This window comes from Rattus norvegicus, chromosome 2, assembly GCF_036323735.1.
Source record: "Rattus norvegicus strain BN/NHsdMcwi chromosome 2, GRCr8, whole genome shotgun sequence".
In the NCBI taxonomy this organism is placed as follows: Eukaryota; Metazoa; Chordata; class Mammalia; order Rodentia; family Muridae; genus Rattus; species Rattus norvegicus.
Window position 1 is genome coordinate 14,104,696 of NC_086020.1, and position 288,358 is coordinate 14,393,053.

The 288,358-nt window shown below is 38.9% G+C and overlaps 1 non-coding gene and 2 pseudogenes across 1 annotated transcript; 2 read left to right on the forward strand and 1 right to left on the reverse strand.

Annotated features, from left to right (window-relative positions):
- Window positions 1–111,153: 111,153 nt before the first annotated feature.
- Fbl-ps1 (fibrillarin, pseudogene 1) lies at window positions 111,154–202,176 on the reverse strand (annotated as a pseudogene).
- On the forward strand, window positions 213,032–221,410 carry LOC102548860 (60S ribosomal protein L19-like; annotated as a pseudogene).
- Window positions 286,797–286,871, forward strand: Trnap-ggg1 (transfer RNA proline (anticodon GGG) 1). Its single transcript has one exon. It is a non-coding gene; the product is annotated as a tRNA-Pro (tRNA).
- Window positions 286,872–288,358: the final 1,487 nt, after the last annotated feature.

Below are 288,358 nucleotides of genomic sequence, written 5' to 3' on the forward strand. Positions count from 1 at the left end.
CGAGAGGCCATGTATACATGTACATCATCCAAGCTTGTCAGGAGTCATGTTTATTACCCAAGGCTGTTCTAGAAAAACTACTGCAGAGTCAAGAACAGCCAGACAGAGATCACAAGGCAGACCATTTCCATAAAGGTGTCTTGGAAGATATATGTTATTTATTCCTATATCTTGCAGCTTATACTATACTTATACTATGCTGAGCCACAAAGCTATCTGAGATATACGTGCCAGAGTCCAGTCCCCGTTCTTGAGGTTCTTCTTCTTTTTGTTGGTGACTTCGGGTAAATATCATCACGGTACAAAGCATTAGTAGGTGTTCAGATGGGCTAACTAAGGCAACAAAACAGACAAGCAAAATGAATCCTTAATGAAACATCACAACATATTGAATAAATATGAGGGAGATTAAATACAAATTTACAACGGCATCTATTTAAATTGACAATTCTATTTGGGTGCCTGCTTGAGTTCCAACCATGCAGCATTTTCAGCCACCGCATGCCTCTTTTCTCTGGGCAATTAAAATTATTCGGCATCAGAATCCTAGCTTGGGGGCCAGAAAAGGGAATCTAAGAAGCATTCACTAGCAGTGTGATTCAGAACCACTGCTTTTCCCTTTGGTCTATTCATGCATATTTCAGTTGGCATTAATGTAAAGTACCAGGCAGGCTCTCTTCTACATGAAATCATTGTTTTCTACTTGGCAGCCATCCTGGCACTACATTCTAAATGGTCATTCTGGGATAGCAAATCAGCAATCCTCTGCCGATGGGCCTAACAAAGAGGAGATTGCTGGAGGCAGGTGTTGTTGGGAAGCCTAATCTTGTTGGCATTAAGTGACAATTCATATTTGCTGCACGGGCAGTAAATTGCACTGTTTAAAACAGGAAATCTGAGTTAAAAGCTGTGTATAGCCATTATACTGTGGCCAGCACTCCAGGCTCTTTTAATTAGGTCATTTGGAAAGAGATGACCTTTTAGTTTCTGGGCCTCTTTGCTGGGGACACATGTTTCTAATTATCATTTGTATTTTGCTTTGCTAGAGTTGTTGACAAGCTGAGTGCATGTGTGTGTGTGTGTGTGTGTGCGTGTGTGTGTGTGTGTGTGTGTGTACTTGTGTACACAGTTCATGAGATTAGTGGTATTTTTGTCTTCTACTTTTCTACATAAGGAAGATGAAAACATTGTGTACAGTAATTTTACTATCAGAACAGCCAAAAGCCATATGTAATTAAGAGAAGAACACTCTGAGGGGGTATATCTCATGTCCCTGGTGTTTTAAGAAAACTTCATACTAACTTTGTTTGAAGTCTCTACTTCAGTTTGGAGCTGGCAACCATACATATAAGATGTGAGAGAGAAAGGAGTTCAACTCTATGTTATTACGAGAAAAATAGCTGCTGGTCATGTTTGAAATTCTGTCTATGATCCAAACCAAAATTCGCACAATGCTACTTTGAGGCTCAGTTGTCTTGCACACTGCTTTTGCAACATGAACACATGCAAACAAGTACTGTCTCTCAGTGACCACTAGTTACAAAATAACTAAAGCAATAAGGTCCATCCCTACTATCTGGGGTTTGAAAATATCTTCTGTATTTTAGGGTATTGTCACCCAAGCAGTAAAGCCACTTGTACAGTTAGTCTCCCCCTGCTGATAGCCCTTCTTTTTGTGGGGAAAGTTTCTGAATCCTATCAGGTCTTCTGAGACCATAAAGCATAAACTTGGCAAGCCTCTGAGAAGGCAGTTCGCTCAGTCTGCCTCCCGGCATCTCATAGCTTAAACTCTCCTGGATTCTAATGGTCTACGTTTAAGAATCTTGCACCAGGGAAAGTTGACAAGGAAGGATGGCAGTATCTAAATGTTTAATATATAAATTACTCTGGCAGGTTGAAGAAAATGTGTGGAAGATGACTTGAAGTTTATTATAAAATTGCTAATAATTTATTCAACTCAATTTTCCCTTAGACGTTCTTTGGTGGGTAATGATAGCTCTCTAACAAAGTAGTTCTAAGTCTGGAAAAGGACTGGCAGTCATTACATGACAGAGGTTGGCCACAGGCCAAAGTACCCTGAGGCAGTGGAGCTTGGAACAGTGCCAGGGGAAGCTATCACCCAGTGAAGTGCTTCTTGATTTGGTCAGTGTCTGAAGCTGACTATTTTCCCCTCTTGTTGAGGTCATCTTTCTCTGTACTCCTATTCTCAGCTGGCAGCTGTTTCACTGAGATGTTAACCAGTAAAGAGAGGATTAAGTGTGACTGACAAAAAAAGAAGCCATGTAAAGAGATACTAGGGTTGAGCCAGAGTCTAGCAAATGTGTCCTCTTGTCAATTAAATAGCTTCACACAAACCCATTATGAGGGTCTAAAAGAACATACATGGCAGACCTTTAAAAGTATCAAGGGATTGTCATTGTGCAAAGCATGATCTACTGTGTTCTGAAATCTGTCCTGCTTCCGATAGGGCAGAGATGGGGTCAGGATGCTAGAGAAGGTTCCTTCTTGAGAGTCAGACACTCATACTCTGAGAGGATTAGTTTAAAAACTTCCCCACCGTCTTGCAGAACTCTCCTCTGACTATGAGGTCTTCCAGATGGTTTTTGCTTTTCTCTTTTCTCTCTGCTTTACTAACTCAGTGTGCCTCAGAGTTCTGGCCCCTCTTCCTGAGTCCCTTGGCAGTCTCACTTTATCTACATGGTCTCTAGTGAAATTTCTGACTACAGAATCCACAACTGCCTAAACTTAGCAAACACAAGGCTGTACTTTGTAAGACTTTGGAGGCTTGAAAGTATTATAAGAGAATAATTGGAAGAAAGCAAACTTCAACCTGATCAGAGTCCCACCAACCTTGACCATCTGTGATGCTCATTGCGAGATCCTAATTTTATCTGTTGCTACTTAGCTCCTTGCCCACTGAGACATTTCTGGGGATCATCTTCAGAAAGGAATTTCTTCCAATCAGTCCTTCGAAATCTAGGCCACTTCTTGCTGCCCTCCTTATTTTTCCCTTTCTTTCTTCCTTCCTTTCTTCCTTCCTTCCTTTCTTTCTTTCTTTCTTTCTTCCTTCCTTTCTTTTTTTTCTTTCTTTCTTCCTTCCTTCCTTCCTTTCTTCCTTTCCTTTCCTTTCTTTTTCCCTCCCTCCCTCCCTCCCTCCCTCCCTCCCTCCCTCCCTCTTCTTTTCCTTTTCGTCTTCTTTCTTTTTCTTTCAAGACAGAGTCTCACTACATAGCTCTGGCCATCCTGGAATTTGCTCTATAGATCAGGCTGGCTTTGAACTCACAGAGATGAGATTTGCCAACTGCTGTCTCCTAGGTTGAGGGATTAAATGTATGTTCAGCTTCCTTTCTAATTTCTTACACCATTAAATAAATTGAATAAAAAATTTAACATGATTCTAGTCTCTACAGAGATGCTGTTGTATGCAAATTGTCATTAGCTCTTGAATTGGAAATTAATTATTTAGGAATAAGGCTTTGGCTTTCATGAATAAGCTCCCCTACCACAAGTCAGTAAGGAGAGAAGTGGTAAATAAGAAGCAACCCTAAAATTATATACCACATTTACTCTCAGAACAGGTTTTCCTCAAACTTGATACAATGGACTTTTTGAAACTAGTAAGTCTTTGTTGTGTTATATAGTTCTGCTCATTATTTAGCAGTATCCTGGTAACAAATCTACTCGCGCCATGACAAACTAAAGGTCTTCATAGTTGTCCGAATGTCCTTGGGCTGTAGACTCATCTTTGCTGAATTGTTAGTGAGCAAGAGGAACAAGCACAAAGTGGAAAGCTCTCCCAAAGTGCCATTCGCTTCTATGTGGATGACTATCTGAGCTGGACATTAAGTGCAGCGTTAGCACTGAACATGAAGACCATTGAAGACTGTGTGTGTGTGTGTGTGTGTGTGTGTGTGTGTGTGTGTGCATGTGTGTACATGTGTGCGTATACATGAGTGTATGTGTTTGCATGTGAGAGAGAATATGTGGGTGTCTTGTGCGAGGCTATGTGTGTTTTTATATGTTTGAGAGGATAAATGGGTGTCTTGTGAGTGTGAGGGTATATGTGTTTGCATGTGTGTGTGTGTACATGTTCTATGTGTGAGTGTGTGTATGTTTGTGTCTGTCTGTGTGCATATATGTGTGCTTTAGCCTATCTGGAGAATTCATGGAATAAATCAGTGAAATGGTTTCTTAAATCTTAACAATATTATCTAATACAGAAAAACACCCACAAAGAATGCCAGCAATCTGCTAAATCATTTAGATATGGATAAATGATGTCATTACTTTCAAAGTGCTTTTTACTGTGTCCTTTTATTTATGTTGAGTACGTTGTTATGATATGTGTGTGTACCATTTCAAGATCCCAGTCCCTGTGTGTGTTAAGTATGCTTGGGCTATGTAGCCCTTATTGTGATATAGTTTGTTAAGAGGAAATAGCAGCCAATGTCAGAAGGTTGGGGGAGGGACATAACAGCAGTTAGGAATCTGTGCCACACATGCCACTTGCAGTTGCATTTGCTGACCATGTTCTCTTCAAGTAGAATGTAACCTGTCACTCAGTAATCTGGTGAATGAGTTCATGGTAAGATAGTCTATAGACGTAAATTTTATCTTCATTTTCCTATGATTTTTAAAGGTAAGTGGCTCTGGAGGTGTTTCTTATGAGGAGGGGGTTTATACAAAGGTGATTGTTTATTCTTTGATTTGTATCTGTTTCCTGCTGTCTGTGTACATTTGACCAAACTAAATATCCAACACTCGTGGCAGACCCCCTGATATAGTTATTCGATGCTGCAGGGCAGTCAAGCTATATATTGGAAGGGAGACCCACAAAACAATTGCTCTCGGACTTCCTGGATGGGGGTTAACATTGAGTGTAAGTTGCTGTGGGAGACTTTGGGGCTTAGTGTCGGCTATGGAGACTAGGCGGGATTGAAATGGATTGAGGGAAACATTTCTATAGCACAGACTTTGGGCACACCATGTTACAAGCACGTGAGCAGCTTGGAGACAGAAATAGTTCAAGAAGCTCCTAGAGACTCTTGACTCTGGGGAGGAGTAGTTGGGGACAAACTCAACAGGTAAGGGTGGGCACTAGCCTGGGGCCTTCAGCCTTGGAGTAGTCTGTTTATGGTTGAAATAAAAGAATTTCCCAAGAAATGCTTTTTTTTTTTTTGATCACTGTCCTAAAATCAAATTTCTCTTAAAGGACATTGTAGGAAACATTGTTTTCTGTTAGGATAACAACGAAACAAAAATGCAGTTCTGGGAGCTTTGTTCTCACATCAGATGAGCAGGCCTAGAGCAAGAGGCACCTTGTTTTTTGTGAGTGATGTGCACAGAAAATGAGCTAAGAGGAAACTGAGCATTGGGCATTATGTGACACAGAATCCACAGGGCTCTGACATCTACCAGTGTCGTGTGTCAACGAAGACTACATCAGAAACTGGCCATGCTTAAAAATCTTAGAAATCACATATTGACTTTCATGTTATTGATCTGAAATTATCATAAGCTGTTTTTATACATATAAAGAATGTTGGCGAGGGTGCTTCTAGAATTTCAGATTATGCTATCTTAAGTTCATATAATTAGCTCTGGAAGACTGAGAGTGAGGGTGGGTTATGATTTTTATGTTCTTTAAAAAAATCTGGTTGCTTTTCATCTGCTTTGCATTCTCCAACTTGAAAAATTGGGTTCATAGCATTCCAAAGAGTCTGAAAAGACCAAGTCTCAGTTTTAAAAAGAAAACATAATTGTGACTTTTAAAATTTACTTGGATAATTGTTTGTAGGAATGAATTGGCAGGATCCTGAGTGTAGAAGTTGCTACAGACCCCAACTTGTCCCACACGATGTACTAAGAGGTAATTTTTTAAATTTAATTTTTTTTTACTTATTCAATTTACATCCTGATCACTGCCTCACTCCCAGTCAGCCCCTGCCACAACCCTTCCCCCATACCCCTTACCCTTCTCTTCTGAGAGGGTGGGAACCCCATGGGACTCCAAGTCTTTTCCAGGCTAAGTGCTTCTTCTCCCGTTGAGACCAGACAAGGCAGCCCAGCCAGGAGAACATATCCTAGGGACAGGCATCAGCTTTTGGGATACTCCTGCTCCAGTTGTACAGGATCCACATGAAGACCAAGCTGAATGTCTGCTATATATGACCAAGAGGGCTTAGTTTCAGTCCGTGTATGCTTTTTGCTCGGTCATTCAGTCTCTGAGAGCCCCAAAAGTACAAGTCACTTGACTCTGTTGGTTTTCCTGTGGAGTTCCTGTTTGGGACCCACAATTCTTCCTTCTACTTTTCCATAAGACTCCCCAAGCTCCATCGACTGTTTAGCTGGGTGTCTGCATCTGTCTGAGTCAGCTACTAGGTGGAGCCTTTCGGAGTACAGCCATAATACACTCCTGTCTGAACGCACAGAAGAGTATCATTGACAGTGTCAGGGATTGGTGCTTGCCCATGGGATGGGTCTCAAGTTGGGTCTGTTGCTGGTTGGTCATTCCCTCAGTCTCTGCTCCATTCCCTGTGCCTGCACTTCTTGTAGACAGGACACATTTTGAGTTGTAAGTTCTGTAGGTAGGGTTGGTATTTCTATTGCTCAACTGGGGTTCCTGTATGTTTTAGTAGTTATTGGATAACTAATTGGTGTTGTTCTTGGAGGAAGTCTATTTTTTTCTTTTTCCATTTTTCCTGTTCCTTCATTGCATATGGGTGTATGTTTGTACGTGTGTGGTTTCTGCCTCATGATCCTTGTTCAGGCAATTTTCAGACAGCAATGTCAGGTTTTATTATGTTTCTAGGCGATATAATCTTACAAAAAAACACCAAACAAACAAACAACTTCCCTGATCTTCTGGGTCCCTTATCTGGCGAAGATATTTTGTAGGTTTATCTAGCTCCTTGAACTGGGTTCTACAAATCTGCATTTTGATTCTTTGTGGTTGTTTATTGCAAAGAGAAGTGTCCTTGACGAAGGGTGAGACCAACGTTTATCTGTGAATATAAGACAAATATTTAGCAGTGATTATGCTGGTTTAGTAAGTGCTGATGGTAGCCTCTCCTCCAGATCCCTGGCTTCACTAGCCCTGGGTAGTTGGCCATATTCCAGTACCCGGCATGAGTCCCTCAAAAGGCTCCTTGTTCCTGTCAGAAAGTGAAGTGTCACCTGATTGCTGGGAGTGCCTTCACAATTGAAATTTTGCACAGAACCTATCACTACTCTGTGCTGCCCTTTACTATCTCAAACACTAGGTCACTCTACAAGCTGTATACAAAAGAGTGTTTGTGGCTGAGGATTGCTTTACTAAACCACACTCTGCTCATGCCTCCCTGAGGTTTTTTTCCATGAACTGCCTTGACTAGAGTTCTGGGCTTTGTAGAATAGTTTTTCATACAGCAGGCATAACACAACCATCCTCTACGGATGGTCTCAGCTAAGCTTGGCTGCTTTACCCTCATGTTCTTAGGATTCATCACACGGGGCCACCCCACTTGTATTATTTCTAATGTTGTTTCAGGAAGAAGACAAGACAGCTTTGCAGGAAGGCGGACCCTGAAGACACAGCCATTTCCGAGTATGTCTCTGGTTGACCTAGTATCCTTCTCCCGTGTCTTGAGACTCTGACTTTTGATTATACTCAAGCCAAATTTTATGCCAGTTCTGTGCTTCTTTTGATCTGCATAATGTCAGCTGACCACTGAGGAAGATTTTCTGAGCTGGGTCAGCAGCTAAAAGTCACTTGTTGCCGTATCTAATGATCTAAGTTCAATCCCTGGCATTTGCATGGTAAAAGGAGGGAACCAACTTTGACATGATATTTTCTAGTGTCCACATTTATGCTATGGCATGTAGACACACACACACACACACACACACACACACACACACACACACACACACCCCAACTGTGAAAAATAGAATTTTTGGACAAAGTTCTTCCTTTGAAACTTTTCAAGTATGTTGATAAGAGTGTAGAAGTAACATTATTTGATTGTATCATCAAAAAAAAAAAAACCTTTAAAAAGAATCCTCTAAGTTTGAGATCTGTTTTGAAAACAAGGCATGCACCAAATGGTTCTCTTGGATCCAGTCTCTTTACCATTCATTCCTGCAGTAGGCCCTAGCAGTAAATATAAAACATTCTGTCTGCCCTTGAGAAACTCAAAATCAATTTGTGGAGTCAGTATTACAAATATAACACTGAGACGAAAACAGGTAGGTATATAATAGAGTGCTAATTTGGCAGAAGATACTGCATGCATTTTTAAGTGAACAGAAAGTAGAGGGACCGGTGAGAGTCATCTGAAGTGGTTTTCCAGGGAAGAGGAGAAGGCTGACCTAGGACAAAAATGATTTTAGGCACCAAGATAGCAAAATGCATCCGTACACTGGCTCTAGTGCACCAGTGTTTACTCCACCTTGACCTTCCCAGTGTTCTTCCCTTATCCTGTATAACTTAAGCTCTGTGTATTGTGCTGCTCTGAAATATGTGAATATGGGTTCTGATGTCCATCAGCCATGCAAATCTGAGAGCCAATGAGGAATTCTGCTCCCAGTTCCCTTTGAGGCCAGGAGGGAGCTAATGGCTTTCCTCCCAGGGAATGAAAACTCTGGCAGGGGCTGAGCAGTCTGGAGGGCTGAGATGACGCAGACAAGCCTTCTGGAGGGGCTTCTAAGGCGCTTGTGTCTTTGAAGTGAAGACAAGTACCTCACGTGGAGCCATCCTAAGAGTTGATGGGCCCAGGCATAAAACCCTCCTAGTTGTCACAATGAACAGCCTCTAAGGTTTCTGCTTGGACAGTTGAAGTCTGGGGAGCAATCTCATGGAGTCATCAAGTCTGTTAGAGCAGTTACCACCTACTGAGTCCCCCTCCTGGTGCTCTGTGGAGTGACTTGGCTCTGATTAGACTGGAGTTGCCTCCTCTCTTCTAAGAGGATGTGTTCCTCCCTGCTCAAAACCAACATCAGAATATTTGTTTGAAAATGAATTCTGAGACTCTGGTTCTAGTTATAAATTTCCATAGGGAACAATAGAGCTATAGTACATTTCTAATTTAAAACTTTGCATTGTTGATGAAATTTTGAAAATAACAGGACTAGGCAACCCAAACATCTGTTACTTTAATTCCTTCCTCCCTTAACTTACACCAAACTTGTGGCACTGGTTTTGGAATGTGGGCCCTGTCTCTGATCAGTATTTTGGAGAATGTTGAAACATACAAGAAAATAGAGATAAGATTCTGTGCTTAAAATTTATAATGCTTTGCAGATTGCACTGTGGCTTTCTGAAACAAGGAAATGTCATGGTGGGTTTTAATGCAGCTTACAAGCACAGCATAGCTCTTTGATGCAGGATATTTAAATTAACGTTAGTCACAACAGAGAGCTCAAGTTTAAAATTTAGCCCCACCCGCCTTTACCACACATCAGACTACTTGAGATGGCTTTTCTCTGGGGAAAAGGCACTGCTATTTTGATGATTAGAAACAGAGAACAAAGGTCCTTGTTTGGCAGTGTTGGGTGTGGTGTGGGGAAGTTTCAGTTAAGTTGTCTGTGGAGGACTGAGTGGGTGGTGGCTGGGCAGGGAGGCCACTGTTGTGACTATGGCTGGTGGGTGGTAGAGACCTGGGGGAGGGGTGGAACAACTGAGCCTGCTGGGGGCAGGAACCGAAGCATACTTCCTGAACTCAGCCTTGACATACAAAGGCTGCTATGTATGACCCTGAGAGAGGACAGTTCACTTGTGTAGCCAGGAAAGCTGTACTGTCACCATGAAGATAGCAAAAGAAGAAATTATTCTATAAGACTGTCACCATGGTTTTATGGGGAAGGCTTTGAAACAACCTCATTAATGCGTACACTTAACCCAAATGTTATCACAGTGTGACCCGTCAAAGAACTAACCACCTGTCAGAAGAGAGAAGGATGTTTTCTCATCTTCTAAATCTTCTGCTGCCCTAACCTATCTTGGACTGGGAGACCCGAGACTAGGGGGAGTGGGGGTTGGCTGAAGGTGAAGCCCAGGTTGGGTGTTCTTGGATCTTCTGATTGAAGTCTTGAGATGATTGTGAGGAGAATAAAGGGTGATTGTGTAGTGTGTTTGATCTGTCTCCACAGGACAGGGCACAGGTTCCCATTTACAGTACATTTACAGGAAAGCTCAGAGTTAACGCTGATTGATGAGCAGCTGCTTCAGAGCCTATGCCATCCTGTCAGGTATCTTTGCTGGGAACCAGATTTCTGTTTTCAGGCCTCTGTGCCTTGGGGAGAGCTGTGAGTCTTAAGCAGTGGGATCCTCAGTCTCTTTAGCTTTATGTTTTTGTTTGTTTTTTCTTCTCATGGGCCATACCTACTGTTAAAATTGAGCAGTACTTCCTCCGAAGCAGCAATAAAAAGATGGTGGGTTCTACATTACCATTTAAAAATAATGTATTTTTGCCATTGTTTCCACTTTAAAAAAATGAATCCTTTTTTCTATTTATTTTTCTTGTGAAATAAGCAATCTCTGATGTGTGTGTGTGTGTGTGTGTGAGAGAGAGAGAGAGAGAGAGAGAGAGAGAGAGAGAGAGAGAGAGAGGGAGGGAGGGAGAGAGAGAGAGAGAGGGAGGGAGGGAGGGAGGGAGAGAGAGAGAGAGAGATTTACAGGCCAGAAGTAAAGAGTAGCCATGTGTTGGGGAGATCCAGGGCCTACATTTTACAGTGACTATCTCTTCATTTCTATAGATAATGCTCAGCAACATTGAATTTCTTCTCTGCAGTCTGAGGGCACCTGCAACTATGTGTTCACTTGAAATCGCTCTTTGCCCCAACTCCACTGCCATCCCAGAGAATTGCTGTATCCAAGGACCATTCTTTCTGCATTAGAGGTGACCCGGTCCTTATTTGGAATATAACAATTCTACTTTACTAGTATGGTATCTTTCTTTTTTTTTTTTTTTTTACTTGACCCTGCCTGGAAGCTCCATCTCTCTGTCTTAACACTACATTACTTCACTCTTTTTATGAATTACATATCATCTGGATACACTGCAGCAGAATGATAATATTTCTTTGCAACATATTTGCTGTGCTATCACTCTATGCTTTGAAACCTGTCATGTCTATGTCCACGATGGTTTATTTGAAGAGCATGGGATACATGTTCATTCTTCTTTGCTTTATAGAACATATTTTAAATTGTAATAATTTCTCTTCTAAAATTAATGAACTTGTTAAGAACTATTATTTTATGCTTTATTAATTTTGTTGCTACTTCAAATACTTTTTTTTTTATTAACTTGAGTATTTCTTATATACATTTCGAGTGTTATTCCCTTTCCCGGTTTCCGGGCAAAAATCCCCCTCCCCCCTCCCCCCTCCCCTTCCTTATGGGAATGGTATCTTTCTTAGGACGCTACAGGAGAGTCAGAACACAGACTTGCCAGCAATTAAGGGGAAACGTTACTGGTGAGGCTCTGAATTTCTTCTACTTTAAACTAAAAATATCGGCACTAACCACTGTTAATTACAGCTGAAACAGCCACAAATTTAAGCAGCCTTCCAGGCAACTTTAGAAATATTTTAAAATAATCATTTACTTTAAAATGATAAACTGATGTGTGCAGAGAATTCTGAATTTCAGTAATTACTCTCAATTAGTCACACAACCTAGCTTATCTATTCTGGAATTCTCTCCTGTTTGTTCCCACGGGTAGGTTATCATTCGCCGGTGACATTTCTCCGTGTGAGAAGCAAGGACTCCTGGACTCATCTGTTCTCAGCTCCGATTCCCATTCTATCTCTAACAGACATACAATAGCTTCTGTGTGCTTGTGACCTGCTCCAGAGGCTGGCCCCTGCTGCTGTGATGTGCTTGGCTGTTTTCCTCCATTAAAGTGTCCCATTTTTAAGGGCTTTCTCTTAAATTTTCTGCCACAAATATATTCACATGCTGCAGTCACATAGGATGTCCAAACACATATAATGACACAATCACTCTCAAAGTGATGTACATTGCCTTTACATCAGTTGACAAACAGCACACTGTATGTAAGAGTGTGAGGGAGGAGCTGTGTGTGTGTGTGTGTGTGTGTGTGTATGTGTGTGTATGTGTGTGTGTGTATGTCTGTGTATGTGTGTATGTGTGTATGTATATGTGAGTGTGTGTGTATGTGTGTGTATGTGTGTATGCATATGTGAGTGTGTGTGTATGTGTGTGTGTATGTATATGTGTGTATGTGTGTGTATGTGTGTGTGTATGTATATGTGTGTATGTGTGTGTATGTGTGTATGTGTATATGTGTGTATGTGTGTGTGTATGTGTGTGTATGTGTGAGTGTGTGTGTGTATATATGTGTGTGTATGTGTGTATGTGTGTGTGGTTGTGAGTGTGTGTGTGTCCGTGTGTATTCATGTATGTGTGTATGTGTGTATGTGTGTATATGTGTGTGTGAGTGTGTGTAGATGTGTATGTGTCTATGTGTGTGCGTGATTATGTGTGTGTATGCATGTGTGTATATGTGTGTGTGTATGCATGTGTGTGTGTGTGTGTGTGTGTGTGTGTGTGTTCTATAAGGGTGCAGAACAGAGCATTCATCTTTTGCCTCCACAGTTATTGTGCAACTTTATAGACTTTTTTCTGGATAATTCATTTTCAGAAAGTTTGAAGAAAAATTACACAGCAATTTTGAATTACCTGTAGGTGGAAATAAGGATAATTTTTACTCTTTATGGCAATTTGGATTCTTCACTGTGGATAATTTTATGAGCTTTCAAAGAAAATGCTTCAAAAGCCACAATTGTTTGGATGGAAATGGCTGAGAGTAATGTTATCTTGTTGGCATTTTGCATTTTATAATTATTATGATGCATGTACATTTATATATTCATAAGACATTACAACACTACTTTATAATGTTTCATTAGTCCATCCCTTTATCAGTTCATTTAATCTATATATGATGTATATGTATCCTTGGAACAAAAGCAATAGTCTGTTTAGAAGATTCTGCTAAAGTCTATTTGCTTTTAACACAGAAAAAATATTTTTTGTTTAACAAGGCATTCATTTTGAATTTAAAACCAAATATAACTCACTACTAATTGTGAGCTAGCAATGTGGATTGGGTCTCTGCATGTCTTATCCATGCCTCCTGACCCCCAAACCGCTAGAATTAGGCATTTGTGGAGCTTCATGTAGTAGACAGTGTGCAGTGTGACTACAATGTTTTTGAGGAGAGATGGATTATGGTTAAAAGCATTTAGTGCTTTTACCAGAGACCCTGGTTCAGTTCCCAGTACATGAACATGGTAGCTTACAACTGCTTGGACCTCCAGCTCCAGGGGAATCCAACACCTTCTTTTGATCTCTATGAACACTGCACACACATGATGTACATACACATATTCAGGCACACACACTCACACACACACTGAATAAATAATCTTTTTAAAACAGTACATCGGATAGCTTGAAACCCTACAGAGGCAGTGGAAATGGTGTCCTGAAAGAAGACCATATGCTACTAGCTAGCAAAAAGAAGACGTTCACGATTTTAGTATTGGGGGACTTCTCAAAGGGCTATGAGAACAGGAAAATATGTCATACAATTAGAGAATGACGTGTTTAGGGGACTTGGCGATGAGATGAGAAAGTCTTTCTGTGGTGTCAACTGTTGAGGTTGCTGTTTTAGTAGTACTGTTGAGTTAGGATGGCATTTACTCCCTGGAGAATTAAATCAACTTGTACAAGGTAATAGTGGAGCTAGCTGTAGAAACAGAACAAAATTGTGTTTTGACTTATGAGGACTCCATTCTAAGTCAACATTATTGTTAAACTAGTTATTATTTGGTTGTGCAATAAAATTACACTGCTGTGACAAGAGTCTCATGACGGACATCGCTCTGTTTTTGAGTAAGCTTTATAACTGCAAACTTAGCACAAACAGTATTATTTCATCTCTATTTGCACATGACTCCCAGCACAGGCTGACAGGCATTGGAAACTAGAGTTATGGGCTTTCTCTGGCCTACCACATGTTTTTATAAATGAGATCTCAATGGACACAGCCACACCCAATCACTTAACCTTGGCTGTGGCTGCTTTTGTGTTGAAGAGCAGAGTTTAGGAGTTAGGACTCTCAGCCCATACTTTTCAAAGCTGAAGCTACTTGTTCTTCAGAGGAAAAAAGTTTGCAGACTTCAGACTGCTTTCTTCTGTTTTGCTTATCTAATTTCCTCTTGTGACCAATTCACATCTTTTTGGTAGAAAAGAAAAGAAAAGAAAAGGAAAATGTGAACAAACCTCAATTATCATTACAAAATTTAAGAAGTACTGATAGAAGTCGCAAACTATACTCTTTAAAATATGTTGATGTTGGGCTTAAGAGAGGGCTCAGTGGTTAAGAGCGTATACTGTTCTTTTAGAGGACTTGAGGTCAGGTCTCAGCCCTCACTTCAGGAATTTTACAACCACCTGTAACTTCAGCTCCAGGGAGGATCCAGTTACCTTTGCCATCAGCACTCACAGGCATACATACAAATGTACACAACATGTACACATGTACATATACATGTACACAGACAAATGGGCACACACATATATGCATATACACACATACACAACATGCACTCACACAATTGAAAATTTAGAAAATCTTCAAATATATGCTGCAGATGATAAAAAAGCTTGTTTGTTTCTGTTAACATGGCCCAAAAAGAGTACTCAGAATTCTCAGGCTTCTTCTGTTTACCATTCTAAGGGGTTCAGTTAACTGTTTTCATAATGAAAAACAGGGTATATACATGGAGCATTGGGGACAAGGAAATGTTTCTTTTATCCTCATATTGAACAGATAGAATGAACTGGACTGTAGGCCTATAGTCTGACTACAGCATCTTAGTAAGCTGCAACCAAGGTGTGCTGCCGTTGCTTATAGAGTTAATGCTTACAAAGCCCACGGACAGTTTACTCAGATCATTTTCTTACCACGAACAAAATAGAAGAACATAGAATATGTAACATGTTATGTTTCCCCTTTTCAGGGAGATTCATGTGTTCCTCCCTTGAGCTCTTCTTGTTATTACCTTCTTTGGCTCTGTGGATTATAACATGGTTATCTGGTACTTTAGAGCTAATATCAACATACAAATGAATACATGCCAAGGTTTTCTTCCTGCATCTGGGTTATCTCACTCAGGATGATTGTTTTTCTAGTTCCATTTATTTGTCTGTAAATTTCATGGTGGCATTGTTTTTAATAGTAGAGTGATACTCTATTGTGTAGATGTACCACATTTTCTTTACCCCTTCTTCAGTTGAGGGACATCTAGGCTGTTTCCAGTTTTTGGCTATTATGAATAAAAGTGCTATGATCATAGTTTAGCAAGTGTCATTGGGTATATGCCCAGGATTGGTCACTAGCCCAATTGTCATCAGAGAGGTTTTACCCAGCAACTGATGTAAACATATGTAAAAACCTACAGCCAAACATTAATCAGAACTTGGGAAATCCTGCAGAACAGCAGGGGATGTGGGTGCAGCAAAGGATTGTTGAGGCTAGAGGAGTCACAGATACCACAAGAAAACCCATAGAATCAACTAACATGAGAACATAAGGGCTCACAGAGACTAAACTGCCAACCAAGAAGTCTGTATAGGACTGGCACAGGCCCTCTATACATACGTTATAGTTGTGTAGCTTAGTCTTCTTGTGGGACTTCTAACAGTGGGAGCAGGGCCTGTCTTAACTGTCGCTTACTTTTTGGACCTTTTCTTCCTACTAAATTGCCTCATCCAGCCTCAATAGGAAAGTAGGTGTTTAATCTTACTGCAACTTGATATGCCATGGCTGGTTGATACTCAAGGGAGGCCTGTCCTTTGCTGAAGAGAAGTGGAAGAGGAGTGAATGTGGGGTGGGAAGAGGGAAGGTGGGGAAGAAGAGCTGGGAGGAGAGGAAACTGTGGTCAAGATGTAAATAATACATTATAGGCCAAAATATTTACAAGTTTACATTGCTTGTGTATGAATTGTATGAATTGCTTCTCCGTGCCTACTAAGTTACTTCTTGTAGTGAGTTTGGCCCAGTGCTGCTTGTATTCTAATGTTATTTTGGGTCCCCCAAATTGTTTGTACGAGAGTCTTCATTTAAGATACTGAGGGACCCTGCCTCCAGTTAACCCTGATTGGTAAATAAAGATGCCAGCAGCCAATTGTTGGGTAAAAGAGACAAAAAGAGGCAGGATGTTAGGATTCTTGGGCTTGGGAGAGAGGCGAGGAGGAAGGAAAGAAGGGAAGGAAAGGAGAGGCGAGACACCATGCCTCAGAAGAGTGGAGGTCCGAGAGGCATGGCTGCCGTGGGATGCAGCTGGGAGAGCATGACCCAAAGGGCTGCCTTACTAGGATCAGGGAAGCCAAAATATAACACAGAATTTAGTAATCAGTAGCTCAGAGTTATTGGTGGGAGATAGTGGAGTATAGGCAGTGGCCCATTTATTGTGCAGATTAAAACATATTAAAACATAAAGACTGTGTGTGTGTGTCTTTCATTTAGGAACATGAAGCATTGAGGCAGGTAGTGAAAACATCACTGGAATTTCTTTATTTAATATTTATTTCTACAACTTCCAAGTGAAGAAATGTAATCAGCAATGACTTACCTCGATGCTGGGTCTTATGGGTTAGAAATTTAGGGAAGGTTTATTTGCAAGGTTTACTTGAGAATTCTATTTGGTCATAGCCTGATTATAGCCAGGCAGAGGTCACCTGAAGATTGGCGTGGGATGGGACATTAGAGATGGCTGACAGTCAGTGTTGACTGTCAGATGATATGGAGGTTAGTCTTAATTGTCAACTTGACGCAATCCAGAATAACCTGGGTAGAAAGTATCAATGAAATATTGATTAGATCAAGTTGATCTATGGGAAACTGTCATGATTATGTTGGGAAGACTCAACCTAAAAGTGATCGATACCCCATTCCCTGGGGTTGGGATTTGGTTTGGAGAAAGGCAGCTAAGCACAAAACATGCGTGAATTAATTGTACTCTTCTTGTGACTGAGGACACCATGTGACCAGTTGTCTCCAGTTCCTGATGCTGTGACTTCCCTGCTGTGATGGCACAAAATCTAAAACTGTAAACTGAAATGAACCCTTTTCTATCCTAAATTACTTTGGTCAGGGTGTTTTATCCTATCAACAGGAAACAAAACTAGGATAGCTGGAAACTTTTCTGGTATTCATTGTGGAAATCTCAGAATAATCAGACTTCTGTAGTCTTTGTCTTATCCCAGAGTAAGCGTCAAAGAGAATGAGGGAGAGGCCGCACAACCTATTGTGACCTAAGTTTGTGGTCTGACAGTCCTAAGTGATCCCATATTCAAGTGTTAACTATGGACTCTGGCTTCTAACAGAAGTTTATCAAGAACTTGTGGCCACATTTTAAAACTACCACATTCAGCTTTGGTGACTAACTTTAATATGAAATTAATAGAACTTGAAACTTTAGTATTAGATAACTGCATGAGCCATTGTACTTATTAAACAATGTTATCATAATTAGGATCTTCTCAGACCTCAAGTAAAACTGAAAGAACAAATTAGACTGATTTCTTAGAAAATATATTTTAAGATTTCCAAGAAAGATAAACTGCAGTATTTTTATAGGACTACATGTTATTCTTCATGAAAGAGTTGCATTCTTTTGGGCTAAATGAGCACAAATCAGATCTGAGTTAGTGAAACTCTTGAATTTTAGAGTATTTTGTAAGTTAATTATTTTTAGATAATGAAAGGCATTACTAAGTTGAAGACATCATCCATTTAACATTTTTGCCAAGAAGTTACCGATACCAGGCATTGTTATTTCCATGGAAGGAACAGCAGTGAAGGAAAACAGAAAAACCCTTCATCTGGATTAGCAATATCAATTGTTGGAGGGGGAAGCAGGCATTAAACAGAAGTGTAATGAAGAACAATCGAGTGGGGAATAGGTGACTGTGATTCAGGATAGAATGTTACTTAACTTGACTGGAGAGGGTGATATTTGGGTGGAGAATGGGAAGGCAAGTCATGTGACCTAGAAGGGTAGATTATAATTGGACTCTGGGGAATGCAAGGCTTGGAACAGTCAATTGGGAGCATGGTTAGAGTCACTTAAGCTTGGTGGTGGTGGTAGGGAATGGGAACACCCATGTGGACCTTGTAGTGCATGCAGAGGTGCTCATGTAAAGTTGGTAGTCATTACAGGGGTGACATATGCTAATTAGTTTTTAACCAAATTAATCTGGATCCTGCATTGATAACAATCTGGATTTGAGGGGGAAATGGAAGGTGTGAGAGAAAAACCAATCTGTAAGTGGGATTTCACATTATTACCTGTGTTACATCCCAAGAAGCCGCTTGGTGGTTGGAAGAGAGTCCCAGTGGTAGAGGAAGATGAAACAACAGAGAAAAAGAAAGACTGTTCCAACCCAACAGACGAGCACAGAGAGGTTGTGAGCTTGTTCTGAATGACCCTAGTTCTAACTGAAGTGTAAGAGCTATTAAAGCGCTTGGCCTTTAGGTAAGGTAGGTTATGGGGACCCTAGGGGCTTTCGCCAGTTTTACAGCCACTGCCTCAGGTCAAGATTAGGCCAAGTACCAGCTTCCTGCCTTGGGTCAAGGCCAGGCTAAGTTCCATTCTTCACCCACAATTCTAGGGAGGAGCAGGGACAGGACATTCTTGAAAAAACACAAAATGTATTGATGGTCGCCTGACCCTTTGGTCCCAGATAAGAGTTTGAATACATGTCATATGCTTGCTAGCCAATAGATTCAAAGGTCAATATGCTTAGCCAATAAGTTTAAACTGTAATCTTGCGGGTGCAACCTGTAGCTCTAAAAAGTATAAAAACTGCTTGTCATAGCCATTTGGGGTTGCCTTCTAGTCACTTGCCACAGGGGACTGACTGAAGGTTGACCCTGAAGTGCCAGAAAATAAATGTCTTGCGTTTGCATCGAACTCCGTTCTCGTGTCTTACTTGGGGGGGGGCGGGGCTCCTGGCAGTTAAGACTCACTTTGAGCCTTACAGTTCAAAGTACAATAATTTCATATGTCAACACCACCATTTAAAATAAACAATGTCAAATGTAATTAAAATGTATTTTAAATGTAATTTCAAAGGGCTGAGCTAAACCTAAAACTGGTTAAAAAAATTCTTAATTTAAAAAAAAAAAACTTTTTTTTTTTTTTTATTGTAAGTCTTCATTGTCCTCATGGAAAAAAGCATTTAAAATTTCATAATTGGGTCCAATTTGAATCACATTCTCATGGTGCTGTATAATTTCTATGGGCGAGATAGAATTCATAGACACCAGCATTCGGTTCTCTCTGAAGATTGAGGCCTGTTGTCTACCTGAAGACGTTTGCTCCAACATCAATTTGGGGAGCAGATAAATTATCAGTGATATACAGTGACATTTTTCTGTTTTCAATAAGGACGGAAAAGAATGCTGAAATTTACACTGGGAGAAGTTTGGAGAACAAAGCTTCCACGGAAAGAGGATGTCATGCAACCCTTCCCCTGGACCTCATACAGCTCAGACTTTTTTGACTTTGGGAAAGGAATGGCAGGGGACTAAGTGGTTTAAACACACATATTAAAGGACAGTCTGATTGTTTTCACCATCTTCTTGAATTCCTTTGTATTTTCACCTGCTGTTTCTGTGAGCTCTGGAGTTTCTAACATAGTTTTTTCCTCATGGCTCCTCTCTGCTCCTTGATTTGTAAGCTGCATTGTGATTTTTCCCTTCCATATGACTGAGTTCTTCAAAGCAAGCATCTTTCAGAGCAGTGACAAGCAAATACAGCTGGAGGATCGGTGGCTCCCTGTTAAGCAGCTTTGCTTGCTGTCATTGCTGACTGCTAGGGGGTGGTGATCCATGTCAGTCACTCACATGACACCTCTGCAAGACTGCAGTCTGCTCCCAGGATTCTCCCGGTGTGAGAACACCTAAGAGGTAACTAAATTCCCATGTATACCAAGCGCCTTACACGGTGCTTGGAACACAGTAGGCACTCAACAAGTATTTATCAATATTAAGTACATAAACTTCCTTTGAAAGTCATGCTGACACATGGTAGGCATTTGTCACAGACTTCAGAAAGGCATGGATTCCTCATAAACCTGTGTAAAGTTTATTAATAGGAGAATAAATAACCTTTCCAGCAGGCAGAGACTTGGAGACTCAATGAATTGATATAAACTTATATTTTCCAAGCCATCAAAGTAAGAAGAGATTGAGAGTAACGTTTACTTATTAAGATAATTTCCTAATCATTCTTATAAGAACTTAATGAGTGACAAACTGACGCTGGATATAAATTTATGATTTCCCAAAATAACATTTGATTGGTTTGAGTGATGTCTTACATCAAGTAATCATAGTTAATTTTTGCTTCTGGAGAGATTTGACTTTACCAGTCTATCATGTCATCAGATGTATTTCAGGAATGATTTCTTTGTCTGTTGATAGAGTCAAAGAATTCCTATGGAGATTCTCAAACATATAACTTGTATTTTATAAGGGTGGGGCACATCTGGGACCCCAGCAAGAGACTGTAACTGCACTTGAAAAATACAGTAACCATCTACAGAATTATTTTATGTATAACAATATTTTTCCTCATGTAAATCAAGAACAAAGTTTGATTTTTCCTGTATGCATTGAGTTGATGATGGAACAAGAACCACTGGATCATTTTTAAAATTTTCAAATAAAGTTTAATAAATGCTTCAATCTTGATGCTATTGTAATTATTCACAACTATTATAAAAGAAAGAGAATTAAAATTATACTGCTAAAATAGATGTGAAAATCAGTACTTACTTATTATTTGTATTTCCTAAGTATTCTATATAAATAAAGAAGGTTAATGTTTAATTTAGCTTACAAAATAGTGCATGTCTAAAAGAAAACTTCAGAGATAAAAATATAAATATTTAATGGGACGAATCAAGTTATTAGGCTTAATTACTTTTTCCAATTCTTTACTGATAGTGAACTTTGAATGACTGCACTGCTCTTTTAGGGGGTTGGAGTGTAGGTTATACACCAATCACCTCAATAAGCAATGTGTCAGCAGTGCACTCATGGCAGGTATGAGAAGGACGACTGAGCACGAGGAAGGCCAACTCAGGGAGCAAACAAGGCTGGAGACAGTAGCTGGGTAAAGGCTGCTTCTGCCATCCAGCGCTTGTGGCCAGCACAGACATGAAGAATCTGGGCCTGTCTATTCATTCTCCTTTTCATTGTCCCACCTGTGGACTAGGCCTCGTTCAGTTCTTCCTTGGGTCTCAGAAGCAGCAACGGGCTCATATTTTGTGAACTGCTCTAAGTAACAGCTTACTTTGCCTTTGAGATCTGGTAGCTGGTTCTGAGGTTCTGGCTGTCCAGCGGAAGCACCTCGGACGCCCTGCAATGTGTTGCCGCCTGCCGAGAGTCACACTGAGTTGGCCTGAGGTGGACTCCATCTTTATTTGTGAAAGCTACTCATGTGTGTCTGAAATGTAGTGAGAGCTAAGTCTCTTTGGCTACAGAAAGAAGAAAGTCTCTCTTAGCTTCCAGGTCTGGTTTATTTCTCCACAAATTCCTCACAATGTTTGAAGAGCCCAGAGGACACCGTGACTGTCATGGAAACAGTTCTAGTCGTGAATGTTCTTTCTTGATAGCTTGCTGGTTTTCAGTCCTAGGTAGGAGAAGAGGCTGGGGAAAGATGAGGAATCCGGGTACTATTTGCTATTGTATTGTGAAACTTGGAATGTGCTCTGTGAATGAGTTTGGAGAAATGAAGAGCAATGGAGAGTCAAATCTAAATCTGAAACAACACAAACACTTAACTTTAATGAACAATATCACAGATAGACTTTTGTATGGCAGTGGGTAAGCTTTTGACTGAAATCCTGGCTACTTCCAGCTACACGAATCTGATTATTTATTTATTCCTTCTGGGATACAGTGTTCTTATCTAAGACATATAAATAACATCTACCATCCTCTCTTTATGAAGTTGCTGTACATTGGGATTATGCTAAATTATAATAGTTAAACAACACGCAAGATAGACAAATATTAACGCTACTATGGGTTGGACTTTGCTAATAATGTATGTGGACACATTTCAAGGTTCACTTTTTTCAATAAGGCAACAAGTCTAAGGAAGAAATGGCTTTAGAACTGTAATTAAATCAATAATATAATGGCCATCTTCTAACCTGATTGTGTGGTAAGTTTATAAAAGAAGGATGCATCTTTTAAAACCTAATATTTTAATTTTACACAGGTTACAATTGTTTACTTATTTTGGAAAGCACATTATATATCATTTTCTCATCACTTAATCTTATATTTAAAGCTTTTATTCTAATAGTTGTGCCACGGTAGCCACTAAGAAATGACAGCTACATGAATAGAAACATTTGTGATACATCAGTGGAAGAAATCTTAGTTTTGTCTCACACTGTGGTGGTTAGTGAATTTAGGCAACGTCAGTCAATTATCATAGATGGAATGGCTTGATATTTCAATTATTTCCTAAGGTTTTAGAGGGTGGGAAGTCCAAGAACAGGGTGCTAGGTGAGGGATTGTACATATGCTATTGTGAGACATCTACTTCTACCACAGTGAGGAAGCTGGCTTTTCTAGCCTAAGGAGGGGCCTGTGTATCTTTCATTTTTGGTTCAGTGCATGGAGCTTGCTGAAACTTTGTGGAGGACGGGACTGTGGATCCTAGCTGCTGGCATTATTCAGAGAAGAAAAACTGTGCTTCACTGATACTTAATTCCTTTGCTTTACTGAATGGACTGTGACATCATTGGCTCTTATTTTATTTTATTTTATTTTATTTGTAAAAGGGTCAAGCTACATAGCCCTGGCTGGGATGAACTGACAACATAGACCTCACTGGCGCCACGTTTGCTGTAACTCCCCCGTTTCTGTGTGCTGAGATCACAGGCACGTGCCAATAAGCCCAGCTATATTACGGCTTATTTGAGAATATCTGACAGGACGTGTCATAATTAACAGCATAGTCTTGGGAGTATGCATTCCACTAATGTCACTAACAGGTGTTGAACCTTCAAGGCACAGATGGTGAACCTAACACACCACAATGGACAGCATAACTATCACACTGCCATAGTTTGGCCTGGTCATGCATATTTGCCCCATTTTCTTTAGAGTTCCCAGAGGAATTTGATGTGCACTTTTAGTAAGGGAAGGCAGATCTAATCAAAACACAGGTGATTCTTGTGGATATAGCCTAATAATACCTATAATAATCCACGGAATAATAAAAGCAACGAGAATGGTAACGACTCACTCAAGTGCTCTTCCAGATGCTTCCTTTGAGTAGAATTATCTCAATCCTGAATCAGTTCACTGAGACAGAGGGTTGGATATTATTAACATGTCCATATTGTAGGTGGGGACCTTGGAGATCAATTGCTGACTGTAGTTCACACAAGCTAATTAATGCAAAGGGAGATTGAAATCATATCTTTCTTCTTCTGTAATCCAAACATACATTACAGTTTCCCTTCCTATATACAAAACTACTTGAGGAAATAATTTTCATAATTACAACTACCACAAATATCATAAAATCATGTCATTTATGCTAGGATACAAGAGCATGAGCATGGGGTTTGGACTAATAAACTGGGGCTTTGTGTTTAACATTGCGCTTATAACCTAAAGAAAGTAGACTCCTTCTTTTGGAGCAGCAAATGAAAGAGATTATTCTCTAAATGCAGAACATGGCAGGAAACAGCCTTGAATAAGCACTTTTCTTTTGGTTGTTTGTTTCTTTACTGCTTTCACTGTACTTGAAAAGATAGTATTGCTTATTGGTTCCAAATAGTAAATAGAAGTTGGATCAGTTCAAAATATGAATGTAGTATGTTGCTTGTATTGTTAGAGGATGCTTCAACTGGAAAGCTTCCACTGGGAAATAATGAACAATTTTCACCTATTTGTAAGGAGTTCACTATTGAATTATGAAGAGCAATATATTTATAAATACCATAGATGATATTAACAAAAACAACCGTTTTTGTCAGCATACTAAGGTACAACACACTTCAATAACTGATCATAAGATATATGAGTCTTCCTGAAATTTCAGCTTCAGAAACCATCTTCCAACACAGAGTGTAGTTGACTATCAGAACAATATCTAGGAGTTGGGGATTTAGCTCAGTGGTAGAGCACTTGCCTAGCAAGCGCAAGGCACTGGGTTTGGTCCCCAGCTCCGAAAAAAAGAATAATAATAATAAAAAAAGAATATCTGCCCCCACACTGAGACTCTATTTCACCTATGCAGCCTGTTTGTCTATGGTATCAACATCTGGTTAGCACCCAAATGTTTTCTTTATTCTTGATACTTCTTTTGCAACTTTGGTCGTTGAATGAGGACATATGTTTTCTCTCTGACCGAAGTCTATTTTGGTAATCTGCCTGTATAATAGCCCCATTTCTTGCAAAACTTGAAATGCTAAAAAAACTCCAGTGTGATAGTGTAGATCTTGAATGTCCATCCCCCACCAACATACTCATGTGCTAGAGGATTGGTTCCCTATAGGGTGTGTGTGATGGAACCTACAGGAAGTGGGGCCTTGGGGAAGGGAGTTGTCTGACATGAGCCCTTGAAGTGGAAGATAGGACTCTGACCTTTTCTTGCATCTCTTCTACACGCATACAACAAGGGAAAAGGCTTTCCCTGCCTTTTGCATCGACCAAGATGTTCTACCTTACTCTGTTCCTAAAACAATAGAGTCAAACACCAAACAACTAAACCTTCTCAAACTGTGAGTCCAAATAAGTCTTCATTTTATTAGGCTGATTATTTTATATAGTTTCTTATAATAATCCATCGCCGACTAACTCATTCTGTTTGGTGACTGGAGACTCATCCAAGGTCCTCTGTCTTTATGTGACTATCTTTATGTGACCCACAACCATTTTCTGTTTCTGGATATTAACATTCACACATGTGGAATGGCTACCTGCCATTTCTAAGATTCTCCAACTTCTGTTTTCATAAAAGGCAGTTGGTAAACTTTAGAACACAGACTCTAGGCTTCACCTGGAGAGTTATGCTAGGCTGGAGATTAGAAATTTGTGCATTGAATACCTCTCCAAGGTGGAACTCCAAGATGAGTTAAAGAGCTAGCTGAGTGGAGGGACACTGCTTCACTGATTCCTCCTATCATCAATGCTCAGCTGATAATTGATATCCTGTTCCAGCTGATGGATAATGTGGTGGTTTGACAATGAATAGGGCACCGTAGGTTCATGTATTTGAATGCTTGGTTGCTAGGGAATAGAACTGTTTCAACAGTTTAGAAAGATTAGGAGGTGTGTCCTTATTGACACAGATGTGGTTTGTTGGAGGAAGTGTGTCCCTGGGGGTGGACTTTGAGATTTCAAAGGCTCATGCCTGGCCAAGTCTTTCTTTTGGCCTGCAGATGAGGTTGTAGCTCTCAGCTATTGCTACAATGCCATGTTCCTGCCATAGTTCCCTCCATGATGATTATGTGCTAAACCTCTTAAATTGTAAGCAAACCCTCAAATGCTTTCTTTTATAAGAGTTGCCTTGATCATAGGGTCTTTTCATAGCAATAGAACAGTGCCAAAAGTCTTCTCATACAGTCTAATCCTTTGTCCTATTCCAGTGGCCATCCAAATCTCCTCTTAGATGTCACTTCTACAGCATGCTTTTCCTTCACTCACCCAAGATTGTCTGATGCTTCTTTCTCCCACTGTACCAATCCTGCCTCCTATTTAGCTCTTAGCTCATTACACATTTCTTTATTCCCTTTATATAACTATTAGACTATGGGATATGAAGAGACATTTATATTTTAATCACCTCTGAATCTTCTCTAATACTGTACCAGCAGAGGAAGAGGAGGCCAATGCACACTTACAGAATAATCAGGTCTAAATGCTTCCAGGTGGGATCCTCGTCAACCTTGCTCAGCTGAGCAATTTGGATTGCTTTAGGAATGCTTGTCTAGACATGTCTCTGGGATGCAAAAGAACTGAGTTAGTTAAGGACACAATCTGGCCCAATCTGGCCTGCTGATTACTAGTCTGTGGTAGGACTTGTAGCCTTGGTTCTCAAGGAAGCATCTGCCTCAGATAAAGACAAGCAGCCAAGCCCATGTTATCTCTTAGAATTCAGAAGACTCTAATTTTCACTGTGAGCTAACACATTCCGGACATAAGGCACTTCACATTAGAAAAAAATGAGAAGTCTTCGTTCTGATGTTGGGGTGGAGCCAGTTTCTTTTTGAGATGGTTGATGATAAATTTCAGAAAGCAGCAGTTTCCTCACTTATAAAAGGCTGTGCTTGTCACAGGTCTCTGATTTCATGCCACATTTCTGAAGATTTTAGAGTCACTGAAAGCTGTCTTCAAAGGACTCTTGAGACTATTTTATACATACAGAACATCGATCAAATATTCAGTGTCTACAGTGTGTAAGAAAATAAAACCACAGGAAAAAAAACAAAATTCATTCCTAGACCAGAGGCTGATGCAGGCTCATGGCACTACCTACTTGTACATTTCTGTCATGTCCATATCACTACAAGCTCGGAAATGTTCAGGCTGAGGTGGGGTCATGAGCATAGGCCTACCTTGTGGCCTTATTATTCTCATGCTGCTGGCTTTGATAACTTCTTTTTATCATGCATTTTGTTATTTCTCTTTTACTTTTAATAGAGTTGGCCGGTTTAGTGTGTATATTTCAGGACTAATTATCTTATTACTTATTTAAGACATATATCTGGAATTGGCAATAAGGGAACATTTAAGTGATGCTTAAGGGGGAAATGGAAGGCAGTTAAGTTGGCCATACTTGGGTAGTCAGATAAATTGGGACTTACATTTTATGAGTGTAGATTTTATGTTCTTGTCCATCTCCTAAAATATAATTAAACTATTACCAATGGGCAATGATTTTCTCTAGTGGAAGAAAACTGAGACTTGAAAAATATAACATGAGAATAGCTCCATAATTTAGTAATGTTTGATATTTGAATTTGTTTTCATCAAAATGATTCTAAGTACCTGTTTTGTATCAGGCATCGTACTAAACATCAGAGACATTCATATTCATCTGAATATAATTATGGAAACCAAACTAAAATTTATCTTAATCAGAATGTCTGAAAATAATTTGAGATCAGACATGGTTATAGGGTGGTTATCTTGTATTTTGTGTCCTTTGTGTGCTGCCCTTGGTGAGAACTTCTTTGCTTCTTTCCTGGTTGCTGTTTTCTTGATTAAGATATCTGTCTCTATCTTTGACTGTTTCTCTCTCTCTCTCTCTCTCTCTCTCTCTCTCTCTCTCTCTCTCTCTCTCTCTCTCAAACATACAGACACACACACATATAGACACACACACGCAGACACACTGACACACAGACACACAGACACACACAGGCACACACATACACACACACTGTGTCTGGAAGAATACTTATGGCTTAGTTCCTTTATCGTTTCATTGTATGCAGGGTTTTTGAGGTCAGCAGACCTATGGTCATACATATTATTTAATAGTTGTGGATATAATTTCTAATCTACAACCTAAATAAATAATTAGAATAAATGTTTTTTAATACCTTAGGAGGTCTTCTTTATATGGATTAATCACTTTGTCCAGGTAATTAAAACTGAGTTGACTATGAAGGAAAAACTCAAAAATTACAATAAATTTTGTTATGATGATAGATTTTTGTACCCTTGAAACAAGAAGGAAGCCATAAGACCATCAGGTGGCTCATCAGGTAGAGACACTTGTGCACAGGACTTAGTATTTTAATAGGATTCTAGGATTCCACAAGATAGCAGGAGAAAATTTGAGAGCTGTGCTTTGATCTCGACAAGTATAGTGGCCTATGTATAACTACATATGCAGGTACATATGTGTGTGCACACACAAATAAATAAATAAAAACAAGTAAACATAAAAATTAAAGAATAAAGACACACAAAACAGAAAATTACATTGGGTGATTTTCTTCAGGCTCTTAAATTTAGCATTTCTAAATTTTTTCAGTAAAGATAAATATTTTTGTTTTTGCTTTGCTTTTTGTTTTGAGACAGGGTTTCTCTGTAGCCTGTCTAGAGGGAGCCAGGACTCAGCCACGGGCTCTGGAATCAGCCCTGGCATAATGTCTCTGCACTTTCTCCTACTCCTAGTAAGTGGGGCATTGAGAATTGCAGAGCCAATAGTTCTACGTGCCTTATGAGGCTCTTCTGAAGATTAATGAGGCAATGCTTAAAAGTACTGAAGATGAAGGATTTGCTATAAAGGCTGGTATATCCTGCCAGGAAGAGCTAACTTCTGAGCTGCTTTGTAAAAAACGTAAATGTGCAAGCATTCAGTGTTCTTGATGCCACCCTCTTTTATTAGGAAGCTACCATATTGTCACCTCTTTGATGTTCTTTTACCATGTCCATGGGACATCCCCACAGGGACAAACCATGCTAGACTGAGCTGGTTATATACAAAAAGTGAAATTAGAGTTCAAACATCCCACCTGGGAGTTATGGAGGAGATAAAGTAAGCATTAATGCCTGAAACTCCAGTGTTTAAGACTCCAGCAAACACGGACATATATCCATATTATGTGTGGATAGAAAAGCAAATTTAGCTTATGAATATGTATGAATATTAAATAATCATTTCTGGTGAAATATACATGACACACTGAGCTTGCAAGTTCTTGGATTTCAGAGTGAGGGACATTTCAGAATGTGAAAATGGATGGGAAGAGTAGATATGGTAAACGTTTTCTAAATCTGAGGTACTTCTCCTGGTGAGCTGTGAATCTATAAGTACTCAGGACAAAAACCAGAGGCCAGAGCTACATTCACGTTGCTTTTTGAGGCGGGGTCAGGGGGGTGATCAACACAGCTGTGTAACCCAGCATGCACTAGAACATTGATCAACTTTAAACTAATTGTGGAACATATAAAATAACTCAGTTTAATAATTTATATGAGCTTCAAGTTTGTTTGATATATAGAGGGAGGGAGGGAGGGAGGAAGAAAAGGAGGGAGGGGAGAGAGAGAGGAGAGAGGAGAGAGAGGGAGAGAGAAAGAGAGAGAGAGAGAGAGAGAGAGAGAGAGAGAGAGAGAGAGAGAGAGAGAGAGAGATTGAATAAGAATGAGAAATAAGCAGACAAACTCAACTCAGAGGACTGCGTGATCCTATGAAGACTGAAGGATTGGGTGGTCGTGGTTTGAATGAGAAATGTCCCCCACAGTCTCTGGCATTTGAATACTTGTTCAGTTAGTGACATTGTTTTGGGAGGTTTATTGGTTCAATCCTGCATGGGGAGGTCTGCCGCAGGGGATTGGACTTTGAGATCAAAAAGCCTCCATTATGTCCAGTTTGCTTTCTTCATGCTGTGGTTGAAGGTGTTGGCAGTGTGCTGTTCTTGCTACAGTGCTTGCTGCCTGCTTGCCACATCTCCCCTCTGTAACGGTGAGGGATGCTAGACTTCTCCAACTGTTAGCCAAGATGAAGTGCTTCTTTTGTAAGTTGCCTGGGTCATAACGTTTTTACCACAGTAACTATTAGGACTGGTAAATGTGGGGTTATGCAGACGACAAAATTGAGGCTCAGGGGTGGACAGAGGTTCTGGTTCCAAAAATCAGAGTTTGAAAATACACTCCTTCTTTAAATGAGGAAAAAGAATACCCTTGGCAGGGAAGGGAGAGGCAAAGATTAAAACAGAGACTGAAGGAACACCCATTCAGAGCCTGCCCCACAGGTGGCCCATACATATACAGCCACCCAATTGGACAAGATGGATGAAGCAAAGAAGTGCAGACCGACAGGAGCCGGATGTAGATCGCTCCTGAGAGACACAGCCAGAATACAGCAAATACAGAGGCGAATGCCAGCAGCAAACCACTGAGCTGAGAATAGGTCCCCCGTTGAAGGAATCAGAGAAAGAACTGGAAGAGCTTGAAGGGGCTCGAGACCCCAAAAGTACAACAATGTCAAGCAACCAGAGCTTCCAGGGACTAAGCCACTACCTAAAGACTATATATGGACTGACCCTGGACTCTGACCCCATAGGTAGCAATGAATATCCTAGTAAGAGCACCAGTGGAAGGGGAAGCACTGGGTCCTGCTAAGACTGAACCCCCAGTGAACTAGACTATGGGGGGAGGGCGGCAATGGGGGGAGGGTTGGGAGGGGAACACCCATAAGGAAGGGGAGGGGGGAGGGGGATTTTGCCCGGAAACCGGGAAAGGGAATAACACTTGAAATGTATATAAGAAATACTCAAGTTAATAAAAAAAAAAAATCAGTGAGAAAAAAAAAAAAAAAAAAAAAAAAAAAAAAGAAAATACCTTTAATCTTATCAGTCAGGGATTTCTAAGAAAATCACCTTGTATTTTGTGCCCAGTTCTTTAATTACAATGACTATCTCATAATATTAGACGTAAGTGAGATAATCTTCAATGATGTTGTGTGCCAAACTTTTTCTGGAGAGATGCAACACACACATCAATTGACCCCAGATAGGGATAGCCCAACATACAAAATACAGACACCATCAACATCCAACTTGGTAAGCCATGAGCTTTACTGCTTTTACATACAGGAATAAGGGCAAGGGGTTACTTACAGGAGCAGAAATTACTCAGACAGCTGTATTACCAAGGGCCACTCCAGGATGGATGACAGCTCACAAAGCTGGGAATCAGGAACATACTATACAGACTGCAGGCAGCTCAACAGGTTGAAGGGTGTGTCCTTTCTAAGCGATTCAGTTGGTCTAAACTTTTTCTACCTAGGTCAGCTGCATTCTGAGTCTCCCTGGCAGGCCATCTACTCTGAGCATTCTTTTGTGGCTTAGCTTTACTTGGTCTGAAGGGACTCTCACCTATTATTGTTTAGTCTGACAGGGAGGGGCCTAGTGAATCTTGTCAATTTCAGGAACTTCTTGAAGCTATTTTGACTTTGCCTCCCTGCTATTGGAGGAAATTGTTACAACTCAGGTGACTGACAGAAAGATTTCAATAATTGTTAGGTATTGACTGTTACCTAACCCCCTTTTTATTTATTTATTTTGGCATTTTTATTGGATATTTTTTAATTTACATTTCAAATATTATCTCCTTTCCTGGTTTCCCATCTGTATACCCCTATCCAACCTTCTCCCCCTTCTTCTATGAGGGTATTCCCCCATGGACCCAACCACAGTCCTGGCATTCCCCTACAGTGGGGCATCAAGCCTTGGCAGGTCCAAGGGATTCTCTTCCCATTGGTACCCAACAAGGCCAGCCTTTGCTCCATATGTAACTGAAGCCATGGGTCAGTCCATGTGTACTCTTTGGTTGGTGGTTTAGTTCCTGGGAGCTCTGGTTGGTTGGTACTGTTGTTCTTATGGGGTTGCAAACCCCTTCAGCTCTTGCAATGCTTTCTCTAACTCCTCCAATGGGGACTTCATTCTCAGTTCAATGGTTGATTGCTAGCATCCACCTCTGTATTTGTCATGCTCTGCCAGAGCCTCTCAGGAGACAGCTATATCAGGCTCCTGTCAGCACGCAATTGTTGGCATCAGCAACACTGTCTGGGTTTGGTTGCTGTATATGGGATGGATCCCCCGATAGGGCAGTCTCTTTATGGCCTTTCCTACAGTCTGTGATTCAATGTTGTCTCCATATTTCTTCCTGTGAATATTTTTGTTCCAACTTCTAAGAAAGACTGAAGCATCCACTCTTTGGTCATCCTTATTCTTGAGCTTTGTCTGGTCTGTGGGTTTTATCTTATGTAATCCAAGCTTTTGGGCTAATATCCACTTATCAGTGAGTGCATACCATGTGTGTTTTTTTGTGTTTGGGTTACCTCACTCAGGATGATAGTTTCTAGTTCCATCCATCCATTTGCCTAAGAATTTCGTGAACTCATTTTTTAATTGGGTATTTTTTATTTACATTTCAAAGGTTATCCCCTTTCTCAGTTTCTCCCCACAAATCCCCATCCCATTCTTGCTCCACGTTTTTTTAAGAGGTTGTTCCCCAACCCAACCAACCACCCCTTCCTGCCTCCCCTGCATTGACATTTCCATACACCGGGGGATCCAGCCTTGTCAGGACCAAAGGTTTCTCCTTCCATTGGTGCTCAACAAGGCCATCCTCTGCTGTGTATGCAGCGGGAGCCATGGGTCTGTCCATGGATGGTGGTTGGTGCCTCTTTGTATGGTGGTTTAGTCCCTGGGAGATCTGGTTGGTTGGTATTGTTGTTCTTATGGGGTTGCAAACTCCTTCAGCTCCTTCAATCCTTTCTCTAACTCCTCCAATGAGGACTCTGTTCTCGGCTCAATGGAGCATTCATCTCCCTATTGGTCATGCTCTGGCAGAGCCTCTCAGAAGACAGCTACATCAGGCTCCTGTAAGCATGCCCTTGGCATCAGCAATATTGTCTGGGTTTGGTGGCTGTAAGTATATGGGCTGGATCCCCTGGTGGGGCAGGTTCTGAATGGCCATTCCTTCAGTCTCTGCTCCAAACTTTGTCTCCATATCTCCTTCTCTGAATATTTTTGTTCCCCCTTCTAAGAACGACTGAAGCATCCACACTTCGGTCATCCTTCTTGAGCTTCATGTGGTCTGTGAATTGTATCTTGGGTAATTTGAGCTTTTGGGCTAATATCCACTTATCACTGAGTGCATGCTGAGTGTGTGTGTGTAGTTTGTTTGTTTGTTTGTTTGTTTTTGATTTGGTTACCTCACTGAAGATGATATTTTCTACTTCCATCCATTTGACTATGAATTTCATGAAGCCACTGTTTTTAATAGCTGAGTAGAATTCCATTATTTAGATGTAGCACATTTCCTGTATCCATTTCTCTGTCGAAAGGCATCTGGGTTCTTTCCAGCTTCTGGCTATTATAAATAAGGCTGCTATGAACATAGGGGAACATGTGTCCTTTTTATATGTTGGAGCATCTTTTGGGTCTATGCCCAGGAGTGGTACAGCTGGGTCCTCAGGTAGTGCAATGTCCAATTTTCTAAGGAACCTCAGACAGATTTCCAGAGTGGTTGTACCAGTTTGCAATCCCACCAACAATGGAGGAGTGTTCTTCTTTCTCTATATCCTTACCAGCATCTGTTGTTACCTGAGGTTTTATCTAGGCATTCTGACTGGTGTGAGGTGGAATCTCAGGGTTGTTTTGATTTGCATTTCCCTGATGACTAAGGATGTTGAACATTTCGTTAGGTGCTTCTCAGCCATTCAATATTCCTTGGCTGAGAATTCTTTGTTTAGCTCTGTACCTCTTTTTTTAATAGGGCTATTTAATTCAAGTCTAACAACTTGAGTTCTTTGTATATTATGTATAGTAGCTCTCTATCAGATGTAGGATTGGTAAAGATCTTTTCCCAATCTGTTGGTTGCTGTTTTGTCCTAATGACAGTGTCCTTTGCCTTACAGAAGTTTTGCAGTTTTAGGAGGTTCCATTTGTCGTTTCTTGATCTTAAAACATAAGCCATTGGTGTTTTTTTCAGGAAAGTTTCCCCAGTGCCCATGTGATCAGTGTTCTTCCCCACTTTTCCTTCTATTAGTTTGAGTGTATCTGGTTTGATGTGGAGGTCCTTGATCCTCTTGGACATAAGCTTTATACAGGGTAATAGGTATAGATCAATTTGCATTCTTATACATTCTGACCTCCAGTTGAACCAGCACCATTTGTCAAAAATGTTATCATTTTTCCATTGGATGGTTTTAGCTCCTTTGTTAAAGATTAAATGACAATACGTGGGTGGATTCATTTCTGGGTCTTCAATTCTATTCCACTAATTTTCTTGTCTATCTCTACCAATACCATACAGTTTTTATCACTATTGGTCTTTTTTTTATATATTTTTTTTTTAGTAACTTGAGTATTTCTTATATACATTTCGAGTGTTATTCCCTTTCCCGGTATCCGGGCAAACATCCCCCTCCCCCCTTCCCTTCCTTATTGGTGTTCCCCTCCCAACCCTCCCCCCATTGCCGCCCTCCCCCCCACATTCTAGTTCACTGGGGGTTCAGTCTTAGCAGGACCCAGGGCTTCCCCTTCCACTGGTGATCTTTCTAGGATATTCATTGCTACCTATGAGGTCAGAGTCCAGGGTCAGTCCATGTATAGTCTTTAGGTAGTGGCTTAGTCCCTGGAAGCTCTGGTTGCTTGGCATTGTTGTACATATGGGGTCTCGAGCCCCTTCAAGCTCTTCCAGTTCTTTCTCTGATTCCTTCAACGGGGGTCCTATTCTCAGTTCAGTGGTTTGCTGCTGGCATTCGCCTCTGTATTTGCTGTATTCTGGCTGTGTCTCTCAGGTGCGATCTACATCCGGCTCCTGTCGGTCTGCACTTCTTTGCTTCATCCATCTTGCCTAATTGGGTGGCAGTATATGTATGGGCCACATGTGGGGCAGGCTCTGAATGGGTGTTCCTTCAGTCTCTGTTTTAATCTTTGCCTCTCCCTTCCCTGCCAAGGGTATTCTTTTTCCTCATTTAAAGAAGGAGTGAAGCATTCACATTTTGATCATCCGTCTTGAGTTTCGTTTGTTCTAGGGATCTAGGGTAATTCAAGCATTTGGGCTAAGAGCCACTTATCAATGAGTGCATACCATGTATGTCTTTCTGTGATTGGGTTAGCTCACTCAGGATGATATTTTCCAGTTCCAACCATTTGCCTACAAATTTCATAAACTCGTTGTTTTTGATAGCTGAGTAATATTCCATTGTGTAGATGTACCACATTTTCTGTATTCATTCCTCTGTTGAAGGGCATCTGGGTTCTTTCCAGTTTCTGGCTATTATAAATAAGGCTGCGATGAACATAGTGGAGCACGTGACTCTTTTATATGTTGAGGCATCTTTTGGGTATATGCCCAAGAGAGGGATAGCTGAATCCTCAGGCAGTTCAATGTCCAATTTTCTGAGAAACCTCCAGACTGATTTCCAGAATGGTTTTACCAGTCTGCAATCCCACCAACAATGGAGGAGTGTTCCTCTTTCTCCACATCCTCGCCAGCATCTGCTGTCACCTGAGTTTTTGATCTTAGCCATTCTCACTGGTGTGAGGTGAAATCTCAGGGTTGTTTTGATTTGCATTTCCCTTATGACTAAAGATGTTGAACATTTCTTTAGGTGTTTCTCAGCCATTCAGCATTCCTCAGCTGTGAATTCTTTGTTTAGCTCTGAACCCCATTTTTTAATAGGGTTATTTGTTTCCCTGCGGTCTAACTTCCTGAGGTCTTTGTATATTTTGGATATAAGGCCTCTATCTGTTGTAGGATTGGTAAAGATCTTTTCCCAATCTGTTGGTTGCCGTTTTGTCCTAACCACAGTGTTCTTTGCCTTAGAAGCTTTGCAGTTTTATGAGATCCCATTTGTCGATTCTTGATCTTAGAGCGTAAGCCATTGGTGTTTTGTTCAGGAAATTTTTTCCAGTGCCCATGTGTTCCAGATGCTTCCCTAGTTTTTCTTCTATTAGTTTGAGTGTGTCTGGTTTGATGTGGAGGTCCTTGATCCACTTGGACTTAAGCTTTGTACAGGGTGATAAGCATGGATCGATCTGCATTCTTCTACATGTTGACCTCCAGTTGAACCAGCACCATTTGCTGAAAATGCTATCTTTTTCCATTGGATGGTTTTGGCTCCTTTGTCAAAAATCAAGTGACCATAGGTGTGTGGGTTCATTTCTGGGTCTTCAATTCTATTCCATTGGTCTATCTGTCTGTCTCTGTACCAATACCATGCAGTTTTTATCACTATTGCTCTGTAATATTGCTTGAGTTCAGGGATAGTGATTCCCCCTGAAGTCCTTTTATTGTTGAGGATAGCTTTAGCTATCCTGGGTTTTTTGTTATTCCAGATAATTTGCAAATTGTTCTGTCTAACTCTTTGAAGAATTGGATTGATATTTTGATGGGGATTGCATTGAATCTGTAGATCGCTTTTGGTAAAATGGCCATTTTTACTATATTAATCCTGCCAATCCATGAGCATGGGAGATCTTTCCATCTTCTGAGGTCTTCTTCAATTTCTTTCCTCAGTGTCTTGAAGTTCTTATTGTACAGATCTTTACTTGCTTGGTTAAAGTCACACCGAGGTACGTTATATTATTTGGGTCTATTATGAAGGGTTTCGTTTCCCTAATTTCTTTCTCGGCTTGTTTCTCTTTTGTATAGAGGAAGGCAACTGATTTATTTGAGTTGATTTTATACCCAGCCACTTTGCTGAAGTTGTTTATCAGCTTTAGTAGTTCTCTGGTGGAACTTTTGGGATCACTTAAATATACTATCATATCATCTGCAAATAGTGATATTTTGACCTCTTCTTTTCCGATTTGTATCCCCTTGATCTCCTTTTGTTGTCTGATTGCTCTGGCTAGAACTTCAAGAACTATATTGAATAAGTAGGGAGAGAGTGGGCAGCCTTGTCTAGTCCCTGATTTTAGTGGGATTGGTTCAAGTTTCTCTCCATTTAGTTTAATGTTAGCAACTGGTTTGCTGTATATGGCTTTTACTATGTTTAGGTATGGGCCTTGAATTCCTATTCTTTCCAGGACTTTTATCATGAAGGGGTGTTGACTTTTGTCAAATGCTTTCTCAGCATCTAATGAAATGATCATGTGGTTCTGTTCTTTCAGTTTGTTTATATAATGGATCACGTTGATGGTTTTCCGTATGTTAAACCATCCCTGCATGCCTGGGATGAAGCCTACTTGATCATGGTGGATGATTGTTTTGATGTGCTCTTGAATTCGGTTTGCCAGAATTTTATTGAGTATTTTTGCATCTATATTCATAAGGGAAATTGGACTGAAGTTCTCTTTCTTTGTTGTGTCTTTGTGTGGTTTAGGTATAAGAGTAATTGTGGCTTCGTAAAAGGAATTCGGTAGTGATCCATCTGTTTCAATTTTGTGGAATAGTTTGGATAATATTGGTATGAGGTCTTCTATGAAGGTCTGATAGAATTCTGCACTAAACCTGTCTGGACCTGGGCTCTTTTTGGTTGGGAGACCTTTAATGACTGCTTCTATTTCCTTAGGAGTTATGGGGTTGTTTAACTGGTTTATCTGTTCCTGATTTAACTTCGATACCTGGTATCTGTCAAGGAAATTGTCCATTTCCTGAAGATTTTCAAGTTTTGTTGAATATAGGTTTTTATAGTAAGATCTGATGATTTTTTTGAATTTCCTCTGAATCTGTAGTTATGTCTCCCTTTTCATTTCTGATTTTGTTAATTTGGACGCACTCTCTGTGTCCTCTCGTTAGTCTGGCTAAGTGTTTATCTATCTTGTTGATTTTCTCAAAGAACCAACTTTTGGTTCTGTTGATTCTTTCTATGGTCCTTTTTGTTTCTACTTGGTTGATTTCAGCTCTGAGTTTGATTATTTCCTGCCTTCTACTCCTCCTGGGTGTATTTGCTTCTTTTTGTTCTAGAGCTTTTAGGTGTGCTGTCAAGCTGCTGACATATGCTCTTTCCTGTTCCTTTCTGCAGGCACTCAGCGCTATGAGTTTTCCTCTTAGCACAGCTTTCATTGTGTCCCATAAGTTTGGGTATGTTGTACCTTCATTTTCATTAAATTCTAAAAAGTTTTTAATTTCTTTCTTTATTTCTTCCTTGACCAGGTTATCATTGAGTAGAGCATTGTTCAATTTCCACGTATATGTGGGCATTCTTCCCTTATTGTTATTGAAGACCAGTTTTAGGCCGTGGTGGTCCGATAGCATGCATGGGATTATTTCTATCTTTCTGTACCTGTTGAGGCCCGTTTTTTGACCAATTATATGGTCAATTTTGGAGAAAGTACCATGAGGAGCTGAGAAGAAGGTATATCCTTTTGCTTTAGGATAGAATGTTCTATAAATATCCGTTAAGTCCATTTGGCTCATGACTTCTCTTAGTCTGTCTACATCTCTGTTTAATTTCTGTTTCCATGATCTGTCCATTGATGAGATTGGGGTGTTGAAATCTCCCACTATTATTGTGTGAGGTGCAATGTGTGTTTTGAGCTTTAATAAGGTTTCTTTTACATTTGTAGGTGCCCTTGTATTTGGGGCATAGATATTTAGGATTGAGAGTTCATCTCGGTGGATTTTTCCTTTGATGAATATCAAGTGTCCTACCTTATCTTTTTTGATGACACTTAGTTGAAAATTGATTTTATTTGATATTAGAATGGCTACTCCAGCTTGCTTCTTCTGACCATTTGCTTGGCAAGTTGTTTTCCAGCCTTTCACTCTGAGGTAGTGTCCGTCTTTGTCTCTGAGGTGTGTTTCCTGTAGGCAGCAGAATGCAGGGTCCTTGTTGCATATCCAGTTTGTTAATCTATTTCTTTTTATTGGGGAGTTGAGGCCATTGATGTCGAGAGATATTAAGGAAGAGTGATTATTGCTTCCTGTTATATTCATATTTGGATGTGAGGTTATGTTTGTGTGCTTTCATTCTCTTTGTTTTGTTGCCAAGACGATTAGTTTCTTGCTTCTTCTAGGGTATAGCTTGCCTACTTATGTTGGGCTTTACCATTTATTATCCTTTGTAGTGCTGGATTTGTAGAAAGATATTGTGTAAATTTGGTTTGTCATGGAATATCTTGGTTTCTCCATCTATGTTAATTGAGAGTTTTGCAGGATACAGTAACCTGGGCTGGCATTTGTGTTCTCTTAGGGTCTGTATGACATCAGTACAGGATCTTCTGGCCTTCATAGTGTCTGGTGAGAAGACTGGTGTGATTCTGATAGGTCTGCCTTTATATGTTACTTGACCTTTTTCCCTTACTGCTTTTAATATTCTTTCTTTATTTTGTGCGTTTTGTGTTTTAACAATTATATGACGGGAGGTGTTTCTTTTCTGGTCCAGTCTATTTGGAGTTCTGTAGGCTTCTTGTATGTCTATGGGTATCTCTTTTTTTAGGTTAGGGAAGTTTTCTTCTATGATTTTGTTGAAGATATTTACTGGTCCTTTGAGCTGGTAGTCTTCACTCTCTTCTATACCTATTATCCTTAGGTTTGATCTTCTCATTGAGTCCTGGATTTCCTGTATGTTTTGGACCAGTAGCTTTTTCTGCTTTACATTATATTTGACAGTTGAGTCAATGATTTCTATGGAATCTTCTGCTCCTGAGATTCTCTCTTCCATCTCTTGTATTCTGTTGGTGAAACTTGTATCTACAGCTCCTTGTCTCTTCTTTTGGTTTTCTATATCCAGGGTTGTTTCCATGTGTTCTTTCTTGATTGCTTCTATTTCCATTTTTAATTCCTTCAACTGTTTGATTGTGTTTTCCTGGAATTCTTTCAGGGAATTTTGCGATTCCTGTCTGTAGGCTTCTACTTGTTCTCTAAGGGAGTTCTTCATGTCTTTCTTGATGTCCTCCAGCATCATGATCAAATATGATTTTGAAACTAGATCTTGCTTTTCTGGTGTGTTTGGATATTCCATGTTTGTTTTGATGGGAGAATTGGGCTCCGATGGTGCCGTGTAGTCTTGGTTTCTGTTGCTTGGGTTCCTGCGATTGCCTCTCGCCATCAGATTATCTCTAGTGTTGCTTTGTTCTGCTATTTCTGACAATGGCTAGACTGTCCAATAAGCTTGTGTGTCAGGAGTGCTGTAGACCTGTTTTCCTGTTTTCTTTCAGCCTGTTATGGGGACAGAGTGTTCTGCTTTTGGGCGTGTAGTTTTTCCTCTCTACAGGTCTTCAGCTGTTTCTGTGGGCCTGTGTCTTGAGTTCACCAGGCAGGTCACTTGCAGCAGAAAAGTTGGTCTTACCTGTGGTCCCATGGCTCAAGTTTGCTCTCGGGGTGCTGCCCACGAGCTCTCTGGGGCGGCAGCAACCAGGAAGATCTAGGCCGCCTTTTCCGGGAGTTTCAGTGCACCAGGGTTCCAGATGGCCTTTGGTGTTTTCCTCTGGCGTCCGAGATGTTAGTGCAGAGAGCAGTCTCTTCTGGTTTCCCAGGCGTGTCTGCCTCTCTGAGGGTTTAGCTCTTCCTCCCACGGGATTTGGGTGCAGAGAACTGTTTATCTGGTCTGTTTCCTTCAGGTTCCGGCGGTGTCTCAGGAAGGGGTCCTGCCGCTCCTGGGCCCTCCCCCACGGGAGCCCAGAGGCCTTATACAGTTTCTCTTGGGCCAGGGATGTGGGCAGGTGTGGGCAGTTTTGGTGGTCTCTTCTGCTCTGCAGCCTCAGGAGTGTCCACCTCACTATTGGTCTTTTAATACTGCTTGAAGTCAGGAATAGTGATTCCCCCAGAAGTTCTTTTACTGTTGAGGATAGTTTTCACTATCCTAGGTTTTTCTGTTGTTCCAAATGAATTTTCAAATTGTTCTTCCTAACTCTATGAAGAATCGAGTTGGAATTTTGATGGGGATTGCATTGAATCTGTAGATTCCTTTTGGCAAAATGGCCATTTTTACTATATTAATCCTGCCAATCCATGCATCTTTTGAGATCTTCTTCAATTACTTTCTTCAGAGACTTGAATTTCTTGTCATACAGATCTTTCACTTGCCTGGTTAAAGTTACACTGAAGTATTTTATATTATTTGGGGCTATTGAGAAGGTGTCATTTCCCTGATTTCTTACTGACATTGTTATCCATTGAGTAGAGGAAGGCTCCTGATTTGTTTGAGTTAATGTTATACCCTGACACTTTGCTGAAGTTGTTTATCAGACTTCATAGTTCTCTGTTGGAACTTTTGTTGTCATTTAAGTATACTATCATATCATATGCAAATAGTGATATTTTGACTTATTCCTTTCCAATTTGTATCCATTTGACCTCCTTTCATTGTTTGATTGCTCTGGCTAGGACTTTGAGTTCTATATTGAATAAATAGGGAAAGAGTGGGCAGCATTGTCTAGTCCCTGATTTTAGTGGGATTGCTTCAAGTTTCTCTCCATTTAGTTTAATATTAGCTACTGGTTTGCTGTTTATTGCTTTTACTATGCTTAGGTATGGGCCTTGAATTCCTGATCTTTCCAGGACTTTTATCATAAAGGGGTGTTGAATTTTGTCAAATGCTTTCTCAGCATCTAATGAAATGATCATGTGGTTCTGTTCTTTCAGTTTGTTTATAGAATGGATCACGTTGATGGATTTCCATATATTGAACCATCCCTGCATCCCTGGGATGAAGCCTACTTGATCATGATGGATGATTGTTTTGATGTGCTCTTGGATTCGGTTTGCAAGAATTTTATTGAGTATTTTTGCATCTATATTCATAAGGGAAATTGGTCTGAAGTTCTCTTTCTATCAACAAAGATCTTTGTGCTGTTTAGGTATACGTGTAATTGTGGCTTCATAGAAGGAACTGGGTAGTGCTCCATCTGTTTCTTTTTTGTGGAATAGTTTGGACAGTATTGGTATGATGTCCTTTATGAAGGTCTGATATAGTTTTGCACTAAACTCATGTGATCCTGGGTTCTTTTTGGTTGGGAGACTTTTAATAACTGCTTCTATTTCCTTAGGAGTTATGGGGTTGTTTTGACAGTTTATCTGTTCCTGATTTAACTTTGGTACCTGGTATTTGTCTAGAAAATAGTCCATTTCTTCCAGATTTTTCAGGCTTTTGTAGTAGGACATGATGAATTTTTTAATTTCCCCAGATTCTGTTTTTATGTCTCCCTTTTCATTTCTGATTTTGTTTATTTGGATACACTGTGCCCTCTGGTTAGTCTGGTTAAGGATTTATCTATCTTGTTGATTTTCTCAAAGAACCAGCTCCTAGTTTTGTTAACTTTTTTGTATAGTCCTTTTTCTTTCCTCTTGTTTGATTTCAGCCCTGAGCTTGATTATTTCCTGCCTTCTACTCCTCTTGCGTGTATTTGCTTCATGTTGTTCTCGAGCTTTTAGGTGTGCTGTCAAGTTGCTGATGTATCTTCTCTCCTGTTTCTTTTTGCTGGCACTTAGAGCTATGTGTTTTCCTCTTAGCACTGCTTTCATTGTGTCTCATAAGTTTGGATATCTTGTGCCTTCACTTTTATTAAATTCGAGAAGTCTTTAAGTTCTTCCTTTATTTCATCCTTGACCAAATTATCATTGAGTAGAGTGTTGTTCAAATTTCTTATATATTTGGTCTTTTTGAAGTTTTTCTTGTTATGAAGACCAGCTTAGTTCTTGATGATCTGATAGGAAGCATGAGATTATTTGTATCTTCCTGTATCTGTTGAGGCCTGTTTTGTGACCCATTATATGGTCAATTTTGGAGAAGGTACCATGAGGTGCTGAGAAGAAGGTATATCCTTTTGTTTTAGGATGACATGTTCTATAAATATATGTTAAATTCTTTTGGTTCGTAAGTTTTGTTAATTTCTCTATGTTTCTGTTTAATTTCTGTTTCCATGATTTGTCCATTGATGAGAGTGTGGTGTTGAAATCTCCTACTATTATTGAGTGAGGTGCAATGTGTGATTTGAGGTTCAGTAAGGTTTCTTTTATGAATGTAGGTGACCTTGCATTTGGAGCATATATATTTAGGATTAACGGTTCATCTTGGTGGGTTTTTCCTTTGAGGAATATGTAGTGTCCTTCCTTATCTTTTTTGATGACTTTTGGTTGAAGATCAATTTTATTCAATATTAGAATGGCTACTTCAGCTTCTTTCTTTGGACCATTTGCTTGGAAAGTTGTTTTCCAACCTTTCCTCTGAGGTAATGTTTGTCTTTGTCTCTGATATGTGTCTCCTGTATTGCAGTAAAATGCTCAGTCCTGTTTAGGTATCCAGTCTGTTAGTCTATGTTTTTTTATTGGGGAATTGAGTCCATTGACATTGAGAGATATTAAGGAGTAGTAATTGTTGCTTACTGATATTTTCATTGTAGAGGTGGAATTATGTTTGTGTGGCTTTCTTCTTTTGCTTTTATTGAAGGTTTACTTTCCTTCCTGTGTTGGAGTTTTCCAACTATTATCCTTTGTAGGGCTGGATTTGTAGAAAGACGTGTAAATTTGTTTTCATCATGGAATATCTTGGTTTCTCCATCTACGCTAATTGAGAATTTTGCTGGATATAGTAGACTGGGTTAGCCATTTGTGTTCTCTTAGGGTCTGTATGACATCTGTCCAGGATCTTCTGGCTTTCTTAGTCTCTGGTGTAATTCTTATAGATCTGCCTTTATATGTTACTTGACTTTTTCCTCTTACTGCTTTTAATATTCCTTCTTTGTTTTGTGCATTTGGTGTTTTGACTATTATGTGATGTGAGGACTTTCTTTTCTGTGATATCTATTTGGAATTCTGTATGCTTCTTGCATATTTATGAGCCTCTCTTTCTTAGGTTAGGGAAGTTTTCTTCTATAATTTTTTTTGAAGATTTTTGTTGAAGATTTGTCAAAGATTTTATTGGCCGTTTAATTTTGGAGTCTGCAATCTCTTTTATACCTATGCTCCTTAGGTTTGATTTTCTCATTGTGTTCTGGATTTCCTGGATTTTTTTGGGCTAGGATCTTTTTGTGTTTTACATTATCTTTGATGGTTGTGTTGATGTTTTCTATGATATCTTCTGCTGCTAAGATTCTTTCTTCTATCTCTTGTATTCTGTTGGTGATGCTCTGATCTATGATTCCTAGATTTTCTATCTCCAGGATTGTCTCCCTTTGTGCTTTCTTTACTGTTTCTATTTCCATTTTTAAATCCTGGATGGTTTTGTTCAATTCCTTCACCGGTTTGTGTTTTCATGTAATTCTTAAGGGATTTTTGTGTTTCTTCTTTAAGGGCTTCTACTTGTTTACTTTTCTTGTCCTGTATTTCTTTACGGGAGTTATTTATGTCTTTCTTAAAGTCCTCCATCATCATCATCATAAAATATAATTTTATATCTAAATCTTGCTTTTCTGGTATGTTTGGATATCCAGTATTTGCTTTAGAGGGAGAGTTGGGCTTTGATGATGCCAAGTAGTCTTGGTTTATGTTGCTTAGATTCCTTTGCTTGCCTCTCACCATCAGGTTGTCTCTGGTGTTATTTTGTCTTGCTGTCTCTGACAGTGGCTTTACCCTCCTGTAGTCCTGTGACAGCACTCCTGTAGACCTGCTTTCGTATATGTGGATCTGGGAACAGAGAGCTCTGCTCTCAGGTGTGTAGGCACTCCTGGTGACTGGCTTTCAGCTCTCAGTGCAGTCAGAAACCTGAAGTGTCCTGCCCCTCACTGCTTCTAGGTCCCTGTGCCCAGGGGGCACTGATGGCACTAGGTGCTTTTCTCTTGGGTCAGGAATGTGGGCAGAGAGTAGTCTCCTCTGAGTTCTTAGGAGTGTCTGCACTTCTGAGGGTCCAGCTCTCTCCACCATGGGATTTGGGTGCAGGGAGCTGTGTGACATGTTTAGTTCAGTTCTGGTCACAGGCTGGACCCAGCAGGTTCCTCTTCTTCTATAATTTTTACTGACTCTTTTTTTTTTTTTTTTTTTTTTTTGAGCTGGGGACCAAACCCAGGGCCTTGCGCTAAATTCCCAACCCCCTTTTACTTGCTCTTTAAATTGGGAATCTTTGCTTTCTTCTATACCTACTATCCTTAGGTTTGATCTTCTCATTGTGTCCTGGATTTCCTGGTGTTTTGCATTTTCTTTGACAGTTGTGTCAATGGTATATCTATGGTATCTTCTGCCCCTAAAATTCTCTCTTCAATCTCTTGTATTTTGTTGGTAATGCTTGCATCTATGACTCCTGATCTTTCCCAGGTTTTATAACTACAGGGTTGTCTCCCTTTGTGATTTCTTTATTGTTTCTATTTCCATTTTTAGATTCTGGATTTTTTTTCAATTCCTTCACCTGTTTAGTTAATTTTTATGTTTCCTCTTTAAGGTTTTCACCTATTTAACTGTCTTGTCCTGTATTTCTTTAAGGGAGTTATTTGTGTCTTTCTTAATGTCCTCTAATATCTTCATGATTTGTGATTTTAAACCAAAGTCTTGCTTTTGCAGGGTTTTGGGGGCATTCAGGGCTTGTTGTGCTAGGGGAACTGGGTTCTGATGATGCCAAGAGGCTTTGGTTTCTGTTGCTTAAGTTCTTGCCCTTGCCTCTGACCATCTGGTCATCTCTGGTGTTAGCTGGTTTTGCTGTCTCTTTCAGTGGCTTGACCCTCTTGTAAGCCTGTGTGTCAGCACTCCTGGGAGACCATCTTTGTCCCAACAGGATCTGGGTACAGAGATCTGTGGCACAGGGTCAGCTCAGGGTGCAGACAGAAACGGGAAGGATCAAGATTGCTCCTTGATCCCTGTGTCCTGAGGGCTCTGGGCAGGTCCCTGGGAGCAGAAGTGCTGGTTTGACCTGTGCTCTCAGGTGTGAGAGCAGTCCTGGGAGACCAGCTTTCTTCCAGCCATATCTGAGTACAGAGACAGTTGGGGCACAGAGTCAGTACCCCACTCCCCTTTTAAATATCCTATAGCTGATGGTTCTTCCCATGGGAATCATTTTACTATGATTTCCCCCATTTGAGCTGTGTATTCTGAGTGATTTTGTGTTACTGCACGAGGTCTCATGATTTAAAGCACAACTTTAAGACTACAGCTATATGGCAAGGTCCTCACTGCCTGAAGCTTAGTATACGTTGAGGCTCAATAAACATACTAATTTCTCTCATTTGTTCATGGAGCTCAGAGGGACAGTTCTTGCTTTTTCATTCATGAAGCCGTAGGTTTGATTTCCAGTCTTGCTCTTACCCCTAAATATACTGATATATCTGTTCTAAAAAAGGGGATCAGTTCAGATATGGGTGGAGATGGAGACGTACAGAAGGTCAGGAATTTGAAAGTAGGTGTGTAGCAGTTGGGGAGGGGGAACTGGTGGTAGCCACTAGAAAGTCTCAGATGCCAGGGACCCAAGGGGTTTTCAGGACCCAACAGGGAGGGCATTAGCAAAAATACCCAACAAAGAGGAGATAGAACCTGTAGAGACCATATCCAATGAATAGGCATGGCCCCCAGTTGAGGGATGGGGTCACCCACCAACCTCAAAAATATTAATCCAGAATTTCTCCTGTCAAAAGGAAATACAGGACAAAGAGTGGAGCAGAGACTGAAGGAAAGGCCATCCCCATCCGGAGACTGCTGTACCTAGAGATCCATCCCATCTGCAGATACCAAACCCAGACACTATTGCTGATGCCAAGAAGTGCTGATTGACAGGAGGCTAGTTCAGCTGTCCCCTGAGAGTTTCTGCCAGAGCCAGACCAATGCAGATATGCATGAACACAGCCAAACATCAGAATGAGCTTGGGAACCCCAATGGGGAAGTTAGGGCAAGGACTGTAGGAAGAACAACAATATCAACCAAGCAGTCCCCTGAAAGCTCCCAGGGACTAAACCACCAACCAAAGAGCACACAGGTGGGGACCCATGGCTCCAGATGGATACGTAGCAGAGGATGGCCTTATTTGGCATTACTGGGAGGGGATGCCCTTGGTCATGTGGAGGCTAGAAGACCCAGGTTAGGGGAACTTTATGGTAGGAGTGGATGGGCAGATGGGGGAGCACCCTCATAGAGGCAGCGGGGAGGGGCAGGGGACAGGGGGCTTGTGGAAGGGAAACTGAGAAGGGGGATAACATTTGAAATGTAAATATATAAAATAACCAATATAAATGAAAAAAAGAAAGTGGATTTGATTGTTTGAAATCAAGTACTTTGAATCAATTTGTGATAAATGTGACTGGGATAAATTAAACATTCTTGAGTTCAATTTCCCTTTTATTAAAAAAAAGCTTCACTCATGCTGTTTATGAAATTTTATTCTCAAGAGGCTAGAAGTTCTGTTTCTGTTTATTTTCCTTTTGGACTTTTGTATCTCAGACTTTTACACTTTGGACAAGGGTGGTATTACCATGGATTTTATCTTTTAACCAGAACAGAAAGTATCAGAACTCTTAGGAAATGATGAGCTTTTGAGAAATTTGCAATATGGACAGATACTGCTACTAGGAAAAGATCAACAAGGGCAGGCTTGAGCGATGCTTGTCCCTCTGCAGGTCTGGCACCCATCCTTGGCAGCACAGACCAGCATCTCTGAAACGTGTGTTGACAGAAGCAGCGCCCCTCCCAACCGAGCTGTTTTCATTCCTGCTTGTTCTTGCTCTTTCCACTCTGTGCTCTCCTTCTCATTTTCTCATGTTTCTTTTTCCTCATGGCCTTCTGTTCTGTCACTTTCAGCTGCATTTCAAAGAACAGAGCCTGTTTGGATTGTAACAGTAGTTCTGAAAAGAGACTTGTAGCAGGCAGTGGAGAAGAGGCACGCAGACGAACTCAGCAGTTAAGTGTCAACTTGAGTACACATGAAACTAAAACTACCTTTCTGATAATTTTCTGCTTCCATTGAGGGTTCTTTTAGCATACATTTTACAGTTTTATTTTACATAGCAATGCTCCCCTTTTTCATTGACTTTTAAATTTTCTCTTCCTTTCTGTTTTTGGATAAACTTGGGATTGCATATTTTTATTCGCCATTACCATTTCTGCACAAGTAAATAGGCCTCTGTTCTCTTTAGTCTAACTTCCTTCAAACAACTATTTCAGCTTAAACCTGGTGTGTGTGTGTGTGTGTGTGTGTGTGTTATGTGTGTGTGTGTGTGTGTGTGTGTGTGTGTGTGTATGTGTGTGTGTGTTTACTATTGCTGTATTCTACTAGCAGTCTACTTGACTCATACCTGAGGCTGGATGGTGGTAAGACAGGGTTCTTAAGAGGAGAAAAGCGGGAAGACTGCATTACAGAACACTGTCTTTCTTCTCGGAAACCATTGGTTCTCATTATGACTATTTCTGTCCTCTTTTTTTCTTGTCTCACATTTTTGTCCATTCTGCTGGTCAGAACAAGCCAGCTACAGATTTTTGAGGTGTGATTCTGACACTGCTTCTCATCTGGGAAGCCTCCACAGACTAAGAGGGGCTCTCTTCCCACACCTGCTCACGTGCTGTGGTTTCTTTCCTATTGGTAACTTGTTCAATTAGGGTTGCAAGAAAAGCCACAGTAGTGTTTACTGCCTTGCTCAGGAGTCACAGTCGAAACCTGCTTTTTGTGTGGTGACCCTACAGGGACTTTTCCATCAGGACTGGAATCTCCGGTGCACAACTTTCTGCATCTCATCCTTTGCTCATTTGCATCCTAAGCGAAGCATCTTACTTTCCAGTCATCCATATTTATGATCTATCAGAGCACACAGTGACTCCTTTCAGTGTAATTTTCCAATGCCATTAGTCTCTGTATTCCAAATTTGGGCTAGCATTATAAACAGGCAAATAGTTTATCGGATTTCAAATAAACCCTATATAAACAGGGGTAAATAAGAATAAAATAACATGTATAGTCAAGCCAACTTGGAGGGAAAAGGTGTTCATTTTCTTTTAATGAACATAATAAAATATGTCTTTATTTATATAGCATCAATGTATATTAAACACTTTCACAAGAACTTTTGATGTGTTCACCTTTAATGGGATGTATGAACTTGGTTAAGTATTGATAAGGGTATGAAGGTTTGTCACACTCATCCCGACTGCCTGTGTCATGGTCTGGTCCCCCTGTCATACCACCTTGATGGATGGAGTCATTTAAAATATTTTAGGCTATTTAAACTTAGAGCATTTAGTTCAATGCAGCAATAGAAGTGGAAGCCCCATAGTACTGTTATGTGCAGGGACTCAAAGTTGTACAGAGTTGAATTCTATTTCTCCTGTGTATTAGTTTTGTAACCAGTACGTATGCTAACTAACTCTTTTGTCTTATGTGCCATGAGCACAGGATTTACCCTTGTTCTACCAGCATTTCTGAATGAGACTAGATCCAAACTGGAGGGACAACTCTCTTCTTGGCTAAGCTGTTGTATATAAGGGATCAATGGCAGACCTGAAGATGGGTGCCCCCAAAGCCTTTGTGAATAAATGAGTTTAATTGGGGTTACTTGCTGTAGCAGAAATGACACAAAGATGGCTGAATCCATAAATCCCTACCACAGGTGACATCTCACAGAATCTGAAAACCTGTAGAATACATTACAGGTGCAGGCTGCTCAGTGGGTTGGAGAGTGTCCTTTTTAGATGGCTTAGCTGGCATGCATGATAATAAAACAAATGGACAGTGGTGGCCCTTTCCTTCAGTACTATGGGTTGTAAGTATAGAATTCAGGTTGTCAGGTTTGGAAACAACCTCTCCTCCTATCTAAGCTGCCTGGCCAGAACAATGTCAAAAATGTTTTACTCACCTCTCATCATACTGTTCACCCCTATTAAGAAAACCGTAATTTTGTCTTGGTAGGGATTGATCTCTCCTGTGTTGCTTTCTTGTTTGGCCTTTATTTCTAACATGGTTTTTAAGCTCCTAAATCTTTCTTGTTAGGAAACAAAAATCAAAAACAAAAACAAAAAAGCATGGTCTCTCCTTGTGATGAGTTGTATATGCTTGGCCCAGGGAGTGGCACTATTAGAAGGTACGGCTCTGTTGGAGTAGGTGTGTCACTGTGGGTGTGGGTTTTAAGACTCTCGCCCTATCTGTCTGGAAGCCAGTATTCTGCTAGCAGCCTTGATGAAGATGTAGAACTTTTAGCTCCACCTGTACCACGCCTGCCTGGATGCTGCCATGTTCCTACCTTGATGATAACAGACTAAACCTCTGACCCTCTAAACCAGCCCAATTAAATGTTGTCGTTATAAGAGTTGGTTTGGTCATGGTATCTGTCCACAGCAGTAAAACCTTAACTAAGATACCCCTCTTGTTTCTTACTTGTTCTTACATTGTCAGTGGTTCAAATGGCCTGGGTGCTCAATACAAATATGTTGTTTTGTTTTCCCTCGCACTGTTGACCTTAGGATGATAGCACACAGAATGATGAAACTCATTTTCTTAAAATTATTTTCTTTTGATTTGCAAATTCTCTATCCCACATATTTTCCCACCACAACACCCATTGGTTGAGGGCCCTTAAATGTGGATTCATTCTGTCTTCCATCCTTGGACCGTTGTATTTTTCTCCCATTTCATTTATCTATATGGTAATGAGTAAAGGTTGCCCAATCATCTTCGAGGCACAGTTGGCGACTTTATCTAAAGCACACTTTACAGCTGTTCCTCTGGAAGTCTGCAGCTGCCGACTCCAACCCTGAAGGAGCCGTGTCCCTGCGTCTGCCTTCGTGTGTTTGACCACTTGCCATTAGGGAATGTTTGAGAATCAAAAGTTGTTTGTACTGAGCTTATACTGTCTTGGCAGTGAGTATTGGATCTCTCTCCTGTGCTGTTTTCTTGTTTGGCCTTTATTTCTAACATGGTTTTAAGCTCCTAAATCCTTCTTGTTTGACATATTTTTGTCAATATCCCATAAATGATATCTTAACTATTAACACTGTTCTCACATCAGGTTAAGTATTACCGGTAATCTTGAATGGATTATCATATTCAAGTGGATGAGTATGCAAATACTGTAGTATTTTATACATTGAACTTTAGAAGCCTTGGAATTTGGTAGCTACAAGGTCTTGGAACCAACTCCTCTCAATGATAAGGAAGAATGGCTGTATTTAAAATGTCTTCTGAGATGGGGGGTTGTATATCACTAGAGAAAAGTGTATTTGATTTGATAAGAAATACTCAGTCCCAAGACACGTGCTCCACTATGTTCATAGCAGCCTTACATATAATAGCCAGAAGCTGGAAAGAACCCAGATGCCTTTCAACAGAGGAATGGATACAGAAAATGTGGTACATCTACACAATGGAATATTACTCAGCTATCAAAAACAATGACTTTATGAAATTCATAGGCAAATGGTGGGAACTGGAAAATATCATCCTGAGTGAGGTAACCCAATCACAGAAAAACACACATGGTATGCACCCATTGATAAGTGGCTATTAGCCCAAATGCTTGAATTACCCTAGATGCACAGAACACATGAAACCCAAGACAGATGATCAAAATGTGAATGCTTCACTCCTTCTTTAAAAGGGGAACAAGAATACCCTTGGCAGGGAATAGAGAGGTAAAGATTAAAACAGAGACAGAAGGAACACCCATTCAGAGCCTGCCCCACATGTGGCCCATACATATACAGCCATCCGATTAGACAAGATGGATGAAGCAAAGAAGTTCAGGCCGACAGGAGCCGGATGTAGATCTCTCCTGAGAGACACAGCCAGAATACAGCAAATACAGAGGCGAATGCCAGCAGCAAACCACTGAACTGAGAATAGGACCCCCGTTGAAGGAATCAGAGAAAGGACTGGAAGAGCTTGAAGGGGCTTGAGATCCCATATGAACAACAATGCCAAGCAACCAGAGCTTCCAGGGACTAAGCCACCACCCAAAGACTATACATGGACTGACCCTGGACTCTGACCTCATAGGTAGCAATAAATATCCTAGTAAGATCTCCAGTGGAAGGGGAAGCCCTGGGTCCTGCTAAGACTGAACCCCCAGTGAACGTGATTGTTGGGGAGAGGGAGGTAATAGGGGGAGGATGGGGAGGGGAACACCCATAAAGAAGGGGAGGGGGAGGGGTTAGGGGGATGTTGGCCCGGAAACCGAGAAAGGGAATAACATTCGAAATGTAAATAAGAAATACTCAAGTTAATAATAATAATAAAAAAGAAATACTCAGTCCCATACTAATTAAGTCCTATATTTTCTGACTTAAACTTTTTTCCCTCTATTCAGTATTTTAATGCAATTGCTATCCAGTACAAGTTAGTAATGTGTTAACTTTAACTCTTCTCTTTGTACAAATGCAGTTATCTAGTTCGGAAGTGTTTCTCAATCTCCACTTTAACATGTCCAGCCCTACAATCCTATTCAGTCCTTCATCATGTTACTTTAGAATATTATGACAGCTTCTGTCTACTGTATAATTTACATGTTAGCTTTCATGTGGACATAGTTGAGATAGTCATTCCTCTCTTTAGTTAGAGTGAGAACAGATAACATTCTTATGAAAATATCTTACATGCTGCATTAACTAGGAAGGTTATATACAATGGAGACTAACTAAATATTTGATTAATTTTTTTAGCTAACTCATGTTTCTTTTAAGTTAATTAGGGTCAAGAGGTAAGTTTTATCTTATCAGTCAGAACTCTGATTGAATTGACCTTGTCTTCTGCTCTAGAAGTTTCCAACTTCAGGCTGCACGTACACTGGCCTTTTCAGAGTTGTAGGAGAAGGCTCCTTCAGTGACTATCACCAATCGATGATCAGCACTAACATTTTGGGATGTATTTTCGTATTAGGAAAATATCAAGTTGCATTATAGATATGTTCTGCTTATGGGAAATCTGCCTCGAGATTTAAATATCCATATTTACAGAGATTTACATATTAAAATCAAGTGTTATGAATATGTGATGCATTATGGGTATGTGATGCTTCCATGAGGGATGTAAATATTCAAATATAATCTACTTGGTACTGAGGAAAATTATTTCCTGGCTTAGGGAAAGATCTCAGAATCTGTGATAATCAGTGCCTGCGCTCAGCTGAGCTGCAGCAGGAAACTTCTGTCCTATGTGGATCAGTTTCCTGAACGATCAAGTAGAAATAAACTGCATAAGATCTAAAACCACACTGAACTTGCCCGGGGAAGGTGTGCCGTGGGAGAAGGACCCTACAGACATTGGTTGGATCCTATATAAGAGTATTTCACACACACCCCTTTGCTCTCCTTAGTTAAGAGAAGCTGCTTGTCAGCATTTGCTGACAACTTACCCTAACAAAGGGCACACACTGAAACACCGGGACAATGTCCAGCACAATGGGAAGTTCAGATCTTGGGGAAAACACAGCAACTGACATGCCTGAGGCCTCAGGGTCCACACTGCTATAGGTATACATAGGTATACACCCATCTGCAACCCTGGGCATAGTGTGGATTCAGCGAGTGGAGCTCTGACGAAAATAGCCTGCCTTGGCTATTTTTTAAGTTCCCAGTAATAGTCATAGATCAAATGACTTTGAGATACAACTCCATGGAGTGTCTCGTCATTCCAGAATGTACTATGTTTTGGGCATCCTGATAATTTTGTTGTTGTTGTTAAATAATTAAATACTATTAACTACTTGATCTATATTCATACCTGTTCTAATAATTGAAATTAAGTGACATCTTAACATTTTACATTTGTCAAGAATCTTAAAGATTAAACAAGGCTTAGGCACATCAAAATTTAACGATCATGTTGTCTTTATCTTAGATATTAAAAATAAAGATATATTATAAACCTGTCGGTGCTTGGGTGATGAGTATACACAGTGTGGCCTGCTGTGTTGTCCAAAAATACTTCAGCCTTATCCATTCTGGAAAGGTGAAACTATTGACTTTGTTTTAATTGTATACTTGAGTATTTTTTTGAATATTATAATTTGCTGTTGAATGAGGCACACAATTTGTCTCAAATTCAAGAATGTGATTAATTGTTTGTAGCAGTCCTGCAGGTGCAGCATTTACTACTAAAGAATTATTAATACAATATGCATTTTAATTATCTAAGTGACTTTTAACATGGTCAAATTTTCTTAACGTATGTGGGTGTGAGGTTCTGCCGAATCAAAGGTAATTAATGTTTTCCAGCAGTAAGTGTGATAAATACTTGCTTGTTAAGTCAATTACATCCAGACAGAACTTGAATGTGAAGTAAGGGTGTATTATAAGCTTCTTGCAGATAGAATTTATATAACAGAGCCACTAATTTGCCACTTGCTATTCCAGCAAGATTCGAAAAATTAGATAGCTGAGTTGCTGTAAGAACACAATTTGCTGCACAGATGCCTGAGAGAGAACTTAGGCTTCATCTTCGCTTGTTGATTTTTGTCAAGTAGTCACCTGGGGCCTGTTTTGGAACAGTTGATAATTCACACAAAAGCAATAATTGTATAGAAAAACGAGGAACAATTAAGCACTTTGCTTAAGATCCTCAAGAATTTGCAGCAGATTATCGGTAGATTTTGGTGTAAAATACAAGAATAATGGGAAAATTGTTGGGAAATTATGGAATTCCCCATTGAAGTGAAATTCAATGAGGATGGTGGAGAGATGTAATGGTGTGCTCTATCTGACTCCTCTTAATTTAGCTGGAATTTGAAATATAAACTGTGAAGTTTTGGTTCTTAATAAAGTAACTCATGACTCTTCTTTCTCCTATTTACATGCAGCTAAAGCAATACTTGAACCAGGAAGGGAAATTATTTATTTCATATTATTTACCTAGAATTCATATAATGAGGAATATTAAGAAGTAGGGTTCAATTTATTTAAATGTTGTTTATGATAAATTCCCTAATTCCATGAGATAAATGTTCACATCATTATCAATTGTGGGGCATCATACAGTGAAATATATTCTCTTCAAATTAAAATTAATAAAAGCAATATGAACAATAATGTACATGTATGTGTGCCTCTGTGTGTGTGTGTGTGTGTGTGTGTGTGTGTGTGTGTGTGTGTGTGTGTCAGAGAATAACTTTCTGGAATTCATTTCTTCCATACTTTTTTTTTAGGCAGTAACTTCAGAATACCAGGCCTGTACTTTTACCTGTTGGGGCAGATCTCCACCTGAATAGTGTAACACATTCTTACTTAGTTAGCTTCTGGTGCCTGGTCTTTTAGCTCATGAATATTTTCAACATTTGTCATTTATTGAAGAAAAAGTTGATATATGTGGAAGAATAGAAATATGTAATGAGTTATAGTTAACTTTTAAATCTTGCTTCCTATTACTAATGTGTGACTATGTACATACACATGCATTTGTTTCAGTGTCAATTTACTAATTTGCTTACCTACTTTTGCTAAATTTTTTCATTATTTTGAAGTAATTCACAGTTCTCTTTTCACCCAGGAAGTACTCAGATATGCTATATGAAACATGGTTTGGATGATTAGTATGCATATGCTAATGTAACTTTTATTTGCCAGATATAATTGTCATCTCAGTAGCTTACTGTTGAACAAGCTCACCCTTTCTAGTTCTTTCTTAACTCTGGCTGGCTGGTTCAACTCAGCTGTTCTGGCTTGAACTCCTCTCCAAGCTTACTGATTCCAATAGCTTCTCTTGGCTTGTCAGTGGATTTCTCTAGCCACTGACTAATTGAATGGGCCTCAGACTAACTCTGGCAGTTTGTTATAATCTTCTGGTTCTTTCTTACTGTCTGGCCCTAGCTGCCTCTGCTGACATATACTGCACCAACTGCATGCACTGAACTGATTGTTTTCCCATGAACTCTTAAGTAGCCTCTGTGTCCTGTCTGTTTTCTTGAGATGTGGGCATATTCTATCTCTGACTCATCCTATTAAATCTTTCTCTGGTTCATCCTCCTGTCTGCCTTTCAGTTAGATAGCACTTTCAAACATGGCTGCTTCTATCTACAAACTAACATTGCCTTCTTTGTTTGGAATTAAAGGTGTACTCTAAGGTCATGTATGTATTCTAGCCAGATCATACCATAATCTGGGGTATGCCTGCATATCGCTGGACCATATAGACCTAGAAGGTCTTTGGATGTGATCTCTAGCCAGAGCAGCTGTATTTCTGGATTAAAATTCTCCTACATGAATTTAGGGTTTTTAAAACTAAATCTCTGTTTTATGGCCATTTCCTTAGGATCACTAAGAAGACCTAAAACATTATAAAGAAGAAAATTATAGTGAATACTCATTAAGACTAAGAAACTAAACAACTCCTGAGACTTAGGAGCAAAGGTGTCTGAAGGGATGGATTTTCCATAAAGTATGAATGCGTGAGTAGTTCTGAATTGTGAGGGATCTGCACTCCTTACCTCCATATGTGCTTCTCTAGTATCATCTGTGTAGCCAATGTCATATAATGGCTACTGCTAGTCTCATATCAGATAAACTTGGCAATTGTCTCATATCAGTTCTTGATTGTTACCTCCTACTCATAATAATGAAGATGCTTCAGCCATCTTGGAGGGATGTAGGGTGCTAGTACAGAGGAAGTGGAACTATCAAAACTGGTAATGAAATTACCATAGCGATTCCATATAGTAAAGGGATAATCAACTTCTTTCAGACCGAGTTTCCTGCTTGTTCCTTCTTTATTTACCCAGGTTTCATCTGTGTCTTAGTTTCATAAGTGTCATAAGGTAGGCAAAAAAGAAATACACCCTCCATGCCAGTTAAAAATTTCTATGACAGTTCATAGAAAGATACTTTAAGTGATTCCCATTTTACATATAAATCATTGTGTAAGTGAACATATCATGTTAACCAGTAGTCAGTCTGATGTAAACCCTTAATTACTATACTGTCCTGCTTACCAAGTTGAGGACAATAGTACACATAAGGGACAACATATGTCTAAGCTATCCTGTAGAGGAACTTCAATTCAAAACAATCTTGCTCTGGCAAGAAATCACATCCAAAGGCCTGGATTTGTCTGGAATACAGATATGCCTTTAATTCCAGGAGACAGAGGCAAGCAGATCTTTGATTTGAAGGCTGACTTGTTATAGAGCACATTGTAGGTAAAGAAAAACTTAGGGAGTCCCACCTTTAATCCCAGCACTCAAGAGATAAAGGCATGCAGATCTCTGAGTTCTAATCAGTTCTGTCCAGACAGTTCATAGAATTTAGAGGCAGTTTTACTGGGAGAGTTTTACAGAGACAGTTTGAAGAGAGAACAAGCAAGACAAAAGTAAAGACAGAATGAGCCAGAAAATGAGAAGGAGCCAGAAGATTTAAACAGATTGCTGTAGTTAGTTTGAGGTCAAGCAGAACAATTCAGTCAGAAGCCGAGAGAAGCCAGTTTGATTTAGTCAGCTAGAAGTGGAGTTTGAGCCAGAAGAGCTGAGTTGAACCAGCCAACCAGAGTTCAGGAAGAGCTGGAAAGGGTGATCTTATTTAGTATTAACTCTCAGACACTGAAAACATTCTAGGTCTAAATAAGATTATCTGGAGGCTAGAAGCTTCTAGGACTAAGCCTGGGTTAGAAGACAGAGGCAGTGAGCCTCTGAGACGACAATTTAAAAAAGGGTACTTTTACACTTCCCACTTCCCTCTATGCAGAATTCCAGCAGTTGAAAATAAACTTCCTTCCCTGTGTATGTTTTAGGGCTCTGCAGTGGTTCTTCACTGTCAATCTAATTACACAACCTTCTTTACCAGGCGGTACTGGTTTTATTTTCCCCTATACAAATGGAATAGTGATGATTTTTGACAGTCTTTGAACTTGAAGAACACCATGACCCTAAGTTCTCATGATCTATCATTTCAGGTGGAAATTCTATGCCTGCCTTATTGTTGATTCCTATTTGTCTTCTTTGCAGGATCAGACATAGAGCTATTTCTTTGATGGTTGTAAATTACGAGTTAAACAGGGAGGTTACCTTTTTATGTTCTGTTGTCTCTCTGAAGTGCCTGCAATAGATGCTCAGTGAACAGTTTTGATGATTTCACAAATGTAAGAAGCACACATGCAAAGAAACTGCCTTAATGATTTAAATCTGCGTGGGCCATCTGCATTTTGTCTGTGTACTGTTCTGCATACTAAGTGTTAATTTTTAGATTTCATCTTACTCTGGAGGCATAGTACAGATGATTAGATTGAGAATCACAACCCTGATAATTAGCTTAGAGATTCAGAATCAGGATGTGTGCTACAAAAGTGATTTTTTAGAGCATTTGGCCCTAAGGGGCTAGATAACCAGCTGCCTCCAGTTTTATACCTGCCAACATCTGGCTTGGTCAATAGGTATTTGGAAATGTAACGGAGCATGAGGGAGTTCTTTGACTAACTCTGTCTTGACCTCGGGAGAGTAGGTCAAGGCCCTGATTCACTTTTTAGAAAAATACAAAATTATCGATGTTGTATTATATTTGCAAAATGATTTGAAAGTACTTTAAAAAAGTCCTCACTCTAAACTCTATTGTAAGTGAATTACTATGTCATTGCCATTCTATGGGTTTTACTATGATGTAAAAAGATATAGGTTTTTACTTTATTTTTTTGGTTATCACAGGTCAGAACAAATACTGATGTGATTTCAGAAACATCCTGCTTTTTCAATAGCACAACACCTTACCTCTAAACGAAATAAAACTAAGGGATAGGGCAATGGTTAAAAAAAGTAATAATAGATTGACCAAGGAGAAAACTGTTTATTTTAAAAGGAGAGAATTATTTATTTATACCTTAAGTTTAAAATAACTGCCTTCCAAACACCAAATGTGCATTGGTTCTCTAGTGGTATAAAAACACAGTAATTCTCAGCTGTGTTAAGAGAGCACTGTCTTTTTTTTTTAGTTTGTGGCTGGTATGATTTTGCTCACTAGGCTCCCATTTACCCCATCCTAAACATGCTATATAGTGATGAAAATTGTATCCTTGAACACGTAGCATTTAGCATCCACTAGAGTGGACCAGTTGACTGGCCTCCTGATTAACTCATAGATGTCTCTACCTCTTCTTTTCATAACCCAAGTTCAGGATAAACATTGCTATCCTTAGAGGAGAAGCAGCTTGTGATCTTGTGCTGCTGCTGTACTGACTTCCAGGAAATACTAGATGCTCTTGTTCCTACCTCATAGTCAGGTTTCATGGCCTGAGAGTTTTTGTATGTATGTATGTATGTATGTATGTATGTATGTATGTATGAATGTATGTATGTATGTATGTATCTGATGGTTTCCATATGTTTGACCCAAGGAATGGCACTATTAGAAGGTATGGCCTTGTTGGAGGAAGTGTGTTACTGTTGGGGTGGGATTGGAGACTGCCCCCTAACTGCCTGAGGATGCTCAGTCTATTCCTGGCTTCCTTCAGATGAAGATGTAGAACTCTCAGCTCCTCCTGAACTATGCTTGCCTAGATGCTGTCATGCTCCCGCCTTGCTCTGAACCTGTAAGCCAGCCCCAATTAAATGTCCTTTATAAAATGTGCATTGGCCATGGTATCTGTTCACAGCAATAAAACCCTAACTAAGACAGTGTATGTATGCATGTATGTATGTATGTATGTATGTATGTATGTATGCATGTATGTGTATGGTATGTATGTATGTACAGTATGTAGTGTGAATGTATATGTGCATGTATGTATTTAATTTGTACTGATGATATAGGATGTATTCACACACCTTACTTACCGGCAGGTTCCTCTTGAGTTTACTCCTGACTCTAGCTTGTTACAGGTTCCTCTGGGTCTTCTGTTTATCACCTCATTTTACACAACCATTGCAGTCCCACCTGGACTCTCAAGTACCCTTGCCTTCTACATCAGAGACACAGAAGCAATCTCAGATTTCTTCCACACCATGGAGGAGATGAGGGACGTGAAGAGGTTGGCTCAGCCTCTTTCTCTGCCCATATGTGCTGCATTATTCTGCATTGGTAATCCCTAAGTCACTGATGTTGGCAGAATTACTACAAAGTCATTTCTGGAGGCCCAATGAGAACCAGGGCTTCCTGGTTGCTCTGAATGCCCCTGTAAAATCGTCACACCTTTTGAACCACGGTGCTTATATCTACTGTACAGGAGCTGGGGGACCTGGGAGTTTTTTGTTCTTACATTTACTTCTTTACATTATTTATCTCCTAGGGGTCCAGGAGGGATTTATATCATTTTCTAGCACTCCTTCTGCTCTTATTCTTAGAATAGTTGACAAGGAGAAAATACATTATTAATTATATATTAAAATACTATTAAAAACACCCACAAGTCATGATGAGAAAATAGCAGAAGTGGAGTTTGAAGGATCTTGTAAAACAGAACACCCTAAGGCTATTACAGAAAAACAAGCAAGAGTAGAATGTGTGTTTTTGGTAGGGTAGGATGAACATTTTGTTTTGTAATGTACACAGTGTTGGAAGAATGTGTTTTTAGTGTATCTATAGGAAGGTAGTCTTGCTCTTCGAGCTGTTGTTTTGAATCTTGACATTGTGACTATAAGCAAGTTGCTTGACCCAACCTCTTCTTTTCTGAAGCTCTGGATGAATAACAATTGTTCTTTTTCTATTGTAGGGTTGTTGTAAAACCAAAATATGACATCAATGAAAGCATGCTGGAAGAAAATCTGTAGTAGGAGCAAAGTGCTTACTTATTCTGCATACTTGGAGAAGTTCAGGGTCTAGACCCCGGTTCCAATACCAGTAGTGAGAGTGTCTGCCTTCTTGCCCTCATGGCTCCTTTCTGTCTGTAGCCAAGGTTATTCCTATGCCAGCCTTTGTTAGCATCTATACCTTGATAGAGAGATTGTAGGTTTTTTTTTCAAATTTACATTTAAAAAATTTAACCCTATATATTTAGTAGTGGATATTGAAGGACACTGATGACTTCTAGGAAAATTGAAAATGCTTGTTAATATCAAGAGAAAATTAATGCTTTAAAATGTAATGATTTTTAATGTATAACTAGTAATGAACTGCACAAACAAAATATGTTTATTTGTAGTTAATGATACTATGACTTTATGTACATAATTCATGTGCACAGACTAAATACACCTAGCAAATGTACATCTTCATAACCAATTTAAAAATATACCACATCTGGGCACAGTGGCAAACACCTTTAATTCCTGCACCTAGAAGGCAGAGGCGAGTGGGTTTCTAGGCTAGCCTGGACTATATCGTTAGATCCAGGACAGCCAGGTTTACAAAGAGAGACCCTATTTCAACACAACTCCACGCCCCTCAAATACTGATAAGTAGGAAGCTCCAAGCCCCTAAGTGCCCTAAATTGTGGGTCTGTTTCCTCAATAATGAAGCAGATAAGTTAAATATGAGTTTACTTTTGGTTGAGTTTTTGTTTTTCCCCATAACCTCAAAAGATTTCTAAGCCTGGGCTGATTTTCGATACCTGGCTTCAAGAAACACTGAACTTAGCTGATCTCTGTGTATGTTTACAACCATAAACATCACCCTTTCTCTCTCAGGAGGCTGCGAGCCTTATTTCCAAACCAAAAGATTTTATGTGAGGTTTTACAGATAGAATCATGAGATGACTTTACAGAGCAGGAAGAAAACCAAAGACAAATGCATCTCCAGGCTCGGAGCTATGAGCCCGGTGACATGATAGGCCCACAGTTTATCCTTCTTAGCATTAATATTTGGTTCCAAAAATCTATGAAGACTATACATTGATCAAGTGCAATGGTGTGGAAGAAATATTTTCCTTACATATCTATTACAAAATAAAATCCTTAGAATACATCTCTGTAAAATAAACCTTTATTTTCAAGGAGTAAAACTGGTTTTAAACATGACAATTCTCTAAGAAGCATTAATTCTCAATAGTGCTCACTGAAACGAATCTTTTAATCAGGTTATTGGTTTTAAAATCATATCTAATGAAATAAATGTTTGCAACTTATCTTATTTTGTAGACACACATACACATACACACACACACACATACACACACACACACACATTTACTCACACATACATACACTATGGACCATTTTATTTTATCCAAAGCTAAGAAGTTTTTTTTTTTTGAGAGAAAAGAAAGAAAAACAGAAATGCTGTAATTTGTTAAATTTTTTTTCTTTTCTTTTTTTTTTCAGAGCTGGGGCCCGAACCCAGGACCTTAAGCTTCTAGGCAAGCGCTCTACCACTGAGCTAAATCCCCAATCCCTATTTGTTAAATTTTAATCAAATTACACACATTTCTTTTTTCGTTTTGTTTTTCAAAAGGGTAAAAATAATTCATTGTCATGTGTATCAGAATCGGAATTTTTATACAGAGCTTTCCCAATTTGTAGCATTTGCTGTTACACTTGCAGTGGATTCAATATGAAATGATCTGAAAGCCTCTTTTATACCCACCTTTCTTTCTTTTTATTATTTTATTTAATTCCAATTATTACCACACCTCTCATTTATTAAAAACCTCGCCCAGTTTTTCCCCCTATTGCTTCCCCCCTTTGCCTGTGAGAGAGTGCCCCAACATCCACCTCCCTTGGGCATCAGTTTCTGCAGGATTAGATGCATCCTGCCCTATTGAGGCCACCAGACAAGGCAACACTCTGCCTTAGTCTGTGAACTTGCCCATGCATGCTCTTTGGTTGGTGGCTTATTCACCTGAGCTCCAAGACATCCAGGTTAGTTGATGCTGTTGTTCTTCCTATGGGGTGGCTATCCCCTTCAGCTCCTTCAGTCCTTCCTCTAACTCTTCCGTAGTGATCTTGGACCTCAGTCCAATGCTTGTCTGTGAATATCTGCATCTGTCTCAGTCAGCTGCTGGTAGAGCTTCTCAGAGGACAGCTATGTTAGGCACTTGTGGCTCAGCTATTAAAGGCTAGGGTCGCAACCAAAAATTATAGCCCCTGTCTTAGATAGGGTTTTACTGCTGTGAACAGACACCATGGCGAAGGCAAGGCTTATAAAAGATGATATTTAATTGGAGTTGGTTTACAGGTTTAGAGGTTCAGTCCATTATCATTGAAGTGGGATCATGACAGCATCCAGGCAGGCATGGTGCAGACAGAGCTAAGAGTTCTATGTCTTCATCTGAAGGCTGCTAGGAGAACACTGGCTTCGAGGCAGCCAGGGTGAGGGTCTTAAGCCCATACCCGCAGTGACACACTTCCTCCAACAAGGCCACACCTTCTAATAGTGCCACTTTCTGACCCAAGTATATACAAACCATCACACACCTTCTTTTCAAAGATACTAATTCTTGCAGGAAAAGGGCTTTGTTTTGAAAGAATCATGTAAGAAATGCGGGCAACATTAAAACTGAAATAATTTACGATATCAAAGATGTATTTCTCTTTACAGCTGAATCCAAAGAAAGACTGCATCAGTTGCCTCATGTTAATCTAGGGGCTTCTCTCAGGTTGTATCCCCAACAGGCAGAAATCCAAGATTTATGGAGATTAATAGTAAAAATAAATATTTATTCTGTCAGAAAAGAGGGAGATGTTGAAATGCAGTGTATCTTAATATTTTGTTTAAGGGATTTCTTTTGCATCAGGGTAAGTAAAGCCTATTTCCTATTAGTGAGTGAGAATCCAGCAGCCCCATGGGTTTAACTGGGAACAGTGCCAGTTTTGTACATATGGACAGCTACCTTCAGGGCATTGGACACATTTTACAATCTTTGTTTCTGAACCAGTTTCTTTCCCCCTCTCTTAACCCTTTCTCCTTTTTCTTCTCCTTGTCTTTCTCCACACCCCAACTACTTCTTTAACCTAATGGTGGTGGGTTTCGCCTTTTGTCCTTCTCAAATGTTGGCCTAGTTACACAGCTCTGTGAAGCACTTAGGGCACACTGGCCTGGTTTATTGAAGATACTTCCTTGATAAAGATTCTCTCTCCCTGATTCCTTTGGATCTGCTGTTCTAATTTTTTTTCATATGGAATTTTTCCTTCCTGTTCTCCATACGGAAAATAGTAAATGTGGGCCTGGAGAGATGGCCTGGTGATTAAGAGCACTTACCGCTCCATCACAGGGGGGTGTTCAGATCCCATTTCCTACATTGAGTGGGGAAGCAGACAATAGTAAATAAGTCTCCAGGGAGTAAGATGCCTTATTCTGGCCTTTGTGGGCATACACACACACACACACACTCACACACACACACACACACACACACACTCACACACACGTGAGTGTGTGTGTGTATATATATATATGTATACATACATGTGTGTGTATGCAACATATATATGCAAACATCCACATGAATATATTAATATACATAAACACACAATCCACACACATACATACTCTCACATACACATATACACACATACTCACACACATACTGAGAGGCACATAAAACACATACATATAAATAAAAATAATAATATCTTCTTTACATAGGTAGTAAACTCTTTATTTTATTTATTAAACACAGGAAATTTTGTTTTCAAACCTCATCAAACAATTTTTCAGTATGAATAAAAGAGAAATTAGATATTAAAAGCATATTGTCTACCTATAAAAGGTGGGAAACTTTCAACATTCTATTAAGTACCCACCTACTGAATACTGTTCTGCTCTATGGTAGAGGCAGGTATTGTTTTTATAACATTCCTGAAGCTTATCATCTCAGTACTGAGTACCATTTGATGCACAGTGCTAACTATATCTTATTCTTTGTTAAAAATCTACGTCTTAAGTTTTCAACAAAAAAAATTATATAGAATGAAAGTTGATTTGAAATGAGTTTTAGAAATAATCTTTGAACTGTATAGTTCAAATATTAAAAAAGCTTGTGTAATGCAAATCAGCTTCCAGTCTTTGTCTAGCCTCACTATCTGCAATATTTTCCCATAGGAAGTGTTAAATAGAGTTTTGCTATGTAGCCCAGGCTGGCCTAGGACGTACCACATAGCCTAGGCTGACTTCCAGCCTGTTACTCTTCTCTTTGCTTCTTCAGTGCTGGGATGCCAGGGGTGTGCCAGCATGCCTAGTTACCTTTAAATTTAATAATGTGCCTCATCACTTCAGAGAATTTCCGGCTTTGAAAAAAATCATTAATGAGTTTCTATGGTGCTATATCCTATCACGTGAGTACTCATCGAATGACAATTTCCAATGAAATTTTATTTACAAAACCAATCAAATCTTCAAAATACAAGTATAGCAGATTGTGGGATATTTTGTAGCTAGTTACTGGGGTGTTTTTATAAAAGTGCATGATATGAAGGATAGAGGGAAGATTGCAGACTCTACAAAGAGTATTATCAGAAAGATGCGTTTCATGCACATAAAACATTTGGACGCTCTTATGAACGTCATGGGAGCTACTGAAGAATTTTGTCAGAAGTATGAGAAATCAAGTTATAACTCAGTGGGATTTGTGCTTCAAGAAGTCACTGCTGGCACCAGTTAGGAATGTGGCAGGGGCTGTTTTCTTCTAAAAAGCAGCATTGCTATTCATTTCTTATCAGATTCACTTTGCTTTTGCTTTATTTTGACAAATGCCTGAAAGATTTTTTTTTGCCATGTCTCTCCGAGTCACCATTAGCAGTTCCATGCCATCCTTTCATGGGCTACAGTGCCCCAAATAAGGAACGCAACGGCTAGAGTGGAATCTATGGCAGGGTATAAATTCATAGGGCAAGTGGATTGAAAAGGAAAAGCAGATGGGGGAGAAAACTTTTATGCCTTCCAACCACGTTCATGTTTACAAAGTCTTCCACACTTTATTGTTCAAGCTTGACACTAGTAATTCACAGACTAATGTGTCTCAAGGTCATTTATTTGTTGACTATGAATAGTATATAGAACTTCTTCAATGTCATTATGAAAATAACTGGGTATGAGAGCTTTGTAGATCCATCCATTTTATTGAGAAAAGTCAGTTATTTCTGCAATGTCTACAGAGTGTTGGTAATATTCTGTAGTGTTTTCAGATCCATTAAAATGGAATCCTTTCCTTTTTCTGGGTAAAAACAAAAGACTGTGTCAGGCATTTAGGATCCTTTCTTGTAATTGGACTGCCTTGTCTAGCCTTAGTAGGAGAAGACATTCTTACTCTTACTGCAACTTGATATGCCAAGGCTGGTTGATATCCATGGGAGGCCTCCCCCTTTCTGAAAATAAAGGAAGAATGGATTGTGGGGGAGATAAGAGGTGGGAGGGAGATGACAGAGAGGAGAAAAAAGTGCCAGGATGTAGCATAAACAAATTAAGTACTTAATAATAAAATGTGGTGGGGGAGATATCCTAGGAAACATCTTAGTGGTAGTGGTCTAGCTCAGGAGCATTTATTAATGGTATGAGGCAAAGGGGATGGAATTTTGTGGAGGTCTGGAAGAGTTGCCTAGCACTTGAAAGTTGTCAGTGAGACCACTTTGCTGTTAGTGTGTGTGGATGCATTTTTCTGTTCTTACCTTGAATTTACAATTTGTTTCAGAAGCCTAATCACCAATCCAATTGCAGCTTTCCAGCATCTTTGATTACACAGTGGTTTCTAGGAGACAGATACTTCAAAGTATAGTGTTTAGGAAACAAAAAGGAAATTTTACTTTTTTCAACAAGCTTAGTTTTCCACAGACTCAAACAGTCAGAGAGCTACAGGTTAGGCTTTTATTTCTCAGAGGGCATCTCTCTAACACAAAAATAGCATCTATGAGCTGCACGTCCAGCCAGGCAACAGATTTGTTGAGAGCTCATAGAAACACATTATTATCACGGAAATATTTAAGCAAGACTGAAGAAAATGCAACAAAACTGAATCCTTTTCCAATATTGGTGAATGGTGGAAAACCAGTAGCACAAATGTTAATTGCCATGAACTGAACTTAAAAACTAAACTTAAAAAAATAAAGTGTCTTCCTGGTTGCTGCCGCTGCAGAGAGCCCCTGGGCAGCACCCCACGAGCGAACTTGAGCCTCGGGACCACAGGTAAGACCAAATTTTCTGCTGCAAGAAAGCTGCCTGGTGAGCTTGGGACACACGGAAGCAGAATTTCTCTAGAACCGGGCACGTTCTGTGTTTACCGGAAGTCCCACACCCGCGGGTCCCGGCCCGCAGCAGCTCTCTGCTCCCAGACCCGGTGAGAGAGAGACCCAACCGCCTGGTCAGGTGGGCACTCCTGAGGCTGCAGAGCAGAAGAGACCACCAACACTGCTCACCCCTGCCCACATCCCTGGCCCAAGAGGAAACTGTATAAGGCCTCTGGGCTCCCGTGGGGGAGGGCCCAGGAGCGGCAGGACCCCTGCCTGAGACACCTCCGGAACCTGAAAGAAACAGACCGGATAAACAGTTCTCTGCACCCAAATCCCGTGGGAGGGAGAGCTAAACCTTCAGAGAGGCAGACAGGCCTGGGAAACCAGAAGAGACTGCTCCCTGCACACACATCTCGGACGCCAGAGGAAAAAGCCAAAGACCATCTGGAACCCTGGTGCACTGAAGCTCCCGGAAGGGGTGGCACAGGTCTTCCTGGTTGCTGCCGCTGCAGAGAGCCCCTGGACAGCACCCCACGAGAAAACCTGAGCCTCGGGACCACAGGTAAGACCAAATTTTCTGCTGCAAGAAAGCTGCCTGGTGAACTCAAGACACAGGCCCACAGGAACAGCTGAAGACCTGTAGAGAGGAAAAACTACACGCCCGAAAGCAGAACACTCTGTCCCCATAACTGACTGAAAGAGAGGAAAACAGGTCTACAGCACTCCTGACACACAGGCTTATAGGACAGTCTAGCCACTGTCAGAAATAGCAGAACAAAGTAACACTAGAGATAATCTGATGGCGAGAGGCAAGCGCAGGAACCCAAGCAACAGAAACCAAGACTACATGCCATCATCGGAGCCCAATTCTCCCACCAAAACAAACATGGAATATCCAAACACACCAGAAAAGCAAGATCTAGTTTCAAAATCATATTTGATCATGATGCTGGAGGACTTCAAGAAAGACCTGAACACACTTAGGGAAGCACAGGAAAACATTAATAAACAAGTAAAAGCCTACAGAGAGGAATCGCAAAAATCCCTGAAAGAATTCCAGGAAAACACAATCAAACAGTTGAAGGAATTAAAAATGGAAATAGAAGCAATCAAGAAAGAACACATGGAAACAACCCTGGATATAGAAAACCAAAAGAAGAGACAAGGAGCTGTAGATACAAGCTTCACCAACAGAATACAAGAGATGGAAGAGAGAATCTCAGGAGCAGAAGATTCCATAGAAATCATTGACTCAACTGTCAAAGATAATGTAAAGCGGAAAAAGCTACTGGTCCAAAACATACAGGAAATCCAGGACTCAATGAGAAGATCAAACCTAAGGATAATAGGTATAGAAGAGAGTGAAGACTCCCAGCTCAAAGGACCAGTAAATATCTTCAACAAAATCATAGAAGAAAACTTCCCTAAGCTAAAAAAAGAGATACCCATAGACATACAAGAAGCCTACAGAACTCCAAATAGATTGGACCAGAAAAGAAACACCTCCCGTCACATAATTGTCAAAACACCAAACGCACAAAATAAAGAAAGAATATTGAAAGCAGTAAGGGAAAAAGGTCAAGTAACATATAAAGGGAGACCTATCAGAATCACACCAGACTTCTCGCCAGAAACTATGAAGGCCAGAAGATCCTGGACTGATGTTATACAGACCCTAAGAGAACACAAATGCCAGCCCAGATTACTGTATCCAGCAAAACTCTCAATTAACATTGATGGAGAAACCAAGATATTCCATGACAAAACCAAATTTACACAATATCTTTCTACAAATCCAGCACTACAAAGGATAATAAATGGTAAAGCCCAACATAAGGAGGCAAGCTATACCCTAGAAGAAGCAAGAAACTAATCGTCTTGGCAACAAAACAAAGAGAATGAAAGCACACAAACATAACCTCACATCCAAATATGAATATAACGGGAAGCAATAATCACTATTCCTTAATATCTCTCAATATCAATGGCCTCAACTCCCCAATAAAAAGACATAGATTAACAAACTGGATATGCAACGAGGACCCTGCATTCTGCTGCCTACAGGAAACACACCTCAGAGACAAAGACAGACACTACCTCAGAGTGAAAGGCTGGAAAACAACTTTCCAAGCAAATGGTCAGAAGAAGCAAGCTGGAGTAGCCATTCTAATATCAAATAAAATCAATTTCCAACTAAAAGTCATCAAAAAAGATAAGGAAGGACACTTCATATTCATCAAAGGAAAAATCCACCAAGATGAACTCTCAATCCTAAATATCTATGCCCCAAATACAAGGGCACCTACATACGTAAAAGAAACCTTACTAAAGCTCAAAACACACATTGCACCTCACACAATAATAGTGGGAGATTTCAACACCCCACTCTCATCAATGGACAGATCATGGAAACAGAAATTAAACAGTGATGTCGACAGACTAAGAGAAGTCATGAGCCAAATGGACTTAACGGATATTTATAGAACATTCTATCCTAAAGCAAAAGGATATACCTTCTTCTCAGCTCCTCATGGTACTTTCTCCAAAATTGACCATATAATTGGTCAAAAAACGGGCCTCAACAGGTACAGAAAGATAGAAATAATCCCATGCGTGCTGTCGGACCACCACGGCCTAAAACTGGTCTTCAATAACAATAAGGGAAGAATGCCCACATATACGTGGAAATTGAACAATGCTCTACTCAATGATAACCTGGTCAAGGAAGAAATAAAGAAAGAAATTAAAAACTTTTTAGAATTTAATGAAAATGAAGATACAACATACTCAAACTTATGGGACACAATGAAAGCTGTGCTAAGAGGAAAACTCATAGCGCTGAGTGCCTGCAGAAAGAAACAGGAAAGAGCATATGTCAGCAGCTTGACAGCACACCTAAAAGCTCTAGAACAAAAAGAAGCAAATACACCCAGGAGAAGTAGAAGGCAGGAAATAATCAAACTCAGAGCTGAAATCAACCAAGTAGAAACAAAAAGGACCATAGAAAGAATCAACAGAACCAAAAGTTGGTTCTTTGAGAAAATCAACAAGATAGATAAACCCTTAGCCAGACTAACGAGAGGACACAGAGAGTGTGTCCAAATTAACAAAATCAGAAATGAAAAGGGAGACATAACTACAGATTCGGAGGAAATTCAAAAAATCATCAGATCTTACTATAAAAACCTATATTCAACAAAATTTGAAAATCTTCAGGAAATGGACAATTTCCTAGACAGATACCAGGTATCGAAGTTAAATCAGGAACAGATAAACCAGTTAAACAACCCCATAACTCCTAAGGAAATAGAAGCAGTCATTAAAGGTCTCCCAACCAAAAAGAGCCCAGGTCCAGACGGGTTTAGTGCAGAATTCTATCAAACCTTCATAGAAGACCTCATACCAATATTATCCAAACTATTCCACAAAATTGAAACAGATGGAGCCCTACCGAATTCCTTCTACGAAGCCACAATTACCCTTATACCTAAACCACACAAAGACACAACAAAGAAAGAGAACTTCAAACCAATTTCCCTTATGAATATCGACGCAAAAATACTCAATAAAATTCTGGCAAACCGAATTCAAGAGCACATCAAAACAATCATCCACCATGATCAAGTAGGCTTCATCCCAGGCATGCAGGGATGGTTTAATATACGGAAAACCATCAACGTGATCCATTATATAAACAAACTGAAAGAACAGAACCACATGATCATTTCATTAGATGCTGAGAAAGCATTTGACAAAATTCAACACCCCTTCATGATAAAAGTCCTGGAAAGAATAGGAATTCAAGGCCCATACCTAAACATAGTAAAAGCCATATACAGCAAACCAGTTGCTAACATTAAACTAAATGGAGAGAAACTTGAAGCAATCCCACTAAAATCAGGGACTAGACAAGGCTGCCCACTCTCTCCCTACTTATTCAATATAGTTCTTGAAGTTCTAGCCAGAGCAATCAGACAACAATAGGAGATCAAAGGGATACAGATCGGAAAAGAAGAGGTCAAAATATCACTATTTGCAGATGACATGATAGTATATTTAAGTGATCCCAAAAGTTCCACCAGAGAACTACTAAAGCTGATAAACAACTTCAGCAAAGTGGCTGGGTATAAAATTAACTCAAATAAATCAGTTGCCTTCCTCTATACAAAAGAGAAACAAGCCGAGAAAGAAATTAGGGAAACGACACCCTTCATAATAGACCCAAATAATATAAAGTACCTCGGTGTGACTTTAACCAAGCAAGTAAAAGATCTGTACAATAAGAACTTCAAGACACTGAGGAAAGAAATTGAAGAAGACCTCAGAAGATGGAAAGATCTCCCATGCTCATGGACTGGCAGGATTAATATGGTAAAAATGGCCATTTTACCAAAAGCAATCTACAGATTCAATGCAATCCCCATCAAAATACCAATCCAATTCTTCAAAGAGTTAGACAGAACAATTTGCAAATTCATCTGGAATAACAAAAAACCCAGGATAGCTAAAGCTATCCTCAACAATAAAAGGACTTCAGGGGGAATCACTATCCCTGAACTCAAGCAGTATTACAGAGCAATAGTGATAAAAACTGCATGGTATTGGTACAGAGACAGACAGATAGACCAATGGAATAGAATTGAAGACCCAGAAATGAACCCACACACCTATGGTCACTTGATTTTTGACAAAGGAGCCAAAACCATCCAATGGAAAAAAGATAGCATTTTCAGCAAATGGTGCTGGTTCAACTGGAGGGCAACATGTAGAAGAATGCAGATCGATCCATGCTTATCACCCTGTACAAAGCTTAAGTCCAAGTGGATCAAGGACCTCCACATCAAACCAGACACTCTCAAACTGATAGAAGAAAAACTAGGGAAGCATCTGGAACACATGGGCACTGGAAAAAATTTCCTGAACAAAACACCAATGGCTTATGCTCTAAGATCAAGAATCGACAAATGGGATCTCATAAAACTGCAAAGCTTCTGTAAGGCAAAGGACACTGTGGTTAGGACAAAACGGCAACCAACAGATTGGGAAAAGATCTTTACCAATCCTACAACAGATAGAGGCCTTATTTCCAAAATATACAAAGAACTCAAGAAGTTAGACCGCAGGGAAACAAATAACCCTATTAAAAAATGGGGTTCAGAGCTAAACAAAGAATTCACAGCTGAGGAATGCCGAATGGCGGAGAAACACCTAAAGAAATGTTCAACATCTTTAGTCATAAGGGAAATGCAAATCAAAACAACCCTGAGATTTCACCTCACACCAGTGCGATTGGCTAAGATCAAAAACTCAGGTGACAGCAGATGCTGGCGAGGATGTGGAGAAAGAGGAACACTCCTCCATTGTTGGTGGGATTGCAGACTGGTAAAACCATTCTGGAAATCAGTGTGGAGGTTCCTCAGAAAATTGGACATTGAACTGCCTGAGGATCCAGCTATACCTCTCTTGGGCATATACCCAAAAGATCCCTCAACATATAAAAGAGACACGTGCTCCACTATGTTCATCGCAGCCTTATTTATAATAGCCAGAAACTGGAAAGAACCCAGATGCCCTTCAACAGAGGAATGGATACAGAAAATGTGGTACATCTATCAATGGAATATTACTCAGCTATCAAAAACAACGAGTTTATGAAATTCGTAGGCAAATGGTTGGAACTGGAAAATATCATCCTGAGTGAGCTAACCCAATCACAGAAAGACATACATGGTATGCACTCATTGATAAGTGGCTATTAGCCCAAATGCTTGAATTACCCTAGATCCCTAGAACAAACGAAACTCAAGACGGATGATCAAAATGTGAATGCTTCACTCCTTCTTTAAATGAGGAAAAAGAATACCCTTGGCAGGGAAGGGAGAGGCAAAGATTAAAACAGAGACTGAAGGAACACCCATTCAGAGCCTGCCCCACATGTGGCCCATACATATACAGCCACCCAATTAGACAAGATGGATGAAGCAAAGAAGTGCAGACCGACAGGAGCCGGATGTAGATCGCTCCTGAGAGACACAGCCAGAATACAGCAAATATAGAGGCGAATGCCAGCAGCAAACCACTGAACTGAGAATAGGTCCCCTATTGAAGGAATCAGAGAAAGAACTGGAAGAGCTTGAAGGGGCTCGAGACCCCAAAAGTACAACAATGCCAAGCAACCAGAGCTTCCAGAGACTAAGCCACTACCTAAAGACTATACATGGACTGACCCTGGACTCTGACCCCATAGGTAGCAATGAATATCCTAGTAAGAGCACCAGTGGAAGGGGAAGCCCTGGGTCCTGCTAAGACTGAACCCCCAGTGAACTAGTCTATGGGGGGAGGGCAGCAATGGGGGGAGGGTTGGGAGGGGAACACCCATAAGGAAGGGGAGGGGGGAGGGGGATGTTTGCCCGGAAACCGGGAAAGGGAATAACACTCGAAATGTATATAAGAAATACTCAAGTTAATAAAAAAAAAATAAAAAAAAAAATAAAGTGTGTGTGTGTGTGTGTGTGTGTGTGTGTGTGTGTGTGTGTGTGTGTGTGTGTGTGTGTGATGTGTGCATGCTACTGCCCATATGAGGAGGTCAGACAATAGAATGCTAGAGTTAGTTCTGTACTTTTACAGTGTGGGTCTTGAGGGTCAAACTCAGGTCTGAGAAGAGCTTTTACCCACTGAGACATCTCTCTAGCCCTGAGCTTACTTTTAAAATGTCATAAGTAATTTCTGTTAGTGCTTAGAGCTTTAAATTTATATGCTGTAATTTCTGATCTGACTAATCTGTAATCAACCTGGCTACATCCCAATTAACTAACTCCCAAGCTCTTGGCCACCTCTGAGGGATTTTTCTTGTTCGCATTATTTTCAGTATGGAGACCCACTCTCAATCTATGTAGTTGGAAGAACCACCATAAATATGACCTTTCCATGTCAGCCAACATAAGGAACATGGAAGAAGGATGTGTCTGCCTTTTGTCTGTTTGCCTTTCATCCTTAATGGAAAGGTCATCTATTCTGGTGCTGATTGTAGAGCCTACTGAAGACTAACTGAGATATCCAGCCTTGTGACCTGTGAATACTAATTCTTGGTCTTCTGTCAGGAGCTAATTATTTTTGGACTAGCCAGACTACAGTTTGTAAGCCACACTAACCAACTCATTTTAATATCATTTATATGTCTAAAGGTTCCATTCCTCCAAAGAACCCTGACAAAGACATATGTTCCTCAAGCTTTCTTTTCCAATGTGATTGTTAGTTTTGTTAAAAGCAAGCAACATATGTTTAGTGATCTGAGGTTTTTTCATTGGCCTCTTTTGCAGTATATACTGCTTGAACATAGCACCTTGTGAATGCTGGGTAAGTACTTCTCCACTGTGGTATTATATCCTGTAGGTGAGTCCTTGCATAATGTGAAACTTTTTGCAGCTTCCAACGGCTTGCTTAAGACCCATGGACTACCCTTACTTAGCACAGAGAACTGATTTAGTGAAGTATAATTAATTTGTGGGTGTTTCATATATCTGGCAAAATAATAACAATGAGTGCTGTCCCAACACTCAATGTTTAGATTCAAGGGTAAATTATAGCAGGGAAGGATTATCCCTGTGCTTGACACATTCTGTGAATTTATAGACTTGCAATGAGAAATCTAGTGGCAAAAATTTCTTCTGTAAACATATTCTTTGAAAATTCACTTCCATTACAAAAGGGCAGGTACTCCAAGTAAATTATACTCTTGAGACTGCATAATTTTTAGAGTCATTTGTTAATTTAGAGTGTTGTGAGAATATGGAAATCAGAGACATTGCGTGAACTAAGGATGATAGCCACATTTATGACAGAGAAATTCTTGTATTTTGTGTTAATACAGACACAGGAAGTGAGCTGTGTAAGATCAGGCTTTCATACATTGGGGATGATTTTTTCCCTTGGCTATACAGATGATGTTTCTAGGTCAGGTTTAAAGTCACCCTGTTAGATTTCTTACTCATACTTTGGACCATATGAGAGGTATTGAAACACCACTGTCCTAGAGAGATAAAAAGATCACATCTTGCTTGCTGAGCACTGGGCACAAGTAGAAGGAACAGCAGAAACAACATCACTATTCACTAAAGCAACAATGATGGCATTGATATTATTTTGTGTTGTTAAGTATTGATTAAAGAGAAGTCAAGAATATATATTTACTAAGTGAAATGTGAGTACTGAAAGAATATATAAAATATCGTTGGGAAGAGTCTTGAGTTTATGAAAGCTGTCTGAGGTGGTCAGAATTGAAGCAGCAGTCACTGAATGGAAGGAGTAAACAGATGAAGGTCCATCATTTGGTAGGACCTTAAAGTCTCTGTGTCCACGAGCAACTGTAGGCAAATGAACACCAACAAAGACCACAAGAGCAGGAAATTAGTATGTTAGCTTTTGTTGCTGTAGGGTAATCTTTTCCTCCTATAATTATCCTTGAATCTAAACATTGAGTGTTGGGATAGCACTCATTACTGATTTGTTAGATGTATGAAACATCCACAAATTACTTATACTTACTAGGTCAGCTCTCCATGCTAAGGGTAGTTTGTAAGTCTTAAGCAATCCATTAGAAGATGCAGAAAGTTTCACATTATACAGGGTTTCACCTATGGATGGTCAGCATAGGTCAGGGGTTGGCTTAGTTACTGATTATTACACTGGTTTTTGTTCATTTGTTTTAGTTTTTACTTGAAAAAAATAACAGCATAAAGCAGAGGTTACTTATTACTTTTGGACAATTTTTAAAAATAAATATATATCTTTTATTATCTTTTATCTTTTTTGCAGTCCAGTTGTTATCCCCCTCCTGTACTGACCTCCAAGAGTTCCTCATCCCATTCCTTCTCCTTTGTCTACAAGAAGATGTCCCCATACCCTCCTAACTTCCCCGTACCCCTTCGGCCTCTCCTGTCCCTGAGAACTCAAGTCTCTCAAGAGTTAGGTACATCTTCTCTCACTGAAGCCACACCAGGCAGTCTTCTGCTGTGTTTGTGTCTGGGACCTTGGACGAGCTGTTGTATGCCGTCTGGTTAGTGGCTCAGTGTCTGAGAGATTTCAGGGGTCCAGGTTAGTTGAGACTTCTGGTTTTCCTATGGGGTCACCTTCTTTCTTAGCTTCTTCAAGATTTTCATTAATTCAGCCACAGAGGTTCTCTGTCCATTGTTTGGGTGTACGTATCTGTATCTGACTCTCTCAGATGCTTGTTGGGCCTCTTGTAAGGCAGCCATGCTAGGTTTCTGTTTGTAAGCATCAGTGATAGGGTCAGGCCTTGGAGTCTCCCCCTGAGATGGAGCTCAATTTGGGCTTATCACTGGACCTCTTTTCCCTCAGTCTCTTCTCCATTTTTGTCCCCTCAGTTCTTTTAGACAGGCATAATTCTGAGTCAGAGTTTTTGACTGTGGGATGGCAACTCCATCCTCCACTTGGTGCCATGTTTTTCTACTGAAGGAAGATTCTACAAGTTCCCTCTCCCCAGTGTTGGGCATTTCATCTAAGGTTCTTCCCTTTGAGTCTTGAGATTCTCTCACTGCCCTGGTCTCTGGTACATTCTAGATGGTCCCCCGACCTCATCTGCCAAGGTTGTATATTTCCATTTGTTTTTCTGGCCCTTGGGGCTTCACACCCTCCCCATCTCTCCAATATCTGATCATGTTTCTTTTTTTCCTCTTCTACCCAGATTCCTCTCTCCCTCTGCCCTCTGGTTTCTTCTTGCTTCCTAGTGGGACTGAAGCATCCTCATTTGGACCCTATGTCTTGTTAACCTTTGTGAGCTCTGTGGATTATATCCTGGTTACTATTCTGTGGGATTTTTTTTTTTTTTTGCTAGTAACCACTTATTCGTGAGTATGTACCATGCATGTTCTTTTGGGTCTGACATACTTCACTTAGGTTAATAGTTCCATCCATTTACCTGCAAAAATCATTATGTCCTAGTTCTTAAGCGCTAAGTAGTATTCTATTGTGTAATTGAAACACATTTTTTGTATCCATTCTTCTGTTGTGGGACATCTGGGTTGTTTCCAGTCTTTGGCTATCACAAATAAGGCCTCTATGAACACAGTGTAACACTTGCCCTTGTGGTATGGTGAGGCATTTTTTGGGTATATGCCCAAGAATGGTATAGCTGGGTCTTCAGATAGATCTATTTCCAGTTTTCGGAAAAACCTACAGATTGATTTCCAGAGTGGTTGGACCAGTTTACAATCCCACTAGCATTGGAGGAGTGTTGCTTTTTGTCCACATTGTTGCTAAGATGTGCTGTCAACTGAGTTTTTGATCTTAGCCGTTCTCATTGGTGTAAGGTGGAATCCCATAGTCGTTTTGATTTGCATTTCCCTGATCACAGAACGCTTTGAACATTTCTGTAAGTGCTTCTTGACCATTCCAAACTCACTCTTGTGAATTCTTTGTTTATACCCCATTTTCCACGTTTTGATTGGGTTGTTTAGCTTTTTGGAGGTTAGCTTCTTGAGTTCTTCTTCTTTTCTTAGGGGGCGATATTTTTTATTTACATTTCAAATGTTCTTCCCTTTCTGGGTTTCTTGTCCATAAGCCCCCTATCCCATCCCCCCCTTCTTCCCCAACAACCCCCTTCTTGAATCCCTGCCCTGGCATTCCCCTATACTTGGGGGGGGTCCAGCCTTGGCAGGACTAAGGACTTCTCCTCCCATTAGTGTCCAACAAGGCCACCCTCTGCTACATATGCAGTTGGAGCCATGGGTCTGTCCATGTGTATTCTTTGGATGGTGGTTTAGTCCCTGAGAGCTCTGTTTGGCTGGTATCATTGTTCTCATGGGTTGAGTTCTTTAGATATTTTGTATATTAGCCCTTTATCGGATGTAGGGTTATTGAAGAATTTTTTTCTCAATCTATATATTGCCAATTAATCCCATTGACTATGCCTTTTGCTTAACAAAGTTTTCCAGTTTCATGAGGTCTGTCCAATTTATTAATTCTTGATCTTAGAGTGTGAGCCATTAGAGTTCTTTTTAGGAAATTTCTCTCCATGCCTATGAGTTCAAGGCTCTTTCCCACTTCTTTTCTTTCTATTAGATTCAGTATATCTAATAGATATACTAGCTTTATATTGAGGTCCTTGATCCACTTGAACTTGTGCTTTGTGCAAGCTGATAACTATGGATCTATTTTCATTTTTCTATATATTGACTGCTAGTTAGATCATCACCATTTATTGAAGATGCTTTCTTTTTTCCAATTTTATATTTTTGGCTTCTTTGTCAAAGGTCAAATGTCCTTAAGTATGTGGTTTAATTTCTGGGTCTTCAGTTCTTGCCATAACAATAAGAAAACAAAAGGTGATCAAGTGGATACAAATTGACAAAGAAGTCAAGGTATCGCTATTTATATATGATATGGTATTATATATAGTAGACCCCAAAAATTCTACCAGAGAACCTTCACACCTGATAAACAGCTTCAGCAAAGTGGCTGGATATAAAATTAACTTAAATCAGTAGCCTTCCTTTATAAATGATAAACAGGCCAAGAAAGAAAACATCAAAACAACTCTCTTCAAAATAGCCACAGATACTAAAAAATAACTTGGGATAACTCTAATCAAATAAGTGAAAGAACTGTATGATGAAAACTTTAAGTTTCTCAAAAACGAAATTGAAGAAACTTCAGAAAATGGAGATATTTCCCATGCTTATGGATTCGAGGAATTAACATAGTAAAAATCACCATTCTACCAAAAGCATAATACAGATTCACTGCAATAACCATCAAAGTTCCAACACAATTATCCACAGACATGGAAAGATCAATTCTCAGTTTCATACAGAAAAACAAAAATCACAGGATAATGAAAACAATTCTTGACAATAAAAGGACTTCAGGAGAATCACCATCCCTGACCTCAGGCTATATATACTACAGAGCAATAATGATAAAAAAGTCATGGCATTGGTACAGAGACTACTGGACATTTTTGTTTGGCTCACAAAGAATAGCACCTTTGTGTTCTTGTTTTTATTTTAAGAATTTAAACAAATAAAATGGAGGCCATACAGATGTTTCTATTTCTTTCTGACTTCTTATCAAATATGGTTTTAGTAATGCTTGTTATCTGGAGAATATACCTTTGTCTTCTAATTAGTTGAAAAAATTTATTATTATTTTGATATGTTTGGAACTGAGATCCCTTGGAACTGGGGCTACAGAAGTTGTGAGCCATTATGTGTGTTTGTGGACAGAACCAGGCCCTCTGATAAGAGTCCCCAGTTTTAACTACAGAGCAGTACCCCTGTATCTTAATCATTTTGTAATTAAGAATAATCTACTACATGGCAGACTTTGCATTGCTAAGACACATTATTAAAGGAAAAGGGTCAGAATCTGCTATAGTATTTATATTTTCACAGAAGAAGAGAGCAAGAAGTAATCTAGTAATAAGTAAGCCTATTAGCCTATTAGAAGCTGATAGGTACCCTGTAGAGAAGGAAAGTAGAACAGAATGGAGGACTGGGGCTGTATCTGTAACTGAGTTCAGGTCTGGCCTCACTGTAAAGATAACTCGGAGTAAGAATGTTCTAGAAACAAAGAATTGCCCAAGTAAATGTGAATCTAAAGAAAACCAAAGCCAGGGTTCTCCTTTATTCCAGGCTAGCTCGGCCCTCAAACTTGGCAAGGCTTTTGAGAAGGTAAAGATATTTTCTGATGCCTCAAACTCTATAGTTTATTAAGGAAAAACAATACAAAACCATGGTAACAATGCAAAGGTTTCCAAGAGTAAGAATTCTGCAGGAGAATTTAACAGGAGAGTTTCACTAAACAGGCAATAGTTCTGACTTTCTTTAGAAGCAGTTTTTACTAGATGTGAATAGTGAGGAAGTGTAACCAGGCCATGGAATGTTGCTTTCTGGATATAGGAGCAAACATACAGGAAAGCCGGAAGCCATGTATCTGGGCAGGAACATTAGGGAATTAGAAAATGACAGTATTTACTTGGGTATTGGAATATTGATTTTAATGAGGCTGGGTCCAGATAATGCAACACTTAAGTCACAGTGAAAAGAAAAGAAGTCATCAATGAGTTAACAGGAGGTTCTGATGATATGGGAAGAGCTGTGAATTAGCAGAGCTAGGTTCTAATGTTGGCTCTGGTGTTACCTTTTGGGATGATTTGTTTAAACAAATAAGTGCTCAGAGTCTTGGTTGTTTAATATGCCTATGCCTAAATTATGTCTAGATCTATATTATTTCATATTTATTTTCATGGGTTTAGTCACTAGATTGCTTTGTCAAAGCATCTTGGTAGACACTTGTTTCTCAGTAAGACACGATGATTTTTCCAGTCCCCCAAACCTCACGGTGCAACCTCATTTGGAAACAGAGATACTGTAATGGTATACTGTAAAGGTATACTGTAATGGTAGTTAAAATCAGGTCACGCAGGGCCTGGGAGGTGGTTCCAGGCTTATAATCACTTGCTACTCTTGTCGAGGGCTGAGTTTGGTTCACTGAACTCATTGGGCAGCTCATAACTGTAACTCCTACTGCAGGGGTTCTGACACATGTTTCCAGCTTTGTGGACACTCAATTGCACGTGTGCACAAATATACATAAAAGCTAAAGATAAACCTTTGTCTTTTTGTTACTGACTGTGAATTTCATGCATGTGATACGTATAATGCATTTTTGAGCAGCCCAACCCTTAGCCTCTTCGTCAATTCCTCTCCCATTTACACTGCCACGAGTCCCTCTCAAGTTCATGTTTTCTTCTTGTGTTAAGTCAGGGCTCACATTCTTGAAGAAAATTGACTCTCCCTCTCCCGGGAACCATTAGTTGCCAGTAGCTCCTCAGCTAGGGCTGGGAATTTCTGACCTCTTCCTCTGTGATCTGTCATTGTGTCTGTGTGTGGAATTTTATATGTGTAACCAACTCCCACTTGAACCTGTAACCCTCTGGTACTTCTGGTTCTTACAATGTTTCTCCCCCTCTTTTGCAGGCAATTATCCCTGAAGAAGGTGTGTACTACAGCTGTACATCTAGACCTGAGCAGTCTGAAATCCCTTATTCTTTGCATGATTACCAGTTGTGGGCCTCTAGGTCAATCATCATCTATTCCAAGAAGTTTCTTTGGGAAGAGTTGAAGGACACACTTATTTATGTATATTAGTGATAGATTATTGAGATTTGGCTTAACCGTATGTTCATCTGGCAGAATAATAGAAGCAAGTTCTCTTCTAGAGCTGATGCCCTACCTGGTTTGAGTTATTGGCTCCATTAATAGTGCCAAGGATTAAGTTCTGTTTTGTGGAGTAGAGCTTAAATCAAACCAGAAAGTGACCTATATCCCATATCATTCATGTTCATATTGCAGTAGAGACATACGCTTACCAGGTCAGTCATTACTGTAGCTTGCAGGGTTTGCAGTTAGATGAGCATTACTTACTTTTCTCCCAACAGAGCATGCACAGGACCTTCTGGCACCAGGAAAACTATCCAGTGGAGGTGAAGCTTTTAGATCAGCATCACCTTGACGTTTCTATGTTCTAGGACTCAAGTATGCGGTGGCTTCAGCATACTAGGATCTTTCCATCAAGTTCTAGAAGCTAACAAAGAGTACTGACAATAGTTTCTAATGTTTGGAGTTTCTGGTTCCTTACTGACTGATGAGGACAATAGTGATACCCAATTCCTGGCACTGGGTTATCATTTGATAGTCTGTGTCATATCTGGGAGAGACAGTGCCATGTTATTGAATAAACTGATATAAATGTTTATATGTTTATTATGTACATGCATATATAAGTGTCATGTGCATGTATACATTTTTGGAAACTTCTACAGGGATATATTTCCATTTTGATTTCTCAACAGTCTTTGATGTTAAGTTTTTTTCTCCCTAGGCTACTCTATTCTGTTCTCTTCCCCTCTTCCCCATGTACCCATTCTTCCCTTTTTTTATACTATCAGTATTTTATCTCTTTTCTCTAAAAACTACCTTCTCTGCAAAAAAGAAGAAGAAAAAAAGCTCATTGTTGAAGCAATAGTATATCATAGTGTCTCACACTATACCCTTTTGTCCACACTTCTTTTCTTGCAAACGTTCATTGTAATGACTTATTGGTTTGGTAGGAGGTCTTTGGCTTTCATCTGCTACATTATTAATACTGGAACCTGGTTGGGACTCCTCCCAGATATCTTATTGTTGCCCTGTGTCATGGAGATCCTGTAGTTTTGGATCCATAGGACTGGCCCCTTCATGCACTCCAACAGTTAATAAGTGCGGTAATGTTGGGGTGGACTGACTCAAAGCCCTAGACGTGGGCCTGTGAAGTATCTGAGTTGGTCAGCCCACCAACTCTGTCACACTCACACCACTAGGTGAGCTCTCTTACCCTGCCCTGGCTGGCCTATCCAATGCTGCAACCAGGAAGGGGCGGAGCCAGCATTACGGCTCTCATGCCCTTGGGTTTAGCTTATCTGAGACCACTGTATTCTACTTCCCAGGTGAGGTACAGGGCCTTCTCTCTTGAGTGTTGCCACTGGTGTGGGACAGGGTCACTTTTCTCACTTTATGACTGGGTGCTGGGATGAGATGCTCTTCTGCCTGCCGTAGGTGGCAAGGGATCAGGGACAGGAGGAGGGCATCTGTTTGTTGTCTGTGCCACTGTACAACAGATAAGAGGCAGGGCCTGCTGAATGGCTCACACCATAGGGGCCAGCTCACCTGCAACCCCCATATCCAGTGCCAGCTCTACAGTGCTGCCCAGGTAAGGTACAGGGACAGAATTCCTTCATTCAAATCCCTGGGACTAGCTCTCCCACTTATAGAGTTGGCCCACAATCCATTGTTAAAACTGGGTTTTTTATATTCTGGATAACTAGGTTTTTTTTTTAATTTTTTGCACATTCTAGACATTGACCCTCTTTTTGATGCTAGTAAAGAAAAACTCACTTGAAGTTTTCCTACATGTATTCTGTGGTGAACTATACTTTATTGTTATATATTAGCTGTATCAAATTATTGGTTTTATTATGACATTTTATGTGTGTACTGTGTTGGTATTTTTATTTTAGAATAGTGCCTTCCTGTGACTGTTGCTTAAAAAAATGTCTTAAAATGTATAGCAATTATAATTTGAAGACAATTCACTTGTAAATAAGAATAATATCTGTTGAGGTTTTGTCTCTTATTATATATTGTAATTTAAATACTGGCCCCCAAAATCTGGTTGTCCCCAGGGATGAGGAGATCCTCATGTACAGCAAGTGATGCTATTTAAACTTGCTCATTAATTTAAAGTTATTGGTTGAATAAAGATGCCTGTAGCCTATAGCTGGGCAGAAGAGAGATTATCAGGGTGTCAGTTCTCAGGCTGGGAGTTGGAGGTAGGGTCACAAGAGTAGAGGAGACAGAAGGATAGAGAAGATGTTATTGGGCAAGAGATTGTGAGACTTGACCATGAGGGCTGGCCAGTTAGAGTAAGAGTGGCCCAGGTTGCAGAGCATGGTAAGTCATATCTTGGGATTATTGATAAGAAAGTAGACAAAATAATCTAGACGGTTGATATCTGCCCAGCTCTGCTGCTATTTAAGGCTTATTATAAATATAAAAGACTTGTGTCTTTTATTTGGGATATAAATTATAAAAGGCAGGGTAGAACTCCCTGAATGAGATTAAGTATTTACTACCACAAGTATCAGATTTCTTTTTTAAAGTATCAGATTATTTCTTCAAGTTAGGAAAGAAAGAGTTGGTCCAGCAGCTATGAGCCCTTGCTTGCTGCGTGAGGATCATAGGACCCTCTCAGGTACCTCGTACAACGTGGAACTCGATCTCTAGACGATTCAATGCCCTCTTCTGGCCTCTACAGACACCTGCACTCACCTGTGCGTACTCACACCCATACCTAAAAAAGTTACAGCTCGCCTAATAGCAACAGGAGCTTCCACTAACCTATAATTGGATATGAAAAACATCTGCACATGAAAACACTTGACAAAGAAAACGAAGGAGGGCTGTGAACTGCCATTCTCTGAGCATCTGCTTTCCAATATGCTATTGTCCTTAATCATTTTTGTTTTAAAATTTCCCCAAAGGGGCGGGGGATGGGGCAGGAGTGCGATCGAGGTCCATGAGGAAATGCCTTTTGTTCAGTCATTAGTAATTGACATATTTGTACCACTTGCCTCCAATGGACAAGCTTCAGTGACCTTAGATTCCTTATCATAGCGGAAAGCAGAGGAGGCAGCCACTGCTTGACAGGGCATGGCAATAAAGCTTTCCTCGTCCTGGGAGGTCACTCTGCAATGAGATTGAATACTTCTGCATCATTATGTTGTTTCTAGATGGCTTTTCCCATTTCTTCTTTCCCTCACCGGGCCCCTCCTTCAGGGCTCAGTAACACAGGAGAGAGGCTTTTTGACAGACAAGAGAGAATCTTACACTTGACTTCCAATATCAAGGCATTTTAACTGGCACACTTTATATTGAATAATTCATGGGTATTCAAGCTTTACTTCACTCCACAAAGAAAGTGCTTTTTCTTAGCAGCCACGGTAGATATGAGCAGCTAATTCATTATTTAAAGAGATTAAATATTAGCAACTGGTACTGGGCTCTCTCTCTCTATTCCCTCTACTCATGTTATGCCTGGCCTCTGAGCTGCCTTGAACAGCTTTTAGATTGATTTTTTTAACCATATTCAAGTCTTAAAAAAAAAAACAGATCTACCCTGTTCCTCACTATTTTTGGAACAGCTTTGTCCTGTTTTAAAATGTACACCAGTGTCTGTTATACCCGAGTCACTGCAGGCTCACAGGCATACACACCATTGTGACATTTTTGCTTTCAGCTAAGAACATGTGGCAGGTGGGAGGGATGTAAGAAATCGGAATTTGCTCAAATTTATAGATAGACTGCTCGCTGCAATAGACCAAGGAAGGCTTGGACATTTTCAACATGTGGGGAAAGTGGGCGATGCCTCAACTTTCAAGTATTGTTCCTTGGGAAAGTCCCCGTGGAGAACTGTCCTCTGTGTTTCCAGAGAAAAGAGAGGTGGCAGTGTTTGAAATGCCCTTCCCTTTTGTAGATGTTTCCTAAGGTTGTCGGTCATTCAACACAAATTTCCAGTCTTTCATTTCTAGTTTAGAACAGAAAAGAAAGTTTTTCAAGGGTCTTGGGGGTTCCACTCTCCAAAACCCTTCGCAGAGGTAACATTACGAGATGATCTTTTCCGGAATGAAGTGGAGAAATCAACACCCGCCCTTCCTGACTTGGGAAAATAGATGCCAATGTAGTCAGAGTAATTACTACCTTTGCTCTCATAAAATCTAGTGTCTGCGTTCAACATAAAATCTTCAGGGGAAAAGGGTGTTGGTCACGTGTTTAGAACAACACATATTTCTAGACCCAAGATACATGGTTTTTCTTCGTCTAATAAGTAGCAAGGACTCCAACTTGAAGTTTTTTCATGCACAGGAATGTGACACAATACTGTGGGGGCCAGGAGTGTGAGTGCGCAGTGTGGAAATGCAGTTACAAGGTTCAGTCAGTGAGATGCTGCAGTAGCAACTGTGAGAGTCCAGTTCTAGTCAATGCCTCCCCAAAACTTGGCTGCGCCGGCTCATACCTGTAAATCCAGAACGGGGGAACTGCTTGTAGCTCTCAGTTCAGTGAGTGACACCATCAAAACTATGATGGAGAGTGTTTGAGGTTGTCACCTGGTATAAACACACACACACACACACACACACACACACACACACACACACACACACACACTGTGAGTAAGAGCTGTGTGATGCTGGCCGAATGTCTTAATCAGCCATGTTTCCTTTTCTCATTTGTCAAGTGAGTTAGGGGACATGAATGGAATCGTTCTCATGGATGTGAATGTTACACGAGATAATGTATGAAAATTGCTTAGCATAGTGAGAAACTCATAAGAAATAAACCTCTTTTTTGAAGAGCCTTTTTAGAAAATTAACCTGGCACTGACATTGAAATTTAATTTGCAATTGAGATTGTAGAAATTGAGTAAATGCTGCTTTGTACAGAATTGGTAATTTTATAAAATGCCACTGTACTTTACCATAATTTAAACAGGCATCCCAGGTTAGCTATGCCAGGAAGGGAAATAAGTTTCATATTCCTCTTGGACATAACTACCAAGAGGTGTTAAGAAAATCCCTGCTCAGTGGGACCCTGTAGCTACTGTCTCTGCTGAGGTGCGTTCAGACACCTTAATTGATTTAAATGCATTTTAATGGAAAACATTCCTTTCGCAAAGTTTTGTAAACATTTACATTTTTTCTGAAAGTTCAGTATTGGCTAATTTAGACATTTGACAGAAAGTGAATAATTTTATTTTTATTGCAAAGGAGACAGGATTTCTCTAATTAGAAATGAAATTTCTTCTTCCAAGTAATGACTGAAATTATCAATCCCAGATTCTAAGATTCACTTCTCAAGCCTTTCATCATATGGAGTCACTCTCTTCTACTGGATATCTTTCAGAGACATTTAAGACAATGCTGTCTTTTATATATAGGAGCACACACACACACACACACACACACACACCTTTTAGGCACTCCTCCTTCCTCTCCATTGATAAAATCTCAATAAATACAAGACAAAACTCAGAGGACTAAAATATCACATACATATAAAAAATTTATAAATCATTCCAAAACTTCATGAAAGCAAGCTATTCTCTTTTCCTTCCCAGGCATGCTTACTTTGCTATGGATTAAAAGTGCTGACAGACAGTCTGGAAGACCAAATTAGGTTTGGCAGGTTTTTTTTTTTTTCATTTTTCTTTTTTGCAATTAGCTATGGGAGAGCATTTCTCAATGGTAGGTCATCTAATGGATGTTTGGTTGAGTTCTACCCACAGTTTTTGGATGCTGATAACATGTCCTCCATGTTCTCTGGGCTGGGGAAGTGAACAGAAATAATAGTGGATATGAAAGGATAGTGTTTTTAGTTGATGGCAGATGAAAATTATTTTGAGAGGTGTAGAGTGCTAGCATCACTTTCTTATCAAGCTGCATGGATTCACAACTATTTCTAAGGTGTACTCACTTGGAATGCTTTTGGGGAGGCTGAAGAAGTTATAGGAAAAGCTTGAATTGCATGGGTACAGAGGCCTCATATGGGACAGCCGTTACTGCCATAGGTTACTTGGTGTGGTCTTAAGAGTGTTTTGTAGGATGTATAAATATCAATACTTTTTTATGTAGAAATTTCCAAATTAATATTTAAGAAATGAAGTTTAATGTTGAAGAAAATATTTATTATATTTAATAGGAATTATCCTGAGCTTTTTCAAGTTCGACTTTAATTTCCATGTTTTAAGAAGACTCTTCAAATCTATGTCTGTAGCACAATTATTGCAGTGCTTGCCTATCCCGTATGAGGCTCCGTCCTAAATTCAATACCTAATTTTGCAAAATAAGTCAACTATTGATAATTAGGTAAGTAATACTCTTTCAGGCTTGAAGATGTGACTCTGTGGTAGAATGCTTGCCAAACATTCCTGATGACTCGGGTCTGAAGGTCAGCGCTCTAAGAGAAGCAGCCCTGCAAGTGTATACATGCAGCTCCATAACACCGTGGCTGAGACACAGGTCAGGAATTGGAACATGAACAAGGAGGAGTATGTGCAAAGGCCTGGCTGTAGGAAAGGGAAGGGGGAATGCTGTAATTATATTAGAATCTCAAAAAATAAACAAAATAATTTTTTAAAAAGACAAAACCCCTTACCCCTCAGATCATGTAGAAACAAGGCACAAATCCCGTTTCAGAATGAGAAGGAGGAAGAAATGTAAGGGTTACTATTGTTTACCTTTTCTCAAAGTGGCTAGTTGTGATTTAAACACTATTTGAACAATGTCTGACATGCATTCATCTTCCTGAGCTCAGTGTGTCTCTGATCTTGTATCTGAGTCTTTCAACCTGCACATTTTATGAACCACACATTTCCTGATTTTTGTAATATTGATTTGGGACTAATATTATCTATCTCTCTGAGATGTTAATGTTAGGATCGAGAAGCTCTTTCCAGGTATTGACCAGTCCTCTAGACTGGGGAACAAGGCAGCTGTTTAAGAACAAAGATCTGATTTATCAGTCTTATTTCAGATAACTGCCTTACTGCATCACTTCCGCACTTACATGGAACAGAATTAACACAAAGATGTTGACCCAAGAGTGCTGGGATTTCACACTGGGCACAGTGAACAGGTGTGTTTTGAAATCACATGAAATCTAACAGGGCTGAGAAAGCTCAATGTATGTAGAAGAAAACGATCCATAAGAAAATAAAGATGTAGTGGTAGCCAAATTTGATGCCAAAATTGTGTTAGAGGTGCCAAGTCTGATACAATAAAACATTAAAAACTATCTTTTTCAAAGAAGAAAAATGAATGAATACCTTAACTTTTTTGGCAATTTTTAGTAGACTACCTCTCTTTCAACAAACCAAATTAAGAAATTCAATAAATATCAGTTATTCACTTTTGGATATCTAATATTATTGGAGATATTAATGTATAGTTATAAGTATTTGAAATTGGCCCATTAATGTTGAAATGATTAGACTTACAGAAATATTCTTTTTTCTATAATTGTGATCAAAATATAACTATGTCATTTCTTCCGTCTGCTCCCTACAAACTCTCCTACACACTCCTCTCTGTCCTCTCTCAAATTCATGACCTACTTTTTAATTAATTTTTATCACATAAATTATACATAGTTTTATAGCTTTTATATGTACTAATATTCTTAAATATCACCTTTTAATAATATACAAGGATTTTTGCTTTTTTCACTGTTATGTCAAAATCTTGATGGATTTCTTTGTATTTGTCAACTGTATTTTTTTTTAAAATTTGATTAATGTATTTGTATTTTCAGCAAGAAGGAATAGAGGCAATTGAGAATGTGTATAAAATTATTTTCTCTGGTAAAGTCAGGTGGATTTCTACTCTTGTCTATGTATCTATCTGTCATCTGTTATTAACCATCTGGATCTATTTTTCCTTCTATGTATCTATATGTCTATGTATGTATGTATGTATGTATGTATGTTTGTATGTATGTGTGTATCTATCTATGGATCTATAAAATCTGTCTATCTATTTTAAAGATTTATCTATCATCATCATCTATCATCTATATCATTTATATATCTGTCATCTATTAGTCATCTATCATCTATCTGTCATCTATCTTCTATCATCTTCTTACCTATAAATCGATCATTTATCAACTATATATCTATCATATCTATTTATATCATCTATCAATCCCCTATTTCTCTCTTTCTATCAATTATCTATCAGTCTATCATCTCTTCATCTAGTAATCTATTTTTAAATGTATATTATTCCTTATACGAATGACTTTTTAACATACAATTGAAGCTTAAGGTTATTTAGTGCTTTAAATCCTGACTTCTGGGAGTGTTTAAAGGCCCTGGCGGCATTCTGCTCCCATTCTGATTTCCTATCCTCTGAGCCCCTGGCATATCTGTATTCATGCTTTCTTCTGTTTAAGTCACACTCTCAGTGATCACTGCTGTCCAGTGTCTGCCTTTTAGTTGTTTTCTTATTCATCGTTTTTATTTTCTCTACTTCATTTGTGTATTTTACATCATCTGGAGGCTGGAAATCTTGGTTTAATAGAATTGTCTCTTAATATTAGTTTAAGTAGACTCCGAGGAAACTCCTGGGGAGTGATTTCATGACTATAGTATAGGGAATTGTGTTGAGGGAATTGTTGAAACAAACTGCTTTATTTTTTCCATTTACTTTTTGTTTATGTTCTATGGGAGAAGGAGTTTGATAATCTAGTTGATTAAAGCACAGGACATTTGATGAGCTTTACTTTTAAGAGTATTACTACATCCTCACGGCCATGACCCATCTGTTTCTATATTGGATATCTAGATCTTTTAACCTCTTTGCATTAAACAGATCAAATAGGTCTATTTTCAGAAAAGACCTTACCCAGAGGTGTCTACTTCTACAGTCTTTCCTGCGGCAGCCTTTCTGCAGCCATGAGTGGGCGGGTCAATCATGTTTGATGTATTCTGAGGCCTCACAATCTTAGCTTTCTGAGATCATAGAATCTGCTATCTCATGTCCAAACTTAGCTGTTAATAATGGGATTTATACAGGGTACTAAATACAGAACACACTTTTTTCCAAATCAATAATATGCTCATTTTGCAGGTACTTGTTCCTTACATGGGGAAAACAAAATGAAACTAAATGAGGGAAAGAATACAAATCCTATTTTCCCTGATGCTCTAGATACAAGCTTTTTTTTTTTTTTAGATTTTTATAGGACCTATTTAGATTCCTCAAAAACGTATGGTTTCTTTTTTATATTCTAGAACACTAAGGTTTCTCTGTAGTTCAATTCTGGATATCTGAAGGATTACTCTAATTATTCTAAAAGATCCCACGACTATTTTATAAGTAGAAGTTTGAGCCTTACTTAATATGGAAAGTCTTGTGGATGGAATAAATGTTAAGTACAATTAGCTATATTACAGGGCTTTACCTGTTCAAGTACAGTTTTCAATTATGGAATCAGTTGCAGGCTTTCCAGGAAGGCTAATACCAAATAATTTTCAATGAAATTTCAGTCAAATAACTATTAGTTCGTATGCTTCCTATAAAGAGGAAAAATACTCGGGGTCAAAACTAAAGCCCAAGTCAGATCACTTCTATTAAGTTCCATTTTAAGAGTTTCATAATTTTTTCATTAAAGGGAAAAATCTATTTTTTCCATCCCATTCTACAAAATTTTCTTCTTGTTATGGAGACTTTGGTCTAATTTATATAGTTGGAACCAAGTTGAAGTGGCATTTTTGGGCCTAATTTGTGATTGAGTGAATTGGACCATTATTACTGGAAAGAGCAAAGAGCATTTTGCTAAAGCCCTTGAGGTGTTGAAGACATAATGTCTACAGGCAGGGAAAAGCAAAATCTTTTTAATGTGTAATTCATGACACTTATCTTAGAAACTGTTTTGATCACATGCCAATGGAACAAACACATGTTTGATGAGAGCCCTTCTGTGAAGTCAGTAGTTCATAAGTTGTTGGTGCTGGGAAGATACTCTGCAGGACCAAGTAGGTAGGGTGATTTGAATGACTAAATCTGTGGATTTCTTTACAAAGCCCAACATGCTGTCCTGAGAAAGCAAGACTCCTGTTCTGAAATGCTGAGCTATTGCTTTTGAATTTCAGGTACCCCAGGGTTTCCATTTAGCATTTGCTAAACCGCTTACAGGATTTCCTTCTGGAGCTAGCTGAGCTCAGCTCCAACACCGGACAAAGTTCTAACTGGGAATGAGAGTTTGAAATAAAACATCATCACAATCCTGGGATCCAGGGAAGTAGAAGGAAAAGCCCCATTAAATATTTATGTCTATTGTATCATTTCTCTAGGAGGTTTCCTCAAGCCCAAAATAACTGAGACATTTAGGAATGTAATATCAGCTATGGAAGAGTTATGCTATACTAAAAATAGACATTAAAAATCTTGAGCTAATATTTTGTAAGTTTGATTAATTTCAATACTGCAAATATCTATGGATTCTTCACAGGAAACTAAGTGGTATTATCTTCATTACATAAATTAGAAGTCAAACCCATGGGTATGTGCAGTTCTGTTGTTACTATGTCTTTGGTTTGAAATTATCAGTCTGGTTGGTACAAACAACTGTTCAGAAACTTCAACAGTGAGGATGGCATTCCTGTTATGACATTTATCTTGTTTTACCTTTACAAATACATTACAATAGAAGTATTCAGACCTAATGTCCTATAGAAGGGGAGTCTGTTTTATAATTAGCCTTTTTGTGTGTGTGTGATGTTGGTAATGAGCACAAGGCCTGTCTCGTGCTAGGCAAGCACTGTCCTACCACATCTCCAGCCCCCAAATTAATTTTGAATATGTAGAAGACAATGTCAGAATTTAGAATTGCAAAGAATTTTAAAGTTTATTCAATCTAAGATTTTTCTATGCTTAAAAGTGAACAAACATTCAAAACAAGTAGACAAACATTTCAAACATTTCAAAGTTTGGTGTGGTGGCATTGGGGAGCCAGAGACAGCTGGGTCCCTGGGGTTTGCTGTCCAGCTTGCCTATCCTACTCAGTGAGCTCAGAGCCAGCAAGAGACCCAGGAACAAAAACATAAGGTACACAAAGCCATAGAAATGCTAGAGATTGTCCTCTGTTCTCCACAAACAGAGATATGCACATACGTGTATACATACCTTCAAACATGTACGTCTGTACACATACTGGCATATAAATTGATGCACAAAAATAATTAATAAATAAAATAGCATTTTAATAGTTTATAAAAATGGTACCTATTTTCGTAAAAATTTTCTGAGACACATACAATTTCATCAGCTTCTGAACAACTCTACTGTTGGAAGATCCTACTATTAAGATTGCAGTCCATCATCGGTGGATAGTTCTTGAAGCTTGGCACAAAATGGAGGACTTCTTTCTCAGTAGGGCTTTCTTCTCTCTGCCTGATCTTATCTAAAGAGTGTCTCTAAGCACAGTTGCCTGACTTTATCTGGAGGATGACGAAGCTTCTTGTGAGTCTGTATGATTCAGCACATAAGTTCCACTCAAGCCATTCCCAGCATCGCACAATTAGGTAGGTACTATCAATCAGCCCTTCCCACCATCACCTCTAAAACCTCTGAGGAAAGTCACAAAGTCTATGGTCAAATTACAGGTTCAACTTCCTCTTTCCCAATAAAAACTTGCCCATCAGGTTCTCAGAATTCCTCTTCATGTAAATGAAACATTCCTGGCACCTCAGCCTTAGCCAATAATGCTCACCCACCCTGGAAATCCCTCCCCGCTCCCCAAGATCTGTGTAGCCCTTGTTCACCTCAAATAAATTTGAGCTATCTCACTGCAGCTGGTTTCTGCAGTCATTCTGTGGGACTCAGCCCTTTCAGATCCTTTCCTTCCCTTATCCCTGTCCTCCTCGCCCTCCTGGGCCTTTGACTGATGACCTCCAAGGAAGAGGAGACCCACACACTTCAAATTGTACCAGAACATTCTGCTATGTGGTAGTTTGGTGCTATAACAGTTTCTTAATTGCAGACTGAGGTGTGAGAGGTGCACTAAGAAATGTGTTTGAGAGAAGTAAACTTTATATTGCTTTTAATCTATCAGTTTTTAGGGCAGTAGTTTCTCTTCTACAATATGGTAAAATTTTAGAGGAATTTGCTTTCTTTTTCTGAGAAAATGTTTTAAACATTGGGAGGCTCCTGCTGTGCAGTATCAGTGGGCAATGCCATCACCCCACAACTCACTTCATGTGCGTTCTCTGTTCATGTGTATATCAATCACGGCATTCTGCATTCAGGTTTGTCCTGGAGGAGCGCTTGGAAGCAAAAAAAAGCCATCCTGGAAATCACTGATACTACCACCCTCCCTGTTCATGATGGCTCCTGGCTCAGTGCTGACCTGCTGTGACAGAAGCAATGTGTGAATCATCCCGGGCTGTGCACCGGTTGGGGAGTGAGAAGACAACAGGCTGTGTCTCAGAGACATTCCTTCAGCCTGATGCTGGCACTCACTGGTTTAAGAGTGCACAAATAAGCACCAGTGGATGATTGCAGAAGGGAATTCTAAGCCGCCTGCTTCAGAATTCTGTGTGAGCTTGTTTCACTCAGACATCCACATCTTCACTTTCCCAATCTTTAACTCATTCACTTCCTGATACAAAAAGGTGACTTCTAACTCTGCCTTTACTCACATGGGCAACCATCAGCCCTCACATTGCTGATGTGATGGATTCAAGGTTTCTTTCATGCATGGTCAGTCAACAGAGACAGAAGCTCGTAGAAAAGGGGCAGGGATTAGCAAAAACAGGTTTGGAGGCAGACAGCCCTGGCCTTGACTGTCTACCTTTCCATTTAACAAACTGGTGGGAAAGTAGAAAGAGAAAATGTAGAGGAAAGAGAGCTGATGTGCTGCAGGCTAAGTGGAAGGTAGGCTCTTTGCCAGTAGATTGTGGACATGTGTGTTTCTGTATAGGAATATGTGGGTAACACAGACAATCATAGAAACAGTGAATTAGATGAGATACTACTAGTGTATGAATTACTGAATGTTTTCCTTGTCATCATCACCAAATAATTAAAAAAGAATAGATTTGATTGTAGTTATTGCATTCCAATGTAGTTATTAGATCTTATTTTTCTGAATATATGAGTATATCAGTGCACATATGTACTTGATACACAATAAGTACATAGATTATCATGTATCTTCTGTCTATCATCAGTTATCATTTATTTATCATCTACCTACTTGTTTATCTATCATTTATCATCACCTATTTATATAATTTATGTATCTATTTATCTTTGTATGTATGTATGTATGTATGTATGTATGTATGTATGTATGTATGTATCTATCTATCTATCTATCTATCATCTATCTGTCATCTGTCAATCATCTATCAATCTATCTACATCTAGCGTATCTATTTACCAGGTAATATGTTAGCCATTGGAAAAACAAAGATAAGTAAGCCATATTTTTAGCATCTAAGGTTTGCAGATAACTTTTTGTAATGTTCAAGTTATTTTTGCATAGATTACCTTATTTTCTCTTCTTAGCAATCTAAAGAGATCCTAGTCTTTTCTCAGCTACCAGAGCCTGCACAGACGCTATAAAAATGCTTTTCTGCATTGTCATATGTCACTTTTCCCAGTGACTTTTCAGGGTAACTGGAAATACTACAGAGGAAATGGGTAAGACACTAAAACTACACATGAAACAACTCAGTGAAAGTGAAAAGAATTATATCTTCTATTGGTTTTCTGATATTTCCCATTCCCTTGAGAAGAATCCTATCCCAGAGAGAAAGCTCTAGGATGTGTGTGAATCCCTGCGTAGACTCACTGGACTTCATGTGTCCCCAGTATGCAGTAAACTTTCAAATAATTATGCATGGGCTCGCCTCTTTGCAGGTGGTAAGATCAGGATCAATTAAGGCTCTCTGTGAACTGATCATAAGATAGGACTTACAAGATGAACCGGCATGCTCAATCTTAAAAGAAGCTATGTAGACAGACAGTCAGGAAGGCAGTTTTCCAAATGAAGGAGAAACGGAGAAACAAAGTTTGAAAAATATGTCATCGGGGATATTATCCATTATCATTAAATATAGATACACACTATAGAAGGCAATTAACGTTATTTTTGATTCCTGGCAGAAGTTGAGATGGCGGTTTGTCTGACTGCTACAATGTCAGTGATGGGGACTGGAATCATTAGGGAGGTGGAGGGAAGAACAAAAACCGCCAACACAACAAATGGGGCCCTTTGGTGTGGACATTAATGCACCTTCTCATTACCTGAGGCCGGATATCTCCATGGTCATGAGGACAGAAGCAAAGCCTGGCTCACAGGTAGGATGCACAAGTGCTCATGGGCTGCGTGTGAGTTGTGTAAAGCACAGTCTTTGGAAAATGGCCATGAAAGCTCAGTTCACCTTAACACACACACACACACACACACACACACACACACACACATACACACACACACACACATACACACACACACACACACCAGGCAAGACAGATGAAGCCTGTGTTTCAAATACATCAGAGAAAATTCCAGAGCAAAGCAGTTCAACTTAGCAATGTTTATTTGTTTAGTTTAGCAACCAAGAAAAGTTCCATCAAATACCTATGTGGGCTTCACAGATACGGAGTAGGAATCATCTCTGTAGTTCTTCAGGGCTTCTTAGTATTTTTGAGAGGAAATCCCACTTACCCTGGCCACTTCTTTAGGTTTTGCACATCCTGGTCTTAGTTCGTCCTTTCTTGTAGAAAATTCCTTCCTGCTCCACTGGATTGTCTTCTGCAATCTCTTTCCGATTTAACACTGTACATTTCCCAGTATTTAGCCTTTAATGTCACTTCTCCAGGGAGCCTTTCTTGAATGAGCCTGGCTCTATCCTTGTTTCTGCCTCTTCTATCTTTTTGCTTCTGACCCAAAAGTTTTCTCCAGTTCTTTTAATGATACTTCTTGTGTGCAAATTTTATTTTTCATTTCATTCTTTTTCCTTTTCCCCTCTTTTCCTCTTTTCCATCATCTCTATACACTGCCTCCTTCCCTTTTATGTAAGACTTAACATATTTTATTTATTTCTCTGTGCTGGCTTTGTTCTTAGTAATTTTGGCATTGACCTGTTCTGTTTTGTTTGTATCCCATGAAAGTTACTTCAAATAATCTTTGACAGGGGTTCATGAGACAGGAATGTGTTCCTTTGGTACCTCTTCAGAACTAAGAAAACCATCAAATTGTAAACGTCCCCCTTTTGTATATGAATAAAATTAAAAAGGACATTGTATGCATACAGATAACGCTAGATAGACTGACCATAGTGTATTCACATATTTAGGTGTGTGGGTGTGTGTGTGTGTGTGCATGTGTGTGTGTGCATGTGTGTGTGTGTGTGTGTGTGTGTGTGTGTGTGTGTGTTTGTGTGGCCTCAAATCTGATCTGATACCACAGCATACTTTTCATCATGAATTTCTTGTGTTTGGGGACAGTTCCTCAGTCTTAATAATCTCTTCTTTACCCTGAGAACTTTCAAACATGTTAGCAAAGGGTATTGTAGAATAAAGTAGCCCTCAGTTTATGTTTCTTGGGTGCTTACTCATGTTCTAATTTTTAATATGTCTATGTCTGTGTCTCTCTGTCTCTCCTTCTCTGTCTATCTCTATCATTTATCTCTCTCTATAATCTGTCTATCTATATTTATAATCTACCTATGTATCCTCTCCCCTCTCTCTCTCTGGTAAAAGAAATAGTGAAGTAGTTTTCTATCTTTCTGTATCTTACCATGTGATTCTGTGTCCTCTGTGATCCATCTGTGATTCTGACTGTTCAGGTCTTCTGCATACAGTCACAGTCATAGCGGTTGTGAGTGCACTGGTGTCTCAGTAGTGTCTTGTCATGAAGACATAACTCTGCAGCTGTTCTCCATACCTTCTTCCTCTTCCAGTCTTTCCACTCCCTCTTCCTTGATGTTCCCCGAACCAACATTTCAAGAAGCAGGGTGCTTATTTTTTTTCATTTTGACATCATGGTCTTGATTTAGTTTGTTACTAAGTCTTTTCCTTAATTAGTTTGTTATTAATTCTTCTCTATACCTTGTGTGAGGTTCTTCTTTTATAGCTATTGTTTCTTTATGTAGAAGAGGGAGCATATTTTAATTTATCTCAAGCTCATGTCTGTTTAACAGCACTGAATGAACATTGATGAGCTCCACTTGTAGGGCATATTGCAAAAATGGAGGTGGATAGAGATGCTCTTTGCTCTCAGAAAGCTCACACTTGTGTAGGATGTCAATCAAAATGATGTGTAGGATGTTGAAAGATGATCTACTCCCTGGCATTTATGACTATGCTTCCTTCCATGGTTGAAATAATCTCACAAATGGAATTTTGATTAAGGACCTTATGATTAGACTAAGCTGTGCTCATCTAGGTGAACTAAACCATTTACAAGTTTTTTTTAAAAGGTGGCAACTTTTCTCAGCTGAATTAAAAACCAGAAGGTATATAGGCAGGTTTGAAAATAGAAAAAGGGAGCTGAGAGGAACGGTCTTCAGAAATCTGGCAAGACATGGAAAAGGCATGGAAGGGGGTTGCCCTAGACCCTTAAGAAAAAATGATTGTTCTTTCTGTTGTTTAAGAAATGGGGGAATGATGGTAATGGGTAGGCAGGTGGGGTAGATCTGGAAGGAGTTCGAGGAAGGGAAAATATGACAAAAATATACTGTATGGAAAAGACAAAACTGTAAGACGCAGAGGGACATGTTAATGGAGGTTGAGGAGAACCCACAAGGCTCAAGACACACACAAATCCACAGCAATTAAGGAATTCTGAAATGGGGAGAAAGAGTCTTTCCCAATGAGAAGCACAAGAATTAGTTACCCTATGTCAACTGCTCAGCTCTGGAAACATACACACACAAGTGACATTGTACAGTGTGGATGGGCTGGAATCATGAATTCAATAGTTTTGAATCTATATACATACAAATATAAGAAAAATTAATAAAAAAAGAGGATGTGAATTTGAAAGTGAATGAGGGGAGGTTTTGGAGGGAAAAAACAAAGGGTTAATGATGTAATTATAATCTCAAAAATAAAAAACAAATAAAAAATAAAAGTAAATAAATTCAAACCAAGAGTACTGCAGTAATGCCAGTCCTTTGATCCTATTCCAAGGAGGCCCAAGTTAGACCTGCCAATAGTTGCTTATTCATTTTTTAAAGTTCACTAAGTTAGACATAATTTTGTTATCCAGCCAAGAGTAAGATCATACTAATAGTAATAAAGACTGATGTATCAATGGACAATAGTTATAAAATATTTTAGTAATTTTGTGTCACTGATGAATCATCTATGCTGATAGTATGAGAACTTAATAGGATCCATTAACTTATTAAGGAGACACAGGACTGAAGACATCTGCTGAAAGTGTGGGCAGCCCCGAGTTTCCGAAGAGTTGAAGATTTCTGTGAATTTTTGAATATCTAGTCAGCAAAGAGTCAGTCAGATCAACTACAAAAGGATATTTATTATCATTTTTCCTTATTAACTTACTTTGTTCTCTCATGTCTGACTATGAATTGGGCACAAGCATGCTCCAAATTTCAGTTATCTCAGTGATCTGGAGGAGTAAGCTGTTGAAAATGAAATGTGAGAAACAGTCAAGCTCACAGGTAGAACATATACAAATATAGCACAGGAAAGAAAATGAAACTGGAAGGAAAGAAGCAGGGAAGGAAGGGAGAAAGGAAGTGAGGATGAAAAGAAGGACAAAAGGAAGGAAAGGCATAAGGGAGGGAGACGGGGGAGGGTGAAAAGGCGTGGAGGATGGAGAGAGGGAAGGAGATACAGGGAAGAGAGAAAGAAGGGATAAAAGGAAAAGAGTGGGAAGGAGGAAGGAAGTGAAAGAGAAGAAAGAAGGAGGAATGGAGGAGGGAGGGAGAGAGAGAAGAAAGGGGGAAAGAAGGAAGGACAAAATAGCAAAACCACTGTGTCCTTCAAAGGCCCTAACATTCATGAGTTGGCTAAATGCATGAATTTTTTGCAATTCTTTGAGGAAGTGTGTATTAATTTTTATTTGGCATCATTATAATTGCATAAGACTTGATTTTAGTCAATTTGAAATTTAAGTTTGAAAAAATTAAGTAATTAATAGAAAAATGTAAGAGTGCTATAATTTCCAGCCCCTTGGATGTCTTTGCGTGTTCTAATGTGCAAACACAGTCTCTACCTTCATTTTTCATTGCAAAAGGAAATGTGTATATCTCTTTTCTACAGAGGTTAAACGATGAGGGAAAGTGATCTGGAAGTCAGAAGTGTTTACCTATGGCACAAGTGTAAGACGTCATACAGGTGGGGGCAGGTACGAGATAGAATGACGCCTGTCATTGGATGAGAAGGAAGGATAGGCGGGAGAAAAGTTTAGAGAGGGGAGGAGACTGGAGTGAGAGAGAAAAAGCAGTAGAGAGAACATGGAGGGTGATGTTAAGGTTCCTCTCTGCACATTTACAGGATGTTATGAATATTCTTTAGGGATGGATGTGTACAGGGCTTTGTATGTCTAGGTGGGCAATTATATCTTATCAATTAGATCAGAGGTTATTGTGTTGTGTGTTCTTTCATGTGGTGATTTAAGTTCAAGAGAGTATGTAGTGGCTAGAGACGCTGGGCTGCCATGGAATTGGGATGTAGATTTCTGCCGAGGTGGCAACCTGCCTCGGGAACTAGATGGGTAGAGAGATTGTTGCCGGGCTCAGAGAGAAGCCATCGGCAGTGTGATAGGATGGATCAGAGCAGGTTCTTACCGCTTTGCTGACTGAGATGAAGATATCCACCAGATTGTGGGGCAGTCCAGTGCAGATCTAGTGCGGGATAAAAGAAAACAATTTTTTTTTGTAATTTTACAGTAACACACAAGAATGGATAGTCATGATTGTGAGACTTGGAGGAGATGTATGTGTGCATTTTTATCTATATATATTCATAAGTGTTTGTATTTTAAAGGCAATCTGAGCAACTCCTTTTAAACATGTGCTATTCATATATATTAAAAAGTAAAACAAAACTTAAACATATGGAAAAAACATTCTTTAAATATTTTTTATTTTATTGGCTATTTTCTTTATTTGCACTTCAAATGTTACCTTTTTCCTGGTTTCCCTTCCAGCAAACCCTTATCCCATCCCTCCTCCTTCTGCTTCCATGAGGATGCATCCCCACCTACCTACTCAGACCCTTCCTTCCTCCTCCCTGCCCTGGTATTCCCCTACACAGGGGCATCTAGCCTTCAACGGATAAAAGGACTCTATTCCCATTGGTGCCCTACAAGGCCACCCTCTGCTACATATGTGGGGGGCAGGGAGCAATGGGTCGCTCCATGTGTACTCTTTTGTTGCTGGGAGCTCTAGTGGGGTCTGGTTGGTTGATATTGTTGTTCTTCCTATGGGGTTAAAAACTCCTTAAGCCCCTTCAGCCCTTTCTCTAACTTCTCCACTGGGGACCTCATTCTCAGTTCAATGGTTGGTTGCAAGCATTCGCCTCCATATTTGTCTGGCTCTGTCAGACAAAATGAAATGATTTTGACAGCTATATCAAGCTCCTGTCAGTATTCACTTCTTGGCATCTACAGTAGTGTCTGGGTTTGGTGACTGTGTATGGGGTGGATCCCCAGGTGAGGCAGTCTCTGGATGGCTTTTCCTCCAGTCTCTGCTCTACATTTTCTCTCCATATTTCCTTCTGTGAATATTTTGTTCCTTCTTCTATGTAGGACTGGAGCATCCCCATTTTGGTCTTCTTTCTTCTTGAGCTTCATGTGGTCTGTACATTGTATCTTGGGTATTTTGAGCTTTAGGGCTAATATCCACTAATCAGTGAGTACAGACCATGTGTGTTCTTCTGTGATTGGGTTACCTCACTCAGGTTGATATTTTCTGGTTCCATCCATTTGCCTAAGAATTTCATGAAGTCACTGTTTTTAATATCTGAGTAGTACTCCATTGTATTTTCTCTATCCATTCTTCATTGACTGAGTACTGGGCTGTTTCCAGCTTCTGGCTATTATAAATAAGGCTACTATGAACGCAGTGGAGCATGTGTCCTTGTTATATGTTGGAGCATCTTTTGGGTATATGCCCAGGAGTTGTATAGCTGGGTCCTCAGGAACTACTATGTCCAATTTTCTGAGCAACCGCCAGAATGATTTCCAGAGTGACTGTACCAGCTTGAAATCCCACCAACAACAGAGGACTTTTCCTCTTTCTCCACATCCTCGCCAGCATCAGCTGTCACCTGAGTTTAGCTATTCTGACTGGTATAAGGTGGAATCTCAGGGTTGCTTTGATTTGCATTTCCCTGATGACTAAGGATGTTCAATATTTCTTTGGTGTTTGCAGTCATTCAATATTCCTCAGTTGAGAATGTTTAACTCTGTACCCTATTTAAATAGGACTATTTGATTCTCGAATGTCTAACTTCTTGAGTTATTTATATATATATATTGGATATTAGTCCTCTATTGGATGTAGGATTGGTAAAGATTCTTTCCCAATCTGTTGGTTGCCATTTTGTTCTAATAACAGTGTCTTTTGCCTTGCAGAAGCTTTGCAGTTTTATGAGGTCCTATTTGTTGATTCTTAATCTTAGAGCATAAGCCATTGGCGTTCTGTTCAGGAATTTTTCTCCTATACCCCTGTATTCAAGGCTCTTCCCCACTTTCTCTTCTATTAGTTTGAGTGTATTTTGTTTTATGTGGAGGTCCTCGATCCAGTTGGACTTGAGCTTTGTACAGGGAGATACAAATGGATCAATTTGCATTCTTCTATGTGCTGACCTCCAGTTGAACCAGCACTATATGTTGAAAATGCTGTCTTCTTTTCACTGAGTAGTTTTAGCTCTTTTGTCAAAGATCAAGTGACTATAGGTGTGTGGGTTCATTTCTGGGTCTTCAATTCTATTCCACTGATCTACCTGCCTGTCTCTGTACCAATACCATACAGTTTTTTTTTTAAATCACTATTACTCTGTAATAGAATTTGAGGTCAGGGATGCTTTTTTAAAAATTCTTTTATTGTTGAGGATAGTTTTCGATACCCTGGGTTTTCTGTTATTTCAAATGATTTTGTGAGTTGCTCTTTCTAACTCTATGAAGAATTGAGTTGGAATGGTGATTGCATTGAATTCGTCTGTTGTGGTTTGCCCTGAAGTTATGTGTATTTTGATGCTAATTCCACTGCCCCAAGGACAGGATAGAAGGAGGCCTGTCATTGGAGGAGAAAGAAGTATGGGTGGGAGAGAAGATTGAAGGAAGATGAGGAGACTAGAACAGAAAGGAAGAGACAGGAGGGAGAGAGAAGGGGAGAAGCCATGGCAGGACAATAGAGGCTGACGTAAAGATCTTGCTCTGTGTATTTACAGGTTGTTAACAATGTTCCTAAGGGATGGATGGTACCGGGCTTTGTATGTTTAAGTGGGCAGTTATATCTTATCAATTGGATCTAAGATTATTGTGTTGTGTGTTCTTTTATGTGACGGTTTGAGTGTAAAGGTTTGAGTATAGGAAAGTGTGCGGCGGCAGGAGACACTGTGGAGTTGGGATGTGTTTCTGCCAAGATGTCTAGCAGATATCTTGGGGCACAGCGGTGCTGGACCTAGCGAGGTAAAAGACAACAATACCTTTTTTAAAATTTGTTATATTTTACAACAACATTTGTTGATTGCTTTTGGTATAATGGATATTTTTAGTATATTAATCCTGCCAATCGATGAGCGTGGGAAGTCTTTCCTTCTGAGATCTTCAATTTCTTTCTTCAGAGACTTGAAGTTCTTTTCATACAGATATTTCACTTGCTTGGTTAGAGTCACACTGAGGTATTTTATGTTATTTGTGACTATTGTGAAGGGTATCATTTCCCTAATTTCTTTCTCAGCCTGTTTATTTTTTAAGTAGAGGAAGGCTACTGATTTGTTTGAGTTAATTTTATATCCAGCCTTTCAGGCTTAGGAATTCTCTGGTGGAACTTTTGGGGTCACTTAAGTACACTATCACATCTTCTGCAAATAGTGGTATTTTAACTTCTTCCTTTCCAATTTGTATCTCCTTGACCTCCTTTTGTTGTCTCACTGCTCTGACTTGGACTTCAAGTACTAAATTGAATTGGTAGGGAGACAGTGGGCAGCCTTTTCTAGTCCGTAATTCTAGTGGGACTGCTTCAAGTTTTTTTTCCATTTAGTTTGATGTTGGCTACTGGTTTGCTGATATATTGCTTTTCCTATGTTTAGGAACTTTTCAAATAACATTTGCTATTTGTCTATAGAGCAAATGTCTTCACACCATGTCAATGAGGTAGGGAAGGGAGAATCTGGGTTCTGCCTTTTGCATTGCATTCAAACCAATGAGTACATGCTTGAATGGCCTGACTATATCATGCATACAATGTGTACTCTGACATAAGTGCAGCCTTAAATTAATGACTTATATGACTTATATGACTTAGCTGCATCTACTACTGTCATCCCTAGGCATTCTATGTACAATGTGGGGGATATCAGCTAAATAGACAGTGATTACTGGATTCTGGCTGATTGTGTTTGTCTGCACAGTTCATAAAGTAAGTGGGATACACAAAATTTCAGCCATTAAGAAACTTCCAGTTAGCACTTTGCAGGATAGCTTGTTTTCTCACTTTCATTTGAAATTGGGCTTAAAAGTCTCTGATCTTCACTGTGTCCAACTTGTGGTCACAAATGGAAATGTTATTTAGCATCTTCAACATTCTGGAGAAGACTCGGTCTAAATGGAGGATCTGATTAGATTTCTTCTCTAGGTGACGGCCCTTCTGTTTATTTATTTATTTTTTAAAGAGAAAGATTCGGAAAGTCTTAAAGTGGTTGTCACTTTCTTGGTGTGTGGTCTGTATAAACCTTCCACAATATTGAGCTGCTGCCTAAAGTCCTTTTAGTACCAAAATTTGCTCTAAACTTCTGTTTTATAGTAATTATTGTCTCTGTAAAATTAGACAGTAAGACCACTCTTTTAAAAGCATCCATGGAATCTGAGTACCAAACTGACATGGAAGCCACCAGAACCCATTAAAAGATGAATAACATTTCTTAATAGCCAAGAAATTTTCTGTCTGGTTTCATAGTGTCATTGCATTCCTACACAGGATTTGCTCTATAAAAAGTTATCACAGTAATTGGAAAGTTTCCTTTGTATTCTTTGCTTTGATTATTTTCAATAAAATATAAATTATTTTTAAATATGTTAATATATACTTCCTATAGCCATAGTATTAAAATGCCAACTTAGATATATTGTCATTCAGTTATTATTATTGTACACAAGTGCTTAAATACATGAATGTAAAATCCTGAAAACTATTAAATATTTAGAGGTGTTTAAAATTTTAATTTAAAATGTTTATATTCACAGTTACATGTGTATTATCTGTTAATAAAATAAAACACTTTTATACTAATTTATTTTTCAGTTTGTCAGTTTTGGAGACTCTTAAATGTAAGTTCTTTCCTCCCTTCCATCTTCCTGCCCAATTTCCCCTGTTTTTGTCCTACTTTCTCTCAGTTCATACTTTCTTATATAATTATTGTTGTTATATGTATATGTACATGCACACACATACTACCAATAGATCCCATTTAGTGTTTTGTAGTTTTTCTTATGTGCATGTATCTAGGGAAGGCCATCTGGGATTAGGTAACCTATCAGAGGGTTCATTCCCAAAGACTGATTTTCCATCTCTTAGCAGCCATTAATTCCCTATTGCTCTTCATCTAGAAGCTTGTGAAATTTCCTTCATCTATATTGACATGAAGTTGTCATTATGCAGGTCTTGTTTAGACAACCACATTGCTGGGATTTCATGAGTTCAGTAGTTCTATCATCCTATGGCTCTTAAAATATTTCTTCTCATCTCTGTTCCTCCCTGTTCCAGAGACAGTCACATCTTCTCATGAAGTGTCTGCCTTGTCCCATAGGCAAGATGATGAAGGTTGGTGTGAACTAATTTGGCTGTATTGGACACCTGGTTACCAGGGCCACCTTCTCTGCATCTGGTAAGACCCCTTCAATGACCTCAACTACATGGTCTACATGATCCAGTATGACTCTACCCATGGCAAATTCAAAGGCACAGTCAAGGCTGAGAATGGGAAGCTTGGAATCAATAGGAAGTCCATCACCATCTTACAGGAGTGAGGTCCTCCTAACATCAAATGGGTTGATGGTGGTGCTGAGTGTGTCATTGAGTCTACTGGCGTCTTCACCACCATGGAGAAGGCTGGGGCTCACTTGAATGGTGAAGTCAAAAATGTCTTCATCTCTGCCCCTTTGGCCATTTCCCCCATGTTTGTGGTGTGTATGAACCATGAGAAATATGACAATTCACTCAAGATTGTCAGCAATGCATCCGGCACACCAACTTCTTAGCCGCCCTGGCCAAGGTCATCTGTGACAACTTTGGCATCATGAAAGGGCTCATGACCATAGTCCACGCCATCACTGCCACTCAGAAGACTGTGTGTGAATGGCTCCTCTGGAAAGCTGTGGCCTGATGGCCATGGGGCAGCCCAGAACATCATCCATTCGTCCACTGGTGCTGCCAAGGCTGTGGGCAAGGCCATCCTAGAACTGAATGGGAAGCTCACTGGCATGGCCTTCCATATTCCTACCCCCAATATATCCATTGTAGATCTGACATGCTGCCCGAGAAACCTGCCAAGTATGATGACATCAAGAAAGTGGTAAATCCGGTATCTGAGGGCCCACTAAAGGGCATCCTGGGCTTCATTGAGGACTAGGTTGTCCCCGATGACTTCAAGAGGAACTCCCACTCTTCCACCTTTGATGCTGGGGCTGGCATTGTTCTCAATGACAACTTTTAAAGCTCATTTCCTGGGAGGACCATGAATATGATTACAGCAACAGGGTGGTGGACCTCATGGCCTACATGGCTTCCAAGGAATAAGAAACCTGGACCACCCACCCCACCCCAGTAAGGATACTGAGAGCAAGAGAGAGGTCTTCAGCTGTTGAGGAGTTCCCATCCCAACTTGACCCCCAACACTGAGCATCTTGCTCACAATTTCCGTCTCCAACCCCAAAATAACAGGAGGGGTCTAAGGAGCCCTCCCTACTCTCTTAAATACCATCAACAAAGTTTGCTGCATCCAAAAAATATTTCTTCTTCTCTTCTATGATGTTCCTTAATCCTTAGGAATATGGTATAGTAAGTATGTCAACTGGTACAGAACACTCCATGCTGACCTACTGTAGTAGCTAATGTCTGGGAGAAAAATTTCTTCTTGTCTGATGAGTTAGAGAGTAATACTTCTGTGACTATAAAGATAAATATATTCACATGAATGTAAAGATTCTTGCTACATTATCTTAAATTATTTCTCAGCTATAGGTAACAATTCATGTAATGTGGTGTATTATTTTTTTGTTGGTTTTTTTGTTTGTTTGTTTGTTTTTTTTTCCGGAGCTGGGGACCGAACCCAGGGCCTTGCGCTTGCTAGGCAAGCGCTCTACCACTGAGCTAAATCCCCAACCCCGTGGTGTATTATTAAAATTGTAGTTAAACAGTCAATTTTACTATCATGGTTTCTGTGGATTTTATCAAATGTGAAGAATTCAGTGTCACCTGAGTTTCATAAGATTTAACCTGGTCATTGATGAGTGCCATGAATGTTTCCCAAGCATTTTGAGTATGGGCATTCCTATTTCTTTTTCATGCGGGAGTATTTTGTTTATGATGCACTCAGAAACCATAAGTCAAAAATATTGTATATACCTATTCATTTATGCCACTACATACTGCCTGCTCTCTCTCCTCTATTCATAATCTATCTGTCTGTCTGTCTGTCTATCTATCATCTATGTATCATCTATGTATCATCTATCTATCTATCTATCTATCTATCTATCTATCTATCTATCTATCTATCTATCTATCATCTATGTATCATCTATCTATCTATCTATCTATCTATCTATCTATCTATCTATCTATCATCTATCTATCTATCTGTTTGTCTGACTGTCTGACTGACTCTCTGTCTGTCTGTCTATCTAGCTAGCTATCATCTACTTATCAGCTCTCTTGTTAGGCTTTTGCTAAGTTGAGCAAACTGGTCTGGAGTTCACAATCCTGCTTTTGTATCCTGAGTTCTGGATACCAATAGCACAATGTTATGCCTTCAACACAGTTTTTTGGTATATCTTCACCTATAATTTATTACCATAAATATGCTGTAGAAAGCAATGGGTTTCATCAGAGCATTTTCATGCATAAGGATCATGTGCTTGTGATCATTCTCCTATCTTCATTACTGCCACTTATCAACATTAGTCCTTTTTAACCATGTAATCCTCTTATAATCCTCTTTTTAGTTTCATCCTGTACTCACACATATCATATCTACATCATATAGATACACACACACACACACACACACACAGACACACACACACAGTTGGTGCACAAGTAACTAGTTCAGCAGGAGAGGTTAGATGATCATGGAGTGATTAATACCAACTGACGCTTGTACAATATCCTACACGCAAGGCTTAGGGATTATCATATAAGAGGAGATAGAAATATTTTAAGGGCTACAGGATGACAGCACTAATGCTCTCATGGAATCCTAACAATCTGTGTTAGGATAATATATAAATATACACAAACACGCACACATACGTATGTATGTATAATATGTTGTATATATCACATTAATGTATGTATAATAAGCTTTGATTTCCATGTAAGAGGTAAAAACATCTGCTGTTATCTGTGAAGTTTGTTTATCTCAATATAATGGTCTCCATTTCATTCTTCATTGTGGCTTCTAAAGTCATCACAATCTTGGACTATAAATTTAACTCAAATTTAATTTATAACCTGAAGGAAAAACTTAGGTTTTTAATAGTATACAAACCAACAAAAACTGACTTAACTTTTACTTCCTGCCCTCAAATGCTTGATTTTTCAATTTTAGCTCAAAATGCTGTGAGCAAAAGTTGTTTTCCAGAAATCCAAACTTCTGATACCTGGAAGTGATTCTCACTAATGAGCCAGAGCTAAGTATCCACATGATTTTGCTTAGTAACATCGTCAGTTGGTTAAGGTCTAGGTGGAGTGATGGAAATTGTCTTTGCTGTCACTATCCTTCCTCACAGTGTACTTACGTTTGAGACATTCTAGTGTAGTCAGTACTTTCCCGTCTTCCTGTTAACACCTGAATGGGAATAAGTGTAATACAACATGCAAAAGTATGCTGCCTTGCTCTAAGGAGCCTTCCGACATACCAGTGTTACACATACAGTATTCCTGGGATTGGCACTATGAAAATCTGTGTTTCAGGAGGGTGCATCAAAGTGAGGAACAAGAAGAAGTATGGATTCTTTAAAAGTAGGAGAAAAATAACTAAGGACTCAAAGAAAAGAGAGTATGTTTACCTCCTGGTATGGCTCTATTAGAATAGATTGTGTTTACTATTTGTTTTTAAAGGTATTTTTTTCAAAAACTATGGATGCAGAAAATGTGGTACATCTAACAATGGAGTACTACTCAGCTATCAAAAACAATGACTTCATGAAATTCATAAGACAAATGGATGGAACGAGAAAATATCATCCTGAGTGAGGTAACCCTATCATAAAAAAGCATACATGGTATGCAGTCACTGATAAGTGGATTTTAGCCCAAAAGCTCGAGTTACTCAAGATACAATCCACAGACCACATGAAGCTCAAGAAGAAGGATGACCAAAGTGTGGATGCTTCAGTCCTTCTTAGAAGGGGGAACACAAATATTTATAGGAGGAGATATGGAGACAAAGTTTGGAGCAGAGACTGAAGGAAAGGCATTCAGAGCCTGCCTCACCAGGGGATCCAGCCCATATACATACAGCCACCAAACCCAGACAATATTGCTGATGCCAAGGGGTGTATGCTGACAGGAGCCTGATATAACTGTCTCCTCAGAGGCTCTGCCACAGCATGGCAAATACAGAGGCGAATGCTTGCAACCAACCATTGAACTGAGAATGGGGTTCCCATTAGAGGAATTAGAGAAAGGATTGAAGGAGGTGAAGGGGCTTGCAACCCCACAAGAACAACAGTACCAACCAACCAGAGCTCCCAGGGACTAAACCACCATCCAAATAGTACACATGGACAGACCCATGGCTCCAAAGCTGGACCCCCCAGTGTATGGGAATGCCAGGGTGAGGAGGTGGGAAGGGATGGGTGGTTAGGTTGGGGAACACCTTCATAGAAGAAGGGGAGGGAGGTGGCAAGGGTGTTTATGGATGGGAAACCGGGAAAGGGGATAGCATTTGAAATGTAAATAAAAAATGTCCAATTTAAAAACATATCAGGCATTATCCCACCATGGAGATAAAAGATAAAAAAAAGCTACTTTATATGTATATGCTTGCTCACATGTATGTGTATGCCCCTCATGTGTGCAGGGCCAGTGGAAATTAGAAGGGGGATCAGATCCCCCAGAACTGGGGTTCTACAAGATTGTGAGCCACATTATGGGTGCCAGGAATTGAATCCAGATCCTCTCTAAGAGTAACAAGAGGCTCTAACCACTGAACCATCTTTCCAGCACCTATTCTGTGTTTTAAATTAAGAAGAATATCTAATTATTATATGTTAGAATATGGGTACAAGGAGAAGAAATTGACAGCAAAATATAATATTTGGATAAAAATATTCCTTATCAATTAAAATTCATAGTATTATTTTTAAAGTATGGATTTATGAAAGGAAAAAAATGAAATAAAGTGACTTTGATTACTGGCTTTTCTTTTTAGAATTTAAACATGGCAGAAGGAAAATAAAGATTTGCTAATTTTCATGGACAAAATAAATATGCATTTACTTGCTTGAATATCACAGAAAGTATATATTTCAACAAATCTTAAAGCTTGAAAAATGACTTAAAAAGGTAAAATTAATGCATGAGGCCTGTTCTTCCCAAGGGAACTATTGGCTATTACTTGTCTGTTGGTAGATATAAAGTCTTCAGAATTTTAGTCAGGATACAGTGTGTATCTTACATCCTACTGCCCTTCCAGTAAATCACATCCCACCCTATGTTGGACCAGAAATTGCAAAATCCCAATTTACCTAGTGGGTCACACATAAAAAGAAGACAAGAATGTAAAAAGACTTGTTGGGTAGAAAGTTTCAGGTGGAGAAGCAGGGAGTTGGAGGTGAGACTTATAATTCATTACATTTTCTTCCTTGAAAATGTTCGCTACTGCCTAGCTAGAAACTAAGTTTGGAAATTCATGGACTAGAGAGTCTGTTCAGGACTTATATAAGGAATCAGAAATGAAACAGGTTATATATACTTAGTATTTTGATAAATTAAGGTTATGAACGAACAGAATAATGCATATATGATTCTTTGTTTTTCTCATAGTTTTTGGACTGGTTTAAAATTTTAATTTCAGTTTTTAATACTCCATGTTCGATTGGGGTACAAAGAGAAGAAATTGACAGCAAAGGGTAATATTTGGATAAAAATATGGCTTATCAATTAAAATTCATAGCATTATTTCTAAAAAGTGTGGATGTATGAAAGTAAAAGCTATGCTTCTTTGAAAATTAGGAAAGCAAGGTAAAGAAGACATAGTTATCACTTTTAAGAAGTGATTGCATAGGGGCTGGGGAGATGGCTCAGTGGTTAAGAGGCTGCTCTTCCAGAAGACCTGGGTTCAATTCCCAGCACCCACATGGCAGCTCTCAACTGCAGGTTACTCCAGTTGCAGGGGTTTGGTACCTTCACACAGACATGTGTGCTGTCAAAACGCCAATGCATATAAAATAAAAAATAAAAAAACCCCAAGAAGTGATTGCATATTTTATTCCAATATTTTTGATATATGGATATTTTAATGTAATTGAAATCAGTGAATTTACAACGCATTTTACTTAAATACTATCTTAGCATAACTAACAGTTTTACATATGAATGTCTGAGTCTTCTTCAGAATTGTTTTTATAATTATTCAGTGATCTGTAGCTCATTTCATATTTCTATACTTTTATAAAAGTAGAATTTTAGAGTAAAATTACCCAGAGACTGGAAACAATTATTTTTGTGTTGTTTTAGAGAAAGGATAGTTAAACTGATATCATGAGCTTAGGAAAGGAACCATTTGTATTCTCATTAGCAAAAAGGATCGATTTTTGGGACTGGTAGGTTAAAAAACATTTCGTACTTAATGCACATGATTAACAACTCATTCACTATTTTCTCTCTCTGCTTTGTATGTGTGTATGTTTAGTTTATATTGTTTTAATTAGATGAAGTTATTCAAATGGCATTAAAATATTAGTAAAGTTTTATGAACATTTCTAAATACTGTCCACGAAAATATAGAAACTGAACAGGCATCAGATATTTGATTGTTTATGCAGATACACTGTAGATTTTTCACTCTTTTGAAGTCTTAATTTAATAGTTTGATACTAAGATTTCTTGTTTTATTGAAAGATGAGTCTTTTAATAAAAAAGCAAAAACAAAACAACCATCCGCAAAAGAAGTGAAAAGTCACTGGTGTAAGAGTAGCAATTCACATTTCTTCAGCCCAACAGCTGAGTTTCAGGTCTTCGCCTTGGGAGGTGGCCAGTACAAAGTTACAACCACAGCAGGGTCTCGTTCATAAGGCTCTAGCGTCAAGTACTCCTGGGGCTCCATGCTCTCCTGCTGCACCTTCTTCACTTCAGATGCAGACACAGTTCTTCTGAGGTTGTGGAGTCAATGCAGTTGGCCTTAATGGAAATCACAAAGTGTCCTCCATTCTGCAGGAAGGTGTGGGCATTCAGGGCCATAATCCCGATTTGGCCTGGCTGGGCCACATTAGCAAAGATGACATCCACCATTGCAATCAGCATGCGGTATTTGTGTGGGTGCCAAGCATCTTCAGTTACAGGAATAATGTTGGTCCTCTTCTTGGTCAAGTTGATGAGGTCACGGCCAGAGTGCTGGGAGAGCTCAACAATGTAGATCAGATCATCTGGGCAGACGGTATCGTGGGAGCCTGGGTCTGAAGTAGTTGGTACACCTTGGCCCTTGACTTGATGTGGCTCTGGTCTACACTGCCCAGGATTGTTGCTGCCAGTTTTGTTATCTCCTTCTGAAATAGAGACTCAATATTCTCCATACACAGATTCTCCAGGGACCAGATTCTTTGTGACAAGGGCATCCTCCTTTCTGTGACAGATAAATACACCTCCATGCCGATGGGGCGCCACCATCACATCTTCTTGACTGGTTTCCTCTCTTGCCCCTCTGGCCACCACCTTGACCCCAGTTGACCCTAGATTGGAAATCTCCACCTCAGCTCTCTCCACCTCCTTGTCCCCCGAAGCTACCCCTTCTTTCCCAGAAGCCACTACCTCCTCTACCTACCTTGACCTTTACTGCCAAATCCTCCTAAGCCTCCTCTGCTCCTCCTCTACCAAAGCCACCCCCACGGGGGGCTAAAACGTGGCTACACTACTGCATTCTGGTTGGGCAACTCAAGCAACCTGCAGTGTCCCAGACTCTGAAATTTCTTCTTGGATACTTTATTTTTGTTATTTGTTCTTCAATGAATGTCAAGACTTTATGTAGGTGTCTTTCAATGCTATGCGTATACATACAGAGATAAGAAGAACAGTATGTCCCCTCCATGTGTCCATGCCCTCATTTCTCTGACATGTAAATGTGCTACTTTACAGACCTTAAAGGACATTAGGTTGCAAAAGGGCATGACTGTTGCTAATAATATGGCTTCTTATTATAATAAATAAAATGGGGGATTGTCTGAATCTCTTGGATATGCCTAGTAATAATATAGGACCCTTCAAGTGGAAGGGCAGGGGAGAAGCGTAAGTCAGCACGACAGGAACTCAGCCTGCCTCTGCAGGCTGTCCAGTTAAGGTGGCTGGTCCCTGAACCTGGAACAGACAAGGAAATGATTGTTTCTTGGAGGCTATACAAGGAAAGCAGCCTGTGAAGACGATAGAGGAATCTGTGTCAGGGTTCTGTCTTCAGCTGGCTAAGGGCATTTAACTGCTGCTCTTCCAGGGGTCCTGAGTTCAATTTCCCCCAACTACACAGTGACTCACAACCATCTGTAGTGAGATCTGATGCCCTCTTCTGGTGAGACTGAAGAGAGCAACAGTGTATTCGCATACATAAAATAAATGTATAATTCTTTTAAAAAGAAAGAAAAGTTTCAGACTTGCATTGTTTCAGCAGTTAAACTTGGAGAATGGGTTCTATCAGCGGAATTAAACTATGTGTGCTGGGCACTATGGTGCCTCCGTGTAATCTCAGAATTTGGGCAGGAAAGCAGGAAAAAGCAGGAGAGTGGGAAAGTAGGAAAGAAGCAGGAAAGCTTAAGGTCATCCTTGGCTATATAGGAAGTTGGAGGCCAGCTTGTGCTATTGAGACCATGTCTGAAAAAATTAATAAAAATGAAGAAAGCAACAACAAAACCAAAGTAAAACAAAAAAATAACTCAGTATATTAGGACACCTACACTTTCCTCCAACTTGACCTCAGCACTATACAGTGGAGGCTGGCTTGCTGCTGCTGCTGCTGCTGCTGCTGCTGCTGCTGCTGCTGCTGCTGCTGCTGCTTCACGGTTTCCATGCACTTCCTGTACCATTTCACTGGTCACGGGCCTTGTCTGTAGGACGGGCTCAGAGATCCATTTTCATTTTCTGTAGTTTTAGTAGATAGATTGAGGGCCAACATCAAAACTATAGGATCCTTCTCATCTTTAAGAATTCACTCAGGTTGGCTTTTATGTAGGATGTTTCAATGTGCAAGATGTTTAGACTTCTTTGGGGTTCAGTTTTTGTAAAAGTTCTCATTCGATTTATTAATTCAGTAAACATTGATTAAGAATTATGTCTGCATAAGTATGTGTGTATGAGAAACACACACACAGAGATAGACCATAGACAGATAGGTAGATAGATGGGTAGGTAGGTAGGTAGGTAGGTAGGTAGATAGATAGATAGATAGATAGATAGATAGATAGATAGATGCTATGTAGCCTATGCTGACTTGCTTGAAATTGCTGGGTATCCAAGGCTGCTCTTGAATTCCAGATGTCTCACGGTGCCTAAGTGCTGAGATTAAAGGCAGGTCTAGCATACCACCATGTGTGGCAGTGTTTTGTTGTTGTTTTGTGAAATTCGGATAACACACAATAAAAGGCCACTGGTTTTTCCCTTCAAGGAAGCCAATGGTTTATTAGGACAAATCTACAGGGACAGGAAATCAATGGGCCAGACTCCAGTAACCTTGCAAAAGAGATAATTAGGGACCCCATTATCTCTTCTCTAAGACATTTTGAATTTTATTAACTGATCTATTGGGTTCCCCACCCCCATACCTTTAGCATGATCTATTCTTAAGAGAGAAACAGAGTATTTAAACAGGCGTTTAAACAGATTCAGTTTTAGTGTACCAATATCTAGTAGATGCTAGAGTTCACATATATCCTATAAAATGGGAGACCCAGACCACGAAACTCTAGACTAAATAAGTTTGCTGTAGTCTTTGGGGCTTGTTTCCCTTCATTTTGCAGGGCCCTTCCTCTGAACATTGACCAGCTCATGTCTTTGCTTTCTCAGGACTGCTGCTTCAAGATCCCCATGCATCCTTTTCCTCACCGTACTGAGGGCATCCTAAACACTGAACAGGCTCGCATTTTCTTCCATCTTCTGTCTTCTGGTTTTATTCATTCTCTCTCGCTCCCCCTGAGGAGTAAGTAGCCTCTAGGTGGGACTTTTAGTTAATATGTGCAAGGTTGAAGTCTTAGACTATAAACCAAGTTGGCATAAGGCGGGTGTCAAAATACTTTTGGAATTCATGATCAAATGAAGAGGATTTGATTTAAATTGGAATTGTCAACCAAAAAATTTTCCTGTGGAGGTCACATCTAATATTTGTTTTGAATCAAAAGGGAGAAATGACATTTCAAGCAGAGGACAAAGCCGAGAGCTACTCTAATCTCCACTCTGAATGTCTGCCATGAAGCGATGGAGACTTGAGGTACATATGGCATATTCCCTTCAGTAACAGCACGTGAGCTCACCTAGGTGGTTACAGTTCACACTCCTGGGGCATATGTGAAAGCCCTCGAAGAGGGCCTACCAATATACAATTTAGATTTCAAAGACCACTCTGGTGGTCAAGGCAATGGATCAGAGGTAGGGGGAGAAAGGAAGGACATCGAGAAGGCCAACATCTCGACTCCCGGTCGCTCTAAATGTGAGTCACACCTGCACCCTCACAAGTCAACTCATCTTCCAAAGTTATTGGAACCCAAATGGGCAAAAGTTGCACCAAGGGCACTGAGCTGCACTCACTGGAGAACCTGTTGGTTCTTTCATGCTCCTTCTGTCCTCAGTGGAAAAGAACGGACACTGCAGGCCTGTAGATTCTCATCTTTGTACACCTCTGGGAGTTCAATGGTTTATATGCCCAATAGAAGCATAAACCATGTCCACATATGTGCTTCTCCTCATGTGGTTTGGTATGTAAGCATGTCAGGAGGATGCAGATGTTAACTTTGCAAATATATTATTTAGACAAAAATATTTATTTATTTATTGTTTGCCATGTTTATATTTTTAAATTTCAAAGTGTATTTTAGTCACATATCCACTTCGGGCATCCTGATCACCGAACAGGCTCACATAAGTAAAGGAATGAATATAGTTTCACATAGAAACTGAGGAGTTATTCATATATTAGCATGGTGGCCTTTGTTCTATTTAATTATGAGGTTGACTAACCAGGCACTAAAATGACCTAACTACCATCATTCTTGTGTGCTTTTAACTGACCATCAAAGGCACACTTGAAGGGATTCATCAGATTCTGTTATCCCTCCCTTCCCCCATCATGGGAAGTTAGACATTTTTTTTTTAAATTTTTCCTTTTTTTTCCCCATCTTTATTAACTTGAGTATTTCTTATTTACACTTCGATTGCTATTCCCCTTCCCGGTTTCCGGGCCAACATTCTCCTTAACCCCTCCCACTCCCCTTCTATATTGGTGTTCCCCTCCCCATCCTCCCCCCCATTGCCACCCTCCCCCCAACAATCTCGTTCACTGGGGGTTCAGTCTTGGCAGGACCCAGGGCTTCCCCTTCCACTGGTGCTCTTACTAGGATATTCATTGCTACCTATGAGGTCAGAGTCCAGGGTCAGTCCATGTATAGTCTTTAGGTAGTGGCTTAGTCCCTGGAAGCTCTGGTTACTTGGCATTGTTGTTCATATGGGGTCTCGAGCCCCTTCAAGCTCTTCCAGTTCTTTCTCTGATTCCTTCAACGGGGGTCCTATTCTCAGTTCAGTGGTTTGCTGCTGGCATTCGCCTCTGTATTTGCTGTATTCTGGCTGTGTCTCTCAGGAGTGATCTACATCCGGCTCCTGTCGGTCTGCACTTCTTTGCTTCATCCATCTTGTCTAATTGGGTAGAATTTTTTTTTCAATTTATTGTTATTCTTGTCTTTCCTACTAACTGTAATTCAAACATACTGTGTGAGCTGGGGATGCAGCATATTTGGTAGCGTGCCTAGCATGTATACAAAACTCTCTGGGATTGGGCTGTATACAACAGAATGTTAAGCGAAACCTGTAATCCTAGCACTTGGGAGATAGAAGCAGAGAGACCAGAAATTGAAGTTTATCTTTGGCTGCGTAGTGAGTTCAGGGAAAGGCTTGTCCCTTTTCACTGTCCTCCACACCCCGAAAACCAGCATATAATGCATATAAATACTTTCCCTGACATTCGTCTTTTAGAACAGATGACTTTGTAACACTTTGGCACTCAGAACAATGTATTAACTTTTTCAAGCCCAGATTTTTAACTCCTTTTGTGCTGCCCCCTGCAGAACTCACTGGAGAAGTGAAGAGCCTTATGCCAACACCAAAGAGTGGCACAGCTCCTGGCTGTGTACCAACATGATAAAGCATGGCATAATACAGCTAAAGCCATAGCCCTCCGGAGGGTCTTCCAGGGTAGAGCAATCTATCTTCAACAACCTCAAAAGCCTCACATTCCTGGAATTCCTAAAGCAAATAAAAATTCACAGATTTTATGTGGGTTTTTAAACACCATTTTTCTTCTTTTTATGGGTTATTATATTTATTTACATTTCAAATGTTAACCCCCTTCCCAGTTCCTCTCTACAAGCCCCTTATCCCCTACTCCTTAGCCCCTGCCTTTATGAGGGTGCTCCCCAACCCACTTAATCACTCCTGCCTCTTTGCTCTAGCATCCCCTATCCTGGGCCATCAAGCCTCCACAGGACAAAGGGGCTCCCCTCCCAGTGATATTAGATAAGGCCATCTGCACCTATGCAGTTGGAGCCATGGGTACCCCTGTGTACACTTTGGCTGGTGGTTTAGTCTCTGGGAGTTTTGGTGCATCTGGTTGGTTGATATTCTTGTTCTTCCTATGAGGATGCAAACCCCTTCAGCTCCTACAGTCCTTGCCCTAACTACCCCACTGGGGTTCCCACGCTCATTCCAATGTTTGACTGTGCACTCTGCGTCTGTATTGCTCTGGCTATGCAGAGCCTCTTAGGGCACAGCTATACCAGACTCCTGTCAGTAAGCACTTCTTGGCATCAACAATAGTGTTTGGGTTTGGTGTCAGCAGATGGGATAGATCCCTAGGTGGGGCAGTCTCTGGATGACCTTTGCTTCAGTTTCTGCTTCACTCTTTGTCCCCACATTTCCTTGTGACAGGAGGAATTCTGGATTATTCTTTGGGAAGTAGAGGGAGATAGGGATCTGTGAGGGAAAGAGGAGGGAGAAGAAAAAGGGAGGCAGTTCATATAAAGGAGGAAATGGGGAAGAAGTACAGAGGGGTTAGTAATTTGAAAGTAGGTGTTCAACAGTGTGCGGAGGGGAACTGGCGGTAGCCACTAGAAAGTCCCAGATGCCAGGGACCCAAGAGATTCCTCAGACCCAACAGGGAGGACTTTAGCTGAAAGACCCAACAAAGGGGAGATAGAACCTGTGGAGGCCACATTTAGTGGAAAGACACGTCCCTCAGTTGAAGGATGGGGCCACCTGCCCACCCACCTCAAAAATATTAAACACCATTTCTTTTTTCTTTTTTTTTTAAGTTGATATATTTCTTTACTTACATTTCAAATGTTATTCCCTTTCCTGGTTTCCTGTCTACAAGCCCCCCCTCGCCCTCCCCCATTCAGGTATTACCCCCATCCATTCCCCTTACTGTCCCCCCATATTCCCTTGTACTGGGGGTCCAACCTTGGCAGGACCAAGGGCTTCCCCAAGCACTGGTGCCCCAACAAGGCTATTCTCTGTTACATACGCAGTTGGAACCCTGGGTCAGTCCATGTATAGTCTTTCCTTAGTGGTTTAGTCCCTGGAAGCTCTGGTAGGTTGGCATTGTTGTTCTTATGGGGTTGAAAGCTCCTTCAGCTCTTTCAATCCTTCCTCTAATTTCCCCCAAGGGGTCCTGTTCTCAGTTCAGTGGTTTGCTGCTAGCATTGACCTGGACAAACAATTTCAAAATCTGCTGATTATCTTTACAAATATAATTCTAGAGAGTTTGGAATTGGAGCAGCATTCTTCGAGAAATAGTTAAAATGCAGTAGCTCCTAAAACAAAACAAAACAAGACAAAACAAAACAAAACAAAAACTCTGAAAACAACCAGCATTAACTTTAACTTTGTAAAACACCTAGCAAAAGGCACAAGCAGCAAGGCTTGGACACTGTTTACATTTTAATGTTCCTTCTGCTCCATTTTTTCCTTTTAGTCCCTTGTCAAATAGCAATTTGTGTCAACAGCAAGTGGTTTGCCTGGAGGGACAATCTCCTTATGTGTTGACTTGGCTCACTTAAAATCAAATAATGCTGAATTTATATATCTATAATTCAAAGGTACTTCTGTTTGGTCTCTAGTATTTTAAGTCATTGCAACTCTAAGTGAACTGTCTGTTTTTCTAAACTAGACAGAGCTCAAATGTATTGTTTGGATAAAGAACAAATTATAATATTATATTACATTTTACATTTTATTTATTTTTTTGTTTAGGGGTAGAGAGCTAATGCTATGGTACACACGAGGTATACATGGCATGCATTTCTAAACCATGTGGGTTCTGGGTGCCAAAGTGAGGTCTTCAAGATTGTTTTAGGCACCTGCTGAGCTATCTCACCTACCTGATACAGGAATTTATAAATGCAAATTATTCTCTCTCTTTAAATCAGGATCGTGTCTTGACATTTACTTCTGATAGTATTTGATTGAATCAAGGAACTGCGATATTTTAATCTTATCTTTACTTTCCTTTTTCACTTAATGAGTGTTAGTATTTGAATAATCTTTTGCTGCAGTTTCTTTATTTGGTATTATTGCTCAGCCATCACCATAGACCTATCACAGTCTTTACTGGCTACACTTGGAAGCATGGGAAAGGTACTGCTATTCTTGCCTCTCTTCAATTTCCTGCATTTTCCACCTAGAAAATATATTAATTGAATAGCCTTTGCAAGGACGTATTTTAATTTCATAAAAAAACAAATGTACTTGGGACTGGAGAGATGTCCCAATGTTTAAGAGTGTTAGTTTTTCTTTTAGAGGACCCAGGTCCACCATATCCATATGGCGGGTTGCAACCATCTACTTCACCTGTGGGGTGATCTGATATCTTCTCTGTTCTCCCCAGACACCAGTCACACACACGGTACACATATAAACCTGCAGGCAAGACACCCAAACACATAAATTTAAAACAAATTCTAAAAACAAAGTATTTATTATTCAGAACCAGGAAACATGCCAAAATGATCTCAGTGTTAACCTTTAGTAATGGTTTCTTGTATTTTAAATGTACCCTGAGTGCCCAAGGAATCTAAATTTTCATGTTCTATGCATATAGACTGACTTTTTAACTCAGCATCCATGCTCAGAACACCTTGAAAACGGCCCTCCATAAACCAGCCTATAGAAATTGTTATTGTGTGCATTTGGAATATGAGCCCAAGATGCAGAGAACTTACTTTGAATCATGCAATATGCTGCACTAGTATTTGCATCAATTCCCTTAATAAAGAACAGGACCCCTTCTGGTTGCTGCCCTCATGGAGAGCTGAAACCTAGCCCTGAGGATCTACTTCAGGTCTGAGACCTGAGGTAAGACCAACTTTTTTGCTCCAAGCAACCTGCCTGGTGGACTCAGGACACACAAAGGCAAAATTCCTCTGGGTCCAGACACTTCCGGTTTCTAGCTGATGCCCGAACCTATCTGATCCTGGCTCACAGCTCCCTGCTCCCAAACTGCGTGGGAGAGAGAGCTGATCTCCCAGAAGTGTGGGCAATCCTGAGACTGCAGGGCAGGAGAGACCACCACTTCTGCCCACCTTTACCCACATTCCTGGCCCAAGAAGAAACTGTATAGTTCATCTGGACACAGGAAGATGGGGCAGTCAAGTTGTAGGAGCCCTGCAGTCCAGACTGTGCCCTGATCTGAACAGACCCGGTCAAATAACTCCCTGTACCCAAATCCCATGGGATGCAGAGCTAGACCTTCAGAAGGGCAGACACACCTGGGAAACCAAAGGAGACTACTCTCTGCCCACATTTCTGACTCTAGAGGAAAATGCCTAGTGCTATCTGGCCCCCCTGCGCACGGGGACACAGGAGAAGGAGGGGCAGGCCCTTTTGGTTGCCACTCACAGGAACAGCTGAAAGCCAGTGGACAGGAATAACTACACGCTTGGGAGCAGAACACTCTGTTCCCATAACTGGCTGAAAGAAAACAGGAAAACAGGTCTACAGCACTCCTGAGACACAGGCTTATAGGACGGTCAAGCCACTTTCAGAAATAGCAAAACAAGGTAATACAAGAAACAACCGGATGGCAGGAGGCAAGTGCAGGAACACAAGCAACAGAAATCAAGATTACATGGCATCAGCAGAGCCCAATTCTTCCACCAAAACAAGCAATGAATATCAAACACACCAGAAAAGCAAGATATAGATTAAAATCACATTTTATCATGATGATGGAGGACTTCAGGAAGGTCATAAATAACTCCCTTAAGGAAATATAGGACAATACAAATAAACAACTAGAAGCCCTTAAAGAGGAAACACAAAAACCCCTTAAAGAACTATTGGAAAAAAAACAACAAAACAGGAGAAGGAAATGAACGAAACCATCCAGGGTTAAAAATGGAAATAGAAACATTAAGAAAGCACAAAGGGAGACAACCCTGGAGATAGAAAACCTAGGAAAGAGATCATGAGTCACAGATGCAAGCATCACCAACAGAATACAAGAAATAGAAGAGCGATTCTTAGGAGCAGAAGATTCCATAGAAATATAAAGATAATATAAAGATAATATAAAATGGAAAAAGCTACTAGCTCAAAACGTACAGGAAATTCAGGACACAATGAAAAGATCAAACCTAAGGATAATAGGTATAGAAGAGAGTGAAGACTCCCAGCTCAAAGGACCAGTAAATATCTTCAACAAAATCATAGAAGAAAACTTCCCTAACCTAAAGAAAGAGATGCCTATAAACATACAAGAAGTCTACAGAACTCCAAATAGATTGGACCCAAAAGAAACTCTCCCCCCATCACATAATAGTCAAAACACCAAATGGATAAAACAAAGAAAGACTATTAAAAGCAGTAAGGGAAAAAGGTCAAGTAACATATAAAGGCAGAAGTATCAGAATTACACCAGACTTCTCACCAGAGACTATGAAAGCCAGAAGGTCCTAGACAGATGTCATATAGACCCAAAGAGAACAAAAATGCCAGCCCAGGTTATTGTATCCATCAAAACTCTCAATAAACATAGATGGAGAAACCAAGATATTCAATGACAAAACCAAATTTTCAAAATATCTTTCTACAAATCCAGCCCTACAAAGGACAATAAATGGTAAAGCCCAATGCAAGGTGGCAAGCTACACCCTAGAAAAAGCAAGAAACTAATCGTATTGCAACAAAACAAAGGGAAGACAAGCACAGAAACATAATCTCACCTCCAAATATGAAGATAACAGGAAGAAACAATCACTATTCCTTAATATCTCTCAACATCAATGGACTCAACTCCCCAATAAAAAGACATAGATTAACAAACTGGATACACAATGAGGACCCTGCATTCTGATGCCTACAGGAAACAGACCTCAGAGACAAAGACAGACACTACTTAAGAGTAAGAGGCTGGCAAACAATTTTCCAAGCAAATGGTCGGAAGAAGCAAGCTGGAGTAGCCATTCTAATATTGAATAAAATTGATTTTCAACCAAAAGTCATCAAAAAAGATAAGGAAGGACACTTCACATTCATCAAAGGAAAAATCCATCAAGATGGACTCTCAATCCTAAATATCTATGCTCCAAATACAAGGGCACCTACATACATAAAAGAAACCTTACTAAAGCTCAAAGTACACATTGCACCTCACACAATAACAGTAGGAGATTTCAACACCCCACTCTCATCAATAGATAGATCATGGAAACCGAAATTAAACAGAGACATAGACAGACTAAAAGAAGTCATGAACCAAATGGACTTAACAGATATTTATAGAACATTCTTTCCTAAAACAAAAGAAAATACCTTTGTCTTACCACCTCATGGTACTTTCTCCAAAATTGACCATATAATTGGGTACAAAACAGGCTTCAACAGATACAGAAAGAAAGAAATAGTCCCATGCGTCCTATCAAACCACCATGGGCTAAAGCTGGTCTTCAATAACAGTGAAGGTCTTCAATAACAGAGGAAAGAATGCCCACATATACATGGAAGTTGAACAATGCTCTACTCAACGATAACCTGGTCAGGGAAGAAATAAAGAAAGAAATTAAAAACTTCTTAGAATTTAATGAAAATGAAGGTACAACATACCCAAACTTACCAAACTTATGGGACACAATGAAAGCTGTGCTAAGAGGAAAACTCATAGCTCTGAGTGCCTGCAGAAAGAAACAGGAGAGAGCATATATCAGCAGCTTGACAGCACACCTAAAAGCTCTAGAACAAAAAGAAGCAAATACACCCAGGAGGAGTAGAAGGCAGGAAATAATCAAACTCAGAGCTGAAATCAACCAAGTAGAAACAAAAAGGACCATAGAAAGAATCAACAGAACCAAAAGTTGGTTCTTTGAGAAAATCAACAAGATAGATAAACCCTTAGCCAGACTAATGAGAGGATACAGAGAGTGTGTCCAAATTAACACAATCAGAAATGAAAAGGGAGACATAACAACAGAATTAGAGGAGATTAAAAAAATCAGATCCTACTATAAAAGCCTATATTCAACAAAACTTGAAAATCTGTAGGAAATGGAAAATTTCCTAGACAGATACCAGGTACCGAAGTTAAATCAGGAACAGATAAACCAGTTAAACAACCCCATAACTCCTAAGGAAATAGAAGCAGTCATTAAAAGTCTCCGAACCAAAAAGAGCCCAGGTCCAGATGGGTTCAGGGCAGAATTCTATCAGACCTTCATAGAAGACCTCATACCAATATTATCGAAACTATTCCACAAAATTGAAACAGATGGAGTACTACCGAATTCCTTCTATGAAGCCACAATTACTCTTATACCTAAACCACACAAAGACCCAACAAAGAAAAAGAACTGCAGACGAATTTCCCTTATGAATATCAATGCAAAAATATTCAATAAAATTCTTGCAAACCGAATCCAAGAGCATATCAAAACAATCATCCATTATGATCAAGTAGCCTTCATCCCAGGCATGCAGGGATGGTTTAATATATGGAAAACCATCAATCAATGTAATTCACTATATAAACAAACTGAAAGATGAAAACCACATGATTATTTCATTAGATGCTGAGAAAGCATTTGACAAAATTCAACACCCCTTCATGATGAAAGTCCTGGAAAGAACAGATTCAATGCAATCCCCATCAAAATTCAAGGCCCATACTTAAACCTAGTAAAAGTCATATACAGCAAACCAATGGCTAACATTAAACTAAATAGAAGTAAACTTGAAGCAGTCCCACTAACATCAGGGACTAGACAAGGCTGCCCACTCTCTCCCTACTTATTCAATATAGTTTTCAAAATTCTTTCCAGAGCAATCAGACAAGAAAAAGAGATGAAAGGGATACAGATCGGAAAGGAAGAAGTCAAAATATCACTATTTGCAGATGATATGATAGTATATTTAAGTGATCCCAAAAGTTCCACCAGAGAACTACTAAACCTGATAAACACCTTCAGCAAAGTAGCTGGGTATAAAATTAACTCAAATAAATCAGTTAGTCTTCCTCTACATAAAAGAGAAACAAGCTGAGAAAGAAATTAGGGAAATGACACCCTTCATAATAAATAGTCCCAAATAATATAAAATAGCTCTGTGTGACTTTAACCAAGCAAGTGAAATATCTGTATGATAAGAACTTCAAGCCTCTGAAGAAAGAAATTAAAGAAGATCTCAGAAGATGGAAAGATCTCCCATGCTCATGGATTGGCAGGATTAATATAGTAAAAATGGCCATTTTACCAAAAGGATCTACAGATTCAATGCAATCCCTATCAAAATTCTAATCCAATTCTTCAGAGAGTTAGACTGAAGAATTTGCAAATTCATCCAGAATAACAAAAATCCCAGGATAGCTAAAACTATCCTCAATAATAAAAGGATTTCCATGGGAATCCCTATCCCTGAACTCAAGCAGCATTACAGAGCAATAGTGATTAACAACTCTATGGTATTGGTACAGAACCAGGCAGATAGACGAGTGGAATAGAATTGAAGACCCAGAAATGAACCCACACGTCTATGGTCACTTGATCTTTGACAAAGAAGCCAAAACCATCCAATGGAAAAAAGATCGCATTTTCAGCAAATGGTGCTGGTTCAACTGGATGTCAGCCTGTAGAAGAATGCAGATTGATCCATTCTTATCACCGTGTGCAAGGTTTAAGTCCAAGTGGATCAAGGACTTCCGCATCAATCCAGATACACTCAAACTTATAAAAGAAAAAGTGGGGAAGCATCTCAAACACATGGGCACTGGAGAAAATTTCCTGAACAAAACACCAATGGCTTATGCTCTAAGATCAAGAATCGACAAATGGAATCTCGTAAAGCTTCTGTAAGGCAAAGGACACTGTTGTTAGGACAAAATGGCAACCAACAAATTAGGAAAAGATCTTTACCAGTTCTTCAGCTGATAGAGGGCTTATATCCAAAATATACAAAGAACACATGAAGTTAGACTGCAGCGAGACAGATAACCCTATTAAAAATGGGGTTCACAAATGCTTGAATTACCCTAGATGCACAGAACACATGAAACTCAAGGAGGATGACCAAAATGCGAATGCTTCACTCCTTCTTTAAAAGGGGAACAGGAATACGCTTGGGAGGGAATAGGGAGGCAAAGTTTAGAACAGATGCAGAAGGAACAACCATTTAGAGCCTGCCCCACATGTGGCCCGTACATATACAGTAACCAAACTAGATAAGATAGATGAAGCAAAGAAGTGCAGACCGACAGGAACCGGATGTAGATCTCTCCCGAGAGACACAGCCAGAATATAGCAAATACATAGGCGAATGCCAGCAGCAAACCACTGAACTGAGAATGGGACCCCAGTTGAAGGAAGTTTAGAAAGGATTGAAAGAGCTGAAGGGGCTTGAGACCCCATATGAACAACAATGCCATCCAACCAGAGCTTCCAGGGACTAAGCCACTATCCAAAGACTTACCATGGACTGACCCTGGGCTCCAACCGCATAGGTAGCAATAAATAGCCTAGTAATAACCTGTGGAAGGGGAAGCCCTTGGTCCTGCCAAGGCTGTACCCCCAGTGAGCGGGATTCTTTGGGGGAGGGCAGTAATGGTGGGAGGATGGGGAGGGTAACACCCATAGAGAAGGGAAGGGGGAGGGGCTTGGGGGATGTTGTCCTGGAAACCGGTAAAGGGAATAACATTTGAAGTGTAAATAAGAAATACCCAATTTAATAAAGATGGGGAAAACAAAGGAAAAAAAAAGAACAGGACAATGTTATTCTGCAAATAAACTCTTTTGTATTAAATGTGTTTCAGGATTAACAAAAGACGATCATTTATTTGTCCAATGAATTTAGTATATGAAGTAGATAAAAGTATGCACTCTGGTTTAAGAGCACCAACATTTAAATCCCGACCTCATTCTCTAGCTCTTTGTGTATGTTATTGAATCTCTTTGTAATTCAGTTTCATGACATATAAATCATATCTATTTAATAAACTTATGATGAGGATTAAATGAAGTAATATAAAAAGATACTTATAACAGTCTCTGGGACTGAGAAATAATAACAAAAAGTGATTTATTAACAGTCATGTGGTGGTCTGGGGAAATGGCTTGGTTGGTAATTGTTACTACATGACAAGCGTCTGAGTTTCCGTCCCTGGAATACATGGGAGAGCACAGCAGGGAGATGTGGGTATTCCTAGCCCTGGGGAAGGAGGGGTGTGAGGCATATATTCTGTGGACTTGTCAGGTCAACCTGCTGGAAAAGTGAGCTTTCGGCTCAGTTCAAGACCCTGTATGAAGAAATAAGATGGAGAATGACTAAGGATGACGTCTGCCATCAGCCTCTAGGTTACACAAGCATATGAGAATGCAGTCACACATGCCACCCTAAATACCCATATACAAATGCATAAATCAAAATTTAAAAATGCTACATGCCTCAAATACCTTTAAAAACGTCAACATTTTACCAAACTAAAACAACGCCTTCTTCTCTGTCTAACTTTATTTGCATCTAATTTTCTCCACTGGACAAATTTTCTCTAATAAATTGTAAACTGTAGATATTATTCTGATAGTTTGAAGGAATTGTCTCCATATTTTCTGGCATTCCAATAATTGGTCCACAATTACTGGTCCTGTTTGGGTAGGCTCAGGATTTGTGACCCTGCTAGAGGAAGTATGTCACTGGAGATAGACTTGGAGAACATGAAGGCCTGCCATTTAGAGCTTTCTTTCCCAGCTTCCTCTTCAGGGTTGAACATGAGAGCTTGCAGTTGCTCTTGACGTAGTGCCTATTGCTTGTTACGATGCTTCTGGGATGGCTGTGGTTTCTTATCTCTCCAGGACTATAACCCCCAAGTAAACTGTCCCTTGTGTAAATAGCCTCAGCATGGTGTTCCATAACATTAAAAGGAAGAAGATAGTTTTCAAATAAAAAAACACTTTCCATCCCAACCTCAATGAGGAAGTACAGAGGGTAGTCATGGAGCAGGCCACCCTTGTCATAACTTCACGGATCAAATTGCTTCTGTTGACCCAAGTTTTTCCCACAACACCACTGTTTATTAAAAAAAAAGCATGCTTATTGGCAGACAGAAAGTCTTTAAACATCTTCAAATGCATAAGTGATGGAGCTAAGATCATTGTTCATTACTGCCTACCAATAATGGAGGTATTAAATACTTATCTCACTTAAAAGTTACAACAACTAAACAAGCTAGACAGTTATTCCTTTTAAATGGACATGAAGTAGACATAATATTCAGTTTTAAAATGAAAAAAATCTTGTGTAGAAAGAAAGCAAAATTACTTCAAATTACACACCCAGAGATTAACAGGAACACAATTCATGTAAAAATCATCTTCATTAAAGGAAATGCTCTTGTCAACACAACTTTAAACCTCAAAAATTAGAAGAGTATTATCCCTCATTAGCTAATTTAAATGTTTATCTCCTGTTTTAATTTTCTAGGAATGTTATTATATGCCATACACCATGGCTGGAACTACAGACATTTGTTTTTTTCAGTTCTGGAGACTGAAAGGTCACTCATTTGTTCTGAGCATGCAGAGGCCTGCCTTTGACAAGCTCTGACAATGTTGACCATTTTTCAACTGGACCATCTTTAATGTCTTTCAGCTTTTTGTTTGTTTGTTTTGTTGGTTGGTTTTGTTTTAATTATGAGTTAGATTGAGCTGAGGCTAATGCCAATACTCTCATTCTAATTTATTGGTCTCTTTTAAGAACTTGATCCAAATGCTGTCGCAGTTTGAGGTAGTAAGGGCTTTTAACACATAGACTTTGAGAGAACACAATTTAACTATAATACTTTTCTATTCTGAAAATTTAGAACTTCATTCTTAGAATTATGGTATTAAAGGAAATGAAAGGAGGACAGGCAGTGGTGGCAAACATCTTCACTCCCAGCAGAGGTAGCCTAATCTCTCTAAATTGAAGTCCAGCCTTGCCTAGAGTGAGTTCCAGGACAGCCAGGAATACAGTAAAACCCTTTCTTGAACTATCAAAAAGGAAAAGGAGAGAAATTCATACTTGCAATTCTCCCAGTTTCCAAGCATCTGATGACGGTGGTCCCAGTAACACCCAACATTTCTTCTCTCTTATTTTCCTGCATTCTCAGCTGTGGCAAAATTTGCACTCTCTTATTTATTATAGGAACTCGCACATGCCCACCTGCCCTTGATATATCTATTGTTCCATTTCTTCCTCTTCTCTCAAGGCAGGAAGAAATTTGGGTTTCACCACTGTGATTTTCAGAGTTCTCCAAATGATTGGCAAACAGAAAAGAGTGGTGTGGATTTTCTATGCTCACAGCCTCTCTCCCATCATATTAAGAAGTATATCTGTCGTACTTTCTTCATACTTATCTTAGATTTTAATGAAATAACTTGCAAAGGTGAGGCTTCTGATAGTTAATCGACTATATTATGTACTGAATGTTACACAATCAGCAAAGCATGGAACGAGCATGTATTGTTCAGAGCATGGTTTCTAGACCTGGTTATATACCATGGCTTAGTTTTGGCTTGTCCGTCTAATTGTATCCTTGTCTATTACTCTGATGAACAATTTATTATTTATATAATGATGGAGTTTGTAGAAAGTAATTTTAAAATAGAGCTGCTACAATTGAGTAGTAGCTCAATTGTTGATCACACTTTGAACCTTATGATTGCTAAATGGCAGGACATAGAAATTATGAAAATGAATATATTTAAGTTGTAAAATAATGATCCTGTCAAGCAATTTTCATCCATATATAAAATTTTGTTCTCAAGCTCCTGGGTTGCATGCAGGTGCTAAACATAAATGGAACCCTTGTAGGATGCAAGAAAAATAGTTCCGTGTTTCAAGCTCAAGTAGAAAGCCAAATGCTGCAATGATTCTGGCTCTGGGAACAGTACATACTGTTCTATTCTGGCACATCAGATTTTCCAGGGATGTGCCTGGTGTCTTGGAGCAAAGCCAATGTGATTTTTCTGCCATGGAACTCTTGTTTCTTTATAGGTCTCTTCGCCATACTCATTATGTAAATCGCAGCTTCCTGTCCCTGAATTGTGAGACTTTCCTCTTTCCCTTTACAATGAAAGGTCCTTGCCATTTCCCAGAGTCTTGCAGATATAATCATCTTTTGTTCCTTTAAAGCCACAAGGTTGGCATTACCCAGGTGTATAAAAGAAAAATGGATGAGGCAGGTAGATCACGTGATCCCATACTACTTACTAATTGCTTTTATCCGATTTATGAATATCAAATACCACCCTCTGTGTTGGTTATTTTTCCAACGGGAAGAAGAGGAATATTTTTTTCTTACGATGTTCTGCTTATGATACAAACTTTTGTCTCTTTAAAGTGTTGTAATGTAATGTTTAACTCAATTATTTATTAATTTCTAACTTTAAGTTATTATGCTAATTCTTTCTAGTATCATTGGACAGATATTGTAAGTTTCATACTGGTTGTACCAATAACTCCGGAATAAACTACTTATAATCACTGAGAGCTGCATTCACAGGTTTTTGAAACATTCAATTAGAATAGCTGATCAGTATTGATCTATTTACCATAGGATGTGACAAACAGCTTACCAGAGTGAAATATTCATGTAGTCAAGTCTAAACAATGTACTTAGAGAATGTCTAACGTTTAAGTAAAATCATAGAGTTTACAAGTTTTAAAATGTGTCTATTTAGACCAATGGAATAGAATTGAAGACCCAGAAATGAACCCACACACCTATGGTCACTTGATTTTTGACAAAGGAGCCAAAACCATCCATTGGAAAAAAGATAGCATTTTCAGCAAATGGTGCTGGTTCAACTGGAGGGCAACATGTAGAAGAATGCAGATCGATCCATGCTTATCACCCTGTACAAAGCTTAAGTCCAAGTGGATCAAGGACCTCCACATCAAACCAGACACACTCAAACTAATAGAAGAAAAACTAGGGAAGCATCTGGAACACATGGGCACTGGAAAAAATTTCCTGAACAAAACACCAATGGCTTATGCTCTAAGATCAAGAATCGACAAATGGGATCTCATAAAACTGCAAAGCTTCTGTAAGGCAAAGGACACTGTGGTTAGGACAAAACGGCAACCAACAGATTGGGAAAAGATCTTTACCAATCCTACAACAGATAGAGGCCTTATATCCAAAATATACAAAGAACTCAAGAAGTTAGACCGCAGGGAAACAAATAACCCTATTAAAAAATGGGGTTCAGAGCTAAACAAAGAATTCACAGCTGAGGAATGCCGAATGGCTGAGAAACACCTAAAGAAATGTTCAACATCTTTAGTCATAAGGGAAATGCAAATCAAAACAACCCTGAGATTTCACCTCACACCAGTGCGATTGGCTAAGATCAAAAACTCAGGTGACAGCAGATGCTGGCGAGGATGTGGAGAAAGAGGAACACTCCTCCATTGTTGGTGGGATTGCAGACTGGTAAAACCATTCTGGAAATCAGTCTGGAGGTTCCTCAGAAAATTGGACATTGAACTGCCTGAGGATCCAGCTATACCTCTCTTGGGCATATACCCAAAAGATGCCTCAACATATAAAAGAGACACGTGCTCCACTATGTTCATTGCAGCCTTATTTATAATAGCCAGAAAATGGAAAGAACCCAGATGCCCTTCAACAGAGGAATGGATACAGAAAATGTGGTACATCTACACAATGGAATATTACTCAGCTATCAAAAACAACGAGTTTATGAAATTCGTAGGCAAATGGTTGGAACTGGAAAATATCATCCTGAGTGAACTAACCCAATCACAGAAAGACATACATGGTATGCACTCATTGATAAGTGGCTATTAGCCCAAATGCTTGAATTACCCTAGATCGCTAGAACAAACGAAACTCAAGACGGATGATCAAAATGTGAATGCTTCACTCCTTCTTTAAATGAGGAAAAAGAATACCCTTGGCAGGGAAGGGAGAGGCAAAGATTAAAACAGAGACTGAAGGAACACCCATTCAGAGCCTGTCCCACATTTGGCCCATACATATACAGCCACCCAATTGGACTAGATGGATGAAGCAAAGAAGTGCAGACCGACAGGAGCCGGATGTAGATCGCTCCTGAGAGACACAGCCAGAATACAGCAAATACAGAGGCGAATGCCAGCAGCAAACCACTGAACTGAGAATAGGTCCCCTATTGAAGGAATCAGAGAAAGAACTGGAAGAGCTTGAAGGGGCTCGAGACCCCAAAAGTACAACAATGCCAAGCAACCAGAGCCTCCAGGGACTAAGCCACTACCTAAAGACTATACATGGACTGACCCTGGACTCTGACCCCATAGGTAGCAATGAATATACTAGTAAGAGCACCAGTGGAAGGGGAAGCCCTGGGTCCTGCTAAGACTGAACCCCCAGTGAACTAGTCTATGGGGGGAGGGCGGCAATGGTGGGAGGGTTGGGAGGGGAACACCCATAAGGAAGGGGAGGGGGGAGGGGGATGTTTGCCCGGAAACCAGGAAAGGGAATAACACTCGAAATGTATATAAGAAATACTCAAGTTAATAAAAAAAAATGTGTCTATTTAAAGTAAAAAATTACATAAATATAATAATATTGCTAGGGTAGCAAAATTTAAATGTATATTCTTTTCAGATTTAGAATGCTGGAGACATTTTTTTAATTGTACAGTAGGTGATAAGGGCAAATTCTTAGCATTTTTGTTTGGCCCAACCCAGGATTTTATATACATTAGGAAAATGCTTCACTACTGAGTTAAACTCTCATCCATAATTTTTAAATTTTTTCTTTAATGAAGTTCTTGGTAAGCAGTATATGCCTTGAAGCTGCCAAATTCTCTTTCATGTAAATGCACGTTACTTTATTTCTAGTTTCTTTGAATAACTTCGGAAGACATATTTTGCCACTCTTTTTGCTGAATCCATCAAGTCTCAGACGGGAACCTGGACATCACAGTGGCTTTGGTGGAAAAGAGAAGGGTGCAGAGTCACTGGATCAGACTCTGCGTCCTGATTAGGGATCCTACTGCCCAATAGTGAAAACCTAGCTAGGAAATTCATGTCTCTTTCCAAAGGTGACATCAGGCTTTGTGTTGAGGGTCCAGAAAGCCACACCTGGGTTTTAAGAATGAAAGACATACACTTTCATGGTTTTTTTTTTTTCTCTATGTGTCCTGGTTAGGATATGACAGTTGTAATAAACACCAAGAACTAAAAGTGTGCTGGGGAAGAAACAGTCTGTGTCTCCCCTCCTTTCCTGCCTATCTCTTCACATCCTACTCCTTCACTGAAGGGAGTCAGGACAGGAACTCAAACAGGGAAAGAGCCTGAAGGCAGGAGCTAATGCAGAGGCTGTGGACCGGTGCTGCTTACTGGCTTGTTTCCTACAACTTCCTTAGCCTGCTTTCTTGTAGAACTCAGGACCATCAGCCCAGGCAAAGTACTACTTACAATGGACTGGGACCTTCCCCATCAATCACTAATCAAGAAAATGCATAATGGGTTGCCTGTGAGTTTCTGCAACTGTATTGGTCAGGTACTGGTAGAACCTCTCAGGGAACAGCCATACCAGGCTCCTGTTGGCAAGTGCTTCTTGGCATCAGGAATAGTGTAGGGATTTGATGTCTGCAGATGGGATGGATCTCTAGGCAGTCTCTGGATGGCCTTTCCTTCAGTCTTTGTTCCATAAAAATTTTGAGATGGGTGGGTGTCCCCATCCCTCAACTGGGGGCCATGCCTCTCTATTTGAGATGGTCTCTACAGGTTCTTTCTCCCCTTCTTGGGTATTTCAGCCAAAGTATTCCCTGTTGGGTATTGGGAGACTCCTTTGTTCCTGGCATCTGGAATTTTCTATTGTCTATTTCCAGTTCCCCATGCCCCACTGTCACATATTTCTATTCAATTTTCTGACCCTTTGCACTCTCTCTTGTCCCTTGCAATACCTGATCCTGCCCCCTTTTCCATTCCCCTCATCTCTCCCTCCCATGTCCCTCCCTCCCTCTACCTTCTGTGATTATTTTGTTCCCCCTTCCATATAGGATTGAAGCAGTCTGGAGACCCCAGTGGAAGAGCTAGCAGAAGAACTGAAGGAGCTGAAGGGAGTTGCAATCCCATAGGAAGAACAACAATATCAACTAACTGGACCACACAGAGTTCTCAGAGACTAAACCACCAACCAAAAAGTATACATGGAGGGACCCATGGCTCCGGATACATATGTAGCAAAGGATGGCCTTGTCTGGCATCAATGGAAGGGGAGGTCCTTGGTCCTGTGGAGGCTTGATGCCCCAGCCTGGGGGATGCTACAGCAGAGAGGCAGGTAAGCGGGTGGAGGAGCACCCTCATAGAGGCAAAGAAGAGGGAGAAGGGGTGGATGGGATGGGAGTTTTGTGGAGGGGTAACCGGGAAGGGGAGTATTTGGCATGTAAAGAATAAAACGATTAATAAAAACAAGAAAATGCCCTGCAGTCAAATCTTATGAGGCATTTTCTCATTTGAGGTTACGTTCTTTCAGCTGGCTCTAGCTTGTGTCAAGTTGACAAAACAACAAACAAAGCAAATAAACAAAATCTATCGAACACAATTCATCCCTTGTCAACATGACCAATTAACATGTCACTATTAACATAGCCTTTCTTTTCTTGTTTATTCCCAAGATTGTATAAGTTCTAAGTTTTTAAAAACCCCACAGACCTTAAAAATTCAAACACTTAATCTCTTTAAAATATCCATTTCTTTTAAAATCTAAACTCTCTCAACTATGGGCTCCTATAAAATAAGTAAATAAGTTTAATACATTTTTACTTGTAGAGAGAATAAACCGGCACAGTCACAATCTGAACGAAGCAAAACCAAACTCCAACTATCTAAGTAACTTAGAATCCAAGGGCTGGATCCACTTAGTCTCTTGGGCTTCTCCAATAGGCCTGGCTCATTCTCTGGCTCCACACTTTGCAGCCATACAGCTTGACTTCTAGGCCTTGGCAGGCTGCAGGACTGCTATTGTTGTTGGTCATCCCCTGGTTATGACATCTCCAAAAGGCTGGTATCTCCTGATGCAACTGGGCCGTGACGTGATCTCTCCGGCAACTGTGACCCTGCCCTTTAGTGCCAGGTCTCAGTTACTCTCAATGACCTCTTCATGTCTTTAAAACTCAAAAAAAAGAGGTTACTCTTGCACTACTAAGTTTGGTTGCTAGTTACAACCTTGGCAACCTCTAGAACACAGCTTTTGAGTGCTGACCCTGAAGAAATGCTACTCAGAAGGCTTCCCCTCAGTTGTGCTGGTGTCTTCTTAATCACAGCCCTACCTGACCAATACTGATTGTCCCACAAAAGCAAAGGTTTTACTTCAGTGGTTCTGTAATCTTGTCAAAAGTTTTGAAATATTGAATATACAATGCATCATTGTAACTTTAGGAAAGCACATGAAGGTAGAAGGAGTGAGCTGACTCCAAAATGTTGTCTTCCTACCTACCTACCTACCTACCTACACATACATACACACACACACACACACACACACACACACACACACACACACACACACACTGAATAAATAGAGACTTTTAACAATTTCTAAGATTCTAGCATTCCCCTTCAGTTTTATAGCAGTTATTCATACTATCATATAGTTTATCACAAAATATATAGTAATATATACTTATATTTATTTACACACATACATATATATTTACACACATACATTTGAGTCTGCATAGTTGTATTTCTTCTTTGTATATTACCGAGCAAGGCAATGTATAGACGTTTCAGGGGCCCAGAAGTGCAGAGTCTGTGACCATCCTGGAGGAGAACATGATAGCAGGCAGGCATGACACTGGAGCAGTAACTGAGTACTTGATCCATAAGCGTGAGAAAGGGAGAGCAAGAGACATGGAACAGTGTGAAACTTTTGAACTTTAGATCCCACTCCAGTGACATACCTCCTCTAACAAGGCCACAACCCTAATTATCCTCATTCAAACCACTTCAATAACTATTTCTGCTTGTTCATAGCTCCTACTTCTATTAATTAGCTGTTACATGAACATGATAGGAGCAATTCAGGTCTCAATTTTATTCATACTTTGACACTCGATTCTCCAATGAAAACGATTAAATGAAATCTCAATGACAGTGGAGCGGTCATTTTTTGCTGAGACTTTAGAAAGAGAAATGTATATATAAATCTGTGTATGTTATTCTTGTGTGTGTTGTAAATAGTAAATCTAAGCTATAGCAGATCTTGAGAAGGAAATAAAGGACATGAATCCTTGTAAGAAGTTATTCCTGGAAGGAGAAGTGTGTGGGTGTCTGACAATGAGTGGAGGACCTGCCTTTTGCGGTGTCCCATCCGATTACATTCCATATGGTGGGTATGGAGTCAGTACAGTGTTCACATTCATTCGAACGTAAATGTAAAGAAGCCGGGCATGACACTTCAGCAAAGTGACCGAGTACAAAATTAACGAAAACAAATCAGTAGCCTTCCTCTACTTAAAGAATAAACAGGCTTAGAAAGAAATTAGGGGGCCGCTGCAGAGAGCCCGTGGGCAGCACCCCACGAGCGAACTTGAGCCTCGGGACCACAGGTAAGACCAACTTTTCTGCTGCAAGAAAGCTGCCTGGTGAGCTTGGGACACACGGAAGCAGAATTCCTCTAGGACCGAGCACATTCTGTGTTTACCGGAAGTCCCACACCCGCTGATACCGGCCCGCAGCAGCTCTCTGCTCCCAAACCCCGTGAGAGAGAGACCCAACCGCCTGGTCAGGTGGGCACTAATGAGGCTGCAGAGCGGAAGAGACCACCAACACTGCTCACCCCTGCCCACATCCCTGGCCCAAGAGGAAACTGTATAAAGCCTCTGGGCTCCCGTGGGGGAGGGCCCAGGAGCGGCAGGACCCCTGCCTGAGACACCGCCTGAACCTGAAGGAAACAGACCGGATAAACAGTTCTCTGCACCCAAATCCCGTGGGAGGGAGAGCTAAACCTTCAGAGAGGAAGACAAGCCTGGGAAACCAGAAGAGACTGCTCTCTGTACATACATCTCGGACGCAGAGGAAAACACCAAAGGCCATCTGGAACCCTGGTGCACTGGAGCTCCCGGAAGGGGCGGCACAGGTATTCCTGGTTGCTGCCGCCGCAGAGAGCCCGTGGGCAGCACCCCACGAGCGAACTTGAGCCTCGGGACCACAGGTAAGACCAACTTTTCTGCTGCAAGAAAGCTGCCTGGTGAACTCAAGACAGGCCCACAGGAACAGCTGAAGACCTGTAGAGAGGAAAAACTACATGCCCGAAAGCAGAACACTCTGTCCCCATAACTGACTGAAAGAGAGGAAAACAGGTCTACAGCACTCCTGACACACAGGCTTATAGGACAGTCTAGCCACTGTCAGAAATAGCAGAACAAAGTAACACTAGAGATAATCTGATGGCGAGAGGCAAGCGCAGGAACCCAAGCAACAGAAACCAAGACTACTTGGCATCATCAGAGCCCAATTCTCCCACCAAAACAAACATGGAATATCCAAACACACCAGAAAAGCAAGATCTAGTTTCAAAATCATATTTGATCATGATGCTGGAGGACTTCAAGAAAGACGTGAAGAACTCCCTTAGGGAAACACAGGAAAACATTAATAAACAAGCAGAAGCCTACAGAGAGGAATCGCAAAAATCCCTGAAAGAATTCCAGGAAAACACAATCAAACAGTTGAAGGAATTAAAAATGGAAATAGAAGCAATCAAGAAAGAACACATGGAAACAACCCTGGATATAGAAAACCAAAAGAAGAGACAAGGAGCTGTAGATACAAGCTTCACCAACAGAATACAAGAGATGGAAGAGAGAATCTCAGGAGCAGAAGATTCCGTAGAAATCATTGACTCAACTGTCAAAGATAATGTAAAGCGGAAAAAGCTACTGGTCCAAAACATACAGGAAATCCAGGACTCAATGAGAAGATCAAACCTAAGGATAATAGGTATAGAAGACAGTGAAGACTCCCAGCTCAAAGGACCAGTAAATATCTTCAACAAAATCATAGAAGAAAACTTCCCTAATCTAAAAAAAGAGATACCCATAGGCATACAAGAAGCCTACAGAACTCCAAATAGATTGGACCAGAAAAGAAACACCTCCCGTCACATAATTGTCAAAACACCAAACGCACAAAATAAAGAAAGAATATTAAAAGCAGTAAGGGAAAAAGGTCAAGTAACATATAAAGGCAGACCTATCAGAATCACACCAGACTTCTCGCCAGAAACTATGAAGGCCAGAAGATCCTGGACTGATGTCATACAGACCCTAAGAGAACACAAATGCCAGCCCAGGTTACTGCAAAACTCTCAATTAACATAGATGGAGAAACCAAGATATTCCATGACAAAACCAAATTTACACAATATCTTCCTACAAATCCAGCACTACAAAGGATAATAAATGGTAAAGCCCAACATAAGGAGGCAAGCTATACCCTAGAAGAAGCAAGAAACTAATCGTCTTGGCAACAAAACAAAGAGAATGAAAGCACACAAACATAACCTCACATCCAAATATGAATATAACGGGAAGCAATAATCACTATTCCTTAATATCTCTCAACATCAATGGCCTCAACTCCCCAATAAAAAGACAGAGATTAACAAACTGGATACGCAAAAAGGACCCTGCATTCTGCTGCCTACAGGAAACACACCTCAGAGGCAAAGACAGACATTACCTCAGAGTGAAAGGCTGGAAAACAATTTTCCAAGCAAATTGTCAGAAGAAGCAAGCTGGAGTAGCCATTCTAATATCAAATAAAATCAATTTTCAACTAAAAGTCATCAAAATATAAGGAAGGACACTTCATATTCACCAAAGGAAAAATCCATCAAGATGAACTCTCAATCCTAAATATCTATGCCCCAAATACAAGGGCACTTACATACATAAAAGAAACCTTACTAAAGCTCAAAACACACATTGCACCTCACACAATAATAGTGGGAGATTTCAACACCCCACTCTCATCAATGGACAGATCATGGAAACAGAAATTGAACAGAGATGTAGACAGACTAAGAGAAGTCATGAGCCAAATGGACTTAACGGATATTTATAGAACATTCTATCCTAAAGCAAAAGGATATACCTTCTTCTCAGCTCCTCATGGTACTTTCTCCAAAATTGACCATATAATTGGTCAAAAAACGGGCCTCAACAGGTACAGAAAGATAGAAATAATCCCATGCGTGCTATCGGACCACCACGGCCTAAAACTGGTCTTCAATAACAATCAAGGAAGAATGCCCACATATACTTGGAACTTGAACAATGCTGTACTCAATGATAACCTGGTCAAGGAAGAAATAAAGAAAGAACTTAAAAACTTTTTAGAATTTAATGAAAATGAAGGTACAACATACCCAAACTTATGGGACACAATGAAAGCTGTGCTAAGAGGAAAACTCATAGCGCTGAGTGCCTGCAGAAAGAAACAGGAAAGAGCATATGTCAGCAGCTTGACAGCACACCTAAAAGCTCTAGAACAAAAAGAAGCAAATACACCCAGGAGGAGTAGAAGGCAGGAAATAATCAAACTCAGAGCTGAAATCAACCAAGTAGAAACAAAAAGGACCATAGAAAGAATCAACAGAACCAAAAGTTGGTTCTTTGAGAAAATCAACAAGATAGATAAGCCCTTAGCCAGACTAACAAGAGGACACAGAGAGTGTGTCCAAATTAACAAAATCAGAAATGAAAAGGGAGACATAACAACAGATTCAGAGGAAATTAAAAAAATCAGATCTTACTATAAAAACCTATATTCAACAAAACTTGAAAATCTGTAGGAACTGGAAAATTTCCTAGACAGATACCAGGTACCGAAGTTAAATCAGGAACAGATAAACCAGTTAAACAACCCCATAACTCCTAAGGAAATAGAAGCAGTCATTAAAGTCTCCCAACCAAAAAGAGCCCAGGTCCAGACGGGTTTAGTGCAGAATTCTACCAAACCTTCAGAGAAGACCTCATACCAATATTATCCAAACTATTCCACAAAATTGAAACAGATGGATCACTACCGAATACCTTCTACGAAGCCACAATTACTCTTATACCTAAACCACACAAGGACACAACAAAGAAAGAGAACTTCAGACCAATTTCCCTTATGAATATCGACGCAAAAATACTCAATAAAATTCTGGCAAACCGAATCCAAGAGCACATCAAAACAATCATCCACCATGACCAAGTAGGCTTCATCCCAGGCATGCAGGGATGGTTTAATATACGGAAAACCATCAACGTGATCCATTATATAAACAAACTGAAAGAACAAAACCACATGATCATTTCATTACACGCTGAGAAAGCATTTGACAAAATTCAACACCCCTTCATGATAAAAGTCCTGGAAAGAATAGGAATTCAAGGCCCATACCTGAACATAGTAAAAGCCATATACAGCAAACCAGTTGCTAACATTAAACTAAATGGAGAGAAACTCGAAGCAATCCCACTAAAATCAGGGACTAGATAAGGCTGCCCACTCTCTCCCTACTTATTCAATATAGTTCTTGAAGTTCTAGCCAGAGCATTCAGACAACAAAAGGAGGTCAAGGGGATACAGATCAGAAAAGTGGAAGTCAAAATATCACTGTTTGCAGATGATATGATAGTATATTTAAGTGATCCCAAAAGTTCCACCAGACAACTACTAAAGCTGATAAACAACTTCAGCAAAGTGGCTGGGTATAAAATTAACTCAAATAAATCAGTAGCCTTCCTCTACACAAAAGAGAAACAAGCCGAGAAAGAAATTAGGGAAACGACACCCTTCATAATAGACCCAAATAATATAAAGTACCTCGGTGTGACTTTAACCAAGCAAGTAAAAGATCTGTCCAATAAGAACTTCAAGACACTGAAGAAGGAAATTGAAGAAGACCTCAGAAGATGGAAAGATCTCCCATGCTCATGGATTGGCAGGATTAATATAGTAAAAATGGCCATTTTACCAAAAGCAATCTACAGATTCAATGCAATCCCCATCAAAATACCAATCCAATTCTTCAAAGAGTTAGACAGAACAATTTGCAAATTCATCTGGAATAACAAAAAACCCAGGATAGCTAAAGCTATCCTCAACAATAAAAGGACTTCAGGGGGAATCACTATCCCTGAACTCAAGCAGTATTACAGAGCAATAGTGATAAAAACTGCATGGTATTGGTACAGAGACAGACGGATAGACCAATGGAATAGAATTGAAGACCCAGAAATGAACCCACACACCTATGGTCATTTGATTTTTGACAAAGGAGCCAAAACCATCAAATGGAAAAAAGATAGCATTTTCAGCAAATGGTGCTGGTTCAACTGGAGGTCAACATGTAGAAGAATGCAGATCGATCCATGCTTATCACCCTGTACAAAGCTTAAGTCCAAGTGGATCAAGGACCTCCACATCAAACCAGACACACTCAAACTAATAGAAGAAAAACTAGGGAAGCATCTGGAACACATGGGCACTGGAAAAAATTTCCTGAACAAAACACCAATGGCTTATGCTCTAAGATCAAAAATCGACAAATGGGATCTCATAAAACTGCAAAGCTTCTGTAAGGCAAAGGACACTGTGGTTAGGACAAAACGGCAACTGACAGATTTGGAAAAGATCTTTACCAATCCTACAACAGATAGAGGCCTTATATCCAAAATATACAAAGAACTCAAGAAGTTAGACCGCAGGGAAACAAATAACCCTATTAAAAAATGGGGTTCAGAGCTAAACAAAGAATTCACAGCTGAGGAATGCCGAATGGCTGAGAAACACCTAAAGAAATGTTCAACATCTTTAGTCATAAGGGAAATGCAAATCAAAACAACCCTGAGATTTCACCTCACACCACTGAGAATGGCTAAGATCAAAAACTCAGGTGATAGCAGTTGATGGGGAGGATGTGGAGAAAGAGGAACACTCCTCCATTGTTGGTGGGATTGCAGACTGGTAAAACCATTCTGGAAATCAGTCTGGAGGTTCCTCAGAAAATTGGACATTGAACTGCCTGAGGATCCAGCTATACCTCTCTTGGGCATATACCCAAAAGATGCTTCAACATATAAAAGAGACACGTGCTCCACTATGTTCATCGCAGCCTTATTTATAATAGCCAGAAGCTGGAAAGAACCCAGATGCCCTTCAACAGAGGAATGGATACAGAAAATGTGGTACATCTACACAATGGAATATTACTCAGCTATCAAAAACAACGAGTTTATGAAATTCGTAGGCAAATGGTTGGAACTGGAAAATATCATCCTGAGTGAGCTAACCCAATCACAGAAAGACATACATGGTATGCACTCATTGATAAGTGGCTATTAGCCCAAATGCTTGAATTACCCTAGATCCCTAGAACAAACGAAACTCAAGACGGATGATCAAAATGTGAATGCTTCACTCCTTCTTTAAATGAGGAAAAAGAATACCCTTGGCAGGGAAGGGAGAGGCAAAGATTAAAACAGAGAGTGAAGGAACACCCATTCAGAGCCTGCCCCACATGTGGCCCATACATATACAGCCACCCAATTAGACAAGATGGATGAAGCAAAGAAGTGCAGACCGACAGGAGCCGGATGTAGATCGCTCCTGAGAGACACAGCCAGAATACAGCAAATACAGAGGCGAATGCCAGCAGCAAACCACTGAACTGAGAATAGGTCCCCCGTTGAAGGAATCAGAGAAAGAACTGGAAGAGCTTGAAGGGGCTCGAGACCCCAAAAGTACAACAATGTCAAGCAACCAGAGCTTCCAGGGACTAAGCCACTACCTAAAGGCTATACATGGACTGACCCTGGACTCTGACCCCATAGGTAGCAATGAATATCCTAGTAAGAGCACCAGTGGAAGGGGAAGGCCTGTGTCCTGCTAAGACTGAACCCCCAGTGAAGTAGACTATGGGGGGAGGGCGGCAATGGGGGGAGGGTTGAGAGGGGAACACCCATAAGGAAGGGGAGGGGGGAGGGGAATGTTTGCCCGGAAACCGGGAAAGGGAATAACACTTGAAATGTATATAAGAAATACTCAAGTTAATAAAAAAAAAATAAGAAAAAAAAAGAAATTAGGGAAAGGACACCCTAATGACAATAGTCACAAATAACATAAAATACCTCGGTGTGAGTCTAGCCAAGCAAGTGTATGACAAGAACTTCAAGTCTCTGAAGAAAGATATTGAAGATCTCAGAAGAAGGAAAGACCTCCCATGCTCATGGATTGGCAGGGTTAATATAGTAAAAATGGCCATTTTGCCAAAAGCAGTCTACAGATTCAATGCAATCCCCATCAAAATTGCAACTCAATTTTTCATAGAGTTTGAAAGAGCAATTTGCAAGTTCATTTGGAACAACAAAAAACTCAGGGTATCGAAAACTATCCTCAACAATAAAAGAACTTCTGGGGGAATCACCATCCCTGACCTCAAGCAGTATTACAGAGCAATAGTGATAAAAAGTGTATGGTATTGGTACAGAGACAGGCAAGTAGATAAGTGGAATAGAATTGAAGACCCAGAAATGAACCCACACACTTTTGGTCACTTGATCTTTGACAAAAGAGCTAAAACCGTCCAGTGGAAAAAGATAGCATTTTTAACAAATGGTGCTGGTTCAACTGGAGGTCAGCCTGTAGAAGAATGCAAATTCTTATTGCCCGGTACAAAACTTAGGTCCAAGTGGATCAAGGACCTCCATATAAAACTAGATACACTCAAACTAATAGAAGAAAAAGTGGGGAATAGCCTTGAACACATGGGCACTGGGGAAAATTTCCTGAGCACCAATGGCTTATGCTCTAAGATCGAGAATCGACAAATGGGATCTCATAAAACTGCAAAGCTTCTGTAAGGCAAAGGACACTGTCATTAGGACAAAATGGCAACCAACAGATTAGAAAAAGATCTTTACCAATCCTATATCTGATAGAGGGCTAATATCCAACATATACAAAGAACTCAAGAAGTTAGACTCCAGAGAATCAAATAACCCTATTAAAAATGGGGTACAGAGCTAAACAAAGAATTCTCAGCTGAGGATTATTGAATGGCTGAGAAGCACCTAAAGAAATGTTCAACATCCTTAGTCATCAGGGAAATGCAAATCAAAAAAAACCTGAGATTCCACTTCACATCCATCAGAATGTCTAAGACAAAAAACTCAGGTGACAACAGATACTGGAGAGAACGTAGAGAAAGAGGAACACTCTTCATTGTTGGTGGGATTGAAAACTGGTACAACCACTCAAAATCAGTCTGTAGGGTTCTCAGAAAATTGGACATAGTAATACCTGAGGACCCAGCTATACCACTTCTGGGCATATACTCAGAAGATGCTCCAACATACAAAAAAGTCACATGCTTCACTATGTTCATAGCAGCCTTATTTATAATAGTCAGAACCTGGAAAGAACCCAGATGCCTTTTCACAGAGGAATGGATACAGAAAATGTGGTACATCGACACAATGGAGTACAACTCAGCTATCAAAAAACTGACTTCATGAAATTCATAGGCAAATGGATGGAACTAGAAAATATCATCTTGAGTTAACTCAACCCCTCCCTCTCCCTCTCTCTCTCTTTCACCACACACACACACACACACACACACACACACACACACACACACATACACACACACACACACACACACACACACTAATAAAAAATCAAACACACATGCTACTCACTCACTCATAAGTGGATGTTAGCCCAAAAGCTCAAGTTACCCAAGATACAATCCACAGACCTCTCATGATTCTCAAGAAGTATGACAAAAGTGTGGATGCTTCAATCCTTCTTAAAAGGGGGAATAAAAGTATTCATAGGAGGAGATACAGAGACAAAATTTGGAGCATAGCCTGAAGGAATGGCCATTCCGAGACTGCCCCATCTGGGGATCCAGCCCATATACATATAGCCATCACACCCAGACAATATTGCTGATGCCAAGTGCATGCTGACAGACAGCCTCACGTGTCTCCTGAGAGGCTCAGTCAGAATATGTCAAATACAGAGAAAAATCCAAGCTGTAAACCACTGAACTGACAACGGGATCCCCATTGGAAGAGTTAGAGAAAAGATTGAAAGAGATGAAGGGACTTGCAACCCCTTAAGAACAACAATGCCAACCAACCAGAGCTTCCAGGGACTAAACCACTACCCAAAGACTGACCCATGGCTCCATCTGTATATGTAGCAGAGGAAGGCCTTGTTGGTTACCAAAGGAAGTAGAAGCCCTTGCTCTGGCCAAAACTTGACCTAGTGTAGGAGAATGTCAGGACAGGGAGGTAGGAAGCGGGCACAGTTGGGGAAGGGGGAACACCGTGATAGAAGAAGGGGGAGGGGGATGGAATAGGGGGCTTATAGGAAGGGAATTTTGGAAATGGAATAACCATTTAAATATAAATAAAAATATCCAATAAAAAAAGAAAAAGAAAAGAAAAGAAGAAGGAGAAGGAGAAGAAGGAGAAGAGGAAGAGGAAGAGGAAGAGAAAGAAGAAGAAGAAGAAGAAGAAGAAGAAGAAGAAGAAGAAGAAGAAGAAGAAGAAGAAGAAGAAGTAGAAGAAGAAGAAGAAGGAGAAGAAGAAGAAGAAGGAGAAGAAGAAGCAGCAGCAGCAGCAGCAGCAGCAGCTGTGCATTTAATCTTAGCTCACGGAAGGCAGAGACAGGTGAGTCTCTGTGAGTTTCAAGTCAGCCTAGCCTATAAGCAGCCTAGTCTCTATACTCACAGTACTATTTAAAGAGCACATTGCTTGTTAAACTTAGTTTTTGGTAAGAAAATTAAGACGGCCATCCAGCGTGCCACCAAGAAAGCTTCCTAGGGGCTCCTTTTTCAAAAGGACCACTTAAGTTTTGCCCCATAAATCCCATACATTTTCTTTTTGGAAGTTACTTTTTTTAAATTTGACAATTCTCAATTGATGGATGACATCTTGATAGGCAGTTTGACATGGCTAGGTAAACTGATTTATCTTTGGAATGAATTCAATGTCCAGTGGCTCAGAGGACTTCCCATTAAATATATCAAAAGTTTATTTTTAGTTCCAATAAATGTTTCTATTTGACTTAGTATAATATTTAAGAGTGTGAGAGTTGATACAAAGGGTTCTGATAAGATCTTTTTCTTTTTTAAATGTTATTTAAAGTTTACAATTTTCTAAGTCACAGCTCAATGGAGAATACTTGCTCATAAGTGTCTTCTGAGGTGGCCTTTCATTGGATGACATCTCATGTCACTTTGTAAAGAATCCAGACTTCTGAAAGTATGAGTGGATGGTGATCTGCTCTTTCTAGATTCAGATATAGCATGCACGTCAGTTTCTGTTCCAGTGAAGATATGCCTTCCTTCCCATGCCGGGATGCTAGTAGAAATCAATGGTATCATCCTCGGCCTTCCTCACACTAACATATAATGCATGTTATTCAAATTGCAACAGCTATTTTCTGATTTTCACAAATGTAAGAAATTAGCAAAACAAGATGTTTCAACTAAATTCAAGATGTAGTCACTGAAGTCTCAGGGAGCAAGAAAATACTATATCCTTTGAGACGAAGGTTAAATCACTGTTCCAGCATTAAGTGCTGATGGTCTCACAGGAGATACACACAGCAGTAATTGTTTAAAATGGAAGCAATGATGGCCTTAAGTTTAATTTAATTTTTTTGCTTTACTAAGACATTATTAACAGAAAAATATGGGAACAACTCCAAAACTGCAATCCTAGAATAATCTGGTTTTGAATGGTTTCTACAGTTTCTACAGTTTGGATACTTGGGTAATGGGATGGATTTAGTGGCAACCACTAACAGAATAGAGGGCTAGGATAAGCAGCAAAAGGCCATGAGGTTGACCACAGTGTGCCGTGGATGTGGATTTTGGTCGTCCATACTTTCAATTTCCCAAGAAAAATTGGGGTGATGCAATTACAATCCTCAATATCTAGTCTCCTCTGCTTTTCACAACTCTTTATCTTCAATCTTTGGATGCTTAACACTGACTTTCCTCAGCAGAATTTATAGGAGTACAATCTAAAAAGCTACTTGAAGGAATAAAAAAATTCTGTTTATGATGTTGATGTCTAAAATTATTAGGAATGAAAACACATGACAAAGACATGTTTGGATGGTCAGGTTGCCAGCACTCTCTAGAAGCCTGTCAGTCAAGTCAGGGTTTCCTTGCCAATCCTCGACACAGCTGTTTCCAGTGTCTCTGCACTGATCTATTTTTATATCCATGTAACATTTGTAAATTGATAACTGTGTGGTATTAGTCCATTCTCGAATGTTCATAAATAAAATGACCCAGTTGTTTCTAGAGTGGTGTTACCTAGAATGTGCAGGCAGGATCTAGAAGTACAATGTGTACAGGAAGAGGGATTCAGAGTTAGTACTTGTTTCTTTTGATGCTTCTTCAACATCAAAGGACTTGTAGAAAGACGTGCTGGATAGAAGTGATAAAGCAGGCTGGCCTGGGATTCACTGAGCTGGAGTAGCTGGGATAAAAGGAAGGGGGCAGCGAATCTCACCATGCATAGCACTCCTATGTCTCTTCCATGTTCATAAGGTGCTGCTCTACAAGAATTTTTTCTGAAGGTCAAAAGTCTCTAAATCAGCTGCCTGAATACGACTTTTGACTGTTACCTAGTGCCAGACTTTAGGAAAAATTACACAATCTCTTCCATAGCTCCTATGGTTTGTAAACCTTTAAAAACTATTCTTTTTATTTTATGTACATTGGTGCTTTGAATGCATGTGTATCTGTGTGAGGGAGTCACACTCTCTGGAATAGAAGTTACAAATCACTGGGAACTGCCATGGGAGTTCTGGGAATAGAACAGCCAGGCAGCCAGTGCTCTAACCACTGAGCCATCTCTCCAGCCCTAATACAATATTTTTATTAGGCTTTTCTCTCTCCCTAACTCCTCTCAGGTCTTACATCCTTCCCTATCCATTAATATTGTTCACCCCAACTTCTCTTTCTTTCTCACAATGCCCCTAAAGCCCCAGACAAAATGAAAACCACAACAACCCCAAACCCCAATTAGACAAAAATGTTAAAATAATCTCCAAGCCCCCCAAATCCTATGTACTTTATTTTGTGTTGAGCAACTTGTCCAGGGCATGAGGTCTGCCCTGGATTGCAGTTGATATCCAGCGAACATCTTTATTTCTAAAATGGTGAAAAATCCTAGTGTCAGAGTTGTGCGGATTAAGAGCTTTGAAGTAGACACTTTTGGATGGGGAAGGTATTTAAATAGTGTCTGGCTTTCAGTAGGTGCTCAGTAAACTAACAGGATTATTATAAATCAGAGACAAGTGATCTACACTCCAACTTGGCAGGCTTTGTAATTAAAAAAGTATTGTTAGGATTGGAGTTGTTGCCTCCTTTGAAACTTTAAATGGTTTTATATAAGAGACATCTGGACTATGCTTGCATGCATAAATAATTTGCAATGTTCACTGTAATATAGCTCTTGGTTCATTGAGTAACAAACATATCGTTAACACAGATTTCTACAGAAGAGAGAATAGACAGATGTATCAAAGAACACCAGAGAAAGAAAGTTGCGATTGCTGTAGCATATATCACCCTGTGATTTCTAAAATTAATACATGATCTAAATGTATTTAGTAGGAAATGTTAAAAGATAAGCTAAAAATACAACAAATTAATATTATTTAAAGTAAAGGTTGAGTAGATTGGTTGCCAGAAGTTCAACAGTATTATATTTCATGGCAGCTATTTAGTGTCACACTAATCATCACTATATGCTTTGCAAATTAGGCAATATGCTTGCTATAAAAATTAAGTTTTAACACCAAAGATGCTTGAAAAATTCATTGGGAAGTATTTATTTTATGTTTACTTAATCATACATAGCATATGCATATGTGTACACATGTGTGTATGTGTGCATGAGTATGTGTGTTTCAATGAAGTTAGGCTACTTAGTGTGCTTGTGTCTCCCCTGGAACCTTATTCCATACATGGAAATATTTCTTCAACTTGTTGGTCAGAGGAGTTGTAGAAACTCCACAGACTCTATAGGCTATTAACATCGCCCTTGGTTGTCTCTTGGAACTTGAAGGTAGGACTGCTGACACCACAGTCCACACTTAGAAAACAGGACTTGGAGTTAAGTTGAAATGCTCAGAAAGCCTCCTCCCCGAGGACTAAAGCTCATCATATCTGAGGGTGCTATGCAAGCTGTCAAGGGAAGAAGCAATAAATAGTCTGCCTCAACTGCAGGCAATAGCTAGAATGTCAAGAGAGCCCAAAGAGTTTGACAGTGGATCTTATATCTTGAGTGTTAATCAACAATGTCCAATTGGACTTTAGACACATCCAATAGGAGGGAATAAATGTGTGCTACTGACAGCCAGCCAATTGCTAATCGCTGGTGGGGCTATGGGAACTATTATTATCATCACTTTCCTAAACCAATGTAAGATTTAACTGAATTCTAAATACTTAATATTATACCCATAAATAAGACCCTAGAATTGACACTACCTGTTGACATACCAATGTGAATGGCAGAAACCTCACATGGTTCGGTGTCTAGAAGGTAAGGCAGAAAAGGGCTGCTGAAGGGTAGAGGATCAGTCTTCAAGGACAAGCCTACCTGATAGGCTATCTAGTGCTATGTGGTCAGCATTAAACATATTCTGTAGACTCAGGAGCATGTATGTCCACACTAGAATTATTTATTTATTCTTTTAGAAGAAAAAGAAGACGTCATGAATTGGAGAGACTGAGTGGCCAAGAAAGGACCTGAAGGGGGAGCACAGATAAATAGAAGTGAGTTAAATACAGAGCTCATATATAAAACTCTCAAAAAGTTTAAAGGAAAAAGTATTTTAAGATAATTCATGTAATTCTTTTTTCTAATAAAAATTGCAGTGCAATAATTCCTGGTATTATAAGATAACAACATTTTTTGTACTAGTGAAAATTACAAATACCCTGTATTTCTTTTTTTTGTTATACTTCAAAGGAAATATCTACAGCTCTAAATATTGGAAGGTGGATTTTAGGGCAATTTAAGATAAATTGATTGGATATGAATAGTGATGTAGGCCTGTAGTCCCAGTAATTGGGAAGTAGAGGCAGGAGGAAAAAGATTTCAAGATGGGAGAGAACTGGGAAGAATAGAGGGAGGGGAAACTATAATCAGGTTATAGTATATAAGAAAATAATCTATGTTCAATAAAAGAAAAAGAGGAAACAAATAAAATATTGAATGAATATCATGCATATTTACATAATAAACAATATACTTACTTAAAAAAGAATTCAAGTTGGAAACTAGTTTGGGTTACAAGAGATGGTTATTAGGAACCCACACCTCTAAAAATATAACCTACTAGATTTCATAAATTACTCTGTACAGGATTGAAATAAATCCTGATAAATCTTCTAATCCATCAGTAGCTACTGGTCCTCTGATCCAGAGAAAGGCTACATTTTTTTCTAGTCAGCTTGCAGATAGAGTCTTGTTGACAATTTCAGTCTATAAAGTGTGAGGAAAGTCATGTGTGTAACTCCAGACCAAGTCACAGAACATCTTATTCTGAGATGGGCCTTTGCCTATGGAGAGTTAAGACTGTGATGCTGAACACAAGACTGAGGCAGGCTAGAGGACCGTGTCTCTCTGTAGGCTTGTACCCGGCTTAGTAAAGCAGAAAACATACTATGACTAAGTTGCCAAGGTTTGATATGGTTTATTATCACCATATAACTTTTCATAGCCTAACTTGTATGGAAGATTCAGTGATATGTCATATATATACACATTCAGTAATATTAAGTTATATATATATATACATATATATATAAAACACAAAACAGTTTATACAAGATGCTAATTCTGTTATTATTTTGTTATCCTGTGATCTTTATTCTACTCTTGAATTGAAAAGTGGTTTCTATGTCCCCATCTATTGAACCTGAACCAATCTTTATTAGCAACACCTGCAGCAGAACAACATGATATAAATCATGCGGTGTGACATTAAGGGTGGGGTCTTAAGAGGACAAATGTCAAGCTGAAGGGCCCAAGTGAGGACTTGATTCCACTTGGGAGGGAGAAGAAAGCAACCACAAGGGGTGGGGAGGTAGGAAGCAACAGGGGAGGGAAAAGGGATGGGGGTGGGAGGAGAGGGGAACATGCTTTGGTATTGGATGGGGGAAAAGGACTGAAGCCTTGAGGGCCAGCAGAAAGAATGGAAGCAGGCTACCTTGGGAGGAAGGTGGTTGGGAAGACCCTCTAGAATGTACCAGAGGCCTGGGGAGTGAGACACTCTCAGGACTTAAAAGAGGGACCCTAGATGAATGATCCTTCAGTGGGGGAGAAGGAACCTATTGAACCCACATTCAACAGAAAGACTGGGCATCAAATGAGCGATGTGCTATCCCACAGCCAAAGGTCTGACCCATAATCCTTCCTGTCTGAAAGAAATGCAGGGATGGAAATAGAGAAGAGCCTGAGGAAAAGACGGTCCAGTGACAAACTCAAAGTGGGTTACAGCTCAAGGGGAGGCCTTCACCATTACTGAAGCTATTGGTTGTTCACAAAAAGGGACCTATCAAGACTGCTCTCCAAATAACCCAACAATCATCTGAGAGTCAGATACAGATATGTGTACTGAACCAATGAACAGAAGCTGCTGATCCCTATGATTGAATTAGGGAAAAGCTGGAGGAAGCTAAGGAGGAGGGTAACCCTGTAGGAGGAGGGTAACCCTGTAGGAGGACCAGCAGTCTCAATTAACCTGAACCCCAAGCATACACCAGCTGAGATGAGGCCTCCAACACATATATAGCAGAGGAATTCCAGATCTGGGTTCTGTCAGAGACGGTGCACCTAACCCACAAGAGACTGGAATCCCCAGGAAGTTTAGAGGTCTAGTTGGGTGGGGACATCCTTGTGGAGACAGGGAGGGTAATGTGGAGGGGTGAGGAGGAGGCATGGGATGTGGAACCTTGGGGGTGGACTGGGAGGGGCATAAATATGGATTGTAAAAATAAATAAATAAATAAATAAATAAATAAATAAATAAATAAGGGTGGAAAAAAAGAGGACAAATGTCACCTGTCTGTTTCTCTCTTGAGATCCAAGACAAAGACAGTCAGATTCAAACTGTACCTCCTTAAATCCAGTAGGCTCCAGACATGAAAATGAGCTAGAGCTAAGCCCTTGAGTATAAGCAACCAGGTTCAGGGATTTTACAAACCCTGATAAAACTGCCATTTCATGAGGATATTAAACATTATTTCAGATAAAATATTTTAATTGACATTTTATTACATACAATTAATTTTATATGCTATTTAATTCACTATTTTAAGGTGTACAAATTAGTGGCTTCTGTTGTAGTCACAAATGTGAACAATCATTGCTGTTACCTAATTTCAGAATATCTCAATTTTCTAGAAAAAGAACCCATCTTCCTTAAGAGACAATCCATGTTATTTCCTCACCCAATTCTCTTGCAACCATTAATTTATTTTGTTATTCTATGCATTTTACAATTATGGAATTTTTTGTGTAAACAGAGTCATACAATAGATGACGTTAAGTTCCTGAACCTATTCTCTTAGCATAATGTTTTCAGGGCTTAGGCCTCAGGAATCATTCATTTGAATGGGTAAAACATCATTATAGAGATATACCACGTTTTGTACAATTATCAACTGATAAACATTTGGGTTATTAGTATATTTTTACCTATTATTACTTTTACTTATCTTTATTTATGGCTAAATGTTGATAAAAGTGTTTTAAAAGGAAAAAGAATTTAATTTGGCTCATAGCTCACAGAATACATTCCCTTCTGAATGGGGGTGGGTCATGGTAGAGGGCCCAGTCAGTGTGTACCGTAACTGCTTATTAGATACTACTAACCAGGCAGACAGTTCCTTGGGTTGAAGGGCTATTTCAGTGACCCACTTTCTACAGCAAGGTCCATCTCCTCAATGTTATGCAACCTTTCAGAACAAAAGAACCATCTAGAGACCAACTGTTCAAATATGAATCTAAGAGACACATTTCCCATTTATGTCACCATAAGCTTCCATAAACTACACTTGCATGATCATCCATAGATTTTTGTATGAGCATATGTTTTCAATTCTTTAGGGAAATATACACAAGAGTCCAATTGTTGAGTGAAATCCAAACTATTTTCCAAAGTAACTGTACCATTTCCTACCAACAATGTATATGGTACAGATTTCTCCATATCCTAGTTAATACCTGCATAAACAAGCATATATTTTTGATGACATATACCCCAGTAGTGGAATTTCACTAAGTTTAAATTTGGAGATTACTCATTACACAGACATACTACCTAGTGCAAATGGTTAAGTGAACTAATATTATCCTGCTGTTTGGTAAATTATTTGCCCTCTGTATGTTTATCAACTATTCATGCAGTGATGTTATTTTTTCCAATCTCATTATATTTCCGTACAAACCAATATTTAGGGAGTATTTCCCAACCCATTGGTTATGAAACTTTTGAGCTCACATGACCTTTCACCCTTTTGCCTATACCAGATATTGTGCATTTCAGATGTTTACATTACAGTAGCAAACTTACACAAAGAAGCAACCAAAATATCTATGTAGTTGGGTCACTACAGGAATTGTATTACAGTGTCATTGCCTTAGGATGTTGGGTCCTCAGGTAGCACTATGTCTAATTTTCTGAGGAACCTCTAGACTGATTTCTACAGGGGTTGTACCAGTTTGCAATCCCACCAACAATGGAGGAGTGTTCCTCTTTCTCCATATCCTCGCCAACATCTGCTGTCACTTGATTTTTTTGATCTTAGTCATTCTGATGTGTGAGGTAGAATCTCAGGGTTGTTTTGATTTGCCTTTTCCTGATGACTAAGAATGTCCAACATTTCTTTAGGTGCTTCTTGGCTATTCGGTATTCTTCATTTGAGAATTCTTTCTTTAGCTCTGTACCCCATTTTTAATAGGGTTATTTCCCAGCTATACCACTCCTGGGCATACACCTAAAAGATGATCCAACATATAGCAAGGATAGCAAGGACACATGTTCTACTATGGTCACAGAAGCCTTTTTTATAATAGCCAGAAGCTGGAAAGAACCCAGATGCCCTTCAACAGACGAATGGATACAGAAAAGGTGGTACATCTACACAATGGAGTACTACAAAGCTATTAAAAACAATGACTTCATGAAATTCTTAAGCAAATGGATGGAACTAGAAAATATCATCCCGAATGAGGTAACCCGATCACAAAAGAACACACATAGTATGCACTCACAGATAAGTGGCTATTAGCCCAAAAGCCCAGAATGCCCAAAAATAAAATTTACAGACCACATGAAGCTCAAGAAGAAGGAAGACTAAAGTGTGAGTGCTTCAGTTCTTCTTAGTAGAAGAAACAAAAATACTCACAGGAGGAAATATGGAGACAAAGTTTGGAGCAGAGACTGAAGGTAAGACCATCCAGAGACTGCTCCAACTGAGGATCTATCCCTGATGCAGTCACTAAACCTAGACACTATTGCAGATACCACGAAGTGAATGCTGATGGGAGCCTGATATAGCTATCTCCTGAGAGGCTTTGCCAGAGCCCTACAAATACAGAGGCAGATGCTCACAGCCAACCATTGGACTGAGAACTGGGTACCAATGGAGGAGATAAAGGACTGAAGGAGGTGAAAGGGCTTGCAACACCACAGGAAGAACAACAATAGCAATCAACAAGATCCCCCAGAGTTCCCAGGGAATAAACCACCAACCAGAGAGTACACAAGGAGCAACCCATGGCTCCAGCGGCATAAATAGCAGAGGATGGCCTTGTCGGGCATCATTGGGAGGAGAGGCCCTTCGTTCTGTGAAGGCTCCATGCCCCAGTGTAGGGGAATATCAGGACAGGGAGGTAGGAGGGAGGGAGTGGGTGGATGAGAAAGCACCCTCATAGAAAGAAGCAGGGGGAGCACGGGATAGGATAGGGGTTTTCCAGAGCAGATAACATTTGAAATATCAAGAAAATATCCAATAAACGAAAAGAAAAAAAATAGAGCGTGGATTAACTTTGTCTTCTTGTAGGGAGGTTGTTTTTCTATTATCAATGAAGAGTTAATATCTTTGATATCGGGGATGATTAAGGTGATAATAAATCTGCCACATCTTAAACCAAGACAATGCGAGTTTCATCTGATTATTTAAATGATAAGTAGCTATATTGATAGAACACAGAACATATTTATCATGAAAAAGTAAGCTCAGCTTCTATGTCTATTAATTCTAATCATGCAGAATTACTTTGCTCTTCATTACAAATACACATAGGACTAAGTAGACAACGGTGGACCTCCTTGGAACTAAGTCATTATGAATGATTTGAAGTTATATCTCATGAAATCATTTAAGGTTTTCACAGACTTTTAGAAATAAATCGATTTCATTTAACTCAGACCTTTAAACATCATGGCATAAATAGTGCATTTCATTGTTTGTTCCTAAATTAAGAGAAAAAAAGGAAAAGTTGACTAGCACAAGTCAGCAATTGGACCGAATGCATTTGCATATATCAGATAATTGTATTTTGTAAAATCTATATCACTTCAAGATTCACATTTTTCTCATTTGGGTGTGTAAAATAGATACAGACTCATAACCTAGTTTACCAGTGACAACTCTCCAAAAAAAAAAAATTGCAGTAATGTAAAATGTTTTGATGTGGGCTCCGGGAAAAGGAATTTCTGTTTTAAAGATCATTGTATTACTTTGAACAATCTTTTACATAAGATAATATCTTATAAGTTGTTATTAAATAATAGTTACTTTAATCTAACTATATGAAATATTTGGCTGTGCTGTATTAGGTTTTGATATGAAGTATTTGGCTGTATAGCTAGAAATTTTGCTTTCAACTTTACTGAGTATGATGGTTTGAATGAAATTTTTCTTGAGGAGAGTACTCTGCTTTGACACGTGGTCCATAGTGTGTGTCTCCATGCTTTCATGGCCCGTACCAGGTCTTTGCTACTGCAATAAGCTTATCACTCTGAAAACATAATTAAAATGAATCTTTTCTCCTTGATGTTGCTTTCAGTCATGTTTTTCTATCGCAGCAACAAGAAGTAACTGATATGGTGGGTAATTATTTGCTTGTTAGCAATTATTACTGAAAAAGATAATAGTTAGAATGATTTTAGAATGATTAAGAGATGACCTTGTAAATACAAACTATCCTGGTGGCATTTATAATAAAAGTTGGAGTTAGATGTCAAGTTTCTTTTAAATACACATTCAAGAGGACAGGTTTCTTTTCTTCTAGTTAATCAGATGTCCAGATAGGCCAATTTGAATGGAACCTTAAATGCAGACCCATACTTAGTTTACATGTGTGGAAAAACTGGAAAAGGTCATGACTTTCCAGTTAACTTTCTTTTCCTCCTACACAGGGTGTGTAACTGGTTGAATTAATTCTAGGTTAGGTACTTGCAGTCATAGTGAATTTTTTCCCCTGTTGTCTGAGGTTTTCTTATAACAGTGTATCATAGTCTACATCAGGTTATAAAAGAAGGTTGATTAACCATTAAGAATGTATCCTCTTTCAACTTTGGAAAGCTCCAAAATAGAATACACCTGCGAGTATAACTGAATTCTATTAAGCAATCACCTGCCAATACTTGAATTTTGAGAAGATGATATTAAATGTCTTGTTAATTTAACTGTGCTTCTAATGCCAAGTTTTGAAATTCTATTGAAATAATGTCGAAATAACTCAAACTAACATCAGAGACACATTGAAACTTAAATGTAAAACAGCCCGCAAATCAATGTAGCCTGTTTATGTCGCCCCAGAGATTTGTATAAAGAACAACAAACATAACCTTTTCAGCTGTTTCTCAAAAGGGAAAAAAGAAATGAAACATTTGATTATAATTGTTTTAATGAGCTGTGATTCAAAATGATGCAGTTGTAATGGTTTGGGTAAAAAAAAATCTGTTAATGAGCTTTTATTTCTTTCAAAATCTACAAGATATAAAATTCTCCAAGGATAAAATTTAGTGGCAAAGCAGTGTTTACCATCTGAAAATTAAATTCGCTAATATTTATCTGCTTTATTTTCAACAAACATACTTATAAATAATTGGCATCACAATAAAAAGATGTGTTAATAGAAAAACAAAATTACACAATAAACATTGAATATGCTAATGTTATGGTAAGATTTTTATATTAAATTTGCTTATAAGTTAAACTTCCTTGCCTGACTTTTTGTGTGTATCTTGGGTTTTCCTTCCATTTATATTTCTTATCACAGTTACAACTATTAGACTATTCAAAATGTTACCTTATGTGAAACGTTCCAGTGAGGCATATCCACATCTAAGTAAGATATTATAAACTGATACTGATTTTGAATATCCTTCATCATCTCCATGTGAGTGCAAGATTCCAAGTTGAATATTTTAAAGCAAAGCTATTTGGTATATAGGAATCATATCCAATCTTTTTTTCTTTTTTTACAAATTACAAAATTATTAAATCTAGACAATTTAATGTATCTGCTCAATAGAATTCTAAGTAATTGTCAACGAGGCCCAGAAAAGGAAGACTAAATTGTGATGTTTAGTGAGGATGTTCTCATTAGGTGACATTCTGGAGCTCAGGCAATTTGGCAGGGACTGCTACTGAAGGCCATTGATTTTCTAAGAAGTCACTGCAGTGGTGCCACTGACAACTAAAGTTCATTCCCATCAGGACAGAAGGAGCTGCGAATCCTGAACTTCTACGTAATCGATTCTATCTCACCTCTAAGTGTCAGATGGCTAATGGCAATATCTGTTTGTAATATTGTACTCAGTGAATATTATATACATTTTTTTAAAAGTGCCAGCTTTCTAACACTGAACAAACCCAACCATTAGAAAGAACAGGAATCTAAAGCCTTAAGAATCTGTCCAAAGCACCATTCTTCTCCCACCTCACATTCCAGTGTAAACACCTTGCATATGATCAAGAGTACATAAATATAAGAATCTATTTGATTTACTACTCTCTGTATGTATATATGTCATGATTCACAAAACATGAGAAAACTACCTGATCATTTCTAAAAGGTACAATAAAAATTATGGTAATAATAACAGCTGTAACATTAATTGGCTATTTACATTTCACTGTGTTCTTCAAAATACTTATTATTCAACTTCACCTTCAGTACAGTTTTATAAAATAGTGCGCTTGCTTTCATTTTATCAGCAAAGAGACAGTGGCATTGAAGAATTAAGTACTATGCCTATTGTCAACAATAGGTGTCAAATTGAAATGAGAAATATGAGACCAGATTAATTTGGTATGTACCAAGACATAGGGGTCCTTTTAAATTTACTTTTTTAAGCAGAAAGTAAAATGATGCTTTAATGTGTGTTCCTAACTGTCTATTGTATACTAATTCAAAAATGTAGGATACTATCTGCTACTTTACATGTTGCCGTGACCACATACTTAGCAAAGCACCCTAAAGGAAGAAGAGTTTATTTTGGCTGAAAGTTCTAGGATCCAGTGGTTAAAAAGTCATGGTGGCAAATACTTGAGATCTTCCAAGAGGTGAATTTTTTGATAAGCTCATGTCTTCTTTTTCTTTTTCTTCCTCTTCCTCTTCTTCTTTTAGAAATATATTTTTTTCTTTTAATATAAGGGATATGCATTTGGTTTTAACTTTAATTTACATAACTCTATGCATGAGAAATTTCCAAAGAAAACGATTAGTTGCATACCTAAGAGACTGACATATTTTAATAATATGACATACGGCCGCCGGAACCTGAAGGGACCGACCAGATAAACAGTTCTCTGCACCCAAATCCCGTGGGAGGGAGAGTTAAACCTTCAGAGAGGCAGACATGCCTGGGAAACCAGAAGAGACTACACTCTGCCCACATTACTGATTCCAGAGGAAAACACCAAACGCCATCTGGAACCCTGGTGCATGGAAGCTCCCGGAAAGGGCGGCGCAGATATTCCTGGTTGCTGCCCACGTGGAGAGCTCATAAGCAACACCCCACAAGCAAACTTGAGCCTCGGGACCACAGGTAAGACAAACCTTCCTGCTCCAAGTGACCTGCCTGGTGAACTCAAGACACAGGCCCACAGGAACAGCTTAAGACCTGTAGATAGGAAAAACTACACGCCCGAAAGCAGAACACTCTGTTCCCATAAGTGGTTGAAAGAAAGCAGGAAAACAGGTCTACAGCACTCCTGACACACAGGCTTATAGGACAGTCTAGCCACTGTCAGAAATAGCAGAACAAAGTAACACTAGAGATAATTGATGGCGAGAGGCAAGCACAGGAACCCAAGCAACAGAAACCAAGACTACATGGCATCATCGGAGCCCAATGCTCCCACCAAAGCAAACACAGAATATCCAAACACACCAGAAAAGCAAGATCTAGTTTCAAAATCATATTTGATCATAATGTTGGAGGACTTCAAGAAAGACATGAAGAATTCCCTTAGAGAAACACAGGAAAACATAAATAAACAAGTAGAAGCCTACAGAGAGGAATCAGTAAAATCCCTGAAAGAATTCCAGGAAAGCAAATCAAACAGTTGAAGGAATTAAAAATGGAAATAGAAGCAATCAAGAAAGAACACATGGAAACAACCCTGGATATAGAAAACCTAAAAAAGAGACAAGGAGCCGTAGATACAAGCTTCACCAACAGAATACAAGAGATAGAAGAGAGAATCTCTGGAGCAGAAGATTCCATAGAAATCATCGACTCAACTGTCAAAGATAATGTAAAGTGGAAAAAGCTACTGGTCCAAAACATACAGGAAATCCAGGACTCAGTGAGAAGATCAAACCTAAGGATAATAGGTATAGAAGAGAGTGAAGACTCCCAGCTCAAAGGACCAGTAAATATCTTCAACAAAATCATAGAAGAAAACTTCCCAAACCTAAAGAAAGAGATACCCATAAGCATACAAGAAGCCTACAGAACTCCAAATAGATTGGACCAGAAAAGAAACTCCTCACATAATAGTCACATAATAGTCAAAACACCAAACGCACAAAATAAAGAAAGAATATTAAAAGCAGTAAGGGAAAAAGGTCAAGTAACATATGAAGGCAGACTTATCAGAATCACACAAGACTTTTCGCCAGAGACTATGAAAGCCAGAAGATCCTGGACAGATGTCATACAGACCCTAAGAGAACACAAATGCCAGCTCAGGTTACTGTATCCTGCAAAACTCTCAATTAACATAGATGGAGAAACCAAGATATTCCATGACAAAACCAAATTTACACAATATCTTTCTACAAATCTAGCACTAAAAAGGAAAATAAATGGTAAAGCCCAACATAAGGAGGCAAGCTACACCCTAGAATAAGCAAGAAACTAATTGTCTTGGCAACAAAACAAAGAGAAGAAAAGCACACAAACATAACCTCACATCCAAATATGAATATAACAGGAAGCAATAATCACTATTCCTTAATATCTCTCAACATCAATGGCCCCAACTCCCCAGTAAAAAGACAGAGATTAACAAACTGGATACGCAACGAGGACCCTGCATTCTGCTGCCTACAGGAAACACACCTCAGAAACAAAGACAGACACTACCTCAGAGTGAAAGGCTGGAAAACAACTTGCCAAGCAAAAGGTCAGAAGAAGCAAGCTGGAGTAGCCATTCTAATATCAAATAAAATCAATTTTCAACTAAAAGTCATCAAAAAAGATAAGGAAGGACACTTCATATTCATCAAAGGAAAAATCCACCGAGATGAACTCTCAATCCTAAATATCTATGCCCCAAATACAAGGGCACCTACATACGTAAAAGAAACCTTACTAAAGCTCAAAACACACATTGCACCTCACCCAATAATAGTAGGAGATTTCAACACCCCACTCTCATCAATGGACAGATCATGGAAACAGAAATTAAACAGAGATGTAGACAGACTAAGAGAAGTCACGAACCAAATGGACTTAACAGATATTTATAGAACATTCTATCCTAAAGCAAAAGGATATACATCCATACATCCTTCTCAGCTCCTCATGGTACTTTCTCCAAAATTGACCATATAATTGGTCAAAAAACGGGCCTCAACAGGTACAGAAAGATAGAAATAATCCCATGCGTGCTATCAGACCACCATGGCCTAAAGCTGGTCTTCAATAACAATAAGGGAAGAATGCCCACATATACATGGAAGTTGAACAATGCTCTACTCAACGATAACCTGGTCAAGGAAGAAATAAAGAAAGAAATTAAAAACTCCTTAGAATTTAATGAAAATGAAAGTACAACATACCCAAACTTATGAGACACAATGAAAGCTGTGCTAACAGGAAAATTTATAGCTCTGAGTGCCTGCAGAAAGAAACAGGAAAGAGTATATATCAGCAGCTTGACAGCACACCTAAGAGCTCTAGAACAAAAAGAAGCAAATACACCCAGGAGGAGTAGAAGGCAGGAAATAATCAAACTCAGAGCTGAAATCAACCAAATAGAAACAAAAAGGACCATAGAAAGAATCAACAGAACCAAAAGTTGGTTCTTTGAGAAAATCAACAAGATAGATAAACCCATAGCCAGACTAACGAGAGGACACAGAGAGTGCGTCCAAATTAGCAAAATCAGAAATGAAAAGGGAGACATAACTACAGATTCAGAGGAAATTAAAAAAATCATCAGATCTTACTACAAAAGCCTATATTCAACAAAACATGAAAATCTGCAGGAAATGGACAATTTCTTAGATAGATACCAGGTACCGAAGTTAAATCAGGAACAGATAAACCAGTTAAACAACCCCATAAATCCTAAGGAAATAGAAGCAGTCATTAAAGGTCTCCCAACCAAAAAGAGCCCAGGTCCAGACGGGTTTAGTGCAGAATTCTATCAGACCTTCATAGAAGACCTCATACCAATATTATCCAAACTATTCCACAAAATTGAAACAGATGGAGCACTACCGAATTCCTTCTATGAAGCCACAATTACTCTTATACCTAAACCACACAAAGACACAACAAAGAAAGAGAACTTCAGACCAATTTCCCTTATGAATATCAATGCAAAAATACTCAATAAAATTCTGGCAAACCGAATCCAAGAGCACATCAAAACAATCATCCACCATGATCAAGTAGGCTTCATCCCAGGCATGCAGGGATGGTTTAATATTCGGAAGACCATCTACGTGATCAATTATATAAACAAACTGAAAGAACAGAACCACATGATCATTTCATTAGATGCTGAGAAAGCATTTGACAAAATTCAACACCCCTTCATGATAAAAGTCCTGGAAAGAATAGGAATTCAAGGCCCATACCTAAACATAGTAAAAGCCATATACAGCAAACCAGTTGCTAACATTAAACTAAATGGAGAGAAACTTGAAGCAATCCCACTAAAATCAGGGACCAGACAAGGCTGCCCACTCTCTCCCTACTTATTCAATATAGTTCTTGAAGTTCTAGCCAAAGCAATCAGACAACAAAAGGAGATCAAGGGGATACAGATCGGAAAAGAAGTCAAAATATCAGTATTTGCAGATGATATGATAGTATATTTAAGTGATCCCAAAAGTTCCACCAGAGAACTACTAAAGCTGATAAACAACTTCAGCAAAATGGCTGGGCATAAAATTAACTCAAATAAATCAGTAGCCTTCCTCTACACAAAAAACAAGCCGAGAAAGAAATTAGGGAAACGACACCCTTCATAATAGCCTCAAATAATATAAAGTAACTCGGTGTGACTTTAACCAAGCAAGTAAAAGATCTGTACAATAAGAACTTCAAGACTCTGACACCCGAGGATCCCGGCCCGCAGCAGCTCTCTGCTCCCAGACCCGGTGAGAGAGAGACCCAACCGCCTGGTCAGGTGGGCACTCCTGAGGCTGCAGAGCGGAAGAGACTACCAACACTGCTCACCCCTGCCCACATCCCTGGCCCAAGAGGAAACTGTATAAGGCCTCTGGGCTCGCGTGGGGGAGGGCCCAGGAGCAGCAGGACACCTGCCAGAGACACCGCCGGACCCTGAAGGAAACAGACCTGATAAACAGTTCTCTGCACCCAAATCCCGTGGGAGGGAGAGCTAAACCTTCAGAGAGGCAGACAAGCCTGGGAAACCAGAAGAGACTGCTCCCTGCACACACATCTTGGACGACAGAGGAAAAAGCCAAAGACCATCTGGAACCCTGGTGCACTGAAGCTCCCGGAAGGGGCGACACAGGTCTTCCTGGTTGCTGCCGCTGCAGAGAGCCCCTGGGCAGCACCCCACGAGCGAACCTGAGCCTCGGGACCACAGGGAAGACCAAATTTTCTGCTGCAAGAAAGCTGCCTGGTGAACTCAAGACACAGGCCCACAGGAACAGCTGAAGACCTGTAGAGAGGAAAAACTACACGCCCGAAAGCAGAACACTCTGTCCCCATAAGTGACTGAAAGAGAGGAAAACAGGTCTACAGCACTCCTGACACACAGGCTTATAGGACAGTCTAGCCACTGTCAGAAAAAGCAGAACAAAGTAACACTAGAGATAATCTGATGGCGAGAGGCAAGCGCAGGAACCCAAGCAACAGAAACCAAGACTACATGCCATGATCGGAGCCCAATTCTCCCACCAAAACAAACATGGAATATCCAAACACACCAGAAAAGCAAGATCTAGTTTCAAAATCATATTTGATCATGATGCTGGAGGACTTCAAGAAAGACATGAACACACTTAGGGAAGCACAGGAAAACATTAATAAACAAGTAAAAGCCTACAGAGAGGAATCGCAAAAATCCCTGAAAGAATTCCAGGAAAACACAATCAAACAGTTGAAGGAATTAAAAATGGAAATAGAAGCAATCAAGAAAGAACACATGGAAACAACCCTGGATATAGAAAACCAAAAGAAGAGACAAGGAGCTGTAGATACAAGCTTCACCAACAGAATACAAGAGATGGAAGAGAGAATCTCAGGAGCAGAAGATTCCATAGAAATCATTGACTCAACTGTCAAAGATAATGTAAAGCGGAAAAAGCTACTGGTCCAAAACATACAGGAAATCCAGGACTCAATGAGAAGATCAAACCTAAGGATAATAGGTATAGAAGAGAGTGAAGACTCCCAGCTCAAAGGACCAGTAAATATCTTCAACAAAATCATAGAAGAAAACTTCCCTAACCTAAAAAAAGAGATACCCATAGACATACAAGAAGCCTACAGAACTCCAAACAGATTGGACCAGAAAAGAAACACCTCCCGTCACATAATAGTCAAAACACCAAACGCACAAAATAAAGAAAGAATATTAAAAGCAGTAAGGGAAAAAGGTCAAGTAACATACAAAGGGAGACCTATCAGAATCACACCAGACTTCTCGCCAGAAACTATGAAGGCCAGAAGATCCTGGACTGATGTTATACAGACCCTAAGAGAACACAAATGCCAGCCCAGGTTACTGTATCCAGCAAAACTCTCAATTAACATTGATGGAGAAACCAAGATATTCCATGACAAAACCAAATTTACACAATATCTTTCTACAAATCCAGCACTACAAAGGATAATAAACGGTAAAGCCCAACATAAGGAGGCAAGCTATACCCTAGAAGAAGCAAGAAACTAATCGTCTTGGCAACAAAACAAAGAGAATGAAAGCACACAAACATAACCTCACATCCAAATATGAATATAACGGGAAGCAATAATCACTATTCCTTAATATCTCTCAATATCAATGGCCTCAACTCCCCAATAAAAAGACATAGATTAACAAACTGGATACGCAACGAGGACCCTGCATTCTGCTGCCTACAGGAAACACACCTCAGAGACAAAGACAGACACTACCTCAGAGTGAAAGGCTGGAAAACAACTTTCCAAGCAAATGGTCAGAAGAAGCAAGCTGGAGTAGCCATTCTAATATCAAATAAAATCAATTTCCAACTAAAAGTCATCAAAAAAGATAAGGAAGGACACTTCATATTCATCAAAGGAAAAATCCACCAAGATGAACTCTCAATCCTAAATATCTATGCCCCAAATACAAGGGCACCTACATACGTAAAAGAAACCTTACTAAAGCTAAAAACACACATTGCACCTCACACAATAATAGTGGGAGATTTCAACACCCCACTCTCATCAATGGACAGATCATGGAAACAGAAATTAAACAGTGATGTCGACAGACTAAGAGAAGTCATGAGCCAAATGGACTTAACGGATATTTATAGAACATTCTATCCTAAAGCAAAAGGATATACCTTCTTCTCAGCTCCTCATGGTACTTTCTCCAAAATTGACCATATAATTGGTCAAAAAACGGGCCTCAACAGGTACAGAAAGATAGAAATAATCCCATGCGTGCTATCGGACCACCACGGCCTAAAACTGGTCTTCAATAACAATAAGGGAAGAATGCCCACATATACGTGGAAATTGAACAATGCTCTACTCAATGATAACCTGGTCAAGGAAGAAATAAAGAAAGAAATTAAAAACTTTTTAGAATTTAATGAAAATGAAAATACAACATACTCAAACTTATGGGACACAATGAAAGCTGTGATAAGAGGAAAACTCATAGCGCTGAGTGCCTGCAGAAAGAAACAGGAAAGAGCATATGTCAGCAGCTTGACAGCACACCTAAAAGCTCTAGAACAAAAAGAAGCAAATACACCCAGGAGGAGTAGAAGGCAGGAAATAATCAAACTCAGAGCTGAAATCAACCAAGTAGAAACAAAAAGGACCATAGAAAGAATCAACAGAACCAAAAGTTGGTTCTTTGAGAAAATCAACAAGATAGATAAACCCTTAGCCAGACTAACGAGAGGACACAGAGAGTGTGTCCAAATTAACAAAATCAGAAATGAAAAGGGAGACATAACTACAGATTCGGAGGAAATTCAAAAAATCATCAGATCTTACTATAAAAACCTATATTCAACAAAATTTGAAAATCTTCAGGAAATGGACAATTTACTAGACAGATACCAGGTATCGAGGTTAAATCAGGAACAGATAAACCAGTTAAACAACCCCATAACTCCTAAGGAAATAGAAGCAGTCATTAAAGGTCTCCCAACCAAAAAGAGCCCAGGTCCAGACGGGTTTAGTGCAGAATTCTATCAAACCTTCATAGAAGACCTCATACCAATATTATCCAAACTATTCCACAAAATTGAAACAGATGGAGCCCTACCGAATTCCTTCTACGAAGCCACAATTACTCTTATACCTAAACCACACAAAGACACAACAAAGAAAGAGAACTTCAGACCAATTTCCCTTATGAATATCGACGCAAAAATACTCAATAAAATTCTGGCAAACCGAATTCAAGAGCACATCAAAACAATCATCCACCATGATCAAGTAGGCTTCATGCCAGGCATGCAGGGATGGTTTAATATACGGAAAACCATCAACGTGATCCATCATATAAACAAACTGAAAGAACAGAACCACATGATCATTTCATTAGATGCTGAGAAAGCATTTGACAAAATTCAACACCCCTTCATGATAAAAGTCCTGGAAAGAATCGGAATTTAAGGCCCATACCTAAACAGAGTAAAAGCCATATACAGCAAACCAGTTGCTAACATTAAACTAAATGGAGAGAAACTTGAAGCAATCCCACTAAAATCAGGTACTAGATAAGGCTGCCCACTCTCTCCCTACTTATTCAATATAGTTCTTGAAGTTCTAGCCAGAGCAATCAGACAACAAAAGGAGATCAAAGGGATACAGATCGGAAAAGAAGAGGTCAAAATATCACTATTTGCAGATGACATGATAGTATATTTAAGTGATCCCAAAAGTTCCACCAGAGAACTACTAAAGCTGATAAACAACTTCAGCAAAGTGGCTGGGTATAAAATTAACTCAAATAAATCAGTTGCCTTCCTCTATACAAAAGAGAAACAAGCCGAGAAAGAAATTAGGGAAACGACACCCTTCATAATAGACCCAAATAATATAAAGTAACTCGGTGTGACTTTAACCAAGCAAGTAAAAGATCTGTACAATAAGAACTTCAAGACACTGAAGAAGGAAATTGAAGAAGACCTCAGGAGATGGAAAGATCTCCCATGCTCATGGATTGGCAGGATTAATATAGTAAAAATGGCCATTTTACCAAAAGCAATCTACAGATTCAATGCAATCCCCATCAAAATACCAATCCAATTCTTCAAAGAGTTAGACAGAACAATTTGCAAATTCATCTGGAATAACAAAAAACCCAGGATAGCTAAAGCTATCCTCAACAATAAAAGGACTTCAGGGGGAATCACTATCCCTGAACTCAAGCAGTATTACAGAGCAATAGTGATAAAAACTATGGTATTGGTACAGAGACAGACAGATAGACCAATGGAATAGAATTGAAGACCCAGAAATGAACCCACACACCTATGGTCACTTGATTTTTGACAAAGGAGCCAAAACCATCCAATGGAAAAAAGATAGCATTTTCAGCAAATGGTGCTGGTTCAACTGGAGGGCAACATGTAGAAGAATGCAGATCGATCCATGCTTATCACCCTGTACAAAGCTTAAGTCCAAGTGGATCAAGGACCTCCACATCAAACCAGACACACTCAAACTAATAGAAGAAAAACTAGGGAAGCATCTGGAACACATGGGCACTGGAAAAAATTTCCTGAACAAAACACCAATGGCTCATGCTCTAAGATCAAGAATCGACAAATGGGATCTCATAAAACTGCAAAGCTTCTGTAAGGCAAAGGACGCTGTGGTTAGGACAAAACGGCACCCAACAGATTGGGAAAAGATCTTTACCAATCCTACAACATATAGAGGCCTTATATCCAAAATATACAAAGAACTCAAGAAGTTAGACCGCAGGGAAACAAATAACCCTATTAAAAAATGGGGTTCAGAGCTAAACAAAGAATTCACAGCTGAGGAATGCCGAATGGCTGAGAAACACCTAAAGAAATGTTCAACATCTTTAGTCATAAGGGAAATGCAAATCAAAACAACCCTGAGATTTCACCTCACACCAGTGCGATTGGCTAAGATCAAAAACTCAGGTGACAGCAGATGCTGGCGAGGATGTGGAGAAAGAGGAACACTCCTCCATTGTTGGTGGGATTGCAGACTGGTAAAACCATTCTGGAAATCAGTCTGGTGGTTCCTCAGAAAATTGGACATTGAACTGCCTGAGGATCCAGCTATACCTCTCTTGGGCATATACCCAAAAGATGCCTCAACATATAAAAGAGACACGTGCTCCACTATGTTCATCGCAGCCTTATTTATAATAGCCAGAAAATGGAAAGAACCCAGACCCTTCAACAGAGGAATGGATACAGAAAATGTGGTACATCTACACAATGGAATATTACTCAGCTATCAAAAACAACGAGTTTATGAAATTCGTAGGCAAATGGTTGGAACTGGAAAATATCATCCTGAGTGAGCTAACCCAATCACAGAAAGACATACATGGTATGCACTCATTGATAAGTGGCTATTAGCCCAAATGCTTGAATTACCCTAGATCCCTAGAACAAACGAAACTCAAGATGGATGATCAAAATGTGAATGCTTCACTCCTTCTTTAAATGAGGAAAAAGAATACCCTTGGCAGGGAAGGGAGAGGCAAAGATTAAAACAGAGACTGAAGGAACACCCATTCAGAGCCTGCCCCACAGGTGGCCCATACATATACAGCCACCCAATTAGACAAGATGGATGAAGCAAAGAAGTGCAGACCGACAGGAGCCGGATGTAGATCGCTCCTGAGAGACACAGCCAGAATACAGCAAATACAGAGGCAAATGCCAGCAGCAAACCACTGAACTGAGAATAGGTCCCCTATTGAAGGAATCAGAGAAAGAACTGGAAGAGCTTGAAGGGGCTCGAGACCCCAAAAGTACAACAATGCCAAGCAACCAGAGCTTCCAGGGACTAAGCCACTACCTAAAGACTATACATGGACTGACCCTGGACTCTGACCCCATAGGTAGCAATGAATATCCTAGTAAGAGCACCAGTGGAAGGGGAAGCCCTGGGTCCTGCTAAGACTGAACCCCCAGTGAACTAGTCTATGGGGGGAGGGCGGCAATGGGGGGAGGGTTGGGAGGGGAACACCCATAAGGAAGGGGAGGGGGGAGGGGGATGTTTGCCCGGAAACCGGGAAAGGGAATAACACTCGAAATGTAAATAAGAAATACTCAAGTTAATAAAAAAAAAAGAATTTAAAAAAATATGGGGGTTGGGGATTTAGCTCAATGGTAGAGCGCCTGCCTAGGAAGCGCAAGGCCCTGGGTTCGGTCCCCAGCTCTGAAAAAAAGAACCAAAAAAAAAAATGACCACATACAAACACACATACAAAACATTATTACATAGTTAATGGCGATAATATAGTTAATTACTTTAGAAAACATCTGAATGATGGTATATACTACAATTTATAATTTTCAAGGCAATTTTCTCTTAGAACTGTTAAAAATCAATGATATAATTATTACATTCCAGATGTCTAGCTGAAATTATTTGTATGCGTTGTCTTAGTCCTTGCAACGGTGCTTTGAAATAGGTGTTTTATTATTAGGAATCTATAGCTTTCTGGTTCAAAAAGGCTACATTCACATACAAAGTTAATCAGGAAAATTAACTGATTTTCAACCCTTGTGCTTTATCAGCAGACCTGATCTCTCCACCAGTGTTCTGTAAGACATACATACAATAAGGAGGAAAACATCCATGTGCCAACATTTGAAGCAAACTTACCTTGGACACAATAAAACAAGTGATTGCATCAAAATAAAAGTGTGTCCACTTGATATACACAAAGATTATTTCTGATTTTGTAAAATCTGTAGAATTTGGATTTTACAGAAACTTTGATTATTTCTAGTACACTGACATTTTTTTAATATATATATTTTTTTATTAACTTGAGTATTTCTTATATACATTTCAAGTGTTATTCCCTTTCCCGGTATTCGGGCAAACACCCCCTCCCCCGTCCCCTTCCTTATGGGTGTTCCCCTCCCAACCTCCCCCCATTGCCGCCCTCCCCCCACCAGTCTAGTTCACTGGGGGTTCAGTCTTAGCAGGACCCAGGGCTTCCCCTTCCACTGGTGCTCTTACTAGGATATGCATTGCTACCTATGGGGTCAGAGTCCAGGGTCAGTCCATGTATAGTCTTTGGGTAGTGGCTTAGTCCCTGGAAGCTCTGGTTGCTTGGCATTGTTGTACATATGGAGTCTCGAGCCCCTTCAAGCTCTTCCAGTTCTTTCTCTGATTCCTTCAACGGGGGTCCTATTCTCAGTTCAGTGGTTTGCTGCTGGCATTCGCCTCTGTATTTGCTGTATTCTGGCTGTGTCTCTTAGGAGCGATCTACATCCGGCTCCTGTCGGTCTGCACTTCTTTGCTTCATCCATCTTGTCTAATTGGGTGGCTATATATGTATGGGCCACATGTGGGGCAGACTCTGAATGGGTGTTCCTTCAGTCTCTGTTTTAATCTTTGCCTCTCTCTTCCCTGCCAAGGGTATTCTTGTTCTCCTTTTAAAGAAGGAGTGATTCACATTTTGATCATCCGTCTTGAGTTTCATTTGCTCTAGGCATCTAGGGTAATTCAAGCATTTGGGCTAATAGCCACTTATCAATGAGTGCATACCATGTATGTCTTTCTGTGATTGGGTTAGCTCACTCAGGATGATGTTTTCCAGTTCCAACCATTTGCCTACGAATTTCATAAAGTCGTTGTTTTTGATAGCTGAGTAATATTCCATTGTGTAGATGTACCATATTTTCTGTATCCATTCCTCTGTTGAAGGGTCTGGGTTCTTTGCAGCTTCTGGCTATTACAAATAAGGCTGCAATGAACATAGTGGAGCACGTGTCTTTTTTATATGTTGGGGCATCTTTTGGGTATATGCCCAAGAGAGGTATAGCTGGATCCTCAGGCAGTTCAATGTCCAATTTTCTGAGGATTCTCCAGACTGATTTCCAGAATGGTTGTACCAGTTTGCAATCCCACCAACAATGGAGGAGTGTTCCTCTTCCTCCACATCCTCGCCAGCATCTGTTTTCCCCTGAGTTTTTGATCTTAGCCATTCTCACTGGTGTGAGGTGAAATCTCAGGGTTGTTTTGATTTGCATTTCCCTTATGACTAAAGATGTTGAACATTTCTTTAGGTGTTTCTCAGCCATTCGGCATTCCTCAGCTGTGAATTCTTTGTTTAGCTCTGAACCCCATTTTTTAATAGGGTTATTTGTTTCCCTGCGGTCTAACTTCTTGAGTTCTTTGTATATTTTGGATATAAGGCCTCTATCTGTTGTAGGATTGGTAAAGATCTTTTCCCAATCTGTTGGTTGCCGTTTTGTCCTAACCACCGTGTCCTTTGCCTTACAGAAGCTTTGTAGTTTTATGAGATCCCATTTGTCGATTCTTGATCTTAGAGTGTAAGCCATTGGTGTTTTGTTTAGGAAATTTTTTCCAGTGCCCATGTGTTCCAGATGCTTCCCTAGTTTTTCTTCTATTTGTTTGAGTGTGTCTGGTTTGATGTGGAGGTCCTTGATCCACTTGGACTTAAGCTTTGTACAGGGTGATAAGCATGGATCGATCTGCATTCTTCTACATGTTGCCCTCCAGTTGAACCAGCACCATTTGCTGAAAATGCTATCTTTTTTCCATTGGATGGTTTTGGCTCCTTTGTCAAAAATCAAGTGACCATAGGTGTGTGGGTTCATTTCTGGGTCTTCAATTCTATTCCATTGGTCTATCTGTCTGTCTCTGTACCAATACCATAGTTTTTATCACTATTGCTCTGTAATACTGCTTGAGTTCAGGGATAGTGATTCCCCCTGAAGTCCTTTTATTGTTGAGGATAGCTTTAGCTATTCTGGGTTTTTTGTTATTCCAGATGAATTTGCAAATTGTTCTGTCTAACTCTTTGAAGAAATGGATTGGTATTTTGATGGGGATTGCATTGAATCTGTAGATTGCTTTTGGTAAAATGGCCATTTTTACTATATTAATCCTGCCAATCCATGAGCATGGGAGATCTTTCCATCTTCTGAGGTCTTCTTCAATTTCCTTCTTCAGTGTCTTGAAGTTCTTATTGTACAGATCTTTTACTTGCTTGGTTAAAGTCACACCGAGTTACTTTATATTATTTGGGTCTATTATGAAGGGTGTTGTTTCCCTAATTTCTTTCTTGGCTTGTTTCTCTTTTGTGTAGAGGAAGGCTACTGATTTATTTGAGTTAATTTTATACCCAGCCACTTTGCTGAAGTTGTTTTTCAGCTTTAGTAGTTCTCTGGTGGAACTTTTGGGATCACTTAAATATACTATCATATCATCTGCAAACAGTGATATTTTGACTTCTTCTTTTCCGATCTGTATCCCCTTGACCTCCTTTTGTTGTCTGATTGCTCTGGCTAGAACTTCAAGAACTATATTGAATAAGTAGGGAGAGAGTGGGCAGCCTTGTCTAGTCCCTGATTTTAGTGGGATTGCTTCGAGTTTCTCTCCATTTAGTTTAATGTTGGCAACTGGTTTGCTGTATATGGCTTTTATTATGTTCAGGTATGGGCCTTGAATTCCTATTCTTTCCAGGACTTTTATCATGAAGGGGTGTTGAATTTTGTCAAATGTTTTCTTAGCGTCTAATGAAATGATCATGTGGTTTTGTTCTTTCAGTTTGTTTATATAATGGATCACGTTGATGGTTTTCCGTATATTAAACCATCCCTGCATGCCTGGGATGAAGCCTACTTGGTCATGGTGGATGATTGTTTTGATGTGCTCTTGGATTCGGTTTGCCAGAATTTTGTTGAGTATTTTTGCATCGATATTCATAAGGGAAATTGGTCTGAAGTTCTCTTTCTTTGTTGTGTCTTTGTGTGGTTTAGGTATAATAGTAATTGTGGCTTCGTAGAAGGTATTCTGTTTCAATTTTGTGGAATAGTTTGGATAATATTGGTATGAGGTCTTCTATGAAGGTTTGGTAGAATTCTGCACTAAACCCGTCTGGACCTGGGCTCTTTTTGGTTGGGAGACCTTTAATGACTGCTTCTATTTCCTTAGGAGTTATGGGGTTGTTTAACTGGTTTATCTGTTCCTGATTTAACTTCGGTACCTGGTATCTGTCTAGGAAATTATCCATTTCCTGAAGATTTTCAAGTTTTGTTGAATATAGGTTTTTATAGTAAGATCTGATGATTTTTTGAATTTCCTCTGAATCTGTTGTTATGTCTCCCTTTTCATTTCTGATTTTGTTAATTTGAACGCACTCTCTGTGTCCTCTCGTTAGTCTGGCTAAGGGTTTATCTATCTTGTTGATTTTCTCAAAGAACCAACTTTTGGTTCTGTTGATTCTTTCTATGGTCCTTTTTGTTTCTACTTGGTTGGTTTCCGCTCTGAGTTTGATTATTTCCTCCCTTCTACTCCTCCTGGGTGTATGTGCTTCTTTTTGTTCTAGAGCTTTTAGGTGTGCTGTCAAGCTGCTGACATATGCTCTTTCCCGTTTCTTTCTGCAGGCACTCAGCGCTATGAGTTTTCCTCTTAGCACAGCTTTCATTGTGTCCCATAAGTTTGGGTATATTGTACCTTCATTTTCATTAAATTCTAAAAAGTTTTTAATTTCTTTCTTTATTTCTTCCTTGACCAGGTTATCATTGAGTAGAGCATTGTTCAATTTCCAAGTATATGTGGGCATTCTTCCTTGATTGTTATTGAAGACCAGTTTTAGGCCGTGGTGGTCCGATAGCACGCATGGGATTATTTCTATCTTTCTGTACCTGTTGAGGCCCGTTTTTTGACCAATTATATGGTCAATTTTGGAGAAAGTACCATGAGGAGCTGAGAAGAAGGTATATCCTTTTGCTTTAGGATAGAATGTTCCGTTAAGTCCATTTGGCTCATGACTTCTCTTAGTCTGTCTACATCTCTGTTCAATTTCTGTTTCCATGATCTGTCCATTGATGAGAGTGGGGTGTTGAAATCTCCTACTATTATTGGGTGAGGTGCAATGTGTGTTTTGAGCTTTAGTAAGGTTTCTTTTACGTATGTAGGTGCCCTTGTATTTGGGGCATAGATATTTAGGATTGAGAGTTCATCTTGGTGGATTTTTCCTTTGATGAATATGAAGTGTCCTTCCTTATCTTTTTTGATGACTTTTAGTTGAAAATTGATTTTATTTGATATTAGAATGGCTACTCCAGCTTGCTTCTTCTGACCATTTGCTTGGCAAGTTGTTTTCCAGCCTTTCACTCTGAGGTAGTGTCTGTCTTTGTTTCTGAGGTGTGTTTCCTGTAGGCAGCAGAATGCAGGGTCCTCGTTGCGTATCCAGTTTGTTAATCTATGTCTTTTTATTGGGGAGTTGAGGCCATTGATGTTGAGAGATATTAAGGAATAGTGATTATTGCTTCCCGTTATATTCATATTTGGATGTGAGGTTATGTTTGTGTGCTTTCATTCTCTTTGTTTTGTTGCCAAGACGATTAGTTTCTTGCTTCTTCTAGGTTATAGCTTGCCTCTTTATGTTGGGCTTTACCATTTATTATCTTTTGTAGTGCTGGATTTGTAGGAAGATATTGTGTAAATTTGGTTTTGTCATGGAATATCTTGGTTTCTCCATCTATGTTAATTGAGAGTTTTGCAGGATACAGTAACCTGGGCTGGCATTTGTGTTCTCTTAGGGTCTGTATGACATCAGTCCAGGATCTTCTGGCCTTTATAGTTTCTGGCGAGAAGTCTGGTGTGATTCTGATAGGTCTGCCTTTATATGTTACTTGACCTTTTTCCCTTACTGCTTTTAATATTCTTTCTTTATTTTGTGCGTTTGGTGTTTTGACTATTATGTGACGGGAGGTGTTTCTTTTCTGGTCCAATCTATTTGGAGTTCTGTAGGCTTCTTGTATGCCTATGGGTATCTCTTTTTTTAGATTAGGGAAGTTTTCTTCTATGATTTTGTTGAAGATATTTACTGGTCCTTTGAGCTGGGAGTCTTCACTCTCTTCTATACCTATTATCCTTAGGTTTGATCTTCTCATTGAGTCCTGGATTTCCTGTATGTTTTGGACCAGTAGCTTTTTCTGCTTTACATTATCTTTGACAGTTGAGTCAATGATTTCTATGGAATCTTCTGCTCCTGATATTCTCTCTTCCATCTCTTGTATTCCGTTGGTGAAGCTTGTATCTACAGCTCCTTGTCTCTTCTTTTGGTTTTCTCTATCCAGGGTTGTTTCCATGTGTTCTTTCTTGATTGCTTCTATTTCCATTTTTAATTCCTTCAACTGTTTGATTGTGTTTTCCTGGAATTCTTTCAGGGATTTTTGCGATTCCTCTCTGTAGGCTTCTACTTGTTTATTAATGTTTTCCTGTGTTTCCCTAAGGGAGTTCTTCACATCTTTCTTGAAGTCCTCCAGCATCATGATCAAATATGATTTTGAAACTAGATCTTGCTTTTCTGGTGTGTTTCGATATTCCATGTTTGTTTTGGTGGGAGAATTGTGCTCCGATGATGCCAAGTAGTCTTGGTTTCTGTTGCTTGGGTTCCTGTGCTTGCCTCTCGCCATCAGATTATCTCTAGTGTTACTTTGTTCTGCTATTTCTGACAGTGGCTAGACTGTCCTATAAGCCTGTGTGTCAGGAGTGCTGTAGACCTGTTTTCCTGTTTTCTTTCAGCCAGTTATGGGAACAGAGTGTTCTGCTTTCGGGCGTGTAGTTTTTCCTCTCTACAGGTCTTCAGCTGTTCCTGTGGGCCTGTGTCTTGAGTTCACCAGGCAGCTTTCTTGCAGCAGAAAAGTTGGTCTTACCTGTGGTCCCAAGGCTCAAGTTCGCTCGTGGGGTGCTGCCCACGGGCTCTCTGCAGCGGCAGCAACCAGGAAGACCTGTGCCGCCCCTTCCGGGAGCTTCAGTGCACCAGGGTTCCAGATGGTCTTTGGCTTTTTCCTCTGTCGTCCGAGATGTGTGTGCAGAGAGCAGTCTCTTCTGGTTTCCCAGGCTTGTCTGCCTCTCTGAAGGTTTAGCTCTCCCTCCCATGGGATTTGGGTGCACAGAACTGTTTATCAGGTCTGTTTCCTTCAGGGTCCGGCGGTGTCTCTGGCAGGGGTCCTGCCGCTCCTGGGCCCTCCCCCACGGGAGCCCAGAGGCCTTATACAGTTTCCTCTTGGGCCAGGGATGTGGGCAGGGGTGAGCAGTGTTGGTGGTCTCTTCCGCTCTGCAGCCTCAGGAGTGCCCACCTGACCAGGCGGTTGGGTCTCTCTCTCACAGGGTCTGGGAGCAGAGAGCTGCTCGACATTTTTTTTAAACCCAGAGTAAAGAGTGGAAAATGATTTTTTTTCCAGCAATAGACCCAAGAGACAAGTTGGTGCAGCCATTCTAATATCTAACAAAATAGACTTCAAAATAAAATTAGTCAAAGTGTTGGATAAGAATATTTTATACTCTTCATGATAAAAGGATCCACCAAGATGATGTTACAAATTTTAACACCTATGCCACCAATACAAGGGAACCCTCATTCATAAAATAAACATCACTAAAGCCTGAATCACACACCGAATCCCACATATTAACATTGTGGGACTTCAGTACCCCATTCTCACTGATTGATAGACATGTCATCCATACAAAATTTAAAGAGGAAAATAATGAAGCTAACAGATGTTATAAATCAAATGAACCTAACAGACATTTCCAGAATATTTCACCCAAACAACAAAGAATATACCTTCTCTTCTGTACCTCACGGAAATGACCGTGTGGTCAAATTGATTGACCATATACTTTGTCACAAAGCAAGTCTCAACGGATTCAAGAAAGTTTAAACAATGCCATTATTCTATTATATCATTATACATTAAAGCTGCATATCAACAACAAGGGCTAGGAAAAAGGGCTTCAACACTACAGTGACACCAACTGACAGGTCATCAAAACAGAAACTAAACAGAGAAACATGAAACTAACAGAGGTTATTAATCAAATGAATCTAACAGATATCCACAGAGCATTTCACCGAAAGACAAAAGAATGTACTTTCTTCTCAGCACCTCATAAAACCTTCTCCAAAATAGACCATGTATTTGGCCATAAAGCAAGCCTCAACAGATACAAGGAGATTGAAACAACTCCTTGCATCTCATCATATCACCATGGATTAAAATTGGACTTGAACAACAACAGAAAAACTAAAAACCTACAAATGCATGGAAACTGAACAACTCTTCACCCAATGACCACTGTGTCAAAGAAGAAATGAAGAAAGGAATCAATGAATTTCTAGAATTCAATGAAAATGAATCAAACTTATGGGACACAATGAAAACAGTGCTAAGAGGAAAGTTCATAGCATTAAATGCCTTCATAAAGAAACTGGGAAAATCTCAAACTAGCAACAGCACATCTGAAAGCTCCAGTAGATGCAAGCACACCCGAGAGGAGTAGAAGGCAGGAAATAATCACAACCACGGCTCAAATCAATAAATTAGAAACAAAGAGAGCAATACAAAGAGTCAACAAAACCAAAAGCTGGTTCTTTGAGAAAGTCAAGAAGATATACAAACTCTTTGTCAGTCTATCAGTACCAAAATTAACAAAATTAACAAAATCAGAAATAAAAAGGGAGACACAACAAGAGACACTGAGGACATTTTAAAAAGTCATTATGCTTTGCTTCAAGTGCCTGTACTCCACAAAATTGGCAAATTTAAATGAAATGGATCATTTTCTAGGTAGATAGCACTTACAGGTAAATTATTTAAACAGCCCTATAACCCCTAAGGAAATAGAAGAACTCGTGAAAAGTCTCCCAACAACAACAACAACAAAAAAAAAAAAAAAGAAAAAAAGAAAAGAAAAGAAAAGAAAGAAAGCACGGGGCCAGCACACAATTCTTCAGGACTTTAAAAAAAGCTAAAAAACAATTCTTCTCAAACTATTCCACAAAATAGAAGCAGAAGGCACACGGTCAAACTCATTCTATGAGGCCATAGTCACCCTGATATTGAAATCACACAAACGCAACCAAGAAATGGAATTTCAGACCAACCTCCCTTGTGAACATTAACGCAAAAATATTCAGTAAAATACTTGCAAACTGAATATAAGAACACATCAAAAACATCATCCACCATGATTAAGAAAGCTTCATTCCAGGGATGTAGGGGTGGTTCACTCCTAGGAAAATCCATCAATATAATCCATCATATAAACAAATTGAATAGAAAAAACCTACACTATCATCTTATTAGATGCTGAAAATTCATTGACAAAATCCAACAACCCTTCATGTTAAAAGTTCTGGAATGATCAGAGATACAAGGCACATACGTAAAAAGAATAAAGGCAATATACAACAGCCAATAGCCAACATCAAATTAAATGGAAAGAAACTTAAAGCAACTCAATTAAAATCATGGACAAGGCAAGGCTGCCCACTCTCTCCATATATCTTCAACATAGTACTTGAAATTCTAGCTAGAGTAATAAAACAACTAAGGGAAATTAAAGGAATAAAATTTGGAAAGGAAGAAATCAATATATTCTATTCACAGATGATATGATTATATATACATATCCCCCAAAACTCTACCAAAGAACTCCTACAAAGTCGCTGGATACAAAATTAACTAAAAATTTAAGTGGCTTTTCTTTATACAAATCATAAATAGGCTGAGAAAGAATTCAGGGAAACAACACCTTCCACAATAGCCAAAATAATATAAAATATCTAGGTGTAATTGTATCCAAGTAAGTGAATGATCTGTATGACCAAACCTTCAGATCTTTGAAGAAAGAAACCGAAGAACATGTAAGAAGATGGAAAGGTCTCCCATGCTAATAGATTGGTAGGATTAACCTAGTAAAAATGGCTATTTTACCAAAAGCAGTCTACAGATTCAATGCAATTTCCATCAAAATTCCAACACATTTTTATAGAGCTCAGCTTCATATAGAAAAACAAAAACCGAGGATGACTAAATAATCCTGTACAATAAAAGAACCTCTGTAGTTATCACCATCTCTGATTTCAAGCTGTACAACAGAGCAATTGTAAAAAAAGTTGAATTGCATTGGTATAGAAACAGACCAGTTGATCAATAGAATCTAATTAAAGACCCAGCAATAAACTCACACAGCTATAAACACTTGATTTTTGACAAAGAAGCCAAACACTGGACAGGAGTCTTACGGAAGAGTTGGGGAAAGGATTGAGGGTCCTAAAGGGGATAGGAACTCTAGAGGAAGACCAACAGACCCGGACCTTTGGGGCTATTCACTGAAAACCACCCAAAGATCATACACAAGCTGGTCCTAGCAGATGTGCACCTCAGTCTTCATGGGAATCTCCCAACAACTGGGTGGCTGCTGTTCCTAAAGCTGTTGTCTCTCTGTGGATCTTGTTCACCTAACTGTGCTGTCTTATCTGGCCTCAGTGTGTGAGAAGGATCTGCATAGCCCTGCAGAGACTTGATGTTCCAGGACAGGGTATATCAAGGCAGGACTTCAACCTTCTCAGAGGAGAAAAGGAGGGTGTATGGAGGAGGGACTATGCTGGTGCTGGTAGAAACCAGGAGTAGGGAGGCAGTAAAAGGATGTAAGGTGGCTAAATAAATAATTAATTAATTAATTAAATGAATGAATGAATAAATAAATGGATTAAAAAAGAAATCTCAAGATCTGGTTATTCATTGTCTATTCACATCTTCCAAGTGCTCATCAGAATGAATGGATCATTAAACTCTGCTTGCAATAGTAAAGATTATAATATTCAAGGGCTTTTGTAATTCAAAGTTCCAAAGTTTCCCACATCCCTTCTGCAAAACAGTTCCAAAGACCCAAGAGCCACATGGTTTGTTTCCACAGCCATGAGTTCACTCTTTGTATTGTTATTCTTTTCTGGTTACTTTTCACGTTGAAGGAGCAAAATGCCTGCCATGGACAAGTCAAGGAAGACAAGGCTTAATTTATCTCACAGGTATAGTATCACATGCTTTACGGTAGAGAAGCTTTGGTGGCAGGAACATGACCTGGCTGGTCACATTATTAACTTGTAATTTCTGAAGTCAAAAAGCCTACCTGCACAGTTTACCTTCAGAGAGTCTCCTACTTAGGGTTTCTGTTGCCATGGTAATATGTCAGACCAAAGGAAACTTGGGAATGGGAGAGTTTATTTCATCCTATAAGTAACAGTGAATGATTCACTGGGAGAATTGGGGATAAGAATGAAGCACAGAGAATCTTGGAGAGAAGAACAGATAGAAGCCATGAATGAGTGCTGCTTTACTGACTTCTTTATGGCTTGCTCGTCCTACTGTCTTATAGTGCCCAAGACTACAAATCCAGGAGTGGTACCACCTACATTGAGTTGGGCCCTCCCTCAATAACCATCAATCAGGAAAATACACAACAGGCTTGCCCATGGGCCAATCTGCTGGGGGTATTTTCTCTATTGAGGGTCTCTCTATCAAAATGCCTGTATCTTGTGTTAAACTGACCTAAATAAAGATAGCACAGGGAGGGCGGGGGTGAAATGGGAGGAGTATGGGCACAAGAATTTTTCTTATCCTCATTGCTAAGCATATTTCTAAAAAAATTAAAAAAACATGACTTTGAAATTATAGAATTTGTGGACAATTATCAAATTAACTTTTTGCTTACTACATTACAGAAATGAAAAGCTCTTAGACTCACCATTTATTAGTATGTGGCACTGAGTTATTGGCACCATTCTACAGGACATATCTACCATTTCCCAGTAAGTGCTTTTGAAATTCAGTACTTCTGTTTAGTCTCTACTTAACTAGGCCTCTTGGGGGATTTGGTATCAGCAAAACCACATTTGATTCAGATTTTAAAAGCAAATTTGTACTTGAGAACCAATAAATGAGATTCTATGAGAAAAAGTTAGAAGGTCATCTCAGAATCAAGAGAGAAGAAACATCTGGAAGGAAAGCAGGTACCATAGTCACCATGCGAATAAAATACGTACAGAGGAGAGGAGACTTAGAGTGATTGTCACTTTTAGAGCTCTTTGTATTTACATGCACAATGTCCTTAATGGAGAAATGCAATGACTTCAATCTCAATTACAGCTAACTGAGATGCTTCCCATGTAAATAATTCTTTAGTTTTAATGATTTGGACTTGTAATTCAGTCAGAATATGCAATAATTTTTACTTTTATTTTCCCTCAGAGAATTTGCTTTAGCAATAAATTTCTTCAGTGACATAGGTCAGTTGATTTTAATGGTGTTCTTGTTTTTCAGTGAAGAACACACTCAGAATTCTCTTGAAAAATATTCATCCTTGTTTTTCTCTGGCTTTTTCATTCAAGAGTTCAAGTGTGAATTATCTATATGTGACCTGATGTGTGAATTTGGCCTTACATCTCTGACTTTCCTATACTGAAAAGTACTTTCCTGGAATTAATTTTTTTCTTATCTATTTGAACATTCCTACAGTCCAATGCTTGGCCTTTCTCCTTCTGTTCTGTCTTCTTTCCTGGATCAACTGTGACGCATGGTTTTGACTTTCACTTCCATACTGATAGGCCTCCTCCTTACAAAACTTCTATTTATACTTCAGTTGATTTCCCAAAGATCGATTTAAGTCTGTTTGCAAAGTGACACTTAGAGTGAGTAACTGCTCGGAGCTTTTTTTGTTGTTGAATCATATGGAAACTTCTTTTTTATTTTATTGCAGATTGGTAACAGTATCTCAATAGTGTCTGAACTTACACTTCTGGCGGTACATCTCAGCTATCCAAGCATTAAATGGGAGATTATTTTCATGCTAAACATGCTGTGGCTGTCTGCTCCTAAAACATTGAAGACAGTAGAATTCATAGTCTTAAAATGTTGACATGTCTCCCACTCTGACCATTTCATGCATTCATTTCAACCAAACATTCTTGGTTCTTAGGGGTCTCTACCTTACTTTCTGTTCCCACAATGATGCTGTCAAGTCATCATTGTAGGCTTTTATGATAGGCAGCAGTGCTGTTTCTAGGCTCAGTCTTCAATGGCTGTCAAATTCTCTTCTAATGTCTGCCATAGCTCCTTTGTCAAAGCTTATGATTACCTGTAGTATTACTAAAAAACAAAAACTAAAACTCAGACCCCAAAGATAACATCCAATTGTTTAAAAATTGGTTTACGCAACTATCTATTTTTATTTTTACAAAGGAAATACTGTGCCAAACTGGAAGCTCTTCCAAGATATGGATTAAACTATTTTGATTTAAATGTTCTGATATTGATTTTAGGTTGTTTTTCTTATACAACCTATTACTTCAAGAGCCATGTAAACTTTGCTACCTCTTGGGAAACTAGTTCAATATCTCCAATTTTAATATCTCATAGAAACAATAACTTTCAATGTAATACAAACTTAGTAAAAAATTTTGAAATTTTGTCAAAAATTTGAAAGAAAAAACATGTATCAGAATATAATATAATGCTAGTTGTTTTACTTTGAGTTTTATTAGTAATAGTGATAGAATTAACCTAAATGTTTTATTTTTGAGAATTTCATGTATGAATGCATGTATACACAAATCATGTATTTATAACATTTGCATGGCCCTTTCTCCACCAGTGACTCCAGTGTCCCCAGCAGTGACCTTCTAAATGTATGATGTTGTCTTCTCTAATAATTATATATATATGAGCATGCATGTATGGGCGCATGTGCATACCCCCCCCCCCATTTTCTGGCTTAAGCTTCAGATTTTAAAATGCAACTAGAAATATGCACTACTCCTATGGTCATCTCAAATCACTTTGACACATTTACTTTCAGCCTTAAAAGAAACTTACGGGTGCAGGTGGGGACTCCTATGGAAGATTTAGGAGAAGGATTGAATGAACTGAAGAGGATGGCAGCCCTCCAACAGCATCAACTAACCTGGACCCTTGGGAGCTCCCAGAGACTAAGAAACTAACTGAAGACCATACACTGGCTGGTCCAAGGCACATACGTAGCAGAGGGGGGCTGTTTTCTCTGGCCTCAGTGGGAGAGGATGTGCCTAATCTTGTAGAGACTCAAAGCCCCAGAGTGGTGGAATACCTGGGGTGGGGCTCCCTCTCAGAGGTGAAAGGGACAGGAAACTTGGGGAAGAAATCTGCAAGGGCAGACAGGGAAGGGGGCACCATTTGAGATATAAATAAAAAACAATCAGTAAAGATATATGTTTAAAGTTTCATTTGTTATAAAAATGTTCAAATAAAACTCTTAGGATCTACTCTGACAAATCATCTCATTCTAATACAATTACAAATCCTTAATACTAAATATTTTTTATATTTTCCCATACATGACACTGAGAAGAACACTTTTGGACATAAATATTGGTCTAATTTCTGAAGAGTTTTTGTTCTGCTTTTTGAAATAAGGCCTCACTATGTGTTCAGAGGAATCTGAAACTTAGTATATACTCCAGTCTGGCCCTAAACTCTTGATCGTCTAACCTGACCCTCCACTGTTAGGAGTGCAGTGTGCACAACAGAATCTGTCGCTAGGTGACTTATTGATGGTAATCTCCTAAAAATAGTGTCATTCAAGCAAACATGAACATCTTAGTTAAAATATATTTACACTATCTAGTTGCTTTTATAGTAAGTTTTATGAGTCTTTATCTCCACTGAAGGTCCTTACCTTACTCCTTACCTAGAAAACAACCAAAAGTGTGGCTTCTGACAAGATGGTTACAAGCGACACAGCTTTTCGGAAGTTATATAATTTCACTAGAGTGCAGACTTCTCTGTATAACACAGAGAGTCACGTTAACTGCCCTGTAACTCTGCTTTGTTGATCATGTGTGTAAAGTTATTTTAATGTTTATGTTAGCTTTCAGACACTGCACAACAGATGTATTGTAGTCAAAAAACATTAGCTGTTCTGAGTAAAATTCTCTATTATATAAATAAAGCATAATTTATTCTCTTGATATTATTTTAATGTTAAAAACGTATCAACACAATAATATAAACACAATGCACAGTTAAAATATTAACTGCGAATATCTAATGTAGATTTCTTTATGTCCTTGCAGCCTCACATTTAGTTGCCAATGCCGTCTTACCACATTATTCTTTTTTCATTCAGTATTCAGTGAGTGTCAGTCAGCCTCCCCTCACTGCTTTTGTTACAAATAGTTCCTTGCAGATAAACGTGGACCACGTTATAAGGTGTCTCCATTCAGTTACAGCGGAGCATGGTAGGGAGGTTCATCTAAGGGAGTCTAAGGCTGGTAATGTGTTAGAATGATTTCTAAAGAAAAGTAATGCTATGAGTTTAAAATTCCTGGCATGCTGGGGGATTCTCAAAGGAAGTGAGCATCCATTTCACTGTAAGCCAGGCACTACTCCTCAGCCTGCTCTTCAGCTCTAAGCAGAGCTATGTTCACACAATAGGTGCTCAATATACACATTCATTGGCTTCAGCAGGAGTTAGAGAATTATCTTTGTGGTTTCAGTGTTGTACACAGATAAAAGTGTTAGCCACAGTTCACAAGATCCCTACATAGCAACAAAGTAGAAATACAAATCCGATAGCATGTTAACGCTTAAGGACAAAAATCCATTCTTGATTTCCTTTGGACAGCTATTAAAGCCCCTTGATGGGGAGACTACAAAGAGAGCCTGGCATCTCTTAGAGACCTTAATTCATGCCTGCAAACACCACTATTGAGCTCTTCGTTTATCAGTGCTCCTTCTGTGCTCATATTCTATAAAGCTACAATAGTGGAAACACATTTTGTTGTTACAATTAAAACTGATTATAGTTTTTAACCAGAACAATCAATATTTTAATGGTTAAATGAAAGATCACTCTTTGATAAGGGTTTAACTTTTCAAACTTTTACCTATTTGGGACCAAAAACATCTGTATGATCATTTCTGGTGAGTTTAAGTGACCCCCTCCATTTTGTTTTTGATGCATTATGAAATCCACAGAAATGAGTTTCTGATGAGGCTTAATTGCCAAGCTAACATCAATAAATATTTGCCAGGTGATTGCAAAACTCAGTGCATAGAGCAGGGTACAGTAGAATGTGCTGCCCCTCTTTGCCAAAGGATGTTCCAAAGGACACTTGGATTTCAGCAAACCACTGCTGGCCAGCGTGCACCAATGGCTGTCCCTAGATTCCGTCCCTGCTCAATACCTGCTAGATAGAGCTTTAGATCTGCGGATGCACTTGCACCTTTCACGGTTGCCGAGCGTCTTCTTCACCTGAACACCTTGTTCAGAGCCATCCGACTGCCTGTCTTCAGACTTACTTTACAGTAAAGAACAAAATGTTCCCAGCAAGACAGTTCTACTTACGAATGGAGATTCTCACAGACTTAAATTCTGAAACGTACAAGAGATGGTCGGCGCTAAACGACAGGTTGCTATGGTTACATTCTTCTGTGGCTCAGATGGGGATAGGGGCCAATTATCAAGTTTTGTTTGGCTGATTTTAAGTAGTTTGTTACCTGGATACTCAACAAATAAGAAAACTAGGTGGAGGGAGGGGGCTTGTTTACTTCTTCCCTAGAAAGGAAACACACATCATGGAAGAAAGAAAAGACAAAGAATAAAACACCCCTCAAATTCTAAACTACATGGTAAATAATTTAGTTTGGATAAATAGTTTCCTAACTGCTAACTTTACTTAGAAACTCACACAAGGCCTGACAACCAAGATAGGTTATATACTGCAAATTGGATTTATTTGTTATTTTTCTGTTGACCTGATAACGCCTGCTTTAAGTAACTCTTGTCCCCCTTGCCAAGTTTGCTTGGTGAATTCCAGGTTTCTCTCTCTCTCTCTCTCTCTCTCTCTCTCTCTCTCTCTCTCTCTCTCTCTCTCTCTGTGTGCATATGTCTGTGTCTGTGTGTATAAGTGTGTGTGTGTGTGTGTCTGTGTGTGTGTTTGTGGGTGTGTGATTATGTGTGTAGGAGTTTGTGAGTGTGGCTATGTGTATACATGCGGATGTGTGCATGCGTGTGTATGCATGTTTGTGTGTGCATTTTAATAGTTACTGCTCTTGCCAGTTTTGCTTGCCCTACCTCCTCCCTTCCGTGATTGAAGCGGGATTGTTAATTAATGATATTCCAGAGGCAATTTCTGGAGTTACTATTGGAAAACCCTTCTTAATTAACAAAATGACAAATCTGCACTGCAGCAGCACAGCAGCGAAGTTCATCTGTGTCATTCAAAAGCCATGATTTCAAAACGCCCCCGACACATTTTCATGAGGATGTTGGGCACTTAAACTCTAGATCTTTTATCAAAGGTTTCCCAAAAATCTGGAGAGGAGCAATGATGGGGGAACGGGGAAGGAAGAACTGGACAAAATTAAAACCCTCCCCTGTCACTGTAATAGCTCACTTGGGCCCGGCAGCAGAGCATCTTAACTTTGTCAAGTGTGTCTGCTACTCATCCATTCCATCTCCTGCTTGTTATCGAAGTTTCAGATTAAATGTAAAGATTTGAATATATTGCCATAATAAATTTATAAGTGGATATTTAAAGAGCAAAGATTTGAATGACACAAATGAACCTCTGTGCAGCAGAAAAGTGGGTAGGATTTGCAGAGAGATGCCACAGAAGTCAGAAATGACTGCAGGAAATCACCTTAATTAAAAAAAAAGAGAGAGGGAGGGAGAGCTGCATACATCTCCATAGAAAGTATTGAACATGAAATTAGGCTTACATTTCATTATTTATGCTACTTAAAATAATGTCATAAAAGCTTTCGAAAATATGATTAAACTTTATTACTCAAATGTAAGACACTAGGAAGGTAAGGTGTTGAAATAGAGTGCAAGGATATGATTCCCAAATTAAACTAGAGTGTTAAAATATATGGTTTTCTTTATATTTATAAAATGCAATTCATTTTCAGAATTACATTTTGCTAATCGAGTAACAATCTCAGTATAACAAACTGAAGTTCGGGCCTTTCTGTGAATGCTTTCCACAAGGGGAACAATGTTTACTTTGGATGTCACAGGGAAACCACACAAGCTGCTCCCCAGGGTTCACATCACCTCTGTTCAGGATGAGCATGAGAGCAGTGCTGGGAGGTTCCCACTGCATTGTGTGGTGTGCTGTGAGAATCATGTGCAGGGTGAGAATGTGTGGGAGATAGAATAAGGGCACGGAGTAAACTGTTCGACAGAACACTGATCTGGCCTGACTCCGTAGTGCCACCCAAGCACAGTTAACCCTGGAGGTCAGCAGACAGAGAAGAACAAGGTGGCCATCTGAGGAGATTTAAGATGAGTCGAGTAAGCATTTGTCAGCTGTCTCAACCACAGTTTAAAAGTGTGCCCGTGACTTCCACTAATCTTTTCTTCTCATTTCTTCCCACGAATGTAAGATTTCATGTGTTTCCATGTTCTATACCACAGAAGGGTTGTGTGAAGAAATGGTTATAAGGACGACAGGAAGATGGGAAGAGAAATATATTCAAGAGTAGCAATAAAAAGTTCAGAATAATAACATTTGGAGGGGTATGTTTAGGCCACTTTCTGAGTTTATACAAATAAGAATTATGTTCAAGATGATATCTGCTTTGAACATGAATGGCAGCGGATTGGTCACATACTAAATCCGAGACTCAGTGTTTTGATTCTGAGTACATAGATATTAAGTCTTAAGCGTGGTCAGTTCTGGTACTTTAAAAATTACTTATATGATAATTAAGCTTATGATGTGAGTTTAGTAAATCTAGGGAGAGTGTTGTAAATGAGGGATTTTCCTAAACAATCCAAATCAGTACCCTGTTGTCTGGTGGCAGGGTTGTAACTTGGCTGCACTGTGGAAATATTTGAACAATTGAGTTTGAACCTATTATAAAGTCAAACTAAGAGTAAACGATCTTTGACCTTTAGAATTTATTCTGTTGGTTAGATAAGTGATTGTACAAAATTAGAAGACTCATTGTAATACATGGCACAGATATCCTATAAAGGACATGAAAATGGATTTCTAAATCCTGGGTTGTAGCACAGCCACATTTAGATGCTGTCACTGCAGCACTCAGCCCAGAAGTTCTCCAAAGACTTCCCTCACCACCAAGAAAAGTTTAAGGAAAGAAGGATGGCTGAAAACCTGTCAGTGTTCTTCATACTTAAGACAATGTTTTTAATTCCTAGTTTTTTGATTTCCTCTTCCACACAGATAGTCTATGGATTTATTGGTTATAATATGAGTAAGTCCATCTTGTCCTTTGGGTTACATTAGCAAACTCAACAGAAGCCCATGGTCTCTTCTATTTTTATGTAAATATATAAAATGTTTACTAAAGTTTCTCTTCCCTGACCCAGATCTCTGCTATTTTCCCAGGCTCATTAATATATACAGGAATGCTTGCTAATGCTTGAATATCCACCTGGAAGCCATGGGTAACATAGGCTTAGTCTCATGAACTCTGGACAGCTCCCTGTACAATCTCCCCTTCTCTGTCCACCTTTTCTATCCATGCCTCAGAGGTAGTTCCTAGAAGCCTATAACTTCTTCGAGACTTGGGATCAAAATCCAGTTTGTATTCCCTAGGTTTGGGGCCATCCATTAGACCATGCTTGACCTTCAAGAGCTTAAGAAAACAGACCTTGCCTCCCCAAGAAGTCATCAGTTGTCAATATCTCTCTATCTAGGGGTTAGGGCTCATAAGCTCCTCCCCCTCTATACTAAAATGTTGGCTTGTTTGTTCTTGATCAGATCTTGTGCAGGAAACTAGGGTTGTTGTGTTTATGAGTGCAGTGGTCCTGCAGGGTACAGAAGACTTTGCTTCACTCTGTTTCTCCCTGACCTACGGTTCCTCTTCTGTGAAGGTCTGGGGCCTTTCATGGCGTGGGGAATGCAGATACCAATGTCGCGTTTGTGGCAGAGGACCCCACTAACATTTAGTTTATGACTTTAATAGTCCATCTCTAGTACAGAAACAATTTAGTTGGAAACATATATTGCAATTCTGTTTCATCTACCTGCAGTCTCCTCCAGCCCACAACCCCACCGAGTCCATGTGAACGCCACTCCCATTACATTATGTCACTTTCTACCAACTCGACTTTTTACTGTTCTGCTTTATTATACGGATTTTCCTACTGTTCCTTGAAGATTCCAAGGCATTGTTTCTTACAACTTCACACTTACTTCCCTCCCATGTCTACAATACACACATTCTCCTAATCCATATTGTTTCGTCCATTTCTCTTACTTAGCACACTGTTCAAATATCATCTTAGCATATTCCTTCCCTATCCTCTTTAAATAATATATGATTTAATACAGACACACCTAACTCTCTGTTTCTTATCTTTCTTTGCTATTTATTTTACAGTATCACCTGGTCATTACACATTTATTCATACACATATTTTTATCATCAGACATTAATGTAATGTAAATTTCATGAGAACAAGTATAGGCTTATATTTTCCAAAACCTTACTTTAATAAGCGTACTTAAATGTTTTGACCTCCCTTCTAGTCTACCACCCACTAAAGGTAGGGGAAAGGAAAGGTTAATAGGGCAAAGGAGGACATGGGCCTGTTTAGAAATAGTTCTTTGGGTGAATCCAACCTGCGTTGTCAGGATATCAGCAGTTTAGTTCATCATTCATGAAACAGCAATGGCCATTTGATCCAGAAGAAACAGCAAGGCTCTGCCAATCAGCTGGAGTCACAGAAGTGGCAAGCAGTCCCCAGAACACCGTCAGATGATCTTTGGTTTCTCTCTACAAATTCACAACAAACAATGACCAGTAAAGAGAGTCAGGGGGAACCAATACTACACACCATCGTCCACTGTATGTTGAGTTATATTTATATCCTTTCCAAATATTGAATGCTTTCTTAAGCATCTGCTCTAGCAAAACATCACATGTACTTTTTCCAGACAGCATCCAGAAAAACCCCATGTGTCTGCTCCAGCAAAACATCCTCTCATAAGACAGTTTCCAGGGAAAAATCACATGACACAACTGAGTTTCCACCTCAAACAAGATTTTCTCTTGTTGTATATTATGTATATAGTACTAGAGTCATATCAGCACATATTAAGACGCATACAAGAAGAACATAGACATATGTAAACCAGAAAAATGTATTTGTCATATCAGTGGGTAAATTATACCAGATGATATGCAGGATATGCAGCTCCCTGAAAGGAAGCATGAGAAAAGCAACAAGTTTGCATAGCGATTTTTTTCAATGCAATTTTCCCATATGCTCTATTCAGATGCTAGCATTGTTTGCACACTAGAATTCTTTAAGCAAGAGATATATTTTGAAATTATTTGGAAATTTAGGTGATGTATCACCTAATCAGTGTTGTAGGAAAAATTCCAGAAATTAATTTTATATAATCATGTGACTTCTCTTCAGCCAATTTTATTTGTTCATTAGTTTGTTTTATGCTTTCTTAAGTGTTTTATTATAATTTACCTTCCTCATTTGACTGAGAAATGTTACTATGAGAATAAAAGATGAAACATTTACTTTTGAGTGAAAATTGTGAAATTTACTTAAAATATCCCCAAATACTCAGTTAAAAAATAGTTTCCTCTAAAGCTGATATACAGAAACAGACACCTGACATGTACATTTAGACTTAAGAGTAAGTCATGTATGTATTTATTTTTATATATTTAAGGGATAAGGCACATAATATAGTCACATAAGCCAAACAACTTTGCGGAGGTTAAAAACAGCAGGCAAGGACAGAAGCTAAGGACGGGCAAGTCTTAAAGTTCTTGAAGCAGGGACAGTGTGCTTGGTGCTGTTGCCTGCAGTCTGTCCATGCTTTGTTTCACAGCAAACAGAGACTTGTTTGGCTTCACAGATTACTTGCTCCAAATATAATTTAGAAAAAAATAAAGCAAATATATCCTCAAAATAAAGGACTTTCTTTTGAGGGTTTTTGTAAAGGGAGATTTTATGGAACAGTGATCCGTTCTGTTCTTATATGTCACATAGTTTTTGACAACAAAGACGTCACTATGTAACTCAAACCCTCATAAGGAGTTTAATAGTATTTTACAGTGCCTTGTGTGTTCATCACACACAAAAATCATGAAGACGAAGGAAGGGTTTCAGATAAAATAGAGCTTGAATATTTAGTGACCAATAGAAGCCTATCACCCTCCTTGAGCCCTCCGTTCTGGTATTGACTGCTGTTTTAAGGGAACACGATAGGCACTGTACTTATGCCTCTTAGAAGAAGAATTCCTCAAACTTCTATTCCTCAAAACTTCTATTGCATTCCCAATGAGAGTCCCTTTTATGGTTTGTAAATGCCTGCCCCAGAAGTGGCACTGTCCGAAGGTGTGGCCCTTTTGGAGTACGTGTGTCACTGTGGACCTTAAGACTCTCATTCTAGTTGCCTGGAAGCTAGTCTTCTGCTAGCAGCCTTCAGATGAAGATGTAGAACCCTCGACTCCTCCAACACCAGGCCTCACTGGATGCTGCCATGTTACCTTGTTACCTTGTTACATGTTACCATGTTACCTTGATGATAATGGACTGAACCTCTGAATCTGTAAGCCAGTCCCAATTAAATGTTGTCCTTATGAGAGTTGCCTTGGCCAGGGTGTCTATTCAAACAGTAAAACCCTAACTAAGCAGGTTCCAAGAGTGGGGAAAACGTTTTGGGGCAGGGGGCAGAGATAAACAACAGAGATGATGCTTAACAGTCATAATGGTCATTAACAGGGAAACATATGCTCTGGATTTCCCACTTGTTAGAGAAAGGGAAGTCATATATTTCAATATTTTCCAATCAATATTACTGTTCAATTTTTAAAAAGAGGGGGTATAATTATTTACTTATTTTCTTTTGTGTGCATGTGTGTATATGCATTTGTGTGTGCAAGTGCTACAACATGTGTGTGGCAGTCAGAGTCAGAGGAGAACAGATAGCACGTCCTTCTTTACTTCTACCATGTAATTTTGAACTCAGATTTTCAGATTGGCAGCAAATATCTTCACTCCAGAGCCAGGGTTTTTACTGTCAGGAAAAGTATTTTGTCCATGTCTATATTTTTATGTGCTGTATTTTATATGTTCTGGATACTTTGTTCTTGTTTGTTATTTAGGATCTAATTATCTTTTCCCAGTACATGTTTTGAAGCTAAATCTGTGTTTTAACTAGGTTTGTGGAATCTGCTGTAACAACATATGAACAATTCAATAAATTGAATTGGTTCTGCTTCTTTTTGTGTGTTTTGGTTGTTTGTTTGAAGTGCGTTCCTTGTTGTGAAGGCCATGACATGACTTTTAAATGTTTTAAAAGCCCTAAAGTTTCAGCCCTTCTTTACTTCAGTCGCTTTGAGTTGCTTCTGTTTATGTTATGAGAAGGGACATCAGTGCCTCCACTCGATTTTTGTATTCACAGTGAAATGTGACATCATTTTCTACAAAGACGGTAAAGAGACCAAATTTTATTAGACAATCTTTTCTTATTAAACTGAAAATATTTGTTTGCATGGAAAAAGAATCATGTATACAAAAGCAACATTCTCTTCTCTTCATTAGATTTCATTGTCTGTTGAATGGCGCCTCTCACCTCTCTCCATTTCCCAGCCCCACCTCAAATCGTCAGAGACATTCTTAGCTCTTTCTACTCGCATAGATGTTTCAGAATATTTATTCTCAAGTTGCATGAACAGTGTTGCCTAGATTTTTAATTGTCCTCATGCTAATTTTGGGAACACAGTTATGTATAAAAGGTTTTCTCAGACTTTATTTCAGAGAAAATAGAACTTATTGTTACCTGTGTTTCTGGCATGTATAATTTTGTACTTTATTCATATATGTCTAACTCAGGATGGTGATGTTGGCTTCGGCAACAGTGGTGATATGTGTGTGTGTGTGTGTGTGTGTCTCTCTCTCTCTCTGTGTATGTTTATATATGTGTTTACTATATGTGTGTATGTATGTGTGCATTGTATGTATGTAATGTATATGTGTATATTGAGTATGTGTATGTGTGTATCATATATATGTGTGTTGTGTGTGTGTGTGTGTGTGTGTGTGTGTGAGAGAGAGAGAGAGAGAGAGAGAGAGAGAGAGAGAGAGAGAATTTATTACTTTGAGAGGTGTTAACGTAAGTCTTTCCTGGAGACAAGAATAAATTTTCTAGCCTTTTAACAAGATCTGGTTAAGGAAATTATCAAAGATATAATATGAGACTCAAGAGTTCCTCTGAGACCTTCCCCAGGTGATATCAGCCTTTTCCTACTTTAAACACAAGCTTAACCTTCTATTATTTGTTTAAGCTTTTAACTGGCAGAAAAAATTTATGGAAGTGATAAATTCTCTCTGGCATGAATTTATTTTCAGTCTCCTGATCCCAGCAGAACTCTCTGACTTAACTTAATTCTGAGACAGAGAATTGGTCACCAAATCCCTAATAACTAATTATGATTGCCCTCTGACCATTTACTTATTATAAAAGAACTATTCGTACACTTATGGCTTGCTTCTTTGTGAATGGAATTATTTCCCTCTAATTCACATAGCATCAAGATGACCATTTAAAAAATAATTATCTTATTTATTTATATTACAAGCGTTGTTCTCCTTCCCATTCTTCTCTCCATGAATCTTCCACCCCATAACCCTCCCCTTTGACACTAAGGTAGAGCTTCCCCACCTACCCACCCACTCACTCCCCACCCCTCTAGTATCCCCTTTCTCTAGGGCATCGAGCCTCCACCGACCCAAGCACATACCCTCCCACCGAGGCTAGACAAGGAGGCTACATATATAATGGGGATCACAAACCAGCCCATGTATGCTGTTTGGCTGGCGGCTTAGTCCCAGGGAGCTCTTCGGGGTCCTTGATAAGTTGATGCTGTTGTTCTTCCTAAGGGGTTGAAATCGTCTTCAGCTCCTTCAGTCCTTCCCTAAACTCTTTCACTGGGGTCCCTGGGCTCAGTCTAGTGGTTGGCTGTATCTGCACACAATGACCATTTATATGTAGAATGATTCCATTCACAATGTCACAGGTTTACAGTAAGGTGTTGTACCTATACTGAAGCCTACTCTGACAGCATCTTTACCTGGTTTACCCTGTTTGGTACATTTGTTTCCACTGTGACTGCTAGTTCTTATGGGAATCTAAAGAAGCTTCGTAAATGATTCAGGGAGCAGATATTATTGGTATGAAATGGATTTTAAGAGTAACAAGCAGTGGGGTCATGCAAGGGTATGACAGAGGAGAAGGGAAAACTCTTCAACTGACAAATGTCTGTCAGCCGTGGCTTGAGCAGGTTTGCCGATGCCGTCCATGTTTGTGATGTATAATCTTGTCCTGTTTATTTCATGGACTTGAAGCAATCTCTTCCTTAAAAATTAATTTTCATGTAAATATTTCCATGTGTTTAATAAGAAGTAAAATGATCTCTCTCTCTCTCTCTCTCTCACACACACACACACACACACACACACACAGGCATGCATACATGTGCGCACACACTTTTTACTCACAGGACAGACTCAAAATTGTGTGAATTCTAATGTTTATAGCAAAGCCAGTGCTTTGTTCTGCTTTAGGAGGCACACTCTTACCTTTTAAAATTTCCCACTAGAATTTTCCAGAATAACAAAAATGTGAGTCTTTCATAAAAGAGAAAAGAATCTGCTCTCTTCATTTAATCCATAAGGTACGATATATAAATGCCTGTGCAGTTCCCATGGAAGTGAAATTTCATTTAGGGTTCTGTGAGTGTGCATATACATGTGTATAAAAAAATCATATGAAAAAAATCAGTCAGGCTAATTTCTGATGAGTTAAACACATGCATATGGTAAAAAGGTCCCTTGGTCCCATATACTAATTTTGAAAGGCATTGGAGGTGAGCTCCCTAAAAATATAGTATATTAATTATTTATACATATCTTCTAGTTTTTAAAGTGTCCTGTAGACTCAGTGGTACCATGTCATCTTACCTCCCTCTCCTCATGTTGGCGTGTGTCACCGTGTGCCACTCTCACCTTGGCAGACAAAGCTGTACTTGAGATAATTTTCAGAATTAGACAGCAAACTCCCAACTCTTGCCCGGTCCAAAAGCAACTCACATGACCACATAGAACACCCAGCATGTGATATCAGGAATGTAACTGGGTAATCTAGTAATCTAGTAGCTTGGTTTTGGTCCTAGAGAGCACATACTATCATGGTTTACATGAATTAATTTGGCAAAAATGTTCAAGCCTGAAACCCTGCCAAGGGCAAATGTAACTGTTCTATTTTACTGAGTTAATTTTGAGGGACTCTAGTTTAAAAGTTATATATATATAAGTATACACACACACACACACACATATGTGTGTGTGTGTGTGTGTGTGTGTGAGTGTTTTGCCTACATGTATGTCTGTGCACTACTTGCACATACGATGCCTGTGGAAGACAGAAGAGAGCATCAGATCCCCACTGAACTGGAATTACTGAAGGTTGTGAGATACCACGTGGGTGCCACACTCAAACCTGGGTCCTTTGGAAGAGTAGCTGGTGCTCTTAGCTGCTGAGTCACCTCTCTGGTCCCTACTGCTACTGTTTCTGGCAACTTTATTTTATTCAGAAGAAACACACAAAACATTTCCCCCTTGAAAATTTTAAAGCACAAAAGGATGGCTCTGGGGGTGTGTTTCCTCATCACAAACCCTAATGCTTCATATAATTCCAAAAATCATGACAGCCAAACGAGAAACACAATTTTCCTAAAAGGGATATCTAATAACACCCTTACTTAATGCTCATGAATTTTGACTTTCTTGCCTCCTGTTTCAGGGGTTAGCAAATTCAAAAGCAATTCCCTTTGCATATAGACAAATATAAGAGAGAATTTCCTCAGAGTAAGATATGCTTACTTTCTGTATAATCAGGTATGTGCTATTTTCTTTTTACATTTTTATGTTTGAAACCTCAAAGCTCACCCAAGTGACACACTTCCTCCAAAAAGGCCACACCACCTAATCATGCCACTCCCTGTGGGCTTATGGGATCCATTTTCATTCAAACCACCACAGATCTGAAAAGGCATTTTCAAATGTTTAAAATCAAGCAGGCACTTTTTTCTCTTGTTTGTTTATTTTGTTTTCAGGCTATGAGATGAATCAAAAGCATCTTCGTCCTTTTTGTGACTGTCCCTGAAAATTTATGCTGTGAGCACTACTCTACCCCAACTGAGAAGAATGATAGCTAAAAACTGATTATATAAAGTTTGTAAGACAGTGCTTTTCCCAAAGAAAATGTATTCTAAGAAGCAACTTAGCAAATGATACATAAACCTTGAGCCTGTGGGTCCTAGTATCTCTCCAGAGAGACAGTAACAAGTTGCTTTGGATAGCATATAAAGGAACAGGAGTCAAGCTTGTGGGTAAAACTACAGGCTCACTATCTCTTTACTTATCTTGCCATATTACCTAAAGATAAGAGAGACAGCGCAAGCTCTATTTGACTTTTCAGATCTGTGGGTTTGAATGAAAATGGATCCCATAGGCCCATAGGGAGTGGTAAGGTTAGGACACGTCTTGTTGGAGGAAGTACGTCACTAAGGGTAGGCTTTGAGGTTTCAGATGTTCAAGCCAGACTCAGTACTCTGTATTCTTGCTAACCACTGGTCCCGATGAAGAACTCTTGGATCCTTCCCCAGCACCATGTCTACCTATGTGTCACCATGCTTCCCATTATGACAATAGTAGACTAAACCTCTGTAGTGTAAGCTAGCTTCAGTGAAATATTTTCTTTTCCCAGCAGTAGAAACTCTTAAGACAAGATCCATCAGAACTTAATTCTATGCTGTTTGGATAACTTCCTTGTTTTTGAATATTTTTCTCACCTTTGCTATCATAGTGAAGCCAGCACAAATAACCAGTGTGACCTCTACAAGATTGCCTCTACTGGCTAATGGGCTCAGCAGCCCAGGCAATGGAAGATCTCCCCCAGGATAGATATGCAATGACATTCTAGACCTTATCACAGCTCCTGACACTGAGGGGGTAATCAGTTTGCATGTATTAAAGTATGGAAGAAAAGAAATGAGGACTGTTCACCACTTCAAATCATTTAATTCTTCTTTAGAAGCAGTATCTTTCTTCCATAGAGTGATTCACCATAGTGACTTGACTCCTGTTGTTCCTTGGGCTCTGCTGTTGTTGCGAGGTTATCTCTTTGAGGCTAAGTCATGAGTATGAAATGTCATTAGATCCATTAAGTCCATGCATCCTACAGTAAGGACAAATGCTTCAGCACAGCTAGTCGTATGTCTTCTTTACCATTTGCAGTGAAGAGTAATGAAAAATTGTTACAAAACATGGCATGTAGCTGTTACCACTGAAACAACCTGAACTGCTTTCTGAGAGTGCTGTCACTGTCCTAATTCTTACTAAATGTTAAACAAGTTTCTGTGCTAAAAATATATTGAGTTGAAACAGTGGATTTGGAAAGATGCTGTTCTAAATCCCATCTTCTAATTTTCATTTAATGGGTCTAAATTCCTTGAAGTCTCAGATGTTAAAGATTTTTTTTCAGAAAATCTTAAGTTATGGTTCTGAATCCCTTTGGAGAAGTTGCTTATGAATATTAACTGTACCTCAGGATGCACTGTGTCGATATGAGACTCGTTGGAGCACAGGATTAGTGAGTGGCCCATGATGAATAATGGGCTCAGTGTGGAGAGTTTAAGTATTCCAAAGAACAGATTCTGTATGATACTGTAAAATGTCTTGTAGCTTCATGTCTGATTTTGAAATGTTACAGTGCTTGCTTATTGTCCCAGCATGATCTTCTACACAGTTGGGGAGTGCTTTTTTAAAGTAATACAAATGCATGAGTGTCAGAAATACCTTCAAATATCGAGGACTGCATCTTTAAGGAGTGCATTTGGCATTAACAGCCCTTTCCAGCTAATGAGTTTCTCAAGTTACAAGAATAATGGCCTTTTTAATCTTAGCAAGAGTAATTAAACAGACATTTGTTATTAATGATGTTGTTAATGGTAGAAGATATTGAATTTTCACTTTGGATGTTACATTGCTAGAGAGTGATTTTTTCAAATATCAGATATATGAATAGATGATGGTTTTAAAAGCACAATATCTCCTTAAGAGCACCGTGAGGTAATAATTATTTAAAACCGGGAAAACTACCTTAACTTTCATTAATACCAGGAAAATGAAATACTTCAAATTGAGTCACAACTTTTATGAGCAGAGGATTTGTTCATGAATTTTGCTCATCAGTTGAAATATTGTTTATCCTACTGAGATAGATGTGTATATCAGTAAGTGAACATTGAAGAAACAAATCCAATAGGAAACAATAGATAATTAAGTAGGGATTTATTACAGAAATTGCCTTGGATCACATTGGCTTCTGAGAAGTCCAAATGTTCTATTTCAAGATCAGAAACCAGGGCAGACTTGACTGAAAATGAGTCTAAATCTGATTGACAGTTGGAGTAGTTGCTGTTGTTGAGTTCTGGATTGAGTTCCATAAACCGAGTCACTTGCTGGGGGCAGGAAGAGGTGTGTGTTTCAGCTATGAGAGAGTATTTGATCTTCATCCGCCTTTTTGTTACATTTGATTTCTCATTAGATTCGCTGTTATTTATAGGGTTTGGTTAGAGTAATCTTTTTATTAGTATATATTAATAATATATAATGGGTTTCAGTTTAATTTCAACATTTTTACACATATATTTGATCATATACAGCTCATCACTATCACTTATCCTCCTTAGAGGCTGCTGATTCTCTTCCTCAATTCTGAGAGTGCAGTTATTTTCACTTCTTTTGGATGCAATGACTGTCTTTAATTGTGATTACTTCCAGGAGCATGGACAACTTGCTAGTATTGGTACTACTGAAGAAAATGTCTCTTCCTGCCCTGGCAACAATTAACTACTTGCAGATCCTCAGGGAAAATGGGGATCTCTTGTCCCCATTATCCAAGAAAGAATGTTGAGTACCCAAATTTTGTACAAGGTCTTCTGTAGGTCGTCGCAAGTACTTTGTATTCCAAAGTACAAGGATGATGTCATGACCAGAAGATGGTGTTCTACAGCATTCTGTGTCTTTCTTTGGGTGTTACATTCTTCTGCCAACCTATCCTTTACAAATGAATTAAAATTTAAATGACTTTTCAAAATACCCTGCAAGGCATATCAAGAAATGATGCTCAGCTAGTTTTTCTCACAGACCATCTTTAGCCCAGCCAGGTTGACAAATAAAATTAACAATGGCAATGTAACAACCCATGGTGTAAGAGAATTACTTCTTCAATCTTCTTCAAATTAGAAAGAAGTTGACGTAAGTCCATTTTCCCTTCCTGTTTTCCTCCAGTTCTGTTCAAAATCCATCCTAATTTTCAAAGGTTACATTAATTGACATTATTTAAATATTTATTGCATACCAACTACTGACAGTTCTATTCACTGAGGCTAAAGTATAAAAATTGCATTTAAAAACACGAATATAACAAATAAACAAAAAGAAATATGTAGGAAGGCAAAATCACTTTCATTATGTTTAAATGGTATTAATAAATTAGTCAAAATGGAACCAACCAGTCTGAAACCTGTGAGTCTTCATTTGGTCCTATCTGGTAGCTAAACATAAGTTGAAAGACTTTTCTCTCTGCCTTTGAGATTCCTCCTCCTCCTCCTCCTCCTCCTCCTCCTCCTCCTCCTCCTCCTCCTCCTCCTCCTTCTCCTCCTTTTCTTCTTCTTCTTCTTCTTCTTCTTCTTCTTCTTCTTCTTCTTCTTCTTCTTCTTCTTCTTCTTCTTCTTCTTCTTCTTCTTCTTCTTCTCCTCCTCCTCCTCCTCCTCCTCCTCCTCCTTCTTCTTCTTCTTCTTCTTCATATTTTTGATGTTTATGTATTTTTAAAGTTTATTTTTCTTTAATATTTTATATATTTATATTTCAAATGTTATGCCCTTTCCACTTTCTCCCATACCCCCTTTCCCTGCTTCTATGAGGATGCTCTCACTCCCACCCAGCCACTTTAACCTCAATACCCTGGCATTGCCCAACATTGGGGAAATGAGCCTTCACAGGACCAATGGCTTTTTTTCCTATCGATGTTGGACAATGCCATCCTTGACCTCAAGCTGTATTACAGAGCAATAGTGATAAAAACTGTATTGGTACAGAGACAAGCAGGTAGATCAATGGAATAGAATTGAAGACCCAGAAATGAACCCACACACCTATGGTCACTTGATCTTTGACAAAGGAGTTAAAACTATCCAATGGAAAAAAGACAGCATTTTCAACAAATGGTGCTGGTTCAACTGGAGGTCAGAATGTAGAAGAATGCAAATTGACCCATTCTTATCTCCTTGTAAAAAGCTTATATTCAAGTGGATCAAAGACCTCCACATGGAACCAGATATACTGAAACTAATAGAAAAGAAAGTGGAGAAAAGCCTCAAACACATGGGCACAGGGGAAATTTTCCTGAACAGAACACCAATGGTTTATGCTCTAAGATCAAGAATTGACAAATGGGACCTCATAAAATTGCAAAGCTTCTATAAGGAAAAGAAAGATGCCCCAACATATAACAAAGACACATGCTCCACTATGTTCATAGCAGCCTTATTTATAATAGCCAGAAGCTGGAAAGAACCCAGATGCCCTTCGACAGAGGAATGGATACAGAAAATGTGGTACATCTACACAATGGAATACTACTCAGCTATCAAAAACTATGACTTTAGGAAATGCATAGGCAAATGGAAGGCATCAGAGCTTCACTGAGAAGGACATCTGAATCACTGAGAAGATGGGCGGTACCTCTTTTCCTTTTTCCCAGGAAACACAGATGGCAGGTGAGTCAATCACAGAGCAGAGCTTTAGGGGCTTGTGGAACGATGTTTCTCTGATGCAGTGGTGCTGACACAGCTGTGTTAACTACCAAAATTCAAAGGGTGTAAATTATGCTAGGTGTTGTCAAGGTTAGAGACACCTAAGATGACTGTATGTAGTGTGGAATTAACAGGCAAGAGCAACCTTAAATTGAAAGATAATATTAACATTGTATTTAGTACATTATAAAAACAAGTATTAATGAGCAGAGAGTCTCAAATTCAGGGTCTCGGTGTCTATCTACAGAATATAGTGACTGATCCTAAAGAGACCCCTTGATTTTCCTTTATTGTTTCCTCTAAAGAATCCAGATAGATATTCATCTGGGTGCTTATGTCTGAGGAATAGTAACCCCAAACACTCCTAGAACCGCTGTGGATAGGTTTTTTAACTGGTATTATAATGGGAATCTGAAGGTTACAACATTCCTGAGAAAATGGGAGGACCACTCAAGTATAGAGATCTGCAGACTCTTGCCAACGCTCATCTTAGCACAGGCCCATATGTTCTAGAGTCAATCTAATTTACATTTCCTTGCTCACAAAATATACAACTTCGAATCAAACACTAAAGAGCTGGAATAACCACAATTTCAATTTTGACTTGCAGAGTGAGAGTTATTAGCATGAAGAATGAAAATGAACAGAATTTTGACCTGTCTCCTATGTCAACTGAGGTAGGATTTCAGGAATTAAATTACTGTCTAAAGGAAAGCCACTGGTTAAAATCATCTTTAAGAACTTGAAAGATACAGAAGTGTTTGTCTCGATCATATTGGTGCAAAACACATGTCTAGTCCTTGGGGGTCTCCAGCACAGCTGTCGCATTTGCATTGAGGAATCACATTCTTGTTGAGAAAAACTTCCAACAAGTTACTAAGCTCTGTAAAAACTGTGTGACCTGGGTTTAGAAGCATCTCTCAAGGAATTTAAGATGACAAGAACGAGTAGACATTCACAAGAAAAGATAAATGTTTTAAGAAATCTGGGTGAAAAAGAAAGCAGGATCATTCTGAGATGAGAGAGACATAGAGAATAGGAGCTGTAAGCTCACTACTGACCTCCCCAGACCCTGGAATGACTATACTCAGACAATGAAGAACACATAGATGGAGAACTGCAGTATTGATGTGTATCACTTAGACTACGTTCCAGTAGCACCCTCCTAACCTAGTGCGCCAAATATGAGTGCAGCCCCCTTGAGATCTGCTTTATTCTTTGACCCATAGAAACCTGCAGTCAACGGAAAGGCGTGAGTAGGGTTTCCATACTCTACCTACTGTAATTTATCTATTAGTGATAACTGGCTGAAGTCGTCCCAACACCATCCTCTTTTTAAAGCCCTTCATGCCTAATTCTCCTTATATCAGGATCCCTTCTCCTAGCAGTAAGTGCTGGGCCACAGCTTGAGAGCTTTTGGCTTTCTGTGGTGCCCCTAAATGTTCCCTGCATTCCTCACAGAGAAATGCCCTCACTTACTCCTCACCAGGCTAACACTACATTAGCACTGCTTTTCTGAAGGATTTAATTATCATAGGTAATGAAGGTGTGAAGAGTGAACCCTTTCCCAAATGTTACAGTAAAAAACCTATTCATATTTCTCTCTATTTTCTGAGTTAATAGGTTATATAGATGCAATGGATTCAAATTGTTTGTCCAGCCATTCAGTTGTTAGCGGTAGAAAGGTCTTCATCATAAAAGCTCATGTGGCATTCTGAGGTTCAAGTTAGCTGTAAAGAATTCGTATTATTTTCCTCGTTGTGTCTCTAGATTATTTCTGTCCCATACAAAGATGAAAGCCTGGACACCATGGGCCCAGGACTCTGCCTATATAGAGAAGCTACCCAGTCCCTAGAGCAGAATTAGAATAATACAGTGCTGAGTGAATAAACTGTAGAAAGTGATTGCACTTGAGAGAGACTAGCTTTTATCTTTTCAGCACATTTTTTCTGAGCTATTATTTAGCTAACATGACTTAAATATTGGTCTGATTTCAGCTTTCTCAATGAGTAGATTACTTTTAAACCAGAGGTTCAATGGGAAATTATTTTTTCAATGGAAAGGAAATCCTTTCTTGGTCATGTTTGAGGAGAGTTCCCATAGTGACATAGTGACAAAGTATCGTTTATTTCGGCCTTTAAATCTTTATTTCTCCGGAGGAAAAAACAAATATTTAAGCAAAGTGCTCAGAGAACCCACCAAGCTCCAGAGATTCAAGGTTTCAGAAGCCGGAACTGTATGCTTCTTGGTCTGTGTGTTTCAGGCTGTCCTGAGTCTGGTTTTCAGCCAACACCTTCCTGAGGCAGTGGTCGCCTCTGCCTTTTCTCATCAGGAACATCAGCCATCTCGCGCTCAGGGTCACTTGAATCACACGGTTAACCTGATTCTTTTTTATTTTCCAAAATATCATAAATAGTTTCCACCTCCAGCTTTTTTAGAAGGGGAAAAATCTGGCTTCAGTTGTTAATTTCCTCTGTTCTGTCAAGATTAGGCCAGTAGTTCTGAGTAATTCTGGCTCATTTTCTCAAGGGACTAGGCCTGAAATAATCCAATGTTTATTTTTATACAATTTCTCACAGTACTACAACATTGCAGTGACTTCCTGGGATGTTTCTAGTTTTTCACAGGCCAAGAGGCCATTCTCAGAGGTAGCTCCTTCATGTAAACCTAAAAATGGCACTTTCCCACATTACAGTTATCAGGAAGTTTAAAGTTCACTGGCCCTCCTCTCTTTTCTTTTCTGTCACAGGGAGAGGAAAAAATACAGGGCAGTTCCAGCTTCCAGCCGGCCATTCCATGACGAGGCTCTGAAACCTGGGAAAGAAGAGGGAGACTGCAGTGTATCTTGGCTGGGAGATGGCTGGACTGGGAAACAGGACTCTCTGTCATTCCCTGTGTCAGTCTGGGAGTGACCCTGACCTCTTCCCAGCATTCCTGACCCCACCTCTAAGTTAGAGGAAATGTTGATCACCATGTAACTCTGAGAGCGGTCTTAGTCATGAGACCACACTAAAAAAAAAAAATGAAAAATAAAAATTGTGGTTGGAAGACCGACTTTATCTCCATAATTGGGCCTGAACCTGTCTTCTCAATTCGCCTTGGACAACTCATAGGTCAATGCCCCTGATTTCAAGCCAGATGGTGAACTCATGGTCCCCTCAGCATGTCGGCATTCTCTATGTACATCTTCTGCATGTGCTACTGTTCCTCCTGGAAAGTCAGCTCACAGCCCATTCTTTAGTCACTCTCTTTGTGAAGTCACCTGACTTTCCCATGACATCCTCATAGATGTAGTATCTTGCTAGTATGTTGGTGGCATTATTATAACTTTTTTCTCTGTTTTGTTTTTTTAAATTTCTCCTAACACAGAATAAGTACATGAATGCATTCCAGCATCTACTTGACCGATCTCTATATCAAGTGATTAGCAGTTCAAGTTTGAGTTTAATGGCATCGTGAGCCTCCATGGACACTCTCACATGTTGAAATTTTATCTAAGAATGTGTGTTTACTGTGAGTATTCAGGTGCACAAAGGAGCCAATAAAAAATGTGTTTGAAATAGCATTAAACTTGATCCTAGAAGGCAAAAATTGCTAATTTGTGTCCAGTCCAGAGCTATATTTAAGTTTATTGTTTCATAACAAGTCTGGTCTATTTCAGTGTATTGTTTTCTGTACAAGGTCTCCTTGTAACCGTGCATCAGAATAGACTGTTGCCAGCATTCTCAAAGTTTCAGAGATGGAGTCTTGATTACTTGCTTCCTGCCCCAGGGATTCTTGCTGTTAGGATTGTCATTAAACAAAGCAGCCTCCCCGGCATTGTATTCTGATAAACAATTTGCACCTTAGTAAACTGATTAGTGGAATGAGTTTGTTTTGATAATTGATCCTTGACTTGTGTTTTAGAGGATGGCAAAACCTTAAAGGACTTCTATATTTTTTTATAGTTGCTTTCTTGGAATTTTAGAAGAATTTAGACATTCTATTTTAAAGAGAATATCAAAAGGTACGAATTTTCAGTTATGGAATGGAGCAGTTCTGAAGGTCTCATACAGCATGATGTCCACAGTTAGCAATAACATATTAACACATAAACTGTGTCAGGAGAGTGTTCCATCACCAAATGGCTATTAAATAGGGTGCTGGATATATATTAATTTTAGCTATTTTTTAGAAGTAATCACATAAAAATCTATACTTTTTTCAAAGTACATAATGTAACTTAAATGTATAGTTTTGGCATTGAAAGTATAAGGAAAAGAACATTAATAAATAAATTGAGACCAAAAGCATTATTTCAACTGTAATACATTGAAATTAGTATATAGACTTCTCAGAGCTATAAGCTATCAGAACTTGCATTAGTTCCAGACAATGCGAACTCCAGGTGAGAAATGGAATCCTTGGCACAGAGGCAATGCCTTCTGTGTTATTGCACACAGAGAAAACATTTGGTCTGAAGTGCTAACTCTGGGTACTACTCAGTATAAAGTCTAACGTATGAGTCTTTGTTGATTAACTGGGTTTAAAAATGATTCTTAGCGACAAGTGTTCTTCATTTTATGCACAAAATCAGTAATTCTGTCAGTCATGTAGCTGTTGGTCAGAAAAAGAAAGAAGCTTTCCCAATAAATCCATTGCAATCATGTGATAATCTGACTGCTATTCTTTTGTTTGCTGGTGTTTAATAACATTTCGAATTAGGGGGTGCTTTTTAAAAGGGCTAATAAAGGCTCATGCAAATATATCAATGTGTGTCAGTTGCAAGCAGAAAGAGAACAGAAAACCCTGAAGGAATGTGAGACATAGTCAACAACATGGCATCTAAGGTCGAGATTTTTGAGTGACTAGACATTTAAGAGGCATAGTGAATTCTTGTGGATAATTACTACTGGCAATTTAAAGATATATATTAGGATTTTGTTACATTAAATCTGTAAACTAATTTTTATATAATAGCCATTTTGCAGTATTAAAATTATAATTTAGGAGCATAGAATGTCTTTATATCATCTAGTATCTTTTTAAAAACTTTGTATTAATTATACACAATAACTTTCAAAATCCCTCTCTCCTATTTCACAGGTTTTGAAAAAGCAATGAATAAGTTCATATGGAACCGTAAAAGTCCATAGATCCATCAAGCAACCTAATAGCAAGAACACTATTAAGGCTGTGCAATACACAACCTCAAGTTATACTGGAGAGCTGTATTCCTAAAGACAGCCTGGTACTAGACAGGAAGAACAATGGAATAGAATAGAGGACCCAGAAATAAAACAGCAAAATTATGTCTGCTTTATTTTTGACAAAGAAGTCAACATACATTGGAAAAAAGATAGCCTACTCAACAAATGGTGCTGGAAAATCTGCATTTAAACATGAGAAGAATGAGATTACATTTTATTTTTTATCTTGTACGAAACCCAATTCTTTTGATTTTTACCCTCTGAATGTCTGAATGTTTCAGTGTTTTATTAGATGTTTTAGTGCAGTATGTGCTATATGGTCTTTATGTCTTTTAATATTTGTTTTATGAAGTTCAGGGCTACAGTATTTGGAATGTAAAGATTTACAATAAAAAGTTTTATTGGTTTAGCATAATCATTAGAAGGTGAGGTTGTTTGCAAAGCCACTGGGGTAAAACATGGATGTATAGCATTTTTTCTAAAGACTGCTTTTTTCGTTTGCAAGTATTTGTAGGAATACAAGTCTATGGCACTAACAGGGAAGGGGGAACTGGGACCACATGCCAGGAATAATGTGTAGTGTCCAACATGTGCATTGCCAAGATTTATAAGCAGGTTTCCATCTGTACTGTAGGACAGTTTTATAAGGGGTGGAAAATACATGATTGTGACATCTTGGCCTCTTAGAATTCTCCTAGGGCATGGCCAGAGATAGATGTTTGATAGAGACAGATTCTCATTTAGACTCTTTATGTGTTTCTTTTACTGCTTAGAAGGAAACACTTGTTGGACAAAGCTGAGTGAGAGAGTATATGTCCTTAAGTAGTTAATGAGAAACTGAGATAAACAAAGGAGTTACTTAAATATAGATCTTTCCCCTCACAAGAAGAATTTGTCTCATTAAAATCCTCTTTTTATTTTGCATTCTGATTTTCATTGAAGGAAATATTGTTCTACAAAATTCCAATGAGACATTTTAAAACTAATATTTGTGACAGAAACGTCGACCTTCTGTTAAATAATTAAAATTAATATGGTGGTGGTTTATGTTTCAAGTAGTCATAGTAATCTTAGTAGGAGTAATGATAAGAAAAATCACTACTACTTTTCTGTTAGTTGAAAACTGAGGCTCAAAGAACATAAATTATTGTTGAACTAAGAAGATTGGATAAATCAGGTTAACTTTTCCTTCTGCTCTGGTTCCTCCTCTATTGTGCTGAACTTGCACAAGTGGTTCAAAAGTCCATCATCATTCCACTGCAAGTGGGGAAGCCTAGCTGAAAGTCTGCACATTTGCACACATGGAGTAGTGACGTCAAGGACAGCAGCTGACATACAAGAGCCTGAGCGATGAAAGCTCAGATGTATGAGTGATCTCTTTCGTCTATGTTTTTTTTTCCTCTGTAAACACAGTATTATGAGAGCTCTGTAAATTCATGATTAGTAATTTATTTATGGTGAGTGGCATTTAACAGATTTCCAAAACATGACTCACTTTGTATTAAATTATGAAACAAAGTTTCTTTTAAACCTCCAATTTTTCTAGTTAGTGTCTTTCTTCTCACCATCTATTAAGTGTCTTTCATTCGAGATCTACTACCCTATTATCTTCATTTGATTATGTCACTTTGAAACCTGTGTAATATCAATCATCTTAAATTTATTGTGAATTTGGGTGAATAAGCTGCTTCTTTTTTGGATATTTGTATTTTGACATTTCCATTGTAGAATAAAAGGCCATATATCTAATTATTATAATGAATTCAGACATCAACTACTAGGTATAAAATGTTTCATTTATGGGAAGGAATAGATTCTGTTCTCTTAAAATCATACAAACTGCATAATTGTCTAGTATATTTGCTGCATATCTTAAGACTCTTAAAAAAGACTCTTTGGGGGGAATTTTTTGGCATTTGCTTCCTGTAACAATAACTGTTAACCCTCTACTTTGTGTTAGAATTGGGGAAATGAACAAGTAGCATGAATTCTTTCCATTAGGTTCAGTAAAATTCATGAATATTTTCTCAATCTCATCTCTCAGGTAGGGCGTGTCGCACTGTAGATAAATGGGCTTTAAGGCATTCCAGGTGTATAGTCTTATTCTAACTCTGAACCTACTCTGTAGGTACAGAGTACAAGTAGCAGTGGTTTCTTACTTTTAGTTTTTTCCTACCAGTGGTTGACAGTCACTATTAGTTGATTTAATCTTTTTTCTGCTTACAACCTATTTTTATCAATAATATAATACAGTGGTTCCCACGTCTTTTGAAAGTAAAATACCCTGTTGTGAGTAGTGTAACATACACTGCATCCAGAATTATAGCTAAGAAATCTGAAGACTAGTTCAACATTTTAAAAATTAAAGTCATTTTATAAATATACAGTAGCATAGTATTTTTATAAGGTATGCCTATATTTTTCCAATATGCTCATATATAGTGAAAACACAACAGTGTTTTTTATATTTTGGAGATGACTGTAGCTTTGGTTTAGTGGAAAGTAGGTTATGCATGTTTCTACATTAAGTCTGACCCTTTATGTTGTTTTGCTCAGACAATGAAAATAACTGACTTTCATGAGCTAATATAGTTTGAAAATGAAGTCTATCTAAATAATGTTCTAATAGCTATGGATAGTCTTCTTTGATTCTCAAGACTTGACAAGTGGCCGTAACGTTTGGAAGCTTATTTGCAAAGAATAATCCCCAATCACTCCCAGTGTTCTTCATACTCCGTCACATTAATATTCATTGGTCCATGTACGATTTCAAGTTCCTTTTCCATCTAAGCTTGAATTTTTATATGACCTGTAAATCACATTTATTAATATCACAAATAGTTCATTGCAAGGCTTGTTATGATTTTGAAATCTGTCTTGATAAACAATAGAGTTTTTTTCAAATTTCTCTTTTCTATTTGAAAGATTAAATCCATTGTTTCAAGAAACATTATGTTCTTTGAAAGAAAGTTCCATAATAGAAACTTAGACCATCATAGCATGCTTTCCCCCATGACAGGCATCCCTTCCTATAAAGAGGAATGCATCCGGTATTTTCACACTTGGTCTAACATAAAGAATTCAAAATGTGTATATTGAAATGTCAATGAATTTTTGTGATTATAGGGTATCACTAAAGACTGTATAATATGCTTGTATAGTTGGTGCCATAGCTTTTATACAATCTCCAAAGTTTTAGCTATCATGTTTTTGTATAAACAGTGTGACATTATATACATATCTTTAAAGGTTAGAAGACTAGTTTTGACCTTATGAATTAAAAGAAATATTCTTAGATATGCCCAGATTTCTGTTGTCTGCTTATAACAGTGGTTGATAAACTGGACTTTTCATTATGTTAGAATACAATCTTTTCCTACATTTATTAACTTTTGTAATTATATACAAATTTCTCTTTGCTGAAGGAGCAGTGAAATCTCCAGTCCTTGAGGAAGTAGCATTTATGGAGCTATGCTAGCCATCCTATGGTCATTTTCTTATTTAACTTTCTAAAGCAATGAAAACATATTTTAATTATAACCTGAAACTTTAAAATACAAAATGTATAATCCTAGTGCAGACAAGGTGACATTCTGTTTTCCTGTCTATTGTCTAGGCCTAGCATAATTAGAAATGTTCGTGTCACACACAGAAGCATAAATATGCAGCTCTATAAAGGTGAATATCTAAGTGAAGTTACAGAGTTATTTCTATGTAGACATAGGTATGTAATTCAAGTATATAGAATTCATGCTATTGTTCACATGAAGATCCATATGAAAAAATCGGGACATAATTAAAACCACAGACTTATGCTTCCCTTCCAGTGTGTTTGGTTATGCTTATTGTAGGGCAAGATCTTTGTCCCATTCCCCGAGGAAACTGACATCTGCACTTGATTTAATGAACTTCTGTTTGTTTGAAACCCTTGAAAGAAAAGACTCCAATCTATGAGCATACTTGGCTTTCAAGTTTAGCTCCCAGTTCTCAGATCAACCTTTCTGGGAAAGGACACAACAGTTTGCACGTGTTTTGATGGTTTTGGCAACTTAATGCTTCTTCCTCTCTCAATTGACATTTATCTTTAGAGAGAGAGAAAAATAATCTTCCTGCTTTGTTAGAATTATTAGAGAAAGCATAGAATCTCTGTCTGATCTCACAGTAAATGACACGATTTAAGCCCAAGTTTTGCTCCCCTTTTAATGTATTTTGTTTTGTGTTTGTTTTTTTCTGAGATAAGGATGTAAAAAGAACATAGTAACTGCGGCGATATGTCTGTGAGTGACTAAGGCATGATTAGATCAAAATCAACCTCATGCAAACACCAGCTAATGAATTCTCCTCTCCTCTCTAAGGGTTGCCTAATACTTGGCTCAAAGCTCTGTAGTCAGAACATTTCAAATGTAGTTTGTGCTGATGCTAAACTTTAATAACTAAGTCTTCTTCCCATGTTTTTTAAAAGGCTGACAATAATGGCTCAGTAATTACTGAACTAATGTTATCAATTCCAACAGATATCACATTTATTAAACAGAAAATGCTATGTTGCTGTTCATCAGTTAGAAATGTGTGTAATTGAAATATGAAAATGAAGTCTATTGGAGTATGTGATTCATCATGAATTCTGCAAGCCCTACACTAACTCTCCTTTTCCTAATTAAACTGTCAAATTGAAATCTTATAATTAATGCAACCACATCCCTTACACTAGGCTTTCCACATGCATGTAAAGCTCAATTCAGCAGAAACTTTGCAAGAGCCTTAGAAGAATGCAATTCTTCGCTCTTCTGATCTCTTGAACAGAAATCCTGCCCCCTCTGTAGACTGCTGTGTGGCACCAGATTTCTGTTTTCTGCAAGATTAGGAATGAAGAGGCTGACAGGTTTGTCAGGGGAGCTGGTAATCCCTGCTTTAAGTTTTCCTGAGAGAAGCAATAAGGGAGATTCTGAGAGCTGCAGTAGGTCTCCTGTATTTCCGCCAGAACCAGATAACTCTGCCCTGCTACTTGGCTATTTTGTTGCTAAAATGTAAAAACTTAGGTGGATTCTTTTTCTTAGTTAAAGCTTTCAGTACATAGATTTTCACCTCATTCCATTACATTTGGTTGTAGAAAGTGATTGACAGGAGTTTATTTTACATTAAAGGTACAACCTATGAATGTGTATTCACAGTCTGAATAGAGTGTGCAAAATGAATTCTGCTCTTGTGAGTAGATGCCTTCGAGAGAGCTTGTTTCTGTGTTTTTGCATCCAGTAATGTGGTAAGGTTTCTATCTTGTCTTATCTTTAATATAGTATTAGTTGCTTCCTGGATTTCTCAGATGTAGGGAGGATTATGAATTCATCTTTAGCAAAAGTAATGCTGATAATCTTAAGGTCTGAAATTGTGTAGTGACCATTTTCAACAAAGAACATCCTCATCCCATCCGACTGCTTTTGGCCTTTGTCCATGCCTTTTGTCAAATGTCTTCATTATCTATGAGTTTGCGTCACATATTTTATCCCATAAAAACTTGGGCTAGTTCTAACTTCCTAGAAACCTTGGAGCATTTCTGTGTAGTCTCTGAATTTAATGCTCTGTGCTTTGAAACCATTTATTTCAGTTTCTGCAGAGAGACAGTTTTCCTAGAGTTGTGGCCTGGTTGGATTCATGAAGCCTAAACACACCAAAATTTTAATTCTTAATATGCTTGATCAGGATGAACAATTGCATTTTCTTTATTTCCTTAAACATTGGAAGACAGGGTGCCAGTTATCACATGACTGACCACAATGGTGGGCAATGTTGATTTCAGAGAGCCATGGGGCCTAACAGTTCTAGTGAGTGTTCTGTTCAGTCCCTGAATCAGATCTTGTAGGTTTCTCTCTGTAGTGCATAGGTGAATGGCTCTGACCAATGACAGTTCAAGCAAAGAGGATTCCTCTGTCTTTTCCTACATTATCATTATACTAGGAACGTTTTTAATCCTGGATAATATGCCATAAGTTTCATGAACACAGGCATGACATTACCTGCATAAGCTTATTAGTATGATCTGTGCCAAGAACATCTAACCTCCACATGGTAATCCTGCATGTGTGTGAGTATGTGGCATTTGCTGATTCAGGTTTTGAACTCATAGTGTCTGAGAAGTAAGAGGACTTGGCACCACAGTAGCACGCACTATTGAAGGCATATTTTCCAATTGTGGGAAGGTTGAGAGGCCTTCAGAAATTTCAGAGTATTACTTGGTTTTACCTTTTTTCCCTCTGGAGTAAATGTCCTGTATTTATGACAGAAACGTTCTGGTACAACAAGTTAGGCTCTTTAGTTACCTGACACCGAGAACTTCATTTGTCTGTGCAGTGGGAAGAAGCCCAGTACCTCTAGATGAAGGCGCTGAACTGTGTTCACTGCCCTGTGCACCAGCTTTCTTCTTTTCTCACATAGTGCAGATAGTTGGTTTGGAGTTTTATATTTATGCTAAAAATGTAAATAAAGAGAGAACAACATTGGAATTGCATATACACCAGGAGTGTGCATTCATGCATGCAGGTTTGTAAGGGTAAATCAGACAACTACAGGTGAAGATCCTGTGGCAAGCTTCATGGATGGAGTTCAGTCCTGCATTTCCTCAACCAGTCCAATGTTGATCAACATACAGATCACCAGTAGCAATGATGTTATATACATATGTATTAACAGATTTTTCATAATCATTGACTATTAGCAGCACAGTTATCCCTGTTTTAAAAATGTTATTTTTATGTATAGAGAGAGCATGTGTGTGAATAAGTGTGCATGCATTCTTGTGTGTATGATAGTACTTGTATGGAGATCCGAGGACCCTTCATAAAACTTCATTTTTCCCTTCACCACCTAGTTATCAGAACTGAAATCCACTCATCATGTTTGCACAAGCATCTTTACCTGATGTTATACCATTTACCCTGAAGCTTTATTTTTATATAGGCAATGTGATTTTGAGTATTAGCTTACAATCCAGGGTCTGGAGATGTGGCTCAGTGGTTAAGATCATTTGCTGCTCTTCCAGAGGTCATGACTTTAGTTCCTAGTACCCATATCAAGGGGCTCGCAACAGCTTTTAACTCCAGCTCTAGAGTATCTGACACTGTCTACTAGACTCTAAAGGAAACTTCGTGGATGTATGTACCCAGAGACTCATAAACATATACATACCTATGACATAAAAATATTTTAATATTTAAATTAAAATACATGTGTGCCATGTCACCTCTTCAGTTTACTACTTTCAATCTCTTTCAAATTAGCCACATATTTTTCTTTACTAATTGGTGTGTGTGTGTGTGTGTGTGTGTGTGTGTGTGTGTGTGTGTGTGTATGTGTGTTCCTATGTATATAAATACAACTTGCTTAATTCATATAATATTACTTGTATGAATGTATATGATTTCAGGACTAAGACATGAACAAAGATGACATTAATAACACTGACATGAAAAGGACTGTAGGGGGATTTCCCTCTAATTATTTGATTGGCTAATAAAGATGACAAGAAGTCAATCATTGGGTAAAGATAAGCAATTGTCAGACCCAGTGGCAGCTTCTGCCACGAGATGAATTTCCAACATAGAATAGATGATGTATTTAGAACAATAGCCTCTGAGACCAGTGGTTGCATTATTCTGGTTAAGTAAAAAAATTATCTTGTCTTTTTCATTCTCAGTGATTCAGGTGGGCCAGTGACAGGGCACAGATGAGTGGTGGCCGTGGCATCAGCAGAGCTGGCCATGGGGTAGTAATATCTTCGAGCTCTGTCTTGGCATCAAGTTAGCCATGGGAACCAAAAAAGCTAAACATCAAGAAAATGACTTAGTGGTTGTTGGGTTCAGGTATAGAACTACATAGAGAAATCTCAGAATATAAAGCACTAATGTCTGAAAATCATATTAAAATTATTTTCAACATCTTTAGCCATCAGGAAACTGCAAATCAAAAGTACTTTGGGATTTCATTCTCCCCCAGTCAGAATAGTTAAGATCAATAAACAAATGACAGTCGATGCTGATGAGGATGCAGCGAAAGAGGAATACTTACTCATTGCTAATGAAAGTGTAATCATGTATAACCACTATTCTATAAGTGGGAAAAGGGGTTGAAGTCTCGTTTATTTTCCAGGTTGCCTGTAATCTTAGGTTCTACATATTCCTCTGCCATACTCTTCCATAGCTGGGGCTATCAGTATGTGACTGGAAAGTTCAGATTGAATGTTTTTAATGGTGTTAACAATGCTAGTATGACATTAATATGCCTTCAAGAAAACTTATTAATATATTTTTATTTTCTATGAATGATTCTTTTGACTATACATATGTGGACTCTATGTATATGAATGGTGTCCAGGTATGTTAAAAAGAAGAAGTTAGATACCTTAGCATTGGAGTTGTAGATGACTATGAGCCACCTTTTGACTCCTGGGAACTGAGCAAGAATTCTTTGCTAGAGTATGGGTTTTTAAAAGCAAGTGCTCTTAACTGATAAGCCATCTCTCCAGCCTCATATTAATGCTCTTGTATAGACATACCACGATAAGCTTAACAAATGTGAGGAGCTGTTTGGGTTCACCTATTTTTAAAATTGTAAACAGCACTGCATAGAACATTTTAACCGAATCAGTAACTCAAGTTACAATTACACACTTTGCATATCAATTAGAAAAAATTGTTAAGGAACTATTATACATATTTTAAGAAGTTGTACTATCCTGAGAGAGCCCAAATAGAATGGTACCTCATATTTTTGCACAGAATACTATGGCCTTTTATTCTCAATGAATTCATGGAAGTAGGCCTCACTCCCCCGGCTGGGCCGTAGATTTGGATCCTATCCAGAGATGCTAGAAACAGATCTGGATCTGGATGCTAAGGACATCCCTCCAGCTCATACTCTGAATTGTTGTGTCCTCACACATGGCAACCCATTGAGTTTAGATGATTGTTTTGAATTAAAAATGCTTGTTCCCTGGCTGTTGGCCAATGATTGAATGATATTGGATGGGAAGTGGTTCTCTAGAGTGTTGTTGGGAGGAGAAAGATAATCATTTCCTCATAGGACTTGGGAACATATTAATTCTCTTGCTTAAGTGAAAATTCTACTTCAGTAATTTTTTCTGCTTGCACTCTATTCTAGCTTATTATAAGAAGGAGTAGTTCAAAATGATCAGTGTAGTCTGTGTACAGTAGGGAGGGTGTTCTGGGTTTGGTTTAGTTGTTTCCTGTCTATATCAACTTAAATCAACTTTTGTTCTTGTCGTTTTTGTTTTGTCTCAGTGTCCTCAACTAGCTATGAGACATATATTCCTCATGAGTGCCCTCTGGAAAAGGACAGATAATTGACATCAAGTAGATCATGATTAGTGTTATTAGCTAATATTAGATAGAAATCCATGGTGGCTCTTTAACCGATGGCAGAAGCAGGAGAATACTGAGTTCAAGATCTGCTTTGGCAACACAGTAAGAGCCTGTGTCAATAGAAACAAAACAGTGTTTTTATGCTCATAGAATAACTTCAAAAATATTTCTTATGCCACCATGGACTATAATTTGGCTGAACATTTATGTTTTTACTCTTCTTTCTTCAGGTGCTTTTAAAAATAAGTATGAGAGGAGGGAGAGGAAATCCAACCTGAGAGTGGAATGGGCTCGGTTTTTAGTTTGGCATTGCTTATTTGGAAGCTTAAATATGAATTATCCACTGGAAAGAGTGAACTACAAAAGAAAAACAATGCACTGGCATATTTGCATGTGTATTCCTTTTTTTTTTTTTGGTTCTTTTTTTTTCGGAGCTGGGGACCGAACCCAGGGCCTTGTGCTTGCTAGGCAAGCGCTCTACCACTGAGCTAAATCCCCAACCCCTGCATGTGTATTCTTATGTATACATTATATTATGTTAACCCTTGGCATTCCTTAGCCAATCAGGCTGCCTGGCCTCCCCTCACTCTCCTCACTTCTCATACCAGTGATTTTCCATATATTCAACATCGATGTTTTAAACATTTCTGTCTCAAAATTTTGCTACATTTACCCGAGAATCTGTTCCAAGACCTACTCTCTTGGCTGACCATGTCTTTGGTTCACTCTAATTATCATTAGCATGAATTTAGATCTGTTTCTTTCCTTTCCCATTCATGGACAGATAAAGGCTTGACATTTCCATGATAAAAATGTCTTCAAAATGTGAAGGTAATAATTAACTAATCTCCTTGGTCCCTATTTGGTAGTTGAAAAAATCTTAATCCCTTTAACCTTTCTTTTCAGTTAATTTTTTTTTAAAAAAGGAATTGGCTTAAAGTGCTTTCAGACATTGTGTTTTCCTCTTAACTCGACCTTTCACCTTTTAAACTTGGCATTTCTATTGAAATGGGTGAAGAATTCTCCCTCTAGGCTATGCCGTGATTGATTGTAATTTAACAGTATTCTGATGACTGCATGTAACATTATGGATTCAAAGCTGGATCAGCATCAGTACTACCTGAATGTAACATGCTTTATGCATCAACATTCTTTGCATCACACATTAAGCTAGTCTTCATGAGGACTGAATAGTCTTTACTCCCAGGAGCCATAAACAGAAATGTGGAAGAAAAGTTATGATTTCAGAACAGTGGTAAATGGTTTCAAATATAGAATGTAGAGTCAGGATGGTGAGGCCACTTTAAAATGTGTGGTCAGATAAGAAATAACAAACCATGGATGGTAGAATTCTCTATAGTACCTGGCTTCAGGCAGAAGAACAGAGTAAATAGCACCTAGACATGGACAGGTTCAGCACGTTTCAGGTCTACTGGATTCAAGAGAAGAAAAGGTCATAGAGAAAGAAGACCTTTCATGATGGACTGAGTCCTGTTTTATTCTAAGCATGCTATGAAATCAGTGGACAAGGTGGAGCTGGGCAGTTGGGATTTTTTTTTAGAGTCCCTGTGACTTCTGTAGAAATGGTCTATTTGAAGAAGTGGTATAGGCAGGCCTACCGTGCTCGGTTTCTGTCTCACTTTACAAATAACATCTAAATTCAATGTGTCTATTCCACCTCTGCTGCTAACCTTCAAGTGTCCCAAATGGGATCCCCAGACAAAGAAGGTTTTATTGTGGCTCTTAAAAAGTGTGACTTGATATCTTCTGTAGACCATTATCATTGACCAGGTATAAGGTTCAGGGTGGGGTCTAGGAACGCTTCAAAGTGGAGATATAACAGTAATTCCACCTGAGAGACAACTTCACTTCCCTTGTATCAATTGAGGGTTGAAAAACACCAAGGTCATTGAGATTGAATGTGAACAAGCAGAAGATTGTTGAATTAAACATATTCTAATGTCAGTTTTAATTACTCAAAATGTAACTGGTCTGAGTTTTTGCAGTATCCAAATCACACTCTTAAATTTGGGATCAATCTTAGAAACAGGCAACACATGGACTGAAATATTGGATTTTAAAATGCTTATTATGTCTAGACTTGCATTTTGAAATACCAATGATTTCCGCTCACATATATTATTAGTATTTTAATTACAGTTTTCATCACAAATATAGATGTATACTTCAACACGCTGGCTTTAATATGAGGCTACTATTAGCTAGCCTAGAAATATAACCTCCACTTAAAGTAGTTTACTCTTTATGATAGAATACAATGTATGTTCAAACAGTATTTTTAAAAAGTGCCTTTTGGATTTGGGGGTAATTGCCAAGGCCCACATTTAACTGACTTTTTGCATTGCCTGGAAAAATCTTGAGCTAAAGTTAAAGAATGCTACTGGATTTGTTTTTATGCACGGTGAAACAAATGTGGTATATTCCTGGCAACAGTTGGATGTTTCCTCTGCTTTCACATGAAGAGCCATTTTTATTTATGTGATGTGTGTGCAGTTGCCTGGGGTATCTAGAAAAGGCACTAGGCAATGAAGCTAGACTGACAGGTAGTTGTGAGATGTTCTATGTAGCTTCTGGCAACTGAACTCTAGTCCTCCCAAAACCAGCAAGGGCTTCTCGCTGTGGAGCAGCTGAGACATCTCCCAGCCTCAGCTCTGCTTTCTTTCACTTGAAACTGGCTTGTTTGCTGTTTTATATTTCCAGTGACCAGAGGAAATTTCTTCTTAAACCATTCGAACAAGTTTGCTCTCTGTACAATTATGGCTTAAGACGAGGTGCAAAGCCATGTTTTGAGGGTGCAGAAGTGACTTACCTCACCCTTTGCTGGAATAGAGCAGGGGAAGAAATAACGAGGGCGTATTTTAACCATGGGAAGCTGAGGCTGTTGAAACTGTTTCTTAGTCCTGAAAATTTTTATGCTACTTTATGTCTACTCTAAATAATCACTCCAGTTAGCACGTGTCAGGGAGCCTTCCTCAGCATTTTCACATGATGATGTACTTAGCTTGTTATTCTTAAGAAAAGGAAGCACCATATTTTCCTTAGTTGCAGGCATCGGTGAGCAATAGGATTCTATTCTCCCGCAGCCCTGCGGTGCTCAAATTCTACAGACTTTTTTGCCTCCCTGGATGGAACAGTGATTTTGCTGACTGAGTCCCACTGTACATGTGTCTACAATTGTGCTGGATTAAATGGCTGTGTGACCACATGATAAGTTTACTGCTTGAGGAGGAATTGCAACTTAGAACTGTGATTTCCCGAAGGGCTAAGACAGCAGAGGATGCACTGGGATATTCGAAGCACAAGGCAGGAGCTTTTTGTTCATTGTTTCCTCTAATAAGTGCCCCTCCTGCCCGAATAGACTCTGAAATGTACTTCCTATGAGACTCTGCAATCCACGTTTATAACCAAATGGCTTTAGGCCATTGTCTCACTTCGCAGGGGGCACTTCAGAGAGACAAACTTCTCTCCGGGCCTATTGCAGGAGGTCAACAGCCATGAATGTCTGTTCATGAAAGGAATGTGTGACAGGTCATGTCATCCTAGTGACTCCTGAATAATCCTAGTCACAATGGCACTACAGGTGTGGTTTTTATTTCAGAAGCCAACGGGGTCCATATGCTTTACTTTGCTCAGCCTGGTACAGTGGGCTATAGATACCATTCTGGGGCAAACATCTCTTCAGTGCCAGCTGTTGACACCCTCTGTGTGCACCAAAAGTCTGAGGAGTGGGTGTACCATCAACAAGATAGTGAATCTCTAACTAAAATTACTTTCTCTGTATCTCAACCACTCTCCAGGGTCTGTTCTGAGGGAGAAGTCATTTGAGATTTTCATACATGTTTTGCCAAATCCATGGAATATGATGAAGCAGCTCCATGAAAAGTTTGGGCTTAAGTCTTTTTTTTCTTTTTTCTTTTTTTCCAGAGCCGAGAACCGAACCCAGGGCCTTGCGCTTACTAGGCAAACGCTCTACCACTGAGCTAAAACCCCAACCCCTGGGCTTAAGTCTTAAAAGTGAATTTGTGGTTACAGTTAACTAGAAGCAAGTATTTCACTCTGTGGTTTTACAGCTCTGTCTTCTTGTCTTTCACAAAGGATAAATGAACATCTTATTGCACTATTAACACTAATTAACATCTATTAACATTAATGTATAAATAATATTTGCTATATTAATTCAGGGTATGATTATATGAATATATTATAATGAAAATAAAAAATAAAATGTTTGAAGGGAAAATTCTTCTGTATTATAAGTTATACTAACTGTGATTCTATAGAAACTTGAAAGCAAGCTTGATAAGACACAGGTGTTTGATAGATATATTTTGATGAATCTTGCCCAAATATATATTTTCTTAGGAAGAAAAATTCTAAGGAAAAACAATGGTTGATGCTTTTTCTTCAAAATGCTTCTGTGTTAATAAAAGAACGTGCACTTTCTTTGAAAATCTATGCTTTTACACAATTAGCAGTTTCAGAATTAATCTTTGTTTTTCATTTTCTCTAAGTCAAAACACCATACGAGGTGTGCTCGCACAAGAGAAGAAAATGAAAGGAAAGAAACAAAGACAATAATCCCCTCGCTCAGCACATTCTCATTTTATGAAAACATTTGTGGAAGTGAGAATGTGTCTGTGTTTGGAGCATCAAACTCCAGTCATGATGGCTTTGTGCTGTAAGAACTCGCTCTCTGTGTCACAGCTCAGATGGGAGGACCAAAAGTGTGCAATTGCCTTGGCTCTACAGCAGCACTGCAGTCCTTAGCTACCCTACAGCATAGCAGCCTCGTGCCAACTTCAACACCAATCCTGGGGATTACCAGGGTCCCAATGAGCGTATTTCCTAGAGCTAGAGCTTGGACTCTTCTGTCTCATGCCTTTCATTTGCAGTTGACTAACAATGCTATGAGGTATAAACTATTCCCATTTTACAGATGAAACAACTTTCCCCACTCTTTCACTGTTGCAGTAGGAGCTGGAAAAGACTGTAATTCAACCTTTTCTTTAAAAGCTTAAATTTTTTGTTTTTCTTATTATTGCCTACTCCAGTTACTCTAATGTGAGAAATGTTTTTGGTAAGATGGAGTCACATATGTCATTTTTTTAAAAAAAAGAAGACTAAAGATCAGGAAAAAAAGCATTGGCAGCCAGTCAACACACACTCCCACCTCATCCTTCAGCTGTGGCTTGTTCCTACGATATTAGAAGGGGGAGTTCTGATCAAACTGTGTGATAGGAAAACTATATATCTTTCAATAATTGTTCACAGTAATAAACATCCCAGGCTGGCCTGGGGCACTGTGAAGGAAGTGTCACAGCCCTAAGCAGAGTCAACACCGAGGCAGCTGAGGCCAACGCATCACAGCTGCCATTTCACTGTGGGAAAGAGTTCAGAGGTCCCTTCTACTGTGCATTCCCATGAACTTGAGGTTCTCAGAGGGGCACTCTGGGAGCTGACGTTCCTTGTTCTGTAGTAATGTGACCCAGAGCATGATAGATTGCTAGTAGTTAATCAACAGGTTATGATAAAAGGCCAAACCTGATTTATTTCCTTTCCCTAAGACTGGCTGTATTTTCACACACAGACAGAGCTGACTAGGTCTCACACAAACTATCGGAATGGCATTTTCCGCTCATATCTTACTGTGTAGAAAAATTGTAGAAATTATGAAAGTTAATTAAATATCTATAGTTTCAAAATAAAAGTCACCTCTATGTACAAACATAACTTTTGCTTACTTATATAATATAAAGTTTATGAAAAAAACAAAACTTAGAAGAGAAACCCCTTTGACACTGACAGAGGAGGATACATGTTATTATGAACGTGGATGTGAATGAGAATGGAGTCTTACTACTTGCTGCAATCCTGTGTTACTTTGAAGATGTTTTTGTACTCCATGAACCTGGAATATTTCAACACCTCGTTATTGGCAATGCGATGAGATTTTTTTTTTTGGTTTTGATAATGATATCAAATGTGATCATTGATAAGGATACAGCATGAACAATTACTGACTGAAGACACGGATGCTACAGCTTTGTTTGGTTTATGCTTGTTAACACATTAAAAACAATTATTCGAACAACTTGATTGCATGGGAAATCTTTAGATTTTCATTTCAGAGTCAGGATATTTAAAGCACAAGCCCAATATTTTGAAGAAATTAGCACTCAAATTCAACCAGACATCCTTTCAAGTTGTACAGTATATTTCTAAGGATGTACATGTGTATTCATTATTTTTGCATATGTCTGCAATCTAATTTACTACTACAATATTCTCAAAATTCTGAAGCCTGCCAACCTTGGTGGCATGAATCAAAAGTCCTCAGGAGGCTGAGGCAGAAAGATTTTATTTTTGAGCTTAGAAATTCCAGGCCAGCCTTTCGCTGCTGCACCCACAGCGATGTAGCTCGGGCTACAGGAGAGGCTGCCTCTAGTGTCCTCTGCTGTGGTAAAAAGAAGGTCTCTTTGGACCCCAATGAGACCAATGAAATCTCCAATGCCAGCTCCTGTCAGCAGATCAGGAAGCTAATCAAAGATGGGCTCATCATCGGAAGTCTATGGCTGTCCATTCCTGGGCTCGCTGCCAGAAAAACACTTTGGCCCAACGGAGGGCAGCCATATGAACATAGGAACGAGGAAGGGTACTTCCAATGTTCAGATGCCTGAGAAGGTGACCTGGGTGAGAAGGATGAGGATTCTGTCCTGGCTTCTCAGGAGATACCAGGAATCTAAGAAGATTGATTGTCATATGTATTACAGCCTATACCTGAATGAAGGTCAGTGGGGATGTATTAAAAAACAAGTTGATTCTCATGGAACATATCCACAAACTGAAGGCAGACAAGGCCCACGAGAAGCTACTGGCTGACTAGGCTGAAGCTCACAGGTCTAAATCCCAGGAAGCAAGAAAGAGTGGGAGGAGCGGCTCCAGGCCAGCAAGGAAGACATCATTAATACTCTGTCCAAGGAGGAAGAGACCAAGAAATAATGCTGCCCTCATGTCTGTACATAGTGGCCTGGCTGTGGCCTTACAAGGACCAGTCATTAAAATAGAACAACCCTTTGTCTGTTAAAAAAGAAAAAAGAAAGAAATTCTAGACCAGCCTGAGTAGAACAGCAAAACATTCTTCTACAATGTTTAAGAATATAGAACTAAGGCTATTCTGATATTTAATTCTAATAGGATCATAAAGAACTCATATTTAAAGGGACACTTCCAGTATGGCTTTCAGGCTTTCATGGTTTTGAAAGGTAATTGGCAGTAATTGAGCTACAGGAAATGACACATTGTTTTTATTCCATGTGAAAAACGGTTTGTGGGTGGAGGAGCCAATGGAGACATGTTCTTCAGAACTTGCATTCTGTCTCTAGGTTAACTAAAGCACTTCTGGGAACACCCATTCAGAGCCTGCCCCACATGTGGCCCATACATATACAGCCACCCAATTAGACAAGATGGATGAAGCAAAGAAGTGCAGGCAGACAGGAGCCGGATGTAGATCTCTCCTGAGAGACACAGCCAGAATACAGCAAACACAGAGGTGAATGCCAGCAGCAAACCACTGAACTGAGAATAGGACCCCCGTTGAAGGAATCAAAGAACTGGAAGAGCTTGAAGGGGCTCGAGACCCCATATGAACAACAATGCCAAGCAACCAGAGCTTCCAGGGACTAAGCCACTACCTAAAGACTATACATGGACTGACCCTGGACTCTGACCTCATAGGTAGCAATGAATATCCTAGTAAGAGCACCAGTGGAAGGGGAAGCCCTGGGTCCTGCTAAGACTCAACCCCCAGTGAACTAGACTGTTGGGGGGAGGGCGGCAATGGGGGAAGGATGGGGAGGGGAACACCCATACAGAAGGGGAGGAGGAGGGATTAGGGGGATGTTTGCCTGGAAACAGGGAAAGGGAATAACATTCGAAATGTAAATAAGAAATACGCAAGTTAATAATAAAAAAAAAGAAGAAAAAAAACAAAAAAAGAAAAAAAACAAAAAAACTAAACACTTCTGTCTTTTAAGGTCAAAAATACAAAGTCACATATTTTCATGTCTACTCCCATTTTAGTGCTTTAGTTCTTGTTACAATGTATTGCATGTACACACTTACCACTCACTTCCTGTTTTGTGCTGTGTATTGAAGTACCTATCATGGTAAAGCCACTGGGTCTGGTAGAATCAACAGCTTGTTGATTTGAGGAGCAACAAAAATGAACAAAGCGGCATGCCTTCCAGGATGAGGGTGGGATTGTTTTCACCGTTTTTCCCATCAGCACCCCCTTTTTGTACCATCCCCAATTTGGGTGCATCGGGGAATTAGATTTTTACAAAAGCTACCAGCTATAAGAACATGTGGCAGCAGACAGTAGAGCGAGGTTTCTAACAGATGTTTGAAAAGGTAACTGTTGAGTGAAAACAAATTCTCGGTCTTTAAATTAAGCAAGAGAGGGAAGATGAGAAACCTTCATGGCTCCTGTGGAAGAAGGAGGCACTCAGTTGATGGCAGAGCCTAAAAAGCTGTCACTGGGTTTTATTGCCTGCTAGCTAATTAATGATGTTTCCTCCTTAGTACATTTGAACATATTTTAGATGCACAGTCATACTTCTTGCTTGTATATCTGTGCTAACTGGTCATCAGATATAGTTCCTCCTCTATTCTGTAGATCCCTGAGGAAAAAATGACACCTTTTCCTTTAAGCCAATAACAGTCAGATGTGTCTCATTATTATTTAATTATTCCATCATATAAAACTTCTCATTCTCATCTATGGATCATCAATAAAACCCACGATAACTTCCAGTTTCACGAAACTAAAAAATTAAAGTGAAGAAGCTTCTGTACTCTGTGGGACTGTGCACTGGGGGCTCCCCACGGAGATCTCTGGCAGACTAGGCACATGGGCTGTGGCGAGGGGGAGAGAACTCAGGCAGGCAGGAGGAACAGCTCTCGCTGTCTCTGCTGCTGGTCCTTCTTCTTTACCCAGCTGCCACTTCAGTTGCTCAGCCAGCAGGAAACTAACTAGAAGGCAAGGGGTGCAGGAGAGCATCTGGCAGTGACTTCAGGAGAGCAGATCTCTTCCCCAAGAGGCGGTATTCAGCTCTATGACAGAAGCTCTCAGATGATGAAATAATTCCCGTACACCTTTAATCCTGAACACGATTCTTAAATATAGGTTTTGGATGGGTCAGTGTCTGACAGCAAGTACTTCCTATTGGTTTGGCCTGAGAGCTTGGAAAGACCTCATCTATATATTCGGTGGTGTGGTCCTGCTTTTACGACTGACTTGTCTCGGGCCTATGTAACCTGTGGTCATGTCCTCACATGCAGAGCAGGGGCTTGGGGTATTGCCCTATGTAACTCATCTGTCTCAAACCTCTCTACAGGGGTCTGTGGAGGGCTGCAGCTAGTGAGGCCTTGCTCTGGCAGACTAGGAATGTGCCTGTCGTTCCTTTTAGGGTCTCTGGGGATTTGACCTACCACTACCCCACAGTGCTCCATGGATAACTCGCAGGTTTTGGAGGTTAAATAAATGTTGACTACATTTGTTCCAGCCACACAGGGTGAACATAGACTATGCCTGCTCCCAAAGTAAGAACTTGCTTTCTGGGTTTTATGTGTTTATTTACACTTTAGTATTTATTTCTTGTTCTCACTAAACAGTTCTTAGAACAGCAAACAGTCAATTGATATTTTGGGAAAGTACTCATTGAAACTGTCATGTGGCTGTTTTTGCTGTTTCTGTACCCACATTGTATGTAAGACTGAGAATATATGTGACTGTACTATTTCAAAAGCCACTTATGGGTCTATGGGTATTGCGGTCAGCCTGGGTGTCTTAAGTGATAGTCACCCAGAAGTCGCTAATTCTGTAGTTCTTTGGTGACAGGTCTGTGCACATGTTTACAGTAGGAATGACATGCTACATTTATTAAGATGCTGAAAGCCTGTATTTTCCAGCACTTCTACAGCAAACCACAATGATGCTGTGGGAATAAACAGCCCTGCCCTCTCCCAGCTCCTCTACCACAACCTTAGGATACCCTTGCTTCTTTCAGCACATTAAGAAAAATGACATGGTTGGTCTTGTTTGATAGATCTTCTGAAAAGTGTTAAAGAGTTTCTCTAAAATAAACAAATGCAAAAGTTAGTTGACAAAACACCCCAAAAGTCTTTCAGAACTCTTTTGGTAAAACTAGTTAATATAAGGCTATATTTTGGTCCTAACACTGACACCATGACACAGGTAAGGTAACATTTGAATATCTGAAGGTTGGTATATAATCAAGGATATGGTAAAAAGGCCAGGGAAGTGTCACCAAAGTTAGAAATCAGATGAAGACAGTTCAAACAGGAACTGTCATTTCTCCCTTTTAACATGTAGGGACTGTCAAAGTGCCAATGGATCTTTTTGGTTTTTTGTATTAATTAACATATTTATTTACTTACATCCCAAGTAAATAAGTACTTTGCTTACCCCTTTCTGTCTCCCTTCACTAAGACCCTCTCCCATTTCCCTTTCCCTTCTCCTCTGAGAGGGTGGGTTCTCCCATCATGGTGTATCAAGTCTCTGCCAGATTAGGCACATCCTTTGCCAGTGATGTCAGTCAGTCAGCAATTCTGATGAACAAAACAGCTTCTGGAGGAATCGCCATCCCTGACCTCAAGCTATACTACAAAGCAATAGTGACAAAAACTGCATGGTGTTGGTACAGAAATAGACAGCTTGAACAATGGAATCCAATCAAAGATCCAGAAATAAACCCATACACCTATGGATACCTGATTTCTGATAAAGAATCCAAAGCCATACAATGGAAAAAAGAAAGCATCTTCAATGAATGGTTCTTATCTAACTGGATGTCTGCATGAAGAAGAATGCAAACAGATCCATATTCATCACCCTGCACAAAACACAAGTCCAAGTGGACTAAGAACCTCAACATAAAACCAGATACATTAAATTTCATAGCAGAGAAAGTAGGAAATACCCTTGATCATATTACTACAGAAGACAATTTCCTGAACAAAACACCAGTGGCTCAGGCTATGATCAATAGTCATGCTAGCCATGTTCTGTGTTGGAACTCTAAGACTGAATGTTTAAGTCTTTCTTAGCCCTACTCTGTATTCACTTTGCCTCTTGTCTCTGAAGTGGATATTCATGTACTTACAATGTATGTATGTATGTATGTATGTATGTATGTATGTATGTATATATATGTATGTATTTATATATGCACATATATATTCTCTGCACATGGGGATAAATAGACAATGAAGCAAAGCAAAGCAAACAAAGCTTCATCTTTGGCAGATATGGCAGACAGAGTGGAGTAGCAAGCATGTGTTGTGGAGAGAATTCTGCAACATAGAACTTATAGAATAAAACCAGAGAAGGGGCTATAAATTTAAACACTGACTAATAAAGGTGTAAAAAAGTAACAGTAATAATTTAAATATAACACATTGTCTTTGTAAGTCAAGAAACTATGGAATACACAGTATCAACCTGCAAGAGATTGTGTAATCTGAATTCATTTACAAAGTTTGTAGGTGGACATAGTGTTATTTTGACTAGAAATACAGTATCTAAATATAAAAATTTAGCAGTGTATTTTAATATAAAGAAGATTTGATTATATTAATTATAACTTGGTCTGACCCATTTGTTTAAAAATGAAATTCATTAAGGAACCTGAGAAGATATTTGTTAAAATAAGAAGTGTGCATTCAAAGTTACATTCACTGCATAAGATAATCATCAGTTGCTAGGGAAGGATTAGATGTTCATTAAATAGTACCGTTGGCAATTCAGTAAAAATGATGCATATTAATTATCCAAAATCAGTAAGGTGTAGATGGAAAGTTGTCTGAGAAGTGCTAAGTAAATTCAAGGTCCTCTTCTTACAATCCTATTATACTTATCTGTCCTTATCCCAGTACTTCATCGAAAATTAATTGATTTGCTGGTTATAGTATAAAGGTTTTTAACCTTCATTTTAGAAAAAATAGGAAAAGGCTAATAAAAGAATTTAAAACACATTATTTCACAAATTTGAAAATCTTAAGAATTTGTTCCTATCTACCACCCATATGCATTTGTATCTACACACACATATGCTGATAATTTTGATATGAAACTTTGCCCCATTTATCTCTCCCTGCTTTTGCCCCCTTTCTCCTTACCTTCCTTTCTTCCCCCTCCTTTCCTTTCTCACTTCTATCTTTCTAATGGTTATAACTTCATTGCTGTCAAAAATGTTTCACTAGATTCTCCTCTCACTTCTCTGCCCACCTTCATCAGACCTGTGGATCTTAAACCATACAGGTTTCCTTTCAGCTACTCTTCTTCCCTGCCTGCTGAGTTCTCTGGGGCAAGCCACATTGTCCAGGCAAGCCTGCTATCTCAGGTGAACCTCCATTTTCCTGCCATCTTTCCTCCCACCTTCATCAGACCTGCAGAGCCTGAACCACACAGACCTGCATATTTCAAACTATCAGAAGATGCCCATCAGAGGTCTGCCACATCAGAACCATAAAGGTTAAACTCCCTACCAATACCTACTACAACAAGAACATCCAGGGTTCATCTCAGCCCTAAGAAAAACACACACAACAAAAGCCAGGACAATATGATATCTCAGGCATGGAAAATACAATATAGGAAATTGATACTTCATTCGAAAGTAAATGTTAAGTCTCAACAAATACTGGCAGAAAACTGAGCCCTCTGAGGCACTGCAAGTTGCCTTGAGCAACATGCTAACCAACACGGACCTCCATTCTCCCACCTCCTTTCTGCCCACATCATCTGACCTGCAACTCCTGAACCATAGAGACCTGCAGATCTGGAAACATCAGAGGATACCTGTCATAGACCTGCCACAGCAGGACCATCAAGGTTAACTGCCCTCCAAATACCTACTACAACAGGAATATCCAGGGACCAAAGTAAATCTGGGATACCAGGAAAAGACCTGACCTAAGAATAACAGGAAAAGAAGAAAGGTGAAGAATCCCATCTCCAAGTTCCAGAAAATATTTTCAACAAAATCATAGAAGAAAACTTTCCTAACATAAAGAAAGAGATACCTGTAAACATAGAGGAAGCTTACAGAACACTGACTAGTCTGAACCTAAAAAGAAAATCTTCTTACATAGTAATCAAAACACAAAAATCTATAGAACAAAGAACAGTATTAAACATGGAAAGGGAAAAAGGCCAGGTAACATACAAAGCCAGATCTATCAGAATTAAACTTTACTTCTCAAGGGAACCTCTAAAAACTAGAAGAGCCCAGAGTGATATCTTGCAACTTCTAAAAAAATCACAGAAGTCAACCTAGACTATTATACTGAACAAAAGTCTTAATCTCAGGAGATATAAATAACAAGATATTTCAAGACAAATCCAAATTCAAACAATATTTATCCTCAAATTCAGCCCTACAGAAAATACTAGAAGGAAAACTCCAACCCAGGGAGGATAACTACATCCAAGAAAACGCAGGAAATAAGTAATTCCATACCAGCAAAAAGTAATGAAAGCACACACAAATATACACTAAATAAACAAATTCCTTAAACACGTACAGGAAAAAAACCCAAGATATAAAAAAGAAACAAAAGATAAACTGAGGGATCCCAGAGATGGAAAATCAAGGGAAGCGAACAGGAACAATAGATGTAAGAATCACTAGCAAAATATATAAGATTGAAGAGAGAATCTCAGGTGTAAAAGATACAGTAGAAGAAACTGATATATTCATCAGAAGAAATGTGAAATCTAAAAAAAAATCTGCTGCAAAACATCCAGGAAACCTGGGAAGTCATGAAAAGACATAACATAAGAAAAATAGGAATAGAAGAAGATGAAGAGTCCCAGCTCCAAAGCTCAGAAAATATTTTCAGCAAAAACAAGGAACACACACACACACACACACACACACACACACACACACACACACACACACACCATGAGTATCAAATTAACAGGAAATAACAATCACTGGTCATTAATATCTCTCAACAGCCTGGACTAAATTTCCCAATAAAAAGACAGGCAAACGAAATGGATAAGAAAACAGGATCTGTCATTCTGCTACATACAAAGAATATACTTCATCAATGAAGATAGACATTACCTCGGAGAAAAGGGCTGGAAAAACATTGTCTAAGCCAATGAACCCAAGAAGCAAGTTGGAATAGCCATTCTAATATCTGGTAAAATACTTTCAACAAAACTTAATCAAAAGACATGGGGGAGGACACTTCATACTCATCAAAGGAAAAATCTACCAAGATGATGAACATCTATGCCCCAAACACAAATGTATCCATATTTTAAAAGAAGCATTGCTAAAGCTTAAATCATACTTTGAACTCCATATAGTAATAATGGAAGAATTCAACACCCTACTCTCACCAACTGACAGGTTATCCAGACAAAAGCTAAACAAATAATGAAACTAAGAGACATTATGAATCAAATGGAACTAACAGACATTTATAGAACATGTCACCCAAACATAAAAGAGTATTCCTTCTTCTCAGCACCTCATGGATCCTTCTCTAAAACTGACAATATAGTCAGTCACAAAGCAAGTTTCGACAGATACAATGAATCGTAATAATGTCTTGTATCATATCAGACCACAATGGATTAAAGCTGGACTTCAACAACAACAAAACCACCAAAAAGGCTACATGGTCATGGAAGTTAAACAACTGCTGTGCAATGATCTCTGGGTCAGGAAAGGAATAAAGAAAGAAAGAAATGACTCTAGAATTCAACAAAAACGAAGGGACAATATACACAAATTTATGGGACACAATGAAAGCAGCGCTAAGAGGAAATTTCCTAGCACTAGCTGCCTTCATCTTGAAATTATAAGGTTCTTGTACCAGCAATTTAGAAGTACACCTGAAGCTCCAGGAAAAAGACAGAAGAAGAAGAAGAAGAAGAAGAAGAAGAAGAAGAAGAAGAAGAAGAAGAGGAGGAGGAGGAGGAGGAGGAGGAGGAGGAGGAGGAGGAGGAGGAGGAGGAGGAGGAGGAGGAGGAGGAGGAGGAGGAGGAGGAGGAGAGGGGGAGGGGAAGGGGGAGGAGGAGGAGAGGGGGAGGGGAAGGGGGAGGGGGAGAGGGGAAGGGGAAGGGGAAAAGGAAGGGGAAGGGGAAGGGGAAGGGGAAGAGGAAGGGGAAGAAGGGGAAGGGGAAGGGGAAGAATTGCATCAGTAGCAAGCAAGCAGCACACCAAAGAGGAGCAGAAAGCTTTCCTTGAAAAACATGGCTGAAATCAATCAGTTGAAAATAATGAAAACAATACAAAAATCAACAAAACCAAGAGCTGGCTTTTGACAAAATCAACAACATAGACAAACCCTAAGCCAAACTAACCAAAAGGCAGAGAAACAATATCCAAATAAACAAAATTAGAAATGAAAAGCAAGGCATAGCAACAGACAAAGAATCATTAAATCTTACTTCAAAAGCCTGTACTTCACAAAATTGGAAAATCTGTTTTTTATTGGATGCTTTTAAATTTACATTTCAAATGTTATTCCCTTTCCTGGTATCCCAGACATAAGCCCCATATCCCATCCCCCTTCCATTCCTTAATGAGGGTGTTCCCCTCCACATCCACCCCTTTTCCTGACCCCACCCCGACATTCCCCTACACTGGGGATCCAACCTTGGCAGAACCAGGGCCTTCTCCTTCTATTGGTGCCCAACAAGGTCCTCCACTGCTACATATGCTGCTGGAGCCATGGGTCAGTCCATGTATAGTCTTTGGGTAGTGGCTTAGCCCCTGGAAGCTCTGGCTTGTTGGCATTTTTGTTCTTATGGGGTTGCAAGCCCCTTCAGCTTTTTCAATTCTTCCTCTAATTCCTCCAGTGGGGGTCCCAATCTCAGTCCAATGGCTTGCTGCTAACATTCACCTCTGTATTTGACATGCTCTGGCTGTGTCTCTCAGGAGACATCTATATCTGTTTCCTGTCAGCACGCCCTTCTTAGCTTCATCAATCTTATCTAATCTTGGTGGCTGTACATAATGGGGCACATGTGGGGAAGTCTTTGAATAGCCATTTCTTCAGGCTCTGCTCCAAACTCTGCCTCCATATCCCCTCTAAGATCAAGAATCGACAAGTGGGACCTCATAAAACTGCTAAGTTTCTGCAGGCAAAGGACAAAACAGCAACCAACAGATTGGGAAAAGATCTTTACCAATTCTACATCTGATAGAGGGCTAATATCCAAAATATACAAAGAACTCAAGAAGTTAGACTTCAGAGAGCCAAATAACTCTATTAATGCTATTAAAAATAACTCTATTAAAACAAAGAATTCTCAGCTGAGGAGTATTGAATGGCTGAGAAGTACCTAAAGAAATGTTCATCATTCTTAGTCATCAGGGAAATGCAAATCAAAACAACCCTGAGATTCCACCTCTCACCAGTCAAAATGGCTAAGATAAAAATCTCAGATAACCACAGATGCTGGTGAGGATGTGGAGAAAGGGGAACACTCCTCTGTTGTTGGTGGGATTGCAAACTGGTACAACTACTCTGGAAATCAGTCTGAAGGTTCCTCAGAAAATTGAACATTCCACTACCTGAGGACCCAGTTATACCTCTCCTGGGCATTTAACCAAACAATTGGAAAATCTTAACAAAACAAATGATTTTCTAGACAGATGACACTTAGGAAAGTTAAATCTAGATCAGAAAAACTATTTAAATAGCCCTGTAACCCCTAAAGAAACAGAAGCAGTCACTAAAAGTCTCTTAACCAAAAAACGTCCAGGGCAAGATGATTTTAGTGGCAAATTCTACCAGACTTTCAAAGAAGAACTAATACCAATACTCCTCAAATTATTCCACAAAATTGAAACAGAAGAAACACTGCCAAACTCATTCTATGATGCCTCAGTCATCCTTATACCTAAACCACACACTCAACAAAGAATTCAACTTAAGACCAATTTTGCTTGTGAATATTGATGCAAAGGTACTCAATAAAATTCTCACAAACTGAATCCAAGAACACATCAAAACCATCATTCATCATGACCAAGTAGGTTTCATCTCATGTTTCAATGTGTGAAAATCCATCAATGTAATCTACCATATAAACAAAATGAAAGAAAAAACACATTAATGTCTCATTAGATGCTGAAAAAGCCTTTTACAAAATTCAACACCTCTTCTTGTTAAAAGTCTTAGAGAGATCAGGGATGTAAGACACAAATCTAAACAAAATAATGGCAATATACAGCAAGCCGGAGACGGAGAGAGGGGAGAAGCCATGGCAGGTGATATTAAGATTCTGCTCTGTGTATTTACAGGTTGTTATCAATGTTCTTAAGGGATGGATGGTACCGGGCTTTGTATGTTTAAGTGGGCAATTATATCTTACCAATTGGGTCAAAAAAATATACAGCAAGCCACTAGCCAACATCAAACAAAACCTAAAGAAATGTAAAGCAGTTCCACTACAATTAGGGAGAAGACATGGCTGCCCACTGTCTCCCTACCTATTCAATACTGTACTTACAGTTCTAACTGAAGCAATAAGACAACTATAGGATATCACGAGGATACAAATTAGAAAGGATAAAGTCAAAGGATCACTATTTGAAAATGATATGATAGTATACATAAGTGAGCCCAAAAATTCTATCAGAGAACTCCAACAGCTGATAAATCACTTCAGCAAAGTGGCTGGATATAAAATTAACTCAAACATATCCATAGCCTTCATCTACTCAAAGTATAAACAGAATGAGAAAGAAAGCAGGGAAATGACACCCTTCATAATAGTCATAAATAATGTAAACTATCTTGGTGTGATTATAACTAAGCAAGTGAAAGACTATTGGCACAGTCTTAACCCATATTGATGCTGTTCTTGTACACTGAGAAACATCATCAGAACTGTAGAACATATGCTTATCGTAATAGAACATAGTAAGGAGCACATCTAGAAAACCATCTAGTAAAATATTATAGTATTGTAGCCCTCTAGACAAGTCTTAGATCCTGTCTACCTAAAAGTGTGTACCTGGTACCAAACTACATGACTAAGAATGAAAGATTATTCAAAAGGTGGCATTTTGTTTCTTTGTTTTTTGCTTTTTTTGTTTTGTTTTGTTTTGTTTTTGTTTGCTTTTGTTTTTGTTTTTGTATTGCTTTTTGGTTAGTGGTCAAAATGATCATTTTGGACTTTTTTTTACTTCAACAAGACATTAGCTGGATATCTCCCCCTTCTTCTTGCTGTGGTATAGTGGTGATTTTCATCTTTGATCACAAGAAACTGTGAATTATAAGACAGAGTTGTGGTAAAATGAAGGCCAACCAAGTATAAAATTTATTCCATCAAGTAATACAATCCTGAAAAATCTTAAATTAGAATGAGAATCCCACTACTGATTTCTCCTTTCTGCTGGTCCTTAGTAGGTCATTGCCTACAGAAATGAAAAGACTAATTGTTCTGTTCTTGGGCTGCTTTATTTTAACCTTAAAAAAGGCCATGCCTGCTTCTGGTTTCTGCTTGTACCCTGAGCTGTCCCAGTCCCACAGCTCTCTGTACCCAAATCCAATTGGGAAGAGAGATTGGGAACAATCCTGAGAGTTCAGGGGAGACCACCACTTCTGCTCACATTCCTGCCCCAAGAGGAACCCATCTAGAGCCCTCTGGACACAGGAAGCTAAGAGCAGTCAGGGAGAGGATCCTTTCTGTCTCTGCCTGTGCCCAGTTGCCAGGAGTGCTGACACACCTGAGAGCAGAGGTAAGACACCACTTTTGCTTCAAGGGACCCACCTGGAGCTCCCAGGACACACAAACCTGGGAGCATTCTGAGACAGGACCCTCCCAGTTTCTGCTTGCACCTGGATCTGATCCGGTCCCACTGCTCTCTGGACCTAGATCCCACTGAAAGAAAGCCAGTCTTCAGTAGGGCTGATATACAAGCTTACAGGAGGGTCAAGCCACCCTCAGAGACAGCAAGACCAGGTAACTCCAGAGACAACCAGATGGCGAGAAGCAAGCACAGGAACCTAAGCAACAGAAATCAAGATCACGTGGCATCATCAGAGCCCAATTCTCCCATCAAAGCAAATACTGGGTATACCAACACACCAGAAAAATCAAGATTTGGATTTAAAATCACATCTCATGATGATGATAGAGGACTTCAGTATGTGGAAATCCATTAATGTGCAAACAAACCCAAAGGAAAAAAAATCACATGATTGTCTGATTAGATGCTGAAAAAGCATTTGACAATATTCAATACCCCTTCATGTTAAAAGTCTTGAAAAAATCAGGAATTCAAATCCCATCTCTAAACACAGTAAAAGCAATATACAGCAAACCAGTAGCCAACATCAAACTAAATGGAGAGAAACTTAAAGCATTCCCACTACATCAGGGATTAGACAAGGCTGCCCACTCTCTCCCTACTTATTCAATATATTACTCGAAGTCCTAGCCAGAGCAATCAGACAACAACAGGAGGTCAACAGGATACGAATTGGAAAGGAAGAAGTCAAAATATCACTATTTGCAGATGATATGATAGTATACTTAAGTGACCCCGAAAGTTCCACCAGAGAAGTACTAAGCCCGATAAACAACTTCAGCAAAGTAGTTGGGTATAAAATTAATTCAAATCAGTAGCCTTCTTCTACTCAGTGGATGAATAGTCTGAGAAAGAAATTAAGGAAATGACACCCTTCACAATAGTCCCAAATAGCATAAAATACCTCGGCGTGACTTCAACCAAGCAAGTGAAAGATCTATATGAAAAGAACTTCAAGTCTCTGAAGAAAGAAATTGAAGAAGATCTCAGAAGATGGAAAGACCTACCATGCTCATTGATTGGCAGGATTAATATGGTAAATAAGTATTAATGTGATGTCAAATATGAGCCTAATCAAAAAATGGTAGGTTTTGCATTCCATAGAGTCACGTGCATGCTATGCAAGAATTCTGTCACTGGAATGTAAGTTTTTCTTGCTTGGCACCTTGATTGACATGACACATGGCAAAAAGACTGACAGTAAGTAAGAGAGACACAGGAGATGCATGCCCCTTTACTATAGTGACTGACATACACTTGTGAGTTCCTGTGTCTTAGGTTTAACCCCCCCCCCGTTTATGTGTGTGTGTGTGTGTGTGTGTGTGTGTGTGTATGTATGTGTGCTAAATTTGGTATATCAGCCAAGATTTATTAAAGGGAGCAAAGGTAAACACCACAGAAAATGTACAGAAGATGTAATAAGGATGTGAATATTCTGATCAGCTTGCAACTGCCAGCACAGCCTAATGCAGCTGTTCACAGGAAGAGTTCTTTTCTCCACTTATTAAATCTTGATTACTAAAAAGCATTACGTTGCATCAGTGACATTTCCAAAGAACATTTTGCTCTATGATATAGTCACTCCCCAGTTTCCTTGTACTGTGACATATTGGCCCATCTTTCATCTTCCGGCCTCAAGTATCTTCCACACAGGAGAAAATACAAGTGAAGGCAAACTACTTTCTGTCTGTTCTTCATTTTACTTCATGGGATGACAGCTAGTTTCATCAGTTTCCCTGAAAATGAAATACGTTCCTTCTTTCTTATGATTGAGTAAAACTCCATTGTGTATACGTGCCACATCTTTTTTCTCCCCACTTGTCGAGGAACACATAGGCTCATTCTGTAATTTGGCTGTTTTGAATGCTTGCCTCAATCAACATGGAGAAGCAGGAATCTTTGGGAGTTCACTTATGTTTCTTTGGGTCTATTTCCAGGAGTGGTGTAGCTGCATTATATGGAGGCTGTACTTACTTGTGTTCCCATTAGCAGGGCATGAGTTTCCCTCCCCAAGACTGCAAAACCTTTTCTTCATTTGCTGCTGTTTGAATCTAATAATCTCTCCATATGTATAAAAGTTAGTTCTCAGTGAATTAAAAACATGAATATAAGACCTGAAACTCTGAGACCAGCCAGAAAAAAACAATGAAAACACTTCACTATATAGGCATAGGCAAGAACTTTCTGAAGGGGATCCCCAAAACTTAGGAAATAGCTCGAATAATTGACAAATGTGTTATATGCAAGTAAAAAGTTTCTCTGTAGCCGAAGAAACAGCAGAGTGAAAGGAAGGAAAGGGGAAGGGGAGAAAATAATGAATGGTTATACACCCAAAAGGGGTAACTCCAGAATACATAAAGAACTTGAAATGAACATAGATCAATAAACAGTCAGCCACTTCTCAAAACAGAAAGTAATGTCAACCAGTTGATAAGTAGAGACACAGCTTCCTTCCTCCTAGAAGCCTGCACTCTGCTCTAGCCGTTTTCTAATGACTGATTAAAACCTGTCCAGGGTGCTCTTTGTATTTGTCAGCTGCTTATTGATTTATTATTATACCTGTAAATATCCTTCATCTGACACTTCAACTCTATTTGTTTGAATACTAACTGATAAATGAAAAATTTAAGGTTCACATCAAAAAATTATTGAAAGTGAACATCTGGAGAAAGAGGTGATTGCAGGGTTTCATGTAACAATATGGGGTCATTATTGTGGGTCTCAGGAGTCATCTTTCATTGAAGACTACAATAGCAATAACAAAAACACGAAGTAGGGCTTAACATCAATGTTAAACAGTCATTGTATGAGAGGAAGACAAGGATTCTCTAATAAATAATTAATTATATGGTATATTGTATTGCGTTTCATCATATAGAATAAATTAATATGTAGAGGAAAAAGGGATTCTTAAAAACCTGCCAAGAACTCACAAATAGGTCACACTAACTTGTCCTGCAAGTTTTGGCAGTTCTTTTGATTGGTATGTTAAGTAAGCTTTTATACAGCGATCTTGTTTTCTCTTCCTTTTACTCTACTGTGGTGTAGTTTTCTCCTAAGCATCTCAGGCACAGTTGTCAAATTCATGTTAATAGTTAACTCAAATTGGCCTGTATCCTTATTCTGACTGCTAAAAATTTTGGAATACATTTGAAGTTTAAATCTACCTCTTAATTATCTCTCTTCTTTTATCTTACACCTCTTGGCACTGCCTTTCTCTTTCTTTTTTGCTTCTCATTAGCATCATGCTGAGATACACCACCTCCCCACTTTGGCAACAAGTAAGGTAGCTTTAGATTAGCAACAGCACTTTCATCACAATCAGCCAGTTGGTCTGTACCACTGTCCAAGTCACAGCTGCTATCACCGTTGTTGGGGTCACCTGGTGAAGTAGATTGCGTTGCATGTGCCTTTCTGTGTCTAAAATAATAACTTCCAAGATTTGGCAAGATTCAAAATGTATAGAACCAAGTAAATATTCCAACTACTGCCTGTATTGCTTTCTGTTTGTAAGTGAGCAAGGAGAGAGAGAGGGGAGGAGAGGAGAAGAGAGAAGAAGGGAGGGGAGGGGAGGGGAGAGAGAGAGAGAGAGAGAGAGAGAGAGAGAGAGAGAGAGAGAGAGAGAGAGAGAACATGCAACAGACATTCATTATACCAGGTGAGGAGCCAAAAGAAGTCCTTTCTGGGCCAGTTTATATTAAACCTTCTTTGCTGGAAATTTCCTTGCCAATCAGGCAATAAGTCAGAACTACAAGCTATAGGAGACCAAGTGATGCAGAATTAATGGACTTCTTTGTGCCAAGGAACAAAAATACTATTTGAGCAGTAAACATTGTGTATTTAAGGTCAAGGTTATTCTACTCTGGGGCCACTATTGGATTAGTAAATGATTCCTCAGTCTTAGAAAAAGCTGTCTGAGATGTTCACAAAATAATTGTGTTCAGTAAGCTGAAATTCATCCATTCTTGTCTACTGAGCTGAGACTCACCTATTCTAACATACCTGGATGTGGAACGTAATTGAAACACATAATTATTACACAGCCTATTGGGTAAGCAATATGCATTTTTGAAATTGTATAAACACCTTTTTGCATGCCAACTTTGGTGATAATTACCAAATGTCTATATCTAGCAAAACAGGCAATTCAGAAATATGAATTTGTGCTATTATTTATGATACACATGTGCTACTTTCCCCTAAATATAGATATTTGGTAATTATCACTGGGAGTGTTTGTTATAATTCCAAAGTAGATACCAATGAAATAGAAATATAAGTTATTTGGTAAAAATGTAAATGCTAAAAAATTCTCATTATCTTTACCCGAGTACAGTTCTTAGTTTGCTATTCATATTTCATGTAATAATTTTGGATTAGCCATCTGGTTTGTTGAGGGTTGAAAATCTGTTTAACACCAACGCAGAATTTTTGTTAAAAACTAAAACAAGTCATACAAAAATCACAAATGTTTTTCAGGTATTTCACAATGCTAATAATGAATAAGTTTTAAAACATAGCATGCAATTGGTACTTTCATTCTTCATAGTCACTCTCTATTTGTGTAAACTCTCCTATGGCATTTAGGATGTGTGACAATGAGTGACTGGAACATAGCAAGTTGTATCAAAAGCCTGTGTTGGCCCATCTACATTATTTTTTTCAGTATCAATCTTTTCCTTGTCTGAATGTTTAGCTCTAGAAATTTAATACACTATTTTCTCAATGGTGCCATATCTGTTCCTGAGGTTGAGTTGTCCCCTCTCTGTTTCATGGCTGCAAACTGATATCATTCCTCTATTATTCCTTCTGTCCTACATAGGAACAATTATGTTGATATGGGAGACAAACAGGGAGAACACAGATCAGTATTCATTATTCCTTTATCTATTAAGAGCTCTTGCAATGTGTATTGTAGATGACTTTTATCCATGGCACCAGGATTTACTATAAAATTATAGTAGTCAAAAGAGTATGATATCTGTAGAAAATAATTGAAAATAGATTAGTGGAACACACTAGAGACCCTTGATAAGGCTCACATGAATATAGTCAACAATACATCTTTGACAAATGTAAGAACAGTAAAAATATATGAGAAACTGGCCAATGCTGCTTTGCCAATTGAACATCCACAGATTTGTTAAATATATGCAACACAGACATGTGTTCATTAAGGGTTCTTAAGATACTTCAAGATGAATCACATATGCAAATGCAAAGTTCAAAAGTATGACACCTAAAATGCTGTATTGGAGGAAATATATATGGTACTTCACTTGTCAATTTTTTTGGTTGTAATCAATGCAAGAGTTATGATATAAGCATGACTATTAAGTTGAATGCTACTAAATTTATCTTCATGTTATGTAATAGAGGCTGTCAAAATAACATAAAAATAAGACCCACAGAAGGAATAATATTCATAAAATACTTATTTGATGAACATTTTTCTAAAACATGGAAGTAACAGCTAGAAATTCGACAATTAACCAAGACATTTAAAAAGGGACCTAAATATTTGAACAGATCCCCACACTTAGGATGGTATGTGGCCAGCAAATGAGCATCCTCATCAATGGTGCTATCGACATGCCGGTTAAGATGGAGTACCGCTGCATAACTATTATGTAAGAACCTGAACCAGTGGTAATATTAAGCACTGGTGGAGGCAGAGCAATGGGGTGGCAGTCTTTGTGGCTAGAAGGTGAACTATAGCCACTCTGTCTGGTAAAACCCTGGGACAGAAATTGTCTTCTTTTCATTTGGTTGTAAAACAGTATTTCTTCTTTCACTTTTAAACTTTTTAATTTATATGCAAATTTTGGGTTTCACTACAGCATTTTCAAATACTTTGACAATAGTTTAAAAGCCTAAACATACTCTTTCTATATGATCAATTAATTATATGCCTTGTATTAAAGGAATTGAAAATATTTATATAAAATCTCTAATATATCCTTCTAATAGTTGTCATCATAATTGCCAAAACTTAGAAGATAACCAAATGAACGTCTTCTAGTAGGTAAACAGTTTAATAAACTATTATACAACTAAATAATAAAATATTTTTATCACTAATTACTGTTTTTAAAGCCTTGAGAGGATAAAGAGAAATTTAAATTTCTATACTACTAAATCAAAGAATCCAGCTTCAAAGGGCTATGTACTGTTTTATTAAAACTATGTGGTATAAGTCAAAATTATTGAGGTGGGGAATCATGCTTGGTTGATGTCTGTATTTCCAGTACTTGGGTATTGGAGACAGAATCAAAACATCAACCTCTCCTTGGCTACATAGAAAGTTCAAGGTCAATTTGGGCTACAGGACATCCTATCTCAAGAAATACCAACCAACCAACCAACCAACCAACCAATCAACCAACCAACCAACCAACCAACCAACCAACCAACCAATCAACCAACCAACCAACCAACCAACCAACCATTCAACCAACCAACCAACCAACCAACCAACCAACCAACCAACCAACCAACCAACCAACCAACCAATGGCAACCCTAAAAAGATATTGAAAAGATAATTGTTTCCCCAGGAGTTGTTGAAGGACAGATGAAAAAGGCAGGTACAGGCAGGTTACTCAAAATACTGTTTCAGACTGTAATGGTGGGTCTATGTATGTATACTCTTTTCAGCACAGCATATAGACTTCACTAATGTTCACCATGGGTGATAATGGGTATAAGTTCCTCAGTTGTAACAAATGCATACCACTTAACTGTGGGAGGAGATGAGAGTGAAGGAGATGTTCATGTGTGAGGGCAGATAAGGTATGTCATAGAGACCTTTGTATCATTGTCTCAATATTGTTTTGAACCTAAAATAATTGTTCTAAAGGTGATTTGATAATAACTCATATATAATATATATGTGTGTATATATATTAGAAAATTGTGTGTGCGTGTGTGTGTGTGCTTGTTCATGGCTTCTATCCATGGCAGGAAATGATGGCTACATGTTCAGATTTGCTGACTTCATACCATATCACTGACCAGCAGCAAAAGTATATTCTTTTATATGAGTGACTCAATATACCTGAGGTTTAAAACATTTATGTAAACCCTGATATTTTATCAGATAAAGTCACTCAAGTATCAGACAGGGTAGATATGAATAATGGATTCTGAACAAAATCTGGTTTATCTGAGTGAGTTGTTAAAATATTCAATGGATTGAGAAATTAGACGATTCAACATGTGTAGAGTCTAATGAAAGACTTGCTCAAGTGATACCTATAAGATGTGCGGCTCTGAAAGGTAGACAGTAGCATCGAAGAACGACAGTGATTGGGTGACTGTTCTAGCGGTTTTAGATTCATGCTGAGCAAGAGATTGTAATAGTTATGCTTTGGAAACCTTGGAAAACCTGGGGGAGGAAAACCAGGCTATGTTTTTACTTGATTTTTGAAATAATACCTAGCTTCACTTTTATGAGTCTTAATTAGCACACATAACATTAGGTTTTTAAAAATTGAAAATAGATTCTTCTGTCATACAGTAATCCTGATCGTAGTTTCCCCATCCCTCCGTTCCTCTTGGCACTACTACCTACTCTCTCTTGATCCACACCTGCTTTATCTCTCATCAGAAAACAAAAGCAAAAACAAAACACCCAAGCAAGCAAGCAAACAGACAAACAAAAAGCAAGGCTTCCAAGAGATAACGACCAAACATTTAAAAACAAGCTACAAGGCAGGAAGAAATCCTCAAAATGAAGTTGGACAAGGTAACACAATAGGAGGAAAGGAGTCCCAAGGGCAGGCAAAAGAGTTAGAGACACACCACTCCCATTGTTAGGAGTCTCACGAAAGCACCAAGTTAGCAGCCAGAATGTATGCACAGTAGACGTTATGCAGACCCATGTGCTTGTGGCTTCAGTCTCTGTGAGCCCCTGTGAGCCCTGCTTAGTTTGGTTAGTCCATGTTCTCCTAGTACCTCCATATCCTCTGAATCCCCTTTGTTGGTAGTGTTACCTGATTTCCAAGAGGATGGATTTGCTGGATGTCTGCAATTTGTGTCTGACTGCCTCTGCTCCCATCTGCTGCTACAGGAAGCTTTGCTGGTGTCCACTGGACAAAGCACCTAGCTATGAATATAGCAAACTATCATTAGGAATCATTTCACTGATTATTTTCATTTTGTCAGTTGTGTTTGGTTTACCCCGTGTCTCTGAGTTATCCAGTTTCAGACTCTTTGCCATCCAGGCAGTATCAGTTCAAACTTCTTTTTGTTGATCTACCTCCTTTCCTTTTCCAGCCATGCCTTTGTGTCCCTAAATACCCTTCAGCACATAGTAGTAATCTCCTTAAGACTTCTTAATGTTTTAAGATTTGGATTACATATTAAATCCAATATTAACGTGAAGAGAGTACAAGAGTTTTTTTTGTGTGTTTTTTGTGTTTTTAACTTGAGTATTTCTTATTTACATTTCGAGTGTTATTCCCTTTCCGGGTTTCCGGGCAATCATCCCCCTAACCCCTCCCCCTCCCCTTCTTTATGGGTGTTCCCCTCCCCATCCTACCCCCATTGCCGCCCTACCCCCAACAATCACGTTCACTGGGGGTTCAGTCTTAGCAGGATCAAGGGCTTCCCCTTCCACTGGTGATCTTACTAGAATATTCATTGCTACCTATAAGGTCAGAGTCCAGGGTCAGTCCATGTATAGTCTTTAGGTAGTGGCTTAGTCCCTGGAAGCTCTGGTTGCTTGGCATTGTTGTTCATAAGGGGTCCCGAGCTCCTTCAAGCTCTTCGAGTTCTTTCTCTGATTCCTTCAATGGGGGTCCCATTCTCAGTTCAGTGGTTTGCTGCTGGCATTCGCCTCTGTATTTGCTGTATTCTGGCTGTGTCTCTCAGGAGCGATCTATATCCGTCTCCTGTTGGCCTGCACTTCTTCACTTCATCCATCTTGTCTAATTGGGTGGCTGTATATGTATGGGCCACATGTGGGGCAGGCTCTGAATGGGTGTTCCTTCAGTCTCTGTTTTAATCTTTTCCTCTCTCTTCCCTGCCAAGGGTATTCTTGTTCCCCTTTTAAAGACGGAGTGAAGCATTCACATTTTGATCATCCGTCTTGAGTTTCATTTGTTCTAGGGATCTAGGGTAAGTCAAGCATTTGGGCTAATAGCCATACAAGAGGTTTTATATGTGGAATTTTGGTGGTGGTCATGCAGGGGATTGAATCTAGGCTCAGCTGCACACCAAGCACTGTACCACTGAGTGAAGCCCAGCAATTTAACCCTGATAGAAAGAGCATCAAGTTTTGCTCCATGTCTTCTCATTTAATACTGTAATTCTAACAAAGATTAGTTCAATGAACTGCTTCCTGTTTGAAAAAGTGAATAGATCTACAGGTGCATAATATCTGCAAAAATGGTTTTCTACACAGATCCACAGACCATTAACATTCTAAATATGTTTTTTACCATATTTTTCTATGAAAATTTTAATGAACATCAATACATATATATGTATAAACACACACATATACATGTATATCTATAGATATATGTTATGTGTATGTATGTATGTGTGTATGTGTGTGGATGAACAAAAATGTGGAGATCAAATGTTTGGATATTTTCTTTAATTATTTCTAGTTTTTTCAAACAAGTTCAGTCACTGGACCTAAAAATTATTGCGTGGTTGGTTTGCGCACCCCGAGGGTGCACCTGTTTCTATGTCCAGCACTGTGTTGCTTCTGTATTCTATGCAGCATTTTTACATGGGTTCAAGTTATTCAGATCCAGGTCCTCATGTTTACACAGCAAACACATCACTCACAGTCATCTCCCCAGTCATGATCTGTGTTTTCCTTACACCTTTCACAGCACTCTCAGTGAGAGCCTATCTTTAGGCTGAATGAGAGGAAATCAAAAGGATAAAGAATATGCATTTTTGCTGAGTAAGCCTTGTTACCTGTGCTGTACATAAGCATGGTCCACAAACAATAGTGACTGCTTGTCAACACACCATCAGTTATCACTAACCTAGTTACTCTTTGCAAGAATAACATAATGAGTCTTCTGAGAGTATCAAAAGATCATGTTCCAATGTCTCAGATAAATATGTTGTGTAAGAGAGCAGTGCTTAACCAAAACCATGTGAAATATTCACACGTGAATCTCTTCACCAGAAAGCTGGTTCTTGAGATAACTGATTTGATTGAGGGTAACTCTTGAGACTTATTAAGGATAAGGAGAAGAAAGCAGCTCTATAAACTCTGGTCAGAGCTTACATGTGATGCTTAAACGTACTCGACAATGGATCTGAAATGTATTCTACTTTTCATACTCATTAATATTATTTTTTCAGAAAAATATATGCAGTTATTGCAAATTTCTGTATTTCTTTCTGGAAAGAGATCTTATTCTCTCACCCAACTGAGAAATCAACAACAGAAGGGACCAACATGCCTAAGTAAGGAGCAGAACTTTCTGCATAGCTTTGCTTTGGAGCAGTCTAATAATATTTATGGATGGAACTGTTTTCATACTGAACAGGAAGCTGACTAGTTACAGATCCGGGCTTAAAGGAGGCTACCCAGAAATTGTGTTTTCTGGAGGGTCTCTTGGCCCTTACGTTGTGTTTGTACATTCCTTATTTCTCCTTCTCAAGCAAAAGTTTAATATTTTTGCAGACAGTATGAACTATGCACACTGCTTTACTCTGATGCAAAAGTACAATTAGGTATCTTTTTCAGAATGATAGTCCCAGCCACTCCTTTGGCAAATTTGCGGTGCTTTATTCAGCATAGCTTTTTCATTATAATGCTTTCTGTGACCTGTAACTTCGACAATGAACTATTTATCCAGAGGCAGATGTGTCAAATCTATGTCCCTGGGCAAAGTAGCCTTCTCAGCAGGCTTTTTAGGGGAAGTTCAGACAACAAGCTCTGGAGTGTTCACCAAGATAAAACTCACTGAAGTATCTGGATGTCTAAATATATTTTTTAAACTTTATAACCTTCTACCTTCTGTCTCAAGGCTGTTATTTCAGTGCTACCTTTGTTGAAGACTGTCTTTTTAAGTGCTGATGTTATAATCAAAGTCTCAGGGTACCACGGAAACCATTCTTTCACCCTAGCTATACAGGTTGGTTTCGCTAGTACCAGGGATACCTGTGGGGGTGATTATAACACAGCATCACAATTTGTCTGTCTCCATACACTCCCGTGCTGACTACTAGTGTTAAGAGAATAGCATTTAGAAGTCCCTATTCACAAGAAATGGGATGCTCTTCAGAGTGATCTCTACAGCATCCCTGTGAAGCAGCTTAGAAGATAACCTGATCTGCATTTTCTAATGAAACACTGCTGTTCACTGAATCACAATGTGAAGCTAGTTCCCAGAAGTCAGAGCTTTCGATTCTGGGATTAATATTCACTCCATTTAGAGTAACTCAAGGGAAATGAGATAAAAAACATGATTTCATCATCATCTTCCAATATTGTAACTGTCTTTACATTACTGACAGATCTCTCTCTCTCTCTCTCTCTCTCTCCTTTCTTCCCTCCCTCCCTCTCTCCTTCCCTTCCTTCCTTTCTGTCTTTTTTTTTCTTTTAAAGAAATGCTATCTCTTCCTTCTAAACTTAAGTGGTAAAGGTGAGACCTAAAGCCCAAAATAATATCATTGTCGCAACAGCAAAACCTAGTATTCCAGAGACGTGTGGATGCTGTGCTCCCATCAGATATGAGTGTTCTTAACTTTGTCCTACTTGCCTCTGTTTTAGAGATAAAATTCTGCATACATAAGAGTGAAGTAGTCAGTGCTTTGTCACACAGGTCAAGTTAAAGACAAGGAAAAGGAGAGCGAGGTGTAGCTTATGCACACATTATCGGAACGTTCTTTCTCCTCTATTACATCTTCAAATCGAGTGCTATTAATGCCTAGAATTAGTAACCTCAAGAGACAGCCTGTGCTAGATAGGGATTCTGCTCCCAAGGTACGGCATGATTATGTTGTGAGATATTTGCAGAGAGGTTTATTTTGGGCTGGGTGAAATTAGCTTCTTTGTTTACAAGAATACCATCTCACTGATCAAGTTAAAGTACATGCCTAATAACCAGCATTTCTTAGGCTTTTATGTTGCCCTTAATTAGACTCTTCAAAGTTAATTAGGGGAATGGAGAGTACTTTTTGTTCTTTTAAGTCCCCTTTAACAGATTTTTTCACATAAAGTGTTCTCACACTTGTGGGTAGTTTAGCTTCTGCTCTAAACCTACTGGGTGGTTAACTGTTTACCGGGTAACTAACTTGTCCTTGCTTTCGTAGCTTTATTATCCAAAGTGCTCTTGATGTTTACCTCCCTAACTTTTCATTCACTCTACAATTTATATTTAGATATAAAATATTACATTATTCTTTAACATTTTGTTTGAGGTCCAGAAATGATCAAAACCAGAGTTTTGGAACAGGAATATGCAGAAAGACCAGGACAGTATTGACAGCAGGCAGTTAAAAACAAAACAAAGGCAAAACCCCAAACCCAAAACCCAAACCAATGAGTTTCCAGAACTACATGCCTCAGTAATTAGGCAACGTGTTGATGGTATAGGATGTAACAATTTTTATTTGAATTAAGGTAAAAATCAGTGATCTCACTTCAATACCTATTATGCTTTCAAATACTTTAATAGTTTTTATTTATAAGATCTTAGACATACAGAGAATAGGAACTCAAAATAGGAAGCTAATCTCAAGAAAGTGGGTTTGCAGCCATGGTGCCCATCTGCTCTGAACCACTAATAGTAATAGGAGACCATTAGAGGGGAAGCAAGTAGATGCGAAATAGTCTTTGCATTAGAGCCGGAGCCTGTCACTCTTCTGGCAACCCTGCCGAGAGCTACACATCAAAGCCACCACACTGAGCTAATAGTGTCACTTATCCCACAGCCTTTACACTGTCCCATATGTAGTCACTGTGCAGGGGGTGTGCACATGAGGGTGAGAGGGGAGCTGACAATGTGCTAGAAGAAACCGTAGGAGATAAACCGACTGTGATTTATCACCTCTAATCCTTGCAATGGAAAACATTTAGGAGGAGCAAATAATTGAGGTTTTAAAGAAAAGTGCTTTTGTAAAATCCCCCCAATTTAATTAGAGATCTAAAAATGGAATAATAAAAATAATTTTAAAAAGTCATGAGAAAATCCGTAATATGTTTGTGTAATTGGAAGGAAAAAACCATGCTTTAAAGTGCTTTTGGTAAAAGGACTTAGTTTTGAGTTTATGCCTGGAAAGACGTGTGTGTGTATATGTGTGTGTGTGTGTGTGTGTGTGTGTGTGTGTGTGTGCGTATGTGTGTGTGCATATGTGTGTGTGCATATGTGTGTGTGCATATGTGTGTGTGTGCATATGTGTGTGTGTTTAAGAGAGAGAGATTTGTCAGTTTCAGAAGACAATTAGAATCATAAATATCTACATAATAAGTTGCTAAAGGAAAAATTTCTATGAAATTGAAAGCAATCAGTGATAATGTACCTATATTCTGGTTTTTGCTGCCTCTCTTTCCTGGCTAATATTGCAGATGTATTTTTTTCTTTTTTTTTTTTTTGAGGTTGCTGTTTATCTACTGATCACTGACTGGTGCATGTAGACAGGTGGGCAGTGTGGAAACTTTGTGGACAACATAAAAAGCGAGGAGCAGGACTTCTAGACTCATGAGGCAAAATGCCCCATCTCGTGCTGCCAAGTTCCCCTGCTTCCTGCCCAGGACCTGTCTCTCCCTGTATTTGGCAGACACAGTAGCCTGATATTTAGGTAGGTCTTCTCAGTAGGTAGCTTATGGTCTGAGTTGTCTGTGAATACTTCTGGAGCAACCTATAGGTTTGTTCTGGAGAAGTTGGAACACAAATAGCTGTGTTGAATCTGAACATTCCAAACATGAATAGTAAGTATAAACACTGCGTCGGAAAATAAAACACAGTCATTTCAAAGAAGTATTGCTCTGAACCAAAGTTTAAAATGAACAATCTCTAGTCCTGAAAACATCTCATGACACATTTTACTGGGTTTTAAAATTTAGACTATGATATCTGGGCTATTATATGGCATATATATGATATTGTTATACCACAGATTATGAAATCTATAGGTCTAAAACTGACAACTCACTATGATGAAACCTGTAAGTGGCTAAAAAGAAGCCTAGCACTGATAGCTCAGACTCTACACATCAGGAATCTATAGGCGCCTCTGCTTCGGCTCTTGTTCCTTGTTTAGTCTTAGTTTTTTCCAGACCATGTCAGGATTTGACTACATGGAGCAGTGTGACAAGTGATGCTTTCTCAACAAACACCAGGACACGGAAGCTTTGAAAAGCAGAGGAGGGCTAAGGAGACAGATGGCTCAATAAAATGCTTGCCACCAAAAACATGGGGACAGGAGTTCCTATTCTAGAGCCCAGCTATAATGCTATTCACAGCTGTGTGGCCATGTAACTCCTAGTACTGGGGGGAAACTGCTCTATGTCTGAACCACATTGGCTTAACTGAACAGAGAAGCTTTGCATTCAGTAAGAGAAACAGTCTCAAAATGAGGAGTCATTGAGAACAGACATCTGATGTCAAATTTTTAAGGGCTTTAGAGCTGCTTCAGTTCTTGAGAGCACTTGCTACTCCCCAAAGGGACCTGGGTTTGATTATGAGAACTGAACACTGGGCAGTTCCTAACTCCAGCCCTCTATTGGCCTCCATGAACACATGTGCACACATGCACACAGATACAGATACACATAAATACAAAAACAAGTCTTCAAAGACACCTCATCATCACTTCTGGTCTCCACACAAATATATGGCCTCATGCATATATGCACATAACCACCCTAACAAGTATGCATGACACCGTAAAAGCAGGAAGGAACAGAGAGTCTTCGGCTTTTTGCTGTAGCTCCGACCTTCTATGTGGAGCATAACATCTCATTGACCCTAGAAACATTTTTCCCTCACCCTCTTACTTCAGGTAACAGCACCAAGGTCATCCTACGCCAGAGAGTTTACTCAAATGTTCCATTGTGTTTATTATCTCTTCCCAATTTTCTAACTTAACCACTCAGTCCTATTCATTCTCCCTCTTAAGATTCTTTTTGCCTCCTATTCTGACTGCCTGGTTAAAAGAGAGCTACAAAGCTCCCTACTTATTCTTACTTCTTCGTAGTCCTCCAAAAAGTCTCCCAGTTAGAGAATGTTCACATGTGGCCTCTCAGGGAATGGTGATCAAATCATTCGCTTAATTATTTCATAGAAGACCGGATATCAGTTGGGTTTACATTCTAGTCTGTCCGAGCTTCCAGGAGACATTTCTGAAACCACAAGGTGGAGCTAGACCATACCCTAGTCCATCATCCCTTAAACCTTCTGGGTGTGGTGCTTGTCCTTCACACAGCCTCCCCAGCCCTTTCCTCTAAAACTTTCCATCTCCCAGTCTTCTTCTCCTCTCCCACATGCCCCCTACGCCACAGCCACAGGCACGTCTCACTGCCTGCTGAATATGCCACTTTTTAAAAGCTCTGCTTGTCCCAGATGCTGTTTCTTTTCCTGGCGTGCCCTTCCTTCCTTTCTATGCACGGCGAACACCCACTCGTGCAGTAGGACCTAGCTCAAATGCCATCTCTTCATGAAACCCTCTGCAGTCCTGCACAAAGCCACACTTTCCCATTCATGATCGCCCTGGCCTTTTGAGTTATCTGGGGGAGGAGGATCCTCTGGACTAATCTCTTGCCTATGAGTTCTGGGAGGGCTGCAGAACCTCTTGAATTTTTAATTTTGATCTTTAATCAAAAGTTCAGTATCTCATCTGGAGGAATGATGGTTTTCTGGGCCCTTCTGCATGTCTTCGTACAGTCTGATCTCATCCAGCCCCTTTATGGCAGCTTCAGCGTCTGTCCTCTAATTAAGGACTTGTGAAAGGGGTGGGCACAAGTGAAAAACCATGTAGAAACTTCTGGGGAGCCTTTGTCTCCCCTTTATGGCAGGCAGCAAAGTGTGTGACCAACACTCTCACTACTTTTTATTGCATTTTAGAGTATTGTCCAGAAAGGCTTTATTTTAAATTAAAAAACATCTTAATATTAAATACTTGTGAAAAAGATGTATCTTGCTTTGACATAGAGCAGTTACTTAAATATATATTCATGGATATAAATAATTATATTTATTAACTGACTAAAATTTAGCATTGAAAACGTACATGCAACTACTAGTATATAGACTGAACAGGGTGTGTTTATGTATTTAGGAATATATATTTATATATATATGCCTATACAAGTATGTATATAATGAAATTAATTTAACAGTGGCAATGATTTTTGAAAGAGAGTGAGGACAGGTTTATGATAGTATTTGGAGGAAGGAAAGGGGAAGATAAAATGATACAATTATAATCTGAAAAGTACGAGAAATAATTTAAGAAGAATTATATTTACAGTACCAGCAGTGAAAGGAGGAGTGAGTATAACACATTCAGGGATTAGGAAATCTGTTAAAGAAAAAGAAGATTGCCTTTGAAAAAGCCTTGAGGTGATTGCTGCTCCTTGGGCAATAAAGAATTGTGCTCTGCAGTACATAAATGTGAAAAATGCAGCCAATGAGCTCCAAAACTGCCGGTCTTACAAATGCTACAGTCCATGCAGCCAGCACTAGAGCATTGTGCATGCAAACCGTGGTGCACGTGCATGCTTATTTAGTGTCCTCGCTGAGTGTGAGAGGAGAAAAAGCAAAGAAGGTTAACGGTAAACATCTGCTCCAGAGTGACTCCTCATCTGTCTTCTTATCATTGCTGTACTCCCCAGGGTACCACAGGGAAGTGTAGCGTCTTAAACATTTTTCAATGAGGAGGTAATTAAGATCTAGCCAGTGTCAGTAACTTTCCCCCAAGATCTAAAGATTTGCTATTGGAAGAGCCAAATGTTAGGCACTGGTGAAAGGCCAAGTTGATCACCATAAAATTATTTTCAACCGAATTTCATCACCTTTCTGGTGTAATGTTTTAGCCCTCTGTGGGGCCATGTAGTAAGTACATATTGACACAAATGTTATCAGTCTTCCAGAAAATAACAATTTGCATAAATTCTACTTCTTATGCGCTAAGCTAAGCATTGTGATGAGCTTAAAATATATAAATTAAATAAAGGAAATATATATCCACCCATTAAGATAAGTGTGTGTGACTATATTCTGTTGGGGATGGCAAGGATGTTGCCTCCAGCATTCATGGCACACCCTTTTGGGATGGAAGCTGTTTTTGACTTTGAACATTAGGAGGTTCCACGTGTATTGATTCAATTGCTGAATTAGTTTCATTCCTCATCTTTTAATTTGTGTACTTCACACTAAAAGTCGTCTGAATCTCCACACCCAGGGTGTAATTCCTTTAGACTAGAAGATATTAAAATGCAAATCAAACTAAGACTTCTATTCAATAAACAAGCAAATACATGAGGGAACAAAACTTCTATCAATGTGAGTTTCATATTTAATTTGCTGAGGACTTCTCTTCATCTCCAACACGAGTTGGGACATCATGGAGGAAAGAACAAAAATCCCATAAGACACATGTTCATGCAAAGGGGACTTTGGGGGCTATTTAGAATCTCAGCCAGTTCCTCAATATTCAGAAATTTGACTTACTGGTTCATTCAGATTTGTTCATGGCTACTGACAGAATGGTAATTCTGAAAACATAGACTTCTTAAGGGGGAACAGGCAGAGATCATCTTTGACAGAGAAAGCTCTAGTTGTCAACCCCTTGTTATAAAAGTAATATTTTTATGAATTCTTTTAAGACTTTCCTACAATATATTTTAATCATATTCATTAGAACTGCCTGCTTTTATTTCATTTTATAAGCATTTATTTGTTTTGTGAAAAGAATGAGTTTTATTATCACATTCTGTACACATATATATTTTGATCCCCTCAGTCCTCTACTGTCATATGTGCTCTCTGATTCGCCTCTCCTGACTGCTAAGGCCTCCTTCCACTTTCAAGCATTACCTCTGTTGTTTATTTTCTTTATTATTGTTACATGCATAACCACATATAAGTATTTAACTGAAACTTGGCTCAATCCATTAATGTTATAGAATAAATCTGTTTTTAGGGCTTACCACTTGATGTTAGTGAAACAATTAAGAGACTGATGTTCCCTCTTTCAGAAGTAATTAATTGCGTATAGTTCTTCATCTAGGGGAGGGGAACAATATTTATCCCATTCTCATTGGCATGTTAGGTGGTAATGCCACTGTGAAGGTCTTATTTAGGCAATCATATAGCCAAAATGATGCAGCTTCCTTATCTTCTATATAAGGGACAGTCAGTGAGCAGACACCTGGTCAGCGGTTGTTACCTGTCTTGCTACTATTGTCTTCCACAGTGTTTCTGAAGCCTGGGATATAAGAACAGTGTTAATGAGTTATCAATAGATGATGAACACCCCATAGTCAGTTGTTCTTTGCAATTAGATCTAATGTGCTGTCATAGAGGAATTACCATCTAGAACATGCCTGTTCTGATCATGTCCAAAGATCGAGATCTGCATGATCTGGTTGGAAGGCAGACATGCCCTTAGTACACATCTTTAATTACTCTGGCTGGAATCCTTTAGGAAATCTTTAATCCCAAACGTGGATGCCAATCTGAAGGACCAATAATGTGAGGAGTCAGAGAACGATTTGACAGGATGAGTCTGAGATAGGATATTCCCAACTCACTGGAGAAAAGCAGTGCAGGGCATGAGTTCATTCTGTTCATTCAGTTGAGGTCAGTGCAGTAGAGTTGAGTCAGTCAGTTGGGAGTCAGTGCAATGAATGCAGTGCAGTGAGGTTGAGTTCATGCAATTCAGTGTAGGTCAGCAGAGGCAGTTGAAGCCAGAGAATAAGAAGAAGCCAGAAGAGTAGAACAAATTGCTAGAATTACTTTGAGGTCAATCAGAGTAATTCAGTGAGAAGCTGAGGGAAGCCAGAGTGGATCAATCTGGGTGGAGAGGAGTTTGAGTCAGAAGAGCTAAGTTGAACCAGTTAGCCAGAGTTCAGAAAGAAATAGAAAGGGTAAACTTATTTAGCAGTAGCCCTCTGAGGCAATAATAACTTTAGACAAATAAATTTACTTTTACATGGTTCTTTGTAATGGTCTTTATCTGATGCAAAAATGAACTTCTATGATGAGAGGGGAAGTCTTTGAGTATAAGAGTAAGTATTTAGAATACTGTTGGAAATCATATTGGTTTAGGAAAGTGGTTTTGAACACATTCATTCAATCAGTGGATGACTTAAATGAATGTATATTAATTTGGAATACTGTGACAAAATGTCATTAATGGGGTAGCAATAACTATATCTTTCCCACCATTCTGCATACTATCAAAGACCTAGGTGTTGGTAGATGTGCTTCTTGGTCAGAGCTATCTTCCTGGGTTGCAGAAAGCTACCTTATATTTTTTAAAACATGTATTCTAAAATGGCAAAGATATGGCACTCTGGTCTTCCTCCTCTTATAAGAACACTAAACTAATTATGTGAGCTCCAGCCTCATGAACATATCTAAGGTTAATAATTTTTCAAAAGCATATCATCTCTAAATAGCATCACATTGGGAATGGACTCTTCAACATCTAATTTTGGAAAGGCAATCATTCTGTGACTAACAAAGGACCTTTCCAGAATTCTCTTGGCCAGAGAACTAGCCATTTCCTAAGAAACAAGTTTCCTTTAGACTTGACTAAGCATGTTAACTTTCTTCTCATTGGCGAGAGTGTCTGATCTAAATGGCTTAAGAGGGGAGGAAGGATCTTTTAGGTCTTATGGTGTCAGAAGGTTCAGTTCATGATTGAGTGGTCCTTTGACTTTGAGAGAAAATATCATGGCAGAAGCAGCATGCGATAGAGAGCTTCTTTACTTCTCAACAGAAAGGAAACACAGAGAAAGAAGAGAGAGCACCTAGAATAAGAGAGAGCTCTTGATGACATGCCTCCAGGGGACTGATGGCTTCAATTATGCACCACCTCCTAACTTTCCTACAACCTCCCACATAAAAGCTCTCTCTGGAGTTCAAGCATGTGACATGAGAGCCTGTGAGGAGCCATTCGTAGCAGGACACTCCTCAGTGCTTACGTTATTTTTCTAGTTTTATTTTACTATTTGTTAAGTGATGTGAATGTGCATAGAATACTATGCTACATGTTTTCTTTTTAACTCTACCCTTCTAGCCTCCAATTATTTGTTTTCTTTGTATTTGTTTTTCCTCTCCTACTTATTAATATTAACTATAATCTTTATGAAGAAAATAGTTACCATCCTGATCAATACAACACCATTGAAGGAGAATTATGAGCACAGATTTACTCTTCAACTGTTTATTGGGAATCAATTTAATGATTTAATAGCTGAATTAAAATATTTACATTGTCTTTAAAACCATAAATTCTATATGTCTATTTTCCAGAAGGTAAAACAGCTTTTCAATTTCCATATAACAGAACTTCCATTAAATTCCCTTGCTTTCAGGAATTTATATTTTACATAGATATTATTGCAATATTTTGTTGTCCTCCAATCTAGGTTTTTTCAAATTAGACTACCACTCCCATTAGAAATCATAAAATTAAATGTGCCTTTCAGGTGCACTTGCTGGAGTAGATCAGATTGGACCACGTTAGTAATGAAATTAGCACTTGTGTATACTTTGCAATTAAATCGGAAATACTCCAGTGAACTAAAACACACTTAAATATACTTTTCTGTTTTCTGCTTTGGTTGAGAGTAAACCTTTATATCTGATGACTTAGAAGTGGATCTAAAATAGCTTTACATTCTCCGGAGTAGCATTTTAAATATAAAAATACAATGCAGATGATTAAATTCATTTGGCCATATTTTCCATGGTTTTAAAATATGAGACACACAACACATACCCACACTTCCACTTAAGTAATGCATTCATGTGTGTGTGTGTCTGCACTAAAATAGACGTGTGTGTGTGTGTGTGTGTGTGTGTGTGTGTGTGATGGACCATGTATATATCAACACAACCCAAATCATATAAAATACAGTAGAAATAAGAGGTGAAAAAATTGAACATTCATAAAACTAAATTTAATTTGGGTAGGATAATTACTGGTACATAGGATTCAACTGTTTGACGAAGATAGGTTTTGTATCTTCCTTTATACCTTATTCCTAAATTTAGTACTTTGAGATTTAATGAAGATTGTAAAATAATTTTGAAATGGTTGTGGGGGGAGGTACTTTGAATCAAGGATTTAAGAAATAAAGCATCACATTTCAGAACTAGTCGCTCATAAAATGTCAATACAGCAATTGTTCAGGACCTGACAGACTTGGTAACAGTTGTGAAATACTCATGCAGACATAGAACTCTGCCCCGGGAGAGATGGGTACAGAAGGTATTCCAGCGATTGTTCTCTTTCATTTTTGTTGGCTTCATGTTCTTGCTTGCCTGTCTTATTTACTCTGCATATTTTGACATTCTTTATGTAGTTCATGCTGTCCTTTGTCTAAATATCCTTCCTGAAGAAACACTGCAATGTTTCTATCCCTGCGTTCTTTTGGAGTGCAGACCCTCAGAGATATTGTTCACCTATAATCTAAGTAGCACCCCACCTTTAATTTCCTAAGCCTTTGCTTTTTAATAGCATCAACATTTAAAAAATACATTGGCTTGCTTGTTTGTTTTTGCATGCTTTCCAGTATTCTAAAATTCATAACATTGGAGACCTTGTTTGTGTGTCTGTTTGTCCCTAGGGCACATGGATATGCCTATACTAATAAATGTTCCACTGATGACTTTTAAAGAGTGACTGATTTTCTTTCACCCTCCTAGGACACCTGTCACGTGTGGGGACATATGCCTTTGATGTCCGGGATCTCAGCCGGGATAGCTATTCTTTTTTTTTCCCCTGAAACTTCTTTTTCTTCAAAGAAGTTGAATTTGAAGAATTCTGTAACTTTGGATTCAGTTTTTTACTATCAAATTAAAGCTAAAAATGCTGCCAGGAAGGAGGGAAAGCCAGATTGGAGGGGGAGGAGGCGAGAGGTAGAAGAAGGGGAAGCCGAGAGTTGGGGGAGGAGATGGCGGAAAGATCCAGGAAACCTGAGGAGAAGCAACAAAAACCAATTAAAGTTAATGAACTACAGCTAAGCTTTTTATTTTAGTTTTTTTTCCCCTCACAGTATACCAGCCTCAACTTGGAATTATTTTTCTTGGAGAGAAACTGAACTAGATTATTTCCTCACTACCCCCATGATCAAAAAATAAAAAAGTATCACTTTAGTCAACAAAAGCATGAGGGTATGTTTGTGCATCCTTCTAGAGGATCTGTCATTTGGCCTTCAGCCTTGGTCCTACCACCCACTGAAATCTGGCAAACTTCCAGGATGTCACAAATTCTGTTCTCCTATATCTTCACATAAGCTGAGAGTCGGCCCTACTGAATAGTTATCTGGAGGCAGGAGGCGGAGGTCCAATTGTAGTATCTAATATTAGAAATAGAGACGCCTCCAATGGTTTTTGGCAGACTGAGCCTAGAAAGAGAGGCTCTGGCTCTCCCACACAAATGTCTTAAATAGTTTATATATCTGCTTGATTAATTTGGCTGGAGACATGGCTGCAGTTAATGTATTGGGTATAAAAGTTTAAAGAAAGATTCTTATCTCAATTATACCTGTTGTCTAGAATAACGCATTCTGTCAAGCCAGCTCTGATAAATGTTAATGATAATAAACATTATCATATACTTGTTTAATTTCTGTTGCCCACAGAACCTCCACAAAGCCGAATGTGAACAAGATGTACTTCACGAGCATGTTCTTTCATTCAGCATTTTGGCCAAGTATCACATTCAAATATTTAATTCTGTTCTAAAATGCAGAGACTCACATATAATGATATAAGCTAATCCAAAAGATATTTAAAATCTGAGATCCTGACACTCAGGTTTCCCGTTTGAAATGTATCTTTATTCTGTGTACCTAACAATTCCTTCCTAAACACCCTGTCATCTCTGGCTTGACGTCCCAGAACTTTATTCTTATTGAGTGCCTCACAGATTTCCATTTTTTCCCCACCTATTCCTTTTTTAAAAATTAGTAACCGACAAATAGTAATTCTTTTTCTCTCAGGGAAATCAAAGTTGTGACAGCGAGAGTGTCCTTGCTGCAAAGGTTGGTCTCCCATCCTTAGGAGATGCTGTTGGATATAGAACACTGCTCATTGCACGCTGAGACAGGTTTTTGATTGTTCAGAAACCTTATGATTAGGAAGATCATGATAAACAGATACTGTAGTCTTTATCTTGGCTTGTTCGGTGGTTTTTTCACTCACTCCCTCTTCAGCCATTCAAGCAAACACTCAACCATCACTTGTTGAATTTCGACTATGCATAGAGTTTACACCCACTGACGACTATGAAAAAACTGGTAGAAATTAACTCTTGAACATTAATAGGAAGATAAAGAAAATGCTGCATTTTCCAAGGTAAATGTCCATGCTTCTCTTGAGATGATCTAATTTTAAACCCTCTTTTTCCAATTCTCACTTTCATCTAGAAAAGCCTTTTATGTTCATAGTCCTCTTAAAATGTACATCCAAATATGAGTGGGCCTTTTCACATTTGAAGAATAGTAAAAGTGTTTCCTCCCACATTCAACACATGTTTTTTCTTAATATAAAAGCCTTAAAATAAAAGTGGACTTTTTCCCTAGTGTATTTCAGTGGCCCCCTTCTTTCGCTTATGCTGCTGAACCATTTGAGGTCAAGATGTAACAAACCGGGTTGGAATTCTCCAACATGGGTTTATACAAATGTATAGACAAGCATTAGTTTTAAGGTTGTTTGCATATTTTCTCTGTAAAGCACATTATAGGTTTTCTTTTCAGGAGGTTATTATTCGCACCCACATAAAGACTGCTTAAAAATAACATAAACAAGATAAAGAAAGTATATGAATAAATCAGGAAAAAGGAGTGGAAATTTGCATAAGCACAAGCTTTTTTTTCGATTATAACAAAAGTGTAAAGTGAAACTTTGAGAGTAAAACACTTCAGTTAATCAAACCTGTGGTTATTTTCTTTGATAATTTTAAGCAAATATTGATTATAAGGATAGCAAGTTCATGAACTCAGCCTTTATGCTTGCTTTGCTATAAATGGTTTGGTCCTGCAGGGACCTGTGGGAAAACATGGAGGACGGATTGAGTATCAGTACTTCTTAGACCATGTTTTTAGGGATTAAACAGGAATGGTATGAATTTATAAATGTACACCTTATTTAGTAGTGTTTGTTATAATAAAGTTTGGAAGTAGTTAAATATTCTACAATTGGAAAGGAGTTAAATATATAGTGCCTTAAGAAACAATATGTGTACACTATCACCTACACATACCTCACAACATGAAGGGAATTCGAAAAAAGTAAAACAAGGCATTAAATTATACGTCAACTGTATTTTGAGTTTGAGGGTATCTACTTGTTTATGATTATCTTTGTCTGCTCTCCGTGCTTCCAATAGTCCCAGACACTGGTGCCCAAGCTCTGCATACATGCTAGTCGAGGTAATGAATATGCGTGTTAGCACCTACAAATACGCATGTACACGGTAAATGCACACTGTTACTTGTGTTACATGTCAAAGAGTTCCCACCAACATGTTGGTCAGTTTAATTTTTACTTTTTTTATTTGTTTTTTAATTTACATTTCAAATGTTATCCCCTTTCCCCTATTCTCTATCCCATTCTCCCTCCCCCTCCTTCTATGAGGATGTTCCCCCACCCACCCATCCCTTTCTGCCTCCCTGCTCTGACATTCCCTTACAGTGGGAGATCAAGCCTCGGCAGGACCAAGAGGTTCTCCTTAACAGAAAGTTCTCATTTTCTGTATTTCATAAGCTATATAAAGTTTACCGAGCCAATGGCCTTGTTCTTTTCACATGCACGTGCATACACACACACACACACACACACACACACACACACACACAATTTAAAAATAGCAAACTGAATATTTTTAAAATAATTTCAACTTAAAGAAACACTTTCACTCGGCCTTCTGTGGGTTAATTCTGAAGTTCTTCCTTTGTAATTTGGTGTGTTTGTCCATCAAATAGTTTTTAAATAGCACAATTCCTTACTAGGGCTAAGCCATTTTTTTCTAAACCAATTACACGTAATTTGATTTAAAACTTCTTTCGACTTCATTGGACAGTGGGAATCAACCTGTATTCCCGTTGATTCATAATGATTTGTGATAAAGTATTACCAGCTGTTTCTGTGGAGCAACAACAGTGTGTGTAGACTTCATATGAACTTACGAGGCTGCTTATGTCTGGTAAGCTTAGTGAAAATGAAGTTATTTTCAGTAAGATTTTAGTAATGCATGTAGCAATTACCTCTACATGCAATCAAGTATTTTACTATTTTAATCATTTCTAGGACTTTGTATAATATCAAATGCATTATTTTCTCCTTTCTGAATTTCCGAAGATGAGCAAAACATTTATTTCTCTCCAAAATATCACTGCAGTGCCTTTCCTTAGTTGTCTTGGTGAGTTAGAACTCACCAAGAATGAGTTTCCTTTCACACAGCACTGTTGAGGAAACCACCTTCTGTGGATGACTTCAGAGATGGCCCTCCGTGTGCTGAGATGCTGTTTGTTTCTTTTAAGTGTTTAAGTCTACTTACATGACAAGATGATGTCTTACTATGTGGTTGCAATCCCCTCCCCCTTTTACTCTTTTTATACATTAAAGTGACCATTCACAGACAGGTTCAGAGTCTTGTTCTTGCTGCTCTGTGAAACTGGACATCATACCAATATCCCTACAGAGCATTGCTGGTATCCCATCTGCCCCATTTGTAGCTCATTTTACATGTCCGTCACATCAGAAGGGTGTGTTTTACTTTAATTTTCTACTCTGAAATTACTACAAAATTTCAGAAACCTTGCAAAAATGGTAAATAATATTTCCCTAGATTCCTTATATGCAGACCCCCCAACCTTGCACGTTTTCTTAAATTGTCAGAAGGACAAATGCACTGACATTCATTTACGCCCAAGTGCTTCCACATCTCCTCAAATATGTTTTTGTGCATGACCAGATTTTAACCAGAAAACTAGTTATTTATTTTCTAATAAAACAGGCAGAGAATAATAATCAAAAAAATTCAAATTTCTTCAGTTTTTCCAATAATGTCCTTAGAAGCCAACTATTATTTTCTGGTCAAGAATCACAGTCATACCTGGGGTAATGTGATAGTTGAATCTTTTATCCTGGAATAGCTTTCATTCTTTATTTGCTTTCATGATTTTGCTTTCCTTTTCAATGATACAGGACAAATATTTTGGTAGTACTACCTTCAGGTTTTGTTTCATCTAATTTTCTTCAGAGTTGGGCTACGCATTTTTAGCAGAAATTACCACAAATATGATGCTGTGTCCTCAGGAGACATATGATTTTGATTTATGCCAATACTGGTGAACTACCTTTACTCATTTGGTTAAGGTGACAACTGTCAACTTGCACCCATAATGTTAGTATTTCTGCCTTCATAATTAATGAGCGTCTTGTGGTGAACTATTTTTCGATTTTAAGAATATACTGTTATATCAAATAGTCATACCCTAGTTTTAGTATCCAGAGTGGTGCCAGAATCATTTATTACTATAGTTGTATTATAGTGAAATTTTAATTCTGCATTTTCTCTATTCTTTAGTTAATACTTATATAGTGCCAAACATATCTTCTTTAAATTATCTAACTATACGTTTGTTTTATAATGACCTCACTAGTTCTCACAGTAATTAAATTCAGTGAATAAGACATTATCATTATATATCATTATATATAATTTCTCCCAGATCTAACCACTTAAAGCCACATTCAGTCCAGTGTCTATTTCTCATTTGGGGAAGTACAGGTATAATTTATCTTTTCCCACACCTAGATGTGTCCCAACCTCACATTTTATGAATGGTATGAGTGTAGGTGAGAGTACTACTACTAGAGCACCCTCTTTTCTAGGATCCTTCTGAAAAGACATCCAAACATGTTCACAAATGTTAGCTAGCTCTCCTGTCTGTGTATCTATCACTCACCTCCTATCTATCAGTCACTTACCTATCTTCTATCATTCTGCCCACCATCCCCCCATCCATTTAACCATGAGCTAAAATTGGCACCTCCTCTTAAAATGCAGCATCAGAATTCCTTTCAGACTTTTTTCTTTCTGGAATTGTGACCTTGTTCTCTGACAGTGATTAATCTAGCTGTTTTGACCAGGGTTATGCCACAGATGCAATTATTGAGACGAGAGCAAAACAGCCTTTGAAGGCAGATCCTGGCATTACCAGTTTTCCTGCAGAGTTTAACACTTTTGTTTAACTATATTGTGTCCACTCTTTTCATCACTGGGAGGTACAAATAGCCACAAACGTGGATTGCCTTTGTTCTTCGTGTTGGTTTATTTTGTTTTGTGTGCTTATTTGCTTGCACGTATGTAAGTGCACGGAGTACATGGCTGATGCACTTTGAGGCCAGGAGATGATGCTGGATTCTTTGGGACAGGAGCCACTGAAGAATTGTGCACCATTGGAGGTGAGAACTGAACCTGTTTCTTCTGGGAAAACACAAGTATTCTTACCCACTGAGGCATCTCTCCAGCCCCTGCATGGGCTATCTTGAAGATTCTCTTCAGATGGACGTGTTTTGTTCCCACTGAGGGGCTTGCAGATAAGATAGCAAGTATACACCTCTGATACATTATGGATCTCCAGAACTGTGCGGCAGTGCCTCAAGGGAGGGATGGTGGGAAAGTCTAGTCTTGCCCAAGTAGTAGGCATGCATATTTGCATAGAATTTTAAGACAATAATAAAACCGAATGAAATCAATCCGGTTTATACTATAATCATACTCATCAACTTTAAACGTTTTTCAGTGAAATATTTTTCTATGTTGAATTGGAATGTTCCTGTTTTGTCCACGGGACATCATTCAAGGTGAAGCAATTTGAAATGTAGCTCGACTGTATCACTGCCACTCTGCCTTTTTACATGTATTGAAGATAATGTTTCATACGTATTCACATTTTTTAAGTAGGATATTCTTTTTTGTCTGACAAACTCATCAGGTCTGAGACAGTGAATGATTTGCTGCCAATATTGTTTCTCATAAGGGCTTGATGAATGTACTCTATGAAAAGACATTTGTGTCATTTGATTTTGGAAGATTTACTCCAACTTACATGTCTGTGTGCACATTAGTGCAGAGACCAGCAGAGGCCTGAGGCTTAATACCCTTGGAGGTAGAGTCATAGGGAATTATCTGTCACTTAATGTAAGTTTTGGAATTGAAGTCAGGTCCTCTGCACTAGCTATACAAATGTTTAACTTCTGAGACATGTAGCTCATGAGCATTTAACTTTCGTATATCTTTTTGAACTCAGTTTTAAGGAAACATGACTTAAGAAACATTTAATCTTTAAAAATAGTTTACAGGATGATTACTTCAAAGTTGCCCCCCCCCCAGCAGACAACGCATGTGCTCTTCCTGTTGGTCACCACTGAAATGATAGATATGCAGTACAGACCTTTCTCTAAAAGAGGACACCATAATGTCCTAGTCTGAGAGGTCCTCTGCAGAGTTTTAAATTGTCCTTCAATGTCACTCAAAGAAACATCTCACAGGTTTTTTTTCTAGAAATGCTATTGGATCTGAGAACATCTGCAACAGTCTAAAATATGTTTCCCCACGTTTTTCTTTAATATCTCTATAGATATCAGAAATTTTCACAGTTCCTGTGAAATAGTTTTCTAAACAAACACCATTTATGCCTATGTCTTGAGTAGTGTCAATCTGAATTGAAAATGTGTCAACTTTTTAACATCCTCACATTCTACTTTTAAAATCATGAAGAATCTCTTACAAGAGATTGGGTCATGTCAGAATCTGTTTTAGGACAAAATGAATAATCAAATCTGAAGTTTGAGAAAATACAAAGAACACAGTCCTCCCAGCAAAACAGCTACCGTCTTCAACAGAGTGGCTGTGTCTGTTTGACAGAAGCAATCAGTACTAGGCTTGTTGACCATTTCCTCACAGCATGTGGAGGTACGGAGAATCCTCAGACTCTCAGCTTAGTCCCAGCAAGGCCTCTCATTCATTCTTAGGCTAGCCAACCCTAAATGAGTATAACACTCTCTAAACTGTTCATTAAATAATTGCATTTTTAAATGACCCAATTCTTATAAGTTTAATATTTTATGAGTTTATAAAAACTGAATTCTATGAATCTATTTATGTCCTCAACTTACTTTTAGAAATAAGAGCAAATATGAATAATTGTCATATTTCTTGATAAAGCCTCATTTACTGGACTTTTATTAATTAGCAAAATTGGCTTACTATCTTGGGTTACAGATAGAGTTCAAATTTAAAGTATCTTTATAGTCCACACAAATAGTGTAAACTCACTCAAAGATTGTTCTTTTAGCATATTGGGTGATAATTTAAATTTTTTAAAGAATTTGCAATATTTAAATAATTATTAAAAAAATTAAAGAATTTGCATTGGATGACATAATAATAAATGAATAAATAAATAGATACATCGATAGATAATAAATAAAATGTATTTTATTGAAAACATTAAGCAGTTCTGACTCTCTGTTGATCTTGATTGACTGCTTTCCCTTGTTTTTGGACTGTATATTTTATGAGCTGAAGACAGGATTCTAATGTGGCTCTCCCATTAAGACAGACATGGACTGATCCTGGGCTCCAACCTCATAGGTAGCAATGAATAGCCTAGTAAGAGCACCAGTGGAAGGGGAAGCCCTTGGTCCTGCCAAGACTGAACCCCCAGTGAACAAGATTATTGCGGGGAGGGTGGTAATGGGGGGAGGATGGGGAGGGGAAGCCCATATAGAAGGAAAGGGGGAGAGGTTAGGGGGATGTTGGCCTGGAAACCGGGAAGGGGACTAACAATCGAAATGTAAATAAGAAATACTCAAGTTAATAAAGATAAAAAAGACAGATTATGAAGTTGATGAATTTACATATCTCTGGGAAACTCAGTCTTGAAAATGAAAGTTGCTGTCCATCTCACAGTGATTGGAAGTGCAGATAACTGAAAGCATCTGAAAGAGTTTTATAATTTGAAAACAAGAGTAATTTTAGGCAATGTTTTAATTTATTTTCAAAAGCAAAACAGACTAGTGCCCTATCAACCTTGTAACCTTTCACTTCCTAAAAATGATGACACATATTGGGTTTCACAAACCCAAAAAGAACTAGAGTTCCTGGGACAGTTCCTTCATGCTAATGGCTTGCAATTCATTCTGATTGTTCGGACCTGTTTTGTGGCTTGAGAATTTGCTTTGGCAACAATCTCCCAGGAAAGACTGGAACAGGAAACACACATCAATGAACCACTTGACTTATAGGGGCCAGAGAGATAGTTCAGCAGATAGGACCACTCTTCTTTCACCAGGTTAGGTCTTGATTCACAGCTTCATGTAACTTCAGTTCAAGGAGATCTAACACCCATTACTGTTCTCTAAGGGCCCAGGCATGCATGTGTGGCACGGATATACATGCAGAGAATATAGCAATACACATGAAGGTTTAAAATAAAACCAAAAGAACCACTGGCTATGTGCCGATTAGACTCATATACCTTGCAAAAAATAACACTGAATATAATGGGAAATAAACTGCCTTTGCCTGAATACGTGATCTCATTATGCTTTTCTTCTAGATTTTATCTCCACATCCAGTAAATTATCAGCTTAATGGAATTAAAACATTGATATTTTATAATAATCAGTGTCATATTTTCTATGACTTTCTCATTCTTGCTGAGATAACATCGTAAGTTGCCCATGTTTCAAAGTTGAGAGCCCAGAAGTTACAACCACTTGAACACAACCAACCATACACAGCCAAGTAAAATTGTACACTCTATGTTATGCATTTGTGATATTGTTAAAAAGTAAAACGAGAGTCATGAGCTGCAGAGGTGACATCATCATTTAAATCACTTGCCATGGAAATATCAGGATATCAATTTGGATTTCTGCATACATGTAGCAAGCCAGGAACCCAATGGACACCTGAAACTTCAGCTCCAGGGGATCCCAAGAACAAGTGTGGACCTTCTTGCTTCTCCACATGAAAGGGCACATATGCTCATGCAGATACACACAGAAACATGTAAATAAATAAAATTACAATTGAAAAGGGAAATTCAAGCATTCAATATTTTTGAAAGTTCAAACACTTCCCAAGAAAGTTTCATATAAATGAATGGAGAGAGATTAGCATAACTCTACAACATTAATTAGTGTTTTACTCAAGGGTAAACATTATGTGGCTCGTGCAGAGTGGGTGGCCATCTCTTGTAGACATTATACAGAACAATTGGAGCACAAACTTGCATGTGCATGCACACAAACACACACACACAAACACACACACATATACACATTCACATTCACATACATGAGTTCACACGCACATTGTATTTTAAGAATTCTATTTTTTAGTTAAGAAATTATGGTTCTTTTGCTTGGCAATACAGAAAGCCAACTTTGCTTTTGAGAAATCTCAGAGCACAATGGTATGAATATTGTAATTCATTTGTTTTAAGTTGGATTGACATGATGTCAATGAATCATTATAAGTACCCCACCTGAATCTATGAAGAATTGCCACATGGCTCATGGATTTAAACTACAAAATGATGCAGTTTATCCTCAAAGAAATTCATGAATAGTGTTTATGCATCACAAATCTAATTACTATCAATCCAAACCAGTAATATGCCTATATTTCTCCCACTAATAAAGCTATTCTTGATCCAAGGGCTTCAGTGAGGGGAAGGTCTCTTGGATCCCAAAAGAATAAGCCATATTTAAAATGCCAACTGGAATTATAAAAAGACACCATTCAGAGAACTCATGGAGAGCTACAAAGGGGGGAATGAGGCCTGTGGCTCAGGTTAGCAGGAAAAAAATGAGACAGAATAATAAATATCATCTGCTGTGAGATAATGAATAAAGGAGTCGTATCACTGCTGTAGAATGCAGTTTTATTATTCTTACCACGCCCTGAGTCCAAGTTGCTCAGCCTGTTCCTGAACACATTTTAATTATCATGTACTTTTAACTTGTGACCCCATCTCTGCACAGTGGTGCTGTCTAGCATGTATCAGTCTTTGTAGGATTCTTATTTAAATAGGAAAACCAGATTCAAAGTACAATTTCTATCCCACCACTCAATTTTATTACAAAGCTCTTTTCAACCTCAACGCAAACCTTGTACCTAAATATAACTGTCCCGTATGAAGGGGTGACTCTTTTCTCTTTGTCTGATTCAGCATATATTGTATAATGTAGCATTTGAAATCACACTGCTTGAGCATGTGTGAGTCTTTCATCTTCTCAGACCATTTCCAAGTAATTTCTTTCTTCGTTTGGATTAAATGTACACTTGTCTGGTTGGCAAACCGAATGACTCAGAACAACATCTTCCTTGATTGCTACATAAGGATGAATAAAGAAAAATGATTCAGACATCCGTGTGCTGCTCTCGATAATAAATGTCAGAGACCCATTTTTGATTTTTGCCTTCCTCTTCATGGTATGACGATAATGGCCACCAACTCTCTCTACTCAGAATTAACTTTGCAGTTAGTTCCTTAGGGACACCCAGCTATGTAGTACTTAGTCAGGAAAGCCTAACTATTTTTGTACAAGGCCTAAGTGCATTTTTTTGGCTGCTAATATTTCTGATTAATTTCTTAATGCTTATTTATATTTGTACTTTAGTGGCTGTTTGTATAAAACAAAGAAAATTCAGAGGTAATACTTAATCTCATTGTCAGTAGCCCCAATTTTGCTATGTATGTCATTAATATTCTAAACATCTATTGCATCAAATGTAAATTGGCTTCATTATGTCTATTTTGAATTGACTGTAATTTCCATTTCCCTCCGTATTTTCTGTCTGAGTAAATTGAATGGATATATACACCTCTGTTCTCCCTTTATGTTAAGTCCCCTAAAATTTAAATTAGGTCTGTCTGATTTCTTAAAAAGTATTTTAAGTGTCAAGAACTGCAGGAAGACACTGGGCTAATGGGCCTGTTAGTAATCACTCAATCAATCAATAAAAGTTTCCCTTGTCAGTTGAATATGTGATATTACATTTCTCCTATTTGTGGAGACTCGGCAATCCTTGCAGGTGCTCAGTGCTGGCCTGCACTGTATTCAGTTTCATCCTGGTCTTTCAGAAGGGCCACAATATAGTAATTAGCTTGTAATACCTCAATTGCGGTAAGAATGAATTAGGTGTTCGCTGTTATCCTGGCACTAATTTTTAAAGGGTGGGGCTCATCTTTTGAGGTTTCCTCAGATCCTGCCAATCATTGTCAGGAGCTTTTAAATAGAAACACTTTTCAACACTTCAGAAGCTCTTGAAAAAAGACTTGCACATTTTCTTTTGTTGTCTCCTTAGGATTCTCACTGCTAATGACTACTGCCAAGATATATAAATGGAACGGTTCAGTTAGGAGAAGAATCTGAGGTTTAAAAAGCCTCTTGCTCCATGACAACTTTTCTTTGATTTTGTGATTGAGTTGGGACAGAAATTACAAGAGGGAAAAACAGATTTTTCAGCCAGTGCAAAAGATCACAGAGGGCAGCTCCCTGTTCAGTACCCAATGTCTTAAGGCTTCTGATCCAGTAACTTAAATGTTTGAGAAAGTGTTAAAATAAATGAAACTGAATATTAAACCTGGAGCTCTTAAACAGAGATATCTGGTCTTCATAATTCATGAAAGGGCAAACAAAATAGACTCAAATTTGGAATATGCAAAGAACTGAAGTTATTGGTATCAATAGTTGCAAAGGCTACACTAGTCCCTGTTCATAATGCAGTAGTTTGTCCTGGGAAACCACCTAGACAAGACAGAGAGGGACAGTTAGTTCCATGAGAAAGATGACACCATGATTTCCAGCTTTTCTATCTCATATGACCTCGCTTGGATTTAAGAGCATGAAGTGTACTTAATGCTGTGTTTTAGTATGGTGTGTGTATAAATACATGTATAATTCTATATTTCCATTGTGTTAAATTGATTCTTTTAGAAATATTTACTAGATATTTCATTAACAAGGAGTATTGGACACTTAAAACTATAGTCTATGATAGTGGCTTTCATGGGCAAAACAGTGTAATTCATTTTCATAAGAGCATTTAGGCTGTATGGGAAAGCATAATTAAACTGAAAGTCACCGACACACTCACACAGCCATTGTTCCATTATTTAAAGCTCAATAATTCATGGAGTTATTCCTTTGTCTTGAGAAATCCACAGATTGTATTATCCACCTTAAGGATTGACTTTATATCTTCATTGATATAAATGGTATTTAATTGTCTTTACAAAAGTTGTTCTATATGCAGAAACCAAGATGGGCATTGGAGTCTTTCTGGAATCTTGCTTCAGTCAACTGAATAAAATATTCATGAAGATACAATTTGTGTAATGTTCTTGCTTTGGCTGGATTGAGTTGACACAGTGCAGTCTTGTAATGGCAGAGGAACTGAGCAATCAATAGTGGGGAGCATTGGAGCGCCAACGTTCAGTTAGAATTCCCAGGTATAACTTGCTTAACGTTAGGTCTTACATGATGCTGTAACAAAGCTCAGTAGGGGTATTAAGTCTTCAAAATCATATAGATTATGGTACTCCACAAAAGCATGGGACACTTACAGTGATAGAAAAGTAAAAGAGAATGGACAGAAGCTGAAAAGCCCAATGGTACACTAATTGGGTACAAACTAATTAGGTCATCCTGCATAGCAATTCGTTTCATGGATTTTATTTTAATTTAACCTTTCCCGCCAAATACCTATAAGTTAGTAGTAATGTAGATAATCAATGGTCTAATGAGAGCAGACTATTAATAACTGACATAGGAGTTGAAAGATAAGGAAAACCATGAGAAGATGTACACAATATCTAGCCAAAGTTACTGGCAAAACTATTCATTTCAAAGATCCAGGAAAGGAATAGTCACTAAATTTCTTAAAGAATACAATTAAACTAGGAAGAAAGAAGCTCTAAAATAGCAAAGGCAAGATGTCTTTACAGTGAAGTAAATATTAAGAAACAGAAAATTTAAGGCTATCAGCAATAGGAGAAAATAGACACATTGTCTTTAAAACACTCCATTATTGATGTTAATAGTATAGCTAGAGTTAAGTATGACTGGGTTCATGGAAAGTCCCCACCCAGCTGCAGAAGACTAATACAAATCTGGTGGTCAGGATGAATAATGATATGACAAAGTTGTGACCTTGCTGAGAAATACATCTTACGTCAGGATGCCCAATGATATCACCTGTAACCTTTCTGAGACATCAACATTCTGCTGACTAATGATCTGACAAAGCTGTGACCTTTCTGACATTCTGTTGATGTCAGCCAATTGCCTGACCACTAGAGCTGTGTCCTTGGCCTGTGTAAATGTTTCACACTTTCCCCTCCCACTGTTACCCATGTTATGGTATAAATTCAGCCTTGGGAAAAAATAAAATTGTCGCCTTGATCAGACTCTTGTCTTGGCATCCTTCTTCGTGTCTTTTGTTTCCCATTCTCTTCCAGGTACCCTCTGCACCCTCATTGACTGTCCTGCAGGACAACACAACTGGCCGGGGCAACACATCTTAAGTGAAAATGATATATTGATTTTAACATAATATTTTCAAGGATGAGTAAAGAAATACAAAGTGTAGGGAGTTAATTTCAAAAGATTTGAGAAGGCCTAAATAATTGAATTCTGGTTGAGAACTTTGTTAACACAAATGGAATAAAGTCTTTTATCCGAGGTTCTCATAACCTCTTCTCCACAGCACTCTGTACGTCACAGCTTATTAAACAGAGTAGCAGGGATTGAAAGATAACGCTTAGCTCTGCACGTGGATGAATGGGAAAAGGATGAATGGTACCCATCAATAGAAACATTATGATCAAGATATATGTATCATTTGCATGTTTTGTTTTCTATTACTTTTGAATAGTTTTGTTTGTTTTTTATATCTATAAAACTTAACTGAAAAATTTGTTGGTATTAAAAACTGTCAATATAGGACCAGAATTTTGAGATGCTGGAAATTTGGAATGTATAAATTTCATTTGGCAGCAAACTTTATTGCAAACATATCGTAGTTAGGGTTACTTTTGCTATGTTGAAACATCATAACCAAAAACAACTTAAAGTGAAAGGGTTTATTTGGCTCATTTTTCATCATTGATAGGAGTCAGGGCAGGAACTCAAAGAAGACAGGAATCTGGAGGCAGGAGATGATACAGAGGCCATGGAAGAGTGCTATTTACTTGTGGAATTTGCTTTCTTACCTACAAGTCTGAAGGGAATGCACTCACAATGGTCTGGGCCCTTGTATATCACTGACAAATTAAAAAACTATCCCACAGGCTTGTCCACAGTCAAAGCTTATGGAGGCATTTTCTCATTTGAGGCTCCCTCTTCTCTGATGACTCCAGCTTGTGTCAAGTTGACAATAAAAGAGCCAAAAGCCTAGAAGAGACCAATATGTAGGTCACATTATGGGAAAGTAGGGCAGTAAGACTTTTGTGTAAGGAAAGGGTAGTCTTGATTGGCTTCAGGAAATATATCTGCTTGGATGAAAGGAGGGGGAGTTTGTGGTTTCAAAATTCTGTGCGGAAAACCAAAGACACCTTGCAGTGACCAAAGGATTTAATATCAAGGATAAACACTATCTGTAGCACATTTCTCAAACAGAAACAGCATTAAGTTATGATTAATTCCTAATCTTGTTCTTCATGTCTTTGTAAGACCCATTTAATTATTTTTATATAAAACCAAAAACACACCTCCTGTACACCAGAAGCCATGTGCTTGCAGCTGCACATAGCAGTGGTATATCCATTGCCATACTTGATTGCATTGGTGGTAGAAATCTTAGTCAGACAACTGAATTAGGATAGAGAGGCTAGTCCATGCTGCACTTACAAATATACACTGTACTATTAATACTTAGTTCAATAGTGAGATTCTGGATTATTCTCTTCTGTGCCTTGACTTCCAAGAAAATCAAGAAAGAGGAAAAGGAATTTCTCTCTATTTTAAACCATCTTAGTGTAGAAGTGACTCATATTCTTCTGATAGTATTGAAAGACCAGAACTAGTCACAGAGCTCTAGTCTAATTGCCATAGAGGCTGGGAACTATAAGTGATCATATGGATATTTGAAAATGAACTTTGCATGATAATCCCAGTGTCTAGTGACAAATTCATCACTAACTTCAGTTATTCATAGAATAATGAGTAATTGGATCCTTACCTAAAGAGAAAAAAGACCCAAATTCTATTTAGCCACTAAATCCAGTCAGTCCAGGGATATAAATTTAAGAATTCTGGGCTCAAAAAAGCCTCTGGATCAGGCCCAAGTGGGTCCTCATTTATTCCAGCATCCTATGAACTTGAAAGACAAATTTTATCTGTGATCCACCCCAAACAAACAATGGAACACTCTAATTAGAAAGGGAAAGCACTGGAAATAGCCCCATAGTCCTTGGTTCATAGCAAATTTAAGGGATAAAGGGCAGGAAGGGGCAGGGTGGGAGCTTCCTTAATTAGGTCATGAGTCTGCTCTATTCCTCCACCTATTGTTTTCAGTGATCGTATGTGAAGTGGACATAAAGGATGTGTCTGCTTAACTATAACACCTTGTCTCAACTCACTTCCTGCTCTTACAAGGCTGGTAGCCAGGGAGCTGTTTTAAGTATTGAGCAGACATGATTTTTTTCAATCAGTCATTCTTTTTTTGGCAATGCAGTAACTTTATAAACTTAATAGGTTTCCAATCTATATACTTCCAGTAAGTTTCTCGTTCTAGAAGCCCACCCAAATTTAAATTCTTTTTCAGGCAATGCCCATTAATGTTCTATGAGTCTTTGCTCTCCATCCCATTTTCTTTCTCAATTTTATGGTTGTTATCTTGGGGCTATTAGACTTGATAGGTGAGGGCATCTCCTAATTTCATATTTACAGTAAATAACTTTGTCAACTCATAATATATATTAGAAGCTTGTCACTTGTGATACAGATTCAGCAAAGAGAGTAGTAATGCTTGCAGAAACATGTTAGTTATCTACATGTTTGATCTTAATGCCCTTCAGGGAGGTCTCTAGTATTTGAATACATTATTTGATTTCAAGTTTAGTACTGAGGAACAGGAAAGAGGGGTAGGTATGGTTGACGTTAATGCTACTAGCATCTGTGAGCTAGAGCTAAGGATGCTTCTGACCATATCAAATTATATTAGGTAATCCCAGTCACAAAATATTAGGTTACAGTTAAGGACTGCAATGTCCAATACATGAACTTGCTCTGGAAGCTTTCGATACTACAGAATTTTTCAATAGTTTCTAGAAATATCAAAATATGACTTTACTACCCGCAGTTTTACTTACAATGACCAGGATTTAGAGTCTTATGAATAAAACTATTATCTAGTGGCTGCTAATCACCTTGTGGGTAACCAGTTATCTCCCATATTTACAGATGTCAGTTGTTTTTTGTGTGAATCTGTAATATACACCCTTGAAGCACTTCCAACTCAGTGCAGGTGCATCTAATGAGACTTTTAAGAAAAAAATTTCCCTAATATTAGGCTGTAATAATGATTTTTCCAGAATGATAACTTGAACTAAATTTTAGAGTAAATGTTAGAAATGTAAGAGTTATGTCAAATCCCTTACTCAAGGATAAGCAGCTGGGGGGGGGGGCGAAACAAGGAAATATAACCAATCTCATACATGCAGTGGTGATCAAAGCACAAAGCAATGAAGTAAAAGCCGATATCATTTCCATAAGAAATATTATTAAAGCTGTAAGTCTGGGTCAGCAAATGCCAGGCATGCTATGTTTTCTACATTCTTGAAGTAATTTATATCAACTGGTAACTAGTTAGCAACTTTCTCTTAGATAACTTCCTTTTAGAATTTTCTCTATTCTTGCGGCAACTGAACATCACGGGTTAGAGTACTTGAAAAAGAGCCGAGAGATAGAGGATGAAGTGTCTACCCAATTAATTTCTACTTAAAAACCTCTTAGTCTCATTTGTAAGTAGAGTTTTTGGTTTGCTTTCCTCTTAGCCATTGAAAAAAATACTTGTAAATGTGATTTGCCTGCTTTCTTCAAAGTTTAATCTTGTCTGATAAGGGGAGAGATAGCTCAGGGGATGTGGGGGGATACTCTTTTGTGATTTCTGTGTCTCCAAGAACAAACCTTCCAACATCAATCATGTTTACGAGAAATGTACAGGAACACATTAGGGGTTTTTTTGCACCCCTATGCCTTGCCTCTAATGCATCTATTTTGACAATTTTAGATTCGAAACATACACTTTATCACCTACTTACAACTACATATGCATTTTTGCACAGAAAGGCAAAAATTAAAGAGATTTTTATTTGCATAAGTCTCTCAAGAATAATACCAATATGCATCTTGTGTCATTTGTGCTAACATTATTCTATCCCAGGCCTTTTTTTGTAATTATGAGTAATACCCCAAATATTTGACAGCACAGTGTTGAGTCATAAGGCAGGGGAACTATAAATACTTTTGTTCTCAAGAAACAATGAAACCATCTTCTCGTTCACATTTAATTTCCCCATATGCTGCTTCATTTAAGCTTAAACTTTTAAAAATATTTTTAATTTATTCTTAAAAAAGTCTTTCTCTTACTTTGTTCAGCCTCCAGTACAGTTAGTTATTTCCTAGTAAACACTTTCATTTTTTCTGATGTTTCATAAACATATCTAAATCTAGCTCATCATGCACCACTAGCTACGCCTAATCACACACACAGGTTTGAATTACTCCATTCCTATTTAAAGAAAAAGAACAAAAAGTAAGAATGGCAGATGTGTTCATAATTAATATCCTACTGGGTTAATCAGCAGATGCTTGGGATTGCTGTGAAACTTTTGATGTATTCAGAAAATCACTGGTTTGATCTTCAGACCCCTATAAACACATGCATACAACAGTGACGGCGTTTAGAATCTTGGAGCCTTGTAAATAAGGTACTTAATGATATAAAATCCCAGACATCCCTTTGATAGCCTAGTCCTTGGGTCCGAACACTTCAGTGAAGTGCTTGCAGCCATATTCCTAGTCAACACTGATAATATTCCTCATTTATGTTGTGCTAAAATACCTTGTAGACAAATAGTTCTGAAGTATGACTCCTCTGAAGTTAATGAAGACTAGATGCAGAGAGTTAACAAATGGATATTTAGAATGCGGAATTGGCCAGTATTTCTCCAGTTAGAAATGTAGAGAAGTAAGAGACTTGCCATTCTGCCAAAGAACAGGAGGGAACAGCACACTGTGAGTGGAAAACCGAATCTTTCTGTCAGACAACCTTGAGCTGAAAGCTCATTCTCCTCCCTGCAAAGCCAGAACCTAACCTCTGAACTCTGGTCTTCAGTACCATCTTCTCTATGTGAAGAGGTATCTTTGTGTCAGCAGCTTTTCAGTGTTAGGTTGTATCTGTGCTCGCAACATTGAAAATGCTGAATTTAAAAGTCTCCTTTGAGAGGCACAGAGATCTACGGTAGAAGGACAGCACGGTACCAAATGCTAAGTTTTAGTTCAGTGTGGTTTGCATTTTAGTTTTGTAGTTAATATATTCAGGTATGTGCCTGGCACACTGGGGGTACTGTTAAATGACAAATGAAATAATTCTGGCTCAAAGAAAAGTCTTAGCGTTTAAGTGGAAATTGAGTAAAAAGGAAAACAGAATGGAAAGGAAGGAGTTCCTCAGCACTTTTAAAGTATCTTTATGTTTAGCACAATTACAATGTTTTTTGTAAGTCAGAATGACTACTTTAGATTTCTTGAACCTTAATAGTATTTAAAGTATTTTGTCTCTGAGTAGTATTTTTCCTTTGTTAACGGTCCTGTTAGTAGTCATCTCAGCTAATGGAGCTTTCTTTGCCTAGAGTCTTCCGGGAGATCATGTGTGGAATTAGCTATTTTGCTAGGTTGTGTCTTCAGTAGGGTACAGCATTGCCTCTCACATGTGCCGGAAGAAGGGAAATGTTAAATAGCAAAGGAGAAACGCTTCCTCAGTAACCTTAGATGTAACGGGGGAAATAGGTTATATTTATATTTCCTTGTATGGTTTTTAAAATAAAGTAGAGTGCTATTAAGAATCATTTGAGATCCAAATGAACAAAGTCACACTGAAAACGTGTTGTTTCTAAAGTCATTAAAATATCAATATATTTTGCTTGACTCTTTCCTTGCCTATAGGATTGGGTTATAATTGCAAATAACGAGAGTGTAAAACTCCATTTTTAAAAATTTTTTCATTAGGTGATATAACATATGAGAACATTTTATAATATGTTCTACAGTGTGAAATAGATTTTTATTATTTTTTTACTTTATAGATTCTAATTTGGGGAGTTATTTTCTCTTTTACTTTTCTAAGTCATCCTCCTTGCTCTCTTTAAATTCATGGTCTCATTTTCTATTGTTTGTGTGTGTGTGTGTGTGTGTGTGTGTGTGTGTGCACGTGCGTGTTCTTGTGTATGTGTTAATGTATGCATGTTTATTTGTGTGTCTGTGTTTGTGTGTACATACTCTTAGTCCATATAATGCTTATATCTATTCATCTGTGTTCTTTAGGGGTTAAAAATGGCAGCATCCTTTAGATGTCCATATTTCTCTGCATGAGGATGAAGGCATGCACGGCCTTATCACATTTGTTTTGGCATCTCTACTGTTTCCTTCATGTTTAGGCAGTGGTATTGCTGAGACTCTGTCCCTTCTAGCATTCCTAGTAGTCACAACTCCACAGCAAACTGCCTGTTCCTCTGGTTATCACAGTCTATGCATTCCCTTTCCACAGTGCTCTCCAAGTCTTAGCTACAGGGGAGGTTTTGCAGCTATCACTCTAGGGACTGGGATCACCAACTCTACATTTTAATTGATTGTGATTTTCTGTTATGTTTCTGTCTGTTACAAAGAGAAGATTTTCTTTGAAGGGTATTGAGACAACACTTATCTGTAGTTCTAAAGACAGATCTTAATGTAGCTCACAATTATACTGGTTTAGTAAAGTAGTTGTAAGTTCAGCACCAAGATCCATGACTTTGCTAGCTCTGGGTACTTGGCTAGGTTTCTAGTACCAGGAATGATTCCCCTCTTGTGGAGTGGATCTTTAGACCAATAAGAAAACTGTTGACTGACAGCAAGGTATATGCGTCACTCTTGTACCCTTAGGGGTATAATGCCATGATGGTTCTTGTCGTGGTTCATAAGATCATAGGCGTATAGAAATGTTGGTTGCTTGCCTCTTTGGGAGATTACATAGTGCCTTCTGCTCCCATGAAACCTATTTGTCAAGGAAAAGTCATGTGAGTTTCAGGTCAGGGCCACAGAACCTTGTGTCTGAAGTGCACTGTGTCTGTAGCTGTAGAGATTTTACCTTTCATTTCTAGGGAGCAAGCATGGCAATAACAACAGTCTGTGGTGGTTATATCTTAATATTTTATTCCTTTCATTTTGTGTTTCTGAGACATGATCCTGCTGTGAAGCACAGGTTGGACATCCTCTTTCACCAGCTTTCCAGGCAACTGCATCACAAGTGTGTACCATCACACCCAGCTGAAATTCTTAATATCTCTAACTGCATCTTAAAAAAAAACAAATCATACATTTATATTTTGCACTGTGCCTCACATATTCTACAGCTTGCCTAATAGACATGGCATACTCCTTAGACTTTTGATGATTTTTCCTGCCTTGTGTATAATTTTCTCTGAGGATATACCTGACAAAACTTGTCATACCTTTTCTATTTACTGAACAATTTTCTTTGTTTTTCTGGGACTGGTGAATTCTTCCTTCTTGACCTTTATTCTGAGGTTTTGCCATTCTGAAGGCGACCTTCTCTAGCCCCTCTAACTGAAGGAGATCATTCTTCTGTAGTATTCACTTTCTACCAAACCTCCTTCATTATTGTGATGGGAAAACATGACCAAGGTAACTCTTGTAAAATAACAACATTTAATTGGGGTTGCCTTAACAGATTTAGAGTTTGCATTATCATCAAGACAGCATCCAGAAAGACATTGGAAGAACCAAAAGTTCTATATTTTTGTCCAAAGGCAGCAAGCAGCAGGAGACTCTTTTTTGCAGGCAGCTAGGAGGAAGGTCTCTTCTACATTGGACACAAACTGAGCACAGGACCTCAAAGCCCAACCCCAAAGTGACACACTTTTTCCAAAACGGTCACAATTTCTAACTGCTACTTTCCAGGGGACAAGCATATTTAAACCACCACATTCCTCTCCCAGGCCCTATAGGCTTATTCAAATAAATGAGTCTATGGGGACCATACCTGGCCATAGCACAATCCAAAATACATTTAGTCCAACCTCAAAAGTTCCCATAGTCTATGACAATATTAACAATGTTTAAAATTCCAAATTTAAAAATCTCTTCTGGGATTCATGCAATGTCTTCATTGCAATCCCCTATGAAATCAAAATAAAAGAAGCAGATCATACACTTCCAACATTACAGACTATACATTACCATTCAAAAACACAATAGTGAGGAAGTACTGAATCAAGGGAAGAAAAAATAAACTGAGAAAACTCCAAACACTGCATCTCCATGTCTGATGTCAAAGCGCCTTTTAGATGTCCAAATTACTTTGTGGTTGTTGACTACAACAAACTTCTTTGTCTTGTGCTGGTCTGACTCTCTGTAAGCAGCTTTCTTCAGCAGGAATCCCATGGCTCTGTCGTTTCTAACATCTTGGGATCTCCAAGATAACTTCAACTTCATTGTTCCAATATCTGGGGTCCACAGATGCTCTTTGGGGCTTCTCCAAAGGGCTTGGGTCACTTCTTCAGCTCTGCTTTCTGTAGTGCTCTAGGCTCTGGTTGACTCAACTTTGCTGTTGTTGCTGTTGCTGGTGGTCTTCCCATGTACTTGTTTTTCCAATACACTAGGGTCTTTGTTGTTAGTCTCTACCTGTCACAGGAGTTCTTTATTGTCCCAAACCTTACTTTCTTTGTATAACTCCTTCAGTTCTGGGCCACCAATGCCTGTGAGGCTACACCTTCACCAATGACCTTTTCTGGCCTCTCACAATACCAAGCCTTAGTGCTCTACATGACTCCTTCATGCCTTCAAAACTGGTATCATCTGGGCAATTCTTACACATTACCAAATCCAGCTACAGCTTGAGTACAACTTTGGCTATCTCTGGAACACAAGTTTTTTGTGCTCTTAGAAAAACACTTCTGAGAAGATTTCACCTCAGTGATGCTGGTCTCTTCTCAATCACAGCTAATTTCTTAGCTCCAGTCCAATAACATCAATTGTCCCAGTGGTCCCTTCCACTATTGACTCTACAGCCAGAGTCACATGGATGAGGCTGCCACATTCTGCTGTTTTCTAGGACTGGAACATACCTTCCTTGTGCTACTACATTATCACCAACTTTCTGTTATTCAACTCCTTCACTGCCTAGGTTTCACTGTCTTGGAACTTGCTCTTTAAACTGACATGGAATTCAGAGATTTGCATGTCTCTAGATCCTGCATGCTATGATTAAAGGTGTATACCATCATGCCTAGATTCGAACTTTTTATGGCCACTACGGTGCAAGATTTTGATCAAAGTCCAGTGTCATCTAGTCTCAAGATCTGGATCACAGATATCCCCTCCATTTCTAGACTGTACTTCATTCCAGATTACGAGCTCAAATGAAAACAATAACCAGAAATATTAATACCATTTGTGATATAATTATTCCTTGTTCATATGCAAACACATAAACAATAAGCATAGCTGATGGAATTTTGCCCTGAGATCATCATTCCCTTAATTCTGCTCACTATCCTTGAACATACAACTTAGGTCCACTCTATATCCTGGTGCCACTTTACTCTTTGAACCATTCATTTTGTATTTTTTTAAGCTTGGTACTCTTGATCAAATCTGATTCTCTTCTCTTTAACCTCAGGCAGGCTCCCTAGAAAAGGATAAAAAGCAGTGACAATTTTCACCACATATCTTAAGAATGGTCTCCAAGCAATGTACTAAAATTTCTTCTGAAATCTCCTGAACCATGCCCCTATAGTTCATTTCACCCTACCCACAGATGTCTTCCATAATCCTTCCAGGTTGGTCCATTAAGCCTCACTTAATGCATCCCATTGCCTTCCAAAGTCCCAATATTTACATTCCTCCAAATAATGGCGCAGTCAGGCCTATCACAGAATTACCCCAGTTTCTGGTTCCAATTTCTATCTTAGTTAGACCTTTATTGCTGTGAAGGTACACTATGATAAAGGAAACTTTGATAAAGGGATATTTAATTGGTTCTGGTTTATAGTGTTAGAGGTTCAGTCTATTATCATCATGAAAGGAAACATGGCATCGTGCAGGCAGACATGGTGTTTAAGGAGCTAAGAGTTCTACATATCAATAAGAGACTCTTCTGCATACAGCCAGAAGGAGACTTTCTTCTGCAATTGGTGGAGTTTGACCATAGGCCCCCAACCACATCCACAGTGACACACCTCCAACAAGGCCACACCTCTTAATGGTGTCCGTTCCCATGAGCTAAGCAGATTCAAACCATGACATCTCCCATGTTGTCACAAAAGTTAATTACCATATGCTTAGTTTTTACTTCCTATTTCTGTCCTTCAATGTAATATAGCTGCACTAGTAGATAGAATGTTTCAGTGCATGGCTAGCTCAAATGAAGTTCATATTAAATAAATGCATAATGTTTGTTATTCAAAAATACTATAAGTAGTAGACTTTAAGAAGAACATTATTGTGTCTGTTGTAGAAAAACTCAAGCTAGTTGGCAAGAAAGAAACAAATATAAGATTTGTAATCATATATAACTTATAAAGTATCATGGTTACTTCTTTACTGGTAACATAATCTAAGGATTTGGAAAAGTTTAGGATGCTATGAGATCACCATTGCTCACCTGACAATGTTACACAAGAGCAGCATGAACTCTGGAACAATGGCCAAGAAGTGGAGATGAATAGGTAAAATTTGTGGACTTGCAAAGTTTATTTCATACCCTTATGGTTTGAAAGAAATAATGAATTTTAGTGGCAATACTTCACGATCTAGAATCTTACATTTATACAAATAAACATTGTTATGAGCATTGATTCTAGAAGAAAAGAAAACAAGACAAAAGTACCATAAACCCTCTTATACATATTTATGGATGCATTCATGTATGTATACATGTGTGTATGTATGTATGTATGTATGTATGTCTCTCTGTATTATGTATGATGTATGCATGTGTGTGTGGGGGATGCTATATGTGCATGTGTGTACAAGTGTATGTACAGAGACCAGAAGATTCTGTATTGTCTCCTACTCTGTCACCTTCTAGGTATTCTCATGAAATAAGGTCCTTCACAGAAAACAGAACTATGTCGTCAGCCAGTAAAACTCAGTGATCTCCATACACACCACCAAGACTGGGGCCATAAGTACATAAGTTCATGCTCACCTCTTTATGTGGGCTCTGACACTTTGGATTGAGGTTATCCTATTTTCAAAGCAAGCACTTCTAGTCCCTAAACCATCTCCTCCACCCTTTGGAATTTACTTTAACCAATTTTTTTGAAGTAGTAAGCATTTCATAACTAAAACAACACCCAACAACAGACAAGACAGTGCTATGGCTTGAATGTTTGTCTCCTCCAAATGTTCTCTGAAATGGAGATGACCGTGTAACAGTATTGAGACATGGAATGTCCATGGGCAAGGAGAGTATGAGATGGCTGCCTTCAATGGTAGGCTTAATGTCATTATGGAAGGGCAAGCATGTTGGCTTGACTCCTGTGAAGGAAACAGCAGTGAGAGTATACTGATCTTAGAACTGCCTATGATAAAAACTATGAGAAAGGAGACTGATGTTTTCTTTGAATTTCCCAACCTGCTTTTTTCAGTAGTAATATCACAAAGTAGACCTAGACATTTTGTGTTCAGGGAAAATCTTTCTGAGTGTGGGAATGGACAGAATAAGAGGAAAAGAAGTGGGCTTCAGCTATCTAGACTCAGCAGGCGCTCACAGATCATACAAATCACACATAGCATCATCAACTCTGCCATAGGTTGAGGAAGTGGGGCTTTTATATCTTTTTTATCCTTCATTAGGTATCCATTGGCTCTATGTTACCCATATAGAAGGGTGATTCTCTTAGGCAGCTCTACAGTGGTGATTAAAAACCCTAATGGGACTATGAGTTTGAGGAGGTTGAAGCTAAGATTTCTGAGAAGCAGCATCCATAGCAGGAGACAAAAGGACAGCTGATAGACAAGAGGGGTTCTAGTGCTGTCTGCAGTAGGCATTGAGCTAGTACAGCCGGCAGAAATGCAGATGGGTGAAGTCAGACTGAGGAGTCTACACAGCCTGTAGTAAATTTATTCTTGTAAAAATAAAAAATATTATTTCAATAAATGATTGCTTCAAGTGCGTTGTGGTACAAAACATTTTTTAAAGATACTGCACATGGACAGCAGTCAATAGATTTCGTTGCATTGCTTAGTGAAACGAACTATTTAAGTGGAAGTGTCCTAAGAATTTCTAGAAATTAAAGTTAAATCGTAGAGGGCAGGTCTGAAGGGTGAGCCAGCAGAACTGGAATCTATGGAGTATTTGACAGCACCATCCTCAGTATCTGAAACACTGAACAGACTGAAGGTATCACACTTTTTAAACAAGTTGTATTTTAAATTCAGATACACAGCTTAAATTTATAGCTTATCTATGTGTGTGTGTGTATGTGCGAACACATGTGTGTATGTGCAAGAGAGATAGAGAAGAGAGAAAAGAGAGTATGCATGCATACATGGACATGTGACATCTAGAATAAACTATTTAAACTATGAGTTCATTTTCCTCACCTAGTCAATTGCTCACAACTTTTTATGAGAATAAGCAATATGTCATGCAAACATATGATATGTAATTAAACACACAGAACTTGTTTGAACTCATTTTCCTGTTCTGTAAAACCTAGTTAGTCTGTTTGCTCCACTCGGTATGTGCCGTCGTTGCTTTTCCTTGATTGTCCTGACTGTCTTGGAGGCAGAAATTATTCTGCATCCTCCACTTCAACCACTTTCCAGACTGTCAGGTGAAGATGAGAAAGTCTGTGTAGCTGAGCATCCTAGATGTTCAGAGAGTTTATGTTCGAATGACAGAGTGATTGAACAGATACACAAAGTGAAAGTGTTTGCCCAATGTCCATTGATTTACATAAATGTACGTATAAAGACTTATGATGGAAAAGCAAAAAGTTTAGACCAATATGTTACCCAGTTTTCTTGAAAACTTAAATATATGATGTAAATGCTAATTTTACCTTACCATTTACATATAATCTTCAACAATCTTTCCAACATTTTATACAGAGTCCTTAATCTTATTTTTTTTCTTTATGATTGAACCTCAGTTACTGGGTTTAAATCTACCAGAGTGATGGTTGAGATTAAAGATATGCTACAATCGCAACACAATGCTTTCCTCCTTGTTTTGCTGTATGGTGCTTACGAGACCTGTAATTTTTTCCTCCATTATGAGTATTTTCAATGTTCATTTCTTACTTAGTTTGGCAAAATAATAAGGGCAAAGAGAAAAAATCAATAATTATATGAAGTCTGCTCCTCCAGACAAAGATGGCATGACTGCCCAGACAGAACTCTTGGCTGTCAGGCGGTGCCACCACACATTAGCGCAAAATGCTCGTTGATCTGCTGATGTATGAAAGTCTGGATTTGGCATACAAAAGGCACTATGGAGTGTCAATGTATAATGCATGAAAGTGTTGGCTGCTCAGAAGCTGAGAATCTGAAAGTCAGGGACAGCCTGTATGTATATGAACAAAGAAGAGAGATAGATATAGTAAATCCTGGTTGACTGTGTCCTGTGTATGTTGAGGGAGACGATGGAGTGCAAGGACTGTGCATCTTTGAGGGTATGTAGAGTGGATATGGACATTGACCCACAGTGACCATCCATGCCTGTTGTGATCCTGACACAAACATGATGTGTTCCGGAAGGATGGATGTGGAGAACCACAGAGCATGGAGAGAGGTGGAAGGCATCAGCTTCAGAACTTAGTATGGAAACCCCTGTGCAGTTTTGCCAAAGATTTCAGTTTGCAAAACATCAGGTGTTTGTGTTTTTGAAAATGGAATGTGTTAGTTACTTCTTTATAGTCGGAAAAAGTACTTGACAACCAGCTACTTAAGGCAGGAAGTCTTTTTTCTGGTTAATTTTTAGATTTAGAGAGACCTTTTATCATGGTAGGGGAAGACATCTTAATGGGCAGACAGCCTGCTCTCCTCATTGCATTCTCAGTCAGGAAGCAGAGTGTAGTGAACCCTGGTGCTTCTCTTGCCTTATCGTTTTTATTCATTTCAAAGCCCTAGACCATGGAGTGGTCTTTCTTTCAATTTACCTAGTAGAGAAGATCCTTTACTGATATATCCAGAGGCTGGATTCCATGAAAATTCTGTCTTGTTAACACTAAAGATTTAACTATTGTGTGGAGGGAATTTTCATCACTTGAAAATTCAGGAGGAAACAGTTCAAAATTTCAGGTCTTTCTTTTCTAACAAAAAGAGCAATGTTAGACCTTTGTTTTGTGGAGTTCTATTGGCTGCAACAGATCAGCAGCCCCCCATCCTCTCTGGGAATCTCTTCCTAGTTGTTCTTTTGACGTCTTGGCGAACTGTGATCTTTCAATAACCTGCTTGGCCCTGATAGCATCTGAAACATGCAAGAAAATAAATGTTCAGAGAAATTAACTTAAAGTTTCATCATAAATTGGGCACTACAATGGCTTCTGGTTGGTAGAAACGTGGGTTGGGTTGCCACAAGGAAGGGGACTGCCTTTGATGTTCATGGGAGAGGGAGAGAATCTGGTGATTTATTTAAAACTTCTGAGTGACAGTCATATCATTGTGCATACGCTTGGGCCTCAACAAATGCTTATAGAAGTAATATTTAGCAATTGTGTATAATTTTATGCACATTTTAGACTGTCTCTCAACATATAATGAATGGAATTCAGTGGAGGTCACAGACGGAGGGCCATATATGAGATTCAACTCAAGTTATTTTCTGTGTTTGGCATATACACAGGTTAAAGTTGTAAGTTTCCCTTTTAATTTTCCACTAATTTTGCTTATTACCTTCAGAATCAATTGTACTGACTACATCAAGATTATATAAAGTCATCTTTTTCATTTTTATTTTTACCATTTGAGAATTTCATAAAGTGAACTTGGTCACCTTTACCCACTTTTGCTCCCCTTCACTGCTCCAAAGTCCCTCCCGATTTTCTCCATCCTCTCCCAACCTCGTATCCTTTAAAAAAATAACTCACCGAGATTATTTTATCTTTCCTATATCTCTCCTTGGAGTATGCTCACCTACTGGACCATGGTTAACCTACCAGGGGCCTAATCCTTAAGGAAAACTGACCCTCCTCTAGAAGCCATTAACTGAAATATTGTAGAAAATACAAAGTATAGACGATATGCAGAAAACATTTTCAGGGGATGTTTATATACATATCACACAAGTGCAAAAGTGAACATTATCAATCTTTGTACTCTCCCTTATCAATCCCCTTTCACTTATTCTCAAGGAAGTAAGATAAATCACAACTACAAGCACATTTATCATTTCTTTACTTTTAGTTTTACATGTTTAATATCATGTTTATAATTTTAAAAACCCACACATTCAGCTATAGAGATGGCTCCGCAGTTAAGATTCCTTGCTTTGTGAGAAGGTGGACTAGAATTTAGGACCCAGTCAGTATTCATGGGGTCTCTGTAAATACAGACAAAAGGGTTTCTGGGAATTGCTGGTTTTCAGTGAGCCAAAAATATTCTGAGCCATAGGTTCCGGGAAAGACCTGCTGTAAAGGTATAGACAGAGAGTCGTAGAGGCAGATGGTCAATTAATGTATTCTGACTTTGCTTGTGTGCACAGGCTCAGGCAACCACACATAAAGGCCTGTACACTAACATAGGTAAACAAATAGTTTTATAATAGTGCATATTGCTTGCTTTTTATGTTATATTTTTTAGTCATAAGTAGAATAATATTATATGTATATTTTAACATGGGAAGGTCATATGGCTAATTCATGATCTATTGCTCTTTGGCATTGTAGCAGTCGTCCATTTATTTTGTTTTTAAAATTTTTTTTGCCTAGTATGAACATTGCTATTATGTGTAGTTTTAAGTGTATCTCCTGATGTGTAAAGACGAGTTTTAGCTTTGACTCCATTTGCCATTTTATAATTATCCAAAAATTGAAGAATCCTCCAAATATCTGTCAAGAAAATGAAGAAACATAAGACTCTGATGTTCCAAACAACAGAGTAGTACACAGCCATAAATAATGGCAAATGAGGCCCTGAAAGTATAAATGATTTATAGCAAATAAGAGACGCCAGCACAAATAATACTGATGGGCCTACATATGTAGTATCCAAGAATAAAAATACTCTATGGATAAAGGTTAGAAAATAAGGGTAACATTCAAACCATCTATGCTTGCAGAATAGTTCAACATCTGCACATCTGCTTTATGTTTTAAATTGCTTGAGTGGCTATATACACGTGTGTGTGTGTGTGTGTGTGTGTGTGTGTGTGTGTGTGTGTGTGTGTGCGCGCACGAGTATACTGTAGCTGTTTTCAGATACACCAGAAGAGGGTATCAGATCATATTACAGATGGTAGTGAGACACCATGTCTTTGCTGGAAATGGAACTCAGGACCTCTGGAAGAGCAGTCAGTATTTTTAACCACTGAGCCATGTCTCCAGCCCATGAGTGTATATTTAAGTCATTAAATTTATGCTCAAGAGCTGTGAATTATGTTTCTTTACACTTAAGCACAAAGCACAAAAATAGGCTTTATTGGTTAAAATGAAATAATTTAAAACTGTCTTTAAAAGTAGTTTACCTCTTGCAAGGCTTCCAACAGTACATGTATGTATCACCATTTTGCTGTGTCCTATACTGCATGCATGTACCCCTCCCCTCCATGTCCTATACTGCGTGTTTGTACTACCACTGTGCTGTGTCCTGTATTGCATATATGTACTACCACTCTTCTGTGTCCTATACTACATATATCTATCACCAATCTGCTGTGTCCTATGTTTGTCAGAATGTGTTTTTGTCAAAATCATGTCTCTTACTCAATGAAAAAAATACATATTTTTTAGTATAATTTCAGGTTATATTTTCTCCAAAATATTGCAATTTATTTTTCTCATTTATTACCTATTTGTTCTTACCTTCTGAACTATATGTTCAATTGTTTTGACTCTTTTCTGTTGTTTCTTTTATCATTTTAATATTTATTTTTACTTTAATTTGGCACATAAAATTCTATTAATGGAGAGATATATAATTCTTTGATAGATACTATGTTGTGAAATCTTTAAATTAAGGTAACTAGATGGATGGTTTCAAGCATCATTTTGAATAAGCAAATCATTTACAAACTTTCTTTTAGCTTTAAAACTGCTACTTCATCATGGTTTGTGGTAGATTTCCAGAATGTTTCTACATGCAATTTAAGACTGTTGACCAACCTTTGCTTGGTCTTCTTGCCTCTGCTTGTCTTTGTATGATGAAGTTTTCTCTTGTTTCACTCATCATTCCTTGTTGATTAGTAGTTTGAAAATTCTGCCTCTTGTAACTTTGTAGTAAGTGGAATGTATTTCTTCTCTAGATCATGTCTTTTACCTTCAGAAAGAGTGAATTCCAACATAATTCCATCTTAAATCTCACCTTATTCTCTATTTAGATAATAAAGCCTTTTAGTATGCTACTTCATAAAGAAATTTTTTTTCATGATTCTGGTATTAGAGTGAAAGGAAACATTCATGTGTCTTGCACAAACAACCGCATAACAAAAGATTTATTTGTTCCTTCGGAATCTAGCTGGTCTCTCCGTGTTCTTACAAGAACAAACTCATTCAAAAGTGAAGCTACTCGTAGGTGCCCTTGTCTAATTCTCATTGCTTTCCATAGGCTTCACCTCTAACCCATTAGATTTCTACCTGATAACTACTCAAAATGGTGATGGAATTTCAAATACCGAAGTCTTAGGAGATTTCAAATCTCTACAAGCATACACTTTACACTTGCTAGACATTTTGCAGTGGGTAGATTAAGTTATTTTACTATAAAATTTATAATATTTTCTATTACTTAATAAAATTGTCAGTTGTCATAGGATCAATAAGTTACAGTGAGTAGACAGGAAGAACCAAGTTTTTTGTCTTTAAGAAACAAGTAACCAGGGGGGTTGGGGATTTGGCTCAGTGGTAGAGCGCTTGCCTGGGAAGCGCAAGGTCCTGGGTTCAATCCCCAGCCCCGAAAAAAAAAAAAAAAAAAAGAAACAAGTAACCAGTGGCTCCTCCTCTTTTTCACTGTAGTTTCTATATTTTATCAATGTTAAGAATCACCTTTGTCATAAGTTAAGCTTTTATGTGTATGATTGTGCCAAACTATTTTCATTAGACTATTTTTCAGTCTCCATAGATATACAAACTTCTCCTAATTTCAGTAAGTGAAATGAATCCTTATTTTGGGATGAAGTGTGTATTTGTGTACTGAGCACTGTGATTATAGCGATTAGACTCCATACCCTGGGCAGAAATTTGTGTTAATGTCCCGAGCACTATGGTTATAACGATTAGACTCTAACACCCTGGGCAGAACTTTGTCTCCATCATTCAGCCCTTACATTCTGGAAGGTTATTTTGAAGAGACTATGAGTACTGTTCAGTAATTTCCTCAATCCAACCCAATAACCTTAACACCATATGTTGTATATCTGCTGAAATTTTAGCCCAATGATGAACTTCTTATTTTCTAGTGACATCATCAGTTTAAGTGATAATTCATATTACATTTTTGGTTTTTCTGGGAAGGAGTTCGTGTCTTACTGCTAGAAATCGAAGTCCTGCTGTGTGCTATCGAATGGAAAGCATTGGTTAATATTGAGGGGAGAGAACATCACCTTTGAATCTAGTAAATTATTGTATCGAGCATGGTTTAGTAAAGGCAACCAATTCCTCTTTGGGAAGATTTCCAGGGGACAGAGACCAAGGCAAGTAGCTCCCTTAGAAAGGTTAGCCTTGGTAAGCGTCAGAAGCAGCTTATGTGGCAGTATCTCTCACAAGTGGAATAAAAACATGACCTGAATCCTGGTCAGGGTGAGTAGATAAAATACAAGGTATTCACTTAAATTTGGAGTTGTAAAAAGAAGGAATTTTACAATATAGGTTTAATATTTTCTTTCACCTAGTTCTCTCTATTAATCATCTAAGGTATTGTTACATATGATTGAGTCTATAATTTATGAGCACTATTTTATGCATAAAAGTTTCTGGAAAAGACTGCTCAATCTCACTGTGCAGGACTCGGGTCCTAGAGGACTTGTCAAGCGGAAAATCATGATTCCGTCAGTGTGAGGTAGAGAGTGAGACCCACCTGCCCAATTTCTAACATGGATACTTTCTGCTCTTCCAACACAAACACTAGGCCACATATAAGGGACATTTCAAACAAGAATGCACTTTCAACAGAAAACAATTTCTAGCCAACCCTTCTAATACATTCAGGACAAATATTTTGTTCTATCTCTTGGAATATATTGCTAATTATGTATTTTCTACTATTAAATGTCCCTAGGGGTTAAATAAGCTCAGTTTTGTAGCTTGCATATTCTGAAAAATTTTGAAAATGCCACCTTTTCATGAAGAATGCTGTTATTGGACCCTGCCACTGTCCTTTTACTACTTTATATAATTAGTTCAAGATACCTATGTATAGATAGAGAAATATCACCTTGTCACCTTTGA